The sequence below is a fragment of the Pleurodeles waltl genome, chromosome 6, assembly GCF_031143425.1.
Source record: "Pleurodeles waltl isolate 20211129_DDA chromosome 6, aPleWal1.hap1.20221129, whole genome shotgun sequence".
Lineage (NCBI taxonomy): Eukaryota > Metazoa > Chordata > Amphibia > Caudata > Salamandridae > Pleurodeles > Pleurodeles waltl.
In genome coordinates, this window is record NC_090445.1 from 1,436,893,365 (window position 1) to 1,437,181,722 (window position 288,358).

Below are 288,358 nucleotides of genomic sequence, written 5' to 3' on the forward strand. Positions count from 1 at the left end.
GTCAGTGGGGAGTACAATAGAGGAAGTGCCTGTCTGGCCATTAGTTTGTGGCAAGCGTGTGTCGCAGTATTGAAAGAGTCTATGATACCGTACCACCTCTTGGGGGGGGGAGAACAATTGCTGCAGCAATGGGTGATGTTACGAAATATCTCGCTCCATATAGGCATGAGGTGCATCATGTGGGCCATGAATCCAGCTGTGTGCAATCATGCCGCTCGGGACTTCATAGTAGATCTCAAAGTCTGGAGCCCCTAGTCCCCCCAATTCATACGGTTGTGTGAGTACGCCCCATCTAACTCTAGGCTGTTTCCCCAACCAGGCCAACCTGACCAGCAGTGATCTCAGCATCCTAAATGTTGTCTTGGGAAGCAGTATAGGGACATTTTGGAACAGAAAGAGAAATCTCAGCAGGACCACCATCTTCATGAAGGCTAGGCATCCCAGTAGAGAAAGGGGAAGTCTGATCCATCCATCTATCTACGGCTTTGGACAACTTTTGTGTAGCTCTGCCATAGTTCTCATATAGGACCACTGATGGGTCAGTATGTAACTTAATCCCCAAGTATCGGACGGAATCCTCCGTACACAGGAGTGGGAAGTCAATTGGCACCAGGGTCGTGGCTGGAGTAAGGGGGAATATAATAGATTGCTCCAGTTAACCTTTAAACTGGAGTAACCTCCAAAATGGACCATCTCCCAGACTAAGGAGGAAAGATTACGCTCTGGGTGAGATACATACAACAGAGTGTCTTCTGCGTAAGTGGAGATCGTCAACATGTACCCAGGGAAGCGGCTACCTCTGTGCCTGTAGTATTCACGTATGGTGCATGCCAATGGTTCTGCCACCAGGGCATATAGAAGAGGAGACAACTGGCACCCCTGCCGAGTTCCCCTTGTTCTATAGCATTGAAGACAATGCTGATAACTCTCACCCGTGCCATGGGCTAAGTGTAAAGGGTCCTCACCATTTAGAGAAACACCTCTCCCACTCCGATACGATGCAGCACCGCAAACATAAAACTCCATTGGACAGAGTCGAAAGCTTTTTCTGCATGTAAGAAGACCGCAGCAGCCCGCACTGTGGGATCTATATGTTGCAATGCACCAAAGATAGTTCTGAGGTTCATTGTTAGGGAACGACCCAGAATGAAGCCTGACTGCTCCTGTCCTGCCAGCCGGGGGAGATGGGGAGCCAGTCTATTTGAAGGAATTTTGGCATATATTCTTGTGTCAACATTTAGTAAAGAGAGGGGCCCATATGACGAACAGTGCCAGGGGACTTGCCAGGCTTGAGCATTGTGACGATTATAGCTCCTCTCATAGTTGGCAGCATAAGGGCATTAGTGGCGATTTCACCAAACAAGGTCTGCAGGTGAGGAATAAGGATCTCTTGATATGTATTATAAAATGCCACCATGAGCCCATCGGAGCCTGGAGCCTTGCCAGCTGCCAATTCCTTAAGCACCCTACCAACCTCGGTCAGTTGCAGTGGGGACATAAGGCGCTCTCTATCGTCATTGTTGAGCCAGGTCATTGTAATATGTTCCAAATAATCGTTGATGTCTGGGTCATTATGCACTGGCTGCAGCCCAACAAGGTTGGCTGGGTGGCCATCACTAGCAAATCCTGCACAGATGCTCAGCCTAGAAAGAAGGGTCGTTCTTAATGATTTGAGGATATAAACTATGTAACACGCAGTATTGAATGCAGTAAACAGAAAGGCAGGTCGAGCACTGCTAATCAAAAGATATAAATAGAAGTTGGTGCAACTTAGTTAATATACAGAGCTAACGGTCGCAATAATAACAATGTGCACGAAGAACAAGTATGAAGTGAAGCACCTGCTAGTGCAGATAGCATACAACACAATAGCCAGGGTGTGGGTTTGGCAGTCATCATACTGGCAATGTCCAATAAGACAGGACGTGTTACGCCAAAACAATGCACCAAATTATGGTGAGCATTTTCGCCTCAATTGAAGGTGCAACTGAATTAGTGTGCCTACCCCATGGTTAAGAGTCGCATCCGTCTCACACCTAGGCCAAGAATGGTGATAGAACATGGATGCGGATATAGCGTACACACGTAGATGTAGAGGGAACAAGCATTTGCAATGCAATAGCTCTTGCATTTTCTTGAGGTAGAGTTATTAGCATTATAAATTCAGAACTGGACTTTTCTTGCCACATAAATTGGTCAACCCTGTCTCATAATTTCGTCTTTTGCTGTTATGTTTTGGTGGTCACTGGCATCTACTGACATTAGAAATCACAAGCCCTTGAGGAGAGACGAGATGATGACTGCCCTACCTCGCGTTGTGTAAACGTCTGAACAGAAATTGGAAAATAAGGGTGGGAAAGTATTTTCTTTTTATTTTATCAGAATGAAAAGTCTTGCATGCATTCATGCCTCGCATTTCAATGAGCAGAGCTACCTGAGAAGATGTATGGTCCCAATAAAGGAGATAAGCAGTTCCCTGTGTGCAATGTTGTGACTGCTGGCAGGGTGGAGCCCTGAAGAGAGAGTCTTGATATGCAATGCAAGGCGAGGCTAAGTAAGTTTCACATCACTGATTCTAGGTTTAGCTACATTCTACCAGAAAGGACATATTGTGGCTTTCTGAGGAGTGAGCTAAACAACCAGGTGTTTCTTTTGTAAAATAAGCTTATTTTAGGAGCCAGAGTTAAACGAGGACAACACTGGAATAAAGCCAAAACAAATGTCAGGGACATGGGAGGCGATGTGAGGAACAGAATGTTGCAATAAAACACAGGCAGCTACCAGCTTAAAACACCCACAGTGAAAAGGGGGCACCAAAGAAATAACAAAAATAGTCTGTCACAGCGACAGATAAAGAAACCAAAGAGGAATAATACAGTAGTTAGTTACTGCTCTGAAATAGAAAAGGGAGTGAGAAAAAGGCAGAACTGACCACTAACGAGCAATAATTTTTAAAGGGCACTGCAACCAACAGATGAAATCAATTTAAGCCATAAGAAGTATACTAAAAGTATACACAAGGTCATCTTACGCTCGACCTAAAAAGAGGACTGGCAGTAGACCACCAGGTTGGAGAGTTGTACTGAAAGTTAAAAAGTCCCTGATGACTCATTGTATTGCCGGACCAGTATGGCATACACTATCAGGGGTGCTTGATTCCTGCCCCTGGCCTGTTCTCATTAGGGAGAATATTCATTTATCAGCTGGGTCGTGATACAGATTGCACCCACCACTTTTTGCACGGATATTGGATTGGGATTACAAGCATCAATTTATTACTGCCAGCGTACTGAGGCTGGTAAAGGGAAAGAGTGTGCCTTAACAGCCATAACTTCTGTCTTAGGAGCTGGGGTACCAGGTTTGAGTCTTGGGTTTGGGTCACAACACCCAGTGGTCATGGGCAGAACGCTTAAGCACGGGGTCTAGCAGGTTTTACCCAACCAGGTGTTTTTCCCCCCTTGAAGGAACATGAGTCAGGGACCAGCGTGTTGTTGGGCCTGAGTGACAGAATAACCCCTCCAGGAAACATGGGACATGTAGCACTAGAAACGTATTGCCTCAAAGCTACAGCTGAAGGCCAGTACTGCCCATCTTCATACCTCATCACCAGACATAGCAAGTGCATTTCTGGTGGGGGGGGTGAGTATCCAGTTCTTTTTTTTAATAGTGCTAAGTGTATCAGTGAGTTAAACTTTCAGTGTCCACTTTGGCTGTGAGTTGTAGTAGGTCACAAGACCAGGTTCTAGCAATTCAGACTGACCATTCATCCTTGCAAGGGAGATAATTCAGAACTTTATATTATGATAGTTGTTATGAAGACCTGTTATGCTAAGCGAAAGAGAATGCTGAGGTACAAAGCACTACCTTGGAAACACACTGTTTAAGGTGAGTTAAGAAGAAAGGACAAAAAGAAACAGGCAGTAGTAGTAGAAAAAGCAAAACAGGGAAGAAAAACAAAAATTACACAATGTTTTTTTATTTCACTTTGATGTAAGACTTTGTACAATGTGAAAGAAGTGTGCCTTCATTTTTGCATACTTTCCATACAGGCGAGTGTCTGTCTTGCCATTGTGTGTGTCTTTCTTGACATAGGGGGTCATTACGACCCTGGTGGTCTCAGACCGCCATGGTCACGGTGGCAGTCTTACCGCAGCCAAAGCGGTGGCCCAACCGCTTCAGCGGCAGTCTGACTGCCACATTATGACCTTGGCAGTTGTGCCACTGTCAGACCGCCAGTTTTCCTCCACCGGAGGGACTGGCGGTGCTGGCAGTCCTAATCCACCTGGGCAGCGGTGCAAGCAGCACAGTCCTGGGGATTACAACCTCACTCTCCACCAGCTTTTACTTGGTGGTAGTACAGCCATGTAAAGGCTGGTGGAGACGGGGTGCATGAGGTCCCAGGGCGCCCCTGCACTGCCCATGCACTTGGCATGAGCAGTGCAGGGGCCCCCATGGCCAGCCCCATGGCCAACAGGTGCTGGTGCACCCTACGCACTGCAGCATTACCGCCGGCTCAATTATGAGTCGGCGTCAATGTTGTAGGCTGTAAAACATCGTTTCTGCCTGTTGACCCAGCGGGAAACTCCTAATAGGGCCCACAGGAATGCAGCTGCACTGGCGGCAACCTGACCGCAGTTGTGTGGCAGATGGCCTTTTACGGTCCGCTAACCTTATAATGACCCCCGTAGTGTGTGGTTTTAAGCGTAGTGATGGAAGCAATGCTTAATTTGCCCACGGATGCAGGTGGTGGCACTGGCATTCATATCTTGGGACCAGAACTACATTTTCATTATCAGTCTTTGATCCGAGCAAAATATAGACAGAAAAACGACAAGGAAGGAACAGAAAGATGGAAAACAATGAAAAAAGGAGAAAGGAGGGATGGTAAATAAACTGGTAGAATGGGTATGAAGAAATAAGAAGGGTATTGAAACATAGGAGCTCACTTAAAGATATCCCTCTCGTAAGATGTAGTTTAGTCAAAAGATGTGCCTAGAGCAACATTCTATAAGAATACAATTGTATTTTGTAAGTTTGCGCCGATTTTGTGTCACAAAATGACGCTAATGCAGCGCAAAAAAAAAGTATAAATCAGGGCCCAAATGTGTTAGCATGGGTCAGCATTGCAGTTGCCTGCAGCAGCCGGAAGTCTAGATGTATTAATCTTGTCATGCTGTAACTTTGTATGAACGTTTAGCATTCAAGTTTCCTTTGGTCACTGTCCCCCGGAGTACCTCGTAGGGTAGTTTAGTGTTAAGTGCCGGTGAAGGTGCTGCAAGTATAGAGCACTACTACAGAACAAAACTAATTTGAATCAAGCTCCAAAATTTAAGGGTGGGGAAATAACGAAGAAATTAAAAGGGCAAATGCAGCCGAATTCACTTAGTTGCAAGGTAACACTTGTGAAGCTAGGTTGCTCATTGTGAAGCTAGGAAAGATTATTGCTTAACGGCAGCCCACATGAACAGGGATGAATGCTTGGGTTGGTAGTTTAGGATTCGCAGGTTCGAATCCCACTGGTTGCATTAGGTGATGCCTGAACAGAGCATTAATTAACATATGGATTCTGTACTTACATTCCTGCATATGCTCTAGATGGGACACACATGAATTCAATCGGGGATGGTTTAAGCCGGTATGAAAAGCCATACGGCTTCATGGCTTTGGAGTTTGTCAGAGCTCCTAGAAACAAACCTACCAGTGGCGGCTGGCAGCTTTAGGAGGGAGGGGGGCGGGCGGGAAGCACACACACACTCATTCTCTCACACGCACACGCATGCACATCTATTAACAACACTCATAACATTCAAACATGCACATACACACCAAACATTCATTTTAAAAGATCTCACACACACACACACACTTACCTTCAGCTGAGAGGCCCCAGGAGGATTGGGACTGCTGCCTTTCCTCACTGGCTAACCTTGGGTCAGCCAATGAGGGAAGGCAGCAGTCTCAGCCTCATCACAGAGTGGGATGGGGTCAGTGAGACTGCTGACCCCACCCCACTCTGTGACGAAGTGTCACTGATTTACACTCGCCCTGGGCGCTTCAAGACTTCAACCTGAAGCGCCCAGGTCGAAGTCAATGGGTGACGCTTTCCTAGTCATCCGGGTGAGGGCCTCGAGGCACCTTTGCTGAGCTGAGGAGGTCAAGCCCACAGGAGCTGTGACCTTCTCAGCCCAGCAAAGTTCAGCTCAGGCAGCCAGGAGTCTGCGCAAATCACGCATGTCTGCTCCTGCCTGCCTGACCTGAACATGAAGAGTTTTTGTCAGGCTGACCTTTTTTCATCTTGACAGACACTCTTCATGAGGGGCAAAAGGTGTGGGAGTGTGGCCCCTCCGCCCTGAAGGACGGGCTGCGCCTGAAACCTACTGCTCTGGCTGAGCATTTCGGGGCAGAATCAGTGGGTGGTAGTGCAGCATGTCTCCAGTTCCAACCACTCCAGTGTTAAGTTATTAAGTATTATTAGTGTTCATATGTGAAGAAATGTTTTACACCTAGCCATAGGGGTCACGAGCACACTCTGTGACATCTTACCGGTGTAGGCTTAATGATTACACAAGTGTACTTGCGATAGACAGAGTGCACACTAGTGGAAATTAGTGGCCAGTTTGCGATTTCCTAAGGAGCCACGTTCCTTCATGCCATAGTTCACATGCTTTAACTTCTCATTCAAACTGGAGGGCTCTGGTCGGGGGAATTTCAGCCTCCTAGTGGCTGTTATAATGATGCAGAATATTAAAATGTTGCCTGGTATGACTGGCAGTGGGCAACTAGTTTAAGAAGGCACAATGAGAGCACTACTCAATGTGAAAGTTCCAAGTATGACACATCTTCCTCCCTTCCATGTAAAAACAAGCACATTTAAATATTTACATACAGTGGAAATCCACCTATTCTGGAATGTAAAAAACTTGAAAGCATGAATAAGAAAAAAACAATAAAATGCAAAAACAAAATAAAATAAAATAGGATTCAATTGAGGAAAAATGTAAACCAAGATACTTTATGTTAAACACTTGCAACACTACTCATATTAAGTGAAAAATTAATTGGATGGAACTAGCTCACTCTGAAATACTCAAGCTAATTTTCGTTATGAAAAGTTCAAGATAGTTCTCTTATGTAATCCTTCAAATATGTAGGTAGTCTTCTTTCTCTCATTATCCTGCCTTCCCTTCTACCACCACCAACTCCCAATACATCCTCATCAACCTCACATCTTCTTACATTACTCCCAAGAGGCGACAAGCTTTGTGAGCTATCTGTAGGTTCACCTACATCAGTCTCAGCCAACATGAAACCACTACACCCCTCGTCAACGTTATTAGCACCCTCTCTAGACTGACCACATGCACCTCCCTTCTGATATAAAGCTACTCTGTGTTTACTCCATTTGGTTCCATTGGTCAACACCACATATAGATCACATACTTGTTTGACCTCAAATGGACCACGGAACCTAAACCATCTCTGACCTACACGTCCATCCTCAACTTTTACCCAACTTCCAATTTGTATATTAGTATGTGTGCGTGCCTGTGAAGTCTTCCCATAACTACCATCCTTTATCAAATCATCCGTCAATCAGCTTGGAACTAACTTCATTCTAGCTTTACGCCCTCTCATGATCTCGAAAGGTGTTTTTTCTTTATCCCTAAGCCTAGTGGTACAATGAGCCCAAACAGCTTCTTGCACTGCTACATTTATATCCTTATTCCTCCATATAGCCAACTGAATAGTTTCTTTAATCATAAGGTTCATTCTCTCTGCAACACCATTTGCTTGAGGGTTATATAGTGCTGTACAGTTGTGTTTGATCCCATGTGAAATTTGAAATTCTCTCATTCCAACAGACATTAGTTGCGTGCCATTGTCTGTAATAATGGTATGGGGACAACATTCCCTTCTGAAAACATTTTTCAAAATGTTAATGGTGTTCCTTGTTGTCACCTCTCTCATAAATACAACCTCCATCCATTTGGAATACACATCCACCAAGACCAAAGCATATCTTAAGTTGTAACCAACATCTGGCAACGGCCCAATAAAGTCCATGCAAACTGTGTGCCATGCTTCCCCTGGGTCCTCAATGTGTCCCATTTCGGACTGCATCTCAGGTTTTCATCTTTTTTCACTCTCCTTACAATCAGTACACTCTTCCACCCACTGAGCAGTTTGCACGTCAATACCAGGCCACCAAAATTCTTCTTTCACTTTCCTTTGAGTCAACGTTTGGCCCAAATGTCCTTCATGCACCAATTGCATAATTTTCCTTCTTAAGTTCTCTGGCGGCACAAATTTGTCTCCTCTCACCACCACACCTCCATCACTGACCAGCAATTCATCCAAAATGTTTACATAAGTTCTTACAGACAAAGCAACTGCACTCTCTCTCCTTTCACCCTCAACAATCATCCTACTCCAACTCTGTAGAACATTGTCCTCTGCCAATGCTCGAACCCACTCTGTTTTAGAAAATACTTCTAAGCCATGTTGCACTATGTCCTTCAGCCATGCCACTGACCCTTCTTTTTCTCTGTTTAAAACTGCCTCTCCATCAACAACCTTCCAATCCACTGCAAGTCGTGAAAGAGCATCAGCTTGGACATTTCACCACCCTTGAATGTGTTCAACATGATACACAAAATCCTCTCAGCGAGCCACCAACCTAGCCAATCTTGCGGATCCCTTACCAGCTCCTCCTGCAGATAACACGTTTATCAATGGCTTGTAATCTGTTCTCAATTTGAAATGTATGCCCCACAAAAATGTTCTAAAGTACTCAGCTGACAATGCTTTTCGTTCAATAACTGAATAATTCCTTTCAGTTTCAGTCAGTGAGCACGAAGCAAAAGCCACCGTCCTTTCAAAACCTTCGTGAAGTTGTGATAACACAGCTCCCACACCAAATGCACTGGCATCTACAGTGAGAATAGTTTGAAATGAGGTATTGAATGGTACCAAAGATTTTGCAGCTCACACATCTTGATTTATGTTATCAAAACATGCTTGTTGAACTTCCAACCATTCAAAAATACACCCTTTACGCAATAACATTTTCAACTCTTCTGTTTTGGCTGCAAAATTCGCCACAAATTTTGAATAGTACTCTATAAGTTCCATAAAAGATCTTAGTTCATCTTTGTTCTTTGGACACAGAGAAAATGTTATGGCTTCTAAAAGATTTCTCTTTGGCTTGACTCCTTCACCAGAAATTGTGTAGCCCAAGTACTCAGTCTATTTGCTTAAAAAGATATACTTCTCTTTACACAATGTAAGACCAGCCTCTAGTAGTTTCCTAAGCACCTTCCTCAAAATCTGATTGTGTTCTACAACAGTAGGTGCAAAAACTAATATATTGTCTTGAAAGAATATCACGTTGTTAAAACCCTCGAAAACTTGTGACATCATGCGCTGGAAACCTCTCACAGCAGAAGAGAGGCTAAACAGCATCCTAATAAAGCGAAGTGTGCCATCCATGGTGATGAATTCTGTGACATCTTGTGAACTGTGATGCAACCAGATCTGGTGGTAAGGACTCTTCAAGTCCAACTTCAAAAAGCACTTGCCACCGTTGAGCAACAAGATAAGTTAATTGATGTTGGGTAGTAGAAAGTTATCCGTTATTATGTTCTGATTGACACTTCAATGATCTATACAAAATCTTAGTTGACCATTAGATTTCTTTGTTATAACCACAGGTAAAACCCACTTAGAAACCTCTGTGGGTTCAATTACTCCTTCTCTTATCATATCTTTCAAAATCCCACTGACTTCCTCTCTGACTACTATAGAAACTTTCCTGACTTTGTGTTTCACAGCAACTGCACCTGGCTTCATGTGAATCTTATGCACATACCCTTTTAACTCACCAATCTCCTCTCGAAATACCTCTTTCACTTTCTCGAGAATTTCATTCACATCACAATCTTCTACAATCAATATTTGTTCTGCCCCCTTTGGATTCACAATTAAATTGAGATTTTATTGATGAATCCATCCTAAGATTGATGGCCCACTTTCAGCTACAAAGACTTTGCCATGAGCCTCCCTCATTTTGAATCATATAGAAGTTGTGAAAAACCCTAAAATATCAATCTCCTCTCCTTGATACCCACCAGGACAAATGTCTTTTGCCCTCAAAACTACTAGTGGCTATTTCTCGTAAAGCAGATCTTTAGGAATGATGGTATATCTTGAACCAGTGTCAACCGTTAGTTCAACATCTTTGTTCCCACTGATGAACCAAGTTTTAGGCCTAGTTTTTCTTCACTCACTGTCTCTTTCTCTTTATCACCTAAGCTCAAAATGCGATCATGAGGTTCACCTCCATCCTCACATGCCACAGCAACCTTTGACTTAGGCCATTCACTACACATATGTGCAAAGTGCCTCCTGCGTCCACACTTCCTGCACTCTCTATTTATAGCATAACACGCCTTGGACTCCATATTATGTAAATTGCTCCCACATCTGCTACAATTCTTACTAATGAACTTACTGTTAGAATTTTTCTGTGTTTTCTGTAAATTTGGTATATTCTTTCAAACAGCTCCCACACTACTACCACTACTCTCAATTCCTTCTATTACCTCAGTCACATGCTCTACTCCAATACCAGTATGTTTTCCCATTTCTCTCATGCACAATGCAGATTCTTCCACTACTTTAGCCATATCAATTGCCTCCTTTAAACTGGGATTCTTGGCAGCCTGCAATCTTTCTTGAATTGTCCTACATTTGCATTGAACTATCAATTGGTCTCTAATAATTTCCTCACACATCCAACCAAAATGGCACTTCACTGACATTTCTCTCAACCTTGACACAAAATCATCAATAGACTCACTCACTCTCTGTGGTTGAGTATAAAACTTGTATCTTGCCATCACCACATTAGTCTCCTTTGCAAACCGATTGCTTAATCTCATTCAGGCTTCCGTGTATTTATCCGTGATTTGCACTCCATTATCTGTAGCTACAGACAAAAATGTAATCAATCTTTGCACCTCTGACTCTAAGCAATTCAATAAAATTGCTTTGTTCCGCGCAGAACTGAAATCCTTCCTGTCTAAAGCCAAGAGATAGTTATCAAAAGTATCTATCCAGTCCTCCCACTGAATTACCGGCACTCCTTGGTGAGGCGAAAATAGTGGTGGTGCTGTGGTTGATAACTGTTCCATCTTGTCTTAGCAAATGACTAGAATGTATCACGTACTTCTAGTGTGGTGTGTATACCTAAAATGCTGCCTTGGTGTGCACATAACCGCGCTCTGAACAGGGATCACACAGGATGAACGTGTTAGCGCGTCTGTCTATGTCAATTTATACACATCAGGACTCGTTTTAGGCCAATGAATCTTTGGGCCCAGTGGTGAGACACCGTAGGACGAGATAACTGATCAAAATATCAATCAATATGTCAATAACATTGTCAACATTTAACACCAAAATATATCTTACTTTAGACATTAATAAACATTTGGCGCAACCATGACCTTTCAGTCATGAATAACCACACCTTAATGAAGTTTATAAGTTTTATTCCCTATTGATTACAATCTAGTAGCAAAGGCATTAATCTCAAAGTCAATAAGCATATAAGCACGATTACAAGATGACAACCACAATAAGTTTCAATAATGCAAAGATCAGTAGCATAGACAATCAGATAGATATAAGCAGATTATAACACATCGAACTTTCTAAGATACTAGTTCAGCATAGCACCATGTCAGTCACGTCAGTTTGTCAGTCAGAATGAATACCTCGTCTAACCTCTAATTAGCATTAGCATTAGCATGTTGGGCGTCATGCAAAACAATTTTGAACACCAATTTGGAAAACATCTAACTACGGTCTCTAATAAAAACATACAGCAGTTGGTACCTAGAAAGAAAGGCAAATTAGTTTTCATTAGCAATTTTATAATTACCCTCCTCTGATTAAGTCAGCATTCAGGATCAGTCTTCGTCTTCAGGACATCAGTCAGATCGCCATCAGTCTATCTAAGTTAGAGGCAAGACACTCTCCTCGTAAAGAGAAGAGTGTAAGGGACAGTAATATGGGCAAGGATGGTTTGTCTAAACCTCGAGTCACAAAATAGTGTGACAGAGTTTCGGGATGCAATCAATATCATTCCCTACCTAATGGTGATTATTTCCTGTGTCATGGGTTTTTATCCCTTTCTAGTAATTCATTCCCCCAAAATTCTATTGGTTAGTCAATACACCCCATCATTGTTAACCTATCAAATTATACATTAAGTAATGCATTTGTCATCTCTCGATATTGTTTGGTCTTCTGATTGGTCTTCATAATCGGCTTTCCGTAGGTGGCATATCCGGGGTTACTTCATCATCTTGGCACTCGTCTCAGGTTAAAAGTTCTCTTTCCCTCGTCTCATTGTCCTTGGAAGTATCTACAAATGTTTCGAAGCACATCATTTTATACTAAAAGATGCTAGCATGCGGATGGGAAAATGTCCCCATGTTTCAAACTAATACAGAAAGAACAATAGCTGGGTCATGGTCGTTTGCAAGTCTGCACACTGAAGAGACAGGAAAAATACGCTTTTAATATGAGAGCTACACAGCTTCTGCTTGGCTCATGCTAACTTAAGATATACGAGTTCTAATGAATGCAGTTCTATACGTTTTAATGTACTCAGTTAGGCAAACTATAAACGATTATTTCTTACAGTTGACATTAGTTTATACATTTTAACGATTCTCCATATTTGTGAATACGCTTTAATGAATGTTTTATTTAGTTCAGCATTGTTAGACATAAGCATTTCACGTCTATAATATGTAATATTAAATACGCTCTCTCAAACGCAACAAGCAAGTCAGTTGCGCACACACAGTAAATCTCCACGGAAGAAAGAGAGCCTCTCAATGCACACAAATCCTAATGGGAAAACCCCTCTGCGTTCCAGACGCAATTCAGGCTTCAGGTATGTTACTCATCGTTTGTTAGTCCCCAGAGGTTGGCCCTCCAAGTCTAATAAGGCGCTATAACTCATACACCATGCGGGAGAACGTCACACACCTTCTGTACACTTAAATAACCTTGAGTGTTCGTAGATCTCTGCTCTCACACGTCGAAGCCTTGAAAGGATGGGTCTTCTCACAGAGTTGTACACTGTATAAACTCAACGTCACTGAACAGGCCAACAATTAGACTGGCATGCTCGTTGACAGAAAAAATGTGGTAAAAATGAATGACTCGTTCATCGGTGCTGGTTAAGTATCTTTTAATCGACCTGCTAATTGTGACCTTTTCCCTTGCCAGTCTAACTCCAACTAGACCCAGGGATTCAAATCACAACATTCTTTTACAAAGCTTGGAACGCAAGCGCTCCTCAATGTGAAAGTTCTAAGTATGACACTCTCCTTGTAGATTGCATCTCGTATTAGGAAGATAAGTCACTGACTGGCAGCAAACAAAGGGTACAAAACATGACTGTTGTCTGGCCCGGCTAGATACAGCTCCCAGAAATAAATTGGTAAGAAATAAAAAAACAGCTCACTGCAGAGCACCGTTTTTTCGACACATGCAGGAGACAACCCTTCAGAGCAAGGGACCTCTGTTACATTAATGGAACATAAATAACTGATAAAGTTGGCAAAGGGAATCTGACTCTTGCACCTTCCTTTTTTGATTGACTCTATATGTCTGGCCTGACAACAACCGGCATATTTCTGCACATTGTTAAAAAGGACGATTTCCGTAGCCTCTCCATAATGTCTGCATGTTCCTCCATCTATAGATCCAGCAATCTTTTGATCCATCTGTCTAATTTCTTTTGCTCTATCTTCCTCTCCCAGCATTATTCTGTAGTCTGCTTGGGGCATGTTTACACTGGAGTAGCTATGGATATTTAACAAGATGTGTTACTCTATATTCGGTAACATTCATTGTTAATGTTATACGTGCTTCATATACAGATAAACAGTTGTTATGCAGGCTTCCTGGAAAGCATCTCTCTTATTATTCTGCATGTACACTACTTTAAACACTACTGACTACTTTGTCTGTCAGGAACAATTATTTCATAACTGCTCAAACGGGTTTCATAAGTCTGCTCATACTGTAGCTCAAGTTGCTTCACGTTATTTCTGTAACATATCAATAATAATTCTAAAAATGGTGCATGTATATAATGACGTAGGCATCCACGTCAAATGCATTTTTTTTCATTGACATGCTGCACAGCATCAGCGATGCCGTACAGCATAGCTAAAAATCATTGCCAAGGCCAACAGGTCCCAAAGGCGAGAACTATTGCCTTTGCCAATGCTCTGCCTTAGTTTTGTGCTGTATGTCCGTCATTCCCTTAGTCTTCCCCATATTCCTCCCGCTCTTCCTACGCTTCCTCCTTTGTCTCTCTGAGGCTTCCGTACTCGGGTGGTTTCCTAGCAACGGTAAACAGAACCAAGACGTAAGCAGAATATTCTTGCGGCTCCAGCGGTCAGCTTCAGGTTCCCCAATGAGCGGCTCTGTGGCACCCCCGGACTCCCTGCAGGGGCTCTGCGCCTGGATAGACCAGGTGCCACTGAGCAGACCCAAGAGGAGCCTGACCCGGGACCTGAGCGACGGCGGTATGCAGGGGACATCAGGCGCGCGGGAGGGAGGAGCGTTTCTTAAGGAAAGGGGACAAGTGAGAGTGGACAATGTATACGGGCGAGAGGAAGGTGCTATGCTCAGTCACCTAAGTCTCGGGGTTGTTGGGAGGAGGTTGTAATAGATGGCTTTTAGTGCTCCACGGTATACGATTGGTCATGCAGCCATGTAGAAACTGATGTCTCTTGTAGCGCCTGCGATCGTCTGTAAGCAGCTCACTCCATAAAGTATATTTGGCGACATAAACGCGACATCCCTCCGATCAGACACACCCAGTGTAACAACACGTACAACCTCATTATACTTGTTACAGTCCTTCATGCTACTCTACATATCGCCCCTACCTACCTTGCACATTGAAACAAACTCCATCAATGCACGTGATTCAGTATTCCCATCAACAACTCTCTCAGTGAGCATCAGTTCCATAGAATTTCTAACAGATGTAGTACACGTCATGGAGTGACATTTCTTAGGCAGCGTTTTCATTTAAAAAAATCTGCAACCCCATTTTCCTTTCTTGGCACATATAGCATCTTATCAACCAATCATCATTTATTAGTAATGTCATCATTCATGTAATTTAACATATCACGAGTGATGTAATATGGGAGGAGAGCAAGTTGTAGATCGCTCACTGAAGTACAAATGTCTACCTTGAGTTTTTTTAATGTTAGTTTTTAAATCATTTCAATACTTCACTGTAAGTTTACATTTAACCTTTGTTTTTTTCGAGTGAGTTTCTAAGTTTTTTTTTAACATAGTCTAAGATCTTATTACAATACCTAAATATAACATCACACGAACCCTTGTTTTTTCATTGAATTTATGTATTTTTTTTAATGTAAAGGAAGATTGTATTACCATACCTAACTATAAAATCTCTTTAAACTTTTGAAGTGAATTTGTTGGTTGTATAATCATTTTCAGTGGTCTACCAAGCTCAGCCTAACCTCTGTCGTCATTTTGCTGCCCCTGCAACTGCCCCGTCCTGCTTGCTCTCTGGCTGCGTGCCCTGTCCCCTCACTCTGGGCACTCCATGGTCTGTTGTGCTGCCCTCACTTTTCCTGCCTTCCATGCCCTCCGTTCTCCATGTGTGTTCCTCTTCCCCCTCCCTTCTTAGGCTGTTGTGCTGCCACTATCCCTATACTGCTACTTCCCTCTATTGCTGCACCTTCAACCCCCCTGCCTGCCCCTTATCTCTGCATGCATGTCCCTGGTCCATTGTGCTTCCAATGTCACTCTGCTGCCACTGCCCTCTGTTGCTGCCCTTGCCGTCATCCCCTGTTCTTCATGTGAGTACCTCCGCCCTTTCCCTCCCTGCTCAGTTGTGCTACCACTGCCCCCTGTGCCACTATTGTCCTCGTTGCTGTGCCTGCCCCTGCTCCCACCTCCTGCCACCCGGTTTTTTAATGTGAAAGTTTAGAGTGAAGACTTAGCTTTGCCTTGGTCAAGCACAAGGATTTAGGATAATTTTGACATTAAAAGATGTGGAACTTCAACTGGGGCACATGCTATGTTCATATTTGAATGTTTCTCGATGATGTTTAATTTATGTGAAATGAGCATCTGTACCAGTTCAGAAACTTACCTGTATATTTATCCAAGAAGAGTCCACAATTTTGCACAAAATGTCCACCCAACAGGAGTTTTAACTTTTGGTATTACTTCATTGGGCGAATATACCATTTTTGAAGTATTTGCAGTACCATGGTACTGCCACCGGTACTGTGGTACTATATGCTGGGCAAGGCTGGTAACCGAGTTAACAGCTATTTTGTTCTGCAATACCCACTTCCAGAATATTTTTTTTTTACATGTTGTAAGCCCCACCATGCCCTCCCCTATGGACTTTAAAAAAAAACAGTTCTCCAGGATCAAGTCCCCAAATCCGGTAGTGGCTGCCACAGCTCTCTGTTAAGAGCTGTGGCAGCCAACCAAATCAGTTGGTAGGGGAAGACCAGACCTGGTCCAGCAGTGCCAAGATTGTCCAAAGGAGAAAATGCTTTCTGAGTCAGTCAGATGGCACATTTTTTTGAAAAGACGGTCATGCAGAATTCCTGCATTACCACCTGTCCAGATATCATTCAATTGTTAACTCCTTCATGCCAACCAAGAGCACCTCTTCAAACACAAATTTCATGTAAACCCAGAGCACCTCTTTAAAGACAAACACACATTTCTCTGAAATGGCTGATCACATTTATTCCAAATAATAAAAAGCACGCTTTCTGAGTAAACTTCTAATTTTTTGCCAAATTAGGTGTAATTCTTTTCAACTGTGTTTTCTATATTGCTTTCCAAAATTTCCTATTGAAATTAACATGGGAAAACAATGTTTTGGTACCCACCCTCTTTCTTGATCCCTGCTTGACAAATCATCCCAAACTTTCCAAAAAGGAACTGAGGTGGATGAACTTTACTTGTTTGGAAAACTTTGTGAAGTTTATCAAATGATGCTAGAGTTATTATCGCAATAAAAACCGCTCTTCCTGTGGAAGCTCTTACCTAAGTATTGTTAAATCTGTGTGGTGTCTGTCTGTCTGTCTATCTATCTATCTATCTATCTATCTATCTATCTATCTATCTATCTATCTATCTATCTATCTATCCGTTGCTTAAACTGTTTACTTATGACTTTGTAGGTATATATCTATATATGCATATACATACAGTCACATTTACACATTGTCTTAAAATGTTCAAATATAACTTTGTATCTTTGCTCAAATGAAGATACACCGAAAACTGCTCAAAGGGTGATACTTCACATCTCTGCATACCTGTTCTCTTTAGTGCAGTTAAGAAGATAATGAATTAGCTCTGTTTCTTTTGTCGCTCCCCAAAATAATTAAAACTTAGGGGCTCATTTGCAAGAAACTGGCACATCAGCCCAATGCGTCAGATTTCTTGTGTTGCCTAACGATTTCCTAACAACGTTATCAATGCGCTGTATTTACAATACAGAGCTCCATGGCGCACGTTTTCACAGATGTGTCAGAAATTCTGTTGCATCTGTGGGGCTAAACTGGCGCATTGCTTTAAAAAAATGATGCTACTCCAGCAATGCGAGGAAGGGTTCCATAGACAAAAGCCCTGTGTCAGCGCCTGCTCTGAGCAGGTGTTAAAATTGTGATGCAGTGAAGTCGCAGAATGATGCAGTGAAATGTAACTTTCACTATGTGAGATGTGCGAGGCTTTTGGCTCAGGTACGCCTATCTTGCATACATTATACTTGGCGCAGGTATAATGTTACGCAATTCTATACAAACTGGCACATTCGGCCCACTGCGTCAGTTTGTAAATTCTGGAGCAGTGTGAAACATTGCTTAGCGCCACTGCTGCGTAAAATTTATTTTGCAACTGTGGTGCAAAGGCCTTGTAAATGAGGCCCTTAACTTTTAAGTTAACTCACCTTCCACTTCTCTGGTAAGTTACATTTCCTTCTACCTGAATAACTGACTGTTTTTGCATCTATTTGTGTAGAGTTTCTCCATTTTACTTTTATTATTTGCTGCCTTTGTATTTTTTTGATTCACCGATCCTAAACTTGATTTTGATTTGACTTATTCTAATTTCCATTATATCTATTCATATGTAAGTGCTCCATCACCCATTGAAGTTAAACTCACCCTTAATAATCTAAAAACCGATACAAAATAAAATACACATTTAACTTCTCTAATGAAGAGTGCCTGTAACGTGATCTTAAAAGTGTGGCAACCTTGAAGGGAAGTTCTCATACTGTCTGAATTGTTACAGTTATTCTAATTAAAGCAACGAAGCCTTGTTGGGAGGGGAGTGTCCTAATAATGATACAGCACTTGTGCTGTAAAGTGCTGATCATCTCCCATTAAAGGTACTTCCGGTGTATTGAGAATGTAAAGCTAAGGCCCTGAAAGCGTTTGGTATTTACTGGACCTGGCAAATACCCCCTATTATGAGTTTTCGTCTGAGAAACGAGGACTTACATACTTGATTTGTGTATTACAATATAATGCATGTTTTCCCCATGTATAGTTTGACAGGTTTGCCCGCTAAAATTCATCAGTGAACTGTGGATGGGTAGTGTTAACTCCAAATTGTGGAATTCCAATCCCTGCACTAACGGGTTTGCCCAGGGATTGGAATTTGCCACACAATTGTAATGAAGCCCCAGGCCATATCAGCTAGAATTTGCACTAAGAAATTCGGGTAGGGTAGCAAGCGGGTCTCCGCTACAGGTATATAAACCAAATGAAACAGCCAAGCAGACGATCTGTAGATTCACTAAATATTTCTTCAGCAGGCACGTCAACCTCTTGAGCACATATTTCACCAACAGGTAGGTGTTTCTGTAGATGCAGTATGGGACATCAAAGACTTCTTTACAGGTTAATGTCCCTATAAGGACAAAAGGTATGAAGTAGGAACAAAACCGTGCCAGACAAAGAACAGGTAAAGGTCATGAAAGGAACTTGATCAAGAGCACTAGTATTTCTTACACAGTAGTATTAATAAATGGCAGTGCCCCTCTGTGTGCCTTCTACCTGCACAATATTGCAAGCAGTGGGGACCAGTAGGTACAAATTTGAGGGGGCGTGAGTGGGGAAGCGCACACACACATGCACACTCATTCCCTTGCAGTCACATGCAGATACGTGCACATATACTCATTCACAACACTCACTCACAAATACACATACATTTATACACAGGCACGCACCAAACAATCATTAAAAAACAGTACTTACCTGCTGCAGCTCTCTTAAAAAGAAGCCTTGGTGGTGCCAGGAGGATTGGTACTGATGCCTCTCCTCATTGCCTAACCTTAGGCAGCCAAAGAAGGGAGGCAGCAGTCCCTACCTCGTCACAGAGTAAGATGGGATCAGAGAGACTGTTCTCTGTGATGAGGTGTCCGTGATAGACTCTCTGCCCTGGGCACTTCAAGGTTTAAACTTGAAGCTGCCTGGAATGAGGCTATCACTGACGCTCTCCCTCTTCAGGAGGGGGAGGGCCTTGAGGCCCTTTTGCTGAGCTGAGGACGTCACGCCCACAGGAGAAGTGACCTCCTCAGCCCAGCAAAGTTCAGCTCAGGCAGCCAGGAGTCTGCGCATTTAGCGCATGTCCCGCTCCTGGCTGCCTGACCTGAACCATGAGAGGGGAACAAAGTCTTAAATGAATTATTTTTTTGCCATCAGTAGCCAGTGAAGAATCTTCAGTTTGGTTGAGAAACAACCGTGTTTAGAAAGACAGAGTAATAGCCTGGGTGTTGCATTCCGTACCAACTGAATTTTGTTTTTGGTTGCATTGGAAGGCCTAGGTAGAGAGTGTTGGAGTAATCCAGCTTAGTGGTTATGAAGGCATATATCAGGGTTATCCTAGCTCTGAAAGTAATAAAGAATAAAACAGTAGGGAGCATTTTTAAAACCCTAAAGCAGGTGGCAGTAACAGTCAGAATATGATGTTTGAAGGAGAGTGGACTGTCGAATCTGACACCTAAATTCCTGACAACTTCAGCAGAGGAAGAAGGCAGACCAAGTATACTAGATATAAGCATATTTTCTCTTACTCAGATATGGTAATTCCCTTTACCTCAACTACTCGAGAGAAGCACAGGGACCTAAATTTCCTGATTTTCAAATCACTTCACTGTCTCCCATCAAATCCCAAGTCACCTTCAAAGCCCTTTTCCTCTACATCAGTAATCATAAACCTTAAGGTTATAGCTACTTTGGAAATGCTCTTGCCTCCGCTCGTCTTAATCCAATCCTGCTTCCTGCCTTTCTCTTCCCATGCTGTCTCTTTAATACTTCCTTCCTCCTACCAATACCCTACCCATCCTCATGCAGAATCCCTGAAGAACATAGAGGTACGTCGTCTGCACACCCTCCTTATTTGCTTCTGTTCTTACAAATAGACTCCTTTCTCCTCGTGCTGTTAGCCAAATGGCTTCCTTGATTGTTCCTTTTGCTGGCATACCCCAGTCTCTGCCTGCTTCAATGTCCTCAGTGCCTCCTACTCCTAATACACATATTGCTTAACTGCTAGCATCTGCCCTGTCTTTTTCCTACATTCACTGTTCTCTGCTACATATCCTCACTGCTGATTCTCAGTTAAATTCATCCTAGCCCTTCTCTGTCAACCTGTCTACGTTCCTGATCCGATGATAGCCTTATTTTCCACAAAGACTTTACACCCCACCCCCCAGCACCTGACGGACTTGCATTAAGTGCCCCAAATCTTCCCATTTCTCTTGTTCTCCTGTGAAGTGAATTTAGGTACTCTTTGGACCCAATTTCTCTCGCAATGTGGGTTTAATTAAAAATAATGGATTTTGCCTCTTTCATAATTCAGCAAATGTTAACACCCTGATGTACACACAACCGATATGAGGTCTTAGACTAATCATACAAGACTCAATTAAGAATCAATATGGACTTTCCCCAATGTTCACCTAGAAAATTCCTAGTGTTGTTTTAAGCAACAAATAGGAATTTACTAAAAGTTATATAAGAATACTTGGGCAAAGCAGCCAATGAACATAGCAAACCCTATCACCTGCTCAGAGTCATATATGAATTCAGCAAGCATAGGCTCGGTGAGCCAGATGTACTTTCACTGGATGTGCTGATCGTGGATGCAATATGTGCACCCACCTTTAGCAAATCCAAGGGTATTTTGGGAATAGACCTATGTTCTAATAGGTCAGAGTACAAAGTGCTGAATCGCAGTGGGTTGCAATTCGACCTACCACATGAAATTGGTCACAAATTGTGATGCAGTACAATGTGCTGCCATCACAGGGATGGGGAGCTGATGGAGCCAGCAGACCACCAAGTCTGTGAATGCTTTCAAATAAAGCAAAAAATTGTTATGCTGCCCATTTTCTTTAAAGGAACGCAAGAAGCGTTTGCAAAAAAACTGAGAATAGTTTGGAAAACCAGTTTTTAAAAGTAGGCCGTGGTCCTATGGACAACGGCCTACTCCCAAAAATGTTTTTCAACCATTGACCAAGGGGAAGGGGTTCCCCGTGGACCTCTTCTTGTTTACGAACAGGTTAACATGTCCTTTGAGGTGTCAGTTCAATGTTAATATATTGCAACCACATTTTGGTCGCTAAACATTAACACATACCATAAGAAATCTCTGTATGGAAGGGATGCCTTAAACACACCCTTTCCAAATATCGATTCCTCATGATTTTTTTAAACCCATTTAGTGATTAACATGTTACGAAAACACTAAATGGATATAGTACAATAGAAAGAAAAAACTTTTGTGTTGCAAACCCTGTGATTTACTGAATTGGAGGGTGTGCAACAAGAAAATGCTCTAGTTCCTCTGGCGCCATATTCCTAAATCATTAGAAAACATCACACAGTTAATTTCATGTCAGCTATAGTTTCTGCATACTATATGATACCATATTGTGTTTTTATAAGGCATGATGATAATTGTGCCATAATTTGAAGATTTGCTGGTGGTGCGGCTGAACATCAGAGACGTCTGTCCAGTAGTGGGGCAGATACTACATTAACCATAATGATATTTGATCTCTGGTGTGGTGTACAATTCTCCCAGTGGTGATAAGCATGAGATCTGTGTGCAAAGGATTCAGATCACCTCTATGACTGTGTAATCAGTTACTAGAGTGGCAAGTGTGTCCTATTTTGGAATGTTGTAAGGGGCTACGGCACAATTAAAGCGTGCAACATGGAAAGAGCTTGAGATGAACGTTTGGGTGGACTGACATCTTTCAAAGACTTCAGAACCAAGCAGCATCCTTAAACCTCTGCAAGCACGACCAAATCAAACAGCACTAAAAGCACTCCATTACCGACAGTAGGTGCTAGAATCAATCTAAATGTTATCTGCATCATTCATAAACCATACTATGGAAAAGGACCGGTATACCTGTAGCAACTAGCTCCTCCTTACTTCACTACAGGATCCCTTCACTCACCGTAAAGCCACCTCATCAACCAACAATCATTCAGAGGGCTCCCAAACTAAGGCAGATCCCTGCATAAAAAAGGCCTTAGACCTTGAAACACCTGGAATCATATGTTTAGATCCACTCACTATAGGTTCAGGAAATTGCTGTAAATAAAACTCTGTATATCTGCTTTCACCTGAACCACAAACTGAAAGGGGATCTGTTGAGTTTGTAAGATATATAGAATGGGCATGCAGGGGTTGGTGAATCTCCTCCACAGTTAGTATTTCCTCCTAAAAGAACGTTTTTTAAAATTTATCTCTGAACTCTAAGCCAGGCCCTTAAACACTAATGGAAGAAATTTAAAACGTTTATTGTGTAGGTTGACCCTTTTGGCCTAAAGGTGATAAGTGATATTGGATGTAGGTAGGGGAAACCGTACAAGAGGTACATGGTGATGCTTAAAATCATATCAAGGACTTAAAGGTAATATACAGGTTTTGATTTTTGTACATATTTAGCAAAGTTCCATGCTGCTGTCAACTGCATTCCCCTTACACCAATTTGCTGATTATAAATATAACAAGCCCTGTATAACTATGCCACCTATGTGTAGAATCACCACCCCTGCATGCCTATTCTCTATTTCTTACAAACTCAACAGATCCCATTTAACTTTATCATGTGTTTATGGAGTCACTAAACTGCTTTTGAAATCCCAATTTCGCTGCAGACCCTTACAGTAAAAATACACAAGTTGAAAATCCAGGACATCAACAATCAACAAAGAGCTTCAAAATGTATACTTTCGCTCTTATCGATCCTTCCTACAGGATGCTCTTCAAGCCTCGGCACTCAATTACATTTTTAAACAAAAAGCTGGAAAACTACAAAAATGCATAGAAATCATGAAATGGAGGAATTTTGTCCTTCAGCTAGTAGAATGTCACAATGTGAGAAACAATTGAGCCTGAATTTGGTAACGTTAAGGTAAAGTTAGGCTTTTTGGTGATCTCTGCAATTCTCTGATCAGTGACTAAAAGCAGTACATCAGTGTGTAACCACTAAGGTCATTTCGTTGTTGAAGACACTATAATATCGTATTAACAAGGTGTATGACTTTTCACAAGATCGCTGACTGTCATCATTGGATTAGATTTGTGGCTGGGAACGCTCAGACACCTGCAAGTTAGCTATTCTTGAGACAAACCTTAAATTTCATTTGTTTCTCCTTTCTCTTTTAATTTAGTCATGGTGGCAGAAATTGTGAAGCATTTTCTCCCGAAGTTGGTGGAAATGCACAATTATGTTCCAGCCAATGCTACCCAGCAGAAGCTGAGCAACTGGGCGACACTGAACAGGTAAGTGTAGTGCTCCAACTATTGTGCTATAGTTGACTGACATTCTCTCCTCACAGAATGTTTATGTTGACTAGGTTGCTATATCTAGAATTCTCCTTTTTAGGTTGAGCCAAGGCAGCGTACATCCGCTGTCTCTCAACATGTTGTAATCTAATTCTGTGGGCTTTTAACACGCCCATCACTTTCATTCATTCCTTGTCCTGCCTTTCAAAATTCCCTTGAATTTGTAGGTAAATCCATTATGTTTGTCCCCTTTTGAGGCTGCTTTGTTACCGCCTTGGAAACTGACCCTGTTACATGGATTATTGCATGATCGGCTTATACCTTAGTGTGGCACACTACTGTTTCGCCTCTCCTCTTCGTGCTCAGAGTCCGTATGTTGTTGCTTCCTCTTCCGTGTTTTTGGGCACTCCTCTGTTTCTTTGTTGTGTCTGCACCCAAAGGCTACAAGCTGGGGGGGGGGGGGTCTTTTTTTTTTTTAAGTTTCATATAGCGCAAACTTGTTTAGAGGAGTGCTTTACATGAGTACCACTTACATACACAAAGTTTCATATAGCGCAAACTCAAACGGAGGAGTGCTTTATATGAGTACCACTTAGCGGTTGAAAAATATATAAACTGGTGCCATTTTAAACAGGAAAAACACAGATATCCTCAACAGGGCTCTCCCAGCACAGTGGGAGAGCCGATACTACAATATTCACTGAACTCAGGAAACTTGCCCCATAATGCTTTGCGGGGCATTCCTTTTACAAAACATTTTTTGCCCATAACACTGCCTGTGGTGGTCCTACGACAATGGGACCACCACCAAACCGTTCAGCACAACACACTCTTTCTTTCTGTCTAGGTCATCTCTGGGTCCCCACACTAGGTTGGGGGACCCCAAAATAGTAACCTCTCCCTCCATTCAGTGTCTTTTTAAGCTCTCATGGCTGGAGCTTTTGTTTTATGGCTAGTAGTAGTTTGTTTTTTTAAGAGCCATGTTTGTAATATTGCAGTAGGCCTGCTAGGCTGGAAAATGTGTAAGGCACTACACCCTCTAGGGACTAAATATATGGTTACACTGCATTACTTTCTGACACTCTCTTTCATGTGGTTATGCCCTCTAGGGGCTGACTATATCGTTACATGACTATGTTTTTTCCAAATGCTTTTTTATTGTGCTGCCCTGTAGGGGCTGTTCTGAGCATTGCATTCACTATGGGTCTCCACACTAGGTTAAGGGAACCCCAAATAATAATATAAATAAATACAACAAATAATTGCAATTGTTTCATGTTTTGATACAGACAGAGGAGAGGGTAAATAGAAGTGCTTTAGTTATATGCAAGGCCACTGAAATTATGTGGTAGAGAGGACCAAATTATGCATCAGGGTTGACCAATTTATGTGGCAAGAAAAGTCCAATTATGCATTTACAACGCCAGTAGCTCTAACTCAAGCAAATGCAAGACCTATTACATTGCAAATGCTTGTTTATTTTTTCTCAGCAGCAGACCAGATCAGGAGGGAAGGTCATTGTTACATCATCGGCTGACACATTTAGCTCTATTTTAACTATCTCCAACTCCAGCACTGGCCTTCACACCATAGCAGCCCAAGAATCTGTTTTTTACGTATTTTACAAGTATTTATTTAGTAAGGTCTATTACAATGCACTTTGGGTCGCCTTTCCCGCCACTTTAAATGTGTTTTTCCAGTGTGAATTTTCTACTGAACAGTCTTTAAGGTAGTAATGGTTTAGCTGAATAAGAGGTAACATCCCTGTCTTGTGACCCTGAGGCACCATGTCACTCAAGTCTTCAAGGTGATCCAATGTCCCCACCTAGAAGTGAGACAAAATAAAAAAACACTCTACTCTCCTTAAAAGCAACATTCAATGACAATGGATTTCTATGAATACACCACATGATATATGATTTCATTCTGTTCACTCTCCACTAAAGAAATCTACTTCAAAAATTCCATATTGTACCTTCAACCACATCTCATCCCTCCCAATAATAACGCTAAAACTCCTGAGCCTCGTACTGTCCATAAGATAAATTAAACACCTTCATCCTGATTCCCTCAAATTCACAAAATTACAACCATTCAATAAAATGTTTTAGAGTCATCTGAAAGTATTACATATTCACCTACATGAAAGCAAGGATTATGGCCTTTTGAGAAAGTGTCTGGAACTTCGCATATTGAGGCAGAAATTCCAGAGTAAGACAATACTCTGTGAATTTAGGGCAAACTATGGACCACCTTCTACCATTCTACCAGCACTTAGCGCTCACAAACAGGGGTTTATCTGAATGTATTCCTGTACGTGGGAACACCCCCAATTCCCTGTGAGCCTTGTTCACACTCAATAAAATAGAAACTACGAGCAGATCCTAAATCAAGACCTTATAGAAATTACAAATCGGCCAGCTGGATCCTGGCTTTCATGTGCCTGTTAGCTAACTTGACAGCTTGGTCCCAGAAGCTCAGTGTTAGGATCAGATGCTGGTGCAATGAAATCGTGCCTTAAAGCACTACTGTGCTAGGGCAGTCCATGTGAGGTCTTTTTATGCTTTCAGAAGTCATGACCCCACAATCTCTTCACTTAGAACATCGGCATCCAACAATGGTTTAGGTGAACTGGATCAATTACTAATATTTTGGATACACACTGACACTAGAAATGAGTTTATTTAGAACATGGTATGTAAATGTATCTTATGTAGATAACCTGAAATGTGGTATACCTCTGACCAGTCTGATGATTCCTTACTTAAGAGGACCCTGTGTTAAGGCTGACCATCTGCTGTTAGCAGATATGCACTTGCATCAAGAGCAGCCTTGCTGGGAGGGCCTTCATGTCTTCCTCCCCCCTCTGTTAACCTCCTGAAAGGAGTGATGAGGAGACCAGGAATCTTTTTTTTTAAACAAGATACAGTCTGATCTCTGTACACCAATAAAGCTCCACAGATGACGTCAAGGTTCAAGCTGAGGAGCTGCTTGAATATTTTCTGAGTCCTCTGCAGCAAAACAATCAAAATTCATCCCGAATTCCAGTCTTCCCACCAGCCCTTAATTTGTGAACAAGTAAACATAGGAGTCCAAAGCTTTGCGGAGCCTGCCGCCACCGCTGCTGAATGCCAGGGCACAGAATGCAAAGGATAGCAGTCTTTATTTCAACTCATGCTTCTTGTTTCCACCACCCTACACTTCCCGTCTCTATATCTCACTCTTTCAGGTTCTTTTTCAGTTCTGCTTTCTCTCATTGTCACAGTTTTCCTATCTTTTCTACTTCCTTCTGTCTTCCTTTTTAGACTCTCTCTCTCTTTTTCTCTGGGTCACACTCTAAAGATGAAAAGTTATGTACTCCCTCCCAAAATAATGCAGAGCCCACCACCAGGAATCACCTGCATACATTAAGCACACCATGTCACAGGACTGAAGAAACTGCTGCTTTTGAACATTTGGAGGCACTGAGCGAAATAACTTATGTTGCTATCAAAGTCAAGCCACGCATTTAATGATCGGGATTGGTGGTTTATGCTAAGGCTATAATGTGATCCCACTGTGAAGGGATATTTAATGTTTTCGGTTAGTTTCTATCGCTGTTTTATGATGTTTTGACTGTCTGATGAGCCGTTAGTCGATTAGAATTATTTTTGATGCTAAAACATATCATATCATCACAGTGCAAGAGAGTAGTTTATTTTTAAGGTTGGGGAGCACATGAGCCTCCAACGTTCTGATACTGTGATGGGTTGTTTGATGTTTGGGATTGGCTGTACTGTCTTTTGGGCCATTTACAGTTCAGGGTTAGTGATAATGGCAAAACCTAGGATGTCGTCACTGTGAGACAAGACATTTAGTAATCAGAAGCTATCGGTACAGTGTGATGCAGAATTTAATGTTCAAGGGTGAGGAGTGCATTCTCAGACTATGATGTCATCACATTTTGACCGATTAGTTAATGATCAGTGTGCCATGTTATCATTACTGGGCCCAGATTTATCACACTTTCACGCAACACAGCAAGCCATCTTGCTGCGCTGCATGAATGGGAAGGGGCAAGAATGCGCTGCATTCAACATTTTACGGCGCATTCCTGTTCTTTCCTTTAGCTGCCCAGCGCCAACTCAGGCAGGATTGTTTTTGTGCAGAAAGGCATAACTTCCCACACAAAAGTAATCCTCAATGGCATTTTCCTCTTACTATGCGTGCTACTGAATGCAACACATGTAGAAAGAGGAAAAAATTAGGATAAATAAAGATATTTCCCCTCGTTACACCTCCCTTAGGGAGGCGTAGTATTTTGCTGTATCCTCAGGTCTTCCACTAATGATAAATCTGGGGATGTGCCAACATCCATGGGTGGATGCATGGGAACACCCACGCTCCACCCATGGAACGTCTCTCTGGGGCAGAGTAACACAAGGCAGCAATTTGCACTGCCTTGTGTTACTCTAGGTTTATCAAGCCATGCAGGGCCATGCAAGGTGGCCTTGCATGGCTTGATAAATCTGACTTTGGAATTGCGTCGCCTTCGCACCCCCTTGCGTGGTGCAAGGATGACTCAACATTATGATAAACCTGTCCCTGAGTGTTTAATGATAACGAGTAGCTGACGGAGGCTATGATGTTATCTTTGTGGGATGGGATACTGATTAGGTTGGTGATTTGGTCTGAACCTATAATGACATCACAGTGGAACAACATATTTAATGTTATGATCTGTGCTGTGGTCTCAGCTTATAATGTCAGTACAGTGGGACTCGGTATTTAATGTTAGATTGATCATTGTATTGAGTCGCCCTTGTGCCACGCAAGGTGAAGTAAACAAAGAGAAATATATTTTTTTTTTCCCTTTTGTTTCCTCTTTCCAAGTGTGCTGCGTTCTGCAGCACACTTAGAAAGACAAATTGCCACCAAGGATTGTTTTTCTCTTTCCGCACAAAAACAATCCTTCCTGTAACTCAGGCACCTCTCCACCTCAGTGCAAGGGTGCCTACATTGGTGCTAGGCTACACTAAATGCACCAGCGCAAAGAAAGGACAGGAACGTGCCATATTTCGGTAGATATGGAACATTCCTGCCCTCTCTTTTCATGCAACCTGCACAACAAGGTGTCTTGCTGTGTTGAGTGAAAAAATCATAAATCTGGGTCAGTGTGTCTGGAATGTTCTTTTAGTGTGACCATATTGTGTAACCACAATGTAACTTGTACTTGGAATTGTGGGTTGCGCATTCATGCATGCTGTTTTTTTGACCCATGGTTGGTCGTTCTACAGGAAGGTTTTCTCCAAGTTGAATTTCCAGGTGGCAGAAGAGGATGTGCGTAAACTGGTGGCTAATTCTTCAGATGTTGTGGAGCCATTCCTATCCACACTCCGACAAAAGATTGAAGAAAAGCTTCATGGGAAGGTGCAGCGAGAGGGTCTCTCTAAGCAAGCCAAGGTGCGTGCCCACAGTCCAGTTCAGTGAGTTATGTGCAGCTCTGTGGTTTGCACCCTCGAGGTCACAGTAAACATTGAGCTTGTGCCTGGTGCACCAAAGATTTGTATGAGGTCAGTCAACATGGTAATTTTGGACCACTTTGGCCTGTTCTGTCTAGCCCCGGACACCTTTATTCCTACAATTTAAGTTTGGAGGGGATGGGTTTTCTGAGTAATGTGGGGAATATGTACAGAACATTTTTGTGGCTAGAAATGGGTCGATTCTGCGACTGCAAAAAAGCAATTTCTAATGTACAGATACCAAATTGTGATTTGTATCTTGTTACCAAATCGTAATTTTGGTTTAGTGATTCGGTATTTGGAAGGGACATGATTAGGGCTTCCATTACAAAAATCAAATCACAGCGTTATGTATGAATGTTTTGAAACTGAATTCCAGTCGCAAAACATTATTTTTTACCGACACCTCGAAGGAGGTGGTAACACATTTGACGATGTAAAAATGAAACTTCAAAGTTTCCTTTTATCTTTTGAAACACATCCCATTTTCCTCGGAGGAAAATGGGCTGCAATTAATTGAAAAAAAATGTGCTTTATTAAAAAGCAATCAGAGACATAGTGGTCTGCTGATCCCAGCAGGCTATCATCCCTGTGATGGCTGCAATTCGTAATGGGTAGTAAATTGCGACCTACCTTATTAATATTAATGTAATAGGTCGATTTGCAACCTATAAGGAGTTGCTTTTTAAAAATTGTACGTTTTCTTATATCAGGAATTCCAATTTCTTTATTGTACTTCTGTAACCATTTTAATCTGGAAGTCACATTCTACATTTTTGTAAATCTGGCCAGTGGTTTCTTTCCAAAAGGGAAATTTGGAATGATTTTTTCACCTAACAAAAGTGCTGGATTTTCTGCTTCCAAAGAGCTGAATGTTTTCTCAAAAAGGGTGAAAGCTGGAATGGCTGTTTCTTCTGAACGACATGGATTAGTCCTGCAGTTTGTGGAAGTGTTCCCCTTTGAGTGATGTAGTTTCTTCATACAGGTAAAGGTTTCCTCTGAGAGGTATAGGGCCTCATTTACAAGGCCTTTGCACCACTGCTGCGTCATTTTTATTTACGCAGTGGTGGCGCTAGTTTGTAAACTCTTGTGTCACATTATACTTGTTCCAGGTACAATGTATGCAAGGTAGGTGTTCCCAGGCAAAAAGCCACGTGGAACTGATGAAGTGAAATTTACAACATTTCACTGCATCGTTCTGCAACTTCACTGCATCAAACTTTTAATGCCTGCTCATAGTAGGCATTAAACTGACGCAAGGCTTTTGTCTATGGGAGCATTCCTCGCATTGCTGGAGTAGCATCATTTGTTTATGCTAGTCTAAGAATGCATCAGTTTAGTGCCACAGATGCATCAGAATTTCTGGCTCATTTGTGAAAACGTGCGCTATGGAGCTCTGTGTAGTAAATACAGTGCATTGATAGCATCATTAGGGAATCGTTGGGCAGCGCAAGAAATCTGATGCATCAGGACTGATACGTCAGTTTCTTATAAATTAGGCCTACATTGTCTTGGTATATAGGGCGTGGGTTTATTTTTCCTTTGAGTGATATGATTGTTTTCTACAGGGAAAGATGTAATTGGCTGCTTCTTATAAATTATATTGTGGCTCGTACAGGCAAGTGTGGAGTGAGCGTCGTAGTGCTTACATCAGATGCTGTTAGCAATGTCTCTAGCAAACTATTCATACTGCACGGTTATTCACTTGTAATTTTTTTTTTTTGTGGGGTACAGTCGACACATTCAAAATGGCTGATGTCTTCTGTGCTTGTTTTTGTATCAATGCAACAATTATAGCAACCTGTGAAAATTATTATCTTAGCAGTGGAAGAAAATAACTTTTTCTCTTTTCTGCAGGATTTGGAATATTACAGCACTGGCTTTACACAAGGTATGGCTTTCTTTTTAATAGGCAGGACATGCCTTTCTTATAGAAACTGAGGGGTAGGGTCTGTAGCAGTGCATGTCAAACACTCAGAACAACAGACAGCTTTTTATACAAAAAAGTGAAACAAATGTCAGTCTTATGAATGTGGTGGTGCTACTTTCATCCTTTCACAGAGAAGGTGATGCATGTTTCTTTTATGGTTCCATACTACAACACTACAATTTATTTCACTTATACATAGTTTTCTTAATATTCATATAGTTTTTTAAATTGTAATTGTGAGATTAGAATGATAGAGACTTCTTTCTTAAGATGTTGTAAGAAGTGCCTTCCTGCGGTAGTTTCTAAACACTTTTAAACTCTGGAAGCATGGAGGTTTTCAAGAAGAATAACAGAATGTAGAAAATCGAATCTAATAACTTGTGAGCATAGACTGGTCTGATCACGGTCTTGAGAAGACCCACACCTTGCCAAGATTGAACAGTTCTATAAAACAAATATAATTTCTTCAAATCAAAAATAATTTATGTCTTAAGGTTTGAGAGCAGCCATAAAAGAGTAAACATCAACATTGAAATACAATACTTTACTACATTTACATGTGCTTTTTAGGCTGACCACCCTTGAAATTATGTGTTTATGAGGCTGATTGCTGATTATAGGTATATGAAGTGAAAATAATAATAAACTGAAGAAATCACAGAAAAACTGATTGAAAATGTAGTGGGCCCGATTCACTAGGGATTTCCAGCCATAAACGAATCCGTGTGTGAAAGTGCCTGGATTTGCAACTGCTAATTTTGCAAAAAGGGAACCTAGCAGGACTCATACAGCTTTCCAGCTGTACATTTGGGAATATTTGTGAATTCTCACACTGCATACATAAACACCAATGCATAGGCATAAGTATACTAGGCGTACCACTAATTTGAAAGTTTAAATCATTTTATTTTTTGGTACAGTGTATCCCAGTGGAGCAAGTCACAGAAGGCAGATTCCACCTGGTTTTGTGGTGGGAGGAGTGGGGGAAAACCATCACCCGTCTACTGACCATTAAACTATGAACAAGATATATATATATATATATATATATGTATTTATATATATATATATATATATATATATATATATATATATATATATATATATAATTCCATCTATCTACTTAAATCTCTGGAGGGAAAGAAAGCAGAGAGGGCCAGGGAAAGATGGAAGTGATCAAGGAGACAAGAGGGGATAAGCCATAAAGTGAGTGGGAACATGGGAAGGGAAGCAGGAATCTCAAATACAATCAGAACATTATTGAGACCACAACTAGACCAATAAAATGGAGCATGAAAAGTTTTTCAAACTCCAAGCCACACCACTTTTTAACTGCTAGGGAGAATCCAGCAGTACAGTACAATACAGTGACCAGTAATTTCAGTTCACTGTAAAGTAAGCACTCAGGTTCAGAGATAAGACCCCGCTCTGAGATCATCAAAAAAGGTTTGCACCGCCTCTACTCGCAAGAAAGCAAAGGTCTTGCTGTCGTGCCGCTCTTTAAGTTTGGCTGGATCCCAGACTGACGCCTTGGTATCTAAATCCTGACGCTTTCTGTGAATCACCAGAATCTGCTGCCGCTTATGTGGTGTCTGGAAACCTTAGTCCAAGAAGACCAAAAATTGTCTTCCCTCTGTTTGAAGGGGCCCTTTCAGCAACACCCCACAGGAAGGGTTTCTTTTTGATAAAATGTCAACGGCCATGTTGCACAGAGAGTTTTCTCCTCTTGTGCATGGTGGCCGTTGATTCTTCATGCATTTTGTAGTGGTTCTGGAAAAGGAAAAAAGTTTTGGAAAGCCAAGCCTACAGAGGGTGGGTCTTCCAACCTGTTGACCCGACAGGACTGTGTCCCTATCATTAAAAACATAGCAGTTCCAGCACCTTTAAAAGAGGTGTGAATCAGTGCGGTTGTTTGGGTGGGAGCCCTGCTGATTTACGGCTCTGTCTAACTCTTCCAGTGAGGGGCTTCACAACCTGCTGGTGATGCCTCACAGCAGATAGCTATTGGAATTTTCCATTGTCAAACGATGTTAAACTTATGGATTTGTATTGCACTGTGCTGCCTTTAGGAAGGGCATGACATGCTGCTCGATTTTGGCAATGCTTGATTTTCGGGGATTTTGTCACACACTCGAGTGTGTTTTATGTTTGAATAGGGCGCAGGCTGTTTAAATTTCTTGCGTGTTTAATTATAAGGGCCTGATTTATACTTTTTTAGCGCTGCATTTGCGTCATTTTTTACACAAAAGCGGTGCAAAGCAAAAAATATAATTGAATTTTGTAAGTTTGCACCGTTTTGCGTCAAAAAATGACTCAAATGCCATACTAAAAAAGTATAAATCAGGCGCCATAAGGGTCAGATTTATGGTAAGTGCTGCATCGAGTGCAGTGCCACTTTCCTTGCGCCCCTTAGCACCCCCCTACCGCCACCATGTGTGCTCTGTATTTAAAATACAACGCACCATGGTGCAGGGTAGGGGGCAATAGCGTCATTTCACATTTCACATTGGCGCTACTCCTGCAGAGTAGCAAGGGCTCCATTCTAAAGAATGGAAGCCCTCTTTTAACGCCTGCTCTTGAGCTCTTGAGCAGGCGTTAAAAGTGCCGTAAAAAAATGGCACAAGGAAATCTCATAGATTTCCTTAGGCCATTATTTCAGCTCCCCTAATGGGGGAACACCCCCTTTGCATATATTATGCCTGGCGCAGGCATAATGTAGCACAAAGGGTTGCAGGGTGGCGCAATGCATGGTGCAGATTCAGGCCTCGTTGGGCCACACTAATGTCATAAATAATTACGTTAATGTGGCGCAAGGTGGTGCAACAGGACTATAAATATCCCCCTAAGGCCCATATTTATTTTCTTTTAGTGCCGCATTTGCGTCATTTTTTGACACAAAAGTGGTGCAAACTTACAAAATACAATTGTATTCTGTAAGTTTGCGCTGCTTTTGCGTTAAAAAGCGGCGCAAATGCGGCGCTAAAAAAGTATAAATATGGGCCTAAGTGTGTAATCTGGCATCTTGATGTGCTAGAGTTTGCGCCACATGAAGGGTTGTGAATTGCCTAGTTAGAATGCAGCAGACATTCCAATAGCTTGATTCAAATCATAAGGTATCCACAGTAAGATAACTGAAGTGAATGGCTTCAACACTTCATGTGCGTTACTTCAAAGATGAAATATATCAATGTCTTAATTTATATTGAATTGATTTCAATGAAAATATAAAGGCTAAAACAAAATACATTTTTGGGAAAGTGCAAAATTTAGACAAAGTAAATGTAATGGAAGTCATCCAAAGTGCCCTTTTGACTGCGCTACATTACAGACACGGGTGCGGGTGCAAAGAAGTTTTCTTGAGATGTACTGATTGTGTGCCACAAGTGAGATGTTGCACAGTCCGTGCTGCCTCTAGTGGTGTGCTCTAGGAGTGAACCGTCCCAGTTACACTCTACACCTTCCTCCAGAGGGATCCCCTCATTCTGTTGAAAAAGAAGCCGGGTCCCCGAGTAGTGAAATATGGAGCCACTTTTTTCAGAGTATGGCTCTACCTTTCACTGATAATGCTCTCTCCAGAAAAAAAGGAACAATCAAGGTTCTTACTTGTGCTTTGGACAGATCATTTTTTTCTGTGTAATCGGGTGCCTCGTCCCGGTCTGCACTTTTTTAAAGGGAGGCACTGCGTAGACTGTGACAGTGTGTCCAATCCCACATAAGAAAAAAGAAGCAAGGATGTGGCCAGCTTCTGACGAAGATGTTTGTTAAAGCATCTCAGCGGCCATAACCCACATATGCTCTGTAATACGTTCACTAATCCGTGCTTCCCGGTGTACCTGGTGAAAGCAAGAGGTGCCAGACCTGGGGGAGCTGATAACTGAAGTCTCAGACTCAGAGTGGCAACTGGCAGTCACGCCAACATCTGGGGCCTGCACCAGCGTGAGAATTCAGATTTCCCTAGCTTTAGTGAAGGCAAGTCTAGATCTTATTAAAGACATTAGAGATTTAAAGACATGGAGGCGAGTATTATGCTTCCTTTTCTTGCTTTAATCTCAATAGCAGCCAAGACAAAACATTAACATAAGAACTACATATCCCATGAATCAAGAAACTAGATGTCATACATGAAGTCATAAAGAAAATAACCAATAGCAAGCCTGCAACCCCAATAACTGTCTTAACTGCGAGCAACAAGCCCCTTTTTTTTGCGAGAGCAGGTCAAGGGAAATGAAACAAAGGAATAATAACCAAAATAATGGAAAAGCCATAGAAATGGGAGGGTTAATAAAAGCGGTGGGATAATACTCGCCTCCGTGTCATTAATAAAATCTAGACTTTCCTTCACTAAAGCTAGGAAAATCTGAATTTTATTACAAGACCGGAGGCTCCTATTATGCTTGTTTAAAGCATGTTAATAACAGAATCGGCAACAGAAGAAATTGGTTTACAATAAAAAGTTCTAAAAGTGGAAACATTAGACCAGTCTGCTGATCGAAGAATGTCCTCCAAACGAGCTCCGGCCCAGAGGGCCTTGGAAGCCATAGCACCTCTGGCGGAATGTGCCCCAAAGGAACTACCCGCGAGGGTCATAACTCATTTAACCCAACGAGCAAGGGTAGGGGAAGAGACGGGTTTATGAGGTTTGAAAAAGGAAATCAGCAACTGGGGAGAGGAGGACGTTCTTAAATCTGCAGTTTTTGCAATGTAAACTTTCAAACAGTTACCAACACAGAGTTTAGGATGTGAAGGAAAAAACAGGTATTGAATCACAGAAATATTTGTTTTTGTCCTTCTATGAACTCTGAACGACACATTAGTAGGAGAGAACTGGACGGAGGATACATCTAAAGCTCTAACATCGGAAACACGTTTCAAAGAAACCAAGCATAGCAACATAGTTAACTTTGCTGAAAGGCATTTCAGGGAGAGAAATTTGTGATCAAGCCAAGAATTAAACAAATTTAAAACCAAATTTACATCCCATAAATGATTATATCTAGAAGCAGGAGGATTGGAAAATCTTACTCCCTTCAAAAGACGGCACACCAAAGGATGTTCACCAACAGGTTTCCCATCAATTTGAATATGTTCGGCAGAAATAGCAGATCTATAGGTACTCACTGTTCTGTATGCCTTTCCCTGGGAGGCTAGAGAGGCTAAAAAAATTAATGAATAGTCACATCGGCTGAAAAGGGATCTGAATTCCTATCCAAGCACCAGCCACACCAGACCAACCAGGCGGACTGGTAAGCCTTAGTCGTTCCTGGAGCCCAAGAGTGGCGTATGTACTGGGCAGCTTCTTCCAAAATTCCGGGGGTTCTCCAGGCTGACCCGAAATCTTCCATGCTACCAGAGTTAAAGTATGGTCGAGAATCATATTGTGAGGACGACCCTCCGGATCGAGAAGGAGCTCGGGAAAGGTTGGAATAAGGACCGGAAAGTCGATTGACAACTCCAGAACCGAAGGGAACCAAGGCTGGGTTTGCCAAAAGGGAGTCACTAGCACCAGGGAGGCTCGTTGACGACGAACCTGGGCCAAGACCCTGGCTATCATCATGAAAGGAGGAAAGGCATAATTGAGATGGAAAGACCAATCCTGGAGAAAAGCGTCTGTAGCAAGCGCTTGAGGATCCGGTATCCAACTGTAAAACTTTGTAAGGTGAGAATTCAATCGAGATGCGAACAGATCTACCGTCATGGCACCGAATTTCGAAGAAAGTTTGTTGAATACTAAAGGATGAAGACGCCAATCGCTGGAATCTTTTAGATGCTGTGAACACCAATCCGCGATTGTGTTCATTTTGCCCGGTAGATATTGCGCCCTGACCGATAACTTCAGAAGAAGGCAAAACTCCCAAAAGCTTTTGGCTAGATCCGCAAGAGGTTTGGATTTTGTTCCTCCAAGATGACTGATATACTTTACTGGGGAAATATTGTCCATCTTTAAAAGAATAGAGCAACTTACCTTGTCATTTGCGAAAGTCTTCAGTGCAAAGGAGCCTGCAAGCATCTCTAAACAATTGATGTGCAGTGCAGACTCCTTCCCTGACCATACACCCCCAGTCGAGACGTTGCCACATCTTGCGCCCCAACCTGTCCAAATTGCATTGGATTCTAATACTAGATTTGGGGCCGAAGAGAAAATTGCTCTTCCGTTCCATGCTTCCAAATGATCGAGCCACCACTGTAACTCTGCTCGAGAGTCCTGATCCAACTGAATTATATCCGAATAACAAAGACCTTTGCAAAGATGCTGAATCTTCAACCTGTGAAGGGCTCTGTAGTGTAAAGGACCTGGAAATATGGCCTGAATGGAAGAGGCCAAGAGGCCTACAATTCTTACCAGGGATCGAAGAGAGAGAACGGAAAGATTGAGGACTTGCCGAAAGTTTGTGTTTTATCCAACTCACTTTTTGTTGGGGTAGAGACAGGGATGTTGTTTTGGAATCTATAAGAAACCCCAAAAATTCCACCTGAGTTGAGGGAACAAGAGAAGACTTTTTCATGTTTACTAGAAAACCTAGGGACTGCAAAAGATGATGGCAAATGTGTAAATGATCTAACAGGGTGTCCTTGTTCTGAGCCATAATGAGAAAATCGTCTAGATAGATGATCAATCTTAATTCCTGAGCTCTTAGGTGAGCTACCACCGGCTTCATCACCTTGGTGAAACACCACGGAGCGGAAGCGAGGCCGTAAGGAAGAGCCGTGAACTGAAAAATTGAGCCTTCCCACTGAAATTACAGGAATTTCCTGTAAAAAGGATCGACAGGAATCGCAAAATAAGCGTCCTGGAGATCTAGACGAACAAACCAATTGCCTTCCATCAAAATGTCTCTGAGATGGAGAATAGTCTCCATTTTGAAATGATTGTAAACAACATAGTTGTTGAACAATTTCAGATTTATCACTGGACGAAACTTTTTGTTTTTCTTTTGGACCAGAAAAATAGTACTGAGAAAACCCGAGGGGTGAAATCGTGTTTCTTCTATTACGTTTTTTTAAATCAAAGACAGAATCTCTAGTTTGATCAAATGTGATTGTTTCTGGGAAAACCTTAGTGGGGGAGGAGGACGAGTCTGGTGGGGAACTTGATACAGGTCTATGCAATACCCTTGAATGGCCTGAAGAACCCATGAATCCGCAGTAATTTGGTACCAATTTGAAAGAAAATGCACCAATCGACCTCCCACCGGAAGAGGGACAAAATTGAAATTTCTTACTAGAGACTTGTCCTCCTCTTTGACGGTAACCTCTGCTCCTGAACCCCCTTCCTCTTTGAGGGTAGAACTGAGGTCTGAATTCAGGGCAGTAGAATGAGGAGCCTCTGAGGGAACTGCCACCACGGGAGGTGAAGCGGCCGGTAAAGCGGCTCCTCCCTTTACCGGCCCTGCCAAAAACCCTGGAGCTGAAAATCTTCAATGAGACTTGAGCCTTATCCAGAGTCGCGAAGGTAGAAGCGTATTTACTGAGTTCCTTTATAAACGAGTCCCTAAAAAGAAGACCATTAGCTTGCTGTCCTTCTCTGGAGGTAAGGCTGCCCAACTTAGGATCCATTTTTAGCAAAATACTCTTTTGTCTCTCCTGGGAAATAGCGGTGTTCGCATTGCCCAAAATTCATACTGCTGTTGAGCCCAGTTAGAAAGGGTAGCTGGGTCAAATTGTGAGCCTCCCAACCTGGCCTCTTCAGCCAAATCAAGAATTCTGGTCAGAGGACCAACCAGATCTAAAAATCTGTCCTGGCAAACGGACCACGCCCTATCAACCCCTTTTTTAGGATCTTTACCATATTTGGAGAAAAACAATACCATATTAGGGTCAGTAATGGGAGTGGAAGTGATGTTATGAGGGAGGGAGGGACGGGGACATTCAGAACGCAGTTTGTTTCTCGTGGATTTGTCCAAACAATGTCTTAAATGAAGCGAAACATAATCCGCCACATGTTCAGGCGGGAACCATTCAGTAGAGTTTGGATGGTGTATTAAAGTGGGATCAACATTGGTTCCCCCAAAGCATCAAGAACAGTAAAATCATTTATGTTTGAAGAAAGATCCGAATCAGAAAGATAAATTTTTCGCCTTTTCTCTAGAGGCCCTTGCCAGAGGTCATCAAAACCCTGGGTATCATCGTCTTCCCACATCACACTCCAAATCATCATCTGTGTCCCTCCACTGTGTAATATTAAAAGGAGAGGGACCCTTTTCCACCATATGAAACTCCTTACGGGGGGAAGGACCAGAAAGTTGAGGAGACTCATCAGCGCCCGACATAGCCTGTACTTTGGACAAAGTACGCTTTTTCCCTTTAATTGGCTCAGAAACGTTAGTATTTTGGGTAGCCAATTTTTTAAAAGATATTTCCAACTTTTTTCACATCTGCAACATAGAAGTTGACACAGCCTGTTGAACAGTATCTTGTATAAAAGTATTCAAATCAGCGCGAAAATCATGAATATCAACATTATTATCAACTTCAGAAGTATCCTTAGACATTTTCTTAAAAGTTCAATAATTTCTAGGGACAGAAAAGCTCACAAATTGAAAAAGTAGGCAAAAAGAAAAAATAAATTATACACTAAAGTCCCAACCAGTAAAGAAAGGGTTAAAATGTGTTGTGGGCAATGGGCGTGGGCAGGGGGGAGTGTAAAGAATGAAAGACACTCCCCCTAAAAACAAAAAAAGGCTTGAGGAGGCGTGACTCGCTCCCCGACTCCGCCCGAAACAGGAACTGCCTATCGGGCAAGGACACTTGGGGGCTGATTCTTGCCCCGCAGGGCATTCTGACCGCGGCGCTTTGGCCGCGGTCAGAAAGGGTAAACCGGCGGTCTCCCGCCGGTTTACCGCTGCCCTTAGAATCCCAAGCTGCGCCGCCATGGGGGATTCTGACACCCCCTACCGCCATCCTGTTCCTGGCGGTTCGCCCGCCAGGAACAGGATGGCGGTAGGGGGTGCCGCGGGGCCCCTGGGGGCCCCTGCCGTGCCCATGCCAATGGCATGGGCACGGCAGGGGCCCCCGTAAGAGGGCCCCGCAAAGTATTTCAGTGTCTGCCTTGCAGACACTGAAATACGCGACGGGTGCCACTGCACCCGTCGCACCTTCCCACTCCGCCGGCTCGATTACGAGCCGGCATCCTCGTGGGAAGGGAGTTTTTCCCTGGGCTGGCGGGCGGTCTTTTGGAGACCGCCCGCCAGCCCAGGGAAAAACTCATAATACCCTCCGCGGTCTTCTGACCGCGGAGCGGTATAATGGGGGCGGAATTCCGGCGGGCTGCCTCCGCCGCCCGCCGGAATCAGAATCACCCCCTTGGTGTCAAACCACCCGTGGAGCCGGAAAGAAAAACGCCTTGGAAGTCGCAGTACACAAGAAGAAATGACTGGCGAGACGCGCTTTCGAAGCGCAAAGCAAATCCCACTGAGGTAAGCGCTTGAGTGAGGCGCTTACCCCAGAAGTGTGACGGCGGGAGAGCCGAACATTCTGAAAGAGCGTTCGGCTCATGAAACGACGTGCGAATAAGGCGTTCGCTTTAGTTTTTCGGAAAAAACGAACTGCAAACATTAAGGATATCAATAAGAAAGCAGACTAATCACGCCAAAATAAATAAAGTACACAATATAATATAATAACAGTAATAATATACGTAAGAAGAAAATAGAACTTATCTTGACTGCGAGCAGCAAGAAAAGAGGGCTTGTTGCTCGCAGTTAAGACAGTTATTGGGGTTGCGGGCTTGCTATTGGTTATTTTCTTTATGACTTCATGTATGACATCTAGTTTCTTGATTCATGGGATATGTAGTTTTTATGTTAATGTTTTGTCTTGGCTGCTATTGAGATTAAAGCAAGAAAAGGAAGCATAATAGGAGCCTCCGGTCTTGTAATAAAATCCACGGCCTCAGATAGAGACAACCTGAGGAAGAAGCGGTATCGGTATGACGTGCGCGAAGACTGACCGGGAGGCGTTTGACATAGCGGTATCGGACGGAGGAGGCCCAAAGCAGATGCAAAGTTGAAACTAGGAGTGCAGGTCCTGGCGGGGCCCATCAGAAACGGCGAGACTCTGCCGCATCCTGGCTGCTAATGGCAATACAGTGGAGCCCCTGCTGAGTCCCAACTCTCCAGTCCTCTGGTGGGGTAAGCAAAGCCCAGGAAGAACTACAAACAGGCTGTCATTAACACACAACGCGGGTGAAGAGGGGAGCCTCCCTTCCCCCCTGACTTCCGAAGGGCTAAATGGGCGAGATAAGCAAGAGCAGCCAAGAGACCCTGATCCTGGAGGGGAGTGAGTACGATCTGGGGATGATGCTTGCTCAACCAAGCGCCAACGAGAGCCTACCTGACAAGAATGGACTGAAGGTCACTTTCAGAAAAACAACGCCTGAGACAGCAAGAACTTGTTGAAAAGTGAAAGAGACAGTCACACAAGGCCAACAATAGAAACAATCGACAAGCTCGACTGGCTCCAGTATTAGAGACAGTACTGGACAGGGTGATTCAGGGATAACATCTACTCTGAATACCCTAATCAGGAGCGAGTAGAAACCCACCCGGCTGATGAAGGGAACCTAAGAGGCCACAGGAAGGCTCAGTGAGCAGGAGTATCCTGGGTAGGCAGCGGTGAGTACCTCCACAGTGTTAAGTGCAGCCTATATAGCGCACGCACCCAGGATGACAGGAGTATGGGCGCCCGGCCCTCCTATCAAACGAAACTGAATAAATACACCCTACCCAGGGACGCAGTGACTGGACCGGCTGTGTGGCATTCTTGGGATATAGAGAGCCCCTCCCCCCAAGAGGATGAAGTGCCCACCCCTCAATACACTCAAACCATGAGGTCTTCTCAACTGAATGCACTCACAGGGTCCTGGGGGCCCAGCCACAGCCGTGGGCCGCAACACTCACCATTATTACTCATATCTTCTACCACAGAGACCAAGACATCATGCTACAGACTCTCCGTAGTAGCCTGCCTTTCTGATACGCAAATGAGACTTTTAGCTTCTTCCCAGACTTACCCTGCGAATCTAACACCTTTGCTGCGAGTTCCATGAAGTAAAGAAAGCATTTTGGAACCAGGAACTCAAATATTCAGTGTTGTTCCCCACTAAATTGAGAATGGTAGCGGAAAGGAAGACATGGTGCTTTGGATATCCTGAGGAGGCATGGAAGTGGATCCAGGGTTGGAGACCAGCAACAGTGACAAAACCAAGGCCCTCTACCCACCAGTGGAAAACCGCCAAACGCATCTCAGAAAAGGACCAGCAAACCTCAGAAGAGGAGGATGGGGAAACTCAACCGTCACCATCCAAGACTTTTCCAACTGTAAACACTATACTGTGAGAGACTGGTTTAGTGTCCCTGATTGATACTCAAAAAGGCTGAATGGACCTTGTGACACTCTCAGATCTCCCAAACTACTAAATGTGATAGTGCTGGGAGGATACAACCTTTTTCTCACCTAGAGAGCTGACAGGCCTATGGACCAATGGCCCGACAACACAACACAGTAAGACATTAGGGGATGGGATGCAGGGGATTCCAGCTCAGTTGGTGAAAGGCGCTCTGCAATGTTGGGGAGTTCAGCAGTTTTGAGTCCGTCATGTAGGGTTGCAGGAAAGGGGAGGAGTTACAAAAGGGCAGATTCCGTTTCAATTGTAGTTTGTTGCAGTTTTTGTTTTGTCTGCATGCGCTGTCACTTCGCACTACCAGCCACGACCACCCACATCACCTGCCTCTAGCCCAGCATCTACCAGGAAGACCAGATGGACCCTGTCACGTCCTGGGCCCTAATGTACACTTAGAATAATGACAGGCGAGACCTCATTGAAGTTCCTGTCCTGGAAGATCAATGGACTTGGGTACAAAATTAAAAGAGGAATAATTCTGAAGCATCTCAAGCATCAGGCATCTGACATAGTACTAGTACAGGAAACACACATGCTGGCCAACAACTACCGTGCTTAAGATAAATGGGGGTTCAGAAGGGTATGCAGGCTATCCTAAGTGCTTGAGAGGAGTGGGAATCTTTGTGAAGCGCACGCTTGCACTCATGATTCAAAGTACGTAGGTAGACCAGCGTGGGAGGGACTTGGCTCTCTCTGAGTGCTGGGAGGGTCTCACACTTAATAACTGCTCAGCTTAGTATACATCCCTCTGTGTCTCTGTACCTCTACGCTCCCTGCCCTGAGTGCCCTATTACTGCAACTACCCAAGGGAACACTACTCATGGAGGGCCAATTTAATTTAGCAATGGATGAGAAGTAAGATTGGTGGACCTCCCAGCCCACAGGTTGAACACACAGTCCGTTCGTAAACTTTGTGTCCACCTTCAGGATGGTGGACGTTTGGCACAAACACAGTCCAGGGGTTCAGCAATACACCTTTCACTTGGGCGCGCACTGGAGCCTGCCCTGTATGGAATATCTCCTCGCACACCTTCAACAAGCACAACAATATGTAGATGTTTGCCATCGGGCTAGAGGGATAATGGATCACTCACTGATATGGGCAAAATTGATGCTGAGGGAGGGATTGTCCCAATTAACCTTTGGTACCTGAAGCAGCAGACTATCTGATAGGGCCTGGCATCAACAATAGGCCACTACTTTACAGAAAACTCACCGTCTGTAGACTCAGCGCAGACTCTTAGGAGGCCTACAAGGCGTTGTCAGGGGTCAAGTGATCTCCCTAATTTCAGGGTGTAAAAAGGACAAGTGAACAAAAATTGAGAAACTTGAGAGAGAAATCCTCTCCCGAGAACACCTCCTCATAAAAACGACTGACACAGAGGGTAGGTATGCAGTTAATGTAAAACAGAGAGAATATCTAGACCCAGCAAAAGAGACTGCCAGAGCGATACACAGGGCCACACAACACCACCTCTACAAGGTAGAAAATACAACTGGCAGACTGCTGGCATGGCTAGACAAAATGGATCAGACTAGACAATGGGTGTTAGAAGTCAAAACCTGGGAGGATCAGCTGGTAAAGGAGAAGAGACAAATAGCTGGTGCATTTGCCAGGTATTATGCCCGGCCATATGCCAACAGTGCAAACCACAGACGAAGACACCCAGGCCTTGCTACAAGACATATGCCTGCCAGCCCGAGAATTTTTGGAAGCTGACATCACTTAAGGGGAAATACTGGCAGCAATAGGAGAGCTTAACCTGGGTAAAGCCTTAGGCCCCAAAGGGATACCAATCGCACTCTTTAAAATGATGGCCACCAAATTAGCCCCCCATCTTTTGATAATATATAAAGAAAGTAAGCAGAAAGGATCTCTACTGCATGACCAATGGCTAGTCACCATCATACTCATCCATAAAGAGGGTAAACTGCCAGATGTCTGTGCCTCATATAGGCCGATATCGCTCTTAAACATGAAAGTCAAGATATAGGCCGAAGTACTAGCTATGCGTCTAATCAAGGTGATCCAATCACTAGTTCACTCAGAGCAAACAGACTTTATGTCCCATTGGAGTATTTCCCTTCACCTCCGCTGCCTTTACGGCATATTGGGACATTCTGCGACTTTTAGGAACAGGCACTGGTAATTTCATTGGATGTCAGGATGGCATCAGGCCAGTAGAATGGGACTATATTTTTGACATGCTGGCCAAGGTTGTGTCATAGTTTGGACTCTTGCTCTGAGCAAGACTGCTGGTTTAAGGATGACAGTACTTTTGTTTGTAGGCGACTGCGTCTTTCCTACAACAAGTCGCAACTGTTATCCCAACCTTACCGGCTCACTAGCAGCACCTCACCAGAAACACAATAGTAAAAGGTGATTTATGGCAGCCGTTTACGCATGGACTCAAAAATGAGATATCTCAGGGAGTGTCGTGGTTAAACGGAGATTACCCTTTTCTCACAGATATATTATGTCTCATACAAACACAGGCAATGACACAGATGCAGTAAAGTTATAATAGCTTTTTATTTAACATAACTGCAATTTGCGATGAGTTGCATGGACTGCAATGATTAGGATAATGAATAAAGCAAGTAACAGTATTGTGAAGACGAGAGTCATTGTTACGAAGACCCCCACCATTTTACAATACATAGAAAAGATATATGAGATGTAAAATGCCCTAATACCCTAATAAAGAAGGCCTAACCTCCTACCTAAAGGAGAGCTGGGTTTGTTAAACCTAATCTGCAAATGCCGTGTCCATGAGAGGAGCCCCCCAACCCTCGTTACCTTGGAATGAGGTCTCTATCTCAGACTCCGCAGGGACACGAAGACTGGGTCAGCGTCAAGACGACTGCAGCATCAGTATCAGCGATGGTGGCGATGCCCTCTGGTCGGAATCCCTCTGATTATCTGTCTAAAGTGTGATGTATTTATACAGATCTACAAGGTCCCCTGACGTAGGTGTATTCCTAAACAATAGATAACAGGCATGCTTGGGACGGCAATTAATATCAACAATCCCTCGAAAGTATAGAGAGGGAAAATCCCTAAGTGTGAACACCTACTGTTTGTTTGTCTTTGGTGCTTGATCTTGACGCCTTGGTGCGGTGACACTGATAATGTAACTCATAACAAGTGGCCTAACTATAAACAAGGCAGCCATCTTAGAAGAAATAAATAATTAAATGGGCTAAGACAGAGCAAGCTAAGTAGGTTAAAAGTCACTAGGTGACGGGGGCACAAGTCTACAAGCCAGAGGCTAAGCTAACTCCTGTTATCCCAGTAAAATGAACTAGGATTCACTACAGTTGGCTTTGGCACAAATTTGTCAGTCTGAGTTAGACTCCTCCATACTGAATCGCTAGCACAGGTTAGGGTAAATGGTGGCCAATCCAGCTAATTTAGACTTCAGGGAGGGAGCAGGCAGGGCTGTCCCCAGTTCCCGTTGATCTTTGCTTTGGCCCTTAAACCTTTGGATCCGTCAGAACCCCCGGTCAAGGGCTGCACTGGGAGGAGTAATGGGAAGATAGAAAATCATTGTATGCCGATGATATGTTTCTCTTTATTACTGACCCAGAGCTTACAATAGCAGGATTTGTGCAGATCATCACAACCTTTGGCAAACACTCCGGCTACACTATCAATTGGCACAAGTCCCTATTATACCCACTACAGGGCAGATACAACGGCTGCCTCCGGACTGTGTGCCGATGGTGGTCACCACAGTTTCCAATATTTAGGGATGTATGTCACAACAGATTCAGGCCTCTTCTATCAGAAGAACTTTGCCCTGCCACTGGATGAGCTACAACATGACAGTGGAGAGCTTTGCCACTATCGTTACTGGGTAGAGCAGCACTATTTAAAATTATGTCTCTCCCCCGCTTTCTCTACACCCTACAAAATAGCCCTTATGATGTCCCTGGCTCATACTTCAAGGCAGTTGAGGGTGAGATTCATAAACTGCTATTGGACGGGGGCCAGTACGAATAGCGTTTACTCAAACTGACAAAGGTTTGGTATGAATGAGGCATTGCAATGCCGGACGTTCAGAAATACTACTAATTGTCACAACTGATTATGGTTAACCAATGGGCCTTCCTTCCCCCCTTGAAGCCTGCATTCCGTTTGGATTGATCGGTGGTGATACCCCGTGGATACATGAAAGCACCATACAGGAGACTTGCGGGCCCCCATGTGGTCACTAGTACAACTTCAACTATGGCACAAAGCTACAACATACTTTGGGTAGAAGATCACACAGGTGACCCTTTTCTGGGACCCAAAAATTCAGAGAAATCTATGGAGACAATCAGGGTTTGACAAGTGGAACCTCATTGAAATCTCCAGGGTTGGCAATAACTGGTCTCAGGGCTACATCACCCTCTGGTCCGACCTGCAACAAGAATATCAGTTAACCGACTCCTAGACATAGAGATACAAGCAAAACCAACTCACACTCAGATCAGTCCTGTCCAAAAGGCTACATCACTGACATATATATTAAAATACTCAATCATACACAAATTGCCCTAATACACCTGGGGGAAAAGTGGGATCAGGAGGTAGGAGATTTCAAAGACGGAGATTAGAAGGAGGCCCTAGCAACCCCTAGGAAGACAGCCAGCCAATCTGGGTTAAGGCTTATCCAACTACGGATACTGCACTGCTCCTATTATGCAAGAACCACAGTGGTTAAGTTGGGAAGGGTAGAACACGCCAATTGCCTACATGGTTGCGGGCAGACAGGCATCTTCTTTCACAGTCCTTGCGACTTCCTGATGGTGCATGGCAACTTGGCGGCGGTGGTAAGATGTCTGTAGGAGGTAGGGGGTGGGGGTGTAGATGTCTCAGTGAAACTATGTATCCTAAATATTTGGAGTGATACAAATATAATCATTCCATACCGCCTATGGATCTCAATAGGTCTGATAATAGTCAAGATAAATATTGTGAGACTATGGGGAGACAGCCATGCCCTAGACACAGAGGCTTGAGAATATGACATGGATTGGTGAGGAATGAAGGGAGTGGACAGGGTGGCTGGGATGGTGGGTGGATGTTTGCTGCAGATTTGAAATCCATAGTAGTGTCTTTTGTGCGGACAATAGTTGTATTTGTAATGGCAATAAAAAGAGTCATAAAACAAAGAGAAGCAACATTTTTGGATTTTCTCAATTCTGGGTGCCTTCCTGAAATAACAAAAATATTTTAATGACAAGAAGCAATCATTACCATTTTGTCTGAATTTGTTTAATATGTTATGCTTTCTTCCATGTTGGGGAGAATATCCCAATTTCCCAGACTGGCCGTTATAGACATTAATTCTGCTTAGGCAAACGTTTTGCTTTATTAGCTTTACCAATTTAATACCTGAATACAGCAATCAAAAACGGAAAAGTGGCTTTTTTACGTTTGCAAATTGTCTCCCCCTGTGCAGCACCACAAGTAACTTTTAATTCAGTGAGTCAATCAATTTAATCTTTATTCAGTCATAGACATGGTAAATAATAAAAGAGCAAAAACAAGATATCATAAATACATACTTAAAAGCTTAAAATATCCCAAGTTAAAAACTCATTTAACTGTTACAATATGCCATAAGCTTAAAAAAAAGGAAATTAATTGAGAAGAATTTACATCAAGGCTCTAAGGGGCAGATGTATGAAAAGTGGTGCTGCACCTAGTGCAGCGCCACTTTTCTTGTGCCTCTTAGCGCCTGTCTAACGCCACCATGGGTGCGTCATATTTAATACACGGCCCACCATTGCGGTAGTTAGGGAACTAGCATCAGGTTTTTTGATGTTAGTTCTGCACTTTGCAGGATTAGCGTAAAAAATTCTGACGCTAATCCTGCAAAGCACCCAGAGGCCCATTAACACCAATGTGAGCCTCCTTTTAACGCCTGCTCTGAGCAGGCATTAAAAGTGCCGAAAAGAATGACACAGAGAAATCTGCCTCATGACTTGCGCAGGCATAATGTAGCCAAAGGGTTACAAAGTGGCGCAATGCATGCATTGCGCCACTTTGTAAATTTGGCACGACGATTTTAGCCTCGTTCAGCCACATTAGCGTAATAAATTATATTAATGTGGCACAAGGAGTTGCTAGGGGCTCTTAAATCTGCCCCCAAAGTTACGCATTTCCTTTCACGTCATAATTGTATAATGTATGGTGTAAAGACATTGCATGTTAGGACATCATTTAATCTGGACAAATACACAAGGGCTTTCCGATAGACAAAGAGCTTCTCCCTTATAAATAATGATTCGAAATATATACACTATAAAATTTACAAAAAAGTGCCAAGTGCAGTGTTGACTGAAATGATATCTTATTACCCAACACCTCATTTCCCGAAATGCAACAAGGTGGTGAGCAATTCCTAGGTGAAAACGTGTTAAAATGTACCTATTACAATGCTTAACTTGTGCTTGTTGTTTCTGGTGCGGGGCACTGACACTTATTTTTGAGCGTAGGCACTTATTTTTCTGCCTCAAGCATTTACTGGGAGCAAAAGACATATCTGGGAAAGACGGAGGAAGAGAAAAACGAAAAGCGTCACAATGGGAGTAAGCAGAAAGCTGCAAAGGTGAGCTGAAGGGGCAGGGAGTAGCTGTAAATGGTTTGAAGAGGCCCAAGATGGCTTCAGGATTACGCTACCTCAATATTCCATGTTCGCACATTTAATTGCAGCAGCCGCGCATGTTTAAGAGGATGGCTTTGGGCACAGCATGTTTTTATTTACAAATTAAGTACTGATTATAATATGCGTGAGGGACCATGAGTAAATATGATTATATCCTCATTTGCTCGTAAATGGACATGAAGCTCACAATTGTATATTTATTGCAACTTCTCAAGTTTCTTTCGTGAGCTGTCATGCCATTAATGAGCTCCTTTATTTCCCTTTTTGAAAACTGAGCAACGTTCTCAGGGTCTTCTGAAAGTCAGCATCTATGTCACATATTCCCATTAGCATATCTCTAATTTCTGCAATCCATTATATTTTAAAAAACATAAGCTAGGGTTGGACAGTCCCTAGGGATCTCTTTAGTAAACTGAGTTTCAGCTTTGGTCCAAATTGAGTGCAAAATAGTCAAGGTTTAACGTATGCTGTATCCATTGTATGGGAAGTACTAACTCCTTGTGAATTATAGTCTCATGAATTTATTGTGGTACAGCTAGTAGTCGCTTCTAAAATTCATTCTCTTGCAACTGTAACAATTAGTTGTTTCTAAAGGCCCATGCGCCTGTGCCATATAGCGCTGCAGTGAGAGATTTCATAATATTAACATTTCTTTTGTATGTTTAGCACCCAATTTAGTAGCAAAGCTAACCATCCCCTCAGAAGTTCTCATCATATTATTGATACTAGCTCTTTTTTGGGCACTCCATACACTATCACTATTTTGGGCACTATCATGAGTAGAAAATTTTAAACCTGAATAGCTAAAACTCTGGGTGTTGCTGATCCAGCCCTATTTGATAGAAAAATGATGCGTCTTAAACCCCCCTTGACACAGCTCAATGTGAATATTTTTTTAGGTTTTGGTTGCACACCGCTTGTGAAAGATTGGGAAATCTATTGTATTTAAAAGAAAAATCTTAAAAGTGGCATAAAGCCCAGAGATTACTCACCGCTACCTGTCATTGGCTGATCCCACATCACTCCACTTACCATTGGCTGGCTCCCACATGGGTCAGTAGTTGTACAAATTGCACTTTATATTTATTGAATAAATGATATGATATATGCAACATAAAATATATGTAGCAATGCCTCAACAATGTTTCACACACCACAAGTACACTCTCCAACTCCCTGCCAGCTCTCAGAAAGAACTAGCAGGCCCTCAGCTTTCTCTGTTTTGCTGTCAGACCTGCTCACTGCTGGTCAGCTTCTTGTCTTCAGACTCCTTCAGCTGGTTGGTCCGTAGACATTCCAGGCCTCCCCTTAGAGATGCTTGGTGTGTAAAAACACCTTCTTCTTTGCATAGTCTTTGCCAATGCTTGTTTAAAGCTTATCTTCAAACTTTTTTCCGCTATAAATTCTGTGAAAGTGTTTTTGAGGTTCCACAGACCTACCAGAGTTTGAGCTAATAAAATTGTATTATCAGTGTATAAAAGTATTGATAATGTTTGTTGGCCAATTCTCGGAACGTCAATATTATAGGATTTACATTTTCCATCAACATCACTAATATATAGAAAGAAGAGAAAATGAGCAAGCACACACCCCTGCCTCACTCTTCTTCCAATCTTTAGTGGGTTGGGTAATTCTCTGAATGGTCCAAATCTCACCCTAGTCATTAGATTATTAAGCATGTAAGCTAGAAGGGAGATTACATCATGTGATGCATCCAAATTATCCATACAATTCTACAGTTTATTATAGTTCACCAGATCAAAAGTGCTGCTCAGATCCATAAAACACATCTGTAAACTGCCCTTCTTTGCTAATGTACTTCCTCACAAGAAGATTCAAGTTGAGGCACTGCTCTACCCTTCCTAATTCTCTCCTGGACCTATACTGTGCCAGGGTCAGGATTGCGTGATTGGCAGCCCATTGTTCCAGCCTTTCTAGAATAACCCTTCCTAATAATTTAGCTGACAAATCGAGCAATGATATTGTCCAATAACACTTCAGGTTATTTTTCAAGCCCTTCTTAAAAGTCAGAACAATTATTGATTCTGACCAGAAAGAGGGTATGTTAACAGTACCTGTCACATTTAAAACCACTGTAAGCAAGGGTGGCCATAAGGACCGGGAACCTTTCCATTAGGACTTCCGTCCAGTGCTCTTGGTATTTCCTTTAAGCTAAAAACAATGTGAACTGTAAAGGGGGCAAAAGATACCACAACTTTTACATCTGGCCTTGCCGGAGGATTAAATATCAATGTAAAATGGTCCACTCATACGTCAGCCGAGATGAAAAAATCTATTTTTGGTGCTATGTTATCCTTGAGAAAAGAGGCATTTATCATTTTCCAAAAGAGGGTCTTGTCCCAAGTCTCAGCTGCCTGGATCAAATTTGCCCACACCTCCTGTAGATTTTTTTTTCCTTTCAAAGACAGGAGTGTATTAATACATTTGCTACATGCATAATTCCACTTTTGATTAAGTGAGCCCTTTCTTCGGTGTCCATTATCTTGTACTTTCCTAGTTAAGAATGAATGTATAAGATTAGAAAAAAATGTTTATGCCTTAATAATGTGATCATAACCAGCTTCCTCATTGTCATAAAAAATAACCTCTTTTTCCATGATAACTTCCATACTAAACTTGGACAGGTCCACTTAATTCTAACACCTTTCTGGTTCAATATTTGAAATTTTGAGTGTAGGAAGATGGCCTGGTGTGTGGTGGGTATCTGAGGTATTTACGTCTTATACTAGGCCCAGGTATCCCCTATTTGTGAAGTGTAGGCAGTGTCTAGAGCCTAGGCTCTGTGGAGGTAGCTGTGGATGAGCAGCCAAGGCGTATCTAGGAGACCTGCAAAGCTCAAGCAATACCACTGTAGTCACACAGCACTTACACACATGAAAGAAAACACTCAGTGTTAGAAAAATAAAGGGTCTTTATTACAATAACACAGTACCAAAACACTAGATAGGCAACCCTCCAATAGGAGTTAAGTAAAAACACTAAATATGTACACTAGTTATCAGAATTGGCATAGAAAGTGATAGAAAACAGTCCAAATGCAAGTAGACAATAGTGACCCTAGGGGGAGCCCAGCCATATGTTAAAAAAATGGAATGCAGACACAAGACCCCCACCTAGGGAGTGGAATGTGTAGAGTGAAGCTGGGGGGACCAGGAACCCCCAAAGGTAAGTACCACAGTGCCCCCTAGTGACCAGGAGCAAATTAGTAAATTTACTAGATTTTCCTCAAACCACCCAAAAGGAAGAAAATGCAACACACAGACAAGTTTGCAAGAAACCAGTGGTGGATTCTTGAAGAGGAAGACCTGTGGAAAAAGGGGACCAAGTTCAGAAGTCACAGAAGAGTCCAGGAGGAGTAGGAGCTACTACCCACCCAACTGTGGATGCAAGGGTTGGTCAACGGTAGGACAAAGACAGCCAGTAATGCATCCCTGGAGCAGGTGAAGCAGTCCTGGAGGATGCAGTCAATGTCCCATGCAAGATTGAAGATTGCAGTTGGTCAGTGGCATGGAAAAGCTACCAACAAGCCTTGGCAAAGGCAGAAGTTGCTGTGAAGCAAAAGTGGAGCTGCCGGGGCACAGCAAGGTCCAGGAGGACTCAACCCATAGGGCTAGTCCTAGGGGGACCCTCAGCAAGGTAAAGAGTCCGCAGAAGAAGAGGCAGCCACCACATGAGACCCACTGGACGAGGAACGAGGAGTCAAAGAGAAGCCCACGCAGCACAACTGGAGAAGGGTCCCAAGCTGAAGGACAAGCACTCAGAGGGCTGTGCATCGCAGGAAGGGGTGCTGGGGGCTGGGGCTACCCCTAGCTAGCCTGACGATCCCTTGGAGGAAATGCAAACAAGCCTTAGTAGCTGCATGAGACACGGGGTTGCATGGCGGTACTGTCCTGCATTGGAAGATAATGGCTTACCTCAACCAAAGTTGGACAGCTGGCAGAGAGGACTAAGAGGACTACTCCGGACCACCACCCATGATGCAGGATCCACGCAAGTCAGGATGAGAGGAGATCCACGCAGCCAGTCGTCATTCCAATTGGTGCCTCCGGATGCACAGGAGTGACTCCTTCACTCCCAGGGAGATTCCTTCTCATGCAGACCGAAAACTTGCCACCCTCAGAGGATGCACAGCCGGGGAAATATTGCAGAAACTGGAAGGAGCTGTGGAAACAATGTTGCAAGCAGAGTGTTCGTCGTGGATGCAGATTGACGGTCCAGCCACGGTTCCAGTGGATGGAGTCAAAGGTTGCAGAGGAATCCTGCTGGAATCTTTCAAGCTGAATTTGAGGACCCACCCCAGCGAGAAACCCTAAACAGCCCTGAAAGGGGGATTGGTCACCTAGCCAGGTGACCACCTATCAGGAGGGGGCTCTGACGTCACCTGCCTGACCTGGCCACTCCGATGCTCCCAGAGGTCCCTGCCAACCTTGGATTCAAGATGGCAGAACCCAGATACCCACTGGGGGGCTCTGGGCCCACCCCCATGGGCTGAGTCTTCTTTGATTTTGACGATCTCCAGCAATTCTACTTTTGCTTCATCGCTACTTCTGCCTAGGCTTGTCTCAGTACAAGGGTGGGGACAAAGATTAAAACAAAGAGTCTTCATCAGGCCCACAAAACTCTTCTGGGGTGGGTCTCAAATCTCTTCCTCCCATGTTAAAAAGCATTGGTGCTATATTTGTAGAAACAAAGGCCATAGGCCAGGAGACAGCTCCTGCCCTTAGAAAGGCACCAAGCCACCCACCACTACAACCCCCACCTCTATCACTAGTTCCCCTAGTAATAACAGTAGTGGTGGGTCTGGTAGCAATAACCAATCCAAGGGTGGGGCTGGGCTCACTTTAGTCACAGAGACACAACAGAAGCTGTTTTAGTCACAGAGACACAACAGAGGCTGTATTAGTCTCTGGTGGGGGCATTGATCTTGCCACCCTTGCTGCCTGTCCCCTTAATATGGGTTAACACAGGCAGCAGCCCTTAATAAATGGTGTTCAGGCAGAAGCCTACAGGGACACAGGTGCCAGTGTCAAGACGGTGCCTGAAAAACTGGTGTCCCCTGAGCAACACCTACTTGGTCACCAGTACCAAGTGACTGACGCCCATAACAATATTGTGTGCCACCCCACGGCAGTTGTTGATTTCAACTGGGGGGGGCGGTTTACTGGTCCTAAAAAACTTGTTGTGTCCACACACCTGCCTGTAAAATGTCTACTAGGGAACGACTTGGAGACTTCAGCTCGGGCGGAAGTAGAGTTTGAGGCTCATGCAGCAATGCTGGGCATTCCAGGGTGTATTTTTACATTGACTAGGGCACAGCCCAAAAAGCAAAAGGATCAAGGACACTTGGAGCCTGGAACAATGACCCAAGTACTTCCAAAACCCAAGGGTTACCCCACCCTCCAGTGAAGATTCCCCCTTTGAGGAGGAGGAATCTACTCCCTTGGCAGAATCTACACCTTAGGAGTTGAAAGCTGATACAGCTAAGCTCTTAGGTGCAGGGGGGGGGGGGCTGCCAGGGAGGAATTCGGTATGACACAGAAAACCCATCCCACACTGGAGAGCTTGAGGCAGCAAGCTGTTCTTCAAGAAGCAGGGGATGTCAGTGGTACCCACAAGGTGTATTGAGAAGACAACCTCTTATATTCAGAGCCAAGGGAACCCAAACCTGGTGCCACCAGGAGATTGGTAGTACCTCTGCAATATAATGAATTGTGTTGAACCTGGCACATGACATTCCCCTGGCAGGTCACCTGGGGCAAAGCAAGACTTGGGACAGACTTGTCCCTCACTTTCACTAGCCCCCACATGTCAGAAGACACTAAGGAGTTTTGTCGCTCCTGTGTCACATGTCAAGCCAATGGCAAGACAGGTGGCACCCCAATGGCCCCCTTAATCCCACTTCTAATGGTTGGGGTTCCCTTTGAGAGGGTTGGGGTAGATACGTTGGCCACATGGACCCACCCACAGCCTCTGGGGAACAGATTTATTCTGGTGGTGACCATGCCACCAGATACCCAGAAGATATACCTCTAAGGACCACTACAGTCCTTAGTAGGGCAAAAGCCCTACTAGGAATTTTCTCTAGAGTGGGCTTTCCTAAGAGGTGGTATCCGACAGGGGTACCAACTTTATGTCTGCAAACCTAAAGGCAATGTGGAAGGAATGTGGTGTTACTTACAAGTTCACCATTCCTTACCACCCCCAAACCAATGGTTTGGTAGAGATATTTAATAAAACTCTAAAAGGCATGATCATGGGTCTCTCTGAAACACTCCGAAGGAGATGGGATGTCCTACTGCCATGCCTCCTTTTTGCCTAGGAATGGGCTACTGGCCCTTTGAACTTCTGTTTGGAAACCCTGTTAGGGGTCCTCTTGCTCTTATAAGGGAGGACGGGGAACAACCTCTCAAGCCTCCCAAACAGGACATAGTGGACTATGTACTTTGCCTCAGATCCAGGATGGCTGAGTACATAAAAACCTCCATGCCAGCCAGAAATTACAGAAGCAGTGGCATGACCAGAAGGCTGCCCCAACTGTTTACCAGCCAGGGCAGAAGGTGTGGGTTCTGGTGCCTGTGGCTCGCAGGGCACTCAAAGACAAGTGGAGTGGTCCCCACGCAATAGTGGAAAAGAAAGGTGAGGTCAATTACTTGGAAGTGCCAAATTGCCTTTGTAGATTGTTTATGTGCAGGAAGGGACACCTTCCTGCACATAAACAATCATTCTGGTCAGCGCAGACACCCTGTGATGCCTGCGTTGGCAGCTAAATTTAGCGGTAGAGGAAACATAGGGGTGCCCCATTTTGTAGTAAATATGGCGCATCCATGTGTTTCAGAAATGACGCAGCGCGATGCCTTCCAATTTTGACGCAGCGCCACGCTGCGCCAGTTCCATGTAAGTATGCCCCTAAGTTTCTGCGGTAATTACAAACATGTCATTTGTCGTTCATTGGAGAAAAGAATCTAAATTGCTCACCAGAGCTTCAATCACTCCTACCCGCGAAGCATAAAATATGTTATTATAGACATCAGCTATCAATAAATCAGGATTACTCTCAGAATGTAACCATACACATTTATAATACTTATACGCTAAAATGTTTTACACACTTTCAGTGGCGCTGTAATAAACACTAAAACCATCAGCCCCTTTTGCCCTTCCCATACCGTATTGAGTTTCCATTGTAGAATGGGATGTAAATCCATCAGAGGCAAATATATCTGTTAACCGTGTTTCTTGAAGGCACAAAACCTGGACTGCTTTAATATGAATTAATTTGGGCATTTTTGTTGACATCTGTAAATCACGCCTCGAGTGTAAGATATGCATTGTGTTGTAAAGGTTTAATTATGTTACAAACACTGCTTCAGCATAATCACGGTTTTTTGGCACTCGTTGCTGTCGATGTTTTCAACTCAATGTTTTTTCCTATTGAAAATATAATGGGCAACTTTTTCAGATTGAATCTATAAATAGCAGTGCCGTGTATCTTGAGGTACTCAAAGTTTAGAGACATTCACAGATGATACTGGCAAAAAAAAGAGCACCAGGAGTATCTTGTTTGGTTGTTTTCCAATGAACAGCATCATCAGGACGTCTTAGTTTCCAACTTTATAGTAGCTGTCCTCTAATGTTTAGGCCCTTATTGAGTGTTGAAAGTTCATGCTGCAAATAATGCTTGTAGCATGGAGGCTGGTATTTTTCTGGGTGTACCCCTTGCACATGATTCTGATTTATGCACCCTGGAATAGAGAGTAATGTTGCAAAAAATCAGCACATACACTATTTGTACTCACAGATTTTTCTAAATGTAATCTGACAAAATCATGTGGGCATAAACCCCGTTTGCACAGTTTGCGCCCGGTTGTGATCCCAGTTGGTGCAAATGGGAGTTTGAGCTCAGTCAATATTTGTGTCCAACCAAACTACTCTGTGTGAGTCGGAGGCTGTTTGAAATTCCGTTTCTTTTCTGCTCAGTCACAACGTGCGATGTTTGTGTTTCCACACATCTGGATTTCACCTGCTGCTGAGGAGAGACTGCGCATCCTAAAATAGACCTGTTCTATTCATAACACCCACTTTACGCCCTCTGTGGGATTTGGCCTGTGATTTGCGTTTTCATTCCTTCGGGCTGGACCGGGTTCTGCTCACCCATCTAGCCAACCGCATTTCCGTACAGTTCGTTCTGGGCACTGTTTTCATAAGAGAATTCTTATCGTTTGTTGAAAGTCTGTTTGGACATAGGTCACATTTTAACAAGAATGCAAAAATAGCTTTAAAAAGTATAAGCTGGCAGAACCAACTGCCAAACTTTTTATGGTCAATTCATAGCTCCTAAAATGCCTTTGCCTATGGCAAATATTGGTATTTAACAGGGGCGGCACCACTGCAGTGGCAGAGGGGCGGAGCCCCCCTGGCTGAGCAGCAGATGAAAAATAAAACGATAGCTTGATATTGTTTTATTTTTCATTTTTCATCTGCTGGCATAGCCAGCAGGAAAGAGCGGGGCTGGGCCATGGGAGGTGTGAGGAGGAGGGGAGGGTGCACTAAGAGCTCATGTGTGTTTAGCCGACTGACGCTGGCCAAACACACATGCGCAGTTAGGTTTCGTATACAGCCGGGCTGGAGAAACAGCACAGACCCCAGGCTTCTGTTTGAGCAGCTGCTGCTCAGACCCTTTCTGATGCTACTTACATGGTATGTTTAGCCTGTAAGCAGCAACAGGATTGCTGGGGAGCCTGTGCTGGTGTCCCAGCGAATGCTGGAACACCACAAGAGCGGTGAGACTGCAGGAGACTGGGGCAGAGGTAAGTGTTTTCTTTTTTTTAATGTTTCCCCCATCTTTGTCCCCTTTGCCCCTGCATCCCCCCCCCCCCACACACTTTGACATATGTGGCAGCCGCTACTGCATACAAGTAAAGCAATAAATCTGACACTTATGTACACAACATATTAAAAAAATTCATGACGCGTTGCAACAACTCAAGAGTAGCCCTTCTGGTAAAAGAGTCATATCTTAAAAACTTTGGGCCCATTGTACCAGAGGACAGGTTTCAAAGCATGTTTGTGCACAGCAACTGCTTTGCCGCCCAACCTTAATTTTGTGGTGTTACGGATGTACATATCCATCATAGTTGCAAAATAACTATTTCATAAAATGTGCACAATTCTGCCCCGTTTTTGTTAATTAGGCAGTAGTCTGATTGGGATTCCTACTAAGCAAGGTGGGAATGGAGGGATGAAGGCCTGAAAGCGACAGCAGACCTCCGTCCCTGCATTTCCATTTTCCCAATGCAGGCAGAATTTCTCGAAAAGACAGTGGCTGCAACCAAAAGCTAAAATTAAATTTCCACTAAAGACATGGGGAGAGCATGTAGTAGCTCCCCCGGACCTCTGCCTGCTCCCCCTATGCCGACAACCCTTGTACACACAGTGGGAGCGCTTGCTCAGACACAGGTTCCACTTTGTAAATGAACACCAGCCCCTTTGGGAGTTTGTATCCAATCAATGGTTTGCGACCCAAATTGCGGTTACAATCATTGATTCATTGCATTGCAAATTGGAAGGAGATTAAGGACATCCGTCCCACTGTCTGCCTACTTTTGAATTACAATGCATCGCAAATTGCTCATTGAGTCTGAGAAAGAAGTACAACTTTTACCGTAGACTGCCATTTTTTACCGTTTTACAGCTGGTGATCCTACAGGTTTCGAATTTGCAGGCTCTGTAACCACAAAAAGGCTTCCTACAGAGGGGCCATAATTCAAAAATATTTTAGTCAGGGTATTAAAGTACTGGCACATGCACACTGAACACACTCGTCTTGCATCTCAAAAACAGCTGGACAAAATGTGGAAAGCAGCTAATGATGGTAAGGCGCTGAGCCATTATAGTTTGATTGAAAAATTGTGTTATTTGGCAAAGTGATGTTTTTTGTACCCTTTGACCAGTTCGCATTAAATGTGGCAAGTCCAACGTTCACTTTTGAATGCTGTTTATCCCTGTTTTTTGACAATTACTCAAGGGTGCACAAAAGTTATTAAGGGTGCCCTACCTATTGACGTGTCAACCTTAATATACAGAGGGATAATAAATAAATAGTTATTTATAGGTTGACCAAAATTTTCTTTGAATGCTGCTTCATTTGGCCACGCCTCTGTAATTATTTAGCGTGTTTTACTTTACATAAGTAGGTCATGCCATGGTGGCTTCAGTCGTAGTCTGTATTCTCAGGGTTCCAGCTCTGGCATACTGCGCATTGTGTGTTCTTCGCTGCTGGAAAATCTTGAGTCTCGCTGTTAATATTTGTGGTTGGACCGCCCAGTCGACAAAAGCTAAGTCTGGCCTTTTTTAAGTGGTAGGTACCAATAATAGCACTTCCTAGAACACATTTGCAGATTCATAGCACTGGTTTTGCTAAACTGTGTGACTCATTCCATGTCTGTTGAAGAATAGAGGGCTGATGCAAAAACAACAAGGTGATGCCACAGGCACTCGCTCAGGCCGCGTCCTAGGCCATCGTTTTTTTGCCCATCAGGCTTCCTTATTTTGGATTCAACCACATGCAAATCAGTCTTGACCCTGCTGCTTATGAGAACAGTCCATCCCAAACTACAAGGCCAGGTCCTCCATGAACCGGGACACAAGCAACCTAGGACCTGTTTCGCTGAGCCACATTGCCTGCTGTCCAAACTCATTTTCTGCAATATGCACACATCTGTAGCAGTGCATAAAACGGCAGATCTGTCATCCTATTGGTCCGCTGCTCCAGGCCTGCTTTCTTTCCGATGTAAGGTTGTTACACCGTAACTAATACAAGAGTTGATAGGACCTCCCTTATCTATAGCTTCTTCATCGAAGGTGCCTCGGGCTTTTAGCCTCAAAGGCGGAAGCAATTATGCAAAAATAAACACCTACAGTTCTCAAGAACATTGAAATACTTCATAGGCCCTATTTCGAAGTGGCATGGGAAAGATGGAGGTATTTATCACACCCCATAAATATCGACTCTGCAGGATGCAGTATTTAATTAGTATGATAAACACTGAATTGTGTGTGTATATCATAATTTACCAGGTGCAAATTAATGGAATTAGGTGATTCTGCAGCAGCAGCATTTTTCCACATAATTATGGATTTTCCACATAAACCATCGTCTGCTGAATAATGTGCAGATTTTAACAAAGCTCTTATGGGTCAAAGTTACTAAAAACAAGGTGACACCTGTCCTGCGCATTGGAAAGCCCTTTGTAAAGCTTAATTAATCATCTTTCAATCTCTTGTTGCTCTATTTACCTATTGTACTAGTACTAATAAGATGAAAACTTTGCCCAGATAGCGTTACAGGGTTTAAAACGACAAAAAATGAAGTAATGCTACACAAAATGTGCCACATTACACCACACATCTTGCCTTTTCTTGCCCTGATTAAGGCGCCTGTTGTTTACTGCAGTACTCGAAATTCTGATCGCTGGTACCTCCACCAACAAGAGTTTCCGGTGGTATCAGAATTTACTGACCATCTTGTAACAGGGACCATAGATTGAAGTAACATTCTCAGGTAAAAGCTACCCCTCCGACCTCCTGCCCGAGTCCGTAACAACAGAAGTACAGTCGCACCAGCAAAGTCCATTGACAATCTATTCAATTCAATCACACGTGAGCAGTGCTTAATTTGTGCTTGTTGTTTCCGGTGCTGAGCACCGGCACTTATTTCTGAGGGCCAGAGCTTAGTTTTCTGTCTCAAGCATTTACTGCGAGCAAAAGACACGAAAGACGGAGGAAGAGAAAAACGAAAAAGCGTCAGAAAGGGGAAAAGCAGGAAGCTACAAGAGTGAGCTGAAGGGGCAGGGAGTGGTTATAAATGGACTGAAGAGGCCCGAGGTGGCTTCAGTATTACCCTGCCTAAGTATTATGTGCTTGCACTTTTAATTGCAGCAGCCGCGTGTTTAAGAGGAGAGGTTTGCGCACGGCACCTTTTTATTTACAAATTAAGCACTGCACCTGAGACTTCGCCCATGATCCTCTCCCAATGCACCATGCTGGTCGGCAGGTCAAGCAGTAAAGGCCTGCTGTCCTGAAATAAAAATAGTTGTCTCTCCGGCACGTTTTCTTCCACGTTTCATTCACTTAACTTGGGCGGTGTGCTTTGCATGTAACATGCACTCTTGTTTGAAAAACACCGATTTTATACCTCAGCCCCAGGTTTTTCTCACATTCAGCATTTCACTGCCTGTGTTCTAACACTTTCTCTATTTCCCTAAGCACAACCTCACCATTGTGATCAGTCGCTGCCATACATGTACAAAACAAGCTCCATACACCTAGGCCCAGAGACATAACCATAATAAGAGCCCATCACTTGTTCTCTCACACATCATTCTATTACCCATATAGGCCACACGAGAGACACAAACTCTTCCTTCCAGAGTACTCCCACGGAGTAGTGTGCTACCTGTTCACAAATGCGTTTCGGTGACTCATCGGTGCTGTAAAAATGCAACTACAATGGAACGCAATGCAGTGGTCTCCGACAAAACAAGTGCTTTTGTCTAAAGTAATTCCATGTTTCAGCCCTGCCAAGTACCACGCATCAGCTGTTAGACTAACGCATTTTAATGTGGTGGTCTGCATCACCACATTAAAATGCATTAATCACGCATTTTGCAGCACCTCTATCACCTGCGCACTGTGAGGGTGGAGCTGCAAGCGCGTAGAGTGACCGCGACCGTCGGAGCAGAGTTGGCTGCATTTACAGTAGCGCTGCATCCAAGTGCCCAACAAGGGCTCCGGCTGGGGGCAGCTTGGACGGGTCTGCACAGCCGGGTCCTGCGCAGGGCAGCTATGAGAGAAGCATGGTTGTGAGGAGTCTCCCCCGAGCCGTGGCCTGCAGAGTAGTAACTCTGTCAGTGCATGTGTCGTGCTAAACACCTGAAGATGCATGACAGTACTTGAAATGGAAAAATAAAAGTGCAGGTGCTCTGTACCAGTGTACCTGCTTGTTTCTGAGAAGTGCCGGTACTCTCCAATTAAAAGTATTAAGGGACATTTATATTCTGCTTGCTCTGTTTTAGCGTCATTTATTTTGACGCTAAAACGGCGCTGCTCTAATTTTCTATTTTCTATTTTGATGCTAGACCCGTCTAGCGTAAAAATATTAGAGTTAGCTCCAATATTTTGATGCTATCCGGGCCTAGTGTCAAAATATATATATGGAGTTAGGGCAGCGGCGTTTTAGCGTCAAAATAAATTACGCTAAAACGGCATAAGCAGGGTATAAGTATGGCCCTAAGTTTTTCTTGAGAAGTGCAGGTACAAAATAAAAAAGTGCCAGTAGTCAGTACCGGCACATTTAAAACACTGATGCTATTTATCTCACCCACGCTCTCCCAATGCCAATTAAGGAGAAAATGTGGCATTTAAGGGTCAATCTGGGATGTTACTTGTTGTGTTTCTTGCACAGCAGACTCTGTTCTCAATTCCTGCAGTTGTTTTTGATGGCGGTTGAGCAAACCAAACTCTGAGGTCCCTAGACTGGAACTGGATGGTAAATGCCCATGTGTGCCGCGCATGCTGCCGACTCCTCACCAGGCGTCATAGTATCGGAGTGAAGAGCAGCTCACAGAACACATGGGACAACCCCATTGGCTGAACTTGGAGTATGCTACCATGAAAAATGTAACGCGCACCAAAAAATTAAAGACAAACTGGAACAGTAGTTACCTTGTTTTCCCTACTGCTGTAGAAGCCCCTGACCTGCTAAGCAGCCTGTGAGACAATTTCCATTTCCTGTTATGACCTTTATGCCACATGACTTTCAATCGGTGGGCGCATTAGGCTATATTTTATCTCACCATAAACTGACCTACTCTGCATTGTGGAAAATCACCCACACTTGAGAACTTATTTTTTATATGCTGCAGCTTTTAAGATCTTCTTATGAGTTTTTCATTGCTCAAATAGATGTAATTTCTGGTATTTTATGTTTCCCTCCTCTTCATTGCTGGATTTTGCTCACAAGAAAGTCACTCATAGTCATTGAAATGTCACTCATAATTACACTGAAATGATGAAAGTGTCACACATAGCAATCTGAAACTTTGGCAGCTATGATGTTTCTGAATTGTGTCTAACACTGCTGCCTTCACACTTATGAATTTAGCGGCTTCTAGTCTACAAAACATTGAGCAACCTGACTATTCATTGCTTTGTCTCTGTCTAAACCATCTATTCATTGCTTTATCTCTGTCTAAACCATCTAGCCTTTAATGACGCCTGGCAGGCAATGTGAGACACTTGGACTTCTGGGCATGACTGTGTTCCCAGAGCCTTGTGGGGGCACCCCTGAACAAACTTGCTTGGATTTTCAAGCTCCTAGAAGAGAGTCATTCATAGTGTACACTGTACATTTGTATCTCTCTGTTTTTGTATTTTATCTCTCCCTCTATTTATCCCTACTCTTTTCTTGCAATGCCTTTGCCCCTCTACTTTTTGCTTGCGCCCCTTGTTACACTCTTTCTTTCACCTTTTCTCACATTCACTTCTTATCTATCTCCAACACCTTATCTCTTTACTAATTTTACCTTCATTCTATTTTCCGCACTCTCTCTTGCTTTCTTGCTGTCTGCCTTGCCATCCACTTCTGCCTAAAGGGGCCTCAATGTTTTGTGATGCATGGTCTGGTATAGTTCATATGAAGTAGGGTCATGCTCCCTGCTGAAACACTCTGTGAAGAATGAAGAACATAATGTGGAACAGAAGTGCTTAGGCCTGTGGTAGTTTTTTCTGCAAAGCTAATGGCGCCTTCTCTATGGTTTACACAACCCTGGAACCAAGCCCATCTGAAAAGATCCACCACGTTATTCGTGTGCTAGCCACCTCAGCTCTTCCCAGAAAGCCATGCATGTCAACAATCGGAAAGAAACTCTCCTGCTGACTAAAAGAACTGATGAGTATAAACAGTAGCCTGTGCCACTGGAGTCTCTTACAGCTTCCTGCAAATATTGGCCTGTTCCTTCTGACCACCCTTACTTGTCCTCTCATCCTACTCCAGAGAGTCTCATTGTACAGACTTTGATTGCAAGGCTTAAGCAGAATGTGATTCTGTCTAATCCAATGGACAGAAAGTCCAGGAAGCTTGACATTTGGGCAAAAGAGATGTTAGCATCTGGTTGTCTGGTCCCCAGATCATCCAGTGCTGTCTCTTAGACAGATAGCATGAAAACGCATTGGAATCTTTGGAGAGATTTCAGCAGATTCTAGAATTAGGCCATTGTGAGGGTCCTAGGACTTTTTTCTCCCTAGAGAAGCCTCATAAACAATACTGGAATTTTATACGTTATGCCCATTAGTCTAGGTGTCAACAACCTGAGCACCAATCAGGCCATAGCCCGTGTGCAGGATTGTTTTCGGGGTTTTCCATAAGCCAATAGAGGGCTGCTGTAGACTATGCCGAATGTTGAGCAGCAGGAGGGCCTGCACCTCCGGGTGCTGCTGCGTGGGACGCAAGCAGTCCAATTTCCTTGAACTGAGCAGGACTCACAGGTGCGCGCTGATGGCTCCCGCGGAACTTTTCCCCACTGCAAGTGCGGGTAAGACATTAATTGGGCCAGGTGGGCCACTGGGAACTGGCTGCTAATGGTGCTGCTGCACCTTAGAACTTTTGCCTAAAAATCTGAAGATTAGAAAGGGGAACTCTTGAGTATGGCCTAATAGTGACTATTCCCTGGATGCGGCCACCAGTGAATGAGGAATAACACTGCACATCTTGCACAAATGAGGGTGGAACAGGGATTTACCTGAAAACTACTAGACCCCCGACCTCAAGGGGATTGTGTTATTGCTTGTAAATGGCATATTGCTTTGCCTGTTAAGAGTTAGAAATAAACTACAGCTTTTTCTTATAAAAGCAAGTATTTGGCTAGACACTGATGTATTGTTCGTACTGTTTGCACTGACCTGTATCTATGTCTCCCCCGAGGGAGTCTTGACTGCTCCATCCCAACCATCACTGAGAGCCAAGTACAGAAGGGGTACATGGCACTGTTGAGAAGGATCCTTAGTAAGTTGGGCCACGGGCATCAGGAGTAAAGGGCCTCAACCACCACATTGTACTCAGTAACCCCTATATTCTACGGGTCCCTGTGAAAGGGGTTCTGACACACCTCTAAGGGGTTGTGTGGTATAATTTCTTCCAATATGGCAGGAGACTACGTCTGACCAATGGATTTTGCAGATTATCTGACAGAGTTACAATCTGACATTTCTGAAAAAACCCCATACCACTTAACCCCTCCCATCTCCCTCTCTACACAAACATCTCAATAGAGAGTTCTGTTCTGTTAGAGAAAGTCGCCATTAAAGACATTTCCCTGTCTCAGAGGGACCAAATGTCTCTATTTTCGTTATTTTTCTATTCTGAAGAAAGAGGAGGATTTGTATCTCATTTTGAACTTTCACTTTCTAAATAGGTTAATGCGGAAAGAAATGTTCCAGATATTATGCCAAGTTCTTCTAGCTTTTCAAGACCAGTAGTGGATGATGTCCCTGGATCTTCACTGCACCTATTTCCACATTACTCTGATAAACCTGCAGGAAGTATTTGAAAATCAAAGTGAGGGATCATCATTTCCAGTTCAAGGTGTTACCTTCTTATTAATTCTTCTGATTCGAGAGTATTTACAAAGGTAATGCCTAGTGCAACAGCCCATTTCAAAGGGGTTCCGGTAGCAGGTTTGTATATAAATTGACAACTGGCCAAGTAAAGTAAATTTCTCATGTTTAGTGACCGAGAGTTTGTCAACTAGAAAAACTCTTTTACCAGAGGTAGGTCTCCCTGTGAACTGGAAAAAAGTAATTCTTGAGTAGTTCTTGATTTGCTACATTGAGGTGAAACTAAACATGTCTTATGCAAGCAGTTCCACCAATGAGGAGGGAATCCAGAATTCAAAACATGATGGTTTTTCAGGAGGATTCTGTTGAACTGACAAGGACCGCTTTCTTTCTTTTGGGCCTTATAGCTTCATGCATCTTCCTTGTAACTCAGGCACATTTGAGAATGTGTTGCCTTCAGTGGAATGTGCGTCTTCTTTGGAATTAGTTCTATGGGCACTTGAAGGACAAGGTCTTTCTGAGCCCTTGGTTGAAGAATGTGAATCATCTTGTGATAGGGGAGTGCTTTTATCCTTCATGGACAGAGGGCGACATCATGACTGATGCCTCTCTCATTTACAATGTCTGTCTTTTAGTGATCTCTGACCTTTGCGAGCAGGATCTTAATATAAGTCTTTTGAATCTCAGACTAACTAAGTTGGACATAAAGATGTATTTATTTATTTACATAAAATGTTTATAAAGTGCATATTATTACCAATACTGGCATCATGGCGCTAAGCTAATTGGAGATTCAGACTGCGAGACTGAGAGTATAAAACTGCAGATAACAAGTAATTGAAAGCTGACTATGATACCTACTTTGGAAAAAGCCAAGTTTCTAAAGCCAGGTCTGAGCTGCCTTGACTGTAGAGGCACAACCGCCTTGTCTGACCTTGCAGAACTTGTTTACAGTGAGCAGGTTGGGAGTGCTTGAACGGAAGCGTCTTTTAGGTGCATAGCTTTTTAATTTATGCTGTAATAGAAAAAGCCCATGTCCTTGTAGAGCATTAAAGACAATGCACATAGCTTTAAAGACAATCCTCCTGTCCATTGAGAGCCAATGAAGGTCTAGCAAGTCTTTAAAGGCGAGGACCTGTGAGGTCCCTTCACTTCAAGCTTAGTCGCTGAAATCTGAACTCTGCGCAGCTTACAAATCAAAGAGTCTGGGGCGCCAAGAAGGGCATTACAATAGCCAAGCCAGCTCATAGTAATAATACTACACATAATAGTAGAGCGGGCTTCATTAGCGTTAAGCAACTGACTACTGACCAAGATTCAAACCAGCAAATTTCAATGAAAACAGAGGCCCCTTGGACACTGCATAGTAAACAGTACCCAAAAAACCCACCCATCAAATAAGGTACAAAAAGATAAATCTGAAAATGGATGTAGGAAAACTTGCTTTTTGGATGTGTGTGGAGTTATACCAGTGGAGGTCAGAGGTAGTAACGAAAATTCCAGAAAGGGCGGGAGTTCATTATAGTAAGTTGATGAATGGGCAAAACATGACTGTGTCTAAAATAACCACAGACCACATGATATTATGATACACCCTGTCTGCCTTTAGACACCGCCTCACACATCGCCCTGTTTCTCTGTCTTACAGAATCTGCATATATGAATGCACCTTCATATGGAAAGAAACCCGCAGAGCAAAACCCCATGCAGTGGGGGTACAGCAGCCTTGGAAGGTAACATAGTTCTATTTAATGTATCTTGTTGCACAAACCTATATCTGACTGACACTTCTAACAAAGGTGCCCACAAGACAACTCACCCCTTTGTGTAAACGGTTTTCAAAACCACTGAGCTGCTCATCAGCCACAGCATTATAACATTCCTCTGTCATTCTGTATTACTTAGGGTATCTGCTTGTATTTGTTATCCCAACAGCTTCCAACATATGAGTTCTACTCATTTTAACTTTCATGATCATCTACCCTGTGTAGTGTACTACATCAGAGAGCAATATAGATGCTGCACCCTGAGACGGTGAGAAGATAACTTTGGTTTTACAGTTGTACTTTACTCTTTCTTAAACCTATTTAGGATAGTGTAAATGTCCTTTTTGTGAATCACTGTGACACTATGTTTGTGCTTCACTATTGTTTAAGTTCTAGTTTTACTTGTAAAAATCATATACTACTATGGTCTGTCCCCTGTATATTTCGTTGAAGACTTCTATAAATAAACAGGCAAAATAATTTTGAATTGGTCTGTCTGCTTTACCCTAGTTACCGTTTCTTTCTGTGTATCTGTGCAATAACTAACCCATATATTCACCTAAAACGTTTATGTGCACAACTATTGCTGCACTAATCTCAAATTCAGTATTCTGGATAGTTCGCGTATAGGAAGGAATATATCCTTGAGAATATAACGTACACTCAAGGCCTTCATGTGTGGAATAGTCCATATACCCACCAAAATGTGCATTTTTGCTTAAATTAAGTCGCCTCCTGTTTTTAAAATGTCTGAAATCAGGGTTATCTCATCTATAGGTAAATAATGAACAAAGCACTTGGGTGTGGTTCAAGCATTTTCCCATTGTAACTATATACAGAGACAGCACCCTGAAAAAACTAATCAGGTTCTGTGGATCAGTTTCTGAATGTCGTTGGGGCGGTGGGGGGGTGGGGTGACTGGTCCTTACGTAGGGACGCGGATACCGGTAATATCCCCCTCTAGAAAACCCTGGGCTGCTCTGGGCTTAGTGGAGACCGAAACAATCGGTACATTTTACCAAGAAGATTAAGTACTCATCTCACTTCTTTGGTAAATACAATTTAGAGTAATTAAATTATCACACTTGTAAACCTGCTGCTGTGGTAGCATCTAGCGAAGGATGAAATCACAGATAAACAGCTATACAGTGTAGGTTGTTGCCTTCTAGTAGAGTTCTTAAGGAGAGTGGGACATATGAGCAAAAGAAAACACATAAACATGATTATGCCAGTTCTTTAGTTGTAAGGATGCTTTGGAAAACAGCATTAACAACGCGGTCAATGCAACGATATGCATTGACCACGCTGCCGTCACCATGCATATGCGTTAACTACGCATGCGTTTACCATGCAATGCGTGGTAAGGGTAGAGAGAGCAGTCGGGCGGAAGGAAGGAAGCAAGCAGGAAGGAGCAGCGACCAGAGGAGAGAGGTAAGTGGGTTGGGCAGGGAGGGTTGTGGTAGTTTTTAGGATAGGGTGGGGGATCAGAGTAGGTTTAAGGGCAGGGTAGGTTTAAGATTCAGTGTGGGGCGGGGATGGGGTAGTTTTTAGGACAGGGTGGGGTAAGTTTTAGGACAGGGTAGGTTTTAGGGTTTAGGATGAAGGCTGCGGTCGGGGTAGTTTTTAGAACAGAGTGGGGTAGGTTTTAGGACAGGGTAGGGTAGGGTTTAGGGTGGGGCAGGGGCTTTGGGTGGTTTTTAGGACGATGTAGAGAGTGTGAGGAAAGCCACTCGGGCTCTCCTCTCTAATGTTACGTGCTCTGCGTGTCCAGGAGGGGTGCGGAGCACAAGTATAAATAAAGCAGGAACTGCGATGACGCAGTTCCTCGTGTGTTACCGAGCAAAGCGCTGTGTCCCGTCTCATCATTTGAACAATTACAGGCTTATCTACATTGGCGACGAGTAGGGATCTAAGTTTTGTCTGTTACTGTTCCCCTTGGTCCACGCGTCTGCGGCCAGCCGACGTTGAAAAAAAAAACAATCCAGTGAAGAAAAAAAACCACAAAAAAAAACCGCTCTCTGGCGTGCACTCACCGCGTGTGCAGCACGGCGTCGGTGAGAAGGCGTGTCCCCGAGAAGAGGAGCAGCGCGATCGAGGCTCCGGGCTCGAGAGGCCCTTTGGTTTGGAGGAGCGCGCGATCCCCTGCCAGGACAAGATGTACAGGTCAGCCACGCCCCGCCACGCCCCCAGAGGAATTGGCCCGAGGAGCGGAGCGCTCTCACCGGGAGGCGTTCTGTTGCCAGGAAACAGCAACAGTGTAACGCCGTGAAGAAAAGGAAGCGGAGTGAAGGAGCGTGTCCCTTCACAGAAAGATTTGTGGATCGTGTGTGCCTGGGGCTCCAGTGGAGAGCCAGAAAAAAAAAGGGAATAGCACTAAAAAAAAAAAAAAAAAAAAGGAAAGGAAAGGAGGTTCATAACACAGTGTAAAAGGAGCAAAGCTCTAGCACAAGGAAAAAATAAATAAATACATTTAATAAAAGAAAAGAAAAGGTGACATATATATATATTTATAAGCACCAACACTGTTAAAAGGGGTGCATCAAGAGAACAAATAAGCATAGAAAAAAAAACTTTCATCTTTGACACTAGTGCGCAAACATGAGTGCTCCTCAGCAAGAAAATGTAAACGTGCCACCACCACAGCAACCTGGTAATCCCCTGCTCCCCGTGCAGGTAAATAATAGTGTTCATTCTTCAGTCACATCGTTACATCCTTTCAGACAACTAATTGATCCGGCTACTGCTGCGCCAAGATGGCGCCTATGGATAAATAGGTTAGACAACTACTTTTGTGCTACAAGAGAAACAGATGGAGCAGTACGGAGGTCTTTAATGTTGTTGATGGGCGGGGATGAACTACAAGAGCTGTTTGATTCCCTCCCAGACACAGGGGATAAATCTGACTTTGATGCGGCTGTTACCGCTTTGAATAGACATTTTGATCCTCAACTCAACTCAGACTATGAACGTTTCAAACTTAGACAAGCACAGCAAACGGAACTTGAGTCGATGGACATGTTTTACGCCAGGTTAAGGAAGTTAGCGAGCTCGTGCACAGGACTCAACCAGCAAGAAGAAATCCGGGCCCAGATTATTCAGGGTTGTAGATCTAACGCTTTGAGAAAGCTTATTCTCCGACAGCAAGGAATGTCCCTTGACGAAATTCTAATCCTTGCACGATCTCATGAACTGTCTGCGGTGCGGGCAGATGCAATGGCGGCTGTGAGAGGTCAATCGTTGGCTGCAGCGTCATCTACCCGTTCAGTCCAAGTGAAAGAGGAGCAAGTAGATGTTGTTCAGTCGCGCCCTGCAATGCTGCGCAGGCCAAATCTTGCCAGACCTGGTGAACGTGTCTGCGGGAGCTGTGGCTATGAACATAGAGGTAACATGGGGTGTCCGGCGAAAGGTCAGTCCTGTAACCGTTGTGGCAAAGCAAATCATTTTGCAAAAGTGTGCCGGTCAAGGAAGAATAAGCCTGGGGATCAAAAAGGAAAGGATGCAAATGTCCGATGTGTGTCCAAGAGTGCTGAGGAGGCAAGAGACCAGATAATATCAAATAGCCCCATTTTTGATCTCATTCACGGGTGGGAGGCAACAAAAGAAGAGACCACCTCCCATAAGTGAGGTACAAGACAATGGCACGTTGACATCAGTACTCATTGACACCGGAGCTTCAGTCAACGTCATGGATGAGACCCTTTATCAGCAGTTAACACCCATGCCACCACTTATCCCGACTGCAACACGGATATACAATTACGGTGGACGAGAGCCTCTGCCTCTAAAAGGAACTGTGGAAGTGTCAGTGACCAGTGGTGATCGGTCAACAAATACAAAATTCTATGTGGTAGAAGGAAATAGAGGCAGTTTGTTGGGGTGTCATACCGCTGAAGACTTGGAGCTGGTATTCTTTGCTCGTCAGATATATGACTCTCAGGGAGAACGTCTCCTTAGTGAATTTCCGCAACTGTTTGAGGGATTAGGGCGGTTAAAAGGAAAACGGGTCAAGCTTCACATAGACCCGAACATTGTCCCTGTGGCGCTGAGGCATCGTCGGGTGCCTTTCCACTTACGGCCTGCTGTAGAAAAGGAGTTACAACTGCTAGAAGATCTAGGGGTCATTGAAAAGGTGGATGGGCCTACGCCCTGGGTTTCACCGCTGGTGATAGCGCCGAAACCTAAGCAACCTGGAGCTATTCGTCTCTGCGTGGACATGCGCTTGCCCAACAAAGCCATTCGGAGGGAGAGACATATCACGCCCACTATGGATGACATCATTGCGGATCTGAATGGGGCACAGTGGTTCTCAAAACTCGATCTGAATGCTGGATATCATCAGCTAGAGTTAGATCCGGAAAGCAGGAACATCACCACTTTCTCGACGCACGTGGGGCTAAGGAGATATAAGAGGCTGAGTTTTGGGGTGTCATCAGCTGCTGAGGTGTTCCAAAATGCTATCCGAGAGACTTTATCTGGACCACCGGGAGTAATCAACTTGAGTGATGACATCCTGATACATTCGAGGACAAGGGAAGAACATCATCGGCATCTCAGAGCGACGTTAAAAAGACTAGTGGAAGCTGGACTGACTCTTCACAAAAAGAAGTGTGCATTTTATCAAACGTCAGTAGAATTTTTTGGTTATATCTTTTCAAAGGATCGGTTGCAGGTGGATCCTCGTAAAGCGGAAGCGATTCGTCAAGCCCCAATTCCTCAAAATCCCACGGAAGTTCGTAGCTTTTTGGGGATGGGCACGTACTGTGGAAGATTCATACCACAGCTTGCCACTATGTCAGAGCCTCTTCGACAACTCACTAAAGGACAACGCCAGTGGGAATGGACTCCTGACGCTCATAATGCGTTCGAGGACATTAAGGCAGTGCTTCTGGATAGGTCAACTATGGCTTATTTTCATCCGGGGAGACGGACAGAAGTGGTGGTGGACGCGAGCCCTGTCAGGCTTGGGGCTGTCCTCCTTCAGGAGAAAGGACATCAAGAGTGGATTCCTGTTGCCTATGCCAGTCGAGCTTTATCGGCGGTCGAAACACGATATGCGCAGATTGAGCGTGAAGCTCTCGCGATTCGGTGGGCCTGCCGGCATTTTCATCTGTATCTGTATGGGCATGAGTTTCAAGTAGTAACTGATCACAAGCCTTTAGTCTCTTTGTTTGCGGGCAGCCCACGTCTCGCCCCTCCGAGGATTGAACGATGGACAGTTCTACTTCAGCCTTATCGGTTTACAGTAGTTTATCGACCTGGTGCAAATAATCCGGCAGATTATCTGTCTCGTCATCCGTCACCTCAGATGCTGGATTCTCACCAAGAACAAGACGAAGAGAGCACTGAGGTGTTTGTCAGCATGGTCGTGCAGTCGGCATGTCCCAAAGCCATTCTCATAACTGACATTGTGAACGCCACTAAGGATGATGCTGTACTGAGTCAGGTAAAGGAGGCTTATCTACAGACAGGACAGTGTAGGTTATAGGGTTTAGGGCAGGGGCGCGTAGTTTTTAGGACAGGGCGGGGTAGATTTTAGGACAGGGTAGGTTTTAGGGTTTAGGGCGGGGGCCAGGGTAGTTTTTAGGACAGCGCGGGGTAGGTTTTAGGGTGAAGGCGGGGTCAGGATATTTTTTAGGACTGGGTGGGGTAGGTTTTAGGGTTTAGGGAGGGGGATCAGGGTAGTTTTTAGGACAGGGTGGGGTAGGTTTTAGGATTCAGGGTGGGGCAGGGTGACAGGGTAGTTTTTAGGACTGGGTGGGTTAGGTTTTAGGACAGGGTAGGCTTTAGGGTTTAGAGCGGGGTCGGGTAGTTTTTAGGACAGAGTGGGGTAGGTTTTAGGGTATAAGGTGGGGTGGGGGATCGGGGTAGTTTTTAGGACACAGTGGGGTAGGTTTTAGGATTCAGGGTGGGGCAGGGTGATGGGGTCGTTTTTAGGACAGGGTGGGTTAGGTTTTAGGACAGGGTAGGTTTTTGGGTTTAGAGCAGGGTCGGGTAGTTTTTAGGACAGAGTGGGGTAGGTTTTAGGACAGGGCAGGGTAGGTTTTAGGGTTCAGGGTGGGGTGGGGACACGGTAGTTTTTAGGACAGGACAGTGTAGGTTTTAGGGTTTAGGGCACAGGGTTGGGTAGTTTTTAGGACAGGGCGGGGTAGGTTTTAGGACAGGGTAGGTTTTAGGGTTTAGAGCGGTGTCGGGTAGTCTTTAGGACAGAGTGGGGTAGTTTTTAGGACAGGGCAGGGTAAGTTTTAGGGTGGGGGATCGGGGTTGTTTTTAGGACAGATGGGGTCATTTTTCGGCCAGGGGAGGTCTTAGAGTTTAGGGAAGGGTGGGGGGTCGGGTAGTTTTTAGGAAAGTTTGGGACAGGTTTCAGGATAGGGCAAGGTAGGCCAGGAGGTTAGGCCTCTGGGCAGGGGCTGGAAGAGGAAGTTTTAAGGGCTTGGGCAGGTGGGGTATGATGTCAGGTTTAGGGGGCAGGGCGGGGGAGAATTTACCATGCATGTTACTTTACTAAACATGCTTTTACAACTAAATTAGTTGTAAAAGCATGCGTGGGAAAGGCATTTGTGGTAAAGACGCGGTCGTTGTAAAGGCATGCACTGTAAACATATTCGTTGTTCCATCATACATCCGGATGCTTTATCTGTTGCTTTTGCACCCATGGGGATGATGTCCTCCTTCTATAGTCTGCAGTTAAAAACATATTTCTTCTGGGGGTTGATTCTCTCTATTATGAAACGTGATGGGCTCGAATTTTGAGCAGTGGCCTATCAAAATCCTGTAATTGGTTTAGAAGGTTTAAGATTAATCAAATGTATGTTATAATGTGCAAAACTGATGATTTGAAAGCACAACACTACCTAACTTGGGTTACTAAATTAAAATAGCATCAGACTAATGGAAGGTTTTAAAAACCTTGCTCTGTAACAATCTGAATTCCAGCTAGGCAGAATACCTTTTTGCCATGTGCCATGTGATTGCAGGCAGACTCTGCCTCTGCAACACCTAGAATCACCTCCTTTGGCTGAGGTGCTGGACTAAATGAAGTTGAATCCAACTTGTCCACCCCAAGGCATAAGATCTTGTCTTACTGGTGCTGTCCTTCCCATCTTTCTCAGGCTAAATATCTATCTTCTCTCTATCAAAATGACCCTATCAACAATACAGACCTTCCTAGTAGCCGATGTGAAGCAATGACACACGATGGACTGACTGACATAGAAATCACATTACTTATGCTGTTTATCTTATGTAAGAGAAAAACATCTAACATTACATCACTTTTCTTTATAGAACAAATCAGAACCTCTTTGCACAGCTTGACCCCCAGGTGCGCCTGCTGTTGGAAGAAAAAGAGCAAGCGGTGATGACGCTACAGGAAACAGTACAGGTGAGTGTCTGGTGAAATGCCATTGTAACTGCTCCTCTGAGAGGGCACAAACTTCATCGGCACAAATGCAGTTGAGCTGTTGTGTCCAACTTCTTTCACCTCCCCCGCAGGGGTTGCTTAGAACAGTGGTTCCCAACCTTTTCACTTCTGTAGACCCCCACTTTATCATCACCTGAACCCATGGACCCCCACTGAATCATTATTGGAATCCAGGGACCACTCCACTGAGTCATTACTAAAAACTGTGGACATAATCTGCTAATATTGTTTTATTTTCTAAGAAGTCGCGGACCCCCTGAGGTGGGTTCGCAGACCCCCAGGGGTCCCCGGACCACAGGTTGGGAACCACTGGCTTAGAACACTACCACATCTCACAATAATCTTGGTATACACAGACCATCACAATACCACATCCTGTGAGAACCTCACAGTGCAGCTGGGGGAGCCATATGACAGCACCACATACAGTGAGGGTGTGGGATCCAAAGAACATCACACCAGTGCAGCCAATAAGAATTTCTAGGTGCAATGGTTGCTCTGACTAACAGCACCTTAGCTTCTTTTGTACGAAATTCCAAACACAAATGGTGTCCATTGTGACTGAACCATTGTAAGCACTTCAGGACCTCACTCTGTGGTCCATGAAACACCAATCTAATGCACCCAACCACAGCCTCATAGTGCACCCAGGGTGTTGTAGCACACCACCGTTATTGCTTTTAATACTTCCTCAACTCATTTAGTTAGAGCTCCAGGACCACAGATTGGGTTCTGCATAACACAGATCCATCTCATCCAAAAAAAGGCTGGAGGATTTCCCTAGTCCTCTTGGTAAGAGCATGATGCTATATCCAATAAGAGTGCCAGGAGCTCAGTTGTTCTATGTCCTGCCTGGCACTGCCCCATCTCACTGTATTGTATTGTACTACAGAACTTATATAGTACTTACTACCCTTATATTAGGCACTGAAGTGCTTGCCTACATCAAAAACAATACACATCATGTAAGGTGTGTAGTTGGAAAGGTTTAGTATTGGTTTGTGATCCTGTCTTGTGTGATGGACACTTAGGCGCAGTTATTGTCTTCTGGGACAAAGCTGTTAGCAGTGTGGTGGATGTAGAGGTCTTGGAGATAGGCCCTTAGATTATGATTTTCAGTAAACTGGCAGCTTTAAGCAGCTCTGAAGTCCTTATGGCATTTTTTATGATCTTGATCTACTTAGCTGGTTACTGCACTGGGTTAATCCAACCTTAAATATTGTTGATCATTTTGGTTCTGAACTGGCATGATTGGAGAGAGAAAAAAAGTGAAGAGATCTCACGGTATGGGCTTTGTTAACTATCATTGCATATCTGAGTGTCATTGTAAGAAGAGGTTGTAGTGTATAGTAATTTTGGACCTGCAGGAGTGGGCTAAATTAAAGTCCTCCACTTGACCTGCAGTATGTTACAGATCTGTTTGTTCTTCGATGTCTGTTTTTTTGCAATGGCTAGTTTATCGACTGGTATGGTACGGGTCTTGGTGAAGCCCCATAGCAGGTGTGTATCATGTGAGTGTAAGATGGGTAATGTAGAGTTGGCTGGCAACTGCTGAGTGTTATTGTATTACTGTTAGTGTGGGTCAGAAATGTTGTATATGGGTTGTGTTAGAAATTGACGTCTCTAGTTAGCAGAGATATGCACCCTGTCCAAGTAGGGACCGCAATCCGAGTCAGGGTAAGTCACAACACAATCCAAATTATCCTGTACTCACCCTCTGGTAGCTTGGCACAGAGCAGGCAGGCTTAACTTAGGAGGTAGGATGTAAAGTATTTGTGAAATAACTCATACAGGAACACAGTGAAAACACCACAAAAATACTCCACACCAGCTTAGAAAAATAGATAATATTTATCTGAATAAAATAAGATCAAAACAACCAAAAATCCAATATGCACCAGTCGAGATATCACTTTTTAAAGGTTTAAATAAGCCTCAATCCTTAAGAATCAGTGGTTATATCCTTGTAGCACACAATATCTGGGATGCGTCAAAAAGAACAATGCTCCAGAGGTGGAGGTGTGGTGAAAAATAAGGCGCTACGGCAAATTTTCTGTCACGTCACAGACAAGGCATTGTTTCTTTCAATGCTGCAAGGTGATGCGTCGATTTCCAGGTGCGAAGCTTTGGTTCCTCACTGAGATACTGGGATATTTTGACGCCCAGGGATGATGCGTTGAAAATCCTTGATGCGCCGGTAGAAGGAGCAGGTGCTGTGTTGATCCAGTAGGTGATGCAGTAATTTTTCCACTGCGAGGCAGGCGCTGCGTCAATTTCGGCAGATGTTGTGCTGATTTTCCAAAGCACAGGGATTTTCTTCTCTGGGGTGAAGTCTTTCTGGCCCTGAGACTTAAGAACAGGAGGTAAGCTCAATACAAGCCTTTGAAGAGCACTTGTGGGGGGAAGACAGAGACCTTCCAGCACAGTCAGAGGCCAGCAGGCAGCAAGGCAGCATGCACAGCAGCAGTCCTTCTCAGCAAAGCAGTCCAGATGAGTCCTTTGGGAAGCCAGGCAGTCTCTCTGACAGAGTCCAGGTGTAGATCCAGAAGTGATTGACTTAGTGGTAGTCAGAGACCCAGTATATATTCACCCAAGAATGCCTTTGAAGTGGGGAAACTTCAGAGAGTAGTTTTGAAGTGCAAAAGTTCCCCTTTCAGCCCAGTCCTGTCTGCGTAGGATCCCTGTGGGAGGTTATCAGTCCTTTGTGTGAGGGCAGGCCACAGGCCTTTGAAGTGTAAGAGAGAGTCCCTTGGCCCTTCCTGCCTAGGGAGACCCATTCAGTATGCAGATGAATTCAGATTTGACTAAGTGTCCTGTGTTTAATGGCTTGTCTGGGTGGACTGCACAAGGGGAGCTGTCAACCAGCACAGACCAGATGTGGATTGGAGATAGGCTGTAAGGCACAGATGGCAGTAAGTGCAGAGAAATGCCCATTTTCTAAAAGTGGCATTTCTAAAATAGTAATATTAAATTGAACTTCACCAGTAAGCAGGATTTTCCAAGCACTATTAGCATTCTGACCATACTAAACATGACATGGCTACTCCTTCCAGATCAGAATCTACCACTTAAATGTATATGAGGGCAGTTCTAATGCTGGTCTATGAGGGGAGAAGGCCTCACAGTAGTGGAAAACGAATTTGTGAGTTTTTCACTACCAGGCCATGTAAACCACATAAGTACATGTCCTGCCTTTTACATACATAGAACCCTGCCCTATGGGCTACCTATGAGCCAACTGTAGGGGTGACATATGTAGAAAAAGGGGAGTTTAAGACTTGGCAAGTAGTTTTAAATGCCAAGTCAAAGTGGCAGTGAAACTGCACACACAGGACATGCAATGGCAGACCTGAGGCATGGTTAAGGGGCTACTTATGTGGAGGCCCACTAGTAGCATTTAATTTACAAGCCCTGGGTACCTCTAGTGCACATTACTAGGGGCTTACAAGTAAATTAAATATGCCAGTTGGGTAGGAACCAGTGTTACCATGTTTAGGGGAGACAGCACATGCACTTTATCACTGGTCAGCAGTGGTAAAGTGTGCAGAGTCCTAAAACCAGCAAAAACAGGGTCATAAAAAAGTAGGGAGTGAGGCAAGCCAAAAATTGGGGATGACCTCCCTAAGGCTGTCAGGTTTAACAAATTGACATAACTATACAATGCCCACTGGAACCTTAGGTCTGCCGTTTTGGTTACCTACATGTAGAAAGCAGTTTGCTGGCTGGGTTGTTCCCTAAATGTGGGTTGTATACTGAAGTTGAATTTGAAGGTGTTTGTCTTTCCGGGTTTTATCCCTGGGATGTGGGATGATGTAGTTATCTTGCAAATACCCATGTTTTCAACTTTCTGAAGTACATATGCTTATGGATGCTTCAAATGTTGGCTGGTAGCAAGCTTCTGTGCATGGCAGCTTTAACCCCTTCGCTGCCAGGCCTTTTCCCCCTCCTGTGCCAGGCCTTTTTTTGCCTATTTGGGGCAGTTCGCGCTTAGGCCCTCATAACTTTTTGTCCACATAAGCTAACCAGGCCAAATTTGCGTCCTTTTTTTCCAACATCCTAGGGATTCTAGAGGTACCCAGACTTTGTGGGTTCCCTTGAAGGAGGCCAAGAAATTGGCCAAAATACAGTGAAAATTTCGTTTTTTAAAAAAAAAAATGGAAAAAGTGGCTGCAGAAGAAGGCTTGTGGATTTCCCCCTGAAAATGGCATCAACAAAGGGTTTGTAGTGCTAAACTCAGCAGCTTCCTAGCTTTCAGGAACAGGCAGACTTGAATCAGAAAACCAACTTTTTTCAACACAATTTTGGCATTTTACTGGGGCATACCCCATTTTTGCAATTTTTTGTGCTTTCAGCCTCCTTCCAGTCAGTGACAGGAATGGGCATGAAACCAATGCTGGATCCCAGAAACCTAACCATTTCTGAAAAGTAGAGAAAATTCTGAATTCAGCAAGGGGTCATTTGTGTAGATCCTACAAGGGTTTCCTACAGAAAATAACAGCTGAAAGAGAAAAATATTGAAATTGAGGTGAAAAAAACATAAATTGTTCTCTACGTTTTACTCTGTAACTTTTCCCTGCAATGTCAGATTATGGAAAGCAATATACCGTTACGTCTGGTGGACTCCTCTGGTTGCGGGGATATATAGGGCTTGTAGGTTCATCAAGAACCCGAGGAACCCAGAGCCAATAAATGAGCTGCACCCTGCAGTGCGTTTTCATTCTATACCGGGTATACAGCAATTCATTTGCTGAAATATAAAGAGTAAAAAATTGCTATCAAGAAAACCTTTGCATTTCCAAAAAGGGCACAAGATAAGGTGCTGAGGAGCAGTGGTTATTTGCACATCTCTGAATTCCGGGGTGACCATACAAGCATGTGAATTATAGGGAATTTCTCAAATAGATGTCTTTTTTACACACTCTCCTATATTTGGAAGGAAAAAATGTAGAGAAAGACAAGAGGCAATAGCACTTGTTTTGCTAATCTATGTTCCCCCAAGTCTACCGATAAAAATGATACCTCACTTGTGTGGGTAGGCCTAGCGCCGGCGACAGGAAACACCCCAAAGCGCAACGTGGACACATCCTAAATTTTGGGGAAAAACTGAGGTGTTTTTTGCGAAGTGCCTACCTGTAGATTTTGGCCTCTAGCACAGCCGGCACCTAGGGAAACCTACCAAACCTGTGCATTTCTGAAAACTAGAGACCTAGGGGAATCCAAGGAGGGGTGACTTGCGGGGCTCGGACCAGGTTCTGTTACCCAGAATCCTTTGCAAACCTCAAAATTTGGCTAAAAAAACACATGTTCCTCACATTTCTGTGGCAGAAAGTTCTGGAATCTGAGAGGAGCTACAAATTTCCTTCCACCCAGCGTTCCCCCACGTCTCCCGATAAAAATGATGCCTCACTTGCGTGGGTAGGCCTAGCGCCGGCGACAGGAAACACCCCAAAGCGCAACGTGGACACATCCTAAATTTTGGAAAAAAACAGAGGTGTTTTTTGCGAAGTGCCTACCTGTAGATTTTGGCCTCTAGCTCAGCCGGCACCTAGGGAAACCTACCAAACCTGTGCATTTCTGACAACTAGAGACCTAGGGGAATCCAAGGAGGGGTGACTTGCGGGGCTCGGACCAGGTTCTGTTACCCAGAATCCTTTGCAAACCTCAAAATTTGGCTAAAAAAACACATGTTCCTCACATTTCTGTGGCAGAAAGTTCTGGAATCTGAGAGGAGCTACAAATTTCCTTCCACCCAGCGTTCCCCCAAGTCTCCCGATAAAAATGATACCTCACTTGCGTGGGTAGGCCTAGCGCCGGCGACAGGAAACACCCCAAAGCGCAACGTGGACACATCCTAAATTTTGGAAAAAAACAGAGGTGTTTTTTGCGAAGTGCCTACCTGTAGATTTTGGCCTCTAGCTCAGCCGGCACCTAGGGAAACCTACCAAACCTGTGCATTTCTGAAAACTAGAGACCTAGGGGAATCCAAGGAGGGGTGACTTGCGGGGCTCGGACCAGGTTCTGTTACCCAGAATCCTTTGCAAACCTCAAAATTTGGCTAAAAAAACACATGTTCCTCACATTTCTGTGGCAGAAAGTTCTGGAATCTGAGAGGAGCTACAAATTTCCTTCCACCCAGCGTTCCCCCAAGTCTCCCGATAAAAATGATACCTCACTTGCGTGGGTAGGCCTAGCGCCGGCGACAGGAAACACCCCAAAGCGCAACGTGGACACATCCTAAATTTTGGAAAAAAACAGAGGTGTTTTTTGCGAAGTGCCTACCTGTAGATTTTGGCCTCTAGCTCAGCCGGCACCTGGGGAAACCTACCAAACCTGTGCATTTCTGAAAACTAGAGACCTAGGGGAATCCAAGGAGGGGTGACTTGCGGGGCTCGGACCAGGTTCTGTTACCCAGAATCCTTTGCAAACCTCAAAATTTGGCTAAAAAAACACATGTTCCTCACATTTCTGTGGCAGAAAGTTCTGGAATCTGAGAGGAGCTACAAATTTCCTTCCACCCAGCGTTCCCCCAAGTCTCCCGATAAAAATGATACCTCACTTGCGTGGGTAGGCCTAGCGCCGGCGACAGGAAACACCCCAAAGCGCAACGTGGACACATCCTAAATTTTGGAAAAAAACAGAGGTGTTTTTTGTGAAGTGCCTACCTGTAGATTTTGGCCTCTAGCTCAGCCGGCACCTAGGGAAACCTACCCAACCTGTGCATTTCTGAAAACTAGAGACCTAGGGGAATCCAAGGAGGGGTGACTTGCGGGGCTAGGACCAGGTTCTGTTACCCAGAATCCTTTGCAAACCTCAAAATTTGGCTAAAAAAACACATGTTCCTCACATTTCTGTGGCAGAAAGTTCTGGAATCTGAGAGGAGCTACAAATTTCCTTCCACCCAGCATTCCCCCACGTCTCCCGATAAAAATTATACCTCACTTGCATGGGTAGGCCTAGCGCCGGCGACAGGAAACACCCCAAAGCGCAACGTGGACACATCCTAAATTTTGGGAAAAAACAGAGGTGTTTTTTGCGAAGTGCCTACCTGTAGATTTTGGCCTATAGCTCAGCCGGCACCTAGGGAAACCTACCAAACCTGTGCATTTCTGAAAACTAGAGACCTAGGGGAATCCAAGGAGGGGTGACTTGCGGGGCTCGGACCAGGTTCTGTTACCCAGAATCCTTTGCAAACCTCAAAATTTGGCTAAAAAAACACATGTTCCTCACATTTCTGTGGCAGAAAGTTCTGGAATCTGAGAGGAGCTACAAATTTCCTTCCACCCAGCGTTCCCCCAAGTCTCCCGATAAAAATGATACCTCACTTGCGTGGGTAGGCCTAGCGCCGGCGACAGGAAACACCCCAAAGCGCAACGTGGACACATCCTAAATTTTGGAAAAAAACAGAGGTGTTTTTTGCGAAGTGCCTACCTGTAGATTTTGGCCTCTAGCTCAGCCGGCACCTAGGGAAACCTACCAAACCTGTGCATTTCTGAAAACTAGAGACCTAGGGGAATCCAAGGAGGGGTCACTTGCGGGGCTCGGACCAGGTTCTGTTACCCAGAATCCTTTGCAAACCTCAAAATTTGGCTAAAAAAACACGTTACTCACATTTCTGTGGCAGAAAGTTCTGGAATCTGAGAGGAGCTACAAATTTCCTTCCACCCAGCGTTCCCCCAAGTCTCCCGATAAAAATGATGCCTCACTTGCGTGGGTAGGCCTAGCGCCGGCGACAGGAAACACCCCAAAGCGCAACGTGGACACATCCTAAATTTTGGAAAAAAACAGAGGTGTTTTTTGCAAAGTGCCTACCTGTAGATTTTGGCCTCTAGCTCAGCCGGCACCTAGGGAAACCTACCAAACCTGTGCATTTCTGAAAACTAGAGACCTAGGGGAATCCAAGGAGGGGTGACTTGCGGGGCTCGGACCAGGTTCTGTTACCCAGAATCCTTTGCAAACCTCAAAATTTGGCTAAAAAAACACATGTTCCTCACATTTCTGTGGCAGAAAGTTCTGGAATCTGAGAGGAGCTACAAATTTCCTTCCACCCAGCGTTCCCCCAAGTCTCCCGATAAAAATGATACCTCACTTGCGTGGGTAGGCCTAGCGCCGGCGACAGGAAACACCCCAAAGCGCAACGTGGACACATCCTAAATTTTGGAAAAAAACAGAGGTGTTTTTTGCGAAGTGCCTACCTGTAGATTTTGGCCTCTAGCTCAGCCGGCACCTAGGGAAACCTACCAAACCTGTGCATTTCTGAAAACTAGAGACCTAGGGGAATCCAAGGAGGGGTGACTTGCGGGGCTCGGACCAGGTTCTGTTACCCAGAATCCTTTGCAAACCTCAAAATGTGGCTAAAAAAACACATGTTCCTCACATTTCTGTGGCAGAAAGTTCTGGAATCTGAGAGGAGCTACAAATTTCCTTCCACCCAGCGTTCCCCCAAGTCTCCCGATAAAAATGATACCTCACTTGCGTGGGTAGGCCTAGCGCCGGCGACAGGAAACACCCCAAAGCGCAACGTGGACACATCCTAAATTTTGGGAAAAAACAGAGGTGTTTTTTGCGAAGTGCCTACCTGTAGATTTTGGCCTCTAGCTCAGCCGGCACCTAGGGAAACCTACCAAACCTGTGCATTTCTGAAAACTAGAGACCTAGGGGAATCCAAGGAGGGGTGACTTGCGGGGCTCGGACCAGGTTCTGTTACCCAGAATCCTTTGCAAACCTCAAAATTTGGCTAAAAAAACACATGTTCCTCACATTTCTGTGGCAGAAAGTTCTGGAATCTGAGAGGAGCTACAAATTTCCTTCCACCCAGCGTTCCCCCAAGTCTCCCGATAAAAATGATACCTCACTTGCGTGGGTAGGCCTAGCGCCGGCGACAGGAAACACCCCAAAGCGCAACGTGGACACATCCTAAATTTTGGGAAAAACAGAGGTGTTTTTTGCGAAGTGCCTACCTGTAGATTTTGGCCTCTAGCTCAGCCGGCACCTAGGGAAACCTACCAAACCTGTGCATTTCTGAAAACTAGAGACCTAGGGGAATCCAAGGAGGGGTGACTTGCGGGGCTCGGACCAGGTTCTGTTACCCAGAATCCTTTGCAAACCTCAAAATTTGGCTAAAAAAACACATGTTCCTCACATTTCTGTGGCAGAAAGTTCTGGAATCTGAGAGGAGCTACAAATTTCCTTCCACCCAGCGTTCCCCCACGTCTCCCGATAAAAATGATACCTCACTTGCGTGGGTAGGCCTAGCGCCGGCGACAGGAAACACCCCAAAGCGCAACGTGGACACATCCTAAATTTTGGGAAAAAACAGAGGTGTTTTTTGCGAAGTGCCTACCTGTAGATTTTGGCCTCTAGCTCAGCCGGCACCTAGGGAAACCTACCAAACCTGTGCATTTCTGAAAACTAGAGACCTAGGGGAATCCAAGGAGGGGTGACTTGCGGGGCTCGGACCAGGTTCTGTTACCCAGAATCCTTTGCAAACCTCAAAATTTGGCTAAAAAAACACATGTTCCTCACATTTCTGTGGCAGAAAGTTCTGGAATCTGAGAGGAGCTACAAATTTCCTTCCACCCAGCGTTCCCCCAAGTCTCCCGATAAAAATGATACCTCACTTGCGTGGGTAGGCCTAGCGCCGGCGACAGGAAACACCCCAAAGCGCAACGTGGACACATCCTAAATTTTGGAAAAAAACAGAGGTGTTTTTTGCGAAGTGCCTACCTGTAGATTTTGGCCTCTAGCTCAGCCGGCACCTGGGGAAACCTACCAAACCTGTGCATTTCTGAAAACTAGAGACCTAGGGGAATCCAAGGAGGGGTGACTTGCGGGGCTCGGACCAGGTTCTGTTACCCAGAATCCTTTGCAAACCTCAAAATTTGGCTAAAAAAACACATGTTCCTCACATTTCTGTGGCAGAAAGTTCTGGAATCTGAGAGGAGCTACAAATTTCCTTCCACCCAGCGTTCCCCCAAGTCTCCCGATAAAAATGATACCTCACTTGCGTGGGTAGGCCTAGCGCCTGCGACAGGAAACACCCCAAAGCGCAACGTGGACACATCCAAAATTTTGGGAGAAAACAGTGCCTACCTGTGGATTTTGGCCTGTAGCTCACCCGGCGCCTAGGGAAACCTACCAAACCTGTGCATTTCTGAAAACTAGAGACCTAGGGGAATCCAAGGAGGGGTGACTTGCGGGGCTCGGACCAGGTTCTGTTACCCAGAATCCTTTGCAAACCTCAAAATTTGGCTAAAAAAACACATGTTCCTCACATTTCTGTGGCAGAAAGTTCTGGAATCTGATAGGAGCCACAAATTTCCTTCCACCCAGCGTTCCCCCAAGTCTCCCGATAAAAATGATACCTCACTTGTGTGGGTGGGCCAGGTGCCTGCAACAGAATAAGGCCCAAAACCTGAAGGGATAGAAGGGATAGCACAGCAAGTTTATAAGGGCATATTCTTTTATACATCTTTAGACGGACTCTGCTTTGGGGACCCACATAAGTGAGGTGTCATTTTACTTGGGAGACTGAGGGGAAAACTGGGAAGTAGGAATTTTGTGCTGGAGCGGTGATCCTACTAAGAAAAATCAGGAAAATATGCTTTTTTATGCAAATTTTGAGGTTTACAGAGGAGTCTGGGTAAGAAAATGTTGGGGGAGCCACACAAGCCACACCTCCCTAGACTCCTTGGGGTGCCTAGTTTTAAAAAGTTTCTGGGTTTTGTAGGTTTCCCTACATGACGGCCGCACCCAGGACCAAAAACATAGGTGGGCCCTCCCCCCCAAACACAGGTATTTTTGGAATATATCACTTTGATGTGTGCACATACGTCCGTGATGTGCCAAACACTAAAATTGTGAAAAGAAACACACTTAGGTTATGTGAAGAAGACCCCTCACCCACCAACCAAGTTGGTGGCATGCTTCATCATCGGGTTCCCACCCGAGGCACCTAGCGTGTCTCAAGTGTGCTGCGACGCCTGATTACAGCGGAGCAGGTTTTGTCATTTGTACCACACATACTGGTTGGATTTGGCACGAGGGTGAGTGATGGTTCAGTAGATCAAATTTTATTAACAAGAGATTTCACAAAAGTGAAATGCACTGGTAATAACTGAAAGGCCAAAAAACTGAACCAATGACTCACAGCTCGTGAGCTGTAAAGCCACGACAAGGCACCAACCGCTTTACAGTCCATTCACACACCTTTCATACATGACATGCACTAGACCATTCACGCCGCCAGCCACGGGCCCAGCACATTACAAGACTCGCATCCACAGACAGCGCCAGTCAAGGGCCCATCACTTTCATACGCCCACATGCCTGATACAGCAATCACACCAGCTGATGAGTGTGTGGACTGGCGTTTGGCCGGCACTGCCAGCCAAGCGCCACACCACCAGCCAAGCGCCACCCCACCCACACCACCAGCCAAGCGCCACCCCACACACACCGCCAGCCCAGCGCCACCCCACACACACCGCCAGCCAAGCGCCACCCCACACACACCGCCAGCCAAGCGCCACCCAACCCACGTCGCCAGCCAAGCGCCACCCCACCCACGCCGCCAGCCAAGCGCCACCCCACCCGCGCCGCCAGCCAAGCGCCACCCCACCCGCGCCGCCAGCCAAGCTCCACCACACCCACGCCGCCAGCCAAGCGCCACTCTACACATGCCATCCCCTTTTTTTTGTTTTTAAACAACAAAGAAACCACTAATCATAAATTAGTACAAAACTACAAACACAAAAGCTCTAACTGAATACATGACTAATGCCAACCGTGAAACCGAACATATAAAAATATAAAACACCAGTTTACGCTCACAGAATTTTCCCAATAATTCTTCTGTGTGTGGTAGCTCCTGAAACAGCCATCCACACACAGCCCACGCTTTGAAGGACAATCAGGGCAGTACATCCTAGTCTCCTTCCTGATACCTCTTCGAGCACAGACTCTACATCTCTTAGCAGGAAAGTTTTTTTTGGCCGTGGGAGGAATGTGGTCAGCAAAGTGACGATCTTTCAATCTAGCCACATCCTCCACCACTGCTTCTCTAGGAACTCTTGCCTGTTCCAGCACAACAAGGCTAGCTATGATAGACTCCTGAAATTTCACAAATGTCATCCTTGACTCTGGAGAACTATCCTTAAACACAACAAAAGCATTAAAAGTTGCCAAGTGGAACAAGTGAAGCGCTAATTTCTTATACCACACATAAGACTTACGAGCAGCAGTGTAAGGTTCTAACCTCTGATCTACTCTATCAACACCACCCATGTGCTTATTATAGTCTAAGATGCACACAGGTTTGCGCACTTCGGCAACCTGACCCCAAACAGCCACAGGTGAAGTACTCTCATCATGGATGGTGCTTAGCATGTATACATCCCTCTTGTCTACAAATTTCAGAGCTAGCAGCTCATCATTCCGCAAGGCACTGCACTGTCCCTTCTCAAGTTTTTTACAGACAAGCTCTTTTGGATAGCCTTTCCGATTAGAGCGGATTGTGCCACAAGCAACAGTGTCCACTCTGAACAACTCCTTGAACAACCGAACTCCAGTGTAGAAGTTATCTACATATAAATGGAGACCTTTGTTAAACAGTCGTCTACCAAGTTCCCACACAATTTTCTCACTAACTCCAAAAGTGGGAGGACAACCAGGGGGGTCAATATTGGAATCCCTACCAGTGTAGACCCGGAAATTATAAACATATCCTGTACTACTTTCTGACAGCATATACAATTTAATTCCATACCGTGCCCTCTTGCTAGGAATGTACTGCCTAAAAACCAAACGACCCTTGAACAGGACCAAAGACTCATCTACAGATATTTCTTTCCCTGGAACATAGATCTCTGAAAACCGATCTACCAAATGATCAAGGACAGGTCTAATCTTAAAAAGACGGTCAGAATCAGGATGATCTCGTGGCAAGGCTAAAGCATTATCTACAAAATGCAACATCCGAAGAAGAAACTCATACCGGTTACGACTCATGATGGCAGGAAATATAGCAGTTGCCATCAAGGGACTAGTAGACCAATATGAAGACAGCGACGGCTTCCTTATCAGCCCCATCAAAAAAGTTAAACCCAAGAACTTTTTGAACTCTTCCAGATTTGTGGGAATCCACCGGCTAGCTCTAGAGTGTGGCCTAAGTCTGGCAGCGTTGTCCCTCAAAAACTGCTCTGCATACAAATTAGTCTGCTCAACAATCTCTTCCAAAAATATATCGTCCATAAACAACTCAAAAAAGTTGACGGGCAAAAAGTTTTCCATATTAACTCGACACCCTGGAAAACCAGTAAACGCAGGCAACTGTGGCTGCTCCATGTTTGGTGCAACCCATGCGTCAGGTCTTCCAATGGGAAGCCTTTCAGCCGCTGGCTCCTGCACCATTGGCACATCACTGTCCTCCTCTAAAACAGGCCCTTCATCAGCACTGAGAGTGGCTTCATCATCAGATGATTCATCTCTGACAGAAAATTCACTTCCAGAATCCTGCACTTCCTCCTCTGCCTCAGATGCAGAGTCAGTCTCATATTCATGGTCAGAAGATGACTCAAAAAGCACACTAACAACCTGCTGAGCGGTCATCCTACGGCTGGCCATGATCCTTCCTACAAAAATTAACTGGACAAATACACCACCAACAACCAGCACTGTGTAAGATAAGTAACAAAGTATAGGTTTATCACTAAGAATTATAAACTCAAAAACTATACTGCTCACTTGCCTGAAAAAGCTTGACTCACCAGCAACTACTCTGCACAGCCACAGCAATCACCAACGATATCCCACTAAAAAGAGAAAAAAAAAAGCAAATTAGACATAAGACAACACAATAATCATTGTGCATAACTCTAAGGACAATTTCACACACAATCCTGCATTCAGTACACCACCTACAAACATGTCATTCATGCATTGCAACAATACTCACTTGGAGTAAATTTATTTACTTACCTAAAACATGCAACTACGCAAACCGCAGGACAACTACTGCCAAAACTGCAACAAGCCACAGCAAAGTCAGCAAAAGCTTTGAACTAGAACAAAAAGGAGAAAAACTGTTATTATCATAAAAGCAAATACTTCGCCAGTTGACAAACACTCCGCCAATAACCATTTTTTCATTTTCCCTTGTGTCTAGTCTTCTCTGCTTGGGGGAAGATGGGCCTAAAAAAAAATAGGCCAATCTACCCCCAAGGGGAGGGGGCAGAAATCGCCCAGATTACATTGCACCCTTTGGGGGGGGGGCGACCCTTGCCCAAGGGGCCACACCCCCACACAAAGCACACACACACACATATAGTATCCCTGGCGCTATGGGGATTCTGCCCCCCTTGGGGACAGAAAGGCCTAAAAAATAGGCATATCTGCCCCCAAGGGGGGCAGAACTGCCCAAAAATACATGTGGGCCCCTGGGGGCGACCCTTGCCCAAGGGGCCGCCCCCCAACACAAAAAATAAAAACCAACAATAAAATCCCTGGTGTCTAGTGGCTTTCTGCCCCCCTTGGGGGCAGATCGGCCTAAAAATAGGGCCAATCTGCCCCCAAGGGGGGCAGAAACGACAATAAATACATTGCGCCCCTGGGGGGAGCGACCCTTGCCCAAGGGGCCACCCCCCAACACAAAGCACACATACATACATACTATTTCTGGCGCTATCGGGATTCTGCCCCCCTTGGGGGCAGAAAGGCCTAAAAAAAATAGGCCTCTCTGCCCCCAAGGGGGGCAGAACTGCCCAAAAATACATGAGGTCCCCTGGGGGCGACCCTTGCCCAAGGGGCCGCCCCCCAACACAAAAAATACAAATCAACAATAAAATCCCTGGTGTCTAGTGGCTTTCTGCCCCCCTTGGGGGCAGATCGGCCTAAAAATAGGGCCAATCTGCCCCCAGGGGGGGCAGAAACGACGTAAAATACATTTGCCCCCAAAGGGGAGCGACCCTTGCCCAAGGGGCCGCCCCCCAACACAAAAAATACAAATCAGCAATAAAATCCCTGGTGTCTAGTGGCTTTCTGCCCCCCTTGGGGGCAGATCGGCCTAAAAATAGGGCCAATCTGCCCCCAGGGGGGGCAGAAACGACGTAAAATACATGTGCCCCCAAAGGGGAGCGACCCTTGCCCAAGGGGCCGCCCCCCAACACAAAAAATACAAATCAACAATAAAATCCCTGGTGTCTAGTGGCTTTCTGCCCCCCTTGGGGGCAGATCGGCCTAAAAATAGGGCCAATCTGCCCCCAGGGGGGGCAGAAACGACGTAAAATACATGTGCCCCCAAAGGGGAGCGACCCTTGCCCAAGGGGTCGCTCCCCCACACTAATATAACACACACACACACATACTGAAATCCCTGGTGTCTAGTGGGCATTCCTGCTGCCCTTTCCTTTCCCTCGATGCCTCTCTCAGAGCACCCCCACCCCGCACGAAGGTGAAAAACTCACCTTCTCCCTTAGACGCGCTGGAAGCAAATGGCTTCCAGCGCGTCTTTCCCCCTTTCCATGAAATCAGCGCGCGATCGCGCGCTGACGTCATGGTGGGGGGCCGGGGGGGGGCGTGAAAGGGGAAGGGATTCCCCTTTCAGCCCTGGCCTGGGGGTGTTGGGGGGCGGCCCTCGGGGGAAGCGCTAGCGCTTCCCCCGACTGCCAGTCCCAGGACGTAATGGTTACGTCCATGGCGCCACACGGGCGGTGCCATGGACATAACCATTACGTCCCTGGCGGGGAAGGGGTTAAAGGAGAAAGCAGTGCCTCCTGTGGATTTGTTATTGTAAGGTGGTATGATAAGGAGTGCAAGCCTGGAGCACATTGTCCTGTTTTGTTTGTATTGCTTGAATATAACTCATAGGTATAGTGGTCCTTTTCTCTGTGAGGCTCTATGGACAATGCAGTGTGCCTTGAACATAGTCCTTTTTAGCTAGAGGTAGCCAGTGGAGTGATTGCAGGACTGGAATCATACATTCTCTTGGGTGAAGGCAGAGAAGAAGTCTTGCAGCAACCATTTGGATGATTTGTATTACGTGTATGGTGAATGTGGGTGCACCAAGGTATAGGCTTTTGGTTTAGTCAAGCTTGGAGATTGAGTGTGAGGGTGGCTTACATTTTCTATTGGTATACAAGGTATGAGTCAATGCAACGTAGTGGTCTCTTTGTGTGAAAGACACTCATTGTGACATTGTTAACGTGTGGTATCAAGGGTAGGTCTGAATCCTTGGTTACCTTAACGTTTCCACTTCTCTTGCTGTTACTTGAGGGGTGTCAAGTTCCTTGGGCAAGATGGTGGTACACTGGTATTATTGTCGCAGGTCATGATCTCTGTGTTTGCAGTGTTGAGCTTTAAATTGTTATCCTTATCCATGTGTTTATCATGCGAAGCTAGTCATGAAGTTTTGAGTTATAGGGGTTTTCTAGGTCATTGATTTCTAGAATGATGTAGCTGTTATCTGCATAGCTGTAAGATGTGAGATTGAATGATTCAATCTGGTTTGGTACGGGGGTTGGGTAGATTGTGTACAATAAAGGGAATATGATGAACACATAAGGAACACCTCAGTGTGGGGTGTCAGAAACAGACATGTAAGGGAAAAGAAAACTACACTTTGTCCTTGAGGTAGGAAGCTATCCATTTTAAAGCATTTTCATGAACACAGAGATGATGGAGTCATTGTAGTAGTGTGTGATGGTGGACAGTGTAACATGGAGCTGATAAATCAAGAAGCAACAGGGTGGACACTACATGTTTGTTCATTGTGAGCTTTAGATATCCCAAATGAATATGTGCTTCTTCCTGTTCTGAAGCCAGACTGTTGGTCTGACATTAAGTCATTATCTTCTGTAAAATGTGCAAGTTGGGTTGGGCTTTGTTAACTAACATCCCATATCTGAGTGCTCTTTCAAATATTTTTCCTAAGAATGGTCCATTTGATATAGGCCTGTATTTTGCTGGGTCGGATGACTTGAGTTTTTTCTTTTAAAGGAGTGGCTAACATATGAGGCTTTCTGCTCCAATAGAAACCTTGTTTTATTTTTGCTGCACAGATTGCCTGAAGGATATCTTCAAAGATTTTTGGAAGCAATTGGTCTGAAGGTGATGCTGATTTTCTGCTTGTGATGATAATGTTGAGGAAATATTTTTCTGAGAGGGCATTGAAAGTATGTTATGATGGAAGTCTGCCTTCATCTCTTTCTATTTTGGTTGGGTCATGTGTTAGTGTGGTGTTGTCTATGTTCTCCTAATGGCCAATTTCTATCTTTTTAACTGTAGAGATCAATTCCATGGACATTTTGTCACAGAAGTCCTGTGATTGTGGTTTCTGTCGTTTGGCACTCTGGATTGTGGAATTTTGATAGAATCTGGAGTTCTTTAGAAAGTCAGTCAGCTTCAGTTATGTGTTTGGAGTAGTGTTTCCTTTTTGTAGTCCTGATGGCTCTTTTGTAGGCTGTGTTACAGCGTGCTTCTGTTTCAGTTCTTGAATTTCTTCATTTGTGATTTATTACACTGAGTGCTCTGTTCATTCTTTTAATGTTGTCACTAATCTGCATGGTGTTGTTTTTATGGTCAAACCTGGACGTGGTCTTCATTGGTATCTGTTTATCCAGTGGAGTAGAGATCTTTTGGTTGCATGCCTAGTGTCTCATCTTACAGCTATTTGAAAATCTCAGGACTCTAACTTCCTTGAAGATAAAGGTAAAGGACCTGTAGTATATCGTAGTGCTCTCTGGTCGTTTTTGATGAGACGCCTGGGAGTGATCCACTGTGATGTTATTTTGTCATCTGAATTATCTGAAACACATAGGAATATTAAATTGGCACAGTATTAACTAATTGTTTCATTCAGATTTGCATAGTGAAAAATTAAAGCTGCTGATCATTTCATCCAGAAAATATTGAATTCTGGATATTTTTTAGAAAAAAAAACAATAATCAGCAGATTCTCTGTGCAGAGGATGCATTCTGCAATCCTTCAGTATTGGATTTTCCTCCAAAAAGATAGATAGATAGATAGATAGATAGATAGATAGATAGACAGATAGATAGATAGATAGATAGATAGATAGATAGATAGATAGATAGATAGATAGAGGAGAGAGAGAAAAACATATCTACTCCTCAATCACACAAAGTTCACACAAAACCTTTCCTAGCCATTTCTACCCAACCACCCATGTAAACGTTTGACAGCTAATGAGCCACAAAAGCCATTTTAATTCATTATGTAAATTTAACATACCTGAACAAATCTCCAGCACCATAGCATTTTGGTTAATCTCTGGATTTATTTTACTGTTTCATCTGACTGTAGTTAATGTGATATAGTGATGTTCTCTGTACTCTGCACACCCATCTACAAAAGCTATTCTACCTTAAGACCTTCAACCTATTTCCAAACCCAAGCTGATATATAGCCACTTATGATACAAATATGATATTTTTCACTCTTGACTCTTAATCCTGTGATGATACATAATGATTTATTGAGCACTGCCTATTGAACACTGACTCAAAAACTCGCACACATAGTCAAAAACAAAATATAGGTCATCACATTTAGATTTTGGGTCTTTTGAACATGTTACATAAACTGTGAAACTCATCAAATCCACAAACATCAGAGACATCATTATCCTGCCATTCAGGGAATCTTGCTGAACAGTCCTTCTGGCTCTGCTGTCAAGCATGCCTTGTTTTCTACCTGACTTTATAACACCAACAAGACCATTGGTCTAATAACTTGTTATCAAAATCTGTAAGAGAAGAATCAAGCTCAGACCATCCCTCACCTCCTCAGTGTGATTGGAAGACGGTGCTTTGCAAGAGTGTACTAACTGCCCGCTGTCAGACACTGGATATATTTGGAGGCCGCTCTCTGGGCAGTTTATCTCTTTCAAACTTGATCAGTAACAATCTACAAGTTGTGAGAGAATTTAGGCCCATATTTATACTTTTTGCTGCAAAACTGGGCAAACGCAGTTTTGCGGCAAAAAGTTTAGCACTGACTTGCATCATTCCAGAGCTCCAGCCAGACACCAAATTAATGGAGTCCTGCAAGCCGGCGCTAAGGTTGGGCTAGCATCAGGAAAAATGACATTAGCAAGGTGGGTGTGGCAGTACGGGAGAAGGGGGTTTTGCCTTGAAAAATGACGCTAGGCTGATTAGAGGCAAGAAAAATGCCGTTAACCAGACTAGCATCATTTACTGACGCAAAACCATCCATACCACATGACTCCTGTGTAATAAAAGACAGGAGTCATGCCCACCACCCCAATGGCCAGTACAGGGGACCAGGGTCCCCTGGGCATGGCCATTGCACCCTGTGCCATTTAGGGGGGCCCATTTCAGGGCCCCCAATGGCACTTAAATTCTGTTTTTTTTTTACTTACCTATACTTACCCTACTTACCTGGGATGGGGTCCCCCATCCTCTGGTGTCCCTCTGGTGTGGGTGGGGGTGCTCCTGGGGCTTGGGGAGGGCACCTGTGGACCCATTCCATGGTATTTAACCATGAAAGTGGCTCCACAGGTCTCCTAATGCCTGGTCTGACCCATGTGTTAAATAATGGTGCAAAGCAAGCTTTGCACCATTATTTGGCCCCCCTCCCGCTTGTGCGTCATTTTAGCATGGGGGATAAATATGGGGCTACGGGGATAGCAAATTTTTTTAGATGGGAATGCCTACCTTGGATCTCATTGACAAAAGGTAGGTTCACACATCCCAAAAATGGTGCAAACTCCAATATTTTTACGTTAGGCTTGTCTAATGTCAAAATATAAATATGGAGTTAAGTTTGAGTCGAATTTACGTAAAAAAATGAAGCAATTCAAAACAAGTGGAGTATAAATATGCCCCTGAATGCTTGGGCCAGCAGTAAACAAGACAATAACAATCATTTTATTTTATACACGTCTCTCTTGGTAATGGACATATGTGGGACTCACAAGCCATGTTATCTGAGCAGTGTATCACAAGCCATCTTCTCCAAGCAACAGAAAATTACTTGCATCAACGTGTAGGGCCACCAAATATTTCTGTTTTTATTTCTAGCTTCTATTTCATCTTCTAGGCTCAAGTAGACCCTGACAATGTACACACACCCAAGACAGAGATGAGCTGGAATTATAGTACTTCTTCACTTTGATGGACGATCTTCCTTCATGAAATATATATATGGACTGCCTGGCTTGCTGAATAATACTCTTAGAGGCCTCAGGACCAAACATTTCAGCTGCAAACAGTAGGTCTTACAGTTCCTCGTCCAGTTAAATCTGTCATGGTTTCTTGTGAAATTTAGACAATATTGGAACCTAGAACCAAAATCTCCCTACAAGGTTTTTTTTCTGTTACCAGGAAATGCAAAACACTTCAAACCAGCTTTCATATTCAAAGCAAGTCCCCCAGAGAAAACATAATGGCTGCACAGGTACCTAATGCGAAAAAGGTAAATTAAGCTGCTCATTTTGTAATTTTTAGCCCAAGCATAATATTTCATCATAAAAACAAGAAAAATACAGTTAGCAAACAAAATGATGTAAAGGCAGTGTAATTAAAAAATACAATGGCCTATTTTCTGTGGTACATGAACATCAACAGCATAGTAATTAGCCTTAAGTTTTGTAGATTCCATCCTCAAACAGGGTAAACTTTTAAGAACCTTTGGGGTATCAATCACTTCTTTTGCGTCCCCCTTAACTCATCTTACGACACCATGTTTGCACCGTATTTACAATACGGCGCACCATGGCGGTCGTTACCACAACAGCGTCAGAATTTTTGACCCTGTTGTGGCATTTTGCTGCACTAGCATCAAAAATGTTGACGCTAGTGCAGCAAAGCACAGGGAGGCCCATTGATTTTAATGATGCATCACTTTAAAGCCTGCCATTAGGAGGTGTTAAAAATGATGGAAAAAATGAAGCAGTGAAATCTAGGAAATTTCACTGTGACATTTTTTCTGGACTCCCTGCATTGGAATGCTTTCCTAGCATACATTATGGGGGTCATTCTGACCCCGGCGGGCGGCGGGAGCCGCCCGCCTGGAGGGAACCGGCAGAAGACCGTACCGCGGTCAAAAGACCGCGGCGGTCATTCTGGGTTTCCCACTGGGCTGGCGGGCGACCGCCAAAAGGCCGCCCGCCAGCCCAGTGGGAAACACCCCTCCATGAGGATGCCGGCTCCGAATGGAGCCGGCGAAGTGGAGGATGTGCGACGGGTGCAGTGGCACCCGTCGCGTATTTCAGTGTCTGCAAAGCAGACACTGAAATACAAAGTGGGGCCCTCTTACGGGGGCCCCTGCAGTGCCCATGCCATTGGCATGGGCACTGCAGGGGTCCCACGACACCCCTCACCGCCATCCTGTTCCTGGCGGGCGGAACCGCCAGGAACAGGATGGCGGTGAGGGGCTCGGAATCCCCATGGCGGCGCAGCAAGCTGCGCCGCCATGGTGGATTCCCATGGGCAGCGGAAAGTCGGCAGTACACCGCCGGTTTTCCGCTTCTGGCCGCGGCTGTACCGCCGCGGTCAGAATGCCCGGCGGAGCACCGCCAGCCTGTTGGTGGTGCTACCGCCGACCCCAGCCCCGGCGGTTCTTACCGCCGGGGTCAGAATGACCCCCTATGTCTGGCACAGGCATAATGTGGCGCAAGGGGTTGCAAAGTGGTGTAAATCTGGTACAGGGAAAGGCCACCTTAGCGGCGCCTTAACATTAAAAAAATGATAGTATGGGAGTGCTAAGCAGGGGCGGCCCGTCCTTTAGGGCGGAGTGGCCACGCCTCCCCACCTTTTCCCCTCATGAAGAGTGTCTGTCAGGCTGAACAAAGGTCAGCCTGACAGACACTCTTCATTTTCAGCTCAGACAGCCAGGAGTGAGACAATGCCGATTTGCGCAGACTCCTGGCTGCCTGAGCTGAACTTTGCTGGGCTGAGGAGGTCACAGCTCCTATGGGCGTGGCCTCCTTGACTCAGCAAAGGTGCCTCAAGGCCCTCCCCGGGTGTGGAGGAAAGCGTCACCCATTGACTTTGCCCAGGGCGCTTCAGGTTTAAGCCCTGAAGCGCCCTGGCCGAGTGTCAATCAGTGACACTTCGTCACAGAGTGGGGTGGGGTCAGGAGTCTCACTGACCCCATCCCACTCTGTGACGAGGCTGGGACTACTGCCTTCCCTCATTGGCTGACCTAAGGTCGGCCAATGAGGGAAGGCAGCAGTCCCAACCCTCCTGGGACCTCGAGGCTGAAGGTAAGTGTGTGTGTGTGATGTTTTAAAATGAATGGTGCGTGCGTGCATGTTTGTGTGTTATGAGTGTTAATGGAATGTGCGTGCGTGTGTGAAAGAATGAGTGTGTGTGTGATGTTTTAAAATGAATGTTTGGTGCATGCGTGCATGTTTGAATGTTATGAATGTTGTTAATGGATGTGCGTGCGCGCGTGTAAGAATGAGTGTGTGTGGGTGTGCTTCCCGCCCGCCCCCCTCCCTCCTAAAGCTGCCGGTCGCCACTGGTGCTAAGGCAGCACAAGGGGCCTGTAGATATGTCCCTAAGTTTCAAGAACATAATAGATCTCTTAGGAAAGCACCGGGAGACTGTTTGACCCAAAAAGTTACTTTTGTTTATATTGTTTTTATTTCAATTATTTTATCGAGTTAAAAAACACATCAGAATTCACAGTCTTTAGACCTCAGCAATCAACCTAACAAATTGGGAATTGGCTATGCTGGGGAAAGTGTTATCCTATCCACTGTATATGAAGGGGCCCTAGTAATTTCAGCTAACTTTCCTGCTTAATTTAAATATTTGTGAAACAACCGGAAAACACATAAGACTTCAGAATATCCGACTAAGAAATTATAACTAAACTTTTGATTCACTGCTTAAGCCTCCCTTAGTGCTTACTCTCCGAAGACGTTCTATGAACAAGTTCTCATTTGCTCACATATTTGACATATAGGGGGTCATTCTGACCCTGGCGGTCCATGACCGCCATGGTGGAGGGCAGCGGAAGCACCGCCAACAGGCTGGCGGTGCTTCCTGGGTGATTCTGACCGCGGCGGTAAAGCCGCGGTCAGAAAAGGGGAGCTGGCGGTTTCCCGCCGGTTTCCCGCTGGCCCAGGGAATCCACCATGGCGGCGCTGCTTGCAGCACCGCCATGGGGATTCCGACCGCCTTCCCGCCAGCCTGTTTCTGCCGGTGTCCACCGCCAGAACCAGGATGGCGGGAACGGGTGCCGTGGGGCCCCCGGGGGCCCCTGCACTGCCCATGCCACTGGCATGGGCAGTGCATGGACCCCCTAACAGGGCCCCACAAAGATTTTCACTGTCTGCTTTGCACCCCTGCAACTCCGCCGGCTCCATTCCGAGCCGGCTTCATTGTTGAAGGGGTTTTCCCGCTGGGCCGGCCGGCGGTCTTCTGGCGGTCGCCCGCCGGCCCAGCGGGAAAGCCGGAATGGCCGCCGCGGTCTTTTGACCGCGGAGCGGTCAATCGGCGGGAACCGCTTGGCGGGCGGCGACCGCCGCGGTCAGAATGACCGCCATAATGTACTTGCAACTAGTATGTCATGCTCTTCTAAACACTAATAATGCCTTTTTGGTTGGAATGTGTTTAACGTTTTTGCATAGTTCCATATCTAGTTTACGAAAGAAGGGTAGCACAGTACTGAACCAGAACTACAGAGGATAATATTCACACCAGAGAAGCATAAAGCAGGGCTGAACCAGAACTACAGAGAATACTGTATACTCGAGGGGATCGTAAAGCAGTACTGAACTAGAACTACAGAGGATGCAGTTCACACGAGGGAGGCGTGAAGCAGAACTGAGCCAGAACTACAGAGGATGCTGTTCACACGAGGGAGGTGGAAAGCAGTATTGAGCCAGAACTACAGAGTAGGCTGTTCACACGAGGGAAGCGTAGAGCAGTACAGAACACAGTGGCGGCATAAAGCAGACCTAAAATAGAACTGTAGAGGATGTTGTTCAAGTGAAGGAATCATAATGCAGCATAGACATTGAAGATCTCTTTGGAGGCCAGTATTGTAAAAAGATCATCAGAAACCTGAACATGGATCAAAACACTGCAGGAGTTGGAGGATAATTGAAGGACCAGAAGAACTTAACATCAAGAGTGAAGCACTGAAGGGAAGCTAAAGGAGGTAAAATACGAGAAAAGTGTGGCCTGCCCAGAACAGATTTAGGGATTTCCACAGCTCCCATGTTCAGCTGTCTGAGTAAAAACAAGTGGGATATGACTAGAACAGCTATCATCAGAATTCCAGATTTTTGGTCATTGCTGTGCCAGCAGGATTTATAAAATGTCAATGAGCGCCAAGTACGGATGTAGATAGGTTGCCCAGGAGAGAAGAACGAACATGAGTTAAGAGGGTAATTAGGTTTCCAGCAAGGAGAACATAGCCAGGGAATGTGCAGTGCTGTACATGCCTCAGTACAAATGTGAATAACCCCCACACTCAAGAGTTAGGATCAAGAGTTGAAATCCTCAAAGCAGAAGCATGGACAACTAGTTCATCTTAGTGACCATAGGGTCGAAGTACTTCGTGGTGGAGGATTGCCTCTTGCACTCTTAGGAGGAAAGGCCTGGAATACCTGATGCGTCCATCATTCAGATGGCGAACCAATGACACATAAGGGAGCTGTCTGTGCTTTTGAGCATTTCCGATCCAACCAGATTATATTTGGAATTCGTGTCCAGACGAAAGTTGAAAATAATATTTAGTGATACAGCCTCCATAAAGAGTATGCCTCAAAGATGAATTGGGCTGGTATTGTGGCAACGTTTTCCACTGCCAAACCATCTTCCTGTGGATTTAGCCACAGGAGCACATTGATTCATAATTGAGCAGTTTATCTCTCAGGTATAGCTCGAAATGTGTCCAGTACACTAACTGGCTGCTCCTGCTAGTCCACCACACTGGTACTTAGAAAGGTTTCCATGCGGGGTCAGACTTAGATTGTGGGGCTTCTTCATTCAGCTTTACTACATCACATACATCTTGTGAGGTTATCAGACAAATCCTACCATGTCAGTACATCCGCAGTAATATTCTTACTCAGATGATGCTTTCTGGCTGCAAGTAACAAACTTGCTATGTTTGCAGCTAGACTTTCCTGCACATCATGAGTAGCCACGGAGTGGGGGGTGAATTAATATTCTGAAGGTTCCTCTGTAGAATGTCTTAAAGGTGCTTGAACTGCGTTTCGGCAACAATACAGAACTAATGCAGGACAGGTGACTCCATGCCGTCAACAGTGTCTAAGACTTTTTACTTATCATTTAGTTAAAGGGAATTTCAGCATCCCAAAAGTGATCTTACAGTTTTGCTGATGAGGAATTTGCAAGAAAGAAGCACCGCTCTTTACCTATAAACACATAAAAAAGAGACGACTACAAATAAAGTAGTAAACAAAAATATTAACTTAAAAATAACTAGCCACTATCACTACCTCATCTGTTAGTTCCCTGAAGAAATTAAAAAAAATGATATGAAGTGCAGAGGCACAGGGATTTTTACTACTTCAAGCATATAAAAGATATGTGTAATCCAAACTTTTTTAGGTCTTGCGTGAGGCAGGGTTCATGCACTGTCTCTTTGAGGTCTGTTGTATCCTAAATAAACCCAAAACAGGCGTAGAGCCCACCTATTACTTACTATCGGTTGGCATCTTCGTCAGACTCATTTCTTTTGTCTTCTGGGTCAGCGACAGATGGTCTGATTTCATTTTCTTGACCAGTCTCCCTCCACTCCTCTTTTCAGTATTGGGGTTTCACTTACTTAAATATGATACACACACACAGACAGCAGGATTTTGGGTTCATCCTTCTTTCGATCACACAAACACACACACATAACCACACACACACCAGCTTTGAGCTTGCACATACCATATGAATCACTCCACTCCATACAATGCCAATCTACTCCTCTCCACAACACAACTCCATTCTATGCCAATTCACTTGACACTACCCCCCAACACTCTACTCTGCGACACTCTACTTCACTACATGCCCCTTCACTCCAATCTATGCCACTCCACTGTACACCACTCCACCCTGTGCCACTTCACTCTACTCCACCCTGTGCCACTCACCTCTACACTACTGATTGACGCTCCACTCCTGACTCTCTACTCCACACCACTTTACTCCACTCTATGCCACGGTACTCCGCAGCATTCTACTCAGTGCTACTTTACTCAGCTCTACTCCACTTGACTCCACTCTACCCCACTCCACTCTATGCCGTTCTATTCCACTGGTCTTGGATCCATGCACTCTATGACACTCTACTCCACTCTGACACTCCATAGTGCCATTCTACTCCACTCCAATCTATTTTCACTCCACTCTATGCCACACCACTCCACACTCCGCCATCCTACTCTTCACCACTCCACTCTATGCTACTTCACTCCATGCCATCCTACTCTATTCCATTCTAGGCCACTCACCTCTACGCTACTCTAATACTCCACTCTGTGTCACTCTACTCCATTTTAAACCATTACACTCTATGCCACTCTGCGCCACTCTGTGATACTCTACTCCACTCTAAACCATGCCACTCAATGCCACACCATTCTATGCCACTCCACTCTGTTCCACTTCATGCTACTTTACTTCACTCTTCAACACTCCACTCTACGCAACCTCACTCTACTCCACGACACTCTATGCAACTCTACACCACTCTACTCCACTTGTCTCCACTATATGCCACTCTTTTCCATTTGACTCCACTCATGACACTCTACAACACTCTACTCCACTCTATGACATTCCACTCTGCCACTCTACTCCATGCTGTTTTATTCCACTCTTTGCCATGGCACTCCTCTCTACAACACTCTACTCCACTCTTACCCTCTGCTCTACTCTTCGCCACTCCACTCAATGCCACTCTGCTCTGTGCCATCTTATGCCACTCGCTCTACTCTATGGCACTCAACTCTATGACACTCCACTCTATGACACTCTACTCCACTCTACACCACTCCACTCTATGCCAATCCATTCGGCACCACTTCACACTACTTTTCTTTAATCTACATCACTCCACTCTATGCCATTCCACTGTATGACTCTCTACTCCCCGACACTTTAGGCAACTCTTCAACACTCCACTCTATGCCACAACATCGTGCTCCAGTCTATGCCACTCTGAGCTACTTTACTTCACTCTGTCACTCCACTCTATGCCAATCCACTCTACAACACTCTACTCCACTCCACTATACAACAGTCTATTCCATTTGACTACACTCTACGACACTCTACAACTTTCCACGCTATACCACTCCCCGCCACTTTACTTCACTCTACGCCACTCCACACTCCTGTACTCTACTCCATGTCACTCCACCCTGACACTCTACTCCACTCTACACTACTTTACTCCACTCCACTTGACTCCTCTCTAAGATACTCTACTCCACTCCACTCTATGCCATTCCATGCTACTTTACTACAATGTATGCTATTCCACTCTACACTACTTCACTCTGACACTCCACTCTACTCCACAACACTCTACTTTATGACACTCCATTGTACACCACTCTATGATACTCTACACGACTCCATTCTGCACTACTCCACTCTACAACACTCTACTGCACTCCACATCACTTCATGCCACTTCGGTCTATGCCACTCCACTCAGCAACACTCTATGCCATGACACTCTACTCTACACCATTCTATGATACTCCACTCTAAGCCACTCCACTCTACAACATTCTATTCCACTTTGCCCCACTCCACTCTACGCAAGTACACTCTACTCCACTCTACAGTATGCCACGCCACTCTATGCTATTCTACTCTATGCCACTCCACTCTACAACTCTCTACTCCAATCTTCGACACTCCGCTTTACACCACTCTACTCCACTGCATGCTCCTCCACGCCACTCCACTCTACAGTACTCCACTCTATGCCACTCCTCTCTATGATACTCTTCTCCACTCCATGCCACTCCACACACTCAGCTCTATGACACTCTGTGCCACTTTACTATACAACACTATACTCCACTCTTTGACACTTCACTTTACCCCACTCCACCCTATGCTACTCCACTCCACTCTACACCACTCCACCCAATACCACTCCACTCCATGAGACTTCACTCAACAACCCTCTATGCCGCTCCATTCTACAACACTCTACTGTACTCTACAACACTGTACTTTTCTCTGACACTCTATTCCAATCTGACAACCCACTTTACCACACCACACTCAATGATACTGTAATCCACTCTATGTCACTCCATTCTAGGACACTCCACACCACTCTCCTCTATTTCACTAAATTTAGCCAAGCTGAACAACAGGCACGCTGGTGTACAACATGGCTAAAACACATTGTCAAAGTCAATAGTTTTGTCAATGTGTATTATCACTAAGGTGCCTAATATGTATGACACTTTCTCAGTCAATCATCAGATTATGTAATTTTGTTGTCTCCTGGCGATTCCTTGGCATACAAAAGACATTCCACTCTCACTACATCTTCTAGCACACCAAGGCCCTTATTTATACTTTTTGGTCCAAAACTGCAGTAAAGCAGTTTTGGACCAAAATGTTTAGCACCGGCTTGCACCATGTCTTTGCACCAACCGGGCACCATATTCATGGAATGGTGTAAGCCGGTGCAAAGGGTAGGCTAGAGTAAAAAAAAATTACTTTAGTCGGGTGGGGCTGGCGGTATAGAAGAAGGGCGTTTACTACCAAAAAATGACTTTAGGCAGGTTAAAGTAAATAAAGACATGACTCTAACCAGATTAGCGTCATTTTATGGTGCTAAACCTACCATGCCACATGACTCTTGCATTAGAAAAGGCAGGAGTCATGCCCACCACCTCAATGGCCGGCACAGAGGACAAGAGTCCCCTGGGCATGGCCATTGCACCCTGTGCCATGTATGGGGGCCCATTACAGGGCCCTCTATGGCACTTTAAAAAATAAAATGCAATACTTACCTTTACTTATCTGTACTTACCTGGGATGGGGTCCCAGTACCTCCGCAGTTCCTCTGGTGTGGGTGGGGGTGCCCCTGGGGCCTGGGGAGGACACCTTCAGGCTTATTCCATAGTGTTCCACCATGGAAATAGGCCCACAGGTCCCCTAACGCCTGCCCTGACCCAGGAGTTAAAAAACGGGGTAAAGCAAGCTTTGCACCATTTTTTGACCCCCCCTCCCTCCCGTGCACCATTTTTGCACCGGAGTATAAATATGGCGTTAAGGCCATAGAGTCATTTTTTGCACGGGAACGCCTACCTTGCATATCATTAAGGCAAGGTAGGTTTCCACTTTCAAAAAATGACTAACTCCATAAATTTGGTGCTAGACGGGTCTAGCACCAAAGTATAAATATGGAGTTAGTTTTGCACCGAATTAGAGTAAACAAAATGATTCTAATTCGGTGAAAACAGAGTATAAATATGGGCCCAACTTCTTCCAAATTGTTTGATGATTTCTGGCTTGATAACCCCTTACTGCCAAGCAGAAGCCCAAATGAACTGTGGTTCTGAAAAGCTGCTCAGGAATGAGTGTCTGTTTTAGCATTTTTTTATTGTCATCATAAGCATTTCCTTCTTAGTGACTGAGGTTCATAATTGTTTTCAACATTTCTGGGTTACACCACACTTCTCTCCAACTAGATACCTTATGTTCCCAAACTTTCCATTTGGAGCCATACATGCCATAAAAGTTGTGACAAATTAGCTCACACCATAGTTAGAATGCTCTCAGACTGTTATGTGGCTGCCAGTATTGTTTCGCTACTATAAGAAGCAAATGGATAGTCCAAACAGAAATCCAGGACCCATGGCTATCAAACCTCTCTAGGATAATGCCACGTTCCTGATCTGGCAGACCTGGCCTGAAAACTGGAACAGTGGATCGACCAATCTACTGACTGAAGTCAGTAATGGTTTAGCTATTCCTTCTACATGTAAGATAATATAATGGCTTTTATTACCTGTGAAATTATCACTTCCTGTGGGAGGGATTATTCAGGACTGGGCCATTTGACAAATTCCTGTCAACGTTAAACATATACCAAACCTGCGTATATGCTTCAAAGTGAAAGGGATCCCTTGTTAAATACCTCTACAACCACTATAACGTACTAGTGAACACCCATTGACTTGGTCGTTATAGAAAAAATCCAGGGGTTTGATTTAGAGTCTAGCAGATGGGAAACTCCGGTACAAACATAACTTATGCCCCAGCATCCATGTTACAAGTACGTTATATCCTACAGCACTTGTAATAAAGTGGCTAGGATATGTTTCACATTTGTGACGGAGTACTCCATCTTCAAAACTCTAAATCAGGCCCTAGGTTTGTCAAACAAACATAGACTCCTGAAATGAATCCTACCATCACTTTACATTACATTATTAAACATTTTCTTCAAGGAAACGAAACAGCAGCTCGCCCTTGTCTATTGTCTACTTCAAAAATGTCACTAATGAGACAACTTGTATTTTGGCCCCCTAAACAATAGGAACTCCATACCAAAATATTGCCACTACCCCAGTGGTAGTAGGCAGTAAGGCCCAAATTTATACTTTTTGGTGCAAAACTGCGGGAACGCAGTTTTGCACCAAAAAGTATAGCGCCAGATTGCGCCATTCCTGAGCACCAGCCAGGCGCCATATTGAAGGAATGGCACAAGCTGGCGCTAAACTTGGGCTAGCATCGTCAAAAAAGAAACTAGCCAGTGCGGGTGGCGGTAGGGAAGGAGAGGGTTGTGCATCAAAAAATTACGCTAGCCTGGTTAGAGGCAAGAAAAATGCCTCTAACCAGACCAGCGCTATTTCCTGGCACACAACCATCAAAAACATGACTCCTGTCTTAGAAAAGACAGGAGTCATACCCACCACCCCATGGCCAGCACAGGGGACAAGTGTCCCCTGGGCATGGCCATTGCACCCTGTGCCAGGTTATGGCCTGGTACTTACCTGGTACGGGGTCCCCCATCCTCCGGTGTCCCTCTGGTGTGGGTGGGGGTGCTCCTGGGGCTTAGGGAGGGCACCTGTGCACCCATTCCATGGTATTTAACCATGAAACTGGCTCCACAGGTCCCCTAACACCTGGTCTGACTCAGGTGTTAAATAATGGTGCAAAGCAAGCTTTGCACCATTATTTAGACCCTCCTCCCACACATGCGTCATTTCAGCAGTGGGGGATAAATATGGGGCTATGGGGTTGGCACCATTTTTTAGATGGGAATTCCTACCTTGCATCTTATTGAAAATCTCATCTAAAAAATGGTGCAAACTCCAATATTTTGACGTTAGATATGTCTAGCGTCAAAATATGAATATGGAGTTCATTTTGCGCCAAATTTGCCTCCGAAAAAAGCTACGCAAATTCAGCGCAAATGGAGTATAAATATGCCTCTTAGCAACTACGAAAACTACATCACCAAGCCTAAATCTCAAGAAAAGTTATTCCATTTTTCAAGAACAATTAATGCCTGATCTGATGGCAAAGTCTAGAGCTCCATTCCACCTTGCATCACACCCAAAGACAATCTTCTGCTGTTCGCACGAATCTCGGATAAATGAGCGTGTGTTTGTAGTTTTTGCAGAAATGAGTTATTCCTGCACGAAAAGGACCCCCACACAAACATTGGATTAGGTGTTCATTGCATAATTTTCAAGTGATAACATTTCCGGTCATCGTGTGACATATTTTGTGGAACTTAGCCATTACCTTGGTGGAAAGTCAGAGCCTCACTGGAACACTTTGAAAAACGTCTCGTTTTTGCCTGTACTTTGAGGGGGGCGTTGCTCATTTCCGTTCTCCCAGCATGACAGATAGAGTTCTCTAGTTAGGTAAATTCAGGGATACGGTACCTTTGATTTGACAGACACTTCTGGTCAGGGATTGCGACAGGAAGCAGAGCGTTGCTTCTAGGGCAGTGTCGGCCATTGTGGCTCCCGGTTTCCGGGCTGACTGGTGAGAGAGGAATGACACATGTGGACTCCAGCTGGCCTGGCGCTTGATGAGTCATTTGACACTTATGCTCACTGTTACACCGGGTCCTGATGCTGGAGCACAGCAACAACAGAAACTCACCGTGTTCTTCATGATTCACATCCTTGTCCTTCTGCATGAGATCAGTCACCATTGGCCGGCATCAGTGTGATGAAAACTAAGGTGAAGTGTGATTCACCGACTTGGCGATAATCAGAGGCTGTGAAAGACACTCATGGGCATGAGAGCATGGCTGGTTTATAAGAGCATCGGTGCTGCGCGGTCTATTTGTGTAGCTGCAATGGTGGAGCAGTGTTTATAACGACATTACATATCGTCTTCATATCAAGTAAAAGGTAAGAATCCAAAACCATAAAACAAAGCTTATTCTTTATTAGTAATAGGGCATAAGAAGTTAGGGAGGCCCCACTAACAATGAAGTAAGTACACAATATTCTTTTCCAAATCATACTCAGTGACCGAGCAGGATGAGTGGGATGTCTATTCAGATAGTCAAGATAGAGCAATTCTTCCTCCTTTGGAAACAAAAGCATCATGCACCACGGCACATCTCATTCCTTTGTAACAAGGTGACCACACATCATATCTGTCCCAGAGGTGTAACACAGGCCCTTATGGCTTCTGCGGCACAGGGGGGATCCAGCTCTTCGAATGGGCCCTTCAGCCCATGGTCAATGAATATCTGTAAGGCTCAGAGGCCCCTCGTCATATTTTGCAGGGGGGCACCATCATTTCCTTTACGTCACTGATCTGCCCTCAACTCCCTCTTCTGCCATGAATGCAGCTGTCTCTTCCATAATCCGCAAATTAAAATAAAGTTACTAATAGGAGCTATTTATGTCTAAAAATATTTTAGAAACACCCTATTGGTCCCTGCTTGTCTTTCACCTGTGACCTGAATGGACAACATCAGAGGCTACTTGGAACACCACTAGATTCATTAGTTCAGTTCTTTCTTTCAGTACCGCAGACATCAGGACTCTGGAACAGTTAATCGTTTCATGGGCAGGATAATAGAAGTGTGCCCAGTTTGACATTATCTTTGCAGGGCACGATCAAAATGAGCACATGCCTTCAGGATTTAAACCCAGCGGCATATGTGGTTGATCCATGTCTAATAGATGTTGTCATTATTAATGCATCACAGTAGCCTTGATGTAATACTTCCTATAATTTAACATCCAAATCTGGGATTTATAGAGAAAGAAAGCCATAGTTGGCTCCGTTTAGGGTGCCACCGTACAAAAATGAGATTCCATTGACAGTTAAAAGGTCCTATTTCCTTATTTCAAGGAATAATGTAGGTTCCTCCTGAAGACCTTAATTTGGACTAGTTCTGAAGGTGCTAGATGAAACCTTCTGTAAATCTTGGAATGCTTAGATCTCTTCAAAACATAACATTCTTCTTCATCGCTACCAACAGGTATCTGTGCTGCAGAAATTCAGTAAACACCGCCAGATGTCTCAAGGTATAGCCCAACTTGGGGTGGAGGATTTGACACCAACTCTTCCTGAAATTACTTGGAGCTCAAAGTTTGATCCCTGGAATGAGAGGAAAGATCATCATTTTTTTTTGTGTGGAATAACCATGTGTATCACAAAACTTACATAACTAATCCCTCTGAATGTCAGGTAGAACGTGGGCAGAGTCTGTTATACGTCAGTCCTCAGATTTGCCTACTGGTCACCCTGGCAAAACCACTGGGAGCCTGTGATGTCAAAGAAAGAATACCTAGACCACATTATGTTAAGCTGCCACAGGAATACCCAGAGTCCCATCATGTTGTTGACCGAGGGACGTATTACCAAGAAATTAGAGGTAGACGCTGTAAATATGTGCTATGTTGTGATAAGCATGATCTATAATTCACACAGGACCTACACACTAGGATGTGCCAATTCCTGCTGCTAACAAATGTGAATTTTATATATCATTGTTGAAAAGAACTGCTTCTGCTTTAGGCCTTAAGGGGCATATTTATACTCTCTTTGCGCCGAATGTGCGTCAAAATTTTTGACGCACAATCGGCGCAAACACTGCCCCATATTTATACTTTGACGTCCGACCCGCGGGCGTCAAAGTTCCACCATGTGCGTCATTTTTTAGAAGGGGGAACCAGCCTTGCGTTAATTATATGCAAGGTAGGCGTTCCCTTCCAAAAAATGACTTTAAGGCCTGTGCCCCATATTTATACTGTGACGTCATTTTGACGCACAGGAGGGGGCAGGCCTTAAAAACGGCGCCCAGCCTGATGGGCGCCGTTTTTTAACGCCTGGGACAGGGCAGGCGTTTAGGGACCTGTGGGCTCAGAAGGAGCCCAGAGGTGCCCTCCCATGCCCCCAGGGACACCCCCTGCCACCCTTGCCCACCCCAGGAGGACACCCAAGGATGGAGGGACCCATCCCAGGGAAGTTAAGGTAAGTTCAGGTAAGTATTTTTTTTCGTATTTTTTTTGTGGCATAGGGGGGCCTGATTTGTGCCCCCCTACATGCCACTATGCCCAGGGGACATAAGTCCCCTGGGCATGGCCATTGGGCAAGGGGGCATGACTCCTGTCTTTGCTAAGACAGGAGTCATTTCAATGGGGGTTGGGCGTCAAAAAAAATGGCGCAAATTGGGTAGAGGCCTGAATTTTGCCTCAGACCTGACTTGCCCCATTTTTTGACGCCCAAGCTCCATTTTCCCCTACGCCGGCGCTGCCTGGTGTGAGTCATTTTTTTTGACGCACACCAGTCAGCTGCGCCGGCTAACGTCATTCAATAAATAAGGCGCCCGCATGGCGCTTTGGAATGGCGTTAGCCGGCGTTAAAACTTTTGACGCACAACTGCGTTGGCGCAGTTGTGCGTCAAAAAGTATAAATATGGGCCTAAATGTCCTGCTGTTGTCGCTGGTCAGTACCAGAATAAGAGGATGAGCGTCTCACATATTCCAACCTGCACTGAGGGCCAATTTTGCCATTTGCCCGTGGATCTATCCATCTTACATCGGGCTTGTATGAAAGCCATCTTTGGTTCAGGCACTCTATCATTGTGATTAGGAGGTGTATGATGGATGTTGTCAATTCCTTTTCGCCTTCTGACCACCTGGAAGTGAATTCATTGCAGACTGCTCATTAGTAATATGAGAACATCAAATATTTCCCATCCGTTGCCCATGGAGTTGAATAATATGGATGCCTTGGCAGAGAAGGTATATTCCTTAGGTTCCCAGACTCTGAAGACGGATCATTTGTCTCCCTGTCAGTATTCACGGTGTCAGACAGCAGAAAAGGTGCAGCGGTATATACCTGATGGGCAATTGGAGGCTTTGAAGCAGTTCATTATAGATGGATTTGAGGGCTTGAAGCAAATTACTAAGTTAAGGGCCAGACACTGTGGGTACTATAGCTAGATCTGTAGCTGGTATAGTTGGGAGATCATCCAAGAAAATGTACAGTGAATGCCTCTTGGTCACACAAGGAGTCATCGCTCCTCTGAATCCATACATTCACAGCATTTTCATCCAGTTGTCAGAACAGAAAATTGTCCTACAATTGACGGACTCCCCCAAGGCCGCTTATGTCATCACTTCCAGTCAGACTATCTGACCTTCTGCCTGCGCCATGGGGTACATAAAGGACATCTTTCCCAGCGCCCACAGATCATGCCAAAGGGTGAGCTAGAATATGGCAAGGAAAACAATATTCATCAGGACTAACATTAACAAAGGGAGGGACATTTTCTGCTTTGCTTTATCACCCTCCTCTCATCCCCATCTGGTTATCCCTTCACTGCTTTGATGGTCTTCTGTCTTTTCTGGACCTGCTTTGGGGTAACAAAATAACCTTCCTACCCTTTAGCCCCATCCTAGAATGCCTGTCTGCACTAGTAGACATTCTTCTTTCCCAACTTCATTTGAAGATGGTGTTGACTTCAAATGTTACCCCTCTCCTCTTGGGAGTAGAAGAATTAAATCTTTTTACAAATTTCCAGGTCCCTTTTTGGAAAGAGCCTCATAAAACAATTGCAAATGGGATTTGTCACGGAGTGTGAGAAGTGAAAGAGCAGAGTTTTGTTCCATAGGTGAAACAATAGTAAAGTATAGCAGAGATGCTGTAGCAGTAGTAGACGCCACAAGTAGTAAAGCAGCATTGTGTGACAGAGCAGGTAGGTAACCTCTTTGCAAGTCCGGGGTGGGCTGCATTAATTTATGCTAGACACAGGTGGATCTCATGAAGGCTTTTCTATGAGAAGTGCAATGTCACAAGGTTTGGGAACACAGCCCCACTTCTTTGTAGGTCAACCCATCTCTATCTTACCTCCACCTTTATGCTGCTGTGCCTGCCATTGTAGACTTTGGAACTCACAAGCATAAAATGCTGCAGTGTCTCCTGTACAGTTAGGTACTAGCCCTGCACACCACAGTTGCCCTTATTATGAGCTGATCCATGTGGTATCCTGTCCCAATTCAGGGCCAGTTCTGAGTGGTGTGGTGTTTCCACACCAAGGACTAATAGAGGCGGGAACACTGGCCCTGATTTTACCTGATGTGAATCCGCACCTGGTATAATGCATGGGTTCCTAGGTAGGCAGATGGCAAAGGTGCAGTCAGGCGCCCACTCACACTTCTATAGCACATGGGGCTATTCTTTGCTTTTCCTAGGAGCACCTGAGCCTGCCCCCGACACCCTTCCAAACTGATCCGCTGGACAGCAACATACTGTAGCCTCACAGCTCACGTTCACCAATTGCTCAGAACAGGTGGCTAGTATGCGAAAATCTGTGTTTTTTTGCTCTTATTGCTGGAGAAGCAGGTCACTTCTCATTCAGGGGACTTCCCAGAGAAGGAACTAGAGATACTAGCTGGAATCTGTAGTTATACCCCTGGTATCTCCCCCTCCTATCTCCAGGGAACTCGAAATGAGGCGTCTGCTATAAAAACATGGGATGTTCACCCATATGCACCTCCATTTTGTGTTCCTCTATGCATCTCCCCTGTGTCCTGATACAGCCCAGTGTTCAAGGATTGCAAAAAGACCTAGGTAAGGAGCCCAAAGACATTTCTGGTTAAATAGTATTATTTGTTCAAAAAGTGTTTGTTTTACTGTGGACTCTCTGTGTTTCAGGCAGCTCTTTTAAAGTGGTGTTTTTTTTGTAATCGTTTTTGCCGTGACGGTGTGAATTCCCTTGCTAGTTTGTGGCACCCCCCCTTTCCCCCCTCTGCCCCTCCTTTCCCCCCCCTTTTTCCCCCCTATTCTTAGTAAAAAGGCTACATACATCTTTCAGAGTGTGGTTTTAGGAGACTGTTTTAATCTGTTTGTGTGTTTTAAATTGTGCTTAAAAACTGTCTGCCCCCCTGTATTTTTGCCTTTAAAAAAGCCAGATTTTAGAGTGTGTGCCCAGCACTATTGCAGTGTTTGTCTCTTAAACAATCTCCCCCTTACCTGGAAAGTAGACTCTGCTAGCTTGAAAGTGTGGATTCAGCCTGTCTGTATCCAAGGAGATACTGAATAGAGCAGCAGTTGCCTTTCCCCCTGCCCACAGGGACTGGACTTAGCTGATTGGCTCCCTGAGTCTCTGCTGCACCTGAGACCCGCCCCCCCACCTGCTCTGGCTCCTTAAGTTTGTGGAGGGAAGGCCAAAGACAGGCACCTCCATTTTGTGTTCCTCTGTGCATCTCCCCTGTGTCCTGATACAGCCCAGTGTTCAAGGATTGCAAAAAGACCTAGGTAAGGAGCCCAAAGACATTTCTGGTTAAATAGTATTATTTGTTCAAAAAGTGTTTGTTTTACTGTGGACTCTCTGTGTTTCAGGCAGCCTGGCCTCTTTTAAAGTGGTGGGTTTTTTTAAATCGTTTTTGCCGTGACTGTGTGAATTCCCTTGCTAGTTTGTGGCACCCCCCCCCCCTCCCCTCTGCCCCCCCTTTTTTCCCCCCCTATTCTTAGTAAAAAGGCTACATACATCTTTCAGAGTGTGGTTTTAGGAGACTGTTTTAATCTGTTTGTGTGATTTAAATTGTGCTTAAAAACTGTCTGCCCCCCTGTATTTTTGCCTTTAAAAAAGCCCGATTTTAGAGTGTGCGCCCAGCACTATTGCAGTGTTTGTCTCTTAAACAATCTCCCCCTTACCTGGAAAGTAGACTCTGCTAGCTTGGAAGTGTGGATTCAGCCTGTCTGTACCAAGGAGATACTGAATAGAGCAGCAGTTGCCTTTCCCCCTGCCCACAGGGACTGGAGTTTAGTTAACTTGCTCCTTATATAAGTTCCTTGTGGTTGTTGCATATGCTGTTGTGATAGGTTGTTGGGAGATGGTGTTTCATTGGTTGCTAGCTCCAGGGATGCAGTTTTGATTGGTGGATAGGGCTGAGATTCTGATTGGCTGTTGGTTCTAGGGCTGTGATTGGTGGATAGGGCTGAGATTCTGATTGGCTGTTGGTTCTAGGGCTGTGATTGGTGGATAGGGCTGGGATTCTGATTGGCTGTTGGTTCTAGGGCTGTGATTGGTGGATAGGGCTGAGATTCTGATTGGCTGTTGGTTCTAGGGCTGTGATTGGTGGATAGGGCTGAGATTCTGATTGGCTGTTGGTTCTAGGGCTGTGATTGGTGGATAGGGCTGGGATTCTGATTGGTTGCTGGTTTTAGGGCTGGGTCTGTGATTGGTGGTCAGGAATAGGGCTGTGACTAGTGATTAGGGCTGTGTCCCCCATTAGTTGGCTAAATCAGGGTTTAAAATCGGATTGGCTAGGGTTAGGACCAGCTTCTTATTGGCCAGTAGGGCTATAAAAGGCCAGGATTCAGGGCGTCTGAGCCCGGGCGTCGAGGCAAAGGGCAGAGAGGACAAGGGCAGGTGTCTGTTTGGGCCTGTTCGGGACAGCTAGGGACTAGGGCCAGAAATGCTGCTCAATTCACATATGACCAGGAATAGTGTCAACCCCCACACATCCCTCAACATGCAAACACATTATCTGCAAAGATATCCAACTCATGCATCACAAACTGACCACAGACAGATTGCATTGCCCCAACACAATACCCTACATACAACACATATACACATACCCCCCACAACTACTACAGTCAAACACCTTCATTCTCACAGCAAACACTACTCTGTCCCCTCCCACTAACACTACCTGCCACCACCCACACAATACAAAACTACAACATACATTTCTCTCAGTTTCAGTTTCCCAGATACACACTCTCTGCTGATACTAACCAACAACACTATCCGCTGTTCGCTCCCCACAGACCACCTGACATCATAACAAGGCCCAAACCCTGCATTCAAACACATCATCTACAAACACTCTTCCCCTCTCCTCACCAATTACACACAACCATACAATCCCCACATTTCACTCCACCACACATATTACCTCTTCCGGTCATCTCAACTAATACTTACTTCCCTGACAAACACCCATCACCTCTTACACACCTCATACATTCATCTCCAAAACACAGCAACACCCCATCTAACACTCAAATTCCACTTAGCAGCACTAACTCACATACAAATCCCTCACCAAAAGCAACTACACCAATATCCCCTCTCATTATTCCACAAAAACAATACCGACCACAAACATCAACACATCAAAGCAACACAAACTTACATTACACTCATCGTCATACCCACTCCCACCCCCAGGACTACACAAAGGATACAAATTCCATCCTATCTCCACCCCTACCCCCCCACTCTTCACAAACACCCACCACAAGCACCCCATCCAGCAACATTCATTCACTCGGCTCTCCTCCATTGCACAATATAGAGCCTTACATCATGATCCACATGCTCCTCCACCACCCCTAACCCATACTCCATCCACACTAAACAAACGCAAACAAAATAAAAAACATGCCACTCATAGCAACCTCGCATCCCCTTGTCTGTTACATAATAAAACTACCCTACAAAAAACAGTACACTCCTCATGGCTCTCTCAGCCACCAAGTCCACCACCCACACACACAGACCCAACAAAATGCCTCCTTAACCTGCTGGAAGAGGAACACTATATTGAAAAGCAAGACTATTGTGAACCTCAAACAGTTATCACAACTAGCAACACTCCTGCTTCAAGCTCACATTACACTACTTACCCTTCTACTAAACAAAATAACACTACCACTAACACACCTTATCTAAACTGCCAGCTCATAAATGCTCGATCACTCTCAAAAAACAAGCACCACATCTACGACCTGCTCACAGACACACAACCTGACTTACTATTCATTACGGAATCCTGGTTGGGAGATGACATGGCACCAGTGTTGCACGAAGCCCTTCCTCCGGGCTATCAAACCATCACACAAAACCGTATAGGCAAGAGAGGAGGTGGACTAGCTATTATATTCAAACAGGCAATAAACCTCAGTAAAACAGACAACATCTCCATACAAGGTTGTGAAGCCCTCCTTACCAGATGCCACCCTACTCCAACTTCCTCCTGTAACTTTCTCCTCCTTTACTGACCTCCACCTAACAACTCCACTTTCCCAGATGCTTTTCTTGACACAGTCTCAAACCTTATTACACTATACTCCAATCTATGCATTCTTGGGGATCTAAACATTTGGTTTGACAAACCCAATATGCCCCATCCAAAAGCTATCACCACTGGCCTACTCGCATTGAACCTACATCAGATTGTACACAATCCCACACACATCGCTGGTCACATCCTAGATGTCATTTTTGCTAAGCCTGAACTCGTTACTATTCATAGCATCACACCAACCACCTGGTCAGACCACCATCTGATAACTTTCCGACAGACAACTCCACAAATCAACACACCCCACAACCACTTACATACATACACCTATCGACCATGGAGCAAACTCAATTTGGATCACTTAGAAACACAACTAGCAGCAAACACAGATCTAGATACAATTAATTCTGTACCAAAACTTTATGAGTGGCTACAGGAAGCTTTTGATGTCCTAATACCACTCAGAAAAACTAAACACGACAAAAGAAAACCAACACCTTGGAGAAACACAGAACTTAAAAAGATAAAGCAACAAATCAGAAAGTTGCAGCGGACCTGGCTCAAAACAAACAACAGTCAAGACAAACTGCAGCTACACAAACTTAACAGGATATACAAATCATCAATCAAAAAAGCTAAAAAAAGATACTACTCAGACAGAATTCTAAATGCTCAATCTACAACCAAGGAATTTTATAAAATTCTCAATGAATTTCGAAAACCTACATGCATGGAAGGAAGTCATCCCACCACTCAAGATTTCACAAACAAATTGGCAACTCACTACACAACCAAGGCAGACACATTGGACTCCTATTTAAAACAGAAGAAAACCATCAGCACCAACCCCTTTACTAAAATCCCCTTTAAGAATAAACCATCCCAACCTCTACAGTCCTTCAAACAAATATCCCAGGATGAATTTATGGATTTGGTCAAAGCAAGCAGACCTTCTGGTTGCCCTTCTGACCCTTGCCCACCACAAATCTTGAAGAACATCCTGCTATCTACTTCTGCTGCCACACCTGTAAGAAGAATCATCAACAACTCTTTAACTTCAGGAACTTTTCCTGCAGACCTGAAAAAGGCATACATACGACCATTATTAAAGAAAACAAACCTAGTCCCGCAAGACCCCAACAACTACAGACCTATCACAAATGGACCTTTCCTGGGCAAATTGATAGAAAGAGCAGCATTCGCCCAGATGTCACAATTCATTGAAGACAATTCTATACTTTCAGACTTCCAAACTGGATTCCGCCCAGGAAGAAGCACTGAATCAGCACTCATGGCAATCTGGGACGATCTTAAAAACACAGTCCACCGAAATGGAGTTGCTGCACTACTTCTCTTGGACCTCTCAGCTGCCTTTGATATTGACCATGACACCCTAACTCAAAGACTCCACGAAGCCGGCATACAAGGGATTGCTCTCAACTGGATTACTTCCTATCTCCAAAAAAGAGCGAATATCATCCACTCGCCCCCCCTTCTCGTCTGAACCCTAACTCACAAAAGCAGGGGTCCCCCAAGGGTCAATCCTCTCACCTTTGCTTTTCATCATCTACATGATATCTTTACCAGAACTGATCAATGATTTCCATCTCACATGCTACAACTATGCAGATGACACACAAATACTACTTAAATTAGAAGACCCCAAAAACATTGAAAACTCAGAAATCTTCAGTTGCCTCAGAGCCGTTGATCAGTGGATGACCTGGAGCCATCTCAAACTAAATACCTCCAAAACAGAAATACTCATATGTGGTGACTGGAAAAATGATGACCCTATGTGCGTCTGGCCTGACGATCTCGGACCACCTCCTCAATTATCCAAGCAAGTTAAAAACCTAGGAATCACCATGGATTCCAAGCTAACTATGAATGCCCAAGTAGGCAAATTAGCACGCACAAGCTTCATCACCTTAAAGACTTTACGACGCATCTTCCCCCACCTCGGATTTCCACACAAGGTGCAAGCTACTATCTCACTTGTACTATCCAAACTGGATTATGCCAATAGCCTCTACCATGGATCATCTCTATCTGTTATGAAAAAACTACAACGTATCCAGAATTCCGCAGCCAGGCTACTACTACATATAAAGCCGCAAGCCCACATCTCCCCTGCCTTGAGAGCACTACACTGGTTACCCGTTGCCAGAAGATGCACTTTCAAGCTGCTTTGTATCACCCACAAAGCTATACATGGAACAGGACCGCTTTTTATCAGAAAGAAAATTACCAAATACATCCAACAAAGAACCCTCCGCTCAAGACTGGCACCCCGCCTTAGAACACCACCATACAAGAAAAAGACTGTAGGTGGTACATCCTTCTCCGTCCAAGCAGCCAATGGAATTCATTACCCCCAACTATAAGAGCCACAGATAACTTTCTTGTCTTCAGAAAACTACTCAAGAGTTGGCTCTTTCCTTCATAACCACCTTTTTCAAACAACTATGAACTGCATATGCCTATGTGGATAAATATTTTTTTCAGATTATATGTATATTTCTATTTATTTATAGTTTCTTTGGAAAATATGTATTGCTACTGTCATAACAATAAAATACACACACACTCTTTAAACCTGTCTGACTAAGTATTTTTTTTACCCATGATTCTAATTATGTATTGTATGTGCATATGTGTGTGTATTCATGTGTGTGTGTGTGTGTGTGTATATATATATATATATGTATATATATATATATATATATATGTTGTTTCTGTGCTTGGCATGTTCGTGGATCATTGCATGGCTTCTGGTTTTGGGCTGTTATACTAGATATCTATGAATTCCTGCTCTCATCTTATCACACTTATCTACTCATCACTCTTATGTCATGTCTCTATCAAACTATCCTCCATTCTCACTCTGACTCATCCCAAATCCCTTCTACCACTTTCATCTCCTAAATATCCTGCCTAAGCTCTTCCCTCCACCTCCACATCTAACTCACCAAACCTCACTCTACCTCTGTGACCTCCCACACAACCCTACTAAATTCTCCTGCATTCATCTCACCCTGCTACTATGTTCTCCCTAACCCTTCCACATACTCTTCCCCCTCCGCCCCCCTTTATTCATCCCAAGCCTTTGGGTTGAGTAAATGAAGGATATACTCCCAATTAACACTTCTGGATTTCTTTCCTCCTCCACCCCTCCATTACTCCAGTCAATCTAACTAACAAACTCTCATATCCGTGGCTCAAATTAACTCATAATAATACTAAAACTGTACTCATTATTAAACAATACTAATCCATCACTAATTCTTGTTGGGTTCCGGAGTAGCGTGCTACTCATCGAAAAGCGCTTCGACGCCTCGTCAGGGGTAGTAAGCGCTATATAAATACGATTACAATACAATACAATACATGATCCATTGTAAGGTCATTTCATCATACTGATCAACAACTGCACTGTGTGATTTTTGTACTCTCTCTCTCTTTTTCTTTCTCTAGTGTCTGCAGTAAAGCCAGTACACATTACTCTGTAGGCTAGGTACTGACAAACATGACGCAGTGCAGTGGCTGTTGTATGACCTTAGTGGTGTTGGCAGCGCTGCGCTGTGTTACTTCTGAAATACGGGTATGCGCCATATTTACACAAATATGATGCACCCTTGTGTTTCCCATAGCACTGGTGCTGCAGAATGCAGCGCACATAGAAGTAGTAAATAGAAATTATTGAATGATTGTTTATGTTTAGGAAGGAACACCTTCCTGCACATAAACATTCATGGTGTGTTGCTCTTTCTATGGGTGCTGCAGAAATCAGCACACATTGAAGAAGCAAGAATGAGTAGAAATGAGAGTATTTCTCCTCATTTTGCCATGCTAACGCCACCCCTAGGGTGGCATTAGTTTTTGGCACTGCCACAGATTTACAAATGCTTGTAAATCTGAGGCAGCGTGAAAAGCAATTGGTGTTGCAGTGGAATGCCCACAGCAACTCATTGCACAACCCTCTGCCGTAGAAAAACTGCATTGGAGGGGCCAATATTTACAAGGCGGCGCTAAGCCAAAAGTGGGTAAGCGCAGGCTTGTAAATATGGCACAATGCACAGTGCTGCAGGAGCGTCACAAAAAGTGATGCTCTGGTGGCATTGGGGGCATGTAAATATGCCTCTTAGTACTCTTGTACACAGCACAAGCCAATGTCTCCTCCAAAGCGTTGGTTTAACCTTTAGTTAGTGGTTCTAAAAACGTAGCTGGAAAAGACCGTGGCAGATGATAGATGGATAAACTCACACAACTGTTTAGAGGTTCTACCTTTTCCCTCTTAGGCATTGACAGGCATTTCCAAAAGGTTGTCAAAGCCTTGAAGACATTCAACCCACTCAAACTATGGTGTTGAACACTTTCAGAGGAGTCGTTGGACAATCCTGTGCTACCTTACACACTGATTAATTTCCAGTGTTTTTAGGTGTGTTATTCCAATCACTAGAAAATATCTGGGGCCTGATTTATGAAAAGTTAGCACCTCCTTTATGTCATTTTTTGACGTAAAAGTGGCACAAACTTACAAAATATAATTATATTTTTTAAGTTTGTGACATTTTACGTCAAAAAATGACATAAAGGCAGCGCTAACTTTTCATAAATCAGGCTCTGGTTTCTTGTTGTGTTGTATTGGCTGGTCAAGTCACTGACTTAACAATTCAGCCTGGCCCACCAACAGTCCTAGAACCTGATGTGCCAATGGTCGGACTAAACAACAGTTACTAGGCAAAAAGCTTTGTGATCCAGTCTCGTCTGTCCTATTGGCAATGAGTCAGAACTTGCACATTGTGATTCAGAATATATCCAACTTGCGTTATGCCTTTGGTACTTTGCGACTTGTGGTTTTACTGTTACAAAACCTGTGATCATGCAGATCGCGGGCTTTACAACAACAAAATCATTTGATCCATTAGCCTTCTAGTTTCCAATTTGCTTGGGCCCAGTATAGCCTGAATCCAGCGTCCTTTACCGAAGTTGGCTAGAGAGCTTCCCATTTTAATGAAAATCCGTTCTGCCATCCCTGTCACTCTAATACCGCTGGACGTTTACTGCAAAATGTGTAAGAAAGACTATAAGATGGAGTAGAAGGAAATAGGTGGAAAACTAAGGGCCGCATTTACAAGTCCTTTGTTCCACTGCTGCATCATTTTTTGATGCAGCAGTGGCACTAGCAATGCACTACTCTGTTCCATATTTACAAACTGACGCACTGGGCCCAACGCGTCAGTTTGTGAAGCCCTGCTTCACATTTTTCTTGGCATTCCATTGGAAAAAGCCACATAGAACTGAGCAGTGAAATTTACGACTTTTCACTGCCTCATTCTACGACTTCACTGCATCAAACTTTTACAGTCTGCACAGACCAAGCACAAAATTGACGCAGGGTTTTTTCCTATGGGACTCTCCTCGCATTGCTGGGGTTGCATCAGTTTAACAACGCAACTTCAGCAATGCGTCAGTTTAGCACCACCGATGCATTAGGAATTCTGATGCATCTGTGAAAACGTGCTCCATGGACCTCTGTATTGTGTAATGTATCCATGGCATTGTTAGGGGATGGGCGGCATGTGCAAGAAATCTGACGCATCAATAATAATGCGTAAAATTCTTGTAAATGAGGCCCAGAGTATATTGTGAGCCATTTTAGGCCTGACTACTAGCTCTACTCCCAAACGTGTGCTATATGTAAGCTATGTTTATATGTATAGCCATCTTGGAGGTCATATGATGTAATACATTTATTACACAGTGGTCCTTCTCCTAGTTGAATTATGCGCTACAGTTATCACATGGTGGTCTGTCTTTTTACTATGATCTTATGTCCCAACTCAGCTTTCAGATTGTAAACGTTTTTTGGACAATAAGGTTCAAACAAAAATGCTACGTACTACATTTTATCTCAAAAAGTCTCTCATTGACATCTTTAATTCTGAAGATTTTGCAGATGAAGATTCACCGTCTTGAGCATCTAGTGCAGCTGAAGGATTTGAGAATTGAGGATTTAACACGACATTTAAACAATCCCAGGATACGGAATCCAGACAAGTGAAATCAGAAGACAGAAGCACACACCATCTGCACTGCCGGAACATCAAGAATGGGTAGTGGGCTATTTCTCATCCAGTGCTCACTTCTGCCTTCTTTAAATATCATGTGATTTATTTGGGGTTGATTTGTAAGAAGGGCAGTATTGACAGCATCCGTACGTGTGTGCACTGCACAGACAGTGGCAACACAGGAGGCAGCCCCTGCCATACTTGAGTGCACACAGCACTTTCAGCCGAACTAGTGAATGACTACACCCTTTCCCCCAATGTGCCCAACTCATGCATTACTAATGGACACTGATAATCCTTCACACAACTCTCACTCCCAGCTCCCCACCACCTCTGTGCATACCGTGCAGGCAGCATCACCCACTACCCACTGTGTGCATAGCCCAGGTGGCATGCTGGGGCTCTTACCAGTGTGCCCGATAAGGCGTGTAGTTTTCACTAGTGCATCAGATGCAGGGGTACTTGGGCTTACAGGTGTGAGTGGCCTTCTGCACCTCAATTATGGCATCCTTTTACTACCCAATCAGGGGCAGGGGCACATTTCCTCTGCATGAATTATGGGCCACGGATTTCTTGCTATGCCACTGTGCCCAAGAGCCACCTCCATTGAGTCATGCCTCATTGACTCTTCTGATGAGACTGCCAACCAGCTAGGGTGCCACTTGTGCATGAATTTTAGTGAAGTGGTCTGTCAATTCCAGTGGTTATGCCTCCTGGTTTTTAACAAGTTTGGGAGCATATAGAAACAGTCTTTCTTGTAGATGATTTTATTGTATAACGAATGTGATAACGTAGAGCTTCTTTAATTACAAATTAATTATCTTTACACATCTAAAGTAAGATTTTCAGATTCAATTGATAATGGACTGCTAGGATGGACCCATTCGCGAGTGGAGCAATGGTTTTATATCAAACCGAAAACTCCTGGTTTTAGATGAAATGGAACCACAAGTGGGCTGGTAAATCCGAGAACATACCCACCTGCGAAAAGTAGGTGGAACTATGCTGGGAAAAGTAGTTGGAATAAGGAAAAACATGCAGACAGCTGTGTTTTAACAATGCTGTGCCTATATTTTTCGCCATTACTGATGTTACACTTTGTAATGACTAAGTAAAGGCATGGTAGTACCACCCAGAATCGGTAATACTGCGTGCAATATTATAGTGCCTTATTACCAGCCCACTTGTGCTCTAACCCTGTGTGTGGGAGAATAGCGCATACCTGTGTAATTTCAGGATTGTGTTCCACTTTTGGTGGGAGAATGCCAGCAAAACACCTTAGTGACAGAGTTCTTCCTTCTAACGTTTCCTTCAAACAAGTCATAAAGAGAGTTACAAGCAAACGTGTAGCCTGTAGTATTTTAAACCATGTTCACAACTACATGAAGGGACTTTCAGAACACAATAAGCCTGACATTCGCCTCAAAACTACCCAACCACCATCTTATAAACAGTGAAAGTTTGTTCTCCGCACACAGTATCAAAACTACTTTGGAAATATCACAGAATGTCTGCATTGCTGGCCTTTAATTATTTTGTCACAGTTGGTGAGAACCTCCTTGTTTGGGATGTATATATTGTTTCTATGAAGCATTTTTGTTCGTTTCGTTTTCATCACAAGTTATGTGTGGTGTCCCATTGGCAAAATAAAGATAATTTGTAATGTGTGAAAACATGATTTTGTGGTTTCTGATCTCTGGAAATTGAAACATATTGAATCTTGTGCAGTGAATGCAGAGACTGTGTGCCAGTGAAAGCTGTTTCTCCTCATTGTAGGATAATCGCAAATCTAGTTTCATTCACATGACTCTTAAGGTTTCCTGGACAAAGATGACTGCCAGTCTATCTGGCCTATTAATGACTTCATATCCTTTCATTATTCAGTATTGTGTCTTTTTAACCACACTAGGAATGATCATGCTGAAAAGGGTTTATTGTTTCTCCATAATCATGCTCACACTGCTTTTGGAATCCCACCTTACTTACGTACCGTGAAGGGACCTGCCTTCAGCCCATGATGTATTGTCATATTTTAGGTAGAGAAATGTGTCCACCCTCTTCAACAGAATCACAGTTATCAATTGCACCATTGCTGGTGTGTTCCAGTTTTAAGATCTCCCTCGTGTATTTCTCTGTCAATGGAATGATCTGCTGATTTATGAAGGGCTTTGAATGCAAATTCTGGATTCCAGCCATTAACACCAACCAAATATCAGCACATAGGATACAAAGTCGTACAACAAAGACCAATCTGTTTATTGTTGTAATAATTCCCAAACATACATTTTTCTAGTAATTTTCTTGCAGAATAGCATCATCATCAGAACTTCAAGTCCAGAAGTTGGCAGTGTCTGGGACATTAGGGCCCAGATTTATACTTTTTGATGCAAAACTGCGTTAAAAAGTATAGCGCCGGCTTGCGCCATTCCAGGATGCCAGCCGGGTGCCATATTAACGGAATGGGGCAATCCGGCGCAAAGGGTGCGCTAGCTTCATAAAAATTGACGTTAGCCGGGTGGGGTGGCGGTATGGGAGAAGGGGGTTTTGTACCAAAAAATGACATTAGGCTGGTTAGAGTCAATAAAAATGACTCTAACGTGCCTAGCATAATTTTTTGATGCAAAACCTACCATACCACATGACTCCTATATTATAAAAGACAGGAGTCATGCCCACCACCTCAATGGCCAGCACAGGGGACAAGGGTCCACTGGGCTTGGCCACTGCACCCAGTGCCATGTAGATGGGGGGGGGGGCATTTCAGGGCCCCCAGTGGCACTTAAATAAATAAAACAAAATAATTACCTTTACTTACCTATACTCACCTGGGATAGGGTCCCCTATCCTCATGTATGCCACAATGTAGTCTCTTACATTTTATGTTTAGCTGTTCTAACTTTGGATGGAACCAGGTACACCTCAGATTGTGTACCATCACCAGACTTTGTTGATTTAAGTTATGGTCTTCAATTTTATATATAATTTTTCTTTTTAAAAAAACTTCCATTGTCTTTCTTTGTTTCCATTGATCTGTCACATAATTTTCTCTTTTAGAGGGGAGTAGTGGGAGATGGTAGTAGAGATGGTAGTGGTTAGCCATAAACGTCAAGTGTGCCCTCAACAGCACAGGTGTGCCAACCCACCAAATATGTGTACTCACCTCTGGCTGACACTTACAGCGGTGGTTGCTCTATAAGAGCTAAGGAGTGTCACCCCCTGCTGCTATAACAACAAAAGAGAAAAATAAAATGGTAATAAATTGAATTTAATATCATTTTATTTTTCCCATTCAATAGCCGAGCCGTGTTTAGGGGCGGGGCCACTGCTGCTGGCTGCCAGCAGGGGAGTGGTGCTCACTCCACTAGTTTAGAGTGTGCATGTCACTGTGGCTGGCCGTCTTGCAATAGCCAGCCTGGCAAGCGTACTTTAAACTTCTCCCTCCAGCTGATTCCAGGCAATCCTGGTGCTTCTGTCATGCTGCCTGTGCAACATGCGAGCAGCGTCTTGATTGGAAGAGGGGAGTTGGCTGAAGCTCTGGGAGTCTGTGCTGGTGGAGCCACTAATGATGAGACAGAGAGGAGCACCGAGAGCAGAAGCAGAAGGTACCTGAATCTTTTTTGCTATTTTTTTAAAATGTATTTGAACTTACTGCCAGGCACAGTGGAAAATTTGGAGTGACTTCACCCTCAACTCCAGAGCTCTCAATCGCGGCCTGTTATAAACATTGTTTCAAACAGATCATAATTGAGAACTTTGGCTTTAAGCCTAAGGGCACTGCTGTTTTCTTTTCAGTGTGCCTGGCAGTGCCTTAAATGGTCTCCTCACCAGTTGTATTGGTCAGGAGCCCCCACTCGCCATTTAAAGCTTCAAGATTTCCTCGCCAGTCAATGTGCCTTCATCCTCTAATCCAATTAGTGGCACAATTTACGCTATCTCATGCACCATGTGCCCTACTTAGTGTAACCCCAGTGCTATAAATGGGTAGGTACTGTCTGGTACTGAGTTCCTGCAGTTCTTTCATTTTAAAGAAGGGAGAGTACCTGCACTTCTAATCACTGTTCCAATAAATATAGGGGCAGATATACTAGCATTTTGCATTGTGAATGCACCACTTTTTTGATGCAACCACGACACAAAATGTTATTTATGATAAGGGCTCACAGTTTTCTGTTTTTACTGATTTTTACAGACAAATACAGACAGAAAACGATTTATTTTCCTGTCTATATTTATTGTTAAACACAGAAAAATAAGGAAAATAGGCTTTCTTTGGATGATTTTCTCTACTGTCAATCATGAATGCCAGGTACAAATTGAGCGATGGGGAGATAAAAAAAAGACAATAGATTTCCTAATTAAGCTTAACTAACTTCAGACCTATAGATATTTGTGCTATTCTACAATGCAAGTGTTTTCAGATAACACTATTACACTGTATACTACTGAAACCTTTTAGACATTCAAGAGCAAGTACACATTTATCAGTTAAATAAATGTGGAAAAATACCTATTGCAGATTCATTTATACATTAAACACAAAATAAAAATGGATAAATATAGAAAAAATGAGCAAAAAATAAAAATGGATAAATACAGCCTAAAATGTCGAAACAATAATTACCATAAAACCAGGACAACTATTTATGATTTACAAAGCTGCGCAAATCAGATTTACGTGGCTTTGTGTGGGATTTTTTCCAAAAAAAGCATATAAAGCTATCTTAAATTGCTTAGTGTTAGGGAGGCATTGCATGGATGGAGCATGGCTATTCCTATGCATCCAACCATGAATTTTGGTGCATTCCCAGATTTACTAAAGCAAGTACACCTGCAAATGTTTGCAGAATGCTACGCCTCCCTGAACCCGGGAACCAGAAGAAATATTTGTATTTCTTCTTATTACTTTCTCTTTCTATGCGTACTGTATTTTGCAGCAGACACAGAAAAAAGAAAATGCTTTTAAGGATTATCTTTGTGCAGGAAGGTAGGCCTTCCTGCACAACACAATCCTGCCTGTAATGCAGACAACCTTGCCACCATGTTGACTCCGTGACCAGTAGATATGGCGTATTTCTGCTGTCTCCCTTTCCCGCAAAGCAACAACTTTGCTTGCTGCCCTGTCTTGTGTAACATGTAAGTAACTCTGCCCCTTAATGGGAAAGTGACATTTCTAACCAGCAAACAGATACTCCACAGAGTAAGTATCAGTGGCGGCCAGCAGCTTTAGGAGGGAGGGGGGCGGGCGGGAAGCACACACACATTCATTCTTTCACACACACATGCAGGCATGCACATCCATTAACAACAATCATAACATTCAAACATGCACGCACGCACCAAACATTAATTTTAAAAGATCACACACACACACATTCTTTCACACACACACACGCACATCCATTAACAACACTCATAACATTCAAACATGCACGCACTCACCAAACATTCATTTTAAAAGATCACACACACGCACTTACCTTCAGCCTCGGAGGTCCCAGGAGGGTTGGAACTGCTGCCTTCCCTCATTGGCTGACCTTAGGTCAGCCAATGAGGGAAGGCAGCAATCCCAGCCTCATCACAGAGTGGGAAGGGGTCAGTGAGACTGCTGACCCCACCCCACTCTGTGACGAAGTGTCACTGATTGACACTCGCCCTGAGCGCTTCAGGGCTTAAACCTAAAGTGCCCAGGTCGAAGTCAATGGGTGACGCTTTCCTCGTCATCCGGTGGAGGGCCTCGAGGCACCTTTGCTGAGCAGAGGAGGTTACGCCCATAGGAGGTGTGACCTCCTCAGCCCAGCAAAGTTCAACTCAGGCAGCCAGGAGTCTGCGCGCATGTCTGCCCCTGGCTGCCTGACCTGAACATGAAGAGTGTCTGTCAGGCTGACCTTTGTTCAGCCTGACAGACACTCTTCATGAGGGGCAAAAGGTGGGGGGGCGTGGCCACTCTGCCCTAAAGTACCGGTCGTGCCTGATAAGTATCAGTTCTTCTATATTTCCATTTAAAGCATTATGTAACCCCATTCCTCCAACGTGCCCTCACCACCTCAGTGCACCTTCCCTCCCTGTGTGCTCGCTTCAGACGCTTCCCTGCATGTCTCTCGTGTCTTGGGTCCCATGGTTTCTTTGACACGCTGAAGCGCCCCACCTCTAGTCAGGGGAAATAAACACAAGGACTCAGGTTGTCTCTGTTATTTAGCCACGCCTCCGCGCAGCAGTGACCCTTTTATTAAGTGTCTGGCATCATTAGGAGCACACCACAACTCGTTAGGAATAGGGTAACAGAGTGTTAAGCAGGCAGAGTGGAATACACACAGTGTGTCGTGGGGCCACCTGGCTGCTGTTCTAATTATAAAATATACCAACAATCAGGTTTCAGTGGGCCTCTGTGCGACTGCACCTGCGGCACTAACGGAAGCCACGCCCCCGCGTCGTGGTAGAGCACACGCTGCTTGTCTGACTCCTTTATTCTGAGGCCGCAAGTGGGCTTTACCTGTCCCCGTGCCGTGGATCGGGATGATTCTGGGTAAGTTTTCTGTGTCCCAACCAGTCTCAGTATCTGCGAGGCAGTCTGGGACGGTGGCAACTGAGCACCCCCCTCCCCCACACACACACACAAACACACCTTCTCGAACGGTTCTGAGTGTATTTTTTTCTTTCCCCTTTTAGAGCAGCTTCGGCGTCCTGCGCAGTTTCGGTGAGGGCCGAGGTGGCATAACCATTGGGCACCATGGCCACCGGGGCTGCTAAACTTTCAAAACGGGGTTGATAAAACGGCAGACGGGAACGGCAGTGGTAAAATCTGAGTGAGGTGTAAATTAAAGCACAGAAATTCCTCACCGAAGTCGCAGGATTGAAATGCAGTGGTGCTTCACAAGATAAATACATTCAGTGTAATTTGAATGAAGTTTGATACAAACACCTGTCACTAACACCTAAAGCAAATGTGTATTTTGGGTGCACCATATGACAAGAAAAAAACACACCTACGTGAAGTTAAAAATACAGGTTTTTCATGCATTGCCATTACTTTGAGCTTTAATGAGGAGTTAAAAAGCCAATTCTCAGAAAGAAACCGAGGTGGGAATCCTAACTTGGCTTCAAAATAAATGAATGGAGTAAGTATGCTGAGAAGAGCCCAGAGGTCAATACACCCTCTCGCTGCCCTCTCTTTCACACCCACCACACCCAGAGTCACTGCCACAACCAAGGCAGGTGTGTCCTTAGGCCAGGAGGTTGAGGTAGAAGTCACATCAGACCTGGAAGTTAAACCATTTTATGTAAAGGATTCCACTGACAGATATGTGCAACTATTCCCTGTGTCTGTACAAAAGAAGTGTTCATAGAGCTCTTGCATATGTGACTAGGTCATTCAGTTCAGTTTTTTTTGGTACAGGGCATCTACTCTGGGGCAGATTTACTAACTTTTGCGCTAGGTTTGTATCACAAAAGTGGCGCAAACAAGCGCAAAATGTTTGTTTTGAATTTACTTTTTAACGCAAAACCTGTTTTTGTGCTAGAAAGTTGTATGTGGGTACAGCAAAGCTGCTGCTGTGCTTCTGTTCTGCTGTGCCTTACTTTGCCTCAAGGGGGCATTCCATGGATGGCACATGGTCGTTCACACAGTGCCTTAACAAAACTTGAGGCCCCCCCTGCACTGTGCATGGAGGGGCCCCCTCTCTGACCTCACTCAGGAGCTCTCAGGCCAGAGTACTGTGCTGAGAGGGCCCCCTAGAGCTCAGGCCCCCCAGCTCCACAGAGCTGTGGGGGCCTGTGTTACGCCACTGCGTTTACATGCAACCAACCATAGTTTTTTAACAAAAACCCCTATTTACTAACAATGGTAGTGTTTTGCACCAAAAAATAAGTCCTCTTTGAGGCAGACATAAAAAGGATACATATATTTATTACTCCAAACTTTCCTGACTTTGCATGTGTGCTGCACTGTACAGCACACATCCAAAGTGGGAAACGTTTAAAGTTTGTCATGGCATAGGATTTTGTACTAGAAGGATACCCATCCAGTACAAAACCTAGACACCTTTGCAGTATGGTGCAAAGGTATGTGCATGGCGCTAGGTGGCCTGTTTGTGTGCCAGCGCTATGGAGGGAGCAGGAGAAGCCTATATCTTAGTGGGCATAGTGCTGCCATGCCCTCTCACACAATGCGGTGCAACAACTTTGGATGCTGCACTGCATTGGGTGACAACTTTGTAAATCTAGGCCTGTGTCGAATTGTCTTGATTATTTTTTATCTCATTTTTTAGCACAAAAATAGAAGGGCAAGTTTGCACCGAGGAAGGAGTGGAAACTTAGCACACATCGTCTGCGCTGTGGCTAGGCACCGCCCACCCAGAAACAAAGGATATGAAAGGGCACCAAGGAGGAAGAGGGAGTGAATATCATCACACAAACCCCTGGCACTGCCAATGTTGACTGTGTGTGAGGGTTGCTTGCATTGCAGATGCCTGTACTTTACCTGCTCTGTGTGTGAGGGAAGGTTTTACAAGTGCCTGTAACGTTTCTCTGTGTTTAAGGGAGATTTGCACTGTTTATGCCTGTACTGTACCTTTTCTGTGTGAACCAAGTGAGCTTGCCCTGAGGAACCTTGTAACGTACTGGCTCTGTGTGACAGAAGCTTGCACTGTTGATGCCTGTTCTAGCAGTGAAGGAAGTTTCTATTGCAGGTGCATCTATTTTACTTGTTCTTTGTGTGTTGGAAGCTTTCACCTGGGTGTCTGTTCTATCCGATGTAAGCTTTCAGTAAGGATGTTCTACATGTGATGAAAGCATCCACGGAGGGCGCTTGTAACTTACTTGCTTTATGTGTGAGCGACGCTTGCAGTTCAGGTTTTTATACTTAGTTGATGTGTTGTGGGGAGGTTGCAGTGCAGCTGCCTGAACTGACCTTCTCTGTCTGTGTGAGGGAACCTTATGCTGCATACGTCAGCAAGATGGCTGTGTGACTGAATGTCATGTACAGTGATCCACAGTGCTTTAAATGGGCCGGTACTCGCCGGTACTCACCGGTACGGAGTACCGGCACTTTTTTATTTTCTCCCCTTGAGTACCGGAACTTTTCCTCTGAGAAGGAGAGTACCGGTACTCACAGGGGTCCTGGAATTGACGCAAGTGGTGCTGCTCATGAATTCCTGCCTCGGCAGCAGTTTCAGTTTCAAAGGCCACTCAAAGCGTGGAAGCCGGGGCTGAGCTACTGTAAGAGCGCCGGAGCAGCGGCTCTTGTTTGTAGGGCTCGGTGAGCTACCTGAGCTGCTGTGGACGTTACCAGGGGAGGGGAGGGGTGTGGCTGCAGGGCGCTATCTTCAGCTTAAAAGGTGATTGTGAAACCTAATGGGCCGGGGTGTGGGAAGCATTGTTCAGAGCAGTGCAGCTTGTTTAGTAAGCCTGTTGTTTAAAATGGCCGCACATTTTCACCCATCAGCATTTTAAGGTGAAGGCGTTTGCATGAAAGAAAATCCCTGCCCTCTCCTCCATCTTTCCCGATTAACCTCAAAGAAAAACTACACTAGAGGCAAAATAAATGATTTTTTTAGCTTCTACAAGTGGCAACCTCTTGCTTTAGATGGAAAACCAGATCCAAACCAATTGTTACATGGAAGATGTTCCATGGAAGATGTGACATTTTCATACATTTTTGAATTTTAGAGGCCAAACCTGTGCATTCTGGGATTTGTAGTTCTTTTTTCATTCTACAAAAGAGATTAAAAAAATCTCAACAATAAAGCATGTATTGTAAAAATCCGGGATGGATTTAAAATGTTACATAGGAGGCCACTTGCGACTACCAGCTCCTGCTCACATATTTTATGAGAGTCCACACACAATATGCATATAACAAAGATCAACAATGACCATTTTTTGGTATTTTTTAATGGTGAATACTGAATCCTTCAGGGCACTCCTTCTGGTGCAGAATCTACAACATTTTTGAGAGCTGCCACTGTCCGGCAGTATATGCGTAAAAAGACAACATGTGAGCAGTGCTTAATTTGAGCCGGTGGTTTCTTCTCCAGTATGGGGCACCTGCACTTATTTTTGAGGGCCGCCACTTATTTTTCTGCCTCAAGAACATACTGCAAGCGAAAGACAGAGGAAGAGAAAAACGAAAATGCTTCACAATGTGAGAAACCAGAAACCATGTGTAAGATGGAAATTAAAAGCCAAAAGTGTGCGAGTTTGCAAGCACAGTTATGCCTGTGAGAATGAAATGTGGAACTTGTGTTTGTGTGAAGCTGAAGGTGATTCAGAGTATGAAATGGATGTTTAAGTCAGGGACATCTTAAGGTTTTAGTGGCCCTTGGCCAAACGTATTTAGGGTGCCCCTGTTTGGAACAGCTTTGAATTTATGATCCAGTTTCAACTCTTTTGTGCCCTCTTTGGCCAGGACACTGTCAGTGCACAGACACACTCGGCAAAATTCTAAATGTGTTTACATCTAGTATTCTGGGACAGTGACGTGATTTTAAGTTTGTAACACAGCATCAGCTCACTATTACTATAAATAATCTCTATGACACCCTCCCTTTTCTCATGTGTGAGGTACTGTTTTGAGATACAATAAACTTTTTTATGGAGGTTGCATTAAACATAAACACAACATTTGCCTGTAAAATGCAATCATCACCTACATTAAAAATATATTAAAGGAAAACACCATTTAAAACAATCTGTTTAAGAATTAGTCAAGGTCATCAGGGCGAGACTCTCTCCAGAACAGAGCTGGCTCTATCAGAGGAACCCCCTGGAAGGCTGGATCAACGTGCCTGCCATAATGCTGTCTGCCATAATGCGCAGAATGAAACATGCAGATCACAGATTTGTTTATGTAGGTAGCTCAGTTGGTTATTGTTTTTGCTGCAGAGATCCTTGTGTTACCTGTGGTTAAATTCCTTGGGATATAGCTTAATGATTCATGAACCTGCATCAAGGAAATACATGAAAACAGCAAGGCATACATAGGGACTGTTGCTGTTTTTTCCTCAATACATTGTTATTCTAAGATTGCTAAAGACGGATTACTTTGGTTTATAATCACCATTTCTTATATAAGTACTATATAAAGGGCCATTGGTGTAATAACTCATGGACAGATACATCGTTCATTCTTACAGTGCATGCAGATTTCTGGCATACAAAGCTTAGAATGTCCAAAAACCTAGCCCCGCCCTTAGCACCACCCTTATGCCCACCCCAAACTCCACCCCAGTCCACCACTCTTTTTGGTGAGTACCAGCACTTATTTTTTCCATTTAAAGCACTGGTGATCCAGACCTGCAAACACACATGGTGCCACAGTGTGACACACAATATCAACTTCCATCACACTGCCACGCGGTGAGGAGCTGATATCACACGGTGGCGGGGATAAGAGCTGAAAAACACTGTAAACAGTGGTTTCCAGCTCCTTTTTGGAGGCTTTGAAATGCCGACGTCCATTAATGGGTGTGAAAACACCCTGGGACATCGGCAGCAGCCTCAGCAAGCCTTTTTTTTGGGGGGGGGAGGGCTTGGGGCAAAATGGAGGCAAACGTGCTGCTTAGGTACTTCTCTGCGCTAGGCCCGCCCCCTCCAAGTCCCCGTCTCTCCTCACACGTGAGATCTGTATTCAAGTTGACAGGACTGGTGATCTGACAGTCGCAAATCCGAATCCCAGCAAAAACATACTGAGCCTTCCATCTTCCCAACGTGAGTAAACTAAGTATCACAAAAATGGTAATAGAAGCATCTGTTGTTTGCCCAGCTTAGAGGCAGCATTTGTGGGTTATGACGCGCAGTATAAAAACACGTTTCTGTTACTGTATATGTTCATATGGGCACCGTATTTCTCTCCTGCTTGATGTGTCAATCATTTGGCAAATTGCGAGAGTGGCTTCTGGAGGTTTGAAGACGAGGAAGGATCTGCCCTTACAAAGGGGAGGAGCAGGGCTGGCTTTAGCACTGGTGGCGCCCAGTGCAACAATCTTTTTTGTACCCCCCATGACCACCTCCTCCATGAATTCCCTCACTACCACTCTGCAACAGCGCGCTTCACCTCTTCATAACCTCTCTCCAACATATAGTTCATTTTTTATAGCACTACTCATAGTTCACTCACACAGTTCTCTGATCTGCACTGTACACGTTCTTTGCAGGAGGCACAATAACCCTCTGCTCTACTTTATGAGGAATCAAAACTTCCACTAGACAAAATTTGTTCTCTCACCAGTAGGAACATTAATCACTAGAGTTATCTTGAGATTTTTATTGGTGCCTGAAAAATGCTGGTTGCACGAGGAAATTCAGGGGCAGATTTAAGAACATCCTTGCGCCCCTTAGCACCCCCTAGCACCACCAAATGTGCGCTGTCTAAAAAATACGGTGAACCATAGCACAGGGTAGGGGGCAATAGCATAATTATTTTTATGCTATTGATGTACTGTGCAATAGTAGCACTAAACGTGGTGCTACTCCTGCAGAGTACATATGGGCCCATTATAAATAGTGGAAGCCTCCTTTTAATGCCTGTTCTGAGCAGGCATTAAAAGTGCCGAGAAAATAGCGCAAGGAAAACTTTTTGATTTACTTGCGCCATGTTTTAGGCCCTCCTAATGGGGGAAGACCCTCCTTACATACATTATGCCTGGCGCAGGCATAATGTGGCCTAGGGTTTATAGAGTGGCACAATGCATGCATTGTGCCACTTTGTAAACATGGCACAGGGAAAATGCCACTTTAGCGCAACCTTAGCTTAAAAAAAATGATGCTATTGCAGCATCAAGGTGGCTCTAGGGGCTCTTAAATCTGGCCCTCAGTACCTTAAAGCCAGTAGTTATTTTTAAGCACAGCAGCCCCCCAAAGTCTGCGCCTGGTGCGGCTGCACAGGTCGCATTGCCCTAAAGCCTCCCCTGTGGAGGAGTAGCTATCCTCCCACACAAAACTCAAATGCCATAGACCACTGCAGTGATGAGCTGTCTTTGTATACGAGTCACTATCAAAGTCAGTGGATTCAAAGCACAGTAAGTAAAGTTTATCTCGGATCAGTGGTATTCATTCCACATGTCTAGGAATGATGAAATCTTTACCGGGGCATTGAATGTGAGACTTTTGGACACATAAATGTAAAGTGAGCATTCTTAGCCACTGATTTGTCTTTTCACTTGACCTAAAGGCTCCCGTTCAGAATGAAAGATACATATGCAGACCCGTGTCTAATAAGGGGTGACATATATCTGCTTGAAATAATGTAAGCCTCTGTAACTGCTGCCCCAGTGGAGGATCCTCTGTTTTAGGGTCAACACCTGCCACACATTCTGGGCAGGAATTCTAAAAATTCAGGACAAAGGGTGAAAATTAATTAAAAAAATTCATGACAAAAGATGCTCCATCCACATCCTCCTCTACAGCCCTCCCTCCCATCCTTCATGTAGCCTTGTCCCCAAACAAAACCCCTTTTGCGCTGGCCACATCATAGCACCTTTTCTTTTTAATTAGTTTTAGCTATGCTGCACAGCAGTCGCGCTGCTGTACAGCATGGCTAGAAATCACTGTCAAAGCCAATAGCTCTCATAGGTCAGAACTACCGGCGTTGCAAATGCCTGTTTTCTGTAGGCAGCTAAGGATTGACGAGCTGGTGTGGGAGAGGGCAGAGATTCCTTTCAAATTCTAAATGCATCATCTCTCTGCTAACAGGCTAACATTAACACTCCTAAACACAAAGGGCACTCTTTACTAAAGCAAAGCAGTCAGCAACAAATGAAAAGAAAAACAATGTGCAGGCCCAACTCTTGAGAGCCCTTCCTGGTCAGGAGTTTAGTTTAAAATTACAGATAAAAGGCACCCGTAATGGACCACGCATGTCTTCAGAGACAACGCCTATAAATTCAGGACAGTCTGTGGAAAACACGGACAGGTCGTCATCCTATTCAGTTTCTGTGTGGAATCTGCTCACTCCCTTTCTTCATGCGGTGGTTGTGGGCAGAGCCAGAGAGAGACTCTCGGGGTTATATAAGATATGGTTACACTGTATTATATTAATACCTCTGCCAAGCTTGAATTTCAAAGCATTGATTAATTTTCTATAAATTGCTTAAGGACCTGAAAGGGCAGAAAATGTAGTAACAGGTCAAATCCCAACCCAATAACAACTATTGTCAAAGTCAAGAGGTCTCGCCTGTGAGAGCTACAGGCTCTGGCAATGATCTGTTGCCATGCTGTAAGGGGCATGATTGCTTTTGCAGAGTGGTAAAAATAATTTTAAAAAGTGCAATGAGCAGCCGGGCCAATGCACTTTTTAGCCTTAGCACTGGATGCATGACAGTCTTTTTTAGGTCAAGCGCGCAAGCACTCTGACGTGTTGTAATCTATCTGTGGGCTTTTAACCACTCCCACCAGAGGCCCATCACTATTACTCATTCCTGGGCTTGCCTTTCAAAAATCCTTTGTTATCATTGACAAATTCTCTATGTTTGTCCCTCCTTGGTGCAGTTTTGTTACCACCTTTACAATTGACCCTGTTACATGGATAATTGCACATTTTCCAATACGTCTGACTGTGAGTGAACTTCTTTTTCATTTTGTGTGTCTCCTTTGCACTCACGCTCATGGCGGCTGTGGCGCTTTGAATTGGCTTGCTTACATCAACTGTTTTACTTTTCATTTTCAATTTATGTGACAAAAAAAGTCCAGTTAGGAATTTACAACGCTAATAGCGCTAACTGGAGCAAATGCGAGAGCCATTGCATTGCAAATGCTTATTTCATTATCATTATTATTATTATTAGCCATTGCTACACAGAAGCCACAATAATTTACAGCATGGCTATAAATCATTACCAAAGTCAGAAATTCCCACGTTGTAAAACATGAATAGAAGGCAATGGCAAAGCCAAAAGTTTAAGATACAACCTATCGGGTTTGCCAGTGCTTATTAGATAGCGGCACAACACCTCTTTGATTCTGAGCAAATCAGTTCATCTCCCCACAGGTGAAAAAGAAAAACATATTCAATTTGACAAAAAATGTTAGCACATAAAGAAAGCAATTCTCAGTGAAAATACATTTGGAAGCAGAAAACATTTATAGTCACAATAAAAGCAGATAAAATCTGTTTTCACAAAAAGTATCCATTTCAAAAGAGAAAAGGACTTCTTTGAAGTGTGTGCGGTTTAATAAAACATAGTTACAAATAGCAAAAGGTTCAACAGGGGCAACATGAAAAAAAGACATAAGTAGTACCTCAATCATAGCTCGATCAGCGGAGGGACAGCAATCAAGCAAAAGCAATCAGTACTTGGGCCGTGCTGCAGCCGAAAGAAGAGGAAGTGAAGCCAGCACACTGGCAAATTAGAAGGCAGCACATATGAGTGGCAATGAAGCCCACAAATGTTAAGTAATGTGTGGGCTGCAAGCCCCTTGTTGTAGACAATAATTCTCGCAAGCGAGAGCACATGCAGTGCATGCACTGATGCAGGCGAGATCTAAAAAAGGAGAGTAACAGGGGCTACCATGAGTGCAGCAGGTGCAGTGGCATGGAAGCCAGAAGCCTTGATGGGTCAATTCAACCCTTATAATTGCTGTATTGCACTACACTTGCAGGAGTCAAAGGGGCCATGTTTTTTGCTTGCACTAGAACCCATGGCATCCTTGGCATGCTAATTGGCAGTTGCAGAGAAAGTCATGCCCCACTAGAGGGGGACATGTTTACAAGGAAACTCCCACCACTATTTCTATCACCTAATTCTAGGGGGCAACGTATTTGGCCAATGGAATCCAAAGAGACAGAAACAGCAGCAGTCAAGCCCTAGAAACACTGCGCATGCAACACATGCCATTCACGTCTGCCTGACAATGCCACCCGGGACTACTTAATCATGCTGCACTTCACGCAAACCTCTGCATCTCTGTCTAGGCTAGGCTCATATTTCCTCAAACACCCATGACAACCCACCACGGTGGCTGTGTATGAATTAAAATAATTGTATATGCAAACTACACCTGTAGTGGCATCAGATCACAAAGATGTCCTATAGCACAGGGGAGACCCTTGAGTCTTTAGGGACCTGGGATAATGAATGAATTCTCAAAAACAGTAGTCCCTCTGCTAACAGTAACGTTTACTATAATCCCAAAATATAAAAAGTGAAACAATGTTGTAATAGTAAAATATAAAGAACAGTTTAAATACATGAGTAACAGTGAGGTGAGGCAAGATGCTCAGTGCTCAGGCAATGGTGATACTTGTGTGCAGTGTGTGTATCACAATCTACAAAATATATATGCAGCCTGTGCCTTTCAAATTATCTTTCTCTATAGGTCTGTATAATTTGTCAAATAATGAGACCAGTTGAAAATGATCATCTATATTTTATGATGAAAGTAAACATTACTGCTACTATAGGGACCGCTGTTTTTTTAATAAATTAAAAGACGTAGAAGCCTGTTGGCAGCAGTCGAGGCTTGTGCCACAGAGACACTGTATTGTTCTGCACTCCTCTCTCACTGACTGTGCATCCTGATCCTGCTCAGGCCCTGCATGTCCCCGGCCTGCATCACTCCACAGGCAAAATATTAAAGTGCACTTTTATGCTGAGCACAGCACAGATAATTGGGATGAGTGCCTAATATATATTTTTTTTAAGTGCAGATGCACTTTTTATTAGGAGACCGCCACCCACTTCACCACTGGCATCTTTAGTGATGCTTTCAACTTGTGAGTCAGAAGTATCGAGCATATCCAGTGATACCAACGACTAACCTGTTCCTGCTACTGGCATTTCCATTTTAACAAACTCATATACTTTTTTAGAAAACCTCCAAAGATATTGCATTGGCAACAGACCACTTCGGCACAAAAAATCAAACACAAACCAATCGGGGAGGCAAGGCAAGATCTAAGGGAGAGCACAAAAAGGAGTGGTAACAAAGAGAGCAGGATCAAAAACCCAAATAAATTAATTTTAAACACCACCCCTGCTAATTATTTTTAACATTTTTAACAGGATACCAAATACTGAAGGAATAGGATTGACCAACATCCCCGATACACTTACTAATGACAATATGTTCATTGTCAGCTGTCTGATTACTCAAGCAAGCAAAAATACATATACTAATCAAAGGTCTGGGTTTCTGCCCTACACACTCTTGTGACTTTACACGAACACCTGGAGCTCTTTATAAGTTTGTATGCAAAGCAACGCTCTAGAAATTCTTTCAAGAAAAAGTTCCACACCAACTAATACATACACCTACTGGTGACCCATGTAACAAATCTATAAGACACATAGGCCCAGATTATGATGGTCTAGCACCATTCCAACGCCACATTAGCGTCATTTTTTTACGCTGCTGTGGCGTTGGTAGGGCAAAACACACTGTGCCATATTTAGAAAATGGCACAATGCAAGCAACTTTGTAACCTCTTGCGCCACATTATGCCTGCACCAGGCATAATGTATGGTCGTTCCGGCACTAGGGGGGCTGTAAAAATGGCACAAACTATGAGATTCCTTTGCGCCATTTTTATCTCATTTTTTAACATCTGCTATATATAGGTGTTAAAAAGAGGCTCACATTGTGCTCAATGGGCCTCTGGGTGCTTTGCAGGATTAGCGTCATAATTTTTGACGCTAGTCCTGCAAAGTGCCGGACTAGTGTGAAAAACTATGATGCTAGTCCACCTGACTACCACCATCGTGCACCGTATTTTAAATACGGCGCACACATGGTGGCATTAGGGGGCGCTAAGGGGCACAAGAAAAGTGGCGCTGCACTAGGTGCCCCGCAACTTTTCATAAATCTGGGCCATAGTTAATATACAAACTCTTCTTTCTGTTGAAGATCCCGAAACAGTTAAACTTTCAATTATGCAATTACTAACCAACTTGGAGATTCCCACCAATCTGAATCTTGACAGTTGCCTTAGACCAAAATCAAACCTTCAGTCCTCTTTTAACCAGTTCTATTATTGTCCTGATTTACAAGTTAATGACACAAGATGTATATACTCTGGAGGATTACCAACACAAACACCATATGGAGAGAACGTTACTACACAGGAAAGATAGGCCCTCCTATACCTTAGCAGAGATGAAAATATTGTTATAAAAAAAGAGGACAAAGGAGGTAACATAGTAATCATGAATGCTAACGACTACATTGGCGAAATGGACGGGGAGTTTTCTGGTACCAAGACCTACACCACCTTTGAGTTTAACCCTATTAAAGCCATAACAAAGCTAATTTATAGCAAACTCTGAAACTGGCATGAATGTGCTTGACCTCAGACTTAGAACTCAGATATCTCATAAAGCCTTTTCAGCTTGCCCAAAACACACAAACCAGGTAGCTTTCCACTTGGTAGACCGATAATCTAAGGTATGAATTCACCTACAGAACATTTCAGAATATAGTGATGTGTTCCTCTAAACACTGATACACAATTGACCATCATATATACAGGAAAAAACTATTTTGCTGAACAAATTTAGGGCCTAATTTATTAAAAGTTAGCACTGCCTTTGCGTCATTTTTTGATGCAAAAGCAGCACAAACGTACAAATTATAATTATATGTTGCAGGTTTGCGCCATTTTTCCATCAAAAAATGACGCAAAGGCGGCACTAACTTTTCATAAATCAGGCCCTTTGTAACGTACAATGGAGTCCGGACTGGAAGTATGCTTACTATTCACTTGCATACCAAAGGATGCTGGTCTATTAGCAGTTAATTACTTTCTTTCAAAAAGGGATTCCACCCTGTATGAACACACCAATATGCCGCAGGGGATGATATCCTGATTTCTCAATAATAATGTGTTCTTACATGACAAAAGATAGTATTATCAGATTCAAAGAGTCACAATGGGCTGTACATCTTCACCATCATACGCCATCCTGTACATAGGGTGGTTTGAGGCCTTCACCTTTGGCAACAATGTCCATGTAAACTGACAGAACTTATATAATACTGGGGTTGTACTTAGATGACATTTTCCCGTTGTTGACAGGACATATTGATCAGACAATGAGATTCTTTGACTATTTGAACAAAAACATATATACCATCAGAATGTCCCCAAAATGTTGTTAGCTAACCAGACAGCTGCTCTACTGTCTCACGGTTGGATTAAATGGAAAAGACGAGTTAGCATTTTAAAAACTGATCTGCTAGATGGCAATGGTGAGCTGGAAGTCATGCTTTGTCACATTTGTGAATCCACAACAAGACACTTGTCTCCAAGGACACTTAACGTGCATGCTTTGGGAACCTTTAGTACCATATACTAGGGAACATAAGTTAAAATGTCAATTATGGGAGAGTCAATCAGGCATATACTTTTTGAAGAGTCAGAACACTGGCACTGATGCCTGTTTGACAGGACTCTGTACACTTTCAAAAAGTTCAAAAACTTGGGGGTAACCATGCAAAAAGAATCATTCTTAACATGCACTTACTAAGATACTAAGGCCCATTTTTATATTCTGTTTACGCCTGATTTGCGTCATTTTCTTAAATGCAAATCCGGCGCAAACTTAACTCTATATTTATATTTTGGCACTAGACATGTCTAGTGCCAAAATATTGGAGTTAACTTTTTTTGTTTTCGGAAAACTACCTTGCGTCAATGAGATGCAAGGCAGGCATTCCCAGGCAAAAATGCCTCAAAGGCCCTAGCACCTTATTTATCCTCCCGTGCAAAAATCACGCACAGGAGGAGGATGGCCTTAAATAATGGCGCTAAGCCCGCTTAGCACCATTATTTAACGCCTGGGTATGGGCAGGCGTAAGGGGACCTGGAGGCTGATTTCCATGGTCAGAGACCATGGAAATTGCCCACAGGTGTCCTTCCATGTCCCCAGGGACACCCCCACCCACTCCTACCCACACCAGGAGGTCACCCACGGATGGGGGACCCATCCGAAGGTAAGTCCGGGTAGGTAATTTTTTTCTATCCAACGCCCCTCGGGGCCCTGACTTGGGGCCCCCTGAAAGGCGCTGGCACCGATGGCCATGGCCATTGTGGTGGTGGGCATGGCTCCTGTCTTTACTAAGACAGGAGCCATGTCCATGGGGCTTGTGCACCAGAAAATGGCGCTACACTGCTTAGAGGCAATTTGTTTGCCTCTAAGCAGTGTAGCGCCATAATTTGGCGCGCAGGCCCATTTCCCTCTATGCCTCCCAGGCCCTGTTTGAGTCCGTTCAAAGGACGCTAACAGGGTCTTAGTGCCGGCTAGCGCCCCAGAGGGGCAGATTCATACTTGTTTTGGGCCAAATTTGCGTCATTTCTTTTTACACAAATTCAGTGCAAAACTAACTCCATATTTATACTTTGGCGCTAGACCCGTCTAGCATCAAATTTATGGAGTTAAAGTCATTTTTTGGACGTGGAAACCTAGGCCCTGATTTATACTTTTTGGTGCAAAACTGCACTAACGCAGTTTTGCACCAAAATGTTTAGCACCGGCTTGCACCATTTCTGTGCACCAGCAGGGCACCATATTTATGGAAATGGATGGCTAGTGTAAAAAAAAGAAATTACGTTATTTGGGTGAGGCTGGCGGTATGGAAGAAGGGGGTTTTGACCCAAAAAATGATGTTAGGCAGGTTAGAGTAAAAAAAATGACTCTAACCTGCCTAGAGTCATTTTCTGATGCAAAACCATCCTACCACATGACTCCTGTCTTAGGAAAGACAGGAGTCATGCCCACCACCCCAATGGCCAGCACAGGGGACTAAGGTCCCCTGGGCATGGCCAATGCACCCAGTGCCATGTAGGGGGGCCCATCTCAGGGATTTTTTTCTTTTACTTCCCTCCAGATGTAACTTTACACTGTTTAGATTTTCCCCAACTCATGACTTTTTTATTTTTCTATAATGTACTGGTGACATGATTACCTTCTTCCCTAGGCATGTTGGATCATAGTATATCTATTGTCTGTCCCTGTCTTTTCATCTTCAGTTTTTGTTTAGTTTGATATCCACATCAGGTTGAATCTTGCCATGTCATTACTGCTGGAACCTCCTAGAATTGGCTTCATGAGTGTTAAGTTCCTACAAACTTCTCAAATGTAGGCAGATATCTCTATCTTTGGGACAGTATAGTAATGTATAGGAACATTTAGAAAAGTTTATTAAACCTAAAAGAATTATGTTAAAATATTTCAATGTAAATTAATAATGTAAAATAATTTGATATTTTTATTTTAAATATTTATTAAAATAAAATGTTAAAGCATATCAACACAAATCTGTGTTAAATAATTCAAGTAAAATATATATTTTAAAATTTAAAAATAATATCCATGGAGAATAATTAAAAACAAAATCCCACCTACATTAAAATTTGCATTTTTATTAAACATCATCATTATTTAACAAACATTTTAAAATGTATTGCAGTTTCAGTATTAAAATAGCTTTATTATTCAATTTTTATTTCAGCATAGTAATTATTGTATATATATATTTGGAAATGTATATAGGTATTTTATAATATACATATTTTAATATTATGTCCTACTTTAAGTCCATGCCTCCATTATGTTCCATGGGAGTGTGTTTTAGTATCTGTGAGTGTCCAATTGTAGTGGTGGACTCCATTTACAGTTGTTCTGGGACATTTTTGGCTGTACTAACTTTAGAAGTGCAGTTTTTCAGTTCCAATGGGCTCTTTCTGTGGGTGGGTGTTTTGTTTTTGCATGTTCCTCAGTAACCCATTCTATTTAGTGGTACGTATTGCCCATTTTCCAGCCACTCTCCCACAACTTTCCTACATTTACTAGTAAACTGTAGATCTCAGAGCAGGAGCATAGCTTACTCAATAATGTTAGAGGAGTGTGAATCTGTGATTTCCCTACAAGCAACCTGGTGACCCCCAACTAAAATAGATAGGTCAGAATGGGGCTGCCAAACGGGTTAATAGATAGGGTTAGGGACATTAGATTTGAGTTATTTAGAAAAGTAGGGCTGGTCAGCACAGGGAAACAGTGAAGTACTCTGGACTTCTTGGTTTACTCCAGTCCAGTTCCTACATATATCTTTGTAGGGAAGGGGGACCAAGAAGATTAGGCCTGGTACCAATTAAGACCTAAGTTTAGCAGGCCACACTTGGGTAGGGCTGCAATAGCTGACCTCTTTGTCACCCAATTCCAGCAGGAGATCACAGAGTGCAATGTGTGTCAACGCTGTGATATAGAACAACCAATTGCAGAATGTCTACCAACATGAATGACATAAAGCACCCAAAACTCCATTAAAAGAAAGTTTTAAACTACCTAGATCATGCATCTCTTGTACACTATGGTGATCTACATAGCAAGGAACTTGACATTCCTTTTCATTCCAATCTTTTCATAGGGAGAACTTAATATAGTAATGATATCACATATTCCAAGATATTAAGTTTACGGGGTGCAATTATGTGCTGAAGGAGATTGTTTGTTTCATTCTACTGGGGTATATAGCTGGCCATTGCTTGGCTTTAAGGGTTTATTAAGTTTTGAGATATAATCGCTAATAATGTGGTTTCAATGTCATTCTATGTGGTTGTCGGATTAACAGGTTTAATTTAACCTCTTCCCAATGGCTATTAAGATTGATGGTAGAATATTATTTGCCAGTATAGCTTTAGAGGATGTACCATTGGTGGAGCAAACATTTAGCTAAATGTATGGTTTGATGACCGGACCGTTGTCTAAAATGTACTGTTGTTTAGGGCCACGTGCATGTGATGCTTGTTCTGGATGTGCTGAAATAGCAAAAGTATTGGGCATGAAAAGGGGCACCACAATGAGTTATTTGTAAAAGCATGTCCTGAAGGGATATAATCATAGGAAGGGTAGATGAGGAGGGACGAAGATTGGTGACACTGAATACAAGTCAAAACAAAGCATCACTACTGCATGTACAGCAGATATTGACCTCTTGGGTAGAGGCAAAAGGAAAGGTGCAAGTTGGGGTCAACAGTCAGAACTCAGGACAAGTGCTCTTATCTGATCCATGGTACATCGTGGGAGACCCAACCTCTTACCCCATTATAATCAGATAATATGTTGTAAATGAATCAGACCATCCCGACCCTGCACAGACCTGCCTGTGGTGCTACAACAATGCGATCAGATGTTTCCTCCTTCGTCTCCACCCTACACGGATGAGGCTGAACAGAGGAAGCCACAACAATGGCACAGGTAAGCCTGGTAAGGAACCCAACCAGGTGGTACAGGGGAAATAGGTCTGTGTGTTATTGAACTAATACTAACCATTTATACTGTACTACAAAATCATTTTTAGCAATTGGTGGTATTTATAGCTTCTCAACCAAACCAATTTTGTATGTCTTAAAGAATGAAAATATTGAAGAACCTGCAGGATTTAGTTTATGACTTGTTTGTTAGATGTAACTGTTTCCAGTAGGTGCATAAGTCACTAAGCTATTTCACTATTGTAACTTGCAACCCACATGCCATACAAGGATCTCTGTAACAAAAGCTATCTTACATGCAATCTAAATCTGGCATCCAACTTTACATGTGCTCTGGTGCAGGCACATTAAACCTGCAAGCTGTTTTATGAGGTTTGGAGCTGTGATCACAAATTGACCAGGGCAGTATTTTCATTCAGGTCAGGAATAAAAATGTACATATAAACTTAAAGCTTAAATGACAAAATGGAAACATGTCTAAAGTATATTAGAGCTGATGATTTTAAACGATTTTTATGAATATAAAGGCACACTGCTATTTTACAAACTAATACTAAGATTTATACACAAACTAGTATTAAAGTACTATCTCGTAACCCTCCCAGAATCCCAAAACATGCACAAACATCTGATACATGAGTCAAGTCCTGCAGATATTCAAAAAGGATGGGGCCACGTACTGGGTGCTCACAGCCAAGGTCACCTGCTTAGAACCCAAATCCTGGTGCACACCTTGGTATACCATAGTATGTGTGCCTAATGCATCTGAAATAATGGAAGGATAGTTGCAAGTTTTCCTCACAAAATAGGCACAGCACACCATCTGCTGAGCATTCAGCTCGGGCGTGGCCGCGGTTCATGGCGGCCGGCCGTGCCCGCGCCCCTTCTGTGCTTTACTTTCTCGCACAAGGCCCCAAATTGGGCATGGGGCCTCTGCGAGTCTTGGCCCGGCGCGCCCTCAATATTAACTTGGGCACCTTCCCCCGACCCCTCACTTACCTCGTGAGCCTGTCCTTTTTTCCTTCTTTTTCTTCTTTTCCTCGTGTTTTTATGTGTACATTCGGCAGCCATGTTCTTTCTTTTTCCCAGCATGCCTTCTTTTTCCCGGCATGCCTTAGGACCCTTTTTTCAAAAAGGCATATTTTCTCTATGTGTTCCTATGTTTCTTTCACAATCCAATATGGTGATTTTCTACTTCCTGTTGGTTGTTTCCTGTTCTTGGTTATATAAGGTGAGTGTTTCTTGTTCTCCTTGCGCTGCAACACTTCGCTCCTGCTTATTTGTCTCCAGTTATTTACCTCGCCTGTACCAGCTTCTTCCACAATTGATTTTTTCCTGTTTGGAAGACTCACCTTTTTGCTTCTTTTTATTCCAGGGAGTTCAAGCTTTAGAGGTTGTCCCTTTTGGTTTTTTTCCTCTGGGACTCCTTCTGGAGCGTACGGATTGCTTTTTGGCGTTCCTTCGTCAGCAGCACCGTGGCTACCAGAAAGGGCTGCCCTTACCTTTGTCAAGGCAGAACCTACAAGCTTGTGATAGTGTAGGCATCCTAGATATAACAGGTATAGCCAGCAATAAACACTACAAGCTTCCCTCCTTTTCAGAACAAGTACAGCACGGCAGTCTGAGTGCAAGCTTCACTCTCTCACAAAAAAAGTTGAACACACCATTTCGCCATTTTGGTATCCAGTCCTCACACAATTGGTACAGCACATCAGCAGAAGAGCAAGCCTCTCCCTTACAGAACAGGTAAAATGCACCATCATCAGTACAATCAGCCATCATAGAACAAATACAACTGGGCATAAGCAGTGCAAGCTTCCCTCTCTCACAAAGAAAGTACAACATGATTACAGCAGTTCAAGCTCCCCTCCCTGACAGAACATTTCAAGCACTACATCAGCAAAACAACCTTCCTATAAAAAACAGTATTCAGCACAGTCTGCCTCAACAGTGCTAACTCCATTACCAATGTGGTGTGTACGGTTGTGTGGATTGGTAGGTTTATTAATGCCTTTGAGGGTAAACAGTTAACTATGGCTGGGTAAGTGAGGAAGGAATGTGAATATTGATGTGTGATTGAATGGAAGAGTAGGTGGTAGGGTGGTGAGGTGAGTTGTTGGACAGTTGGGGGAGTCAGGGGCTTGATGGCTAATAAATGTATGTTTGGGTGAATATTGAATTTGTGTGAATGGAAAGATAAATGTATGAGTAGATGTACGTGGGTGGAGAATGTAAGTGGATTAGAGTCGCTTCATCTATGAGGTATATGTGTTTGCCCATGGTGTGTGGGTGGATGTGTGTGTGGACAGATCATGTGTGCGGACAAAAGAGGTGTGGCATGCAGATGGGTCGATGCACCTTGAAGGTCCACTTTTTGGTGTGGCTCTCCTTGGCAAGTGGTGAGCTCTAATAAAGGGCTCCTTGTAGAAAAGTACCCTCTTTTTGGCATGGTTATCCCCACTTTTTGCCGCTATCAGTATGCTTAGACTGTTTTCACTGGGATCTTGCTAACCAGGACACCAGTGATTGTGCTCTCTCCCTCTAAATTTGGTTGCCTAGGACTTGTGCACTCCACAATTGGCATACTAGTGCCCCCTTCTAAGTCCCTAGTATATGGTACTTAGGAACCCAGGACACTGGGGTACCAGGGTTTCCCTATGGGCTGCAGAATGTATTGTGTCACCCATGGGAGCCCATGCAAAATGTGTCTGCAGACCTGCCATTGCAGCCTGCATGAAAAGATGCATGCATCCAGTCACCACAGGTCACTACATCAGGTCACTGTAAGTCACCCCTCTGATAGGCTCTCCTAGCTCAGAGGGCAGGGTGTGGGTCGCAGTGTGTGAGGGCACCCCTGCATAAGCAGAGGTGCCCTTGCGAACTCCAGTTCCATTGAAATGGACTTCGTAAGTGCGGGGAAGCCATTTTTGGTGTGTACTGGACACAGTACCTGTGTCCAGCTACATAATGGTAACTCCTAATCTGGGCATGTTTGGTGTCAAACATGTCAGAATCATACCCCAATACTGTTGCCAGTATTGGCTGTATGATTCCATGCACTCTGGGGGCTCCTTAGAGGACCCCCCAGTTTTGCCCCTACAAGTCTTCTAGGGTTTTCCAGGCAGCCCACACTGCTGTCACCGCTCTGACAGGTTTCTGCCCTCCTGCTGCTTGACCAGCTCAAGAAGGGGAAGTCAGAACAAAGGATTTCCAGTGGGAGAGGGAGGTAACACCCTCTCCCTTGGACATAGGTGTTGCAAGCAGACCCCCCGTCTCTGCTCTGGCACAAAACTGGACAAAGGAAAGGGGAGTGACCACTCCCCTGTCCATCACTACCACAGGGGTGGTGCCAAGAGCTCCTCCAGGTGGCCACTTGATTCTGCCATCTTGAAACCAAGATGTGCAGAGGCCCCTGGGAGCATCTAAGTGGCCAGGTCAGGCAAGTAATGTCACAGACCCCTACTGATAGGTGGTCACCTTGCTAGGTGACCAATCCCCCCTTTTAGGGCTATTTAGGGACCGTTGTGGGCGGGTCCTCAGATTCGATGTGCAAGACTCCACTAGGACTCCTCTGCATTGTTTACTTTGACTTCTGACCCCTGGAAACTGCAAATGGACTCTTTAGGAACCGACAAGACTGCAACTCCATCAACCACTTCACTTTGCAACACTGTTTCTCCAGCTCCTCCCAGCAACTACAACATTTACCCGTGCTTGGGTGGATATGTGAATGAATATGGGTAGATGGAACAATCTATGTGGTTGGATGGATCGATGGATGAATGGATCTTGGAGGTTGCAGTGATGGATAGTTGGAATAATAGATGGATGGATGCTTGGTTGATGGATAAAACAGGTTGGATGGATGGAGTTTGCTGGGTGGGTGGATGGATGGATCTTGCTAGGTGTGTGGATGGATTGTTGGATAGATAAATGTACCCTAGGTGCTTGGATGGATGAATCTGTGAAAATTGATGGATTTAGGTGGCTCGATAGATGGATGGGCAGATGGGTGTATGGGTGGATCTTAGTGTGTGCATAGATGGATATATAAGTAAGGATGGATGGGTGGGTGCCTGGATTTTTGGATAAATCTAGGTGGATAAATGGATCTCTTGATAAGTGGATGTATGATGTTGCTGGGTACATGGATGGATAGCCCGATGAATAGATGGACTATGGGTACTTGGATGGGTGGACAGTGGATGGATGGATCTGTGTAAATTCTTGGATTTTGAATGGAGGGATGGATACACAGAAGGATGGATGGGTGGGTGCTTGGATGGATGGATTAATGGATTTTGGTAGATGGATGTATATAGGTGGATGGATGGATCTTGGAAGGTGTATGATGGATGGATGGATGGATGGACGGATGAATGGACGGATGTGAAACTCTTGATGCACACTGTCCACGTGTTGTTCAATGTATTATTAACCTTTCTATGAACCTTGGTATTACATGAGCTGCAGCCTGCAGTGATCAGATGGAGCATGATGACGTCTGGCTTGGACATTTATACCCATTGGAGATCTATGAGCAACACTGGAGGTAGTTTCAAACCCTTCATTCAGGCACATAAACGTGTTCTCTAGATTTCTTGTGATACAATCCAAGTGAGCATTTGACAGTGGTAAAGTCAAAATACAAACATAAAACATTGTTAAATGAGTTGGTCATCCTAGCTTCAGGCTCGATCCTGGCTCGAACTTTTAGTGGCTCGCCCACCTCTTATAAAAATGCAGTAACTAGCACTTCATGGAAGACAAAATGCAGTTTGTGAAAAGCGCTCAAATTAAGGCCCATATTTATACTTTTTGACGCTAAACTGCGCTAACGCAGTTTAGCGTCAAAAAGTTTTGCGCCGTCTAACGCCATTCTGAAGCGCCAAGCGGGCGCCGTATTTATGGAATGGCGTTAGACGGCGCAATCAGACCGGCGCTGCCTGGTTTGCGTGGGAAAAAACCACGTAGACCAGACAGCGCCGGCGTAGGGGGAAAATGGCGCATGGGCGTCTTAAAATGGGGCAAGTCAGGTTACGTCGAAAAAATCGTCTTAACCCGACTTGCGCCATTTTTTAACGACGCCCATCCCCCATCAACATGACTCCTATCATTGTAAAGATAGGAGTCATGCCCCCTTGCCCAATGGCCATGCCCAGGGGACTTCTGTCCCCTGGGCATGGTCATTGGGCATAGTGGCATGTAGGGGGGCACAAATAAGGCCCCCCTATGCCACCAAAAAAAATTATAAAAAATAAAAAATTATACTTACCTGAACTTACCTGAATGTCCCTGGGGTGGGTCCCTCCATCCTTGGGGGTCCTCCTGGGGTGGGCAAGGGTGGCAGGGGGGGTCCCTGGGGGCATGGGAGGGCACCTGTGGGCTCATTTTGAGCCCACAGGCCCCTTAACGCCTGCCCTGAGCAGGCGTTAAAAAGTGGCGCAAATGCGCCGTTTTTAGCCACGCCAACTCCCGGGCGTCTCTTTTGCCCGGGAGTATAAATACCACGTAAAGGCCTCGGAGTCATTTTTTAGACGGGAACGCCTCCCTTGCATATCATTAACGCAAGGAAGGGGTTCACGCTAAAAAATGACGCACATTCCGGGAACTTTGGCGCTATTCGCCTCTAACGCCATAGTATAAATATGGCGTTAGTTGGCGTTAGTTTTGCGTCGAAATTGCGTCAAAAAAAACGACGCAATTTCGGCGCAAACGGAGTATAAATATGGCCCTAAATGTTTCTGACTTAGAAGACAGGATACAAAGCAAAAACTCGCCATTCAACATTATCTCAAGAGCACGTCGCCGCTTATCTGTTCTTGGGTTCAAACTGTCACGAATCAAAGCCCATGGGTGTCAAACTAGCCACACACCCCAAAGAGAGCGGAAAGAGGAGGGGAGAGGCCAGGCGAAATACGGAACAAGGTTCTAGCCTAGAGAGTTCCCTCCGCTCAGCTTCGAACTCCCATGATTTCTGAACCCTGGCCTCCCCCACTTCCTAACCTCCTCAATCCCAACCCCACCCCCAAAAGGGCTAAACAGAGCAGTTGCAGCCCCGATGACAAGTTCCGACGCTCCAGCCCGGTCCATTAATCTTCATGTAGCAGAAGCCAGAATGACCAGGTCAGCCAGCTGTTTCTGTAAATCGAGATCAATCGTCCACCGGTTTGTTGTCCCCCATTAACCTTCATGTACCCCAATCTACGGTTTCTTCACCCATGACCCAGCTGTACGGATGAGGAAGGTCAGGGTGCACATGTGCACTGGGAAACAGATACGAGGAGCAAGCGCGAGCAGTCGCGCAGCTCTGCGGATGACTTATTTGGTGATTTTGTGGAGCCGCCGCACACCCTTGCGGCCATTTATGAGAAGTCGGGACAGCACAACAGTAAACGAGAAGACCCGGACAGGCGGGGAAAAGTCACGCACGCTGTCTTTGTACAACACAACATTATTTAAATGGGATAAAGTACCTTCTGTCGTGCATTCTAAGCATATTGTAAATCACCGAGATATTCTACGCGGCCCCTAACAGGATCGAGGCGAGACCGAGATCCTTTACAAAGTCACGGAACTCTGAGGTGACGTGCGATGTCCTTTTAACACAAGCCAAAGGTTGTTTTTTTTCCTCGCAGTGCATGGTCCAACAACTACCCCTCCAGCCTAAAGATAAATCTTCGGTCTTTCTCTCCATTAGATGAACGAATATGGTTTTTAGGGGCATATTTATACTTTTGATGCAGAACTGCACTAACACAGTTTTACATCAAAAGGTTTAGCACCGGCTTGCGCCATTCCTGAGCACTAGCCAGACACTATGGCCCATATTTATACTTTTTGACGCTAAACTGCGCTAACGCAGTTTAGCGTCAAAAAATTTTGCGCCGTCTAACGCCATTCTGAAGCGCCATGTGGGCGCCGTATTTATGGAATGGCGTTAGACGGCGCAATCAGACCGGCGCTGCCTGGTGTGCGTGGAAAAAAACCACGTAGACCAGGCAGCGCTGGCGTTGGGAAAAAATGACGTTAGGGCGTCTTAAAATGGCGCAAGTCAGGTTGACGCTAAAAAATCGTCTTAACCCGATTTGCGCCATTTTTTCGACGCCCAGACGCCATTTCATGACTCCTGTCTTAGTAAAGACAGGAGTCATGCCCCCTTGCCCAATGGCCATGCCCAGGGGACTTGTGTCCCCTGGGCATGGTCATTGGGCATAGTGGCATGTAGGGGGGCACAAATAAGGCCCCCCTATGCCACAAAAAAAATAAAAAAATAAAAAAAATTATACTTACCTGAACTTACCTGTACTTCACTGGGATGGGTCCCTCCATCCTTGGGTGTCCTCCTGGGGTGGGCAGGGGTGGCAGGGGGGGTCCCTGGGGGCAGGGGAGGGCACCTGTGGGCTCATTCTGAGCCCACAGGTCCCTTAACGCCTACCCTGACCCAGGCGTTAAATTCAGGCGCAAATGCGGGTTTTTTTGACCCGCCACCTCCCGGGCGTGATTTTTGCCCGGGAGTATAAATACGACGCATTTGCGTCGCCGTCATTTTTTTAGACGGGAACGCCTTCCTTGCATCTCATTAACGCAAGGAAGGCGTTCACGCAAAAAAATGACGCTCTTTCTTCATACTTTGGCGCTAGACGCGTCTAACGCCAAAGTATAAATATGGCGTTAGTTTTGCGCCGAATTTGCGTCGAAAAAAACGACGCAAATGCGGCGCAAACGGAGTATAAATACGGGCCTATGGGGCATATTTATACTTCGTTTGCGCCAAATTTGCGTCATTTTTTTCGACGCAAATTCGACGCAAAACTAACTCCATATTTATACTTTGGCGTTAGACGCGTCTAGCGCCAAAGTTCACGGAGTTAGCGTCATTTTTTTGCGTGAACACCTTCCTTGCGTTAATGATATGCAAGGTAGGCGTTCCCGTCTTAAAAAATGACTCCCTGGCATGTGCGTGGTATTTATACTCCCGGGCAAAAATGACGCCCGGGAGTGGGCGGGGCAAAAAAACCCGCATTTGCGCCTCTTTTTAACGCCTGGGTCAGGGCAGGCGTTAAGGGACCTGTGGGCTCAGAATGAGCCCAGAGGTGCCCTCCCCTGCCCCCAGGGACACCCCCTGCCACCCTTGCCCACCCCAGGAGGACACCCAAGGATGGAGGGACCCATCCCAGGGAAGAAAAGGTAAGTTGTGGTAAGTATTTAAAAAAAAAAAATTGTGGCATAGGGGGGCCTGATTTGTGCCCCCCTACATGCCACTATGCCCAATGACCATGCCCAGGGGACATAAGTCACCTGGGCATGGCCATTGGGCAAGGGGGCATGACTCCTGTCTTTGCTAAGACAGGAGTCATGTTAATGGCGTCTGGGCGCCCAAAAAAAAAGGCGCAAATCGGGTTAAGATGATTTTTTTGCCTCAGCCTGACTTGCCCCATTTTGGGGCGCCCAAACGCCATTTTTCCCTACGCCGGCGCTGCCTGGTGTACGTCGTTTTTTTTCACGCACACCTGGCAGCGCCGGTCGGCTAACGCCATTCAATAAATACGGCGCCCGCATGGCGCTTCAGAATGGCGTTAGCCGGCGCAAATTTTTTTGATGCAAAACTGCGTTAGCGCAGTTTTGCGTCAAAAAGTATAAATATGGGCCCATGGGGCATATTTATACTCCATTTGCGCCGAATTTGCGTCGTTTTTTTAGACGCAAATTAGACGCAAAACTAACTCCATATTTATACTTTGGCGTTAGACGCGTCTAGCGCCAAAGTTCATGGAGTTAGCGTCATTTTTTTGCGTGAACACCTTCCTTGCGTTAATGATATGCAAGGTAGGCGTTCCCGTCTTAAAAAATGACTCCCTGGCATGTGCGTGGTATTTATACTCCCGGGCAAAAATGACACCCGGGAGTGGGCGGGGCAAAAAAACCCGCATTTGCGCCTCTTTTTAACGCCTGGGTCAGGGCAGGCGTTAAGGGACCTGTGGGCTCAGAATGAGCCCAGAGGTGCCCTCCCCTGCCCCCAGGGACACCCCCTGCCACCCTTGCCCACCCCAGGAGGACACCCAAGGATGGAGGGACCCATCCCAGGGAAGAAAAGGTAAGTTGTGGTAAGTATTTTTTTTAAAAAAAATTGTGGCATAGGGGGGCCTGATTTGTGCCCCCCTACATGCCACTATGCCCAATGACCATGCCCAGGGGACATAAGTCACCTGGGCATGGCCATTGGGCAAGGGGGCATGACTCCTGTCTTTGCTAAGACAGGAGTCATGTTAATGGCATCTGGGCACCCAAAAAAAAAGGCGCAAATCGGGTTAAGACGATTTTTTTGCCTCAGCCTGACTTGCCCCATTTTGGGGCGCCCAAACGCCATTTTTCCCTACGCCGGCGCTGCCTGGTGTACGTTGTTTTTTTTCACGCACACCTGGCAGCGCCGGTCGGCTAACGCCGGCTAACGCCGGCTAACGCCATTCAATAAATACGGCACCCGCATGGCGCTTCGGAATGGCGTTAGCCGGCGCAAATTTTTTTGGCGCAAAACTGCGTTAGCGCAGTTTTGCGTCAAAAAGTATAAATATGGGCCTATATTTATGGAATGCGCAAAGGATGGGCTGGCGTAAAAAAAATTGATGTAAGCCGTGTGGGGGTGGTGGTATGGGAGAAAGGGGTTTTGCACCTAAAAATGACTTTAGGCTGGTTAAAGGCAAATACCTCTAACCAGCCTAGAGTCATTTTCTGATGCAAAACCATCCATACCACATGACTCCTGCATTGCACTCTGTGTCATAAGGTTCCCCCAAGTTGGGCCCCTGATGGCACTTTAATAAAAAAAAAAAACTTACCTATACTTACCCTACTTACCTGGGATGGGGTCCCCCATCCTCCGGTGTCCCTCTGGTGTGGGTGGGGGTGTTCCTGGGGCTTGAGGAGGGCACCTGTGGACCCATTCCATGGTGTTTAACCATGTAAATGGGTCCAGAAGTCCCCTAACACCTGGTCTGACTCAAGCGTTAAAAAATGGTGCAAAGCAAGCTTTGTATCATTATTTAGCCCCTCCTCCCACCCATGAATCATTTTAGCACAGGGGATAAATATGGGGCTATGGGGTTAGCACCATTTTTTAGATGGGAATGCCTACCTTGCATCTCATTGACGCAAGGTAGGTTCACGCATCTAAAAAATGGCGCGAACTCCAAAATTTTGACGTCAGGCGGGTCTATCTAACGTCAAAATATAAATATGGAGTTAGTTTTGTGCCAAATTTGTGGCAAAAAATGACACAAATTTGCCACAAATGGAGTATAAATATGCCCCTTAGTGTGTAAACTAATCATTAAATGTGTGCTGCGAAATTTAACACACCAATCTACAGCTATTAGATAATAATGAATTGCAAAAATACCATGTAGCTTAATGTAAACTGATTTAAAAACAGATATGGTTCATAATATATAGTAACATAAAGAGAACCTGCAATCAGTCCCACGGGACAAGGCTCAAGCCAGCGTCTGCCATTAGGTCCGATTTAGATTCGAATTACTAGAATACAATTGTAATACCATTGTTTGTAGACAGGGGGCGTCGCTGCATTTAGTCTGAGGATGAGGAAGGGCAGAATAATATCACTTTTATTATTTTGAGGTTAGAAATGGCACATCTTGTGCGGACTACCATGCTGTCGGATTGGTAAACCAGTGTTTTTTCGGCATATATCACAAGCACTTTTATTATAAGCTTTCGAAGCATGTTTTTTAAAAGAACAAGCTGCAGGCACATACATTCCCAGCAGAGCCACGGGCAAGTAGGTGGGGAATGTGGAGTTTTTAACTCTCTGCAGAGACAACTGGCCACCGTTTCGTCTTCAATCGCTCCGGTCAGGCAACTAAAAGGTGAGAGTGCAATTTGTTGAAAAATGTATTTTTTGACCTAGGTTAAACAAATACCAGCAGGAAACTAACGCATCACATTTCTACGCAGAAGAAAATTACTCATTCTTTTTTTTTTAAATAAGAAAATGTGTTCTTAATATGGCACTGTTATCCAAAGCGCTTTCATTAGGTGAGTTTTGCATGCCTGTAATATTCCAGAGTTTATCGTGGTGTTCATTTCAGAGCCCACAAAAGAAGAAAGGCTGAGTTTATTTTGGCAGGATCTCAACCGCTTGCTTGCAGGTCAGACACACATCTCAGCTGTACCACAAATTATTTACAGGAAGACTAGGGCACAATTTATCGTATCTATCTCAGTAGGCCAATCACTTCCCAACCCTGGGTGCACCGAGCCAGGGGGGCAGTCCTCCTCACCCCCCTTTAGGGCAAACACGCCCTTTCATCAAATAACACAACCGATGGCCCCAGCACCACTTGTAAGTTTTCAAATACAGTCAATTCAAAAAGGTTTCATTATTTCAGACATATTTCAACAAAGTTCACAAAGAGCCACACAAAGTAACTCCTTCTCAGCCAATTCAATTTTACAAAACTTCTTTTTATCCTTACTCTTCTTTTCCACAATAAATTCAATCTTCCCTTCCCCATAGCCAGCATGTTTCATCCTATTCAAGAACTTCTTCAGGGCTGTTTGGCATAATGCAAAGTCCTATGTGAATATCTACGATTTTGATGCAATCATATCTATCATGTCTCCTCTTGATGGTCATCAACTCCGCCTCAGTTTTGGCAATCACCACACTCTTATCGGGTCCATGGCAAGGTCAGTGAAGGCACATGTCGCCCTCCCTCGATAGCTTTGAAGCTCATCCTGAGTCCGTTAAAGGACATCTCAGCTGTAGCTGCTTTACCGACTGTACTTTATTTAGCGATGTATCTTGGGTTTCACTGAAGATTTTCAACAAGTAGAGATATGTTCACATTCTTATCTAGGGGATTAGGACAGAATCCTCCTCCATAAGCAGGGCAACTGGAATTATGCAGCAGGGGAGGACCAAATTAAGCGTAAGAGTTTACTAAATTATGCAGCAAGAAAATACAAATTGTGCGGAGTAATGTAGCACATTTTGTGTTAGTATTACCTCATTATTTTGGCTTGTTTTTCATATGTTAACACTTTCTGGGCATAAGTATATGGAAAAAAGCCACAGCTGCAGAATGGTATATTTCCTGTGGCGCTTATGATAGGGTTAAGGGGAGATTTTCACAGACATCACATCCTGGGATGCCATTAAGCATTATGGCCCATATTTATACTTTTTTAGTGCCGCATTTGCGTCATGTTTTGACGCAAAAGCATTGGAAACGTACAAAATATAGGCCCATATTTATACTCTGTGCTGGATTTGTGGCATTTTTTTAACGCAAATTTGGCGCAAACTTAACTCCATATTTATACTTTGGCGCTAGACCTGTCTAGCGCCAAAGTTATGGAGTTTGAGTCATTTTTTGTATGTGAAAACCTACCTTGCGCTAATGACATACAAGGTAGGTGTTCCCGTGCAAAAAATGACTCTAAGGCAAGTGCGCCTTATTTACCCTCCGGCGCCAAAATGACGCACAGGAGGAGACGGGCCTTAAAACATGGCACCCAGCCGGATTAGTGACGTTTTTTAACACCTGGGTCAGGGCAGGTGTTAAGGGACTTGTGGGCTCATTTCCATGGTGGGAGACCATGGAAGCAGTCCACAGGTGCCCTTCCCTTTACCCAGGGACACCCCCTGCCACCCTTGCCCACCCGGAGGATACCCATGGATGGGCAGTCCCATCCATGGTGAGTGCAGGTAAGTGCAGGAAAGTATATATATATATTTATTTAAGTGGGATAGGGGGGCCTAACTTGGGCCCCCTTACATGCCACTGTGCCCAATGGCCATTCCCAGGGGACAGAAGTCCCCTGGGCATGGCCATTGGGCATGGGGGCATGACTCCTGTCTTTGCTAAGACAGCAGTCATTTCCATGGGGTTGTCAATATTTTTGACTCTAACCTGACTTGCACCATTCTTTGGCGCACAACCCCCAGTCTTCCCTTCGCCTCCGCTGCCCAGTTACCGTCATTTATTTTGACGCTAACCAGGCCCAAGCGCTGATTTGCGTCAAAAAGTATAAATATGGGCCCTAACTGTATTTTGTAAGTTTGCGCCGCTTTTGCGTCAAAAAATGACACAAAGGCGGCACTAAAAGAGTATAAATATGGGCCTATGTGTGATAATTGGTACTCCCACTCATTTATTTATTAGGACTTTTGCCCTGTGCATAATTTATATACCGAGGAAAGGCATCAGAATCATTGTGTGTCGTGCCGTCTGGAGGTTTATTGGTCTGGGCAGTGAGAGGAAGCCTTGTATACTCCTGTGTGTCTTCTGCTGCTACGTTCTGGCAACTGCTGCATATTCCGCTATCTCAAAGTCTTCACCCAGAAGGAATGACATCTTCTGTTCAGTGCACAATCTGGAATTACACCCAATTTCAGATTCCAAGGTGAGCTGTGTGCGAACCATATATTCCTCTCACAAATTCCTACAGGTTCTACATTGAGAGATTTGTGCATGGAAAAGAGGACAGAAAGGGACTCATGTAAGGTTTTAATGTGCAATAACACTACATGTTAGTTCCACTTCTCAAAATAGAAAAGTCAGATTTGGGCAGTAAAACCTACAACGGCAAACTTCAACTGTGCGGTAATAGCACATCCTCTAGGAAGTAAATTACGTGACTCAGAAACAGATTGCTAAATTTGTTTGTGTCTTTCTGGATCCATTACAAGGAGTTAATTACCAGAGCCATGCATACCAATACTACCAGATACCTAATAATTTTAAGGCATATACCAGTTGTACTGAAAGTACAGCCCGGGAGCCGCATGCAGCTCTCCTGACCTTTACGTGTGTCTCCTTGGTCAACAGCAGCACTAGATTAGACTCAGCCTGAGCATTAAAGAGACGTTAAATAAACAGCAAAGCATTTTTTTAAAATTATAATTTAAGTTAAAGAAAAGAGGTAACTAGGGTGTCCCGCACAGCTTAAATTTAGAAACACCTTTATTTTTAAAGCCATCTTGCAGCAAAAGTGTAAAAACATGATAAAGTCTGTTCAAAATTCAAAAAGTGCATATCATTAATACGTTGAACTGTTTTTTTACCCTAATGCATCAGATTATATGAGTGCATTGAGAAGTATAGGGCATAGTTATACTTGTTTTGCGCTGAATTTGCTTTTTTTTTTTTTAATGCAAATTCGGTGCAAAACTAACTCCATATTTATACTTTGGTGCCAGATCCCTCTAGCGCCAGATTTATGGAGTTAAAGTCATTTTTTGAACATGGAAACCTACTTTGCGTCAATGAGATGCAAAGTAGCGTTCCTGTGCAAAAAATGACTCTCTGGCCTTAGCGCCGTATTTATCCCCCCATGCTAAAATCACGCACAGGAGGGAGGAGGGGTCAAAAAATGGTGCAAAGCTTACTTTGCACCATTTTTTAACGTCTGGGACAGGGCAGGTGTTAGGGGACCTGTGGGCCTATTTCCATGGTGGAACACCATGGAATGAGCCCAAAGGTGCCCTCCCCAGGCCCCAGGAACACCCACACCAGAGGGACAGCAGAGGATGGGGGCCCCCACCACAGGTAAGTAGAGGTAAGTATTTGTTTTAAAGTGCCATTGGGGGCCCTGAAATGGGCCCCCCAACATGGCACTGGGTGCAATGGCTATGCCCAGGAGACCCTGTCCCCTGTGCTGGCCATTGGGAGGGTGGGTATGACTCCTGTCTTTTCTAAGACAGGAGTCATGTGGTATGGATGGTTTTGCATCAGAAAATGACTCTAGGCAGGTTAGAGTCATTTTTTTTCACTCCAACCTAACGTCATTTTTTGGTGCAAACCCCCTTCTGCCATACCGCCAGCCCCACCTGACTAACATAATTTTTTTTACACTAGTCTACCCTTTGCAACGACTTGCAACATTCCATAAATATGGTGCCCAGCTGGTGCAAGCCGTGCTAAACTTTTTGATGCAAAACTGCATAAGTGCAGTTTTGCACCAAAAAGTATAAATCAGGGCCTATGGGCCATATTTATACTTTTTGACGCAAAACTGCGCGATGCAGTTTTGCGTAAAAAAAATTACCAACAGCTAACGCCATTTCTTTGCGCAGATCGGGCGTCAAATTTATACTTTGATGCACAGCGGCGCAAATCACTGGTGTGAGTAATTTTTTTTACTCAAACCAATGCGTCACGTCGTAAAGAAAAATGACGTTAACGTGGCAAAAATGATTGTGAGACGGTTTACGACATCTTAAACGAGTTACGCGCCTTTTTTTGATGCAATAGCGTCAAAAAAATGCGCAAACACTGCAAAATGTGCTAAGGAGAGCCAAAATGGATCCCAGATGCTTGGATAGACCCCAGGAAGATAACAACAGACCAGGTGCCAGCCAGGAGGACCCACACAAGACCCAGGAGAGGGAGAAGAAGAAAATAAAGTGTTGGTTCAATGCAGAGGAGCAGGAAATACTGGTGAAAGAGGTGACGGAACACCAGCACCAACTTTTTGTCACCTCAAAAATGCCAATTAGTAGGAGAGAGGCAATATGGCAACAAATTGTTGAGAAGATAAACAGTGTGGTAGAAGTACGGAGAACAGTTATCGAGTGCAAGAAACGCTGGCATGACAGCAAGCGCAGGACAAAGGAAAAGATGGCCAGGAACCTGAAGGCAGCACTGCAGACTGGAGATGGGAGTCCAGCACCAGAAGAGGCCCTGGACCACATGGAGGAGATGGTGGCAGCCGTCATCCCTGAGGAGATCGTCACAGGGATTCAAGGACAGGACAGCACAGACTACCAGGAGACAACACAGATGCAGGGTAAGTGGCATGCGGAATTAAAATGCACAAATGTTAACTGTAAGCAGAGGGGGGTGGACATACATGCTACACAATGTATGTAAGTCATGATATTCAGGGAGTGGCATGGGTAAAGGGGCACGGCACGGGGGCACGGGCTGTTCAGGGGAAACCTGGGCACAGGCGTACACTACACCAACAACCTTTGCATGGGGGTATGCTGCCATGCCAAGGATGTTGGAAAGGTAAAGCCAGTCCATGAGGGTAGGGTACAACGTAAAACTGGCCTGCTGTCACACGTCAGCCAGTATTCTCCCTACATGAACTAGGGCTCAATTAACATTCTCAGGCCATATCCGCAAGTGGAATGTAACATTGACAACAGTTGCCATTACCACCTCTGCTGTGTGTGCAGGTCAAGTAGCTAATAGCAGTAACGTCCCCATGGATCAAACACACCCAAATTAGAGGGTTCAGGATGACAACGTTATCAATCCTCTGAAATCAATACAAATGTGCTAATCCTGTCAAATGTGAATGTCCATAGTTGCTACAAACATCAGCCAATGTCATAAACATTATGAGGTACACAGCACTAATGTCATACCCATGCTGCATATGTCAGGGTCCACCCTGTGCCTGGGTCACAATAGCTCCAATGACACCATGCAACATCCCAACTGTTATACTGCTCAGACAACAGCTTTGAAGGGGAGGACATATGTCACCGGCTTGTGAAATACATCCACACAGTCAGAAGAGGAAATGGAACACTGCTAGGACCATCAGTGCAATCCAATGTAGCAAACATTCTCCAACATCAACATTACACACTACCAATGATGACATATGTAGTGTGCCATGCCAGTGCTAAACATAGTTATGCTAGGTCTCAGCAACATATAGTTGGATGTGAAATATCAGAGACTGGGGCAGTTCAAGATTGTTAAGTGTGGTGCAAGTGCCATCGGAACACCCACAGGCAGTGAAAGGGATCGCCATGAGAATGGAAGTAGACAGAGGGTTGAGTAGGACAAAAAGGTGGCAATATACAATTTGGGCATAACCTACACCTAGAGGATGTGATGCTGACAAGTCCCCAAACTGACCACAATACATGTGACATGCAGGTGGGGCATTGGCCTGGGAGAATGCTAATATTATAGACAGGAACAATGATCAGGAACCTATATCACAATGTACAACTAATAGTAAGGCAGGCACGTCACATTACAAATGCCACAACACAGACACACTAATTGTACAATATCTCATTGCAGAGGACGATGGCTCTCCTGGAGATATGCCTGTCCTGGACTTCCCTGATGACATGGATGACGAGCTGAGAAACATCAGCCAGCAGACCCTCCAAGATGTCCTTGGAACCCTCCAGACCCCACCTTCAGTCGCAAGGAGGAGCACAGAACTAGCAGCCATCACAGAGGACCCACCCACCACCCCAATTGTACGGCGTGCCAGTTCCAACCCAGCTGAGGACTCTGACGACACTGGCACGAGCTTTGAGAGAACTCTAGCTGGAGTACAGCGGGAGCTGGCCAAGGACGTGTGGGTGGGGATGGAAAATATCGCAACCAGCCTACAGGGGGTGCGTTTGTGCATGATGTCAACTGCAGAACAAGCAGCAGCCATGCAAGGGCGAACCTCAAACTTGCAAGAACTTGAAAAAGGTGTGAAGGAAATCAGCACAGTTGTAGGAGAGTTGACACAACACCTCCAACAACAAACCTTTCAATGCATGCATGAATGCAATATTGACCCCCTCAGGTCCGACCTGGCTGCCTACCACAGTGATGTGGCTGCTATTCTTAAGAACCAGCAGCTCCTTCTTGCTGCAGTACTGCCCTTAATAGCCCCACAGTTGGCAGCTACCGGGATTTCTGAATCCACGTCTTCAAACACTGAGGTGTGTGTTGCCCCTTCACACCCACCACCACCAAGGGCAGAGGAGACAACACACACATCAGAAGATGAAGACGTGGAACAGATCACCTTCACCCGTAAGAGTACCCAGTAGCACTAGTCCCTGCCACCTGGCCACTTATAACCAAGGTCCTGTGCTTTGTAACCTGCCAGTCTTGCAACAGCTGCTCTCAAGCACTGTTCTCCATCCCACTGTTTACCTTGTCACAATGTCCTGTGATTGTCTCTCACTACCTCATTGGCAATTCATGTCCCTCTGCACTGTATGACACTTCACCCCAGCATGTCCAATGACATGTCCTTTTGCACTTGTGTAGGATCACAATGGAAGGTGTCACACTAATGGACTCACAATCATGGACAATGTAAATATAGCACAACAGCACTTTAAAATATATAGCACTTCAACAACCACTTTGTCTCTGTGTTATGTGACACATCAACCGAGAGGGAGATTAGTGATGTTTGCCTCATGTCAATGCCCATAGAATGTCAATACAACTTCCCTGAAAGAATGTTGGCTGATAACTATGCACTGTGGTCTGGATTGGACCATCATCTACCCTTCCTGAGGGTTAAGTCTGAGGTAACTAGAAACAATGCAGTATAATGCTGTGTTGGACAGAATAAGTCTTCTTCAAGGGATGTCTAAGCCGAAAAATATTGCCTTCAAATTATTGTACTAGACAATCTTTACGTATGTGACATTTGTCACAAGTTTTTCCACAAACACCATACAGCAGGAATGGATGTGTATGATTGTACGTACAAATAAGTAACCTGGCGGTACAATGTAACAAATGATAGGTGTGAGTCATGTGTACTATACTACTTGAGATTATACCATCACTCACCTTATAAGGCTTCACTTGAACATCAGGCTGCAGGCAGACGTAACACAGTGTCCTCAATACCAAATCTGGTCCCAAAGTATGTGAGATTGAAAACATACATCAAAAATTAACAACGCATTGGGATCCATAGTAACCTTGAGTGGTGGGTGCAATGGATGTCAGATTTCTAGCAAAGTAGCTTCGGTGTAGCTGCCAATGTGACAGCTCAATTGGGACTTGGTTGCAGGATGGGACACAAATGCAAATACTAAAGAGTCACTGTTCACCCATGCCAAGGCCCTGATCCCCAAGCATATGACATATACTGTAAAGGAGTACCTAAATATTTATTTAACAGTAAAAAATGATACTAAAACCAGGGGAAACACCTTAACTAACCTAACCTATCCTAACTACACATTACCCACAACTGGCCCTAACTAACCTAAGCTAAACTTATCACATTTACCTAAACACTCTAAACATCAACCCCCACCACCCTTATAAGACGGGACACATGGAGGACAACATATACTAACCTAAACACATACTATCTTATACTAAACAAATATATATTTTTTTTGTATTTTTATATTTTTATTTTTTTTTATTTTTTTTAAACCCAAACACCCCATCATCCTCCCCCACCCACTCACCCACACACATAAAAAAATAACATTTAAAAATATCATACCCCCACCTCCAACCCCAACCCACTACTACTAACTAAACTAACAGCCTATTCTAACCTAACACTAAGCCCCCTAAACCAACTAATTAAAAGAACCAGGAAAGAGGAGGGAGTAGAGGGAATCATGGCAGAGGGTATAATTGTCACAAGTTCGCCCTCCGCAGGGTCTTCTTTATGGCATGCACCCTCATATTAATTTGTGACACCTCCTGCTGCAGCCTGTCCAGTCTCCGCAACATAGGTTGCATGTCACGTTGCATTACTCTAAAATCACCAGGGTCAATGACTGCAGCAGGGGTGGTCTGAGTGCCAGTTGTTGATGTGTCTCCGGTTGGTGGTGTCATGCTTGTAGGGGGAGGTGCAGGTGCTGCTGTCAGTGGTCCTGGAGCAGTGGAAGTCGATGGTCCTGCAGTGGTGGCTGATATCCTAGATGCCAACTGGGTCGTAGTGATGGTGCAGGTGGTGGTGGCTGTTGTGGATACCGAAGGACCCCCTTGGGCAAATGCCCTCCACACTCCTGAGGCTCTTTCATGGCGATAACGCCATGCCATGTGGCGGAACCCAGACTCCATATCCAGAATGTGGCGGTAACGCATCGCCCGGCGCTGAAACTTATGAATCTGGCTGGCATCCATAGTGGCTGCTGTTAAAAAAGATGAAGCCAAACATTAGGTACTTCATTGTGTGATATAGCTACTGATGAGAATCAGACAATACATCTAATGTAGCTGAAAGAGGCCAGATCACCATACAGATCACAGATTCTCCCTGAGGAAGTACATGCCAATGCAGCCTACACATGTCCTATCTAACAGCACAGCAATGCTCTAAAAAATGTGTACCAACTTAAATGACCTATGCATCATTCTTCAGCCATTAGTCACGTACAAAATGCTGCAAGTCCTCTACATGTGACAGGCCAACTAATGACTATCTTCTGGATGACAATCAAGGGCCACACGATCTGTGATTTGTAAAAGGAATTGCAAGGATGGAATGCAGTTGCTAATCATAAGTGGATATCCTAGGTTTGGACAAGTGATTTACAGATTTACATGTCTGTGGACTACACTTGGATCATCACATTTCATAACCTAAGCCTGTGCATCGGGGGGGGGATGCACAAGCAACATATACTTTTAAACATCAAGGACACTCAGGAAGCTATGGAAAGCTGTACATGGGGTTTTGCAGTCCACCACAGGTAAGGGGGATGTCCAACTAGGACAACTAGGATAGACCCAAACCTTGGACAATCCCATCCACATTTATGTTTGTTAATGCAGACAATTGTCAACATCATTTAATACCACTAATACCTGTCTTACAACAAGCAGATAGATGTCAGCACACATCTGGGCATGAGCTGCATGCACACCTATGACATTGTACTCAAGTGCCACATACACGTAGCACAACATGTGGAGCTTGATGCTGCTAGGAAGTCAAACATACAGTTGAACATGTTCATTAGTGAACAGGGAGGCTCAAGTCTGTGGGTAAGACTTTGGCATCCCTATTCTGTGAGATTCAGGGTCTGACTTGCTGACTAAATCATGAATATTGCCCTCTGCTAATTTTTCTTTACAAAAATTTCAAAAACAAATGTCACCCTCTTCACATGGCCATGCCTACAAGGCTGCACTACAATCCCAAAATATGACTATACGCTACTGATTGTCCAACTCAAAGATGGAAAAAAAAGTAAAACTCCAGTCAAGTTACATATCAGATCATTTGCCAGCACATCATACCTTGCTATGTGTCCAACACACAGGAGTCAATCACACAACAGCTGCAAACACAACACAGAACTGAAATATCAACACTTACTGGATATGTCTGGGTCCGTAAATCGAGGCACTTCTCCGATTGTGTAAGGGGCAGGTCCACCTATAAAGCATGGAAGGGAGAAATGTGCCCAATATCTGTGCACTGTACAACACTTTCAAATAAAATTACTGTGTGTAACATTAAATCTGAAAGTCCAGCCTCTCAGGCATGATGATACTCCAACAGACATACCACTGGAAACATGTACAGACTCGGTCACTTCAGTGAGTGAGACACACATATCTGTACACATGCAGTGGCCCTAACTATCATGTGGTGACAAACATGCTCCATCAATTGGTTGCTGACTCATTTATGGAGTGTACTCCTCTCATCATTTGTATTAATGAGAGACATGCAAAGCCACATTCTTGCAGCACTGCAATACCAGTCACTCAGGTATTGTGGCTTGTGCATCAAGGGACAATCAGTTACTGTGTGACGCACCTGTGGGTTGATTTAAGGTCATAATTTGTCATGCTTTCTATGGTCCCTTACATGTAGGGCCTGTGTTGTGTGTAGGTTACATATGCTACATTAACAGTGTACCCTGAGCCACATATGCCCCCTATGACACCATAATGGCAGGGATCCTGTGCGTTAATTGGTGACAATTTGAGGCAAGCCATGGATTGGCCAGTTTTAATATTTTAATACAACAAGGAGATATATGCTGACAGTGTATATTGTGGTCATCCATGACAGACTGCATGGGCACAGGTGTAGTCATTGCACCTGAAATGTGTCACTCATTGCCCTGTGTACTCATTATGGGTTTTGGAAATCACAGTGAGCCACATTCATCATCTTACATTTGCCAAGTTGGGAGATCAGCGTGTATACAGCAAACTGACACTGTCATATTATTAACACATGGTTTAGCAAATGTACCACTGTGTCAATCATGATGATGTAGGTTTCAATTTGTATGTACCTTCGGAATGGCAGCACTCACAGGAATGCTGGTCTTCTGATCTTAGCATACACCCATGTCTGTGATAGCCTCCATACAGGGAAGTTAGTTATTGAACATATGCTGCACTAGATCAGCAGGGGTGTACCAAACAAAATTAGCAAAGTATTAGGGAACTTTATATGTATGATGGAATTGGTCAGGGGAGCCAAGATGGCGGCCGGAGTGACCCTTGATTGTGAGCTCCGCACCGGAGAAAATATCCTGTCGTAGCACTGGCTGCGTTCCGGAGCCCGAGGGAGTGTTGCTGGGGGTTGGCGGGCAGCTTCAGAGCCGATCGGTACGCTTTATGGAATACGATTGTGGTCGGCGGATCGCGAGCGTGACTCCGCTGCAATAACAGTGACTGTATTGAGACCCGGCCCTGCTTGAGGTGTATGTCCCCGGCCTGTGGATCGAAAGAGGCGGCGCTCCTGCAGGGGCAACGGCACGCAAGTAAGCACCGACTTCCAATATAAGAGGGGCCCCTGCAGTAATATCTCCGCTGAGCAAGGACTCAAAATCGCGGAAGCGTGCGCATAGAGGACAGCGGGTGGGCATTGCCCAACCCCCAGAGTGCGGAGGCCTGCTACTCGGAGGTGATCTAGGGGGTGTATAGACGCGCCAACGTTGCGGCCTGCAGGTGCACTGTGGTTCTTACCGCAGGCTGGACGATATCGAGTCAATAGGACGGCGGAGGACCACTGACTCTTCTTGCGCCGCGCTGGAACGGAAGCGATGCCATCGGACAGACGCTGAGCCTCCGGCGCTGAGTACTGTACTACACTTGGATCAGGCCTTGAATATCCGAGTTTGGAAGCAGAATTCTCAGAGGGTTCGGCGGCACCTGTAGTGAGCGGCAGTGCAACGCTTACCCCCCAAGGCAACCTGCTTAAGAAAAATGACGAGCAGCTACCCCCCCACCTCCCGCCCCTAGCAGTACAACTGGACAATTGCCGGGGTTGCAGGGGCGACATACACACAGGGTCTATAGCTGGGCTTCCACTGACTACTCCCGACAGAGTGATGTAACTTTGGCGACCGGCGTGTTGTGTCGGAGCCGGTAGAAATTGCGATGGCGGTGCCCAGAAGGGCCCACATAGGTGGCAGAGAACGAGAGGGCTGGAAGCTGGAAGGCAGAAGCAAATGGAATTAATAGGAGACGAGCCAATCCTGACATCGAAAAGAGAGGTGACCTACACATAGGAGGTGGCAGATTGGACCTTTGTGCGCATCAGTTAATCGATAGAAGAGAACAATTAGATCCTCCATTCACGTGTACCGTAATTGCCTGAACTGTAACCTCTTCTCGCGCTGTGGGCCGCGGTGTTCGGAGACACTTGGCAGTTTGCCACTCATTGCCAGCACTGCACTTCCCTCAGGGGTCTCCCGGGGACCTGGGCGCTGCGAGCAGGCCGGACAGCTGTCCTATGGCTTTGGAACAGCCATTGTGTGCTCTCCCTCTTCTTCGTCAGAGTTCTTCCAAATTCTGAAATGATGGGCAAACCTAAAACTTCCAAAACTCCTGAGCCTGACCTTGATCACCAATTGAAAGAAGGAGGAGCACTGGAAACTTTGGCACAACTAGATGCTACACTTAAATTGCACTCCACTCAATTTGATAAAGTCCTTCAAACCATTCTGGACACTAAAACATCATTGGAGACTCGGATCGACACAATCGCTACAGAAGTCAATCTACTTCGGGTAGATCATCGTAATTTGACCGCACAAGTGGAGGAAACGGAGTCCTCGTTGGCAGCTCTTCGTACAACAGTGCAAGATCTGCAGTCTCAAATGGCACAAATACAACTAGACATGACTGCCCTACACAAGCGAGCAGAAGATGCTGACGGTAGATCTCACCGCAACAACATTAGACTAGTAGGGTTTCCGGAACACATTGAATCAGCAAACACAGAACTCTTTGTGGAGCAATGGCTGATTAACAACGTGCTAGATGGTAAACCTACCCAAAACTTTTCTGTGGAAAGAGCGCACAGAGTTCCTGGTAGACCTCCTCGTCCAGGAGCGACCCCACGCCCCATAATTGCTCGGCTTTTGAATTTCCACGATAGAGATTTGATATTACAAAGCTCCCGCTCACACGGCCCCAGGCACTATGAGAATGCTGAAATCTCAGCATACCCTAACTTTACAGCTGAAGTGCAATCACAACGAAATTCCTTCACCAAAGTGAAACAGCCTGCGTGCACTGAATTATAAATATGCGCTACTGTTTCCAGCTAAATTGCGAGTGATTGATGGGGAGGCCACACGATTGTTCCACTCACCGGAGGATGCGTGGACTTGGTTACATGCAAAGGGCCTAATGCACTCCGCCTCAGATCATCTGGAGGATACCGCCTGGCTGACCCCAAATAATAAACGGCGTAGGTGGAAATTGATTAAGGCTAGACTGTCTCGAGCCCAGGCGGTTACAGAACAGGCAAACGTAATCCAGGAGACAGCGCAATTATCCAATAATTCCTTCTTTGCCTTGGCAGACGGTTTTCAGGTGCCTTCCGACTTGAACACCGGGACCCTACCGCCCTCCAAGAGCTCACTGGAAGATGAGGCCCCCCTTATAACCCCATGGCTAGCTGATGATCTTTAACGGAGGACAGGTTGAGCATCATTGCACTGGTTGTGTACTGTATACTTCCCTGCCACGGAACTATATATTATTGAACTACACGATTCCTCAGGGCTCCAGACGCGGCTGAACTATGTCACTCCGGGGCTCATGGTGTGCCCACCTGCATCACTTATGGCACCTGTAACCCCCCCCCCCCGAACGCAGGGGTCACTGCGTGTGGAGTTTTCACTGAAGAGATATGTATATCATATAGTTCTATATTTATTAGTCATTTCTTTGTGGGGATGTGGGATGATACCTGTTGTGGTACAGGCCTGGATTCGGGGAGTTGTTCCAATATTTGTTGTAGTTAGTATATACTTGGTGCTCAAACAAAGATGGTTGAATCCCTATTCTTGGAGGTCAGAATGGGGGAGGAGCTGGAATCGTAGCATTTTTTGTTTTGTATTATAATAGCTACAGAATGCAATATGTTAACCTGGAACATCCGTGGCATGGGTAATCCCGTTAAAAGATACAGAATGTACTCCTATCTTAGAAGACGCCATATACATATCGCATGTCTACAAGAGACACATTTGACTCACAGGTAATTGCTTAAATTACATCGTCGATGGAAAGGTCAGATATATGGTACTGGTTTTCTGCATATGCTAGGGGCACATTAATTTGGTTGGCACCAGAGGTCCCATTTACTAAAGTTCGGACGCATGTTGATCGTAATGGGAGATATGTTCTCTTAGAGGGTCATCTCGATGGGCATCCCATTTTACTGACTTCTATATATGGCCCCAATACCATGCAGGGACTGTTTTTAAATGAACTGACTCCCACCTGCTACAAGCCCCCAATACTCCTTGTTTCTGGGGAGGTGACTTTAACTGTATTCAGAATACCTTCCTAGATCGATTGATCCCTCCCTTACCGAACACCCCCGGTCTGCAGGCCACCAAACATTTTCAACAGTGGTCACAAACACTGCATCTACATGATATCTGGCGCTTACAACACCCCGACGATAGGGAATATTCCTATTAGGCGCCAGGCTACCACATACATACTAGGCTAGATTATATTTTCTGTGATTCATCTATGTGGTCTTATATCCGTAGCTCCGAATATTTAGGTAAGACTTGGTCTGATCATAACCCTTTCAAGGTGACGTTCAAATGGGGGAAGCCCAGATCGAAAATTCCAATGTGGAGACTGCAGGTGGCAGCGCTACAAGACATACCATATAAAACCCAGTTGAGCACCACCATAACAGAATATTTTCAGCATAATGACGGTTCTGTGGGGGATGCTAGAATAGAATGGGATGCAATGAAGGTAGTGATACGGGGCCATTGCATGACCGCATCCTGGGGGTGAAATCTGCCCTTACACGCAGTATAGGGATGCTTGAACAAGAGATACGTTAACTAGAGAAGGCAGCTATTATAGATCCCTTAGCTCGACAGCGGTTGTCTGGCCAACGTCGCCAACACCGAGAGGAGTCGGACAGGCTAGGTAAATTAGACTATAAAGCTTATTCACTTCAACAACACCAGGAGGGAGATAAACCGGGACGCATATTAGCTTGGTTGCTGTGTTCCGAAATACCACGAACAGTGATGGGTGCAATCCGCAATGAGGAGGTCGTAGTAGTTGATACTCAGGAAGCGATTAATAAGGCCTTTGTCCATTACTATAAAACATTATATACGGCACGTGCGGCCCCTGCCGCAATTGATTGTCATCCGATGTTACATGATCTTACCCTACCTACACTCACACAGCAGCAGAGACAGGACCTAGAACAATCCATACATATAGATGAAGTGAAATTAGTAATACAACAAATGGCTAGGGGGAAAACCCCATGACCCGACGGACTGCCTATAGAGTTTTACGCGACGTATGGGGCCTCTCTCGCACCTTGATTACAGACTTTATACGAGGCATCATATCAACTAGGGGAGCTCCCTCCATCACTGAATGAAGCTCTTATTGTAGTCCTTCCGAAACCTGGTAAGGATCCTCTGGAAGTCGGCTCCTACCGACCCTTATCTATGCTCAATCTTGACTATAAAATCTTGAGCAAATTATTAGCCAATAGGTTGCTCCCCTTACTTCCCTCCCTGATACAACCCGATCAAAATGGACTTGTACCCAACAGGACCACCTATTGTAATATTAGAAGGTTATGCCACCTCATTGATGCAGTCTCCGGGAAAGATGGTTGTCCAGTAGCAGTGTCTTTAGATTTCGAAAAGGCATTTGATTTGTTAGGATGGCCGTACCTGGTGTGGGCAGTGGGGCGTTTTGGATTTGGCCCCCAGATGTTAAGATGGATACAACTTCTTTATACAGCACCCCGAGCTAGAGTCCGTACTGGACATTGCGTGTCTGACTCCATTCCCACTCAGAGAGGGACTCTGCAGGGTTGCTCACTGTCTCCAGTACTCTTTGCTCTGGCCATGGAGCCCCTTGCGGTGTGCCTGCGGCAGGAAGATAGTGCGTGGGGCTTATGGGCAGATGACCACTGGCATATTACCTCTTTGTATGCCGATGATGTATTAATTTACTTACGAGATACGGATACTGCCCTGACTGGACTATTCGCAATCTTGGACCAATTCAGTGAGCTGTCGGGCCTTCAAGTGAACTGGGGTAAATCCTGTGTGTTCCCCCTCCGTAAGAGCAGTGAGATAGAGAATCAATCGTTTTACCGGGGGAAGGCTTCTATGGGTGACCGGAAGTTTCCGCTATTTAGGGATAGATATATATCACACAAATGCAGACTTAGTGGAGGGCAATTATAATAAAGTGCTGTCTTCTGTCCGGGGATCTTTGCCCTTCTGGATGGACCTCCCCCTTTCCTCTACGGGTAGAGCAGCCATCGCAAAAATTTTAATACTCCCTCGATTGCTTTATTTATTCCTCGCAATACCGGGTCCACCCGGAAGACTATTCTTTACCACCACGCGTAGTTTGTTGACCACACTTATATGGGGTTCGGGACGTAAAAGAGTTTCCTTGGAGGTACTCCAATATCCAATGCAGGAAGGGGGTATGGCGATTCCGGATATGGATAGATACTATGCAGCAGCACAGTTGCAGTGGATTATGACTTGGTTAACTGTGACCCCGACTATGGAAGGGACCATGGTCCGACATATGACAGGGGGCATGGAAGTACTACAATGGCACCTTCGGCGTAATAAAAAACAGGGCGAATGTAGGGTTACTGCTGCGTACAGCGAGGGCCGCATGGATTGGGAGCATTCAACGACAGCGACAGCCGTTTCCATACTATCCGGAGCTTCTGCTCTGGGAGATACCCCAAATTCATGATCTTACACAGTTGTATGATTTCCACGCATGGCGGTAAAGAGGGGTGTCTCGCGTTGGTGAGCTTTTTGAGGATGGGAAATTACGCCCCTTTCAAACTTTCAGCTTAATATATCATCTAGACCCCAGGCATTTCCTTGCCAATGCGGCTCTACAAGCAGTCGTTCAACAGATATGGCAGGCGGGCCCCTTAGAGCCACCTACACATACGAGACTCCATTATTTACTGAAGAGAATTGGTGAAAGGAAGGCTGTGACTAATTTATACACATTATTAAAAGAAACACTGGATGTCCCCCATCCCCGTAGCAAAGCCCGATGGGATGAGGGTTTGGGAGTCGCCTTAACGACCCACCAATTGAAAATGGCTTTGGAACAAGTTAAATATGTCTCACGCAATGCCAGACTGAAATTTACACATTTTAATTATATCCATCAAACACATCTGTCCCCTCACAGACTACACCGTATATTCCCAGGAGCTCTGTCGGTATGCCCACGATGCGGCCTAGATAACGCCACCTTTCTGCACATGACCTGAGACTGTGCTGAGATACGCACCACCTGGGTGCAAATTACACAACATGTATCCGACATCGTAGACATTCCCCTTCCTTTAGATCTGCTCCTCTCCCTTTTAGGGATAACCAAACGATCTAAACGGAACAGATATTATCTGAAATTTGTGGATCTAGCCTTTATACTATTTAAACGAATGATTGCCATGGCATGGAAAGCACCACGACCCCCTGATATTTTAAATTGGCTTTGAGAGGTATTACATTGGGCCACAGCAGAAGCCAAGGCACTGGAACAAGATAGGCACATACGTTGCGGGACAGGGGGGATTACACTATGGGACACCTGTTTGGTGAAAGTAGAAGATAAACTGGCAGCTAAAGCACCGGTAGACCAAATTTGTGAAAATACCCGAACCAGTAATGGATAAGGCCACTATATATAATATTTATTATTCAGCTCTCCTGCAGGAGCTGCTCTCCATCGCGGGAGAGCTGTCTTTGCTCCATAGCTCTCCCTCTTTTCGACACAGAAACGATATGAATATCACCTGCTCCCCTTCTCATCTATCTGACTATGATACTCACATTCCTAACTTAGGACTGAAAACCTAGAAATGAGTGGGTCGAAGGATTTTTAATGACTCACCTCTTAGACACCAAGTAAGTAATTAGTGTTGTTTACAATTGTGTTATTGTTTTATTAGCTTATACAGACTACTATCCCTTCTCCTACATTGAGGCCCAGAGACATTGAATGTTAAATGATCGAAATATGTTATCCTCCTGTTCTCAGTCACATCGCCACGTCATACTATGTGTCAAGGAACGTAATCTTACACTTGTAACCTGACATGATTATTTTAATTATGATCTGGCACTTCTGTTTTAGCAAAAGATGATACTTGCGAAAGTATACACATATGCTATGTTGATTTAGCCAAATATGTTAAAAGGAAGCTAATGATATGTACCTCAGATACGATGTATAAGTGCTATTTAATCTGTTTTGAAATTTAACGTTAATAAAAAAAAAGATTACATTGTGACCATGCATTCCCCAATGTCAGGTATCCCATGATAATCCCATAACTTATGAGAAGTGCTTGGCTATAGAGTACCACAGATGGGAAATGCATTAGCTCTGTTCAAGCTATTGTGACCAAGACCAATTTAAAACACACAGGTACAATGAACAGAGGGCCATGGATAGTTGTTATCCCTCAATTTGTATAATTTGCTTAATTTTATATGCTACAGCTATGGAAAGTAGCACCAAACATTTAGATATGAACCTGTGTGCATTACTTTGGCATCCATTCCCAATTTAATTGTGGCATAACCAAGTCAAACTATCAGCCTAAGATATTACCTGAGGTTGGAAAGAAATTGGTACGTATGGGCCAGAATACAGTTCCGACATATATTAGAAATAATTGAGGAACACATTAATTCTTGAAATTATCTGGTGAAAAACATGTCTTTCCTGGTACACTCACAGACCATGACTAAAACATATGTTAGAGCCATATTTGCATCATCTATTGACGTGAAGGCAGCACTAATTTACAGGCTCCAGTTGTGTTTTGTAACGTAGTGCAGCTATTGCGTCAACAAATGATGGTAAGGTGTAGCAATTATTGTATGACTCAGGGCCACTGTATGTATAACTTGATTCCACATGTCCAAATACATTGCCTGCATCATATCAACAAATCTGCTACTGTCACTACAGAGCATTTAAATGTGCACATTACTCTGAATTGTACTCACCAACAGGGCCACCAATCACAATACCAAGGTGGTCCAGCATGTAATGCTCCCTGGCAACAAGGTCAGCCCAGCGGTGCTTTAGTTGGTGGTCGTTGCGCGGTGTGTTGTAGACGCGCACAGATGGTACAAGACATTTGACCAACGGAGCCTCCTCCCCTCTGTGTGATACTCCGGTTTCACCCTGCCACCTGTTTCGATCATCAATGGGAGGAAGTGGCACACCATCCAAATGAATCCCCCCAGCTCCTCCTCACCCATTCTCCCCAGAGGTGGCCTCCCCAACACGACTGAAATCTTAAGGGAATTAAGGGGTACAGAGGATAATGAAGGGAAAGGAGGAGAGGAAAATGAAATGATAATAACCCTAAAACAGACGATCTATCCCCAAACTAACAATACCCACAACAGACTCCCAACAGTACAAAGACAAAATTAGACACCAGAAATGACAAAAATACACTTACACAGGATACCACAGACACTTAGAAAACACCAAAAGTCAATATAAAGAGCACACAGGAGACAAATTTACAATATTCACAGAGAGACAAGTCCAAACACAGCCACACTGTCAAGAAATATCACAGACTGCAAAGTGAAAGTGAAAGTACACCCACTGTACCAATTCTGTAAACAGGATATCCTATTACATCACTTGCTGCCTCAAATGCGGTGAGTTTTTATTATGATGCGCCAAAATATTATGACGCTTACAGTCCGTGCGTCCTTTTTTTTTTGCACATGCTTAGAAATTACCCTGCATCCATATTTCCAAATATTTTTCATTGGTAACCAATTTCATGGGGTACAGTGTGGGAATTACCGCTCAGGGCCAATGGATGTATCATGGCTGTGTGTGTCATTTTTCAACGCATATGCAGTGTTTTTTGACACACATGCATCTTTTTTTACGCGTATGTGTCAAAATGTATGTCTTTTTCTGGGTTTGGGTCATTTCTCACATTTATATAGTACATGACAGTTGTAACTATACAGAGATAGGCTGTTTGCACCTACATTGTGCATTCCAGTGTTTTGGCACATGTGGCAGATCACACTACTGCGGACAATGATCCTCTAGTTGTTGTACCGGATTTGCACTCTTCACTGACGCAGGCGATACCCAAACTTTTGGAATACAAATTGGTATTACCCAGTTTGAGCAGGTTGTGCATCAATAGAGGATAGCAAGGCTATACAACTTAATACAGTAACTCATTGCCTGTGTGTCAATGTCTGTGAATTGGCTATTTCAATTTTAGTTTCCCAATGTGTGAATATCACAAGATGTGTTTTCATAAATGTGCTTGTATGCATGTGTTGTCAATGTGGATAACCATCAGATGCTATTCAGTGTTGAAATGAGTCAGGAAATGTGTTTATCATACAAGTAGCAACAAATGCTGTGTGAACTTCCCTGAATTTTGGGACAAAAGCATCTCCCATGACAAACCATGCACAGGATAGATAGAGGACGGTTGATTATGGCAATGTTACAAGACTAAGGGCCAGATGTAGCAAAGGTTTTTCCCCATTCTGTGTCTATGGGAAAAAGTGTTCGTACATATGGCCCTAAGCCATCACATGTACTGAAATGTTGGTTACCACTTCCTGGTCACTTGTTTGTATACTACCCATGAGTCAGGCATTTGAAAATGCTATGTCTGTACAGTATTTGTGACACAGAGTCCCAAAACCAATCCAAAAATGTAATGTCACTCCACAGTTTGATTCATATAAATGACCTATGTTTCTCTTGTGGCAGCTGAGGACCAGCAGACCAAGCAGCATGTGTTCACATATTTCCAGTGGTTAATTGCACAAAGGTGTCCAGTTCAAGTGTGTGGCTATGTGTACCCTGTGTCATTATTGGGGTCCATGTTGTCACAGTTACGTGCAGGCCTAGTCATGAGTCTGTGGAGCCATTCCCTGCATTAACAAAGTATCCTTCACAGCTGAATTGAACGAAAGCCAAAGAGGAATTGAGAACACACATGGGGATAGTCCAGCTATGGCACTGCAGAAGTTTTATGAGACTGACAACAGGGCAACCTTGGTGTGCTCACAAAGTTAATGGATCAGTAATTTAAAACTGGCAGGTTTCCTCACAACATTTGTACACAGGATGGCCTCTAAAATTCCCACTGCAACCGGGAACATCCGTGCCTCTGTGCTGATTAATCTCACAGCTATTCACCACGCAAGCCCCATCAATAGGCTAGGGCAGATGTGAATCAGTGTGTGGCCATCAGGGTACAAACATGTTTTGACATTTCATGCACATTAGCAAACATTGGTTGTTGTGCTAGAGGCTCCATACCCAATGCATGCATACAGCCATGGTACTCTGTCACTATTTGTCACTCATGCATACATGAAACCCAGACAAGGGATAGGGCCGGGATTAGGCTATTTGAATACATGTCCCAGACCATGATATGATAAGTAAACTGATTATGCTATACAATGTATTTGAGCATTCATTGTACACCTACCTGACACAATACCCCAGGAGGAAAGTGAGGGCATGGAAAGCAACTATGTGACAAAAGTAGCCACATGGAACCTTTATGGTAACAGAAAGACAGGGACCAATCAGGCTAACAGGTTGGAGGCTCTGTCAGGAATTAACATGACAAGACAAATACATAGTGAGCATGCTGAGACTGGTCAAAGCTGGAACAACACTATGGAAAATGAAAATTGTATTTGTCCTGTGTGCTGCAACGTTACACAATAACCCAAGGCCTGTGTTACACAAGTGATTTATACGGCAATGCATAACAGGGCTATACATATAATGGCAGCTTCTATGCCGTTCCAGGCAGCAGCAAGGGCAGTGCACGTTCAAATGGCTGGTCTGCATGGAAGTGCTCAGAGGTGTGTGCAGCTTCAGTCTCTCACAAGTCCTGTAGATGAGAATCAAATTCAAAGGGCCAACAGTGCCTTTCACATGGGAAGGAATAGACAGGTGATTACAGGTCCTACAGACTACCAGGCAGTGCATTATCTGACCAGAAGTCCATGCAGACAGATGAACAATGACTATGGCATGCCATACTAAAAAGGTAAGCACACTGGAGTCAGAATGTGAGTCTCGGTGTGTGTAGATGAAGGATTATCTGGGTAGAAATAGTCCATTTCCAGGGCCCCCTAGAGAAGGGTGGGGAGAGACTGAAAACATGGCAGTGGCAGGACTTATGACCTGGGATGGCATGTGCAGGGCATGTCTTGTGAGCAATGCTAGTCATACCTGTGGCACTTGTGCTATCCATTTGCAGCTTACATGGACTTCTTATCACACATATTCCTTGCAGAGATAGCTGATGTCACACTTACTGCTGTCAAGGGTCTGGTCATACATTCCTGTTACCAATGCAATAGCACATCCACTGCCTCATGTATGAGGCAGTTTTTTACCTTATGCATGATGGTGTCTTAGTTGTGTGCCATATGCTGCAATGAACCATATTGCCAACATGTATGTGTGCCATAGCTGTGGTCCTCTGATATTACCCTTCAAATGTGAAATGGACAGGATATATGTAATTTACAGTGTGTGTGAAGTTGGGTGTACATTCATACCCATCAAATGTGATGTGGATTTTTCAGCATCCCAACCTGTATATCTGCAATGCTCCATGAGGCTACACTCTGATTATGAATCTTACAGATAATGTGATGCATAAATGATTACCCAGACCATGATATAGTGATTAGAATAGGTGCTTAATGACATATGGTAAGACAGTGGTGATGATGACTATAGTTAAAAGAAGATTTGTACAATGTGTTGTCTCCAACACAATCCTGCTGCAGTGTTTGGATGGTCCCCCTCATGTTGATGGACAACATCCTCCTCTTCCTCCTCTTCAGGCATTTGTGGGTCTGGTTCATAGAGGGGAATGTTCCTCCTTACACAAATGTTGTGCAGGATGGCACAGGTCAAAATGATCTTGCAGACCATTTCAGGTGAGTACAGGAGGCTCCCTCCGGTGATGTTGAGGCACCTGAATCTTGACTTCAGGATGCCAAAGGTCTTCTCTACTATGGTGCGTGTCCTCCGATATGCATCATTATAGGCATGTTCTGATGCTGTGCTTGGGTTTGCAAATGGGTTCATGATCCATGGCTAGATCCCATACCCCTGATCAGCTGAAAGAGAAAATGAGTGAGAACATTTTGATGTTGCTTGCACCATGATTATCACTTTGCATGGCAGTTGTTCTCTTGTGTTGTCTGTGACTCATCTGTGTTTGTGTTACCGTGTGGAATCCTAGGCTTCTAGGGTGTACCATTGGCATTGGGATGTTTCATTATCTGAACTGGTGTTTGGCTGATTGACCTGATGTCAGCGGTATTTTTGTAGACTTGCAGTACATTGTGTACTCCCATGCATTATGTCATGTGAAAGAGGTGTCCATGTGTCTTAACTGGGGGTGACACGATACTTCCATACACAGAATCAATTCCACAGTGGTGGTAACACGGTTGCATCCATATGGCCTGGACATCCCATCAAATTTAACATATGCAATAGAATTTGTTAAACATCAGTGAGGCCCTTCGATTTGGCTAGGTGACATTGTACAACTCATCTCCATAAGTTGGCAGCACTGACGTGTTGACAATTGACAATGCATAAATATCCCATGTGTGACAAGTTCTATGCAGACCTATTTTTCTGCCCTTACCGAGTTGACTCATGTTCAAACATGTACCTACACTACTGAACCTGGTCCAGTTCAGCTGGCTAACTAGGTTGTGAGGTTGACGGTTTGAGTGTCAGAAGGTCCATATGCCTGTACATCTGTTGTGTATATGTGTAATTGTCTCAAACCGTATGTGTAGGAATGTGCACTTTCAATATTGTCATATCAATATGTGTTCTTAGCACAGTCCACTCGCTTATTGGTAGTGGACAATGGCAGGAGTGATGTGAGATATTAGTACAGCCTCAAAGATTCCATGTCCCTTTCATTAGAGTCATCATCATCATGCTATGTGTGTCATGGTCTTATGCCTGCAGCGAAACACATTGCATACCACCTACACTGTACATATTGTTTGGAAGGGTGTGTGATTGAGTGTTATTGATGTGATATTGTAAGATTAATCTTCCAAGTTGTACTGGCAGTTAAGGCCATTTCATTGTCACTGTGTGGTTTTAAATTGGTCCCTTGTGCCCCCTGGAGTGCCATCTGTTGTTATTTGCATCTGTCATTTGTCCCTAGGTGAGTATCCAATTGGGTGAGGCTATCAAACATGCCTAGCAGTGTCACAACCTCATTGTCTTCCTGGCCACGTGTCAATGTAGTGGTTTATGTGTTGTGTGTCCTACAGGGTTGTTGTGCTGTGTGTATATAAGTAGGTTTCTGTACTTACCAACAAGTAGGCCATTGCCATATCATCCATCCTGGAAGTGTTGATTGATGGTGCAGTGGCTGAAGATGAATGAATCATGTACACTCCCAGGATACTTTGCCACGATGTTGGTGATCAATCCCCGGTGATCGACACTTGCCTGCACATTGATGGGGTGTGTGTGCTTCCTGTTGCGGTATAAATGCTCGGTTGCAGCAGGTGGCACAAAGCGTACATGTGTGCAGTCAATGGCACCAATCACGTGTGGAAAGCCGTTGATTTGGTAGAAGCCCTGTTTGGTCTCCTGCTGCTTCTGCTGTGTGTTGGGGAAGCTGATGTGGCAGGGTGTGAGGGAGATGATGGCATCCAATAACTTGGGTAGGAAGGCAGAGAACGAGGGCTGTGAGATCCCGGCAACCAGGGCACCAGTGGTTTGAAATGAGCCACTTGCCAACATGTGCAGGACAGCTAGCAGCTTGGTCTCTGGTGGAATGATGTGGGGTGTCTGCAAGCTGGGTGCCAACAGTGGCTCAATGTTGTGCAGCAGCTGCTGAATGGCTTGCCAGTTGAGTCTGTACCTCTGGATGATGTCTTGTTGCCTGAGTCCCTGAAGGGTTGTCCTGGTCTGGTATATCCTCTCCTGTCTTCTGCGTTGCCTTTGGGGTCCCTGCTGGTGTGGTGGAAGCTGCTCGAGTTGGTACTGTGCTCTGCGTCTTCATGCATGCTGGATGAATAGCACCTCCATGTCTTCCTTTTGGAGCTCTGCTGTTGCTTCTGTGTGTTTTCCTTAAGTACTGGTGTGTTTGCCCTATTTTAACGCCTGCCCTGACCAAGGCGTTATTTTTTAATGCAAATCAGGCTAAGTGTCATTTTCCGCCTCCGCCTCCCGGCCGTGCAGGATTTTTGCGCTGTAGGATAAATATGGCGCACGGGTGTTTAAGTCATTTTTTGGACGGGAACGCCTACCTTGCATGTCATTAACGCAAAGCGGTATCCCACATCCAGAAAATGACGCACACGGAGGAATTTTGACGTTCGCGGGGTCGGGAGTCATAGTATAAATATGGTGCAAGGTTTGCGCCGAATGTGCGTCAATATTTTTTACGTGCATTCAACGTAAACAGAGTATAATTATGCCCCTATGTTTTTTAAAGTGATAGTTTTCAAACATAAATTTAGAAACTTTCATTCTCCAACCACACACCCTGACAACAATGCCAATAAAAAATTAAGAGGCAAGTCAGTTGTTATGTGCACTCTGAGTGGCCTGGGTTTACATTATACATGAACAACACTATGGTTTATTAAATCAAACACAAGAGAATTTTTCATACAGCACACATCCTGAAGTCATGTATTTCAAGATTTTTATACAATAATGAAAAAGGAGGAAAAGCAGCATAAACAATTGCCTAAGTGCCCCATGATTTTGGTTTTATATTGTACAAATCAGACACTAGATACATGTGCTTCGCATTTCCCTACACCTACCTTACCGCCAATCCCTCCCCCCATGCCCCGACCGCCATCCAGCTGGCATCAATTCGGCCCTCTGTCACATCTTAGATCAAACTTGGTCGCTCCTGGAAAAATGTTTGTGAGTACCTATGGCATATACACATATTTACAATTTGTTCAATTGACTAAAAATTAAAAAAACAAAGAATTGAAACAAAAATATCAATAAATCCCACATCATTAATAGTAATCAATATTGCTAATTAAATTCCCCACGGAAAGAAGAACATTTAAAATATTAAAACATATTCATGAACCCCAATATTTAATTAATTGATCGTAAAATGATTCAATTTTTAAAGTAGAAAATAATTAAAATCATTAACATATATGTAAAAAAAATATACTTTATTTTTTAAAAAGTGCTCATCTGTACTAAAAAACACTACTTACTCAAACTCCAAAACTCCCAAGACCCATTTTTACAAAAATCACAGAAATTAATAGTGTTATGTAAAAATAATAAAACAACAAAAATAAAAATTTAAATAATTATGCAAACATAAAAAATAATACAATAGGGTAAGGAGAAATCTGTCTTTTTCTGCATGATCATTCCAGATTTTTCACCTTTAGTTGGATCCTGTATTTTTCTGGCTTTAGAACTCTGTTCACTTTTTCCCTGTTAACCAGCAGTAAAGTGCCTGTGCACTTCATTTTAAACGTGATCAAAATGACATACTCCTAATTGGTATGGTTAACTTATCTATAAGTCTCTAGTATAGGGTGGTACAAAACACACCCAGGGCATTGAAGTTAAATGCCACTAGAGCACTGCAGCACCTATTGTACCATCCCCTATTGTGGCAGTGCAAACATGGCTTCAGGCCTACCATTGTAGCTTGACTCTAGCCGTGTAAAAACTGCAATTCGACTGATCAAAATAACCCCTTTTGAAAATTAAAATCCTCTTTTTTTAAATATTATTGGCACTCTGAACCTTTTAGAGCACAAGTCAGGGTGCTTGGTGTTAGATTTATCAAGGTTTCCATTGCATTGTGCCATGAAAGTGGGCACAAGGGTGATGCAAAACCTAAGTGACATTTATTAAGCCACTCAACGCCACTTTTCGATGCCCTCCTGCATGGCTTGATAAATCTGGATTAACGCAAGGCAGAGTAAGTCGTTTCCTTGCGTTACTCTGCCTCAGGGAGGCGTGCCTTGGGTAGAGCGTGGGTGTTCCCACACATCCACCCATGGATTTTTGCGCATTTTCAGATTTACTTTTTTAGTGGTAGACCTAGGAATACATCAAAATGTTACGCCTCTCTAGGTGAGGACTAACGAGGAGGAATATCTTTATTTCTCCTCGTTTTTCCTCTTTCTACGTGTGCTGCAAATGCAAGGAGGAAAAGGCCTCTAAGATTGTTTTTGCGCAGGAAGGTGTCCCTTCCTACATATAAACAATTCTGCATACGTCACAAGTACCCTTGCAAAATTACTCAAGGATGCCTGTGTTATTGCTAGGCAGTCAAAAGTGTGCCAGCCCTTGGAAAGGACAGCAATGCACTGTATAATGTTAAATATAGTATATTCATGCTCTTTCACGCAGCACAGCAAGGTGGCTTTCTGCGTTGCACTGTGTGAAAAAAATGATAAATATGGGCCACAGTATTTTCAAGTAGGACAAGTAAAAATGTAAAGTTAACATGTCCTTACAGTGACTAGCACCCAAAAGCTATTTTCACCATAGGAAGGCCGACTGGCCCATACCACAGGAAAGAAATATTAAATATGGATACTGTATCTCAAGAATAGGACCAGCTAAAAATGATTAAATATGTATTTTTAATAGTTATTAACAATCCAATTCAATGGTGAAGCTGGATCTTTAATAAATATTGAGGAAAAGAACCTTTTAGAAAGTTACCTTTTCCATGCCTCAAGCTCATGCAGTTCAATTTACATTGGCTCTCTAGCTTCTCAAGGCAAGTAATTAGCCTTGTATAGAGGGGGGGAATGGGTGTGAAATGACTGTATGTTTCCTGCCAAACTTCTATCTCTGGCTTTATTGTGGTACAGTGACTGCTTCAAACTGGATTTCAGAGTTAGATGTGAGAGGGCACTAGGATTACCAGAGTACACTCCCCACACACACCCAACTCTCAGAGCCCAAGTGTAGTGTGGCTGAAGACTTTTGCCATCTTGAAAATGTTCAAAGTGGGTAGTATTAGCCCAAGGAACTTTTACCCCTTTGGTTAGGGTATATACAGGAGTCATTCCCACCCACTAGCTAGTGCCTGGCATAAACTTGGCACCTCCAGGCACCCACTTCAGAACACTTGTGGACCTGTGGAAGAACAGAAGAGGACTGGACCTGCAGTCTGTGACCTTAGAGGAGCCCTTATCAATGGGCCTACTCCCCCCTTGTATCCAGGACAAACAATTTGACGCTAAGGGTCATTTGGCTGACCTTCTGTGTAAGCTACAGGGCAATAACAAGCGGCAAGAGGCTTTCTCCTGAAAGTACCCAACGGTGTCAACTGGACCTAGACCGTACCTGTTTGGTGGCCTCTTCTTGACACCCTGTTAGTCTCTAAGTGGCTACCCTGAAGTCCCGGGGGCTTCAGAAGTGTACTTACTGCTGTGGTGGACTAGGATTTTAAAGACCTGGGGCCAGGTATATGGGTTTTGTGGAGCAGGGCAGTGCAGCAAGTCATCTTTGATATTATTGCAAAAAGATACACTATGCTTGATACTGAAACTCTCAATATTTTTTACTTTAGGAGGAAATTTACTAAAATGTGTTGCAATGCAGCAGAGCAACCAAAGTTGCTGAACTACACTGATTTGCCCCAAAGGCAGAGTGAAAAACAGAGGCACAGCTATTAAGATATGGCACTGTTTTTCTCTCCCCAGCACTGGTGCAAGTTAAGCTGCTGCGTGCCAACACACATACCTTTGCACAAAAGAGCAAGGATGTATGTGTTCTTTCAAACATAGTTTTTATACTGAATTGGAGCCTTCCAGGACAGAAACTGTGCTTCAGCATTTCCCCTCTTTGTGTATGTGTGCTATACAATCCAGTACACATGGAAAAAAAATCTTTAATGTTATGCCTGCATTATGCCTGCCTCGAAGAGGTGTAAGGTTTTGGTCAAATTCCTGTCTACAATTGTTAGTAGATATGGATGCGTCAAAACCCATGGGTGGTTGCAAGGGAAAGTCCAAGTATCATCCATGAAATGCCTCGGGGCAAAGGAGCGCATAATGCAACTTCTGTTACTTTGACCAACTTTCCAACTCAAATCTAAACTGTGCTTGGAAAGTAAATAACGCCACAACACTTTGCGCTCTGTTTGCATAACAAAATTATTGTATATACAATGCAGTGATAATACATTTGGTCCCAGATATTTTGACTGCAATTTTATAGTCTAAAGAAATTCTGTATTTGATATTCATGAGTCATATCCAAGGACAACAGACCTCCATTCCTGCATTTACATTTCCAAATCGGAAACATTTTAGTAGGCAGTGTCCATTAAAGGGACAGAGACTGCTTTTTCAAAAAATGTGTCCCTTTTAGGAAAACACCAGGAGGATCAAGCAGTGGTCATTTTGACCACTACCAGCACCCTCCTTGACCACCTACACAATTCCCAAAGGGAGATCTGTGCAAAGGGTGCAACTTATCCTTTGCAAATTAGTTACCACCCAAGCTTGGCAGGTTATAACTGATCAGTGACTTATGAGCAGCTACTGTGATCACAAATCATTGATACATTCCATTACAAATCTCAAATAAGCATGGTGCTTCTTTGATGCTGCATTCGATTTTCAACTTAAAATGGATTGCAAAGCCCTTTCATGAGTCAAACAGACTTTCCAAACTTGCTTTGTTATTTTGCAAAAAGACGTTTTGTGGTTACAAACTCTGGCCCAAATGTATGGGGATTTGGTGCAAGGCAGTGCAGCGTGTCAAAGTGAAGGGGCAGGAATGTGCCATATCTATGACATATGGCGCATTCCTGTCCTTCCACCTGCGCTGGTCCCGTTTCAGCAGCCTAGCACGCACCATGGTGAAAGGATGTCTGCGTTGTAGGCAGGATTGTTTTTGTGTTGGAAGGGGCACTTTTCTGCAGAAAGTAATCCTGGGAGGCGTTTTCCTCTTTCTATGTGAGCTGTAGAATGCAGCAAACATAGAAAGAGGAAAAAACAAGGAGATATAAAGATACTTCTCCTCGTTGCACCTCCCATAGTGAGGTGTACGGTTTTGATGGATCCCCAGGTTTACATGGCCCTGTAAATCTGGCAATGCATTAAAATCTATGGGTGTTGCGTGGGAATATCCACCGCAACGCCCATGGAACACCTCCCTGAAGCAGAGTAAGGCAATGCAGCGATTTGCGCTGCCTTTCCTTACTCCACATCTCTGAGGCCATTCAAAGCCACGCAAAGTGGCTTTGCGTGGCCGCATAGATATGTGTGAGAGGTTTGCACCACTGCTGCATCACTAAAAGTGACGCAACACCGATGCAAGCCTCTCATAAATTGGCCTTTATGGGGCATATTTATACTTTTTGATGCAAAACTGCACTAACGCAGTTTTGCACCAAAACGTTTAGCACCAGCTTGCTCCATTCCTGAGCACCAGCTGGGCACCATATTTATGGAATGGTGCAAGCCGTTGCGAAGGATGGGATAGCGTAAAAAATATGAAGTTAGCCAGGTGGGGTTGGCGGTATGGGAGAAGGGGGTTTTGCACCAACAAATGACGTTAGGCTGGCTAGAGTAAAAAAAGATTACTCTAACTAGCCTAGCGTAATTTTCTAACGCAAAACAATCCATACATATCACTTGACTCCTGTCTTAGAAAAGACAGGAGTTAAGCCCACCACCCCAATGGCCAGCACAGGGGACCAGTGTCCCCTGGGCATGGCCATTTCACAGTGTGCCATGCAGGGGGGTCCAAGTTGGGCCCCTGATGGCACTTTAATTAAAAAACAAAATACTTACCTATACTTACCCTACTTTCTGGGACGGGGTTCCTCATCCCTCGGTGTCCCTCTGGTGTGGGTGGGGGTGTTCTTGGGGCTTGAGGAGGGCACCTGTGGACCCATTCCATGGTGTTTAACTATGGAAATGGGTCCACAGGTCCCCTAACACCTGGTCTGAACCAGGTGTTGAATAATGGTGCAAAGCAAGCTTTGCTCCATTATTTAGCCCCTCCTCCCAACCGTCCATCATTTTAGCACGTGGGGATAAATATGGGTCTATGGGGTTAGCACAATTTTTTAGATGGGAATGCCTACCTTGCATCTCATTGATGCAAGATAGGTTCCTGCATCTAAAAAATGGTGTGTTTTGTGGATCGTAGAATTTGCGACCACAAAACATTTTTATACAAGAAGACCTGATGTTGATAGAAACTGGAGTTTGCCGCCTTAATTGGGAGGAGTTTTCTGACCTATGCATTTATATTTTACTTGTCTGTTTTTTAGATGCTATATGAGCTCTGAAGTGCACGCACGTTTTTCTTATTGCCCCAGTTCACTGCAAAAAAAAAACGCCAGTTTAGCCTCATACTCCCTTCACCTCGGCGCCCCCGCCTTCCCTCTTTTTTCTTCTATTAATGCAAGGCCCTGAAGGTGCTGTCCTGGACACTGGGAGCAGCTACAGCAGCGAGGGCCTCTCTGGTGTCCCACATTCAGACAGTCTGGCCGCCACTGAGGTCAGCCAGATGTTTGTGGGAACCTGAGAAGCCCGAGCCCGTCTGTCTGCTGACCCATTAACCCTTCCCGCACGGTGAAATCATCGGTTACTTGACACAGGCCCAGATGCGCCGAGGAGGAGGGCGTCTGTGGGGGGCGGAGCGGAGACCCTGCAGCAGGAGACTGATACGCATGAGCCAGCTCTGCCAAATATATCACACTGAACTTATGCTTCATTGGCATGACTAAAGCACACAAGTCTTCCAAACCAGCGTTAGCCCCTTTTGTGGGGCTTTGTGTTTAAGGCGTACCATAATGTGCTGTTTAACCAGCAGGTCTTGCATCTTTTGTTCATCACTTCGTTTTGGAAAATCTGTGGTTTTCATTTCAAAGCCTTTGTTATTTCAAATTGGAAGCAACGTATGCGTAAAAGGGAGTTTCCGGTTTTATAAGGTCCACGCTGCACTGGTTACAGCATCTACTTTCATGTCGTTTCTATTTCCCTTTGTCAGCCTCTACTTCCGGCCCATGCTGTCCTTTGGCCATTATTTGTCCTACCGGCACAACAAAGCATTCTGGGACACTACAATAGAATCACAGACAGAACTGTCTGTGACAACACTCACGAAGCATATAAGAATATTTCCAGAAAGGTAATAAGTAACATATTGGGTTCAGAATTAGTGGGAAGTTCTACTTACGGGGTAAACAAAATCCTTTATGGAATGAGGAATCTTAGTCCTCTTTTAGTGGCCTGCCAGCCGCACCGCGCCCTTTGAGAAACAATGCCTTGTAGCTGTTGTGTGGTTTAACCGGTAGACTACAGTCAATCTCCAGCAGTGGTAAGAACTCAAGTCATACACAGGAAGAGGAAGTAGAGGGAAAAAGGATTCTGTAAAATTGAACAAAAGGAATGTCCTCGAAAGCAGTCCTTGAAGGCTGAAGGGGAGGTCAACAGTAACCTCTCCCTCCAACGCCCTTCGTACAGGTTCCTGCTCCGATCTGGTCCAGCAGGGTAAGCAGTGTGAGCTGGAATGAAGCATCGTTTGTGGTTGAACTCAGGTGGTACAGGCGAGTCGGCCTCAGTCAGAGGTTAGAGGAGTCCAATGGCTCAATGTCACGGCATCCTCCTTGATGGAGCTCTCCAGTCGGGACAGGTTGGAGATGGCCAACTAAAGGCTCAGTATTTCTGGTAGTTCAACTCCTTGTGTTTCAAATATGTCACTTAATTGATGGTGGAATGAGTTTGCAACTAATCCACATTGTGCAACACTGCAGAGGCGACTTTGGCTTGTCCAGAGCTCCTATGGAATCAGGATTCTCTCTAATCCGCCTTGTAATCCAGACCCAACACCAGGCAGCCAACTGAGTAGTGTCAATGCCTTGGCTATTTATGTGGCCAGTAAGGCAATAGCTTCGCTGCCACCCAGAGTCTCTCGCAAGAAAGGGGAGATGCAGGTGAGAATAAGCCCCATCCAGCACTTCTTCTCCCCGAGATTATGGAATTCTTCCTTCAGTCTCCCCACTTCCAACGTCTTCATGAACCTTTCTTTGCCACCCCTCCCTACCAGGAGGGATCAAATTGCACTAGAGATACCACTGTTGCAGTCTCTATGTTGTCCACTTTCATTTAAAAGTACACCAGGCTCCATTGCAGGAAATAAAATCAAAAAGGTGAATGGAGACTTCTCAATGAAGAACTCAAGACCTACCCCTGCGCCCTCCTGCAATTAGCTGGGCCCTCCCTGTATCGCTCAAGGAATTTATAGGAATACTTGAGGGATTATTTTACACAAAAGAGGGCCGATGTTGACAAGGTTGATAGAACAGACTTGGTGACAGAGGATGAGACATGGGATTGTATTACACTGAGTGCCCTGGGGCACAACATTTGCACACACTTTTTGACCCCCCCAGACCATATTGGTATTACAGAAGGGGTAGCAGATCCTTGCACTTTGACGTGGCCCATGCAAACGAGGAAATAGTTGGCTGCCTCTCCCATGCTGTATTACAGGCACGGGGCAAAGAAGCTGCCAGAGTCGCACTGAATGTGTGCCACAAACCGATGACACACCGTCAGTGTGCCCCTGATTGACCCCTCTTTGAAAGATCTCCCCACAGAACAGTGCAGTCTCTCACAAAGCTTGCCTACAGAGGAATCTCTGCACCCCACGTCTGTAGTGAAAGGCAAGCCATTGGCTTTAAACATCTGGTCCATCTTTTACTAATGTGCTGCCCTACACATTTTCAGGTACAAGTTTGCTGCTTTGATGGGCACTGCACATTCAGTGTAGTAGGGTGCAGGCTTCTGTTCTGCGCCTGGTGCACCCAGTGAGCCAGTGCTTAATTTGTAAATAAAAAGGTGCTGGTGCGCAAAACCCTCCTCAAACACGTGGCTGCTGCAATTAAATGTGCGAGCACGGAATACTGAGACAGCATAATCCTGAAGCCATCTTGGGCCTCTCCAATCCATTTAAAGCCACTCCCTGCCCCTTCAACTCACTCTTGCAGCGTTCTACTTTCTCTCTTTGTGACGCTTTTTCGTTTTTCCATTAATCCGCCTTTCCCATATGTGTCTTTGGCTCCAGCAAATGCTCGAGGCAGAAGAATAAGCCCCGGCCCTCACAAATAAGTGCCGGTGCTCAGCACCGGAAACAACAAGCACAAATTAAGCACTGCAGTGAACGCTGCGACGCAGCACAGTCCGGGGCAGTGCTCATTATCTGTAGTACTTGCCCTGGTCGGCTGTCAAATACAGCACAATAAAATTAATGAAAACTTGATGCTCCCTTCCCTGAGAGTTCAGACTAGTGCTCTGATTTGACAGGAAGTTTCTTTGTTAGATATTCTATCCAGGAGTATATCTATCAGTAGCTCATGCGGAGTAATCACATCAGGGCTCAGAAGCGAAAGGAACCCACAACCACCCAATAATGACTGTCTTCATTGAATTAACAAGCGCCCATTCTACTTCCTTGCATTAAAGCCCATGGCTCACATTATGTTCCTGGTTCTTTTCAGATGCTTCAAACAAGGTTTGAGGAAAACACAGAAAATTTGGTGGATTAGTGAGGAATCTAATTTTCAAAGTATGTTTTTCTCTTATCCCTCCCCTCCACACAATTCTGTACCAACAATGGGAGGTGCAGAGTGTTTGAGTATTTAGTATTTGACTAGAGAGCAGGAGCATCTTGAGAAACACTGCATAGAGCTATGTGACGTGAGTTCATCAACACCTAGTGTTGGTGCGTTTGGAAAAGTTGATGGATCACAACAGGTGGGATAAGGCAAAAATGGCAGTGTATACAAAGGGTATGTTATACATGGTGCACATTTCTTTGGGAGTGCAGCGTCTGTCTTTGATTGGATTGGATAAGCTTGGGAGAGTAATTTATAACAGGGTGCAAGTTATAAAAACAAAAAAAGTGTAGGGCCCAAAGTTTTTACTGTTCCCTATCATCTCCAACCTCCATATGGAGCCGCTTGGTGCTCTACTCACAGATAACTGCATCAAGATTAACTAATATGCAAATGAATCACTACTCAACTTGAGTCTCGTCTGCTTCAGACATCCAGGTGTCAAACCGTGTCTGCACGTTATACAGACCATGATATCCAGTAAATGCCTGAAGCTCAACCCAATGAAAATAGAATTCTAGTACCTCACCAAGAACAGCAAACCAGAAGCAGTACAAACCAGGGTCAATGACACGAACCTTGACAGCTTTGAGCCTCAGCTTTCACTGAATGCCAAGTCACTTGGATTCACGCAGCCCAGAAACCTCACCCTAAAGAAATACTCTACCAAGAAACAGAAATGGTCTGGCATCAGCTCGCTCCCAAAGAAAGTAAAACTGTTCTTCTAGAAAGCGACATCAGAACTGCCTTTCAAGCTCTCCTACTCTAGCATCTGGATGGTGGTAACACCTGCTCCGTGGCCTCCCACATCCCACACTGGCACACCCTAAAAGCATCCTACACACCATGGCATGTCTCATCAAGGGCATAAAGTAATATGATAATTTTATCCCCATACTGATGGGTTTAGGTTCTCCATGGCAGCCCACACCATCTTCAAAACCAGATGCATCACTTACAAAGCCCTCACAACCAGCCCCCTCGCATATCTTTCAGATGAGCTTACCATATCTGGTGGATCTCAGTATACCCACAGCCAGGACACCATCAGCCTACAGACTAAGAAGTGTAAAAAAATAAAAAAAACAAGACAGTAGGTCTTTGCCATCTTTACACCCTGTACCTAGAACAATGTTCTCTTATCCTTCATGACTGCTACAGCACTGCTCCAATTTGGGAAAATGTTGAAGATGCACCTTTTTTAAAGAACACTACATCACTACACATTAACAGTCCACAAACCAGCTGCCTCTCCTATCACTCATTGACTTTATGCTTGTCTGTGACCCCATACAGCTTTCAGCTGCCTTTTGACTAGGTTGCCACTATAGAAATAGCCCATGCAAATATACATACATACTAGGAGCCCATTACCGCACTGTTGAATGTTGGGTTTTCTGAATGAGGATGCCTAGTCTTGCCGCTTCATTTTCTTCCACTACCTTATATTTCCCTTTTCTTTTTGTCTTGCCTGTTATTTTTCATTTCAGCTTTCTCCATTTCTTACTGTTTGCTATCTTTCTCTTCCTCCTTCCTCCCTTTTATGCTTTCCTCTTTCTTGCTCAAAGTATAAAGATGAAACATAAGCTCCGGTGCCCAGAAATGAGTGTTGATGCCCATTACTGGTGCTAAAACGTCCCTTTATGATAATTTATTACACATCAGGACTCGTTTCAGGCCAATGAATCTTTTGACCCAGTTGAGAGACACCTTAGGACGAGATAGCTAATCAATATGTCAATCAATACATCAATAATGTCTTCAATATTTATCACAACAATACATTTCACTTTAGTCAAAGTCATTAATCAATTCAAAGCCACTACCATGACCTTGCAATCATGAATAAACACACCAGTTTAGTAGAATTTTATGAAGTTTTATTCCCTATTGATTACAATTCTAAAAGCAGATGCGTTAATCTCAGAACCAAGAAACATAATAGCATAGTCACGATATGGCAACTTTGATAAGATTTCATTAAGGCGAGAATCACAAACATCAGAACATAACACGGCGTGAACATAGATCAATTTATCAGAGTGTCAATAACGCGTCGGTTCAACAAAGCATAGTTTCGGTCGTTTGTCTATTTGCGTCAGTTTTGTGAACACCTGTCCTAACCACTGATTAGCATTCGCATGTTGGACTTCATGCAAAACAATTTAGAACACCAATTTGGAAAACATCTAACTATGGTCCCTGTCAAAAGTAAGCAGATGGTACCTAGAAAGGAAAAACAAACAGACAAATCACAATTGCATTGTCATAATTACCCTCCAAAGTTTAGGTCAGCGCACAGGTTCAGTCTTCGTCTTCAGGACATCAGTCAAATCGCCATCAGTCAGAATTCAGCTCCAGGGCAATGATGGGGGCACTTCCCTCATAAGGAGGCAGAGTGTAAATGGGAAATCTAAGGACGAGGATAGTTCTAAGCGAACCAATAAGTCACCAAACAGAGTGACAACGTTTCTGGATAAAATCAATATCATTCCCTAACCCACCTAAATGGCTCCCCGTGTCATGGGTTTTTATCCCTTTTTCGTTGTACATTCCCCCAAAATTCTATTGGACATTGGTTATACCCCACTATCTTTAATCTATTAGAAAATACATTAGGTCATTAATCTTTCACCCCATATTATTTTACAAGTCTTTCATTGGTTCTCCTGTTCGATGTCTTCAGAGGTGGCACGTCCGGTATGATTTCATCTTTCTGTAATTCTTTGTACATCTTTTGGTCAGTAGCTCCATTGTCTTCACCAGTTTGAATGACCTTGTACATTACATTAATCTACACTGTTGCATTTTGTTTTCACCTTACAAGCAATGAAGAATTCGTGAGAACGGATCTAGCATGGTTACATTCGGCTTTTAGTTTGAAGAAAACAAGAGGTCATGTCCTTTTGCGAGTCAGCACACTGCAAGATAGGAAAAATACATTTAAAATGAGAGCCAAGCAGCTAAGCTTCGGCTCATGCTAACTTAAGGCCTACAAGGATTTCAGCACAAATTCAATAACGTAATCATTAATAATTAGTATAAAACTCATTCAGTATAATATTTTATAATCATTTTAGTCATTTTATTAGTTCACGTATATATTGGCGGCCACTCCCCGTGGTCACATTTCAAGTGCACGTTTGAACAAAATACATCAATACAATTACTTAAGCGGCATTACCACACACTAGTGCATAAGCATTTCATGTTAATATAAATTATATAAGCTACGCTCTCACTGGCAACTACTGGCAAAATGAAGCCCTCTTTTGTCCGATGTGTTGATCTCCAGGCTGAAGGAGGTGGGCTTTATGAGTGATCTTGGTCATGGGGCGGGTGGAAGCCCCCCACTGCACAGCAGGGAGTCTTCCAGTCAAGTGGTAAGGGGAGAGTGAAGAATCTGGGTCAGGATGACCCGCGTGATCGTTCAGGAGGGACTAGGAAATGCTAGTTGTAGGAGAGCATAGTTTGTGATGGGGTGTTGTGGAACCAGTGGGGAGAGACAGTAACATGGACATAAGGTTCCAACATCTACCTCAAAGGCCAAATGAAGTCATTTTTTCACAACCCTGTTTGTTTTTTCAAAAATTGCCAACCAGCTTAGTGTTGGGAGGTCTGAGTCGTTTAAATAGAGTTTGAGAAGTAAAGCTGATGACCGTACAAGGGGTAGCATGAGAACTATGGAAGACAAACTAGAAAGCCACTGTAGTAGTCACATTTAGTCATTAGCAGAGTCTTAAAGAGGGACTGGGCTTGCAGAAGGGTGAGGTGAGAGTAGATCTCTAGTGGTGGAAAACAGAGTAACTCCACCATTATTGAAGGTTCCTGAAAAAGGTGATGGAGTAAGACCGCCAGGGGCAGTGGCAGGTGTATGGCTGGAAGGGATGGCTGGAAGAGAAGGATACACAGCCGTCACCTTTGTGAGAATGGAGATGGCAGCTGTTGAAGTGCCTTCTTGATAGGTCAGTGATAGTAGTTGAAATGACAATTCTATTCTGCTCAAACCACAAAATGAAAAATATTTGAGTTTTAGCTCACACATGTAATGAAACAGTGCACCAGAATGGACCACAGAGTCCACACCATGCCTTATTAATTCTGAGGATTTTAAAGCGGCTCTCAACACTTCATCAAGCATCTGCCAAGGACTTTTACCTTGCCTTAAGTGTGGGAACACCCCCGCATAAGGGGCATCCGAGGAATTCCTTCTGTAGGAACTGGAGAGGGAATCCATGGGATTCGCTCTATGGTGAAGTACATCTACGCAAGGTCATTCTTTTGATTTCCTTGCTGGTGGAAGACTTGGCGTTTGAGGGAGCTAGATCACAAGGTGGCGGTGTAAGCCACTCGCCCACAATGCCATCTGATGCAGAAAGATGCTGCAGGGGGCACCTGGCCTCTCACTAATGGTTAACCCATCTGCTCCAACTGCTTGCCTCTGCTATATGGCCATGTACTTCTCCAGGGCGTGCCTGCTCTGCAGCGAGCTGCTGGGCCCATTGCCACGGGCATCTGGCGGGTCTGACATTCTTAAAGTATCAAGATCATCCTATATAATACAGGCAACTAAGTAATGGCACATGTATACCGCTTTGTATCGAACATATCTCCAAACATGTCAGTTTGGATGATAGTTTTTCTTTTATTTTGTGGGCATAGTATATTCTGAAGTGCCATGTTACGCACTATATAAACAATAATTAATGCAGCAAAAGAGTTTGTCCGGCAGCATAAATAATAGAATATGAAGTCAAAGTTAATTTATGCTGTTAATTAAAACACTGGCACAATCTCAGCCTGTACAAGTGATAGTTACAATTTAATGAAAGTTTGAAAAGAGTTAGGGATGTCATACGCACTCTGACACATTCCCTTCAGCGAAAGCACTCTAATTTAAGACAAAACATTCCTGCAAAGAAACTAGAAGCAGTGTTGTCCTGGTGTGCAAGAGCCTGTTCTGGCTTCCAAGATGTCTGTGCTGAGTTTGTTTGTTTTATAAAATCAATAAAGATGAAAGAAAACTGTTGATTGTACTGTAGTGTAGTTTTTTGTGTACTGTATGTGGAAAATGTTAAATTGTGACACATTGACTGCAATTGTGTGGTGTTGACTACATCTGTGTGGAGATAAATTATATTGTGTGAAGTTGCGTGGTGTCGAGTTAAGTGGCATGGTGTGGAATTAGTTGGGGTTAAGTGGAATTATGTGGTGTATGGTGGAAGTAAGTGGAATTATGTTACGAGGAATTGTGTGGAGTGGTTTGGAATTGTGTTGTGTGGAATCATGTGTTGTGGAATTATGTGGCAGAGTGGGATTAGGTGGCATGGCGTGTATTTATGTTGCCTGGAGTGGAATTCTGTGCGGTGGAGTAGAATTATGTGTAGTGAGGTAGAATAATGTGGCATAGAGAAGAGTAGAATTATTTGGCATTGAATTATGTGTCTTAAATTTGTGTTGGATTGAGTGGAGTGAAATTATGTGGTATGGAGTGTGGTGGAATTATGTGGAATAGAAAGGAATTATGTGTTTGTATGAAAAACAAAGGTGAAAGCTTGGTTGATTGTGTATGAATGTTGCTGTTTGTATACTTATATGAAAAAGGTTGAATTTGACATACTGACTGCAAATGTGTGGCACGGACTGCAATCATGTGGAGACAAATTATGTGGTGTGGTGGAACTGTGTTGTGTGGAGTAATGTGTTGTAGAGTTGAATTATATTGCTCAGAGTGGAATTATGCTGCCCGGAGTGGAACTAAGTGGAATGGAATTATGTGAAGTGGAGTGGAATTATGTGTAGTGGAGTGGATTTATGTGGCATGGAGATCAGCGGAATTATTTGGCATGAAATTATGTACCATGTGGTGGAATTATGTGGCATGGTATTATTTGACGTGGAATTGTGTGGCACTGCATGGCATTGTTTGGTGTGGAATTGTGTGATGTGGAATTCTCTTAGGTGCAGTAAAATTATGTGGAGTGGAGTTATGAAGCATTATCTTGGTGCTGCAGTTGAAGTACGACAAAGTCTATTACCCTGAGAACAAAAGTCAGAGAACTGACTCCCATCCCAGACAGTTTTAACGGATGCAATTACTTTGTAGGTGCTTTCGTTGCGCTCTAGAGCATTGATAGCCACATATGACACACTTAAGGCACGCAAAATAATGGCAGGTGCCCCCAGGGACACATAAATTGCCTCACAATGCCTGCATGGGCATCCGTTTTACACATTGCATTTTTTTATGATACTATATTGCACTCTGAGTGAAATTGCTTTTGTGCCATGGTTAGTTCTTTAGTATATTTTCCTGATTTGAAAGTATTGATTTCTATCCATGACACTTAATATATGTAACGAGTTTGTGGGTGCTTCTACATTCTTAACCCCTTCCCAGCCAAGGATGTAGTGGTTACGTTAGGTAGTGCGCGCTGAGGTGCCACAGACGTAACCACTACATACTGGAATAGGCCCTCGGGGGAAGCGCTGGCGCTCCCACGAGGCCCACCCCACCCCCTCAGAGCAGGGCTGGAAGGGGAACTGCTTCCCATTCCACCACCGACCCCCCACCCCAGTGACGTCTGATGACATCAGCACTCAATTGCTCTCTGACCTCATCAGAGTTCACCTCCCATCGATGCAGAAGAGAAATGCTCAGCATTTTTCTTCCGCTTGGGAGGAGGGGGCAGGCAGAGGCATGAAAGGAAAGGCCTTTCCTTTCCTTTCATGTCTCTGCAAGCATTTCTCCTGCCCAATCGCGATGCGATTGGGCAGCAGAAATGCCCACTAGACACCAGGGAAATATATATTTTTTTATACTTACTCAAGGGCTGCTCCCCAGGGGGCAAAATTATTTTTAGGCCGTTTCTGCCCCACCACTAGACACCATGGATTTTTATTTTTTTGTGCCAATTTCACACAAGGGGAGCGACCCTGGGGGGGAATTTATTTTAGGGCATTTCTGCCCCCCCTTGGGGGCATATCGGCTTATTTTATTAGGCCAATCTGCCCCCAAGGGGGCAGAAACCACTAGACACCAGGGATTTTTTATTTTTTTGCGCCAATTTCGCACAAGGGGAGTGACCCCTTAGGCAAGGGTCGCTCCCCTGGGGGGGGGATTTATTTTAGGCCATTTCTGCTCCCCTTGGGGGCAGATCGGCCTATTTCTATTAGGCTGATCTGCTCCGGTGGGGGGGGGGGGGGGGCAGAAACCACTTAGGCACCGGGGATTGGTGTGTGTGTGTGTATGTGTCGGCAAGGTTCGCTCCCCATGGGGGCACATTACTGTTGACCATATCTGCCCCCCTGGGGGGCAGATCGGCCTATTTGTGGAAGGCCCATCTGCCCCCAAGGGGGGGCAGAAAGACCACCAGAGACAAGGGAAGATCTTTTTTTCAAAATAAGAGGGTGGGGGTATGGCCATACCCCCACTCAAATAAATGGGGCCAAAGTTGTATTGCCCACCAGTGGGCAGATGGGGCAATTACTCCCTATCCACACCCCGGTGGGGCAGAACGTCTATTAGATGCCAGGGAATTAAATAAACAAAAATAGTGTGATGGTTATGCCCCCACCCCAACTTAAGAGGGTAACAGTCTTTCAGCTCTCCCCCGCACACTAAAACATCTTATGCCACGGCAAGCAAGAGGACATTTGATTATTTTGGGTTTTGGTTTTACATTTGGGCCGTGAGAACTTGGCTAACTCTCAAAATCATCCCGCTTGGAATGGTGAGGGCTGCACTTTTTGGACTTTGGGACGCTGCCATGTAGAAAAATCCACAAGACCTGGACACATCTGACAACTAAACATCTGGGTGAGTCCAGGGTGGTGTGCTTCACATGCACCCGCACCGTTTTCTTCCCACACTGCCTTGCAAACCTTCAATTTTGCTGGAAATTACACATTTTTACCACATTTTTGTGATGAAACGTTCCGGAATCTGCAGATATCCACAAAATTCCTACCACCCAGCATTGTGTCATCTATACCAATAAAATCTTTGCCCCTCTTAGCCTAAAATTTTTTTTTTTTCCAAACTGCCCTTTTGGTCCCACTTTGGTTCCCCCTCAATTTCAACATGTTTTTGGCTCTTCCCTGTCACCGGCACTTGGCCCACCTACACAGGTGAGGTATAATTTTTACGGGGAGACTGAGGGGAACTCTGGGTGGTAGGAAATTTATCCCGGTGCGGTGATCCCACACAGAAATATGGGAAAAATGTGATTTTTTTTAGCTAAATTTGAGGTTTGCTGAGGATTCTGGGTAAGAAAACTTTGGGGTCACACCTCCCTGGATTCCCTCGGGTGTCTAGTTTTCAGAAATGTTTGGGTTTGATAAGTTTCCCTATATGGCTGCTGAGCCCAGGACCAAAAACACAGGTTCCCCCCTAACCCTCCCTGCAAAAACAGGTAGTTTAATATTTGATCATTTTTTATGTGTCCACATAGTGTTTTGGGGCATTTCCTTTCGGGGGCACGAGGCCTACCCACACAAGTACCATTTTTATCGGGAGACTTGGGGAAACGCTGGGCGTAAGGAAATTTATGGCTCCTATCATATTCCAGAATTTCTCCATCAAAATGTGAGGGAAAAGTGTGTTTTTTGCAAACTTTAAGGTTTGCAAAGGATCCTGGGTAACAGAACCTGGTGAGAGCCCCACAGGTCACCCCATCTTGGATTCCCCTAGGTGTCTAGTTCCCAAAAATGTGCAGGTTTGGTAGGTTTCCCTAGGTGCCGGGTGAGCTAAAGGCCAAAATCTACAGCTAGGCACTTTGAAAAAAACAGGTCTGTTTTCTTTGGGAAAATGTGATGTGTCCACGTTGTGTTTTGGGGCATTTCCTGTCACGGGCGCTAGGCCTACTCACACAAGTGAGGTACCATTTTTATCGGGAGAGTGGGGAAACCCTGGGTGGAAGGGGATTTGTGGCTCCTCTCTGATTCCCGAACTTTCTGTCACCGAAATGTGAGGAAAAAGTGTGTTTTTGGCAAAATGTAAGGTTTGCAAAGGATTCTGGGTAACAGAACCTGGTGAGAGCCACATCTTGGATACCCCTAGGTGTCTAGTTTCCAAAGATGTGCAGGTTTGGTAGGTTTCCCTAGGTGCCGGCTGAGCTAGAGGCCAAAATCTACAGCTAGGCACTTTAAAAAAACACGGCAGATTTCAATGAAAAATGTGATGTGTCCATGTTGCGTTTCCTGTCGCGAGCATTAGGCCTACCCATGCAAGTGAGGTACCATTTTTATCAGGAGACTTGGGGGAACACAGAATAGCAAAACAAGTGTTATTGCCCTTTGTCTTTTTCTACATTTTTTCATTCCAAGTGTAAAAAGACGTCGATTTGAGAAATGCCCTGTAATTCACATCCTAGTATGGGCACCCCAGAATTCAGAGATGGGCAAATAACCCCTGCTTCTCAACACCTTATCTTGTGGCCATTTTGGAAATACAAAGCTTTTCTTGATACTTATTTTTCACTCTTTATATTTCACCAAATGAATTGCTGTATTCCCAGTATAGAATGAAAACCCATTGCAAGGTGCAGCTCATTTATTGGCTCTGGGTACCTAGGGTTCTTGATGAACTTACAAGCCCTACATATCCCTGCCACCAGAAGAGTTCAGCAGATGAAACTGTATATTGCTTTCAAAAATCTGACATCGCAGGAAAAAGTTACAGAGTAAAACGTGGAGAAAAATGGCTGTTTTTTTCACCTCAATTTCAATATTTTTTTATTTCAGCTGTTATTACCTGTAGGAAACCCTTTTAGGATATACAAAAATTACCCCTTGCTGAATTCAGAATTTAGTCTACCTTTCAGAAATGTTTAGCTTTCTGGGATCCAGCATTGGTTTCACACCCATTTCTGTCACTAACTGGAAGGAGACTGAAAGCACAAAACATAGTAAAAATGGGGTATGGCTCAGTAAAATGCCAAAATTCTGTTGAAAAGTTGGGTTTTCTTATTCAAGTCTGCCTGTTCCTGAAAGCTGGGGAGATGGTGATTTTAGCACCGCAAACACTTTGTTGATGCCATTTTCAAGGAAAAAACAACAAGCCTTCTTCTGCACCCCTTTTTCCCATTTTATTATATTTTTTTAACGAAATTTTCACTGTATTTTGGCTAATTTCTTGGTCTCCTTCAGGGGAACCCACAAAGTCTGGGCAACTGTAGAATCCCTAGGATGTTGGGGAAAAAAAGGACGCAAATTTGCCGTGGGTAGCTATGTGGACAAAAAGTTATGAGGGCCTAAGCGCAAACTGCCACAAACAGCCAAAAAAAGACACTGGGGGGGAGGCCTGGCAGAGAAGGGGTTAGGGAATAATGTGTCCTGGTAGGTTGGACATATTAATTGCTTCAAACTGCCAGCATGGGGTGAATGCAAAGTATCCCCTTGCAGCTTCTATATTGCACATTGCACTTTCTACAAAAATGTATTACACTCTCTGTGAAATTGCTTTGGAAAGTTTTGGATCAAAGTTTTTTAAATATTTGCCATGATTTTAAAGTATAGATTTCCATCCATGACACCATAAGTGTATGTAACCAGTTGGTAGGTGCTTCTGTCGGTCTCTGGAGTATTGATTGCTATATATGACACTCTCAAGGCAGGTGCTGCCACAGATATATAAATTGCTTCAAAACGCCAGCGCAGAGTGAATGCAAAATATCCCCTTCAGGTGTTGGTTTTGCACATTGCACTTTTTTTGCAACTGTATTGCACCTTCATTGAAATGGTGTCGGAATGCTTTGAATCACGGTTGACTTTTTAAAATATATTTGTTTTAACGAGATGTACCGGAAATACATCTTATGTGTTGTGACAATATTGTGAAGATATTATCTATTCATACAATAAACGTACTTATAATAATATTAATAAATGTAGCATGGAGTGTATCAGAACTATGTGGAATAGAATGTAATTATGTGTTTGTATAAAAAAACTAAGATGAAAGCATGGTTGCTTGTGAACTAGTTTAACTGTGTGTTGTATGTAGAAAATGTTGAATTGTGACAAACTGACTGCAATTGTGTGGCATGGACTACAAAAATGTGGACATAAATGATATAGTGTGAAGTGGAATTATGTGGCCTGGTGTGGATATAGGTGGCATGGTATTAAAATTATGTGGTGTGTAGTGGTATTAGGTGGAGTTGAGTGAAAGTATGTAGTGTGGAATTGTGTTGTTGGGTAGTATGTGTCAAGCAGTTGTATTATGTGGCATGGAGTCAAATTATGTGGAGTGGTTTATGTGTTGTGGAGAGGAATTATGTGGCAAGGAGTTGAGAGGACATTTGTCATGGAATTATGAGCAGTGGAGTAGAAATATGTGGTGTTGAGTGGATTTGTTTGGTGTGGAATTGTGCATCTTGGGGTGGAATTATGTGGTGTTGAATTGCATAGTGAGGAATTCTGTGGTGTGGAATTGGTTTGTGTTTAGTGGAGTGTAATTAGGTGGCATGAAGTGTAGTGGGATTATGTGGAATGGAATGGAATTATGTGACATGGAGAAGAATTATATGGTGCAGTGGAATTATGTGGGCAGTGTGGAATTACATGGAGTGAAGTGGATTTATGTGTAGTCAAGCACAATTATGTGGCACAGGGTGGAGTGGAGTTATGTTGATTAGAATTACATGTTTCGGAGTAGAATTATGTAGTGTGGTGTAAAATTATTTGCCATGGAATTGTGGAGTGGAGTGGAATTATGTCGCATGAAGTGGAATGGACTTATGTGGCATGGAATTATGTGCTGTGGAGTGGAATTATGTGGTCCTGTGTTGATTTATTTGTTGTGGGATTATGTGGGGTGGAGTGGCATTATGTGGTGTTGAATTTGGTGGTGTCGGATTGTGTTGAGTTGAGTGGAATTATGTGGAGAGCAAATATGTGGCATGCAGTGTAGTGGCATTATGTGGAATGGAATGGAATTATTTGCCAAGGTGTGGAATTATGTGGAGTGGAATTATGTGGGGGTAGTGGATTTGTGTGGCGTGGAATTAAGTGGCTTTTTTGTAGTGGAGTGGAATTATGTGTCATGGAGTGGAATTATGTAGAAATTATGTGACATAGCATGGAAGTGTGCGGAGTAGATTGGAATTGTGAGATGTGGAATTGTGTGTAGCATGGAGTGGAACTGTGTGATGTGAAGTGCAATTGTGTGGAGTGGTGTGGAATTATTTGGTGTTGAATGGAATGTTGTGGTGTGGAGTAGAAATATGTGAAGTGGAATCATGTGGTGTGGAATAGAATTTAGTGGTGTGGAGTGGAAATATGTGGAGTGGAATTATGTGGTGTAGCGTGTAATTGTGTGGTGTGACAGAATTGTGTGGCATAGAATTGTGTGGCATGGATTTGTGCTGTGTTGAGTGGAGGTGAATTATGCGGCGCACAGTGGAAATATGTCTGTCAGACTGGAAGTTTTTTGAATGGAGTGGAATTGTGTGGAGTGGACTTGTGTGTAGTTTAATTATGAGTCACTGGGGGAGTGAAATTATGTTTCATGGAATTATGTGTCATGGAATTATGCAGCGTGGCGAAGAATTTTGTGGTGTGGATTTGAGTGTCCTGGTATTGTGTTGGGTTTAGTGTATTGGAATTCTGTGGACTGGAATTATGTGGCATGGAGTGTAGTGGAATTTGGTTGAACAGGAGGAATGTAGTTTTCTGTGGAATTATGCAGTCGTATGGAGTGGAATTTTGTGGTTTGGAGTGGAGTGGAATTGTGTGCAGTGAAATTATGTGATGTGGTGTGGAATTGTAGTGTGGCATAGAATTGTTCTGCATGGATTTGTGTTGTGTTGAGTGGAGTGGAGTGCACTTAAGTGGTGCAGAGTAGATATATTTTAGGAGGATTTAAATTTCCTTGTGTGGAATGGAGTCATTTGTACTGTTGTCAAATTATGTGGCATGGATTGGAGTGGAATTAGGTTTCACAAAATTACATGGTGTGGTATGAAATTATTCAGCGTGGAATTGTGTGGTGTAGTATTGTGTGGATTTGAATTATGTGGAAGGGAATTATCTGGCATGGATTGTATTGGAATTATGTTGAACGGGGTGGAACTATGTGGATTAGCGTGGATTTATGCTGCATGGAGTGGAATAATGTTGTGTGGAGTGGAAACGTGCAATTGAATTATATGGGGTGGTATTATGCGCAGTGTGGCGGACCTATGTGATGTGGAGTGGAATTATGTGTTGTGGAATTATCTTGCGTGGCATGGATTTGTGGGGAATGGAATTGTGAGATGTGGAATTGTGTAGCGTGGAGTTCAATTGTGTGTCATTTAATTATGTGGCTTGCAGTGGAATTATTTGCCGTGGAGTGGAATTATTTTCCATGGTGTGGAATTAGGTGGTATGTTGTGGAATTATGTGCTGTGAAGTACAATTATGTGTAATGGATTTATATGTAGTGAAATGGAATTATGTGGCATGTAGTAGAGTGGAATTATGTGGGGTGGAAATATGTGACGTGGAGTGGAATTATATGGTGTGGCGTGGAATTTTTTGGTGTGGGATTGTGTGGAGTGGCATTGCATGAAGTGGAATTGTGGAACCGTGAAACTGCATGGTGTGGATTTGAAGTGTGTGGTGTGGAGTGAAATTGTCTGGTGTGGAACTGTTTAGCATGGAGTGGAATTGTGTGGCCTTGAATTATGTGGTGTTGAATTGCATTGGAGTTGAACTATGTGGCGTGGAGTTGAGTGAAATTATTTAGAGTGGAATTACGTGGCATGGATTGTAGTCAAATTATGAATACTTGGCCTGGGGACGTTCTATGTGCAGGCTCAGCCAGCTGTCTGAAAATGCAGAACACAAAGGAAAAGCATCAGTATTTCAATTGTGATGTGTGTTTTAAAGGGTAGCTTTTAGAATGTTAGCCTCTATTGGAATATTGCTGTCTTGCGCCCTGGTTTGTACAGGTGTGTGAAAACGGCCATAAAGGGGGGCGATTTAGGCATTTTTTTTCCCAAAAGGGAGATAAATTCCTATTTTTAAAGAGTGGAATATGTGCTAGGTAGACCTGTAACAGGAATATTTTGGAGGACACAGGGGAAGCATGAAGGGTCTAGGTGTCCTCAGACTTCTCATGCTTTTGTTTGTAAACTACATATGCCAGGCATACCACGTCTGACACGAATGCAGTATGCAGTTTAACAACCTTTTGTGGATGTTGTATTCCTGTTCATTTTTGAGTGCATAGATGTGAGAAGTTTTGGGGAAATTTACGATGGTCATTTAGATGCATCCCTGCAATATAGCACTGTAAGGTCTTGTTACTCTTAGAAAGCACTGTATAAATACGGTGGCATACTCTGTATGCGCTGAATTAGCGTAATTTATTTTGACGCTAATTCAGCACAAACTTAACTCTATATTTATATCTTGACGCTAGACCTGTCTAGTGTCAAAATATAGGATTTAACTTAATTTTTTGGATGAGTAAAACCACCTTGCGTCAATAAGATGCAAGGTAGGCGTTCCCATCCAAAAAATTACTCTAAGCCCGTAGGGTCATATCTATCCATCTGTGCAAAAAAGACTCACGGCTGGGAGGCGGATCCAAAAAATGACGTTAACCCAATTTTGCGTCAAATTTTAACACCTGGGTCTGACCAGGCGTTAAAATGAGGCACATACACTATTATATAAGGAAAACTCATCTAAGGAACATTTGCTACCTCCAGGACAACATGGAAGTTGTACTGCTCCAGGTAGGGACATGCCGCAGACACCCGCAAGGGCAGCTGCTCCCTCCAACTTCACAACAGCAACCCCAAACACCACAATGGCACCCACAAAGGAAACGCAGGAGGCAGGGGAGGGTATTTCGGCAGAGGACAACCCTCATTGGCATCAGGGAGCAAGGCATCATCAGGACTTACCGTCTCTACCAGGAGTCCATTCTACACCTCCTGAACCACATTGCACCAGACAACACAGGAAGGCTGCAAACTCCCTACAGTATACTACCTATCACAAAGCTCCTCACTGTATTGCATATGCTGGCTTTTGGATCATTTCAGACAACAGGGGCAGTAGTGGCTGGTGTCTCACAGCCATCAATATCTGTTTACCTGCCTTAGGTTCTAGATGCCATCATCCGCCTCACACCCCACCACATCTGCTTCCCAAACACCCAGCAACTGCAGCAGGAGACCAAGCAAGGATTATATCTGATTGCTGGGTTTCCGCATGTCCTAGGTGCAATGGACAGCACCCATGTGCGAATGGTGCCACCTGTAGCTACTGAACACATCTACAGAAACCGCAAGGGCACACACATTCCATAAATGTGCAGGCCACATACCCCAGCAGTGTCCATGATGCTTACATATTCCAGCACTGCACCATCAACCAGCGGTTCCAGGATGGACAATATAGCAATGGCCTTCTTGTTGGTAAGTCAACCAACCAAGCAATACACACACAACACCAACCCTGTAGGACAAAGAACATGCACACCACAACAAAGACGCACGGGCATGAGACTACAGACTTACTGGCAACAACACATATGCAACATGCCACAGTACACAACAATGATTGGACATCACACATGCAGACACTCACATGTACCTACCACAGCCACAAACTAACAGCCGCACCACGTGAAGGACAGGAAGAGATATGTACGCTTTGCATACAGAAGAAGACCACAAACCACTACAAGTGTCCACTGGTTGACTACTAAGTATACTTCACACACATTAGACCAAACCATCAATATTTCTGTCTTGTCAATGGCCTATTGCATGAGCATGGAAATAAAATCACACCGAGGCACATCCCCACCTCATTTATGGTGTGCAAGACTCAGTCACAATCCACATCAAATCACACCCAAGTAGTGCGAACCACAACTACATCCCGTCTACACATGCTTGACATACATGTGGGCTTCACATACATCTGTCAAATGCATCTAATTGCACACATCGGAAGACTAATGTACCTGCCATCATAGACAATGGGGCAGGATCATGACAAATGGTGACACAACTACTCAACTGACTCTCCACATACCACACTTAGGGGATCATTCCAACCCTGGCGGTCCATGACCGCCAGGGCCGGGGACCACGGAAGCACCGCCAACAGGCTGGCGGTGCTTCCAGGGCCATTCTGACCGCGGCGGTAAAGCCGCGGTCAGAAAAGGGGAACCGGCGGTTTCCCGTCAGTTTTCCCCTGGCCCATGGAATCCTCCATGGCGGCGCTGCTTGCAGCGCCGCCATGGGGATTCCGACCCCCTTCCCGCCACCCTGTTTCTGGCGGTTCTTACCGCCAGGAACAGGATGGCGGGAACGGGTGTAGTAGGGCCCCTGGGGGCCCCTGCACTGCCCATGCCACTGGCATGGGCAGTGCAGTGGCCGCCCTAACAGGGCCCCATGAAGATTTTCACTGTCTGCTTTGCAGACAGTGAAAATCGCGACGGGTGCAACTGCACCCGTCGCACCCCTGCAACTCCGCCGGCTCCATTCAGAGCCGGCTTCCTCGTTGCAGGGCCTTTCCCGCTGGGCTGGCGGGCGCCCTTTTGGCAGTCGCCCGCCGGCCCAGTGGGAAAGCCAGAATGGCATCCGCGGTCTCCTGACCGCGGAGCGGCCATTTGGCAGTGACGCGGTCAGAATGACCGCCTTAGTGGCCCATAACCCAATCATGCCTGTACTGTAGACTAACAATAGTACACCATGGTGCAGATTCACTGCTAAACTGGAATGTACATGCACGCCATAGTAGACCCCTGTAGGAGTATGGAGGACATGATTGGCCATACATGCACTGTACTAAGTGACCCAACAGAAATATAGAAGGTGCCCCTCCTAAAGACTGCACTGTGCATGTGTAGTAAGTCTGGCAGAAAATCAAATTACTATGAAGATAGGACATACACTGGTACCAAATGTGATCATAATGCCAAAATATGATACACACCCCTGGACACTCATCATGAGTTTGTTAACCGACAGAGGCCACTTGTCAAACTTCCACCACAGTAAGATCGCCATTGTGGTCTAAACCCTGCTGGCCCAATTAGGAGTTCACTGCTGGGCCTTTCAGTGGAAACATAATTTTCTGTATGCTGAGCCAGCTGGAAAGAGGCCCAAAACATTGCAGCCGGTACGTCAGTGATCCAGTTGCAATGTGGTGCTGTGGTGGGTGCAGCAGCACCGGTAGCGGTTATTACTACATGTAATTGTGCATTGGAAAGTGCTGCAGGACTGTCCATGTGGGACCCGACACTGCCCATGTCAAGTGCAAGGCCAGTGCAGGGGCCTCCAGGGGGCACTTGACTCCCCCATACCGCCAGCCCTTGCATGGCAGTGGAACCGCCATGCAAAGGCCAGCAGAATATGGAGTCCTAATCCAGAGGCGTGCGCTGCTTGCAGCACTGCCCTGGCAGATGAAGACTGCTGGGACTGCCAGGCAGCTGGCAGGTGGTAACCTGCCAATGTTGGTGGTCTAAACATGGTGGGTCCACCACAGTCATAATGTAGGGGTCATACTGCCACAACCCCAGCTGTCCAACTGCGTCTGGCGTACTTGAGAACACCAGATATGTAAAGACAGCCAAGATGGTTGACACAACCACGGTCTGCCGCTAAGGCTCACTAAGTGTTGCACTGCATGCGTAATGCCACAAGCCGACATCGACGGAATAGGCCGGCTGTGTAGGGCAACTATGCTGGCCACACATCAGACACCATTGTGCTGTAAGGAGGGGGTAGCCTTCATCCAATATGAGGACCCTGCTACTTAAATGGACTACACATAACATGTAACATACATGATGAGCACACATAGTCCAGATTATCACATACAGGTCCTTGAGGCAGTACCCAAGAATGACATGTACATCAGCACAGTCAAAATGTACCATATAACGAGACCTGGAACAGACACAACACCACAAACACCTCTGAGTCACCACTCAAAACCACTGCCATGGAATATTCATGGTCCCTCTCAACTCTACACTAAGGCCCATATTTATACTTTCTTAGCGCTGCATTTGCCCCGCTTTTTGACGCAAAAGTGGTGCAAACTTACAAAATACAATGGTATTTTGTAAATTTGCACCACTTTTGTGTCAAAAAATGACGCAAATGCGGTGCTAAAAAAGCATAAATATCGGCCTAAATTTCTCCCTCTTATCTTTGCAACTGACCAAGGTTATGGCATACAGCCGTGGGTCATGACCCCATTTGCCAATCCAGATACCAATGAACAGCATGCCTACAATGAAGCACACCGGAAGATACACATTGTGGTGGAGAGGAGCTTTGGCCTTCTCAAATCCTGGTTCAGGTGCTCGGACATGACAGGAGGAAGCCTCCTGTATTCACCCCCGCTGGTATGCAAGGTCACACTGGTATGTGCTATCCTGCACAACATGTGTGTCAGAAACAATATCCCCTGGGTTGGACAAGTAGATGTTCACAATGAGGAGGAGGATGATGGGGCTGAGGACCTTGAGGGGGACTACCAAACACAGCGACAGGAGCCCTCAGGAGACAGAAATTGTTGATAATTTTTATACATAGTCAACCAATTAAGTACTCTGTAAACACCTCAAATACATTTTGTACAACAACACAAATCTGGGTCTCCTCCTTGTCCAATACATATATTTTTGGAATGTGAATCTAACCCCAGGGAGTGTCAGAAACACAGAAACAACAAGTATGGTATACACATCTTTGGTGATGTAGGGGGTTCTACAGACTCCAACTCACATATCAGTGACGGCCAAATCCCTATCATGTGACTTCTGAAGGACAAGATCCATGCACCATTACATATGTTGTTACATCATGTGGGCAATGTGCAATTCCATGGTGCAATTCACCAACACAACACCATCCCTAACAGGTGGCATGCAAGGGAGCCACACATAAGGTGGGGGCTGCCAGGAAATGGAGGTAAAATAATGTCAGAACTGAACACTATCACAATACTGTGTGAAAGCAGCTTGACCTGCACCATACAAGTGCGTCAAGGGAGGGACATCATAGGTAACGTTGCTCCTTCAGTAATTGCCCATGGTAATTAGTCAATGTTGGAAGCTGAGCCTGTACAGTTTGTCCATGGGAATATGTACTGGCACTACAGCAGGCCGCATCCCTGACACATGGAGTACTGTATATCATGTATGGCACATACACATTAGATGGGGAATGGTCAATGGCTTGGCAGTGACATGAAGCAGCTAGGGGTGTTGAATCTATATACAAACACATTTCAGATTGTATGGATCATGATTTACGATGGGAGAATGCATCTGCTAAATGGCAGCCTGGCTGGAATGTAGGCAGAGTGTATTACACACCCATCTATATAAGATGCGCACCGGTCACACAAATAGGCTTGATTCACACATGCCCACTGCTAAGAATGATAAATACATGTTGACAAATGTATGGGTGTCCATCCTAGGTAGCAACAGGTATGCCATATTCCATTGTCCATAATGAATGACCTGTGTCTGAATGTCTACACAGTATGCCCTGTACAACAACATAACACAGCGCACTTCAATACACACCACTCATTGTCACTTACATGACAGATCCATTGCGTGGTACCAAATATAACTAACTTGCTCATACATGGAATGGCCTCCAATTTCACAATCATGTGTGGCATGTGTGTACATGTGCAGCATTCTCCTTTACAGTCAGAGACCCACATCACACTGCGTGGGAGTAGACACAGCCATACTGTCAGGATCTGGAAAAGGATGAATACAGCACTAAGGAGATTACACACCTCAACATCAGTCAGTCATGGTAAGAGTCAGCTAGGTTGTGGCATGCTGGGAGAATTGCATTGCCATGTTCAACGGTGGATGTAAATGGACAGCTCTGAGGTACCTACAAATTTGTGCTAATACTACAGCCCATGTTTTAGAAATTGGGTCTTTGGTTGGCAGTCAGGTTACCCCCGTCCAAGCAAGGACCCTCACTCTAGTCAGGATAAGTCACACATAATCCAAATTATCCTGTGCCCACCCTTTGGTAGCTTGGCACTGAGCAGTCAGGCTCAACTTAGAAGGCAATGTGTAAAGTATTTGTGCAATAAATCATGCAATAATACAGTATAACACCACAAAAATAGACCACACAGTGCTTAGAAAAATATATAATATTTATCTGGTTAAATGCAGGTCAAAATGATTTAAGATTCAGTAAGTACACGTTGAAATATCACTTAAAAAATGATACAAAGAGTCCTTAGTTCTTAAAAAGCAAGAAATGTCTCTTGCAAGCACAAAGTACCTGGTTTGCGTTCCAATTCTCCGCAAAGGACTGCAGAGGAGGAGTTGCCTGGAAAACAGGGAGGTGTGTGTCGATTTTTCCAGCGCACGCAGATGATGCGTCGTAGAGTTTTCACGTAGGGCAGGCTTTGCGTCGATTTCCGGCATAGAGACTGGGATCCTCTTCAGGTTGTGGGGTTTTCGGACGCCCTGGGGACGATGCGTTGAAATCCTGGGCGTGAAGGACGAAGTCACTGGGGGCTGCATTGATCCGGTGGGCGACGTGTGGAAATTTCTGCCGCACGGCAGGTGCTGCGTCGATTCCTCTCAGGAAGTTGGGCTGCGTCGTTCTGACTCAGCTTTGCGTCGATCCAGTGGCCCGTGCCTCGAATTTCCGGCCGCAGCACTGGCCTGTGTCGTTCTCCTCTTCAGGAAGTCAGGCTGCGTCTATCCGGTTCGGTGTGCGGTGATTTTCTCACCGCGATGCATGCTGTACGTCATTTCTTGCAGGCTGTGTGTCGATTTTTGCCATACAATGAGTTCTTTTGCAGAATTGAAGACTTTTTGGTGCGTGAGACTTCAGGGAACAGGAGGCAAGCTCTATCCAAGCCCTTGGAGAGCACTTCTCAGCAGAGCCAGAGGACAGCAAGGCAGCAGGGCAACAGCAGGGCAGCACTCCTTTGCAGAAAAGCAGTCAGGTGAGTCTTTTTGGCAGCCAGGCAGTTCCTCTTGGCAGGTTGCAGGTTCTGGTTCAGGGTTTCTTCTCCAGTGGTATCTTTTCCAGAAGAGTCTGAGTTGGTAGGGTTAGATATCCTGCTTAAATACCCAAATGTGCCTTTGAAGTTGGGGAGACTTCAAAGAGTGGCTTAGAAGTGCACAAGGTCCCCTTTCAGTCCTATCCTGTCTGCCAGGGTCCCAGTAGGGGGTGTGGCAGGCCTTTGTGTGAGGGCAGGCTACTGCCCTTTGACATGTAAGTGTCAGGCCCTCAACCCCTCCAAGCCCAGGAAGACCCATTCAATATGCAGATGTGTGCAAGTGTGACCGAGCATCCTGTGTTTGGGGTTTGTCTGAGTGGAATTCACCAGGGAGCTGTCAACTAACCCAGCCAGAAGTGGATTGGAAGGCACAGAAGGTATTAAGTGCAGAGAAATGCTCACTTTCTAAAGTGACATTTCTGAAATAGTAATATTAAATCCAACTTCACCAGTCAGCAGGGTTTTGTATTACCATTCTGGCCATACTAAATATGACCTTGTTACTCCTTTCAGATCAGAATCTACCACTCAAACAGTATATGAGGGTAACCCTAATGTTAGCCTATGAAAGGAGCAGGCCTCACAGCAGTGTAAAAACGGATTTAGGAGTTTTACACTACCAGGACATATAAACTGCACAGGTACGTCTTTTATCTACATAGTACCCTGCCCTATGGGTTACCTAGGGCTTACCTTAGGGGTAACATATATGTAGGAAAAGGGGAGTTTAAGGCTTGGCAAGTACTTTTAAAAGCCAAGTCAAAGTGGCAGTGAAACTGCACACACAGGCCTTGCAACGGCAGGTCTGAGGCATGGTTAAGAGGATACTTATGTGGGTGGCACAATCAGTGCTGCAGGCCCACTAGTAGCATTTAATCTACAGGCCCTGGGCACATGTAGTGCACTTTACTGGGGTCTTACAAGCAGATTAAATAAGCCAATTGGGTGTGAACCAATGTCACCATGTTTTAAGGGAGAAAGCATATGCACGTTAGCACTGGATAGCAGGGGTAAAGTGTGCAATGTCCTAAAACCAGCAGAAACAGTGTCCAAAAAGTGGAGGGAGGCAGACAAAAAGTTAGGGGTGACCACGTCACGTGGAGACTTCCCAAGTGCTGTGGCATGTGTAATGTCACGTGTGTCTGGCGCTTATTCTATCTCAATAATGATGCCAATAGGACAATAACAACTGAGTTGACAGTTGTAGGAGGAGAGAATATTCCCATGTAACACAAGTCACATGTAATATCCCGTCCCAATATCATCTGACAGTGTTGCTGTAGAAGATGTGTACAAGCTGCTAGCAGAAAAATTACTGGAAGCAATGGAGGACACAAACATACCTCACCGTTCATAGCAGACAAAAGTGATAATGACCAGACAAACATCAAAACAGACACTGTTGGACAGGCCCAGCACATATCTTTGGCCCGACTTTCCAATAATACACCTAGAAATGATGCATGTGCCATTAAAAATGCATGAAAGGGTGTGTAACAATTAGTTAGGGAGAGCAAAATCCAGGCCTCAGTGTCACAACAAATGTTCCAAAGTATGAATTCCAAACACTCTGTAGGGCTGCTGAGTGTAGGTGTGATTTCTGTGCATGGGAATGCTTGAGAAGGCCCCCTATGTACTCAGCAGGTGGGTCCATGATCTGTAGCAGCTCCTGTTGAGTGCATCATTGGCCTTCACATGTAAACATGATGTTGGCCCACACTACCAGCATGCTGTGACTTAATAATTACTGTGCACACACATGAATGTGAGTAAGGGGTGCACTAAGGTCCACAAAGACAGTATGGATGCAATAGGTGCTGCAATACTGCAATGCTATTGGCCTTTTGGTGTAAATTTGCAAGGCCATGTTATGGAGCATGACCATGCACGGGGTCCAGACTACTGGCAGTTCCATTTGACCTGTGCATTGTGTACCGGAGTCAGTATTGTACACTGAACTATGTTGTCCATTTGCATTAAGTAGGATTTACACTAAGCAATGTTCTACATACATGTCTTACAGGTGGGCCTGCCCCTCACACCATCGGAGAGGTGGCGAGATTTGAAGACCCCGATGCATCCAGTAAGTGCCATTTTGTGGCCTCTGTTATCTACTCCATGGTTCGGTGTGAGTCAGTCAGAAGAGTGGAATGCAATGAGTGATGTTTTTGTCTGGACCAATGACAAGAAATCATAGGAGGATGGATGGGAACATCATGGGGCATGTGTAAGAGGCCCAAGCACCACTGCAGCCTTAATATTTGAGAGGCTCCGGGGACGCTATGCCCTGCACTGTGTATACATGGTGGCCTTAGTACACATTTTGTGGCTTCACATCAACTTGTCAATACGGCCCCTTCACATGCAGCACATTGCGTGGGAGGAGTGTGCAATGGGTGTTGCAGTGGGTGTGCCATAGCAACACCCATACCAATTAGACAGTGTCCCATGCCCACACATTTCCTAACACTAGAGGCAGTAGTAAATCCTGCAAACACACCAAGGTGTGGCTTTAGCAGGCCACAACAGGCTAACATATATGTTGGTGTGCCTTCCATACTTTGCTCTTTCAATGGGTGCTGCATTTGGCAGCACACATCAAAAGTGCAGAGTCCATTTGTAGATATGTATGTGTTGGAAGGTGTCCCTCCATGCACAAAGACTATCTCCCCCTCAACACAGCCAGCTAAGCACCATGGGGTAAGGGTGTCTGGTTTGAGTACTGAAAGCAAGATTATCGCCAGCGTTTACACAACCTTACTCATATCAAGGTAGCATCAGTTGTACATGTGGCCACAGCATGGGAAATGCAGCTGGAACCCAGTTATGTAGGCTCAGGCCAGGTTTTTACACCTGGACACAATTGTAGATGTATTACAACATAGAATACCAGCTTTGTAGTTGGCAGCCCCCCCTTACAATTGGCCGACCCCTACACTCCATGATGGGTGCTCAGGCCTTGAGGTATCGCCGGGGATGTTGAGCTAATGGATTGTATGCCCAATCCCGCTTCAGCTCAGGGAGACAAGAAATCCATAATTGTTGAGACATCTGATGCTCAAAGTGTAGATGAGAGTGATGTTTGCCAGTCCGTAGTCGGTTCCTATTAGATGTGGCCCATCATTATTTACAATTAATTGACGTTATCCCACTGACATGTACAAGATATTGGTGATGTATGGTTGTATATTGAGGCACATGAGGTGCAATACAAATTTTTTGAGGCATGCGTGTGGGACTGTATGTGTACTCAGCTGTAGCAGTGCATGTTACAAATCTGTACATACGCCACCCATTGCTAATAGTTGCTTGTCCTCATTTTGCAGCTGCCAACATGACCAATGAGACGCGGCATCAGTTCAACCACCGGTCAGAAAAGTACCGCCACATCCTGGAGGTGCACACAGGTTACCGACGCATTGCACGCCATATGCATTCAGAGAAGGCAACTGGGGAATGGTGGGCATTCCCACACAGGGGACCCACTCAACCACCCAAATCAGAGGACGGAGCAGGCCATGATCACAGCAGAGGCTCCTAGCTGCGCCCAACCATCTACCTCTGCGGCACCAGTCGCCACCCCCACACCAGTTTTGCCACCACCAGCTGCTGCTTCCTCACATTTGGACATGGACTTACGTTGGGACGTGACCCTCAGACTACAGCATTTGGACAGGTTGGAGGAGTCACTGGCAGAGGACCGCAAAGTCCTCATAAAACACCTAGAAGAAGATTAGGAGGTCACACAAGTGAACAAATACTCTGATGGGCCACCTACCAGTACCTTTGCCTCCCTTTTAAAGTTGTACCATATTTTAGCTTGGGTTTTATATAGTTAGTAGTAAGTTAGTGTAGTGTAGCCATTAGTTAGGATAAGTGTAGTTGGGGGTGGGTTTCTATTCTTAGGTTTTTGTTGGTGGGTTGTTGTGTGGGGGTAATGTTGGGGTTTATATGTGTTTTAATGTAAACAAAAAAAACACAAAAAACATACATTTGTTTAGGTGATAGGTTTAGTTAGTACATGTGTAGTTATAGTCATTGTTGTCCAACTTGTTTCTTGTTTCTTAAGGAGGTGGAGGCCAATGTTTAGAGTGTGGTGTTTTATGTGTAAGTTAAGTTTCGCATAGGTTAGCTAGTTTATTTGTATGATAAGTATAGTTAGTATAGGTTCATTTAGTTTAGGGTAGGGTTTAGTGTTTTTTTTAGTAGATCCTTTTTATAATATTTGCAACCCGTTTGTGTAATTGGTGTGGGTCTCAGGGTTCCCCCATGTGTACTGGCCAAATTGGGAAAATGGCCTATGGAATCCATCCTGCCTACGAATGCCTCATTTACCATGTGTACTCCCTATAGACAACAGGGCTGTCACACTGATTGCAGTGTCACATTTACTAGTCCATGCATCTGCCATCCAGTGTACACACCACTCATGATGACTATGTATACTTTGTATTGTACAGGCAGGTCTGGTACTTCAGCTGTCAGTGTTGGGGTCGTGTGTAGGAATGTCAGGAAGTGTGGCACATCTGACAACAGCCTCAATTGGAACTCTATCCTGCTAAACTGACCGATGGCCATCACTAATGAGGTTAGCTACATCTGTATCACACCAATGAGTTCTTCTGGTACTCCCAGCTGACAATATTGCCGTAGACTTGCTTTTCAGCCATACCTGCCATATATGGTGAGGGTACCATATATGTGTTCATCATTTGTGACATAATCAGTGAGTTGCTTGTAGGTGATGGGACCAGCATACACATTTTTCATGTTAGGAACCTTGTGTGTCGCTTTGTGCCCCACAGTTCTGCACTCTTGTACTGACATTCTGTGAACAATGACATGGACTCACACATTACAATCACTTAGCAGAGTTGATGGATCACAATAGACGTAGACATGCTGATTGCGTAGTAGGTGTTTATTTACAAGTGGAAGTGTTGTATTGTGATATTTACAATATCCAGGTCAGTGACCCCATTTGTGAAATCCATACATTTGTGACACAACTGAAGTCCAGGGTTGAGGGACATGTCCTGAATCGTGCTTCAGCGTCGTGTCGGTCAATTTGGTGGAACAAAAATTGTCAACTGGTAAGTGAGAGACAATGACAGTCCATAGCAGGCAGGTCAAGAGTGTATATATCCTACTGTGATAACACTGGCATGATCTTTAGAACAGAACTAAGGAGAACACTGCCCATGTGACATGGGCTGGTGCTACTGGGTACTACTCCGAGTGATCTGTTCCACATCTTCACCCTCAGATTTGTATGGTGTCTCCTGTGTCATTGGTGGTGGTGGTGGTGGTGGGGTGGTAGAGGCGGCCACACACAATTCAGTGGTTGAAGAAGGAATCCCAATTCCCGGCAGCTGCCATTTGTGAAACTACCTTTTTTTCAGGATAGCAGCAACATCACGGTGGTAGGCAGCCATGTCTGCTCTGAGGGAGGCCACTTCACGCTGAATAGAGTCCAGCTTGTTGTTGTTCATGCTGCTGCCAGTTTGGAGGGCAGTTGTTGTGGCCTCTCCCTCATGGCAGCAACTATGTCCGTCAGACACTGCTGGGCCCTACGCAGTGGGGGGGGGGGGGGGGTGCCTCATTTGGCAGCTGTGTGTTCATTAGCTGTCACGAGGCATGTGTGCATTCCCTGTCCGTATCTGGAGGGATACCAGGACTTCCTGGAGAGTTTCTTGGCTGACGGTTGTCAGCTGGTCATCCAGGTCATCGGAGAACTCCAGGATAGGCAGCTCAGCCATCATCCTCTGCAATGAGATGGTATAAAATCAAACTCTCTATGTTGTGGCAGTTGACATGTCACATCACTGATTTGCTACTGGTGATTCAGTGACAATTTACAGCCCACACATTGTTCTTCTACATTATGGGTGCAGTTGCTCAGCCCTTTGCCCTACCTGAGTGTCACGTCATGGAAAGCTCAGGTGGCGCAATTGGCGGCGTCATATTTACAAGGTGTGATGTATTTCCTTTTGGTGGCTTGACACCATCTTGTTATTGTGGCCCCTTCCTATGCATCCATGTGCATGGTTGGGCATTGCAATGGGTGTTGCAGTGGTCAGGCCACAGCAACACACATTGCAATTTGCCCCGTCCCAGTTTTCTGCGTTTTTCATATGCCAGGACCATACCAAAACCTTACCCCACCCCAGGGATAGCATTCCCAAGTCGCTACATTGTTGTTTCCTTTGCTTACTCCTCATGTTGATGTATGTGTATGTGTGCTACATTGCACAGCACACATGGACCTAGCAGATTGACATTTCATTTTCCAGTTGTGCAGGGAGGTGCTCCCTCCTACACAACTATGGTCTCCCCCTCAATGCAGCCATTCTTGCATTATGGTGCAAGAGATGCAACATTGTGACAGTGGAGCTAATTTGACACTGGCACAGGGGTGGGCCCAGGGATGGGTAGCATTGGTTTAATTTGTTGATGTGAGCATCATTTTCTACATGACAGTGCCTGATGCCACAAAATGATGGACATAGCCAGTTGACTACTATTGAACTTAGATCAGGGCCTCAAGCTAGTTTGATGGAGATTTTGCAGATAGTTTTACTTGTGCATACATGGACCCACATTACAAGTCTGGCAGTCCTATGACCACCAGGCTGCCATTGGCAATATGACCACAGCCAACAGTGCAGGTGGAAGTGGCACATGTTGTCCATGGGGAATGCCCCATGGGCCAATGGACTGGCACTGGCAGGTTGCCGGCAGCTTACAGACTGGCAATACCACCTGTCTTGTGACACCAGACCAGTATTACAATCTGCGATACCCTCCAGGTATGTTCCCGATTTTCCGCCAGCGTTTGCATGGTGTCAAACTCCCATGCAAAGGTTGGTGGTTATGTGGTGTGTCCCTAGGTGCCCCTGCACAGTCCATGCTCCTGGCATGGGCAAGCAGGGGACTCCATATCCATGTCCTTTGCGCTTTCCACTGCCTGATTAGCAGTGACAGTTGCAGCATGTGCTGTCACACCCAATACACCCCAAGACTGGCGCAGACTCCATTTGATCCATCAACAATGTTGTGATAACTGCCCCACGGAGCTGACATGAGGATACAGATTTACATTTGCCATCCCAGTGTATTACCCATACTGCCAACCGTGAAGGGTACACTGCACTAGCAGTCTTACCAACACCAGACTTTCCCATTCACCACTCCCCACCCGTCAATGTGAAATTGTACACCATGAAGTTCACAGACATACACCATATGTTGTTTTTGTGTGATTGTTTCCCCATTCCTATGTGGCTCACATGGTTGTGTCAGAGTAGTTGTGGGCTCAGCCTGTATGTGTTGTGGCTACAGATTGCAATCTGAAGTTCTTATTTTCTCTAGTGGCACAATTCTGATCAGCATCAATATGTGTGGCTCCACACTGCACCAGGTTAGTTCCACTGGGTTGAGCCATTTTTCCTGTGATACAGGACCACCCTGCAATTCCCCCAGCAGCTGCCCAGATTACTTTTCCCTGCACCCAGACAAGCATCCTTACTGCATGATGGAGAAGTGGCTGCCTTATGAGGATGTGCTGTTTATGTGTGGAGGTGGTGGTTCTTCCTGCACACGTCTGAGTAATGTTAGCTAAGGTGCCTTTTTAATGTGTGCTGTAAGATGCAGCACACGTGTTTCAGCAATGGGACAAGGCAGTTGTAAAGTGTTACTGCAAGTGACACCACCATCACCTAAACCCAGAAATGGTATTGACTGACTTCCTAGGCTCTGATGTCTTAGTTGTGTTGGTAGGTTTTTTTTTTATTATATGCAAGGGATGTTGTGATGACAGACCCACAGGCACAGCAATTAGACGTGCCTTCCATCCTATGTGCTGTACATGTACATGTTGGTAACTAGCCCTGGTGATTGACATATGTCCAGGTTGTGTATGTGTTGTGGTGCATGGCACAACCAAGGCGTGTGTACATGTGTTGCTTATGTTTGAATGGTGCAACTTGGTTCATGGGCAATGTGTCCCTCTGCACTCCTTACACATGCATTGTGTGTGTCCTATGTGCCTCCCCCTTCTTGCATTTGTTACATTTGCAAATATATTCCCCATGCAACTTACCATGCATTTGTGGTGGTTCCTGGTAGTCTGTGCTGTCTTGTCCTGCAATTCCAGTGACCAGTTCCTCCGGGATGACTGCTGCAACCATCTCCTCCATCTCATCCAGGTCCTCCTGTGGTGCTGGACTTCCACCTCCAGTTTGCAATGCTGCCTTCCTGTTCCTTGCCATCTTCTCCTTAGTTCTTCGCTTACAATCATGCCAGAGTTTATTGCACCCGGTTACAGTTCTCTGCACCTCTACCACACTATTAATTTTGTCAACTATTTCCTGCCATATTGCCTTTCTCCAACCAACTGGCAGTTTGGAAGTGACGAAGAGCTGATGTTGATGCTTCGTCACCTCTCTCACAAGTATTTCATGTTCCTCTGCACTAAACCGACACTTGCGCTTTTTCTTTTTCTTCCCCTGGGACTTCTGTGCGTCATCCTGGTTGGTTCCTGGCTGTATATGGACACCCTGGGGTCTCCCCAGGCCTGCTGGTTCCATATGCCCTCTCCTTTTTAATGTTTTCTGCATAAGCGTCTAAAGTTGATGCAAATGTAGGCATAAAATGGTGCAGATCCATTTGCGACATATTTACGTGCTGTAAAACAGGTAAGAGTAAATTTTGCAATATTAACGTCAGTTTGCCTTAAGACAGGGCGCAATGTTTAACGTAAAATGTTTACTCTAACAAGTTTTTAGCGCCATCTTGCATCATAGTATAAATATGACGCCTGGGTGGCGATGAAAAATGGCGTAAATCAGCGCTATGTTTTATGACGCAAAACTGCATTTGCACAGTTTTGCATTAAAAAGTTTAAATATGGGCTACAGTACGGAAAAACATTCCTCCAGCAAAACTGCAAAGGAAAACAAACTAAACGAGAAAAAACAAAACATAAGTGGAAAGTGAGAAAAGAAGACTTGGCAAAATGAAATAAAAGTTAACTATTGTAAATGTAATTTTTGCTAGTCACGTGCAGGGCACTAGAAATTAAAAGAAGAAAATAGTAGCTCAGTCACGTCGGGAGCAGTAGATGAGCACTAATTAATTTGGCTCAATTAGTGCTCGCTGCTCCATGGACAGGAATGGAAATGATGATGTGGCCTTCAGTGACGAATTACGAGTCTGTAACGCAGCGTGCCACGCAAGCCAACAAATAGCAAGCCATCCCAGGTCCCACGCAAATCCCCTCTAACATCTACAACAGCAAGATGGTTTATAACGGGCACTAAAATGGCAAGGATTACAAACTTGCTGCAGGATCCAGAGAGCTGTCCTCTGATTGGCGTCGTCTTGAGAGGAATTAGGGGCATATTTATACTCTGTTTGCGCCGGAATAGCGTCGGTTTTTTTGACGCAATTTCGACGCAAAACTAACTCCATATTTATACTTTGGCGTTAGACGCGTCTAGGGGCATATTTATACTCCGTTTGCACCGGAATTGCGTCGTTTTTTTGACGCAATTTCGACGCAAAACTAACTCCATATTTATACTTTGGCGTTAGACGCGTCTAGCGCCAAAGTCCATGGAGTTAGCGTCATTTTTTACGGGAGTGGGCGGGTCAAAAAAAATGACGTACGGCCGCTTTTGCGCCGTTTTTTAGCGCCTGCAAAAGGCAGGCGTTAAGGGACCTGTGGGCTCTGAAGGAGCCCAGAGGTGCCCTCCCATGCCCCCAGGGACACCCCCTGTCACCCTTGCCCACCCCAGGAGGACACCCAAGGCTGGAGGGACCCATCCCAGGGACATTAAGGTAAGTTCAGGTAAGTGTTTTTTTTTATTTTTTTTTGTGGCATAGGGGGGCCTGATTTGTGCCCCCCTACATGCCACTATGCCCAATGACCATGCCCAGGGGACAGAAGTCCCCTGGGCATGGCCATTGGACAAGGGGGCATGACTCCTGTCTTTGCTAAGACAGGAGTCATTTCTATGGGGGTTGGGAGTGAAAAAAAATGGCGCAAATCGGGTTGAGGCGAAAAAATTGCCTCAACCTCACTTGCCCCATTTCTTGACGCCCAAGCCCCATATCCCCCTACGCCGGCGCTGCCTGGTGTACGTCGTTTTTTTTAACGCACACCAGACGGCGACGGCGGCTAACGCCGGCTAACGTCATTCAATAAATACGGCGCCCGCATGGCGCTTCAGAATGGCGTTAGCCGGCGCTAATTTTTTTGACGCAAAACTGCGTTAGCGCAGTTTTGCGTCAAAAAGTATAAATATGGGCCCCAGCGCCAAAGTCCATGGAGTTTGCGTCATTTTTTTGCGTGGACACCTACTTTGCGTTAATGATATGCAAGGTAGGCGTTCCCGTCTAAAAAATTGACTCCGAGGCATGTGCGCCGTATTTACACTCCCAGGCAAAATTCACGCACGGGAGTGGGCGGGTCAAAAAAAATGACGTAAGGCCGCTTTTGTGCCGTTTTTTAGCGCCTGGAAAAGGCAGGCGTTAAGGGACCTGTGGGCTCTGAAGGAGCCCAGAGGTGCCCTCCCATGCCCCCAGGGACACCCCCTGTCACTCTTGCCCACCCCAAGAGGACACCCAAGGATGGAGGGACCCATCCCAGGGACATTAAGGTAAGTTCAGGTAGGTATTATTTGTTTGTTTTTTTTGGCATAGGGGGGCCTGATTTGTGCCCCCCTACATGCCACTATGCCCAATGACCATGCCCAGGGGACAGAAGTCCCCTGGGCATGGCCATTGGGCAAGGGGGCATGACTCCTGTCTTTGCTAAGACAGGAGTCATTTCTATGGGGTTTGGGAGTCGAAAAAAATGGCGCAAATCGGGTTGAGGCGAAAAATTTGCCTCACCCTGACTTGCCCCATTTTTTGACGCCCAAGCTCCATATCCCCCTACGCCGGCGCTGCCTGGTGTATGTTGTTTTTTTCCACTCACACCAGGCAGCGCCGCCGGCTAACGCCGGCTAACGTCATTGATTAAATACGGCGCCCGCATGGTGCTTCAGAATGGCGTTAGCCGGCGCTAATTTTTTTGACGCAAAACTGCGTTAGCGCAGTTTTGCGTCAAAAAGTATAAATATGGCCCCAAGTACCTCAAGTCTCCCAGTTGCCTGCACTTGGACTACTTTGGCTCCATCGACTGTCAAAGCAGTGGAACTGCACACGTTTAAAAAATTACGTGGATTTGGTTAAAACCGGGTCAGCTGGTTTTGGGGCAGGTACGGTTTTCTATGGCACTGGCAGTTTTAAACAATAGCCGGAAATCCTATTTATAGGTAATGGAGTCAAAATATTGCTGATGAAGGAGTTCTTATTGCAGGTCAATCGCGCGTTTAATAACTAGATCAAGATTGCTTGAGCGGCAGGATAACATTGGTTTGGATTGTCAATCAAGAAGGGGAGCCGACGTAAGTGAAGGAGGCTTGTCTAAGACTTTTAGGCACCAATAGAGCGATGTGGGTGGTGTGCGAGTGGAATGGTTGATGTGTATGTGAGATGCGGGGAGGGGGCAGGTCAGGAAGTGGGGCATTCACAGTGGGCAGAATACTAAGTAGAGAAAGGGACAGGAGTATAACGAGTATGGGACAGGGGAGAGCAAATTGCAGGAGTCTCTGAAATGTGATGTGGGTGTGCAGGAGAAGTGTGGGTGGAGGGCAAATGTTTAGGCCAAGGCACACGTGCTGTGTGTAGGCAAGAAATGACACTGATTATAGATGACACATGATCATCAAAACCTGTGCGTAGATGATAGGTCAAAGGAAACATCTGTAATATGTCCACCATCCCTAGACCATGGGCGTCCCAGGGTGTAGAGAAGCGATAGGCGAGGGGTTGCAGTTTATAAAGGACTAGACACAAATTATTCAAGGGGTACAGTTCACAGGGTGCATAGCAGTGTGCCCTTGAACGCTGTAGTTTGTAGCGTCCAGTGTCGGATGTCTTGGAGGAAGGGACCGTGAAGTGGTTAGCTATCAGTGGTGCAGCAAGTGCAGTGGCACCAGGACGCAGAGGCCCGAGGAGCCCACTGAAACAAGAATATTGCTGTATATTTCACCGCAAGTAGCGTGCAGGGGTGCCATTTCCCTTGCATGTACGAGGGCCCATGCCTCTCTTGCTAGGCACCTGCCTCTTAAGGTGGGGTCACAGAGCTCTGTAGGCTAGGGGTCAGAGGTCTGCTAGACACTGACAGCGGGTACACTCTGCAGGGTACATGGAGGCAGCCATGAAGAGTGGGGTTGCAGGGATACCCGAGGGCCAGGAAAAGGGAGTTTTGGGGAGTTGTGTGGATTTCTGGAATGTATGTATAGTAGTCGTACCTACTGCTCATGAGAGTGAAAAGAGGGTCTGGAAAGTAGCTAAGGACTGGAGTGAAGAGCTCGGGGTACACAACAGCAATGTGCATGCATTCTGAGCCCACTCATCCACTGCTTCACACGCTGTAGTCAATAAATACATGTAACTTCACCAGACAACAAAACTGAAATATTTCTTTGCCATTCATTTAATAACTCTTTATGGTGGGCAGCCTATTTTGAAATTCTACTGCATTCATTGTTTTGTTCACTGAAATGTAAACAAAAACAACGCGCCCTTGCCTCGACCTCTACAGCACTATCAGAGATGTGGTTGTGCATCACAGCCTCAGAAACATCTATAAAGGAAATAGTTTAGGCTAGAAGAGCGGCAGACTCCGTGGAAGAAGGCATATAGGAGAATGGGTAGATTGCAGGACATGGTGGGGCCTTTGAGAGGCCAGCTGAACTGGGTCAGATGAAGCACGTGGACCTCTAGAGGACAACATACTGCAGGATAAGCAGCGCACTGGCCTGTTTGACTCCCGAGATTGGGGAAAATATGTCCAACAAAAATATATTCAGAGTTAGAGGAACATAGGACACTGACCAGGCTTTCACCTGCAGTACACTAACAACATGTCCACATCGGTGACGTCCGCAGTGGCCTCCTACAACAAGACCATTTACTGCTGTTTTTATATTTTTATGTTGCCTAAATACTTAAAAAATATTCCATCAGGAATGAGAATTGCTTATGTACTACGTAAGAAATGACGATGCTTGCTGGTTTCAAAAGTAGTGAGAAAAAATATCACCACTTTCTTAATTAAACCAGCCTAAAACGAGCAGTGACAAAGCTAATAGGTCTTGCCTTTGCAAGCACTATTGGCTTTGTCAATGAGTATTAGCCATGTTGTCCACCAGAGTGGCTGCTGTTCAGCATGGCTAAAAGTTAGTGGCATAGAAGAGAGTGGTGTGGAGTGTCACATACTGGGATGGTGAAGAGTTCAGTAGAGTGTCGTAGAGTGGAGTGGCATAAAGTGTTGTGTACTGGAGTGGCATAGAGTTCAGTCGCATACAGTTGCGTACAGTGAAGTGGCATAGAGTGGACTGGTGCAGAGTGCATTGGCATAGTGTTGCAGAGTATAGTGGCGTAGAGTGTAGTGGCATAGGGTGTAGTGGTGTACCGTGCAACAGCATAGCATTCAGCAGCATATAATGCAGTGTTGTAGAATGCAGTGGAGTAAATTAGAGTGTTGCATAACACAGTGCATAGGTGTAGAGTGCATTGGCGCAGATTAGACTAGAGTGGCATACAGTGCAGTGATAAAAAGTAGAGTAGAATGGCATACAGTGCAGTGGCACATAGTTCAGTGGCATAGAGTGGAGTGCTGCAGAGGGCAGAGGCGTAGAGTGGAGTAATACAGAGTAGAGTGGCATAGAGGGCAGTGGTGTAGACCGCATTGGCATAGGATGCATTAGTGCACAGTAGAGCGGGATAGAGTTCAGTGGCACAGAGTGCAGTGTTGCAGAGTAGAGTGTCATAGTGTACAGTGGTGTAGCGGGCAAAGAGTGCATTGCAATGGAGTGCATAGACTAGGGGGGTGTACAGTAGAGTGGTGTAGAGTTAAGTTCAGTAGCGTACAGTGCAATGGTTTAGAGTAGAGTTATGTGGAGTGGCATAGAGTGCAGTTGCAGAGGCTGCAGTGGAGTAGAGTAAATTGTTCCAGAGTAGAGTGAATAGGTGTGGTGTGGTACAGTGTAGATCGAAGTGACGTGGAGGGGTGCAGGATAGAGTGCAGTGGTGTAGAGTGCAGTGGATTAGAGTTTAGTAGTGCAGAATAGATTTGAGTGGAGTACAGTGGATTGGCATAGAGTGCAGGGGAGTAGTGTGGAGTGGTATAAAGTAGAGTTTTTTGGTGCAGTGTTTTGACATAGACTGCAGGAGCATAGAGTCCAGTGTTACAGAGTGGCGTAAATTGAAGTGGCATAGAGTGGAGTTGTTCAGGGGAGAGTGGAGTGGCAAAAACTGGAGTGGTGTAGAGTGTTGTAGAGTGGCGTATAATGCATTGGCATAGAGTGGTGCAGAGTAGAGAGACACAGTGAAGTGGCGTAGAGTGCAGTGGCATTGCATGGAGTGGTGCAGAGTGGAGTGGCATGGTGTAATGTGGAATGATGCAGAGTAGAGTGCAATGGCTTGGAGTCATGCAGAGTAGAGTGGAGTGGGGTAGAGTTGAGCATGTATGGTGTGGTAGCACACTGTCATTACATACCACACATTTGAAATTGAAATGACCATTACTTTTGCAGAGGCACACAGTTTTACTACTGAAACTATACTGAACACAAACAATAATGTGTGGGAACTGCATCACCTAGAGTATTGATTTGCTTTGATCATACTAAAGTATTTGTTTCCATTATACTTCAGAATTAACAAAAATATGCTTCACTTGTGTGGTTTGCTAATTCTGATATATTCTGAAATACTTTCATACATCACTCAAATGTTGTTGTGTGCTAGAAAAAAAACCTTCCGTCTGCCCCCCCAGTATCCAGCAAGATTGTCACATAAATCCTATCACTTTAAAGTCAGAGAAAGAAAGGTAAACACTGAGATCCCTCAGAAGTTGAAGCCTGACATTTGACCTCTGTCTTTAAATGCACTGCAAATGTGAAATGATAAGGGCAAGATTTACAAGCCTGTTTACAGAAAGGAACAATCGTGGAAGAATACAAGGGGAGTTAGGGGAGGTGTTCCTTGGCAGGGACAAACTGAACCTGGACAGCCTAAAACCAAATCTAGCTAGCAAATCAATCAATCAGGAATTTGTAAAGCGCTCAGCAAATTAAGGGTTTCAAGGTGCTAAGGAGGGGAGGAGGGACAAGGGGGGCGGGGAGCAGCTACTGCTCGAACAGCCAGGTCTTGAGAAGTTCCCTGAAGGTAAGGAGGTCTTTGGTCTGGTGCAGGTGGGTGGGAAGAGTGTTCCACGTTTTGGCGAGGTGTGAGAATGATCTACTGCCGTTTGTAGTTCTGCGGACGCGTGGGACGGTTGCAAGAGCAAGGTCGGCGGATGGGAGATGACGGGTCGGGGTGTAGAAGGAGAGTCGTCTGTTGAGGTATTCTGGTCCGGTGTTGTGCAGTGCTTTGTGAGCGTGGGTGAGGCATTTGAAGGCGATTCTCTTGTTGACTGGGAGCCAGTGCAGGTTTTTCAGGTGGTCTGTGATGTGGCAGTGGCGGGGGACGTCCAGGCTAAGGCATGCCGAGGCGTTCTGGATGCGTTGCAGCCTCTTCTGGAGTTTGGCAATGGTTCCTGCGTACAGGGCATTGCCGTAGTCCAGTTTGCTGCTTACGAGGGCTTGGGTGACTGTTTTTCTGTTTCGATGGGTATCCATTTGTAGATCTTTCGGAGCATGCAAAGGGTGTTGAAGCAGGAGGAGGAGGGGTAGGAGGGGGATTAAAAAGCCATAAAATATGAGTTACAAACAACAGAGCAAATGGTAAGCAAAGGGTGGAATGCATTTCCAGTAAAGTTTTCTGAATGTCCCCAAGATGTCTTTAGCAAACCAAACAGCTGTGCTGTCTGGTAGGTTTCGACCTAAAAATAGCAATCCCATCAATGCCCTAAAATACCAGCATTATGTACTGTATTACGCAGTACCCTCTACTGAGCAAACCCAGAGACAATCATATACCTTTGGAGAATATCAGGTGCGAGTGTAATCACCTTTTCTCCCTAACAAATTGCATTGGGTGCTTGTCACTGCCTCGTGGTTACTCAGCTCTTAGTGCCCATGCACAGAGGCTCACCCAGCAATGGCAGATACTACTCCTTGTGGACAGACAGCCTCATTCACTTGCAGACAGCTGTGTCTGTCTGCATTCTCCATCTATGCAGTGGCAGACGCTGTTTCACTCAACACTGACTATGAGCATTTCCTGGCTAAAGGTTACTGTTGGAATTGTGTACCATGGTGTTCAAGCCCAATGCCAGGCCTGATTGTCTTGGAGAATGTAAAGAAGAATGTTTCTGTTTCTTAATTCTATTTCAATTAGAAGTGGAATGTAACAAGTGTTCCTCTGTCCGCCTTGGGGGTTAGAGGGAGAAGTTGTGAATGCAACCAATGTTAATACTTAACTTTTCTTATAGCAGTATCCAGCAAAAGCAGAGATAATGGGCAGTGTATGTGTGTCTTTGGGGGTGTGGTTAGGAATTCTCTGTGTCTGGCAAAGGCTACTTGGCCATCTGATTTACTATTGGCATGATAGTTCAATCCTTCTATGTAAGCACACTTGATTTATCAATGAGAGGTATTAGGGAAATACCGTATTTATCGGCGTATAACACGCACCAGCGTATAACACGCACCTCATTTTAAGAGGAAATTTCAGAAAAAAACCCGTTACATTTTATCGGCGTATAACACGCACACATCATTTGCCCCCTATTTTCAGGGAGAAAAAGTGCGTGTTATACGCCGATAAATACGGTAGTTGTGTAAAGGAACAGCATTCCTGTCCACTTAAACCACGGGAGCAGAGCCACTTAAATACTAGGTTTGCCTTTGAGCAGTGATGATGATTGGCAAAATATTACCGTCCGACACTATATTATGGGCCCTTTTCCCTTTCAACAACCACCTATGTGGCAACTATATTACCCATTCTACCAATCCCATCCACCAATGCCATACAATCTTTTTTTAGTCAGAGGAAGAGGCAGGATCAAAAATAGAGGGAAACAGGTACAATGGAAGAAAGAGGAACCCCAAATGGTGATGCAAAATCGTGGGAATGAACAACCAAAGCTCATTTAGTGGTCAATCTACCCTTGAGACCCCTCACTACTGAGGAACTGTCATAGGACTCTTGTCATGGGGACAAGACTGCTAGTTTCAGCTGGCAGCACCACCTTGTGTGGGGGACTGAGTCAATCCCACACAGTCTGGTAGCTGTCGGCCTAAGCTTTTCGGTTAGCTAGCAGCACCTCACCCAAACCTAAAAAGTAAAGGTGTCTGCCCGCTGTCTCTTCAGTTGGCTGTAGAGGCAGGGCTGAGGTCAGCGAACTAGGAATTTAATGGCATACATCATAGGATGGATCCTTTAGCTGGAATGATCTCTCTAACCTTCTTTGTCCTGTGTGATGTTTATATAATAAAACATGTTGGTGTTCAGAGAAACAGGCCTGACGTGATCATGTGTCTAAGTGTTGGGCTGACTGTGCACTCGTGTGGCGGCAATTCTATATAGATTATCATGTACAGCACTGAGCAGACATGGGCAGTGGTACACGGTGCAATTGTGTGCAAGGAAAGCAATAACAACACTTTTGCAGAATAGCAGCTGATTAGAAAAATAAAACATAAGCTACAAGCCTTGTTATGATAAAATTAATTAAAATTAATAAATAAAATAAAGCATGTAACTAGGTAAAAGGGCACAGACCGCTGGCCCAAGCTAAAATTGGTGAGCCCAAGCATGGCTCTGAAATGAACCCACAACACGCTCCCTATTGTCGGAACAAGAGTGCAGGGCTTAAGACCTAAAAATACCTACACTCTAACACTAGAAGACTAAAAACATGCTAAAATGTATATATAAAAAGAGCTAAAATGTCAAAGTTGACAAGTAAGGCAGGCCAATAGACAGGCCACATTAAAGGAACAATCTATAACTCAAAATAAAAAATGGCAAAGGTCTAATTCAGCAATACTCATGGTCCTGCAGGAAATCTCTGATCTCAACAATGGAGATTGAAGCCAGGGAGGACCCCACTTCAGCACGCGATAAGGTCACCAGCTCATTAGATGAAAGATCCAAGGAGCACAAATGGGCAGGTGCCTCAGCCATAGGTCCGGCTGAGAGACCAGCATTCTGTTCAGTGCTGGATGTAGAAGAAGCAATGACATCCACTATGGGTGGCTCATAGGGTGCCTTGCATAACAACCACAGTCAGTGAATTAAATTTCATCGAGAACATTAGCAGATCCTTGTCCAAAGAAGGTATGGGCTGCACAGCAAGACACACCTTCGGTGCACATTTGAAGAAGCACGACCAACAATGAAAAATTGGATGCACAAAAGAATCTGTTTGAATGATATTGACCAATTCAATACCAGTTCCTCCAATAGTGAAGCTCCAAAATACTGCATCATGTGTTCACAATACAGGTGGCCTGGTGGGAACTCCATCACTCTGCTTGTTGAGTTGGGACAGCCAATGCAAATCAAAAATAGGTACAACAGTTGCAAAGTTATTGGGAATCCACCAAAAACACTTGAAAAAGTGAGTGGATGTCTGATGATATAACTCCAAAGGCTGTCTAGAAGGTGCTAGCAAATCCAGCACCAACAGCCTTAAAAAAGTGCACAATCCCAGGAGTATTAGATACATTAAAAATCCTGCTCACCAACTCTCTGAAGTGTTTGGGTAAGTTGGTATTTAATGGGGACTGTATCTCTGCAGATGATCTTGCTACTTGGAGGTCATAAGTCTCTCTGGCTGATGTCAGAGCCACATGTTTTTGAAACAGAAGAGCCTTCAGGCTGCTCAGCTTGTCAAAATATACATTTGAAGTAATGATGTGAGGCCACAATTCTGATACTTTTAACTCTTGTGTGAGCGGAAATAACGTATTACCTCAGCAAGTTACAATTTGGGAAACCGAAATCATGTAGGTGACTCCAGGCTTCATACGACAGCAGCCTTCATCACTTCAAGCCAAGTTCGCCACAGCCGCATTGCCTGTGCCATGCAAGAACACATATTTACAAATCACAGAATGACTAAGCGAAATCTTGCATTCAGTTCTACTAAGAAAGACCTCTTTCTCACTGCTCAGACATTAATTAAATGGCAAATCCAGCATCTTGTGGATGCAACTGTCTCTTAACCACTCAAATCTGCCTACAGGAAAATGTTTTCAACACAAAGTAAATTAATATGTTGAAATGGCAGATTAATCACTATGTATTAACCATACTGACAATGAAATTTCTGCTACTAACTTTTCAATATTAAGCATGATGTAACTTTTTTTGACATTTTCTGCTGCTGTCTTGTTAAATTAAACGCAGTAAATAACTCCTTAGAGCTAATGTGCTGCCAGGGCATGCGGCCACTTTTTAGAACTTTTAACGTCCAACCCAGCTGCATAATGGACATAAGCTGACTCTGCCCATGGTGTAAAAGTGACATGTCATTTTGAAGGATGTCAATTGCAGATGTTATTTAGTGTGTTAATATGGTTAGACAATGTGTTCATACCATTTTTAACAACTGCTAGAGCCTTCTCCATGTTTTCTTGATCATTCTGCCTTAAACATGCGGCTGCTTCCATTTGCAAAAGCTTCCATATCTCATCATCTATGGCATATAAAAAATGTTTTTGGCGTGGCTTTCTTGGACCTAACAAGAAATCTTGTAAGTTCACATCTGTGGATAGGAGACGAAGGCCCTCATTATGACATTGGCGGTAAGTCCCGCTTACCGCCATACTGACTGCCGTCAACATACCGCGGCGGTATACCGCTACACGTATTATGACCCACACATAGAAATCTGCCACTATACAGACACATACACAAGTCCGCCAGTCCAAAGGACAGTGATTAAATGGCGGTACCAAAACCCACACCGTTACGCCAACAGAAATACGCCCACAGCATTATGTTCCACAAATCACCGCAGCGGACATTTAACCGCGGTAAACCATTGGCAGCACATACCTCTGCGCTCAAAATACACACACAATAACAAAACTACACCACATTGGACAATTAAAACTACACACACCTGACACACCCATACACACCACACCCAGACACCCACACCACTATAAAACACACACCCACATTACCCACAACCCTTTACCACACCTAACAATTTACAACAGAGAGAGAGACACGCCAGGAGCACCCACAGAACCAGAGCCACAGAACACCATCACCCATACACCATCCACGCACCTCACAGCACACACCCCGACACATCACCCCACACAAACTCACACACACCACACATACTACACCCAAGGCACCACAAAGACACCCCAGATTCTCTGAGGAGGAGCTAAGGGTCATGGTAGAGGAAATCATCCAGGTAGAGACACAGCTTTTCGGATCACAGGTGCAGTAAACATCCATTGCAAGGAAGATGGAGCTATGGCGGAGAGTTGTGGACAGGGTCAACACCGTGGGACAGCACCCAAGAACCAGGGATGGCATCAGGAAGAGGAGGAACGACCTACGGGGGAAGGTGTGTTCTGTGGTTGCAAGACACCAGATAGCTGTACAGAGGACTGGTGGTGGACCCCCACCTCCTCCCCCACAACTAACATGGGAGGAGCAAGTCTTGGCAATACTGCATCCTGAGGGCCTGCAGGAGTAGCAGGAGGACTGGACTCTGGTAAGTCAAATCTTTACTACTTTCACCCCCCTACCTGCATGCCATCACACACCCGCACCCTCACTCCCATCACTCCACCACCTCCCACACACCCCACCATCACAACCCACCCCTCCCACAACCAAGTCCTGCATACAACGCCAATGCATGGACACCCATCACAGACCTGCATGGACACCCATCATCATAGCATGCACAGTAGTGACAATCAATTAGTCAACCAAATCACAACTCACACAAGCCAAAGCTGCATTGGTAATAACAACCATAGAGGGAAACACACCCATGCACCATATGTCACATGCAGAAACCATAACACTGCATTTACATACCCACAGAACCCCCACACAACGTCACCAGAGAGGAGGAACCAGCAACATCCAGTCCACCCCTAGAAGAGGCCCACAGTGATGACAGCATCTCTGCACGCCTGGATATGGATGACCAACCTGGTCCATCTGGGATCTCTGGACAGTCGGTTACCCAGCCACACCCCCATACCACCACAGAGCCTCCCCCCTCAGGAAACACCAGCACAGCACCCACCCAGCGGGCCCATCCCACTGTCCGCAGGACACGTCAATCAGCAGTGTGTCCACCGCTAGAGGGACCCCAGGAAAACCTCAAACACAGGACGATCAGGGACCTGGAGTCAGTGGCAGTGGGCACACGGTTCAGGGGAAAGAGGCACAGGACAACGGGGAAGCTGGGAGGACTGCTGTGCGACAGGGAGAAGACAGGCCAAGGGTACCGACCCTCCACAAGGCCCTTGCAGGGATCCTGGGAGCATACCACCATTCCTAGGAGACGATGGGCCAGATACTGGCCAAGTTGCAGGAGACCCAGCAGCTGCAGGAGGGACAGTACCTGGGGATCAGGGAGGACCTGAAGGACATCCACACCACCCTGGTCACCATTGCAGGGGTGCTGGTAGACATGGCCAACACCATGAGGGAGGCAGTAGCACACCAGCGGGCCACTGACACTAGCCTCACCGATGAACAGCCCTCCATCTCCGCCAACGCTAGTGGACAGGAGGCCCTACCACAGGAACAACAGGCCACCAGCACCCCACCCCCTGCAGAAGGAGAACCACCATGCAAACAGTCCCTGCGATCCAGGCAGAAGCCAGAGATCATTGCCAAGATCCCCGCCAGGAAATAGGACTCTCCTGATTGTCACCCTTCTGTCCCACACTGTCATCCTGTTCACCTTGAACTGCCATTGCTCCACTTCCTATGTCCTCTTGGACAATACACCTGTGATACCAATATACTATACCCTATCATGGACTCTTCACCATCACCCAAGCCCATTGCACATCCCCATTTACTTCTCAGCACTTAAATAAACACCCTTGGAATAAACACAAATGGAGTATGTCAAATGATTTAAGAATGTAGTTGTATAACAATCTGTAGACATTGCAAATAGACAGTACAGTGATGTAAACATAGTTATGACCTGTAATGTGCTGCAGTCAATACACCAGTAGCCACTGGAGGGCACAAATATCTGCAAATAGACATGTGAAAGGGTACAATAAGTGGGCTGTGTAGTGGAAACAGCAGCCAGGCAGAAAAAAATCACTTCACAAAACAGAAATGGAAGGTGAGATTACAGTGTCTTACCTGTGTGTCACTGGAAGTACTGTTGTATTATAGTTGATCTGTTGTCCACATCCTCTTCCTCTGCCTTCTCTTCGTCACTGTCCACAGGCTCCAGGGCTGCCACACGACCATCTCCAGCCTCATCCTCCTGCAGAAAAGGCACCTGGCGTCTCAAGGCCAGGTTGTGCAACATGCAACGATGATCTGGCAGACCTTCTTGGGTGAGTAGCACCTGTCAGGTGGAGGCACCTGAACCTGGGCTTCAGAAGGCCAAAGGTTCGCTCAATGATCCTCCTTGTTCGCCCATGTGCCTCATTGTAACATTCCTCTGCCCTTGTCCTGGCATTCCTCACTGGGGTCAGTAGCCATGGGAGGTTGGGGTAACCAGAGTCACCTTCAAATACCAAGGGATACCATTTAGCCAGACACTCACCCTTAGTGCCAACCCCACACCCTTATACCAACATCCACTGGGTGGGGACCATGGGCTCACCTATTAGCCACACCCGGTGCCTCTGGAGTTGAGCATCACATATGGGATGCTGCTATTCCTCACGATATAGGCATCCTGCACAGACCCAGGATACTCAGCATTGACATGGGAGATGTACTGGTCCGCCAGGCACACTATCTGCACATTCGTAGAGTGAAAGCTTTTTAGATTTCTGAACACCTGTTCATTTCTCCAGTGGGGACAAAGGCATTATGTGTACCATCAATAGCACCAATGATGTTGGGGATATGTCCCAGTGCATAGAAGTCAGCCTTTACTGTGGCCAAATCCTCGCCTGGGGGAAAACGATGTAGCTGCACGTGTGTTTCATCAGGGCAGACAACGCTCTGGTCAGCACGTTTGAGAACATAGGCTGTGACATCCCTGCTGTCAGGGCCACTGTTGCTTGGAAGGAGCCACTTGCCAAGAAATAGAGCACTGATAGCACTTGCACAAGAGGAGGTATCCCAGTGGGGTGATGGATAGCTGAGATCCATTCTGGCTCCAAAGTGGCACAGAGCTCTTGGATTGTGGCCCTATCAAGTCTGTAGTTGAGGATAATGTGCCTGTCCTCCATTGTTGCCAGGTCCACCAGGGGTCTGTACACAGGGGAATGTCTCCATCTCCTATTAATCTGCAGCGGTTGAACTCCAGGATGAAAAACAGTGAGTAGATGGTCATATTCATACATATCCTCAGAGTAAAATGCCTTGCATGTTGTGACAGAAACAGTATGTGAACGTGTAGTTCCGTTAATGTGCCTATGTCTGCTGTGATGTAGTTAGGTGACATGGCCTGTTCCCCCCCGAAATGGCGGCCGCCTGACCTGTGTGGAGGTACAAGTGGAAATGAGGTAATTCCGCTGGCGTTGTGTGCTGTTGCGGGAGGCGGTCAATGACCGCCGTGCGACTCCTCATTGGTTCTCATTGGGCCCTATGGGTTCCAGTAGCCAATGGTGATGTAAGCCGGCGGTGACGGTACGCACCGCAGCGAACATGACCAACATTTTCTATCTGTTCACTCACTTGCTACCTGACCTTCAACATGAGAAGACCTACACTGCAAGTGTTGCTGTGACCTGTGTCTGGCAGCAACCATGGCACGAGTGTCTGGGGAAAGGGCCCCTGCTTATACTTCAGAAGAGTTGGAGAGACTGGTGGATGGGGTCCTACCCCAGTACCGTTTACTTTATGGTCCTCCAGACCAACAGGTGAGTACATTGTGAGCACGATGCATGGGGCATGAATGCATGGAGTGCTGTGTGTGTCAGCCTCGTGTAAGGGGGGTGGCTGAGGGGTCCTGGGCAGAGTGCTGCATGTCTGGTGGTCAATGTCTGTGCGTAAGAGGATGGGAGGGATATGGTGGGCCATGAGTGTAACAGGCCGGACAGTATGACTAATACCCTTTTCAATGTATCTTTTTCTGCAGGTCAGCGCCCATCAGAAAAAGGGTATTTGGCGTGCCATCACCAAGGAAGTGCGGACCCTGGGGGTCTTTGACAGGCATAGCATCCACTGTCACAAACGGTGGGAGGACCTGCGCCGCTGGGCAAGGAAGACGGTGGAGGCCCAGCTGGGGATGGCCTCCCAGCGAGGAAGAGGTCCCGGTTGTACCCTGACCCCCTGATGTTCTGCATCCTGACGGTAGCCTGTCTGGAGTTGGATGGGCGCTTGACGGCATCACAGCAGCCACAAGGGGGTGAGTATAGTTTCAGATTCAGTGAATTGTGCATGTTGAGGTGTTATCTGGGTGGGGGATGTGGGTCTGTGGGTGCCCCTAGGCCAGGACGAAAATGGCAGGGTAGGTTCCATGATGGGCAGGATCTGATGCACTCCAAACCCAAATATGCTAGTGGGCATCGCCTACTGGGCCGGGTCCTGTGGGTTTCAGTTGTGCTGCTATTGGCGTTAGGCATTGTACTCCATGACCTGGGGACTAGCATTGTAACTGGTAGTGCATGGCCTAGTGCATAGGGCTGTTCCCTGTGTGTTTTGTATGCCAACAGTGGTGTTGTTGCTGGCATTGACCAAGTGTATCCCCTGTCTCTTCCCCCCTCCTTTTTGTTTTCCTTGTGTGCAAAAGCATCATCTGGCGGAGGAGCACAGGCACAGGCGACGGAGGGGAGCTGCATCCCGCATGGCCCATGAGGCTGAATCCACACGACGGGGAGGGCACCAGTGGGATGGAGGGCGAGGGGGGCACCACAGCGGAGACTGGAGGGGACAGTTCTGACAAGCGACACCACCTCTGATGGAAGCTGCCTGCCGGTGGCGGACTCCTCTGTGGCCAGCCCAACTATAGGTACAGCCACCAGCCCCGTACCAGCACCGCCCTCCCAGCAGCCCCTAAGCGTGTTTCCCGTGCCCGCTCACCCATGAGGGTGGGCATCTCCTTCGCCCGAGGCACCTCAGATCCTGCCCCAGTCAGCCCTGCTGCCCTCAGTGAGGAGGCTATTGACCACCTGCGATCCATCTCTTTTGGGCAGTCAACCATACTGAATGCCTTCCAGGGTCTGGCAGGGCATGTGCAACAAACAAATGCATTCCTGGAGGGCATTCACTCTGGCGTGGCGGCCCAACAGAGATAATTCCAGGCTCTGGCCAGCTCCCTGATGGCAGCCAATGTCCCTGTCTCTAGCCTCCCTCCTCTAACTTCCTCTACCCAGTCCCCTCAACCCAAGCCTATCCCAAGCACACCTTCAGACCAGCATGTTCCCAAATCAACACAGAGAAGTGGCTCAGGCAAACACAAGCACCACACTTCGTTCCACAGGCACTCAGACAAGCACCATCCAGATGCAGACACACCAACATCCACTGCCTCCACAGTGTCCCCCTCCTCCTCGTCATCCACCTCCCTCTCAGTAGCATCTCCACTCACACCTACATGCACTACATCCACACCCACTGCCTCCATCACCATCACGCCTATCACTACACGTCCCTCACTGGCAGTCACCACCCCCATATCCATGCACACGTCCCCTGTGTCCTCTCCCACTGTGTCTGTGCCCCCTCCTCCCAAAGTACACAAACGCAAGCACTCGGACACCCAACAGCATCCAGCCCATGCACCTGCACCCAAACACAGCAGACAGACACCTCCTACCACCACTCCCTCTTCCTCCAATCCCAAACCTTCACCCTCTTCCAGCCCGTGTCCCTAAAAAGCTTTTCCTCTCCACACTTGACCTCTTCCCTGCCCCTCCCCCCACCGTCCTTCACTTCGGGCCAGGGTGGTCAGGACCCAGGCTAGCACCTCAGCCACCCAGTCCATGGCCACTGTCGTTTCTGCAGCCACTGCAGTTGTGAGAGGCTCTGAGAAGACACCTGTCCACACAGCCAGTGTGCCAGCACCAGCTGCCAAGGGCTAAAAGGGAGCACCAGCTGCCAAAAGCAAGGAGGCACCACCAGCTGGCAAAGGCAAGGAGGCACCACCAGCTGTCAAAGGCAAGGAGGCACCACCAGCTGGCAGAAGCAAGGAGGTACCACTAGCAGGCAAGGGCAGGAACGGAACACCAGCTGGCAAGGACAGGAAGGGAACACCAGCTGCCAAGGACAATGAGAAAGGCACAGACGCCGCTGCCAGGATGGATAATGAGCCTGGTGCTGGAGCTGCATCTGGGCACACAACACCAGCCATGACACTTCAGCCATCTGAGGCAGCGGGGGAAGGGCTGGAGCCTCCCCGCACCACCAGCACCTCCACCACCACTGTCACTAGCACCGCCACCAGCACCACTGCCACCACCACTGGCAGCAGCAGCAGCCCCAGTGGGCAGCCGTCCGAGGCTGCGGGGAAAGGGCTGGAGCCTACCCCCACCACAGGCAGCACCGCCACCAGCACTGTCACCAGCACCGCCACCAGCACCACTGCCAGCAGCCTCAGTGTGCAGCCGTCCGAGGCTGCGGGGGAAGAGCTGGAGCCTACCCCCACCACAGGCAGCACCACCGCCAGCACCGCCACTGCCACCACTGAGCAGCCGTGACTGCCGGAGGGCAGTGGGTAGTCGTGCCTCCATGGGCTGTAGTGCATCCTGGCCCCTGCAAAAACTGTAGGTGTGACACCCAGGTGAGAGACTGTGACCTTGCACCCTCCAAGATCTGGATCACAGGGCACAAAGCCACCTCCAGAACCAGTGGAAGAAGGCATCGACTCACCCCCTCCTTGCCAGGATGAAGCACACTGGGCACAAAGCCCTCTCCAGAACCAGTGGAAGAAGGCATCCACCCACCCTATCCTTGCCAGGATTAAGCACACTGAGCACAAAGCCCCCTCCAGAACCAGTGGAAGAAGGCATGCACTTGAGAGACTGTGGCTTTGAACTCCCCAGGACCAAGCAGTGGGCAAACCACCCACTTGAGAGACTGTGGCTTTGCGCTCCCCTCCACTTGAGAGACTGTGGCTTTGCACTCCCCAGGACCAAGCAGTGGGCAAACCTCCCATTTGAGAGACTGTGGCTTTGCACTCCCCAGGACAGAGTGCTCCCCTCCAGGAGCAGTGGCATTATACCATCTTCTGGCTGAGGCGCGCCACCCCTTCCCCTTCCCCCTGAGGTGCCTGTGTATTTTCAACCTGATGCCCCAGCAGTGTTCTCTCTGTATTGAGTCAGGCGTCAACTGGGGCCTTGGCATCTGTGATATGGCCCTGTGGGCCACGGACAATTTGGAATGGGCAGTGTCCCTCAATTTGTATATTTTGTATATACTCTTTTGTGCTTTGAGGACGTATTTCTCGAAATGTATGTTATCACACTGACTTTTCTCACTTCCTTTTGTCCTTGCGTTATTCCTGTTTGTGTGTATGGGGGTGGGGGTGTTGTGTGTTGCGTGTTGCGTGTTGCGTGTGTGTTTCACTCTCTTTTTCCTCCCCCTCCCTTGTATGCTAGGTGCGGTACTGTAGGAGGCTGGCCTGGCTTATAGTGGGTACCTTGTCTTGTGCAAGGTCCAGTTATCCCTTATTAATAGATTAGGGGTGTTCTAGCAGCTTAGGCTGATAGAGGTAGCTATAGCAGAGCAGCTTAGGTTGAACTAGGAGACATGCAAAGCTCCGACTATACCACTTATACCACTTAGCACTATATCATAAGAAAACACAATACTCAGAGTTACTAAAAATAAAGTTACTTTATTTTAGTGACAATATGCCAAAAGTATCTCAGAGGATATACTCCCTTAGGAGGCAAGTAATATTCACAAAATATACACACACAAACCAAAATCAGGTAAGTAGCAGTTAGAAAAGTAGTGCAAACAATATAGAATACAATAGGATGCGGATGCAATAGGAGACAATGGGCCTAGGGGCAACAAAAACCATATACTCCAAAAGTGGAATGCGAACCACGAATGGACCCGAGGCCTAGTGTAGTGTGTAGAGGGTCGCTGTGAGTGCAAGAAAACACTAGGGGCCTTATTTATACTTTTTGGTGCAAAACTGCACTAAGGCAGTTTTGCCCCAAAAAGTTTTGCACCGGCTTGCACCATTTTTTAGCACCAGCTGGGCACCATATTTATGGAATGGTGCAAGCCGGTGCAAAGGGTAGGCTAGGTTAAAAAAAAAAATACGTTAGGCAGTTTTGAGTCAAAATAAATGATTCTGACCAGATTAGCATCATTTTTTGACACTAAGGGGCGTATTTATACTCTGTTTGCAATGAATTAGCGTCATTTTTTTTTTACTCTAATTCAGTGCAAAACTAACTCCATATTTATACTTTGGTGCTAGACCCGTCTAGCACCAAATTTATGGAGTTAAAGTCATTTTTTGGAAGTGGAAACCTACCTTGCCTTAATGAGATGCAAGGTAGGCGTTCCCGTGCAAAAAAATGACTCTATGGCCTTAACACCATATTTATACTCCCATGTAAAAATGGTGCAAGGGAGGGAGGAAGGGTCAAAAAATGGGGCAAAGCTTGCTTTGCCCCATTTTTTAAGACCTGGGTCAGGGCAGGTCTTAGGGGACCTGTGGCCCTATTTCCATGGTGGAACACCATGGAATAAGCCCAGAGGTGCCCTCCCTAGGCCCTAGGGGCACCCCCACCCACACTAGAGGGACTGCGAGGATGGGGGACCCCATCCCAGGTAAGTACAGGTAAGTGCATTTTATTTTTGAAAGTGCCATAGGGGGCCCTGAAATGGGCCCCCATATATGGCACCGGGTGCAATGGCAATGCCCAGGGGACCCCTGTCCTCTGTGCTGGCCACTGGGGTGGTGGGCATAACTCCTGCCTTTCCTAAGGCAGGAGTCATGTGGCATGGTAGGTTTAGCACCATAAAATGACGCCAATCTGGTTAGAGTCATTTATTTTTACTCTAACCTGCCTAAAGCCATTTTTTGGTGCTAAACCCTCTTCTTCTATACTGCCAGCCCCACCCGACTAAAGTCATTTTTTTAAACTCTAGCCTACCCTTTGCACCGGCTTGCACCATTCCATAAATATGGTGCCCGGCTGGTGCACAGAAATGGTGCAAGCCGGTGCTCAACTTTTTGGTGCAAAACTGAGTTAGTGCAGTTTTGCAGCAAAAAGTATAAATAAGGGCCAATATTTTGTAAGTTTGCGCCACTTTTGTGTCATAAAATGACGTTAATGCGGTGCAAAAAAAGTTTAAATCAGGGCGTTGGTGCTAGATGGGTCTAGCACCAAAGTATAAATATGGAGTTAGTTTTGCACCGAATTAGAGTAAAAAAAAATGACACTAATTCGGTGCAAACAGAGTATAAATACGCCGCAGAGTATAAATATGCCCCTAAATATGGTGTTAAGGCCATAGAGTCATTTTTTGCTCGGGAACGCCTACCTTGCATCTCATTAAGGCAAAGTAGGACTCCACTTTCAAAAAAGGCCTTTAACTCCATAAATTTGGTGCTAGAGGGGTCTAGCACCAAAGTATAAATATGGAGTTAGTTTTGCACCGAATTAGAGTTAAAAAAAATGACACTAATTTGGTGCAAACAGAGTATAAATATGCCCCTAAGGGTGTCCAAGATACCCCACACCAAGACCCTAAAAAGTAGGAGTAAAGTTACCCTACCACCCCAGAAAGACAGTAAAGTCGAGATAGGGGATTCTGTAAGGACAACATCTGACTGCAAAACACTGAAGACGGATTCCTGGACCTGAGGACCTGTAAAGGAAGGGGACCAAGTCCAAGAGTCACGCAAGTGTCCAGGGGGGGCAGAAGCCCACTAAACTCCAGATGAAGGTGCAAAAGGGCTGCCTCCAGGTGGAAGAAGCCAAAGATTCTGCAACAACGGCAGATGCCAGGAACTTCTCCTTTGGTCAGAAGATGTCCCACGGCGTGCTGGAGGATGCAGAGTTGTTTCCACGCAGAAAGACCACAAACAAGCCTTTCTAGCTGCAAGAGTCGCGGTAGAGGATTTTGGGTGCTGCCAGGGCCCAGGAAGGATGAGGAGGTCGCCCCTTGGAGGAGGAGACAGAGGGGGCACTCAGCAAATCAGAGAGCCCACGCAGAAGCAGGCAGCACCCGCAGAAGCACCTGAACAGGCACTTAGAAGATCTGAGGATGAGGGTTGACTCGGAGCAACAAAGCAGGGTCCCTTGACGTCAGAGTCTAACTCAGCGAGTTGGGCAATGCAGGACGGAGTGTTGGGGACCTGGGCTAGGCTGTGCACAAAGGAAGTCTTGCAAAAGTGCACAGAAGCCCGAGCAGCTGCAGTTCACGCAGTACACAGATGTACTGTCTGGCGTGGGGAAGCAAGGACTTACCTCCACCAAACTTGGACAGAAGGGCCACTGGACTGTCGAAACACTTGGACCAAGCTCCTGTGTTCCAGGGACGACGCTCGTCTGGATGAGAGGGGACCCAGAGGACCGGTGATGCAGAAGTTTGGTGCCTGCGTTGGCAGAGGGAAGATTCCGTCGACCCACAGGAGATTTCTTCTTGGCTTCCAGTGCAGGTTGAAGGCAGACAGCCCTCAGAGCATGCACCACCAGGAAACAGTCGAGAAAGCCGGCAGGATGAGGCGCTACAATGTTGCTGGTAGTCTTCTTGCTACTTTGTTGTGGTTGTGCAGGCGTCCTGGAGCAGTCAGCGGTCGATCCTTGGCAGAAGTCGAAGAGGGAAGTGCAGAGGAACTCTGGTGAGCTCTTGCATTCGTTATCTGCTGAGATACCCACAGGAGAGACCCTAAATAGCCCACAGAGGAGGATTGGCTACAGAGAAAGGTAAGCACCTATCAGGAGGGGTCTTTGACGTCACCTGCTGGCACTGGCCACTCAGAGCTGTCCATTGTGCCCTCACACCTCTGCATCCAAGATGGCAGAGGTCTGGGACACACTGGAGGAGCTCTGGGCACCTCCCCTGGGAGGTGCTGGTCAGGGGAGTGGTCACTCCCCTTTCCTTTGTCCAGTTTTGCACCAGAGCAGGGCTGGGGTGATCCCTGAACCAGTGTAGACTGGCTTATGCAAGGAGGGCACCATCTGTGCCCTTCAAAGCATTTCCAGAGGCCAGGAGAGGCTACTCCTCCCAGGCCCTTCACATCTATTTCCAAAGGGAGAGGGTGTAACACCCTCTCTCAGAGGAAATCCTTTGTTCTGCCTTCCTGGGACCAGGCTGCCCAAGCCCCAGGGGGGCAGAAACCTGTCTGAGGGGTTGGCAGCAGCGGTTGCTGCAGAGGAGACCCCTGAAAATTAGTTTGGCAGTACCCGGTCTCTATGCTGGAGACCCAGGGATGCATGGAATTGTCCCCCCAATACCAGAATGGTATTGGGGTGACAATTCCATGATCCTAGACATGTTACATGGCCATGTTCGGAGTTACCATTGTGATGCTACATATAGGTATTGACCTATATGTAGTGCACGCGTGTAATGGTGTCCCCGCACTCACAAAGTCCGGGGAATTTTCCCTGAACAATGTGGGGGCACCTTGGCTAGTGCCAGGGTGCCCTCACACTAAGTAGCTTTGCACCTAACCTTCTCCAAGTGAGGGTTAGACATATAGGTGACTTATAAGTTACTTAAGTGCAGTGTAAAATGGCTGTGAAATAACGTGGATGTTATTTCACTCAGACTGCAGTGGCAGTCCTGTGTAAGAATTGTCTGAGTTCCCTATGGGTGGCAAAAGAAATGCTGCATCCCATAGGGATATCCTGGAACCCCAATACCCTGGGTACCTAGGTACCATATACTAGGGAATTATAAGGGTGTTCCAGTGTGCCAATCAGAATTGGTAAAATAAGTCACTAGCCTGCAGTGACAAATTTAAAAAGCAGAGAGAGCATAAACACTGAGGTTCTGGTTAGCAGAACCTCAGTGATACAGTTAGGCACCACACAGGGAACACATACAGGGCATACTTTATGAGAACTGGGGTCCTGACTAGCAGGATCCCAGTGACACATAGGCAAAAACAAACATACATACAGTAAAAATGGGGGTAACATGGCAGGCAAGATGGTACTTTCCTACAGGTACTCACGTGGTTGTCCTCGCCACCGTTCATGTTCCTGGTGTAGGAGGAGGTATACCAGCATGGAAAACACATGTAGTTCAGGCTCCATGGCATTGTGGTTCTTCCTTGAGTGTCCAGAGGTGAGTAGTTTCCCTTCTGTGTACTGTTTCCGCCGTGCTTTTGATGGCGTTGATACCGCCCCAGAAAAGCTGGCAGATTGGCTTGTTGTAATAGGGTCGGTGGTACATTGTCTTCCGTCTGGCTGTTGGCGGTTACCGCTGCGGTGCTTGTTGCTACCGCCGTGGCGGTCGGTGTGTTAAAGTGGCTGTCTGTGTTGGCGGTTTCAGCCGTGGTCATAATTAAATTTTTTTTACAGCTGGCCTGTTGGCGGTATTACAGCCGCTTTTATCACCGACTGCCAGGGTTGTAATGAGGGCCTAAGGTGTTCTTTTGCAGCTTTTGATGTGGAAGAGTGTAACCACTATTGGCACAGTTTGCCCCTGCTATATGTTGTGACAATCCCTGAGTGTTGGGCTGTGACATAACCAGGGTCCAGTCTGCTTGCTCTAAAACCCAGTGTGGAGTTTACAAAATGTTCATGACAACCATTGATGTCCACTGGCCACAATAACCACTTGTCATGATGTAAAAATGCAAAATTAAAGGTACCATTCAGAACCCAACTATTGAGCTGTTCTTTTGTGACATTTACAAGTTTTTGCCAATTCTCGAATTTTGCAAAGGTGAGAATAGTGGGCTCATTCAGCTCCTTTATTTTGGTTAACCCATGGCAAGTTTTTTGGTGAACGGTGTCATTTAAAAATATCATTTATAAAGGAATAAGGAATGCTCTAAATAAAGCTTCCCTACCTGTATTTGCGAATCTCATGTTCCCCGCACACTTTTTAAATCAATCATTTTTTCCCCTAAACTCATAGCCTTCAACAGCCAGCTGGGAAACAAAAGAATCTGAATAAATCAATTTGGTGTTGGTAAGCAATATTCTTCTCGCTTTAGAGGGAGGTAATTTAAAGTAATATGGCTCAGCATTCTTAGCAACATGCCCAGTAAAATATGCAAACGTGTCTATGTATGTTTCAGAACTTCCCACTGGTGGGGTAGGTCTATGCTCCCATTGTGTGCAATTGTAAACTATTCTTGGTATATGAGCTTGGTGCAGAAAATAATGTCCACAATGATGATAAGAGAACATTTCCCCATAAGTTCCAGTTGTCATGTAAACAGCTTCAGTTTCAAATACAGTATAAGATTTAGGCTCAGAAAGTATAAATCAACTGCTTTTACATCCCAGTAATCAGATACATTCCCAAGTGTAACAACATCATTCATAGAAAACATATGGAATTTGAATAACTTCAGTAGGGGCAAAGATATCATACAGCACTTTATCCCAAACAATCTTATCGGGAATTCGAACAGCTGAAATGTTCACTTCTGACCTTATGTGATGAGGAGTTAAAACCTCATCCACTAGTTCAACAGCAGAGTGTTCAGAAAGATGGTGACCATTTGTCAGCAGAAAGAAAATAATGATAAAACCAATCGAAAGCAGGAAGGAAAGCAGTGCCAATAGTATCCATAAATATCCATAGATAGTACCATGGATGAACCACATAATTCCCTTTTAAGTCAGTTGTAAAGCTTATGTGCTCTTTATACAGGTGCAGTTGCTGATGCTGAAGAGTTTGAAGAAATGTTGTCAATGTTGGCAAAATAACCAGAAGCAGTTTGTGCAAAAACTGAAGCTGATGCAGCACTATCAGAAGTACACTATGGTGGTGGTTCATAGTAAACAGTGTCATCCGTTTGTGTTGCATTGCAATAGTAGAGAACTATATCTTTGACATTTCTTGTCCGGTAAAATGGTGACAGCAATTAGCAAAATTTCATTATCCACCCTCCCCAAGCCCAGGGAGACAATTGTAGCATTTTTGCATGCTGAAGCATTGTTGAGTGCTTGAAGAGGTATCCGGGGGTAGTGAGAGAGGCAAGAAAACTACCCTGGAGTCCTCTTGGTCGACTGCACAGGATCAGCCACATGGTGCAATATGATGTTGTCAATTGAAACAAAACCGTTTTCTTTAGAACCAGGTAGTGGTGGTAGAATGACATTTCTGGTACAGTGTATTCCTAGGACTGGAACCAGTGCTCGATATGATGGGCCAAATTCCTTCTTTACAGCAATCTTTTCACGCACTAGGGGCCAGATGTAGCAAAGGGTTTGTGCCTCGCAAACAGTGAAAAATGCCGTTTGCGAGGCGCAAAAGCCTCTCTGCTATGCAGAAATGCATTTTGCGAGTCGGATCCGACTCGCAAAATGCATTTCCGACTCGCAAATAGGAAGGGGTGTTCCCTTCCTATTTGCGACTCGCAATGCTATTCAATTTCATTTGCGACCGCGAAAGCGGTGGCAAATGAAATCGCAGTTACCATCCACTTGAAGTGGATGGTAACCCAGTCGCAAACGGGAAGAGGTCCCCATGGGACCCCTTCCCCTTTGTGAATGGAAACAAAAATAATTTTTCAGAGCAGGTAGTTGTCCTATGGACCACTGCCTGCTCTGAAAAATACCGAAACAAAAGGTTTCGGGTTTTTTTCTAAGTGCAGCGCGTTTTCCTTTAAGGAAAACGGGCTGCAGATAGAAAAAAAAAACTACTTTATTAAAAAGCAGTCACGGACATGGTGGTCTGCTGTCTCCAGCAGGCCACCATCCCCGTGAGTGCCCATACTCGCAATGGGGTCGCAAACTGCGACCCACCTCATTAATATTAATGAGGTGGGTCTTTGCGACCCCGTTGCGAGTTGCAGAAGGTGTCTGAGACACCTTTCTGCATACCAAAATGCGACTTGCAATTTGTGAGTCGCACGGACTTGCAAATTGCAAGTCACAATTTTCTACCTACCTACATCTGGCCCTAGATCCCCAACTTTAGCAATCCAGCTAGTAGATGTTGTTGGCAAATCCCTCATTCCCAAGGTAGCAGCATATGTAGATGAATTTCCAGCACTAAATTGTTGTATTTCCAGTAAAACTGCAACATGTTCATTTATGTCACATGGTGTTTCTGCCACCACTGCACCAGGGCATCAAGATCTGAGAAATACATAGGTATCCCAAATAAGACTTCATAAGGGGTAAGCCTTCTCAATGACCTCGTGGGCAGATTATTTAGTGCTCTCTGGACCCCATGTAGGAATGAAGTCAGCTACAACCAGAACAGGGTACTCTCGCTGTTAAGGATTGCTTTAAGTCTCGTTTTTTTCTGCCCCACAACTGAAATGGAGCTGAACACCCATTGTTGCCATGATGTCTCTGAATGCCCTGGGGGCAAAATCAAGGCCTTGGTCTGAGCCGAATGCTGCAACTGCATATGTCCCACAGAAGACTTGCAAATCTATAATAAAAGTTCAAGCATCAGCCAAGCGCTGTGGCTAAACCCACAGAAATCCGGATCATGAATCTACAGCAGTAAGATGTATCTGTATGCACCATCAGGTTGTAAGGGACCGCAATGGTCCAGTACACACATTGTAGTGGTTTGTTTGAAACTAAGAGGGGAGTCTGCAGTGGGAGTTTGATGGAGTGTCTTTTAATTTGTTGGCAGATGTCCCAGAAAAGGACATACTGTTTGGTCTGTTTGTATAGACCTAGCCACCAATAGCATTTTTGTAATAAGGAGATGGTAGCCGCCACACCAGCATGGGCAGAAGCATCACCCTCATGCGCTGCATTAATGAGATCTTATTTCTGGTTTTGGTTGGGGATAATGCGATCACCCGCCCCTGGATTTGTTGCAAATGCAATATTTGGGTCACTTAAGTGATAGGAATGTTTTGCAGGGTATGATTTTAGTAAGGGCTTGCCAGCAGCCAAGGCTTTCACAGCTGCCAGCATTTCATCATCCAGTCTCGTCTGAAAACGGGTAATCACAGCAACAGAAGCTGTAGCACCCTCAGATTTGGCAGCCTCATCAGCCAAAGTGTTTCCTACAACATATATTCTTACACGTTAGTGGCCTACATGAGCGTCTGGCAGCCTGTCTTTAAGATCTGCTACACTCCCTCACACAAATTCATGTTTGATGGTGTTCCCTTTCCAATCTCTGAACCCGTTTAGGCACCAGTAGTGTAAGTATTAATTGAAGGACTGGACACAATTATATGAATCACACACAATCAAAGTTGAAAGTTCCAGATCCAAGTGTTCTAGTGCCAACATTAGAGCCTTACGCTCTGCAAGTTATGCAGTACAGTCCCCTAGGGTCGGTGTGTAGGTATATTGAGGGTGGAATTTACCATTCCTCACTACCCCGCTAACGGCTGCACAATCGGTGGAGTATTGGTGTTTAGTACCTAAAGCTAGTTGTGCTGAACCATCAGTATAAATGATGATTCAATATTGGTCAAGAGGCAAGATGTTAGAGGGCAGGGGGTACTCAAGTTCATATTGAAGAAATTCTTGGGTCTGAAGCTTTGAGTCGAAAACATAATCAACATCAGTGACCGTCAGAGACTTTGACCATTGAATCCAATGTGGATGTAATGCTGATGCAGGACACCAGCCTTGATAACAGCCTCAAGGGCTGGTACTGGGGTAACAGTAATTATGCTTTTCCCTTGGGCCAGTGGCCTCTCCTTAATGACAGCCATCTGTACAGCAGTCAGTATTTTTTCTGTTGGTGCAAAAGGTTGTTCTGCATGAAAAATTTAATTTGTAGCATCGAGCGGCAAATCCCAAAATGATGCGATCCACCCGGACTAAATGTGCGTTGAGGTCTTCATCTGTGAGACAGATATCATCCACATAGGACAACACCTCGGAATCAATATCATGTAATATTGTTGGCACGCGGGCAGAGAACAATCCAGAGCACTATAAAGGCACTTCAGTCCCGGCTTTCAGGCACTAGATTTTGGCAGAAAAAAACATTAGAAATCTCCAAGGTTGTTTTGTATTTGTATTTTTTGCTCACTATATTGTTAATGAGTGCTGTGCTGTGTGCATTTTGTATTGCAAATGTGTGTGTGGGACTGTTTAGCTGTCCGTAATTTAAGACTGTTCTATATGAATGGCCAGGTTTTGCTACGGGAAACAGGGGATTATTAATTGCTGAAACACAGGGCTCCATTACTCCCTGGTACTCTCGTTGTGTGAGTATTTCTCTTTCTGGTGCTTTAGCCTCATGTTTAATTGGATACTGAGGCTGTATCTGTAAAATGGATCTTATGGGAATAACATGGTAGGGGGGAAATCTATCTGACCCTACATGATTGTGGTACAGTGCTGGTGCTTGCCCCAATGCCCAATCTGTGGTGTAAGCCTCTTTTACTAGATCGGGAACTAGGACTGAGAAAGAATGCAAAATTACATCTTCCCCTTGTGGGAGCATGCAGACAAATTCAGGTGGCCAATCTTTTTCTGCCAATAAAATGTCATAATTTAGTGTTACTCTTCCCCAGGAGATAACTTTAGTAGTGCGCTCTATGTCTCCCTCAATCTGAATGTTCAGTTTATAAACCCTGTCGGGTGGGGAGACATACCTGTCTGTTGTTTCGACTTCAAAGAAGTGTCACATCCAGAAGATCTATGAGATTCTAGTGACATATTGTGACGTCTGCTGCACTGTCTAGCATAGTCACTGCCCACATTCTGTTTTTCAGCAGTATTCTCAATATTTTTGCCATGTTTGACCAAAATAGCTGCACATTTTTCTTTTTAAATTGGGCTTTTGCTGTGGAAGTTTCTCTTCCTTTTTCATAAACATTTTTGAAGAACGTTGTGAGTCTTTTTTAGGCTTCATGTAGCCACTTTTAAAACCTTAGAAATCTGGCTAGATTCTAAACTAACCCTAGAGTACCAAGCTAGGATGGTCTCGGCATCCTGTTTTGGCTTATTAAGATTACTACGAAAGGTAATTGGCCTACTTCCCCCTCTGGCTAGAAGGATCACGGTACAAGCACTTGTCTTATCCAGACTTGACTACGGCAATAGTCTTTTCTTGGGTTCACCGAGATATGTGATTAATAAACTACAGACAGTACAGAATGCGGCAGCCTGGCTGCTATTTAACATCCCAAGGTATACTTCTGCCAAGCGAGCACTGACCTCACTTCATTGGCTCCCGGTCGAACAGCAAGTGAAATTTAAATCTCTATGTATTATTCACAGAGCTCTACATAATAGGGACCCACACCAGCTGAAAACTCTTGCATCTTTCTATGAACCTGTTAGAGCCCTTAGATCGTCCGCCAAAGCCTTAGTGGCACTCCCCAAAGTCAGGAAAGCTAGATGAGGCGGCAATTATGCTGAAATATCAGGGAGCTAAACTTTGGAACTCTCTTCCACATAATATTCGATCGATCAGTCAGGAACTCAAATTTCGGAAAGCTATTAAAACCTGGCTTTTCTAATTCCTTATGATCCTGTGTCGACTTGCTTGTTTCTTGGGTTGGAGGTTCAGATTAGCGCTACGAGGCCTCCGGGTAGTTTTGGCGCTCTACAAATTCAATTAACATAACATAACTTTGGTGTTCTGACCACCCTCTTCTCTCATGCCATGTATACAGTGTGTCCTGAAAGGAACCAGATTGGCTACTGTCAGTATATTGTTATCTCTCAGGAGTTTTTAGTGCTCTCCTGTTTCTAAGATTGTATCTTTTCTCTGAGGTCTCCGGCTGCGGAGATTCTCCTCTTTAGCTTCTTCTTTCTTTAGTTTTTGTTTATCCAACTGTTTTTTACAGCTCCCTTGTGCCTGCTTAGTACCTTCCTTTCCGGAAGTACTCTGTAGTTGTGGTTTAGTTGGTCTGGCCCCCAGACTATCCCAACCTATACTACTATAAGTTTCAGCAATAATCTTTGGCACCTTGCGTTCCTGATCCTGTTGAGGAATCTCCCAGAGCCTCTGGCGTATTGCCAATGCCGTTGCTTCCCCTTTAATGTTACTTAAAATAATTGAGGAAACTGTGTCAAAACTGTGCATCAGTTTCATCCCCAAGTCCAGGGCAGGACTGTTTTAACACTTCAAGAAGATTCATAACCGTCAGTGTACCATGTGTCATAATATATATTGCTGGAAGGGGCATAATCCTCTATTGAGGGAACCATTCAAAAAGGCAAGCACAATTGATATTTATCTTGGGGTCCCACGTGGGGAAACACTGCTTCCAGTTTATTTTTTTTGTGCAACCCAGAACGGAAACTTCTCCTGCTCAGTGGGTGCTTTTCCCATTATTGAATGGACAGTTTGTGGACTTATGCCTTTAATGTCCAATTGATTTATAGATGAGCAGCTCTTGTTGGGGCGGTGTTTAATAGTCCGCATTACGAATTGTATTAATCGTCTATATATAGCTATGAGGTAATTGCATAATGTACGTACTTCAGCTACTTGCATACTTTGTACATTGGGATGTGGTTATTTGTAGCCAAAGTTGGCCATGTAGGTCCATCATTACTTAAGAGACCTAATCTAACAGGTTGTGTTACATGTGGGAGTGCTCCATTAAACCAATCATAGTGGTCTTGATAAGTTAGAGGTGTCTCTAAGTATTGGTATGCTCTGTATTGTTGTGCTACATTTGCTATTCTGTATGTGTGAAATGTATATTAGTCTGCGTTAACTTCAGGAAAGGTGAATATTTCTGTTCAGTGTGCGTCGTGTGAATCACCTCGAACGTAACTTCCCCAACCTTATAGATGTAGTCCATTAGGGAAGAGAACCTGTGTGACAGGTTGTCTACAGTTTTCTGGCATATTTACTGGTTATGTGTCAGCCATATCAAAAGATAGGGATCAGTGTTGGGAACACCAATGGGGGAATCCTTTAAAGGTTCAAGCCTGATAGGTACTCCTTAGTCAGCTGAGGAGGATTTTCCCTAACCCTGCGGCCCAAGCAAGGCTCTAAAACGAACCCACAACAGAACAACATGCACTTTTGGGATTTGTTCCCAAGCTTAGGGAGGATCCCTTTAGACTCATTTGTGAATTGGCACAATTTTTCAAGAAAGTACAGTTATGGTTCATCTTCCAAGACAAACCTTTACCCTTGACCATTGAAATCTTTGGACTTAAGAATCTATTTAATTTTACCCCTCCAGCCAGTATGATGACATGTGAAGTACTGGCTTTTGCAAAAAGCTGTCTGTTATATCATCTAAGGACATAAGAGAGTTGATACTTTCTTTGTATAAGATTTATTGGACAAAAGGAAAACAGCACTCCTTGTCCTCATCTGTTCACTCTGATGTCAGCAAGCAACTGACCTTAGAGTTCAAGTCGAGGATACCATGACAAAGGAACTCTCAACCCTACTTACTAAACAACTACTTAACATAAAAGACACTACAGCATAACCTCCCCCAGATCTAAAGACCATAACACACCTCCCTTCCTTGAAAAATCTGACACACTGAACACAAAAATAAAACACTAATTAGAAAAATTCACAAAGACAATCTGACACATAAAAACACATAATACCTAAGCATAAATAAAATGTTAATGCTACATATTCAAGATAGGATATAATCATTCAAATAGATGGGCAAACCCACACTCCTTTTACTCCTGGAACCATCACCATCAACCCTAGTTTGTACTTGCACAATTTGATCTGCTCCCTTCTCTCTCACCTGACTCATAGGTGTCTCCCTGTCTACTCACATTTCCAGAAGTACCAGATGTACCCAAACACTCTCCATTGTTAACCCTTGAATCACTTTCAGACTGTCCATAACTCACACTGGTATTTGACCGCCTCACCAGCAACCTACCTAAATCCAAATCTACTGTAAAGATTGTTCTATCAGCATGGTCCGCTCCACACACTTTCTGCAACTTGAACCCACTCCTTTTGCTCCACAATTTCCCATTTTCCACTCAGACAGAATGCTTGGACACCTGTATTACTTTGGTTTTAGGATAGAATTTGGACGAAGATCTCTGTACACCTGGAGATCTTCTAATGCTAACTTCCTCCCCCAAACTAAAGTCAAACATCCTTACCTTATTCCACTCATCATATCTCTGCCAGTGCTTCTAATGGGATTTTACAAACTGTCCTTTAGTCTGATCAACACCAGGCATGCTCCAATCCAATTTAGTCTCACCCAGGACCCAACTTGGTGACAAATCATTGGTGGAGTCTCTTTCATGCAACAACACAAAAGGAGACACTCAAGTGATAGAGTGTGGAGTATTATGATAACACCAACCCTGTGAGCTACTGCCTCATGGACATCCCTCCCAGCCCTGAACACCAATTGGATGGTTTCTTTAAGCATACAATTCACTCTCTCAGCCATCCCATTACCTTCCGGGCTGTAAAGAACCACAGCGAGATGCTTGCTTCCTAGTTTCTTCAAGAAACTCTGCATAAAATGGGAAACAAATTGAACACCATTGTCGGTGACCAAACATTTCAACACTCCTTCAGTGTAAAATACATATCTGAGAAATGCAATCACCTTTGTGTGTTGGGTTCCCCCATGAATCTACACAAAATCCATTTTGAATGATAATCCACCAGAACCACTAGGAATCTCTTTCCATCATTCCTACCATCAATTGGCCCAATAACATCCATGCCCAATTTATCCCAAGGATTCTCTGGGAACTCCACCAAACTCATCGGAACATTACATAGAAATTGCAGACCTGCATTCCTCACGCCTGCTCACATATGCATCAACTTCCACATCCATAGCTGGCAACCAATAGCACAATCTCAGCCTTTTTTTGTATCTGTTGCCCCCACATGACCTAGGTGAGCCAACCTCATTAACCTGTTTCTCAATCCACTAGGGGGAATCAGACAACTACCTCTCATTATCAGTCCTCCGTCTACACTTAGGGCCATATTTATACTTTTTGACGCAAAACTGCACCGACGCAGTTTTGCATAAAAAATATTACCGCCGGCTAACTCCATTTCTTTGCACAGTGCGGGCATCAAATTTATACTTTGACGCATGGCTGCGCAAACCACAGGTGTAAGTAATTTTTTTTGACGCACACCGCAGTGTCACGTCGTAAAGGAAAATTACGTTAACGCGGCGGAAATGACTGTGAGCCGGTTTACGACACCGCAAACCGGATATGCAGCGTTTTTTGAAGCAATAGCGTCAAAATTCCCCGCAAACACAGCCATTTCAGCAGAGGAGAACCAAAATGGATTCCAGATGCCTGTACAGACCCCAGGAAGATGACAACAGACCAGAAACCAGCCAGGAGTACCCACACAAGAACCAGGACAGGGAGAAAAAGAAAATAAAGTGTTGCTTCAGTGCAGAGGAGCAGGAAATTCTGTTTAAAGAGGTGACGGAACACCAGCACCAACTGTTTGTCACCTCAAAGTTGCCAATCAGTAGGAGAAAGGCAATCTGGCAACAAATTGTTGACAAGATTAACAGTGTGGCAGAAGTACGCAGAACAGTCATCGAGTGCAAGAAACGCTGTCATGACTGCAAGCGCAGGACCAAGGAAAAGATGGCCAAGAACAGGAGGCAGCACTGCAGACTGGAGGTGGGAGTCAAGCACACCAGGGGCCCCTGGACCACATGGAGGAGATGGTCGCAACCATCATCCCTGAGGAGATCGTCACAGGGGTTCAAGGACAGGACAGCGCAGACTACCAGGAGACAATGCACATGCAGTGTAAGTCGCATGGGGAATTAAAATGCACTAGTGTGAACTGCAACCGGGGGGATACCGACTACAAAATGTATGGAAGTCATCATATACATGGAGTGGCATGGGTAAAGGGGTACGGCATGGGGGCATGGTCTGTACAGAGAAAAGCTGGGGCACACCATAACACAACACCAACAACAGTTCCATGGGGGTATGCTGCCATGCCAACAATGTAGCAAAGGTAAAGCCACGCCAGGAGGGAAGAGCACAACGTCAAACTGACATCCTGTCCCACGTCTGCCACTATACCCTCTACATTAACTAGGGCCCAATTAACAACCTCTAGCCATACCGACAACTGGAATGTAACAGTGACAACAGTTGCCACTACCACCTCCGCTGTGAGTGCAGCTCAAGTAGCCAATGGCAGTAACGTCCCCATGGATCATACACACCTAAATTTGAGGGTTGAGGATGACAACATTAACAATCCCCTGAAACAAGACAAATGTTCCAGTTTTGTCAAATGTGAATGCCCATAGTTGCCGCAAACATCAGCCAATGTCATCAACATTAGGAGGTAGACAGCACTAAGGTCACACCCATGCTGCATATGTCAGGGTCCATCATGTGCCTGGGTCATAATGCAACATCCCAAATGTCATACTGCTCAGACAACAGCACTGAGGGGGAGGACACATGTAACTGGTCACTGAAATACACCTGCACAGTCAGAGGAGGAAATAGGACACTTCTATGACTATTAGGGCAATCTAATGTACCACACATTCCCCAACATCAGCTGTACACATTACCAATGCTGACATCCATATTGTGCCATCACAATGCTATGCATAGTATACGCTACATTTCAACTACATATAAGTGGATGTGAAAGATCAGAGACTGGGGCAGGTCCAGATTGTTAAGTGTGCTGCTAGTGCCATCAGAGCACCCACAGCCAGTGAAAGGTCTCACCATGAGAATGGATGTAGACGGAGGGTTGAGTAGGACAAGAAGGTGGCACTTCAAAAATTGGTCTGAACCAACACCTAGAGGAGATGATGCTGACAAGTCCACAAACTGACCACAATACCTGTGACGTGCAGGTGGGGCATAGGCCTGGGAGAATGCCCATCTGAAAGACTGGACCAATGAACAGGAAACAAGATCACAATGTGAAAATCATCACAAGGCAGGCATGTCACATCACCAATGCCAGAACACAGACACACTAATTGTACCCTATTTCATTGCAGGGGACGATGGATCTCCTGTGGATATGCCTGTCCAGGACTACACTGATGACATGGATGACAAGCTGACAAACATCAGCCAGCAGACCCTCCAAGATGTCCTTTGAACTCGCCAGACCCTACCTTCAGTCACAAGGAGGAGCACAGAACAAGCAGCCATCACAGAGGACCCACCCACCACCCCAATTGTAAGACCTGCCATCTCTAATACAGCTGAGGACTCAGACGACACAGGCACCAGCTTTGAGAGAACTGTAGTCGGAGTACAGCGGGAGTTGGCCAAGGAGGTGTGGGTGGGGATGCAAAATAAGGCAGCCAGCCTTGAGGGGATGCGTTTGTGCATGATGTCATCTGCAGATCAGGCAGCAGCCATGCAAGCACTAACATCCATCCTGCAAGGACTACAACAAACTGTAAAGGAATTCATCACTGCAGTAAGGGAGTTGCCACAACACCTCGCACCCCAAACCTTCCACTGCATGCACGAATGCAATCATGGCCCCCTCAGGGCCGACCTGGCTGCCTACCATTGTGATGTGGCTGCTATTCTGAAGAACCAGCAGATCCTCCTTGCAGCAGTACTGCCCTTAAGACCCTCACAGGTAGCAGCTACCGGGATGTCTGACTCCACGTCTTCAAACACTGAGGTGTGTGTTCCCATTTCACAACCACCACCACCTAGGACGGAGGAGGCAACACACACATCAGAAGAGGAAGACATGGAACAGATCACCTTCACACATAAAAGTACCCGGAAGCACTAGTCCCTGCCACATGGCCACCTATTACCAAGGTCCTGCGCTTTGTAACATGCCAGTCTTACAACTGTACTCAACGACTGTTTTGCAAACCACAGTATATCTTGTCAGCCTGCCTTGTGGTTGTCTCTCACTTACTCATTGGCAAATCCTGTCCCTCTGCACTGTCTGACACATCACCCCAGCATGTCAAATGCATTTTCTTTTAGCACTTGTGTAGGATCACAATGGAAGAAGTCACTATAATGGACTCACAATCATGAACAATGTACATATGCACTACAGCACTTTTCAATAAATAGCACTTCCACAGCCACTTTGTCTCTGTGTAATGTGACACATCAACTGTGCAGTACACCACTGAATTTTGCCTCCAGTCAAATTACATAGCTTGTCAATACAACTGTCTTGAAATAATGTAGTCTGCTAACTATGCACAGTGGCCTGGATTCTACCATACTCTGCCCTTCCTGAGGGTAATATCTGATGAAAAGCGAAACCATACACCATAATGCTGTGTTGGACAGAATAATGCTTCCTCAAGGGATATCTAAGCCATTAATAGTGCCTGTAAAATGTTGCCTCCATGCAAAACTAACATATATAACATTGCCCACAAATCTAAGGGAACAGTCACCAAACTGCATGAATGGAGGTGTCTGAGCTTACATCCACATAAGTAATCATGCTGAACTTTGTAACAAATGATCTATGTGAGTCATGAACACAATACTACAAGAGTGCTTACTACCACTCACCTTATAAGGGGTTCCTTGAACATCAGACTGCAGTCAGACATAACACAATGTCCCCAATACCAAATCTGGAAGCACTGTATGTGATTTTGAAAACATACTTATTGAAAAAAACACATTGGGATCCATAGTAACTGTGATTGGTGGTTGCAATGAGTGGTCTAATCTTTGCAAGGTTGCTTTGGGGTAGCTGCCAATGTCACAGCTAATTTGGGATTTGTTTGTAGCATAGGACACAAATTGTAATACCAAAGAAACATGTACACTCATGCCAAGGCCCTGATCTACAAGCATGTCACACATACTGCAAAGGGTTTACTTCATATTTATTAAACTGTAATATGTATGGGAAAAGCCTTACCTACCCTAATCTACCCTAACTACTCATTACCCACAACTGTCCCTAACTAACCTAAGCTAAACTTACTTATCACATTTAACAAAACATTCTAAACATCAACCCCCCACCCCCCTTATGAGACAGGACACATGGAGGACAACAGATACTAACCTAAACACATACTATCCTATACTAAACAAATATATATATTTTCTTTAATTTATTTTTTTACATATATATATTTTTTTATTAAACACACAAGAACTCCAACATTGCCCCCCCCCTCAGCCACACACAAAAAAAAAAACAGTAGAGATAATCAGGACCCCCCACCCACTAACACTAACTAAACTAACAGCCTATACTAACCTAGCACTAAGCCCCCTAAACCCACAAAGTATAAGAATAAGGAAAGAGGAAGGTGAGGAAATTCTGTCCATCAAAATGTCTACAGGTTGGCCCTCCTGAGGGTCCGCTTAATGGACTGCGCCCGCCGGTTTATATGTCGCACATCCTGCCGCAGGCGACTCATTTTGCGCAGGACACGGTCCAATTTACGCTGCATGCCAACAAAAGAAGCAGGGTCAATAGCTGCAGCTGGGGTGGTCTGGGTGCCAGCTAATGAAGTGTGAGGCCGTGTAGTGTCCATGTCTGTGGGCTGCCCTGCAAGTGGTGCTGTGCTCGGGCCTGGAGCACTTGCTGATGTGGTTGCCACAACGGTCCCAGCTGTTGGTGGTGCCACCTGGGTGGTAGTGGTGGTGGTGGTGGTGGTGGTGGCTGTGGTGGGCAAAGTGGGGCCGCCCTGTGGGAATGCCCTACAGACTCCGGAGGTCCGTTCGTTCCGGTATCTGCGGGCCATTCTTCGGTACCCAGACTCTACCTGAAGTATAGGCTGGTACCTCATTGCCCGCCTTTGGAATTCCCACACCTGGATGGATGTCATATTTGCAGCTGTGAAGAAAAATCGAAAAAATAACATTAGGAACTGCATTGTGTGAAATGGCACAAGAAGTAAATCAGACAATACATCTACTGTACTTGTAACAGCTCATATCATCATACAGATCATTGAATGTCCCTGAGGAAGTACATGGCAGGCCAGCCTACAAAGGTTCTATCACACATAGCACATCCAAACTCTACAAGATGGGTAACAACTGGCATGTTTTGGCATCAGAGTTCTGCCAGTTGTCAGCTAACAATCATGCAGCACATCCACCGCCAATGCCAGGGCTACAAATGTCATTGTACGGGATGGAAATCTAGGGCCACATGATCTGCAAGTTGTAAATGGACTTGTTAGTATAGTACTCATGTGGGAAAAATGAGTGTGTATACTAGGCTCAGACAAAAGATTCACTGATTTTCATGTCTGTGTACCAAACTTGTATCATCAGTCCTAGGTACACTATTCACAAACCCATGCCTGTGTTTGAGGGTGGGGGGGTGGACTAACAACTAACAATTTCAAACAACATGGACACCAAGAAAGCTTATGAAAGCTGGACATGTGTTTGGCTTTACACACACACCACAGGTAAGGTGTATCTACAAATAGGAGACAGCAAATCCTTGACCAATCCCAGCACCACACGTCTGGAAATGCAGACCTTTGTCCTCATCATATACTTCCAGTAAGCCATGACTTACAACAAACACAGAGATGCAAGAACACCCCTGGCCATGATTTGCATGCACACCTAGGCCATTGCACTCAAGTGCCACATATTCGTAGCACTACATGTGGAGCTACATGCTGCTAGGAAGTTTAACCTACAATTTAATAAGTACATTAGTGAATTGGGAAGCCGAAGTATGTGGGTAAGCATTTAGCAGCCCCATTCTGGGAGAATGTGGGTCTGACAGGCTGGCTAAATCACAGATTAGGTCCAGGGCGACTCTTGCTGATACAAGTGTTATCCACATGACTCATCCCCATTCACATTCACATTGCGGGGCCTACAGGACTGACCTAGAATCCCTAAATAAGACAAGATAAGCATTGGCGAACTCTAAAATGGTGATAAAATGAAATCCCACTCATGGAACAAGACAAATGATGGGCCTTTGCATCGCACCTTGCTATGTGTTCAACACACAGGAGTCCATCACACACCACCAGCAAACACAACACATAACAGACATATCAACACTTACTGGAGTTGTCTGGGTCCTCGAATGGAGCCACCTCACCTACAGTGTAGGGTGCGGGTCCACCTGTAAGGCATGGAAGGGAGAAATGTGCTCAAATTCTGTGCACTGTCCAACAATTCCAAAGACAAATACTATGTGTAAGATTACATAATTAGGTAAAGCCACTCAAACATGATGATACTGCATCCGATATAGCAAGGCTAACATGTACATACCATGGGTCTCTTGTGAATTTTACCCACATATCTGCACACATGCAGTGGCCGTAACTATCATGTGGTGGCAAACATGCTCCTTCATTAGTGAGCAGACATAATAATGGAGTGTATTCGTCTCATCATGTGTATCCAAGAGAGACATCCAAAGCCAATTTCCTTGAGGAGTGCATTACCAGTCAACCAGCCATTGTGCCCGTGACAAATTTATGACAAACAGGTACAATGTACAGAGGGGCAGGGACAGTTGTAAGCCCTCATGTTGTTACAGTTTCTTCATTTGATGTGGCCCAGCTATGATGAGTTACACCAACTATAGAGATATGAACCCATGTGCATACCTTTGGCCAGCCATCCGTAAACGAAAGGTGGAACAACAAACACCAAATACCAGTCTAAGATGTTAGCTGAGGGCAGCTTGAACTTTTTCCCTATGTCTCCAAATCCAGATCTAACATGTATCCGAAAAGACGAAGGGCCACAATAATCCCTAAGAATTTTTGAATTTCCGTGATCGCTTTCCTTACACACTCACCAGACACACATGAAACATATGTTTGGGCCACATTGCTATCATCAATTGCCGTGAAGCCTGCACTCATTTTCAGCCTCATGTAGTGTTTCAAAAGTCAGTCTAGCTGTAGCGTCAATAAATGTTGGGAATGATTTTGAAAATCTATACCTCACAGGCAACTGTGACCTATATCTATACATAATTGGCTCCTGATTTGTGTTGCTGTTCGACACAAAGGAGGCACCAATTACATTAAGCCAAAGTATTCAGTAAGTTTGCAGAGCACTTGCTTCCTAACAGCTAGCAATTGTGGTCCTTAACATAGTCCATGAATGACTCTGTATGTTTCCAAAGCATTCCACACACTCAACAACATTGCCGGCAGATATTGTACAAATCATCTGATGTCACTACAGAGCATTTAATTGTGCACATTTACAGATTTGTACTCACCAACAGGGCCACCAATCACAATTCCCAGGTGGTCCAGCAGATCTTGCTCCCTGGAGATGAGGTCAGCCCAGCAGTGCTTCAGCTGGTGGTCATTCCCTGCGGTCCGATAAACGCGTTGCAAGTGATGCAATACCTTACCCCACCGGAGCCTCCGTGCCTCGGTGTGATACCCCTGTATCACCCGCCCACCTGCCCCAATCATAAGGGGGAGGAAATGGCACACCAGCCATATGAAACCCCCAAGCTCCTCCCCACCCATCTTGCCAAGACGTGGCGTACCCAACATCTTAGCTGAAAAAAGGGTAATAGGGGATAAAGGAGAACAAAGGAGAATAGAGGGAAAGTAGAATAAGAAAAATGTAAACTAAACAACCAAAACAGCCCAACTATCCCCAAACTATCACTACCAACAACATACTCCCAAAAAAAACAAAGACAATACAATACTAGACAAATGTACACAATAAACACTCAGACAGGATACAACAACAATATTTTATTCACAAAATGACAAGTAATGGACCACAAAGGAGACAAAAGCACAATTTGACCAGACAAAACTCTCAACACAGCCACACAGTCTAGAAGAATCACAGACTGCAAAGTGAAAGTGAAAGTACACCCACTGTACATAATCTGTAAACAAGATATCCTATTACATCACTTCCTGCCTAAAATGGTGGCCGTTTTTATCGTTATGCGTCAAAAGAATTTGACGCATACAGTCTGGGTGTCATTTTTTTCGACGCACAGGAGTAGAAATGAGCCCGCATCCATATATTTGGAAATAGTCTAACACTTAACCAATTTTCTGAGCTAGTGTGGAAGAGTTAATGGTGTTTTCAGGGCATTATGTGCCGTTTTTCAGGCATAAGCGTCATTTTTTTATGCTTGTGCGTCATTGTTTTACGCGTGTGCATCAAAATTTCAGGGCATTAACTGGGTTTGGGTCATTTTACCATTTTAATGTCATGTAACATTAGTGACACAACTGAGATAGGCTGATTGCACCCACTTTGGTCTTGACGGTGTATGTGCACATGTGAGACATCATACTGCTGCGGACCATGATCCGCTACTTCCTTAACAGGATTTTCACTCTTGGCTGATGCACTAGATGGCTATATGTGTGGCCTACATATATGTATTGCACAAATTGGACATTTTTTCCATCAGGAGAGGATAGCAATGTGACGCACATAAGTACTATACCTCAATGCCTATGGCTCAATGTGTGTGCATTGGCTACTAATGTAGTTGTCGACCGAGTGTGTGTGCATCACAAGATGCATTATTGCAAATATGCTTCTATGAATGTGAAGTCAATGTGTCCAAACCTTAGATCCAAGTCACTGTGGAAATGAGAGAGGACATGTGTTAGTCATACATGTAGCAACATCTGTTGTGTGCACTTCCAAGATTTTGGGTAACGTAGACACCACAAATGACAAAGCATGCACCGGACAGATGGCAGGCGCTTGTTCATGTCAATGGTCCAAAAGTTGCCCATCACATGTCCTGGAAATTTAGAAACTGCTTCCTAGGCACTTGTGGGGGAACCCACCGTGAGTCAGGCACATGGACAGACCAAGTGGGTACCATGATATTGACACTGAAAGCCAAAGGTGACCCACAAATGTAATATCACCCCACAGTTGCGGTCATATGACTGAGCCACAACTCTCCTGTGGCAGTGGTGTACCAGCAGATGAGACAGCACGTGGCCACATATTTCCAGTGATCAATTGCACAGAGGTGTCTGGTTCATGTGTGTGGTCCAATGTTGATCCTGTATATTTTTAGGGGTCTATGTTGTCACAGTTACGTCCAGGTCTAGTCATGAGTCAGTGGCAGCTATTCCTGTATCTACTGAGTATCCTTCAGAGATCAATGGAAGTAAAGTTGATGAGGACATGAGAACCTACATGGGGATGGTCCCACCCTGTCACTGCAGACGTGTTATGAGACTGTCAACAGGGCAACCTTGGTGTGCTGAGTGAGATCATATCTCAGGAGTCATGTTCCGGCAGGTGTCATTACAACATTTGTACACAGGTTGGCCTTTAAAGTTCCCACTGCATCTGGGAACATCATAGACTCTTTGTTGATTAATCTTGCAGCTAATCAGCACGCACAGGCCATCAATATGTTGTGAGCGATCTGATTCAGCGTGTGAACTGTCAGGGTCCTAACATGTGTGGAATTTTCATGCACATTGTCAGAGGTAGCTGGTTCTGCTGGAGGCACCATACCCAATCCCTGCATACGGCCCTGGTACACTGTCACACTTTGTCTTTCATGCATACATGAGGCCCAGACAAGGGATAGGCCATGATTTTGGTATTTGGAGACAAATTTACAATTATGGTACAATAAAAAAGCAGATGATGCCATACAATGTATTTGAGTATGCATTGAAGAAGCACCTGACAAAATACCCCCTGAGGAATGTGAGGTTTGGGAAAGCAAGTGTGGTACATATGTAGCCACAAGGAACCTTTAGGGTAACGCACAGACAGGTGCCAGTCAGGCTGACAGGATGCAGGGTCAATCAGGATCCAGCAATTTCACAAGGTACATACTCAGTGGTCTCACTTACACTGGTCGGAGGAAGAACAAGACAGTTGACATGGAAGACTGTGTTAGCCCTGTGTTTTTGAAGGTGACACATAAACCCAACGTCCATGCAGTCAGATGTACTATGGCTATGGCATACCATATGAAAGAGTGAAGCACACTGGATTACTATTGTTAGTCTGTGTGTGTAGAGGAGGGAATATCTGGGTGCACATGTTACCATTCCAGGGACCTCTACAGACAGGTGGGCTGAGACCAGGAGCATGGGTGTGTCAGGAGTTAGGACATGGGCTGACATGTACATGGAATGTCATGTGCGCAATGCTTGTCATAGGTGTGGCACTTGTGCTGTCTATGTTCTGCTTATATGGAACTCTAGTCACAGATAGTCCTTGCAAAGATAGGTACTGTACGACTTACTGCTGTCAACGGTCTGGTCATACATTCCTGTTACCAATGCAATAGCACATCCACTGCCTCATGTACGCGGCATATTTTTCCCTTATAGACTGATGTTGTCTTAGTTGTGTGCCATATGCAGCGATGAACCATGTTGCCAATATGTATGTGTGAAATAGGTGTGGTCCTCTGCTATTGTCCTTCAAAGGTGAAATGTACAGGATATATGTCATTTACAGTGTGTGTGAATGTGACTGTTGAATTATACGCATCACAATTGCTTTGGAAATTTCTGTGTCCTGATCGGTATATCAGTAATGCTCCATGAGGCTACACTCTTATTCTGATAGTTAGAGATAACGTTATGCAAAAATGATTACCCAGACCATGATATGGTGATTATTATCTGTGTTTATTTACATATGTTGATACAGTGGTGAAGGTGAGTTGTTTTAAAAGAAATAGTTCACAATATGTTGCCGCCTACGCAATCCAGCAGCTGTGTTTTGTTGTTCCCCCTCATGTAGCAGGCCAGTATCCTCCTCTTCCTCCTCTTCAGGCATTTGTGGCTCTGGTTCTAATAGGGGAATGTTCCTTCATATACAAATGTTGTGCAGGATGGCACATGTTAAAATGATCTTACAGACCATTTCTGGTGAATAGAGGAGGCTGCCACCAGTGATGTCGAGGCACCTGAATCTCGACTTGAGGATGCCGGAGGTCCTCTCGACTATGGTGCGTGTCCTCCTATGTGCCTCATTGTAGGCACGCTCTGCTGCAGTGCTTGGGTTGCCAAATGGTGTCATAATCCATGGCTGGATCCCATACCCCTGATCAGCTGATAGAAAAAATGATTGGGATCATGTTGACGTATCTTGCACCATCCATATCACCTTGCATGTCAGTAGTTGTCTTGTGTTGTCTATGGCTCTTTTGTGTTATTGTGTTGATTCCTAGGCTTCTAGGATGTACCATCTGCATTGGGTTGTTTCCTTGGCTGAACGAGTGTTTGCCTGCTGACCGGTTGTCAGCAGTATGTTTTGGGATTTGCAGTACAGTGTGTACTCCCTAGCATTGTGACTTGTGATACAGGTGTCCCTGTGTCTTCACTGGGGGTGAGATGATAGTTCCATACACAGATTCAATTTGACAGTGGTGGTAACACATTAGCATCTATGTACCCTGGACATCCCATACCTTTAGACATATGCAATGGATTAATTTAAACAAAAGTGAGATGCTTACATTTTGCAAGGTGACAATTAGCCAAACCTCTCCATACGTTGTGATCATTGACGTATTGACATTAGACTGTACACTAATTTCAGATGTGTGACACGTTCACTTCAGACCTATCAAACACGGCTAGCGGTGTCAAAACCTCAGTGTGTTCCTGTCCACATGTTGCTGTTGTGGTGTATGTGTTGTGTGTCCTAGAGGGTTGCTGTGCAGTGTGTATATAAGTAGGTTTCTGTACTTACCAACAAGTAGTCCATTGCCATATCGTCCATCCTGGAAGTGTTGATTGATGGTACAGTGGCGGAAGATGAATGAGTCATGGACACTCCCATGATACTTTGCCACAATATTGGTGATCAATCCTTGGTGATCCACAATGGCCTGCACATTGATGGAATGTGTGTGCTTCCTGTTGCGGTATAGGTGTTCAGTTGCAGCAGGTGGCACAAGGCGTACATGTGTGCAGTCAATGGCACCAAGGACGTGTGTGAACCCATTAATGAGGTAAAACCCCTGTTTTGTCTCCTGCTGCTTCTGCTGTGTGTTTGGGAAGCAGATGTGGCGGGTGGGAGTTCAATGGTGGCATCCAGTACTTTGGGCAAGAAGGCAGAGAATGATGGCTGTGATATCCCAGCAACCAGGGCACCAGTAGTTTGAAAGGAGCCACTTGCCAGCATGTGAAGTACAGCTAGCAGCTTGGTTTCTGTTGGGATGGTGCGGGGGGTCAGCAAACTGGGTGCCAACTGTGGCTCTATGTTGTGCAGCAGCTGCTGAATGGCTTGCCAATTCAACCTGTACCTCTGGATGATGTCATGTTCCCTGAGGCCATGAAGGGTTGTCCTGGTGCGGAATATCCTCTAATGCCTTCTGCGTTGCCTTTGGGGTCCCTGCTGGTGTTGTGGTAGCTGCTGTTGTTGTTGCTGGGCTCTGCGTCTGCGTGCACACTGGATGAGAAGCACCTCCATGTCTCCCTTTTGCTGCTCTGCTGTTGCTTCTCTGTGTTCTGATTATATACAGGTGTGTTTGCCCCATTTTAACGCCTGCCCTGACCCAGGCGTTAATTTTTGACGCAAATCGGGCTGTGCGTCATTTTCCGCCTCCCGGCTGTGCGGGATTTTTGCCCGGAAGCATAAATACGACGCACGGGCATTTAAGTCATTTTCTGGACGGGAACGCCTACCTTGCATATGATTAACGCAAGGCGGTTTCCTGCATCCAGAAAATGACGCACACGGCGGGATTTTGACTTCCGCGGGTTTCAAAGTTTAAATATGGGGCAAGGTTTGCGCCAAATGTGCGTCAAAACGTTTGACGCACATTCGGTGCAGACGGAGTATAAATATGCCCCTTAGTTTGTCCTTAACCCTAAAATAGTGCCTCAACTCCTCTGTAACCTCTGCTTCTCTTGGCCACCCTTGACAAATCTTTTTCCTGAGCTGGTTTTGACAACTGTCTTCTTCTACACAGTCAGTCCACTGCTGGAGTGTAACAATATCTTCCAACATCATCACTCAGTCTACCAAACCAACCACACATTCCGTATAATCCAGTAGTTCTTCCTCCTGTGCTCGTCTCATTAAGTATCAGGACAAAAAAATCAGCCCTACAGTTCTTTTATCCAGCAATATGCTTCACTTTCACATTGTATTCGTACATATTTGGACAATAGCCAAACCAACCTTGGGCTGCCACTTCCTAGACCTTTGTCATTAAAAAGATAAACTAGAGGCTTATGGTCTGTTACCAAAGTAAATTTTCTTCCCCACAAGTATGTCACAAAATGATGCACACCCCAGACTCATGCCAACACCTCCTTCTCAAGAGACATTAGTAAGGTCTGACTTAAACAGCCCTTCTTCAATCACTCTAAAAAAGAGAGGGACACGCTAGATACCCTTGCAAAAGATATTTGAAATTACCATTAAACCAGCAGATAAGGAAGTAGCCTTGGTCATTCTCAACACCACTGATCAGACACAAATGCATGAGCCTTTTGAGACATACCACATATTACCTATACAAAGGGACCCCACTCCCAACTCCAAAAACAGATACGGACAATGACCAACGAGGCTGAACTGTCAGGCGAGATTACTAAAACAAAAAGGCAGACTTTCTATTAAACAAACAACATTAGACACCATAATTGTATTGCCTTCTCAAAATCCACAAAGGACAGCATTCGCAAACAGGAAGATCTATTGTTTCAGGCATTGGTACCCTTATGGAACCCATGTCCAAATCCTGAGATCAATTCTTACAGCCAATCGTGGAACATACCCCCATCTTTCTTAAAGATACTAAAGACATCTTGAACTTGACAGATCAAATCAATTAGGAGGCTTTCACTGACCTCCTAATCAGTCTGGTAGTCTAAGCACTCTGTATTATTATACCACAAGATGCTACCCTCATGGTGTTAGAAGACATGCTACGGGCAGATGACTGGGTTTCCCTTACCCCTGCACATTTCATAATAGAATGCACCACATTAGCCTTGAAAGAAAACTTCTTTCAATTTGAAAAACAACTTTGCCATCAGGTCCAAGGCATTTCTTTGTGCAGTACTTTCGCCCAAGCCTAGCATGTCTTTACGTGCATAATTTTGAATAGAAGCATCTTCTCGACCAAAGCAATCCCTTTCCTCAAGGCATCAAAATATGGTGTCAATATACAGAAGATATCCTCATCATTTGGCAAGGTAAGTCTAGTGACATCCCCAACTTCACTGAATGGGCCAATTGATTGGCCATGGATATTAAGTTCACTGCTACAGTCTCAGATAAAGAGATTTCCTTCTTGGATCTCTCCATTTCCATACATGAAGGAATACTGAAGACAAAAGCTTACTTCTTTTTGAAAGCCATCACCCTAGATTTTTAAGAACCAACCTCCCATATGGTCAATTTTTACGGCTCAGACGCAACTGTAGCAACCTTAACACTTTTGACACTCAGGCTAAAGAACTCACACAGAAACTGTGGAATAGACAATATCCGCAACAGAGCATCAATACAGCATGTAAGGTAGCATGCAACAATAGGGAACCCATTTTCCTCACCTATCCGAAAGCAGAAATGAGCAGAATGACACCTGACCACATTCGCTCCACAATCCAATGAAGTAAAGCATATCATCTATATGTCTATACTGAGGAGCCGGGACGTACTGCTGAAAAATCCTACTTTGCATTCATGAGAACCTGCAACATTAAAGATATCCTGGTACACCCCAGACCACAAAAAAATCGGGCAAGAACCACTGACATCACTACAAATTGGGGCCTGCCACTAAACAGGGGTCAACATCCCTGTGGCCTATGCAATGTCTGCCCATTCACTATCACCGCCACACTTGTTGACCTGGGCCGAGCAGAGACGTGGCATTTTAATAAACATACCAATTGCAAAACTAAGAACTGCATATACCAGTTTTCTTGCCAATGTGATCTTTTCTACATTGGCATGACAACCAGGCAAGTGAAGATCCGGATTAATGAGCACCACAGCACCTTCAGGTGCCAACAGGCTGCTACTAAATTGAGTACCAACTTCATAGGCAATAACTACATATCCGACAACCTCCAATGTTTCGTTGAAAGTATTGCCAGCACCCACAATATTATAAAGAAACTTTTTGAGAATGAACAGAGAATGGTTTAGAAACTACAGACCACCATCACTGGGCTTAATAATGACATACCTTGGACGGAAGCCCTCAAGTAATATTGTGAAGTCTCTCTCTCACCACTTATTAGTTTGTGTCCATCCCCTACTAATATCATTCTGTACCGGAAGTAACCTTCCTGTATTAACAAGACTACTTTCTTCGATAAGGACATATTCTCTAGACCAGAGGACCATGTCATCTTTGGCACACCATGCCCCTCTGCCACTTTCTGAGGGGCGATACACTCTCTCCCTGGTACTAATTTCAATTGTGGTCTTTTAAGATTTCAAACAATTTTTGGAGGGCTATCTGATCTCCGACTGAATAAACCACACCAACGTCACCACACACCATTTTTGGAGTACCTTATTTATTATTAGCTGGATATCATTGCCAGACATATGAACACATTATAGACCTCTGCTGTCACCAACATTACATTCTTGACACCTCTCCTATTATTTGGAGATAGCTCAAGCAACCCCTCAGTTGACATGACCTGCCGTTAACTTTAAAAAAAAAAAAAAAGTGTTTTTCACAATAGACATGATTTCTAGACTACGGAGCATCACTCTATTTAGTCAGCGCACATGATTACATGCTACGTTCTTAAAGAAAGAATCTAAGTTTCTCTTGTTCAACATACACAATTTCCAGATTGTCAGCGTGTCCCTTTAATTAGAGGGCCAACATCGAGCTGGATCTGGTATCTGCCCACTGCGGCCGCTTTATAGCATCCCCCTTCCTGACCCTCATTTCTTCTGGGATCATGGACTAGTTCGCATGACTGCAGCCTCTGTATATGCAAGCAAGTTTACTTCTGTATTATTCCATGGAGCACCGACCGCCCCATCTCTACTGCTCAGTCTTCTCCTGGTACTTAGCAATCCTGGGCGGGAGCATAGTAGATCTTGCCTCAAGTCCCATGTCAATGAGCGAATACATATGGGCTCTCTATGCTATTCCATAGAATGTCAGCGTAGCTCCGATTACAAATTTTGACAACCCTGGGTGGGAGAATTTTGACTTACGGAATAGCATTTACTGTTTTTGGAACTACCCCACTGTGCTAAGATCCAGCACTTAATGGGATTAAAAACAGACATCATCTTAACCCGACCATTCTCAATATATAGATATTCCCATTAGTATTGGCTTCCTCACCAAAATTCCTATGAGTGTTGATACTTCCAACCTCACCTCATATTTTAAGAGATATTACAATTCTTGGTCCACCCTGGTCTATACACTAATGATTTATAACACACATGCTCAACAGTTTTCAAATAGTGTGAGTTATACTTTTACTATCAGAAAATCAGGAGCTGCAGTACCCACAATAACCTAAGGGGGCCTTTTTTTACTACAGGAGGTTAAGATCATCTCTCTGCGTGTTTTCTCTGTTACATCTCTTTATACTGTATGCTTGAACAAGGCTGCAGGAGTTTAGCGTGGTTTTATTAGTACATTATTAAACTCATTAAGTGTGTGCATAAGGACAGCCCTTGTAACTCAACATGGGCTAGTTCATTCATGTGATTGTCTATTGTTTTTTGCTACTTTATTGTGAATGTCACCTGAAACAGAAGTACAGACACTTGTGTGGGTTACATTAGCTTATAGGAACACTTCATGCGGGAGCACTCCTACTCTCTTTCAGTGAAGAATAATTTCATGTTTTGGTCCTGATGAATCACCACCAGATCCTTTCAGACTAATAAGGCATGACACATTTCGACCATTATTTTGTAATGTTTATAATTACACACACATGATTACATTTAGGAGATGTTTGGAACATTTATTCTGGTACCCCCCCTCGTTTTTAATCTTGACATGAGTTCTAGAAGCCATATAAAAATATAGCCACGGTAACTGTAGCCCATTTTAATGCTCACCTTTGCCCAGTCCTTCAATTCACTATATACTGGGACAGAATTTTCACTCCTTGTATTACTCTAGCACATATCTAAAAGCTCTCTGGCAAAGAGCCCCCTTGTGGTGCCCATTGGGCATTGCAGCGCCAAACCGATGAGACGCAGGCCCAATGATAAAGCATGCCACTTAAGGGTGGCTGAGGGCTCTTGCTAATATTCAGCAAATGCTTTAGGTGACCACATCCATATTGCTAGTTCTAATTAAGGATCACATACCACAAAACAGTGTACTTGAATGTATATATAGCTCACAGAAAAGACAGAATGCAGATTTTCGGAAGGAAATATTTTATTTTGCGAAGGACTTTGAATCACAGGCAAAAGGACAGGAACTATCCGTCAAAATAGCTGTCAGCACAGTGCCAACCTTCAATTGCCCATTTACACTCAAATTACATTCTGGCAGACACCGCCATCATCTATTTCAATAAATGCACACATTCCAATACTCTACCACACATTTCCCTATTCTTATATATGTAACACAGTGGCTGTTGCAACTGTGTGGTTATACGAATTCCCTTAAGAAGAACATTTTTTGTTGCTCATAACATTGGAGTAGTTTGATGAATCATCACAAAACATTCCCAAAAATAAGGTTCATTGACCTCAGCTATTTATTAGAAAGTTTTTTAGGTGATCTGTCAAGCGGTGGTATAGGAAAAAGGGGGGGGGTCTAAAAATCATTTTTTTCCCATTATTTTTCCATAGGAAAAAATAAGCAACCATTCAGAGAACACAGCTGAAAGCAATTATACCAAATGTGGCAGAAAGCTAGATCAGTACCTAGAAAGTGTGCTTTTTGTGGAATGGTGTAAATCTGTTCAGTAGTTTTTGCAAAATTAAGGATGAAAGTTTATAGATGTAATTACAGTTGATCCCACAGGTCTCACGACTGCAAATTCAAAAACTGGAGCGATCTGATAGTTTACAAGTGCATTTTTCCCATGAGCTGACTCACTACTTCAGGACTCACAGTCCTGCAGCAGCAAGTAATCTGATTAGATGACCGCAACATGAAAGAAAATGCTGCAGCCACCTTTGTATGACAGGAGGACTTAGTCCAGGTGTCCTGAAAATGTAAAATAACAATTGTAGGGGGCAGGGTAGGGGTACCCTGGCCCCTCGGTCCTTATGGGGTTCAGCGCTGAAAGCTGAATAAGGTGTGGTGTTGACTGCTTGCGGTGGGTTGGGCACCTTCGTCTGTGCGTGCTGATGGGTTGGGTGCATGACCTTGCCACAGGCTAGGCCAGTTGCCAGCCTTTACACTCCCACGCATTGCGAATGTCCTGCATACTGATGGGTTGGGCACATGGCCTGGTCTGTAATGATATTACTTTACGCTAAAAAATATAGAAATTCACTAAAAAATACAAAGGTTAAAGTGGAGCTATATGTGAGCAAGGCATGTTAAAAAAGACTTAGAAATTCACTATGTTTACAAATAAAACAAAACTCTGAAATTTGCCAGTTATATGTAACTGACAAAAGTATAACTTGCAGTGCTGTGATGCACTGTTTATGACCACATATATTTCATCACTGATAACAGCTGAAATCTATGGTGGTGGAGTCATGTCAGTTATGTATAAAATTGAGAATTTCAGTGCTTTTCGTTTTTAAATCGTAGTGATTTTTCTGCAAATATCTAACCTTTTTCAACATAAGTTAAAATCTTACTGCCTTCCTCACGTGTAACTTAACTTCAACCTTGGTTTCTTCTCTCAGTTTTGATGTAATCATTTTCACCAAACCTTTGCAACATTCCATGCATGCTGTATTAAACAACACACATTCAGAATTGTAAAAATAATTAACTGCGTTTAAAGATAGTTTTTTGTAGTGGAAGATTACTCTTCCAGTACAAAATATATACTAGACATTACACACACACACACACACACCCCGCCTCCCCACCCCTTGCTATATGGTGCAATGGTGTTTGTGTGACGCCATTCTATCGTGCCCCAGTGCAGGGTAAGAGAACCAGTCAGTAGATTTAGTGCTGATTTGTTTTCTCTCTTTGATGCAAAGAACACAGAAACTTTGGTTGCTGCATTGCTTTGAGTTGAATCTTAGTAACTCTGCTCCCTAGTTTTGAAGGAGGGTGCGATAGCTTTTGAGTCACAGAATTCTCTGAGCAGTTGAGGTTTTCAGGGACAGTTCTGTAAAGTTTTAGCCTAATGGTGGACCTTCATTCATATTGCTGTCGGTGAGCATGGTTCACACCAAGAGAAGTGACATAATCACTTGAAGTCCAGCTCCTGCATTGCCCTTTAGTGGATACTACCTAATGAAATCTCAGTATTTAGAATTCTCTTTGTTATTTTGATTTCTTGCTTGTGTTTCTGAGATGGAGCAACTAAAGCTCTTACAGTGGTCATTGACATTACGTTTTAATGCACAATCTCTCTGCCTGATCTTTTTTTGTTATCTCTTTCCTCTCTCTTACTCTATCTTTTTCTTTTCATTTTACCTCTCTCATTAACTGTTTCTCATTGACCTCTACGCTATGTGGTGATAAAAGGGGAATCCCTTTTCAAATTAAATTCTCCCCAGCTGCCAATTTCTCCAGCTCCTGCATTGAGCAGCACAGCCCACTTCTTATTAGATGAGAAGGTGTCTGACTGTCCCCAAAACAGCAGCACCCTGAAGGCTTATCTACCACTGCACAGGTGGCTAGACATCCAGGCACCCAGCCTGCCACTTGCCTTTGGCCTTCAGTTCCTGCTTGTTCTAGTCTGATGTAGTTGCCGACGTTTGACCCAGTGACACCATTGCTGCCTGAGTTTTCCTGCCCAGGTTTTCCTGTGCACCTTTCTTCTTGCCAACAGAAGCACCGTCCACCCCAGAATCTACTTAATCCAGGCAGCAGTGCGACCGCACTAGTAGGCACCTGGCCTGCCACTTGCCTGTGGCCTCCAGTTCCTGTTAGTTCTAGCCTGATCCAGTTGCCGCCATTTGACCAAGTGACACTGCTGTTGCCTTGGTTTTCCCGCTCACCATTCCTCCTGCCAACAGAAGCCCTACCCACCCCAGGACCTACTTACTGCAGACCACAGCACAACTGTGCAGCAGGGGAGCAGCTGGCATGCCAAAGGCATGCCGGTCTGCACCTGGACTGCGCTCAGTTACAGGAACCCTGGCCCCACATCCATCCACTGCAATACAACAACCGCAGCCACAGCCACCACTGGAGCCAAAGAATGCCTCAACTGCTCCTCCGTCACCCTCAATGACCTCAACAATACACACTAGCAAACACACTGCTGCCACACATCCCCCAGCACCAAGATAGGACCTTTCTCCTGCACTCATTACAATTTCACCTGCAATATCTCAGACCCAACACAACTACCTCCAAACAACCGTTGCATGCCACCATCACCATCCCACACCAACTGTCCGCTTTGCTCTTCAACGTCTGAGTCCTCGGGAAACACTCTACTGACATCTGGGACCGCCTCAACAGCAAAATACCTGACCTCTTCCTGAATGAAACATGCCTCAACCCAGCCTCCAACCCAGACATTGCCACAGCCATCCCACCCACCTACAAAATCATACACCAGGACCGAACCCGCAAACCAGACGGAGAGCTTGTGATCATCTTCAAAAACACAAATGAATGTGCCATCCTCCACAGACTGGGATACCAACCACAAGGAACACCTCCACTTCAAGATACGAATGGACTAAAGCACCCCACTAAAGGAAACACTTGCCTATAGCCCCCACCGGCCCCCTGAGTAAAATCCTACAACCACATTACAGACTTCCTCACTACCCTCTCCATCAGATCAACCAACTACATCTTCCTCAGGGACTTCAACTTCTACCTGGATGACACCACAGATCCCAGCTCCACGGCCCTCCTTGACAGCCTCAGCAATGTCAGACCCACCCAGCTCGTCCAAAGGGCCAACCCAAACAATAGGCCAACCTCAACCCTATTTTCTCCTCCAACAACAGGTTCACCACCACCCACATGACCACACTCACAAGGTCCAACCACTACATCATACATTTCAAGATACCTACCCATCAAGCAACCCAGTGAGAGAAACCCAAAGCACAATCAAGCCACTAGGACAAAATATCTAAAGAAAACTGGAACAAGACCCTACAAGAACACCCACCCAACCACACCGGAACCTTAATGTCGACACCAAGCTCCTCAATAAATGGCTCACCGTCTGCTCCAACTGCACTGTTTGCTCCCACCAGAAAAAAGACTTTAAAAAACAACAAACGACCCAGCTGGTACATGAACAACCTCAGGGAGTCCAAGCTCCACTGGAAACAACTTGAGAGAAAACTGAGACGAGACAAAAAAACACTTCAAGATCCATATACAAAAGGCAACCACAAAAACTAAAGAACTCTTCACCATCATCCAAGACTCCTCTAACACTGCAGATTCCAGCAACGTCACTCCATCCCAAACACTCTGCAATGACTTCTCAAACTTTTCAAACACAAGATTGCCAAGATATGCAACACATTTGAACCACAACATACTGATACGAACGCCCAGCAGAACACTTCCCTCATCGCCAAACAGCAGGCAAGCAACTGGAAGTCCCTCTTGAATGAAGACACCACCACCTGATGAATACTATCAAATCCGGAGCCCACTCACACCCAGCCCCCCACTTTATATACAACTTTGGAAGAATGATCATCTCCCCCATGCTTACTGATATCATCAACACCTCCATGCCCACCATCACCTACTCGTCTTGCTGGAAGAATGCAGAAGTCAACAGCCTTTGAGGAAACCAACAGCAGCTCCCCAACACCCTCAGTAGCTGCAGACCTCTTTCACTTCTGCCTTTTCCAGCTAACGGCATGGAGAAAGCCATCAATGCCCAACTCGCAGACAACCTAGACCTCCACCAGCTTCTACACAGCTCTCAATCGACCTTTCGCATCAACCACAGCACACAAACAGCCCTCATTGCGGCCACCAAGGACATTAGAAGCATCCTCGAAAAAGGAGAAATGGCCACACTCATTCTCCTCGACCTCTCTGCAGCTTTCGATAGGGTCTCCCACAAATCACTCATCAGAAAGCTTGAGCACTTGGGTGTCTCAAGTGGATATCCTCCTTCCGCACAAACAGAACTGAAAGAGTTAGACTTCCCCCATAATACCTCAGAACCCAAAAACCTCATCTGCAGAGTCCCTCAAGGATCGTCGCTCACCCCAGCACTCTTCAACGTCTATGTGATGCCCATTGCAGACATAATCAAATGCCCACGGCCTCAACATAGTATTCTATGCCAATGACACACAGATCAATCTATCCAATACCAAACACCACCACCAAAGCAAACTTCGCCAAATGCATGAGCAGCGTCGCTGCTTGAATGAAAAACAACGGTCTCCAGCTCAACACAGGCAAAACTAAAGTCCCTATCTTCGGCAACAACCAGTCTCCCTGGGATGCCTCTTGGTGGCACTCCAAACTTGGCTCCCCACCCGACCTCTGCGGATCATGCCATGAACCTCGGGATCATTCTGTACACCAACCGCTTCATCAGCAGACAGATCAATGCTATTGCCTCATTATGCTTCCACATCCTGCGAATGCCACGCAGGATTTTCAAGTCGATCCCACTTAACACCAGACGAAAAGTCACCCGGGCTTTTATCACAAGTAGACTTAACTATGGAAACATCCTCTCCTTCAGAATCCAAGCCCATATTCTACGCCAGCTCCAAACCACCCAGAACGCTGAATCCAAACTCATCCTGAAAATCTTGCAAACTAACCACATCTCTCCACATCTCAACAATCTCCACTGGCTCCCAGTCCAGGAAAGATGTTAGTTCAAGCTACTCACCTACGAGTTCAAAGGTATCCACAACACAGATCCAGCGTACCTCAACTTCTACCAACCCACCAGACACCATTGATGTGTGTCCCAGGCAAGAGCACACCTCCCTCACATAAAGAAGGCCAGAAGCGGAGGATGCTCCTATTCTTACGTTGGAACCAAGACCTGGAACTACCTTCCGCAACACCTCAGAACTTCCCCGTCCCTCATGGACTTCCGAAGGAACCTCGAGATATGGCAGTTACACATGAAACAGGCATGATCTCCTCCTCTCCCCTCAGGCCTGCCCTACTTGGTTCCTGGATACCCTCACCGGTGGTTAGCCGTGCTCTTCAAATTCACATAACATCCCAGATTTATTGAAACAGCAGCAGTTTTTCACCATCTGCCCTGGAAAACTTCATTACATTAGCACATGATCTTGTTATCAAAGACGGTCGCCTGAGCATAGAAGGAAACACGTTTTTATGAACGGAAGCAAGCTTTCTTGTGATCCAGTACAGGGCTATTTTAACAGCCTTTACCAAAAAACTATTTAACAAAGAAGATACCTTGTGTAAACACTGAGGGGCATATTTATACTCCGTTTGCGCCGAATTTGCGTCGTTTTTTTCGACGCAAATTCGACGCAAAACTAACTCCATATTTATACTTTGGCGTTAGACGCGTCTAGCGCCAAAGTTCATGGAGTTAGCGTCATTTTTTTGCGTGAACACCTTCCTTGCGTTAATGATATGCAAGGTAGGCGTTCCCGTCTTAAAAAATGACTCCGATGCTATTGCGTCGTATTTATACTCCCGGGCAAAAATGACGCCCGGGAGTGGGCGGAACTAAAAAACCCGCATTTGCGCCGGATTTTAGCACCTGGGTCAGGGCAGGCGTTAAGGTACCTGTGGGCTCAGAATGAGCCCAGAGTTGCCCTCCCAAGCCCCCAGGGACACCCCCTGCCACCCTTGCCCACCCCAGGAGGACACCCAAGGATGGAGGGACCCTGGAGGGACCCACCCCAGGGAAGAAAAGGTAAGTTGTGGTAAGTATTTTTTTTAATTATTTTTTTTGGCATAGGGTGGCCTGATTTGTGCCCCCCTACATGCCACTATGCCCAATGACCATGCCCAGGGGACAGAAGTCCCCTGGGCATGGCCATTGGGCAAGGGGGAATGACTCCTGTCTTTGCTAAGACAGGAGTCATGTTAATGGCGTCTGGGCGCCAAAAAAAAATGGCGCAAATCGGGTTAAGACGTTTTTTTTGCCTCAGCCTGACTTGCCCCATTTTTGGACGCCCAAACGCCATTTTTCCCTACGCCGGCGCTGCCTGGTGTACGTGGTTTTTTTTCACGCACACCAGGCAGCGCCGGTCGGCTAACGCCGGCTAACGCCATTCAATAAAAACGGCGCACTGGCTGTTTTCAAAGTTGGTGAATACTATTGATACAGTCATTCTTAGTCGAAGCAAATTTGCAGTCCTACTTTTATGTCCTAATTTTTGGTTTTCAAAAGCTAGTCTCCTTAACTTATGGATTCCTAGGAAGTCTCCTTTGAGAGCTGAGACGGCAGCGCCCTTCTAAGCCACACATTCCTTTTAGGGAGCCTCCGACAGCCACGTGTTCGTTAAGTATAGGGAAGGAGCAGACTATGCTGGCGGTCGCCTGCCTCCCTCCCCGCTGGTTGTGTTGGCGCCTGCACAACACTGATCGCTGAGTCTTCGCGCGTCGACACCTTGGCCCACGCACCACACATGCAGCCGGCTGCTTGATGCTGTGCTGGCAAGCGTGAGCGGCACGCGCGCTGCCGGGAGGGTGCAGGAGACAGACGCGACTCGGGCGTACTGCGAGTGTGCAGAATATTAAAAACGCCGGGCAGGCATGTCTGTGTGTGAAACTAGAGCTTAAAATGGAAAACGTGTAGGTGCCTCTCTAGTGGGCATGGCATTCAGAAGAAGGGGTGTCAGCATGGAAGGCTTCGCTTAAGTCAGTTGATGGTCCGTTTTCCCACCCGACTTATTTCACACATTTAGTTATAGAAGGCTTTTAAAAAAAAACGACAGTGAAGCTGGTTTTGCCATTGGAATGTGCCGCCAGCAGGGACACTATATAAAAGATACAATATGAATACACTTTACAATTCCGAGTCACCTTATCAGCAGAGCTAGTAAATCTCCAAATTAGCAGCCCCGGGGCAATGCATTCTATTCCATGGTTTTACTGTTGTTCACTGCCTAGCACATTCTACCCCTGACTCACACCCCCTCGGTGAGGTGTGGTAGGATACTACACGATCGTAAATGGGAACAATGTGTCAAGCATTCTGCTTTTAAGAACTCAGTGCAATCTGGTAGTTGTAGTTTTAGTTTAAATCTTCAATTGAACAAATTGTGATTAAACGCGATAACAATCATTGCTGAAGGAAAGCTCGGTACTAGACTTTCATTTGGGTGCCTAGATACTGATTGATTTAAACGCTTTATAAACATAATGGTGACCTACCATCAATATAACTTTCTGAATCGCACATGAGAGGGTGGTCCACTTTTTGCGCCCCTCTGATTTGCAAATCAGACAGGGTTGCAAAAGCCCTTAGTTGGAAAAACATCCAACTCAATAAGGCTTTTTTGTGTGTATTGTAAAAATCCCTTTTTTTGAGTCACAAGCCCTGTAAATATGTGATGTGCAGGTTTGCAGCCACAGAAGGGGTTTGTACATCTGGCATCATATTCTCCCAATTACTGTTGCACATTCCTAGCCTTCATACATACACTCATGCAATTTACTATCTGCGATTATTTCCGAATCGCAAATAGGGAATCTGTATACCTAATGTATCTATTGTCCATTTTTTACCCTAAATAGCGACTCCTAGTAGTTCGCAAATCAACCTACATCATGAATATTAATAAAGTAGGTACGCATTTTGCAACCCATTAGGGTTCTCAGCCATCACAGGGATGGTGACCTGCTGAGGTCAGCAGACCACCATGTCTGTGATTGCTTATTAATAAAGCAATCTTTTTTTCTTTTTTTTAAACGCAGCCCGTTTTCCTTAAAGAAAATAATGAAACTTTGAAGTGTCATTTTTTAAGAGCAGGCATTGTTCCGTGGGACCGCTGCCTGCTCTTAAAAATATTTTTTCAAGATTCGCAAAGGGGAAGGGGCCCTAAAGAGAACCCTTCCCATTACAATGGTGGTAAAGTATTACTGTCTTGCCACAGGAATTCAGTTGCAAAACAGTAATACATACCATACCAATTTGGTATTTGGAAGGGACGCCCAAGAAACGCCCTTCTAAATACCTAATCGCAAATGCAAATTGCGATTCGGTAACAAGTTACCGAATTGCATTTTGCACATGTAAAAAAACATTTTTCCTGTCACAAACGGAAAATGCATTTGTACATCTGGTCTACTAACGCTGTCCACATGTTCACTATGACTCACCACAAGTTCACAATTGGTTACAATACACCACATTTTAATTATTTATTTATTCTTAGTGTTATGTCAAGCACTAAAGGTCATTTGTGAGCACAAGACTATCAAGCAAGCACTAAAGAGATTGGAAATTGAGTTGCACAGTGTTTTCTTGGGCCCAGTTCCTCACAGATGAAGGGGTGGGATATTCGACTTTCAGGCGTCTCTGGGTGCTTCAGTTCTCCCGTCCATCAACGCTTAGGAGAAAAACTACCGGTATTACGTGCTATTTGAAACTCAACACATTGTTGCTTTGAACAGGCAGGTAAGTCCTGCATCATTCCTGCTCCGACAGATGACAATGGAGCTGGGCTGGGGTGTTGGCCATGCAAAGAACAGGGTACTCTACCCCCATCCCATCTTTGTAGCCCTTGAAGCCAAAGAGCTGTCAGGTTCTGAAAATAGGGTTGCTGCATGGAATGAGGGAATCTCCCAAATGAGTGTGGCCTAAATTTGTGAGTCCTCGAAGTGCAAAGGCCCTGGGCATGAGACCAGCTTTAAAATCCTGCTAGCAACCTTTATGGGGTGCTTACATCACTATCTGGGTGAAGTCATTATGCCATGGACGTTCCTTACATAAACCAGCCCTTGACACACTCCCTTCTGTTTGCAGTAGTTAGTAGCACTGTACAGCTAAAATAGGGCAGACATGTAAACCACAGTCTACAAAGGCTACCACTTGCTCACTATTTCGCTACCACACAACAGTTGTTACTCTTGCAATACTGTTCACAATTATTCATCTTCCCCACCATGCACACTATCATTCAAAATCGCTTGCACAGGCTGGCTATCAGACATGACTCTCACACACCCATGATTGAACGCCTACGTAGCACACTTTATCGCGCATCAATGTTTTGTATTGCCTGTTGCCTTCACAAACTTATGTGTGTTTAGGGAAATAGATACATTTTGAAAGTATGACTTTGAAGATTGAACATTCACGTTTTCAGGTCTCAGAGAGTTCCAGATACAGGCCACTGTACTGGAATTGCACCAAGTGGGGATCGTTGCAGTACTCAATAAGAGTCATACAACTAGAGAAACAAACGATGGCAAAGCCAATAGTGCTTGCTTTTGGGACATATGTCTTTGCTAGTTCGGTAATGACTCAGTGTGGGATCCCCGGTTTCTAATAATGATTCAGTGGGGGTCCCCGAGTTCCAGTAGTGATAAAGTGGGGGTCCACAGAAGTCAAAAGGTTGAGAACCACTGGTTACGGCATCTCTGATGCTCTGCAGCATGGTTAAACAAAAAATCTTTTATGCAGCCACCTGCATTTATTCCGTAGGTATGGCCATGCTTGCGCACACCTACAAAATGACCTTGGCGCTTTTCTTTTTATTCACCAATCAGAGTTGGATTGGTAAAAAAAAAAAATAAGCACTAAAATGTTTTGTTAACTGAGAAGAGGGGAAGCAACACGTGTGGACGGGGTGGAAGAAGCTATGGGGAGGGGACAAAAGCAACACAGGGAGTACAGCAACAACACAGAAGCCATAGGTGGGGAGATGAGGGGGCAACATGAAGCATGTGGAGAGAAGCACAGGGGCTGGAAACCAGTGCTGGAAGGAGAAGCAAACTAGGCCAAACACAGCATGGTGAGGTACGGGTAGAATCATTGGAGCGAAAGATAACAATTTAGAGTGCAGTGGGGAAGAGAAGCATATTAGGGAGACAGCTGGAAAACACATGCACTCTTGTTGGGTGCATGATATAAAAGAACAACATAGTTCCCCAAAAGTGAGCAGTGGAAAGACACAAGTAAATTGGCAATGCTCCAGGGGAGGGACAGACACAAGATGGATAAGGCAAGCTATTGAATACAAAGCAAGCAAATAAGAGTGACAGTAAAGCTAACCAATGGTAAGCAACGGGTAGGCCACAAGCCCCTCTATTTTCGCAGTAATCCTGCAATGTGTCTTGCACAACCAAACAGCTGTGCTGTCTGGTAGGGTCAACCTAAAAAAGTCCCTCCCCTCACCCTCTGCTATTGCTACTTCAAAAGGAATGACACCACACAAAGGCTGTCCACATTTTCGATGACAGCCCATTGTCATGCCAGGTGGAATAGAGAATCAGGTTGTCAAATCAGCTGAAAGTGGAAGTAAAGTCAGCATACACAGAGGCATAACACAGGCCCTTGTGGTATAGGGAGAGCACCCAAGCCTTGCTAACGCCACGGAAAACATGATGGTAAGCTGTCTCAGAATGCAGGGGGACGGTACTCTGCAGCCAATCTCATGATGTGGTGATTTGTACCATCAGCCTGTTGGCGGTACTAACTCCACATTAACCCTAGAGGTTGAAGACCGCCAGGGAGATAATGAGGACCATAATCTTGTTTATCTGGCACTAGCCAACTACCAAACTACTTGAAGTAAGTGGAAGGAACACTGTAGGCTGTTGCTTCTCAAACTGTGGGTCGAGATCCACTGGTGGGTCACAAACGTCTTAGTCTATGTGAAGTAATAATAAAAAAGATTAGCCCTGTTTGTGCACTTGTGCAAAAGTACTAAACAATGTCCTTAAGTTCAGGTTTACATCAAACCTTTACAAGTATTCCAGAAAAACAATCCTGATAACCGTCCAGTATTTGTTACTGCCTGTGTTCTTGTTTCACAAAGCCATTTCAACAGATAATGTGCTCTTTGTACATGATCATATACAACCACTTGTGTATGACTTTCACACATAAATTAAGAAATATGGATGTGGCCTAACAGCCAGAGATGCCGACTTTGTATCTGGGGAATCAGGTATGAGTTCCAGGTCCCAGTGTTGGCTCAACATCCTTTTCTGGGCAAATCACTTAGGCCCTCATTCTGACCTTGGCGGGCGGCGGAGGCCGCCCGCCAAAGTCCCGCCGTCAGGTTACCGTTCCGCGGTCGAAAGACCGCGGCGGTAATTCTGACTTTCCCGCTGGGCTGGCGGGCGGTCTCCTTCAGACCGCCAGCCAGCCCAGCGGGAAAGAGGCTTCCACGATGAAGCCGGCTCGGAATCGAGCCGGCGGAGTGGAAGCTGTGCGACGGGTGCAGTTGCACCCGTCGCGTATTTCACTGTCTGCGCAGCAGACAGTGAAATACATGTAGGGGCCCTCTTACGGGGGCCCCTGCAATGCCCATGCCAGTGGCATGGGCACTGCAGGGGCCCCCAGGGGCCCCGCGACCCCCCCTACCGCCATCCGGATCTCGGCGGTCCGACCGCCGGGATCTGGATGGCGGTAGGGGGGGTCAGAATCCCCGCGGCGGTGCAGCAAGCTGCGCCGCCGCGGAGGATTCAATGGGGCCGCGGTACACTGGCGGGACCCCGCCAGTGGTGCCGGTCCGACCGCGGCTTTACCGCCGCGGTCGGAATCCCCATTGGAGCACCGCCGGCTTGTCGGCGGTGCTCCCGCGGTCCTCCGCCCTGGCGGTCAAAGACCGCCAGGGTCAGAATGAGGGCCTTAATCTCTTGTGCTTATAATAAAGTTAATCTGACCTTGTGTAACAATCTAGTGTTCATCTAAAGTGCTCCAATACCCTTGGATGTTTGTGCTATGTAAAACTGCAATATATACATGTTCAAATAAGACAGAAGTGGTGCATTTTGGAGTATGAATATATATATATATTGTTAGACCTGACAGCCTTAGGGTGGTCACCCCTAACTTTTTGCCTGCCTCCCTCCGCTTTTTGGATACTGTTTTCGCTGGTTTTAGGACTCTGCGCACTTTACACTGCTAACCAGTGCTAAAGTGCATATGCTCTCTCCCTTTAAACATGATGACATTGGATCATACCCAATTGGATTATTTAATTTACTTATAAGTCCCTTGTAAAGTGCACTATATGTGCCCAGGGCCGGTCGATTAAATGCTACTAATGGTCCTGCAGCCCTGATTGTGCCACCCACTTAAGTAGCCCCTTAACCAGGTCTCAGGCCTGCCATTGCAAGGCCTGTGTGTGCAGCTTCACTGCCAATTCAACTTGCCATTTAAAAGTACTTGCCAAGCCTAATACTCCCCTTTTTATATAAGCCACCCCTAAGTCGCCCCTAAGGTAAGCCCTAGGTAACCCATAGGGCAGGGTGCTTTGTAGATAAAAGGCAGGACATGTACCTCTGTAGTTTACATGTCCTGGTAGTGTCAAACTCCTAAATTTGTTTCTGCACTGCTGTGAGGCCTGCTCCTTTCATAGGCTAAAATTAGGGCTACCCTCATATACTGTTTGAGTGGTAGCTGCCACTGATCTGAAAGGAGTAGCAAGGTCATATTTAGTATGGGCAGAATGGTAATACAAAATCCTGCTGACTGGTGAAGTTGGATTTAATATTACTATTTTAGAAATGCCACTTTTAGAAAGTGAGCATTTCTCTGCACTTAAAACCTTCTGTGCCTTACAATCCATATCTGGCTAGGTTCAGTTGACAGCTCCCTTGTGCATTCACTCAGACAAACTCCAAACCCAGAATGCTCAGCCTCACTTGTATACATCTGCATTTTGAATGGGTCTTCCTGGGCTGGGAGGGTGGAGGGCCTGACACTTACATGTCAAAGGGCAGTAGCCTGCTGTAAGGAAATGCCTCCTTGGCATGGTTACCCCCTGACTTTTTGCCTTTGCTGATGCTATGTTTTGAATTGAAAGTGTGCTGAGGCCTGCTAACCAGGCCCCAGCACCAGTGTTCTTTCCCTAACCTGTACTTTTGTATCCACAATTGGCACACCCTGGCATCCAGATAAGTCCCTTGTAAGTGGTACCCCTGGTACCAAGGGCCCTGATGCCAAGGAAGGTCTCTAAGGGCTGCAGCATGTCTTATGCCACCCTGGAGACCCCTCACTCAGCACAGACACACTGCTTGCCAGCTTGTGTGTGCTGGTGAGAACAAAACGAGTAAGTCGACATGGCACTCCCCTCAGGGTGCCATGCCAGCCTCTCACTGCCTATGCAGGTGTAGATAAGTCACCCCTCTAGTAGGCCTTACAGCCCTAAGGCAGGGTGCACTATACCATAGGTGAGGGCACCAGTGCATGAGCACTGTGCCCCTACAGTGTCTAAGCAATACCTTAGACATTGTAAGTGCAGGGTAGCCATAAGAGTATATGGTCTGGGAGTCTGTTTTACACGAACTCCACAGCACCATAACGGCTACACTGAAAACTGGGAAGTTTGGTATCAAACTTCTCAGCACAATAAATGCACACTGATGCCAGTGTACATTTTATTGTAAACTACCCCCCAGAGGGCACCTTAGAGGTGCCCCCTGAAACCTTAACCGACTATCTGTGTAGGCTGACTGGTTCCAGCAGCCTGCCACAACCGAGACATGTTGCTGGCCCCATGGGGAGAGTGCCTTTGTCACTCTGAGGCCAGTAACAAAGCCTGCACTGGGTGGAGATGCTAACACCTCCCCCAGGCAGGAGCTGTCACACCTGGCGGTGAGCCTCAAAGGCTCACCCCTTTGTGCCAGCACCGCAGGACACTCCAGCTAGTGGAGTTGCCCGCCCCCTCCGGCCACGGCCCCCACTTTTGGCGGCAAGGCCGGAGAAAATAATGAGAATAACAAGGAGGAGTCACTGGCCAGTCAGGACAGCCCCTAAGGTGTCCTGAGCTGAAGTGACTCTAACTTTTAGAAATCCGCCATCTTGCAGATGGAGGATTCCCCAATAGGATTAGGGATGTGACCCCCTCCCCTTGGGAGGAGGCACAAAGAGGGTGTACCCACCCTCAGGGCTAGTAGCCATTGGCTACTAACCCCCCAGACCTAAACACGCCCTTAAATTTAGTATTTAAGGGCTTCCCTGAACCTAAAACTTTAGATTCCTGAAACTACAAGAAGAAGAAGACTGCTGAGCTGAAAAACCCCTGCAGAGGAAGAACAGAAGACACCAACTGCTTTGGCCCCAGACTTACCGGCCTGTCTCCTGCCTTCCAAAGAAACCTGCTCCAGCGACGCTTTCCAAGGGACCAGCGACCTCTGAATCCTCTGAGGACTGCCCTCCTTCAAGAAAGACAAGAAACTCCTGAGGACAGCGGCACTGCTCCAAAAGAACTGCAACTTTGTTTGATTTAAAGACCCCTGCAACTCCCCGCAAGAAGCGTGAGACTTGCAACACTGCACCCGGCGACCCCGACTCGACTGGTGGAGAACCAACACCTCAGGGAGGACCCTCCGGCGACTCCGAGTCCGTGAGTAACCAAAGTTGTCCCCCCTGAGCCCCCACAGCGACGCCTGCAGAGGGAATCCCGAGGCTCCCCCTGACCGCGACTGCCTGAACCTAAAGTCCCGACGGCTGGAAAAGACCCTGCACCCGCAGCCCCCAGCACCTGAAGGAACGGAACTTCTATGCAGGAGTGACCCCCAGGAGGCCCTCTCCCGTGCCCAGGTGGTGGCTACCCCGAGGAGCCCCCCCCTTGCCTGCCTGCACCGCTGAAGAGATCCCTTGGTCTCTCATTGAACATCATTGAAAACCCGACGCGTGTTTGCACACTGCACCCGCCCGCCCCCGCGCTGCTGAGGGTGTACTTTTTGTGCTGACTTGTGTCCCCCCCGGTGCCCTACAAAACCCCCCTGGTCTGCCCTCCGAAGACGCGGGTACTTACCTGCTGGCAGACCGGAACCGGGGCACCCCCTTTTCTCCATTGAAGCCTATGTGTTTTGGGCACCTCTTTGACCTCTGCACCTGACCGGCCCTGAGCTGCTGGTGTGGTAACTTTGGGGTTGCTCTGAACCCCCAACGGTGGGCTACTTTGGACCCAAAACTGAAACCTGTAAGTGACTTACTTACCTGTGAAAACTAACAATACTTTACCTCCCCCAGGAACTGTGAAAATTGCACTGTGTCCACTTTTAAAACAGCTATTTGTGTTTTATGTGACAAGTATATATGCTACTGTAATTATTCAAAGTTCCTAAAGTACTTACCTGCAATACCTTTCAAATGAGATATTACATGTAGAATTTGAACCTGTGGTTCTTAAAATAAACTAAGAAAATATATTTTTCTATAAAAAAACCTATTGGCCTGGATTTGTCTCTGAGTGTGTGTTCCTCATTTATTGCCTGTGTGTATGTACAACAAATGCTTAACACTACTCCTTTGATAAGCCTACTGCTCGACCACACTACCACAAAATAGAGCATTAGTATTATCTCTTTTTGCCACTATCTTACCTCCAAGGGGAACCCTTGGACTCTGTGCATGCTATTCCTTACTTTGAAATAGCACATACAGAGCCAACTTCCTACATTGGTGGATCAGCGGTGGGGTACAAGACTTTGCATTTGCTGGACTACTCAGCCAATACCTGATCACACGACAAATTCCAAAAATTGTCATTAGAAATTGATTTTTGCAATTTGAAATTTTTCTACATTCTTTAAAGTCCTGCTAGGGCCTTGTGTTAGTCCCTGTTTAGCATTTCTTTTAGTGTTTAAAAGTTTGTGAAAAGTTTGAATTAGAACCTAGAACTAGTTTTAGATTCTTAAAAAGTATTCCAACTTTTAGAAGCATAATGTCTAGTGCAGAGATGAATGTTGTGGAACTCGACACCACCCTTTACCTCCATCTTAAGATGAGGGAGCTAAGGTCACTCTGTAAAATAAAGAAAATAACAATGGGCCCCAGACCTTCCAAACTACAGCTCCAGGAGCTTTTGGCAGAGTTTGAAAAGGCCAACCCCTCTGAGGATGGCAACACAGAGGATGAGGATAGTGAATTGGAGGATGATTCCCCCCTACCAGTCCTATCTAGGGAGGACAGGGCCTCTCAAGCCCTGACTCCAAGCATAATAGTCAGAGATGCTGGCTCCCTCACAGGAGGGACCAACCTCTCTGAAATCACTGAGGATAACTCCAGTGAAGAGGACATCCAGTTAGCCAGGATGGCCAAA

The 288,358-nt window shown here is 45.0% G+C and overlaps 1 protein-coding gene across 1 annotated transcript; it reads left to right on the forward strand.

Moving 5' to 3' along the window:
• Window positions 1-14,441: 14,441 nt before the first annotated feature.
• LOC138300929 (sperm flagellar protein 1-like) lies at window positions 14,442-123,494 on the forward strand. Its single transcript, XM_069240831.1, has 7 exons — window positions 14,442-14,615; window positions 23,805-23,916; window positions 29,196-29,361; window positions 31,278-31,311; window positions 67,691-67,775; window positions 75,096-75,192; window positions 121,705-123,494. The coding sequence occupies exons 1-7, from the start codon at window positions 14,504-14,506 to the stop codon at window positions 121,816-121,818; spliced, it is 720 nt and encodes a 239-aa protein (XP_069096932.1). The 5' UTR covers window positions 14,442-14,503; the 3' UTR covers window positions 121,819-123,494.
• Window positions 123,495-288,358: the final 164,864 nt, after the last annotated feature.

Excerpts from the sequence above, each read along its gene's own strand:
- LOC138300929 (XM_069240831.1), top strand. The coding sequence starts at position 14,504 with ATGAGCGGCTCTGTGGCACCCCCGGACTCCCTGCAGGGGCTCTGCGCC. Across the intron at positions 67,776-75,095 it reads GGGTACAGCAGCCTTGGAAG|AACAAATCAGAACCTCTTTG; the intron begins GTAACATAGTTC and ends TTTTCTTTATAG. Across the intron at positions 75,193-121,704 it reads CGCTACAGGAAACAGTACAG|ATTTTGCAGATGAAGATTCA; the intron begins GTGAGTGTCTGG and ends TTAATTCTGAAG.